Source organism: Suncus etruscus, chromosome 11 (genome assembly GCF_024139225.1).
Source record: "Suncus etruscus isolate mSunEtr1 chromosome 11, mSunEtr1.pri.cur, whole genome shotgun sequence".
Taxonomy (NCBI): Eukaryota; Metazoa; Chordata; class Mammalia; order Eulipotyphla; family Soricidae; genus Suncus; species Suncus etruscus.
The window spans coordinates 9064935-9349058 of record NC_064858.1 but is presented as its reverse complement, the minus strand read 5'-3'; the positions used below and the strand labels follow the sequence as shown (position 1 = coordinate 9349058).

Genomic DNA, 284124 nt, shown 5'->3' with positions numbered 1-284124 from the left:
GTCCTTCAGGACTTTTCTGGCCGACTAATTAATTCCATGTAATCGCATCTGCTTCTCTGCCTCATCTCTCTCCACGGGTCCTGTGCCCACCTCCCAGCCGGCCTTGGTAAAAGCCTATTAATAAATAATTAACTGGAGGCTCCTGCCCAGGAAGCATCCCCATGGCAACGCTCAGCAGGCCCTGAGTTGCTGATGCCCATCCTGGGTGGGGGCGGGGCCATGGAGAAGAGTCGGTGTTGGGGGGCCCTCGAGGGCCAGGCAGGGCACAGGTCTTCACATCACATCTGAGACTGGATCCAGAATCCAGAGAAGGGGCCAACTTAAACTGGATCTGGAAACTAGTACAGATGCTTTCTCTCTCTGTCTGGGCACCATCACCAGCTTTGCTGGGCCCTTTAGTGTTTGTTCCTCTCCCATGGGTTTGGCCCATCCCCACAGCTTTGGTACACTGGCCATGGGACTTCTTAAGTAAGTCACCGACCCTTTTGTCCTTCTCAGAGAAGCTTGGAAAAGGTGCCAGGAGCAGGCCAGGGCACGAGCTATTCGTGGACTCTGGCTCATAGCGTGGTCCTTGATTTGCTCCAGCGGGATGGCATCTTTGTCCCTCTAAGTCCCTGTCATCTCTTATAACAGTCTCAGGAGTCTCAGAGTTATCTAGGAACATGCACAGTGACACAAAGTGACACAGGCAATACGACTGATCCCATAAGAAAACCTTACCCCAGGCGGGCAGTGGGTCAAGAGGTAAGGGCCAGCAATGTGACCCAATATTGGGGTACTGCTGAGACCCCAAGTGCCCAAGCCCTCACAGACATTCTGAACCACATCCAGCTCACACTCTGAGGGTTAGGACAAGGCCAAGACCCCATTGGGATGGGCCGTCACGGGGTGCCCTGAGCTATTCTCCAATCTGCTTTTTGTGATCATGGGAAGCCAGTGTCTGTGGCTGCATCCGTGATACCAGTAAGCACCCAGTAGATGATGCAGACAGATACCTACAGGTTCTGAAAAACAGGGGGTTCACCTGGTAACCCCCCAAGGCCCAGAACCAGCAGACAATGCAGCCACAGTCAACAGTGGTCACGGCTGAAGGGGAAGACGGTAGGTCAGAGCTGAAACCCTGAATCCCATTGGTCCCCTGCTCTGTAGGGAAGACCACAGCTCTCTGCAAGAGACCAAACACCTGGGCCCGGAGAGATAGCGCAGCGGTGTTTGCCTTGCAAGCAGCCGATCCAGGACCAAAGGTGGTTGGTTTGAATCCCGGTGTCCCATATGGTCCCCTGTGCCTGCCAGGAGCTATTTCTGAGCAGACAGCCAGGAGTCACCCCTGAGCACCGCCGGGTGTGGCCCAAAAAACAAAACAAAACAAAAACAAAACAAAAAAACAAAGAGACCAAACACCTTAAAAGAGTCTGCTGGCTGATGCTGGGAGGCCTCTAAGCCCTTCTGTCCCACCACCACAGAGATAGCTGGCAGCCCCGAAGGACGAAGGACGCTATGTCAAGATAACAAAGTGAGAAGTCACTGCAGATGGATGAGACTGGAAATAATGTCTCTAGGCCCGCTAGAGTGCAGCCTCTCAGCTCTGCCTGAGCTGGGTCAGGCTGTGGCTGCCCCTTTCCCTGAGGCCAGTCTCGGGGCTGCAGTGAATTTCTGAACTGACCCTGGGACATTGGCTTCATCTTCTTTCAGAGCCACATTCGGAGGTGCTCGGGGGTTACTTCTAGCTCTGTGCTGAGGGATCAGGAGATCCTCCGAGGATCTCCTGGAAACCGAACCCATGTCAGTCACATGCAAAGCAAATGCCCTGCCCACCATGCTACGGCTCCTGACCCAATTCAGCACTTCTTTTCAGTATCCATTGGTGACTGCACATCCTATACTAGGAAGCAACTTTAAAAGATGATCATCAGAGCTGGAACAATAGCACCGAAGGGAGAGCCCTTGCCTTGCACACAGCTGACCCGGGTTCGATCCCTGGCATCCCATAGGGTCCTCCAAGCACCACCAGGAGTGATTTCTGAATGCAGAGCTAGGAGTAACCCCTGAGCACTGCCAGGTGTGTCCCCCAAAAGAGAACAAAAATTATGTATAAATATATAATGGGGGCTGGAGAGATAGGACAGTGGGCAGGACACTTGCCTTGCATGCAGCTGACCCAGGTTTGATCCCTGCATCTCATGTGATACCCTGAGTTCACCAGAAGTAATTCCCAAGTCCAGAGCCAGGAGAGGTTCCTGAATATCACCAAATATGGCCCAACTCCTCCCCCTCAAATATATACATTCATATGGCTAGAGGAATAGCCCAGCAGGGAGGTGTTTACCTTGCATGCAGCTGACCAGGGTTTGATTCTTGCATCTCAGAGTACCTGAGCCTACACTACTAGGAATGATTCCTGAGCACAGAGCCAGGAGTTATGCCTGAGCACTGCTGGATGTGGCTCTCCACCAAAACCAAAATCCAGACACATAATCTTAGATTTATTTCTTTCATAAAAATTTGAGATCGTTTACCTAAAATGAATTCTCAGACCCAGATTCTATTCAGTGACACATTCTGTAATCTTCAATCTGCCAGAGTGATTTCTGAGTGCAGTCAGAAGTGACCCTTGAGCGCTGCCAGGTGTGGCCTCCAAACCAAAATCTAAAACAAAAATATTAATCATCAAAATAAAGTCGGAATTAGATCTCTATTATCTCCCACTTTAGGAATATTTTATTTCCTGCCTTTGCAAGCAGCCTCCCCCACCTCTCCTGCCATTCAGACACCAGCGCCCTTTGGTCTTCGAGTTTCCAAGTCCTGCCTGAGTCTTGGCAGGGCACCTGCATCTCTGCCTAATGCCCCCATTGGCCTTGGCTCGAACAGGGACTTCTGTGCCTGCTGTCGATGGCTCGGCCCGGTTACCCGCCTTGCCTGACTGATGGAACTCGCTTCAGGTAATGCGGCTTCTGAAGCAGATGTGATTGGGGTTCTCTGAACTGCCCTGGCCTTGAATCAAGTTAATTGTCTCCCTGGCTCACGGACAGTCCAAGCCATTTCCTGCCTCTGTTGTCGTCGTTGTCATTGTCGGTGCCGCTGGAGTCTCAGCATTAACTTTTGGCAGGTTCTGTGACCGGGCCCCAGTCGTTCATCACCAGAGATGGAGCTGGAAGCAGATCAGGCCCAGCTCTCTGATGGGGGCTTTGGCCTTGCAGTAAAGGCCTCAGATTCTGGGTCTCAATGGGAGCCTAGTGGGGGCCAGAGGGGCTCGGGGGTCAGCTGGGCTACATGGCCACCTGCACACACCAGTGAAGGGAGAAGTTTCCAAACTCCTGGCCTGCCTGCTTAAGGGGTTGGGGGTGTAGTTGCACTGGCACCTGCTGACACATGGATTTCGGTTCCTGAGGGGAGGATTGGGGGCAGCCAGCTCTCCCCATTTCCCATCATGTAGACCCGCAGAGGCCAGCACTGGGCTCTTCCATGGGGCTGGAAGGACATGCTCAGCATTACCCTGGCAACTGCAGGGCTCTCCCTCCCACAACTGCTGAGGCCGAAACTGCACCTCTGAAGGCTTCAGTGGAAGCCAGTTGCTGGGGAAACACCAGCCCTGCAGCAGGCGGGGGGACATGAAGGGGCACAGGGGGGACATGGGGAGGAGCTGCACGTCCACTCACCTGGGCCTTCCATGGGGGTGAGTATGGTTGACTCTGCAAAGAGCAATTTGGCTGTTTAAAATAAGATCTGTGGGTGGGCATGAGCCCCCTTTTAGTTTTTTATTTATTGGGGGGGGCCACACCCAACAGCGCTTAGGGGTTCCTCCTGACTATTCAGGGATCACTCCTGGCAGGTTCAAGGACGCTTTGGGATGCTGGGATAGAACCTGGGTTGGCCACATGCAAGACAAATACCCTCCCTGCCGTGCTGTCATACCAGCCCCTCTTATTTTATTTATTTATTTTTTTATGGCACATTTTATTTTTGGGCTTGGGGCCACACCTGGTGATGCTCAAAGGTTAATCCTGGCTCTGCACTCAGGAATCACTCCTGGTGGGACTGGGGGACTCAGAGAACCCAGGCTGTGCGCAAATCAAGTGGTCTCCCCGCTGTGTTTTCACTCTGCCCTCTCCCCTGTGAGTCCCTTTTTCCCTTTTCTAAAAGCTTGTACATGAATTCCCTTAGGCACCTGGAATAGAGAGAGTATCACAGAAACTAAATAAATACAAACACCTAGGAAAGCTCTATTTTAAGTGTGTGAGCCCCGAGCCTTGGCTTCTTGCTCTGGTCTCCAGCCAGGCCAGGAGACAGTTAGACGTGGCCATGTAACTTCTGCAGAGAAACTCAAAGGCTTTAGGATAATACTGGTGCCCCCCCACCCACCCACCCCAATCCCCTTCAGCACAGCTCAGAAGCCAGGCTCTTCGCCTGAGTCACCCATTAAGATGAGTGCTAACTCTCCGTCTGCCTTAGAACTCGGGGCTTTAAAATGCAAATGTTCGTTGAGCTTTATTAAAATTAGGGCTCGGGGAGATGGCTCTTGAAAAGGGAGAGAAGAATATTACCCAACCGTTTAAGCGATGCTAATTAATGAAGTTCTGGGGCCCAGAGAACACATTCCCTGAAGAGGAGGAGAGGGAAAGACGTCCAAAAAGGAAAAGATGCAACAAGCAAAAAAAGGAAGGAAGGAAGGAAGGAAGGAAGGAAGGAAGGAAGGAAGGAAGGAAGGAAGGAAGGAAGGAAGGAAGGAAGGAAGGAAGGAAGGAAGGAAGGAGGGAGGGAGGGAGGGAGGGAGGGAGGGAGGGAGGAAGGAAGGAAGAAAGGAAGGAAGGAAGGAAGGAAGGAGGGAGGGAGGGAGGGAGGGAGGGAGGGAGGGAGGGAGAGAGGGAGGAAGGAGGGAAGGGAGGGAGGGAGAGAGGGAGGAAGGAGGGAAGGGAGGGAGGGAGAGAGGGAGGAAGGAAGGAAGGAAGGAAGGAAGGAAAGAAGGAAGGAAGGAAGGAAAGAAGGAAAGAAGGAAAGAAGGAAAGAAGGAAAGAAGGAAAGAAAAAACAGAGGTAGAAGGACATGAAGGCATTCAGCCTGGACCTTTAATCCCTGGTGTTGTAACATTGGGCTCAGGGAGCAGAGAAGAGCTTGCAGTAGGGCCACTTGGCCAAGTCCAAATATGTCCCCCCCACAATGTGCCCTCTTCCCTCTGCACCTCTCCAGGCATTACCCAAGTATGGACCCAAGCACAGGGTCCACAGCTGTGTCTGTCCACATGCCCAATGCCAGGGGAACCTTCCCAGACTGGGGTAGCTGCCGGTTCTGAACTCTGACTCAGCGTCAAGCACTGTTTGCTTCTGCTCCTCACTGCTGCAGCTCAGGGGCTGTCCTGGGTTCCAGTGGGGCCTCCCTCATGTGATCGCCTGCTCTCACTTTTAGGGGGAGAGGTATTTGGGTCACACCTAGTGGAGCAATAGCACAGCAGTAGGATGTTTGCCTTGCACACGGCCAACCCAGATCAACCCTGGTTCGATTCCCAGTATCCCATATGTTTCCCCGAGCCTGCCAGGAGTGATATCTGAGTGCAGTCAGGAGTAGCCCCTGAGTGTCTCCAAATGTGACCCAAAAACAAACAAACAAAAAACAACAAAAGAAAAATAAATTACTTCTGGCGGTGCTCTGGAAACCCTGTTCCCAGTATGCTGGGAATGAAACTCAAGTGGGCCACGTGCAAGGCAAACAAAGCTATGCTATTGCTCCATCTCCTTTCTCTTTGTTTCTCTTACTTTCTCTCCCCTTCTCTTCTTCTACTCCCCCTACCCCTCTCTCTCCCTCACTTTACCACTTTCACTGTCCCTCTCTCATGCCCCCACTTTCTTTCATTCTCATTCTCTTCTCTCCAGATATTGCTGTGGGCCAAAATTCGAGACTCTCCACTGAGTGAAAAATAGATTTCTTGGCATGGGAATAAATAAATAAGCTTGCTTTACGGCAGAAAATCACTTTCCAGGGCCTGATAATGATTTTCTAACCCCGAGATCCATCAAAGAATCTATCTGTTGTCTCCAAAAAGAGCCGGACTGGATGGGGCTCGGTCTTGGAGTGAGAATGGAGTGACCCTCTGTGGGACAGGGGGAGAGGGGTTAGGCATCAGGCTGAGGACCTGGTGAAGGGTCCATAAACAGGGTTTCAAAGCTGGAAACAGGACCTGGCTTTGAGCCCAAGGATGGGGGACTGTGGGACCAGAGCGAGAGCACAGAAAAGGGCATTTGCCTTGCACACGGCCAACCTTAGTTCAATCCCTGGCATCTCACAAGGTACCCCAAACCTGCCAGGAGTGATTTCTGGGTACAGAGCCAGGAATAACCCTTGAATGCCATTGAATGTGACCCCAAAAGAAACAAAATGAAGAATGGGATTCTGCTACCCGACCTCATAGTGCTGAAGATCCCCCTTGGAGACTTCATTTGTGCTAAAAGAAATGAACCGACCCGGCCTGGGGTCTGCTGTGTCTCACTGATGCAGTCCAGCCAGGACTTGAATCTCTGCTGCAGACAGAGACATCATGGACAGTCAAGTGCATTTTCCACCGATGGGTTTGTCCCGGTTCTTGAGGTGGGGGGGGGTCATTTAGTTCCCAGTTCCAGAAGCTCTTTGTCACGGTCCCTACCTGGTCAGCTCTATCAGCAGCTGCCTATGATTGCTATTCACGGAGAGTATCAAGGCAGTGAGGCTATCAGCTCGGTGATTTCATTTCCACAATCATCTAGGGCTTTGGGGTTTTGGTTTTTAGAGGATGGAGTTAAGGATGGAACCTTATTTCCACACTGATGAGAAGGCTGAGCACTTGAAAGCGAGCACTTCCCCAAGGGCAGATCTACCGTGGACCTGACCAGCAAAGCCTGGGTCGTGGCTATTTGTTCATCCGTCCAGACCTCACTACAGATCATTCAGACCACCTGCTTGGTTGACAGTGGGAAGGACATGGACAGAGACGGGGACTTAATCCAGGGCCTCGCTCCCCTGCAAATGCAAAGGGTCTGAGTTCCATTCTAGCCTCGGTGTGGTCCAGCCTGCCCCAAATCACTAAGTGGTCTCAGGCCAGCTGGCCCTGCCCCAACCCTCCTTGCACCCAGAACCAGGCAGGAAAGCCCAGTGAGAGGGTGTCTTAGGACAAAGATGCCCCCTTATGTTCTTCCTCTTCTTGTCTCTCCCATACCTCCTCCTGGGGTCCCCCTGTAGGCTCCCTGCTAGTAGACTCGCCCCTAAACTCAAGTCACAAGCCCATCTGCTCCCCAGCTTCTCCCATCGGAAAGGAAAAACCTTCTTACAATAGTACCCTCATCCTATGCTCTGCACCTCATGGTGACACTGTGGTTGCCACTGCCCCAGCCCTCCCAGGAGAGTGGAAGAAGTGATGCTCTGCTCTGAGTCCCTTCCAAACTCTGCGGCAAGCTCCTTCCCCACAGCACAGCGGATGGAGGAAGGGTACACGGGGGGGGGGGGGGGGGGGGGGGGGGGGGGAAGGGTAGATACCAGGCTCTTGTGGGAAGGAGAATCGGGTCTCAGCATCTCTTTCTCACACATATGCACACAGAGACACACCTCAGGAAGGGAGAGGCCCAGCCACAAGTGGGAGGTGAAGAATTTGGCACATGGCCCCCAGTTCCTCAGAAAAAAATTTGCTTTGGGACATGCTGCTCTCACAGATCCATTTCCCAGCAAGAAGCAAAACTCGTGGCTGGTGGGGGCACCAGCTGGGAGTACCCTTCCTATCCCCAAATTCCAAGCATCCCCCACTCCAGTTCTCCCAACACCTCCTCCCTCTGGACAATGACTGAATCCTGAGTCCACACTGGGATCAATCCGTGGGAAGAAAACAATAAGGGATTCAATTAAACGAATCACTGTCCAGACCTGGGATTGGGATGAGGAGACCTCAACTCCAGGAAGGGCGTTTCCCAGGAAGACAGGATTAGGATGGGAACATGGGATCCAGAGGGCAGGACAAGGGGCCCAAGATGCTGGAGACATTAGATCCAAGATGGGGGTAGGGGACATAGGATCAGGACTAGGGAACCCAGAACCCAGAACTGGGAGGACATGGGGCCCAGGACGGGGGGCAGGGAATATGGGGCCAGGCAGGGCGACATGAGGCCCAGGATGAGGGGAAAGTGCAGAGAGGTATAGCTGGAACCTTTCCAAAGGTGGGGGGCAGGAGCCAGTGAGGGAGGACCTGAGGGGACAGCAGAGGCCATGTTGGGTCCACAGACCCTGCAGCCAGGGAAGATGAAAGATTCTAAAGCAGACCCCAAAGGGTATTGTGGGGGTCCACACAGAGTGAGGGAGGAGAGCACAGAATACTGCACTGAGAGTGCCTGTCCCCCTGTACCAGGAGGCTCATGTCCAGAGCACTCACTCTTCTCTCTCATGCTCAACTTCTCTATCTGTCTCCCACTCCCTCTCCACCTTTGTCTCTCTCTCTGTCTCTATCTCTCACAGTCTCTCTTGCTGTTTATGTGTGTGTGTGTGTGTGTGCACGTGTGTGTGTGTGTGTGTGTGTGTCTGTCTGTGTCTGCCTCTCTGTCTCCCTCCTCCTCTCCCTCTCTTATGTTGAAGGCTCTTTCTTTAAAGACACATTTTATCTGCCATCTGGTCCCTCAGCAGCTGACCCCTGTCACACAAGGAGCACTAACAGGGAGTACTGGCTCTCTGGTTTTTCCTCCTCTGCTCAAAAAGTAAATGAGTATTTTCCCCTTATCGCAGATTCTCATGAACCTGCAATGTGGCCCAGAGTGATGACAAAGGAGGGGAGGGTGGGGTCTCTCTCTCTCTCTCTCTCTCTCTCTCTCTCTCTCTCTCTCTCTCTCTCTCTCTCTCTCTCTCTCCCAGAAAGGAACTTGTTTGCTGTTCAGGAGGAGACGAAGGTCTAGCAGGCCCTAGTCAGCCAAGTCTATGGGGGAGGCAAGAGGCACTGGAGAACGGGGACCCTGTACTGGTCACAGTGTTGGGTTAACGGGTTTCCATTTCCTGTTCAGGATATGCTTGCTATTCATTGGACGGAAGCACCTTTGGATGGAAGCAGCCTTTGGATTGCTCTCTTACCCTACCTGTTCTCCACCCCAGGTGTGGTCTTGTGCTTCCCAATAAACTCAGGGAAAAACCACTTGCGGTCTCAGTTTTTCCACAACTGAACTCTCTGCTTCTTAGGAGCAGAAGACTTGTGTGTGGAAGTTCCTGACTCTTTTATCCCTTTAACCATGTGTGGATTATTTCCCACTTTGGTGTTTGCTTCCAGATCTGCATCCCCGGGGACCGGAGCAGTGATGCAAGCGGTAGGCGTCTGTCTTGCATGTGGTTCGATCCCCTGGCGTCCCGTATGGTTCCCAAGTCAGGAGCGATTTCTGAGTGCATAGCCAAGAGTAAACCCTGAGCATCACTAGGTGTGGCCGAAAATACACAAACAAAACAAACAACAACAACAACAAAAAAGATCTGCATCCCTCCAATCCCCTGGGATTGGGGCATGAGGCTTCTGGTACACCTGGGCCCAAATGAGGATCCAATGAAGACCCCAATGATGGCGAGTTATTTGACCCTCTGGTGGATAAGCACCATGATGGCCTCCTTGAACTGGATTGAGTGTGCAGTGCCCTTCACAGAACATCGGTGCACATGACCCCTGTTATAAATGTGGCAGAGGCTCCCTCAGGAGGGGCAAAAGTAGGCAGTAAAGGGAAGAGAGCTAAAGACTCTGAGCAATGTCCCAGAGGCCACGGCTCACCGCCTTTCTTTTACCAAAGGTGCTTCGTGCAAGGACCTCAGTGGTTTAATATTAGTTTGCACAGTTCCAAGGAAATGCATGTTGTTAGATTTTTTTTTAATGGTTCTCAGCTATCCTAGTGAATGTTTCTCAATTGCTGTGGTGTTTGATTGTGTATTTTATGTAGCAACATTCTCAAATTATGTCTGTAAAAATGTCCTAATCTCTTTGTCCACAGAAGTGGAAAAGGAGCTTGGATTCTATAGGCTCTTATTACAGTGCTCATTATAAGAATGTTTTAGCAAACTTATTTTCAAACTGTATCTGCAGAAATGTTCTTGTGATTTTGTTTAGGGAAGTTTATGGAAAAGGAACTCAGATGTTCTCAACTTGTTGCAGTACTCGGTGTAAGAATGTTTAAGAATTTTCTAATTAAGGGCCCGGAGAGATAGCACAGCGGCATTTGCCTTGCAAGCAGCTGATCCAGGACCAAAGGTGGTTGGTTCGAATCCCGGTGTCCCATATGGTCCCCCGTGCCTGCCAGAAACTGTTTCTGAGCAGACAGCCAGGAGTAACCCCTGAGCACCGCCGGGTGTGACCCAAAAAAAAAAACAAAAACAAAAAAAAAAAAAAGAATTTTCTAATTAAGTGTATCTGCAGGAAGGTTCTAATGTTTATGTTCAGAGAACTTTATAAAAAATTGTGATATGTATAAGACAAAGATATGGAAAAAGCGGATTGAAAATGATGTATACATTTAACTTTTGACACCATTATAGCCAACTTTTACTGTGCCTATGCAAAAAAAAAAAAAAGAAAAAAAGAAAACCACTTTTATAAATTCTGATTTGGTGTTCCTGCCTCTGGCTGAGAACAGTAGAACAAAACCTGTAGCCTTTCAAAAAAAATTGTTTTGTTTTGTTTTAAACCAAAAGGGTGGAATTGTAAGATGACACCTAGCTATTAACCCAAAACAAAGGCATTTTCCCATATTCCTTTTTCTGTTAAATCTTCTTTGATATGTAAAAAGCCCACCTGGATAACTCTGCCCTGCTCCGCCCTGGTGGATTTTGTTCTGGAATAATAAAGAAAAGTCAGTTTTAGCTTGGAGAGACATCAGGAGGGAGAAGACACTGACCCCATGACTCACCTGACTGGCTTGGTTTATTATTCTTTCACCCCTGCCCTGCTTCTCAAGACCCGTTTGCCAGTGGGTGGAGAAATGGTGTGTGGGGTGATTTCACAACTCGTGTGTGGGTTTTATTTTACAGTTGGGACTCAGCTCAAAAGAACCACATGACCAACACCATAAACCACAGTGCCTGCTTCAAAATTAGGGGCAAAAATATTGAAATTTCATCCCTTTTCTCCAAGCATCTTTTCTTTTCTTTTCTTTTGGGGGGTGGGCACACCCAGTGATGTTCAGGGGTTACTCCTGGCTATGCACTCAGAAATCGCTCCTGGCTTGGGAGACGCCGGGGGATCGAACCACTGTTCGTCATAGATCAGCCGCATGCAATACAAACGCCCTACTTCTGTGCCACTGCTCTGGCCTGCATCTTTGCTTTTCGATCCATCTGCAGACCATATAGAAGGAAACTAAACTCAGTTGTCTGGGGTCAGAGTGATAGCACAGTGCGTAGGGCATTTGTCTTTTACACTGCCAATGCAGGTTCAATCCCTGGAATCCCATAGAGTCCCCTGAGCCTGCCAGGAGCGATTTCTGAGTGCAGAGCCATGAGGAGCCCCTGAGTGCAGCCAGGTGTGGCCCCATAACAAAATAAAACAAAAAATAAACTTGTTTGCTTGAATTGATTTGTTCCCATTTCCAAGTACGGGAGCTCAGGCCCCATAACAATGGGGTGTCCTGCACCCCTGGTTACTGTCTCTGGTGCACAAAGAAGCAGAACAAACACTTGTGAAGAGAAATTATCATTCATGCTTTCCCCCCAATTGCAAAAACGAGGCCAATTTGTTTTCATCAGAGAAGAAGACAAACCTGTGAGACCCTCTCCATCTTTATCTTTGTTTCTACAGGTAACTACTCAGGGCACCACTAAAGAAGGCCTAAAAGTTCTTGGGGAGCACGGTGTGCGCCCAGTCCTCATTTGACTTTTTGGATATAAAATGCTGATATTGGATGTGGAAATTGCACACTCTCATCGGTAACGTTGTGTCAGGGAAGCCCCAGGAGACTGGACTTAAAGAAGAACGGAAACCTGGTCTGTCACCAGTCAATGAACGTCTGTTTCTGCCACAGCTTAAAAACCTTGAGAACAGCCTCTTGCTTAGAGGCTGAGAGTTGCCAGGCCAGCCACATTCCCTAGGACGATCCAAAGGACACGCGCTAGGATGCGCGTAAGAATTTACAGAACAGGGTGCCAGAGAGATACACAGTGGGGAGGGCTATTGTTTTGCATGCAACCAATGGGTTCAATCCCTAGCATCCCATAGGGTCCCCTGAGCTCACCAGGAGTGATCCTTCAGCAGAGAGCCAGGAGTGAGCCCTGAGCACCATTGAGTGTGGCCTCAAAACCAAACAAAAGCCTAAATTGAGAGCTGGAGAGAAAGTACAGTAGGGAGGGCATCTGCCTTTTATGTGGCTGACCTGGGTTGGATCTCAAGTATTCTATAGGGTCTCCAGAGCAGTCCCAAGAATGATTCCTGAGCACTGAGCCAGGAGTGAGCCCTGAGCACTGCCGGGTGTGCACCCCCATCTCCCCAAGAAAACAACCAAGTGACCATTTCCTGTGCTTCCCTAGACCACTCACTTAAGCAAAGGAAGTTTCCTCTGCAGGATGGGGTGGTGCTCCCCTTGGCTCATAGGGCCATCTTGGGGCTCGATGCCAACAGTGTGGGCTGTGGGTGCCTGGACTCCACACCCGCCTCTTCTCCCTTTAAACATGCACCTACAGATTTTGTGAGTGCAAGAAATGCTGCAATTAGTCAACAGAGCATTTTAGACCATGATCAAGTGCTGGGTGATTTAGAGCTTTTCATAAACTGAAACTGCCACACTGAACTGTTTTAATCTGCTGCAAGGGGCCATTGGGCGCAGGACTGTTTGTTTAGCTGGGGACTGCCTTTTTGTGGCAAGTTTGGACCGTTTACACACACACACACACACACACACACACACACACACACACACACACACACACTCACACATGATTACCTGGGGCATCATTTCCCAGCTGAAATGACGTGCTGGGCTGGCTGATAGGTTTCCTGGGCTCTTGTGAAAGTACCAATATGCCTAGAATAGCCAGATTTTTTATTAGGAAAGAAAAAAAGGGGGGAAAGAAAAGGAATAAAAGCTTCTTCTTGCCTTAGGGCAGCAGCAGTTTAACTTCCTTCAGCCTGGGAACCCAGGTGCTCTGCCTGCTAAGGTCTATTCCTGGGCATCTCCTCTGGGGACCCTGAACACCACCCCCATTTAAATTCGGGGCGAAATAGCCTATGATCGTGTCCTGCTAGAACACAGCAAAACACACTGATTTTGCTCCATTTGCCTCCCCTTTTCCTGACATTTCCTCTCCCTTCTTTTCCTCCTCCTCCTTCTCCTCCCTGTCCTCCTCCTCGTCCTCCTCCTCCTCCTCCTCTTCCTCCTCCTTCTCTTCCTCCTCCTTCACCTTCGCTCCCCCAGCAGAGTAGGTTTACCCTGTCTCCTGGCCCCCACTCTTGTTGCTCATGTTCTAATTCTGATACTCTCTGCCCACTCAGATAGCTGCAAAGTCTTTTGAATAAATGATATGCTACCATATTCACTACAAAAGCACACCAGGAAAAAAAAAATCCTCCCTTTTCTGTTCGAGAAAGAGCATTTGAAGGCTCAGATCACTTCCATTTCTCTTGCAGTAAGAATCCGTGTGGTTCGCTGTCATTTTTGCCTGTAGATGCCATGAAGTGTGCTGCCTTCCAGGCTGAATGACACACGTTTACTCCCACATACTACGGGGTCCTACTGCTTTTTAGCTTATGTGTCATTGAAGGTCGGTGGGATTGTTTCCACCTTTTGGTTTCTGTCAGTGACACCGTTGCTATGGACATTCATGTCTAAGTTTCCGAGCAGACTGAATTCTCACTTTTCCTGGCTACAGACACACACGGGCCTGCAATTTCTCGCTGGTGTGGTACAACCAGACAGCTTCACCTCTGGGCGGTTTGTTTGCCTTCTCTGCAAATGTAGTTACTGATGATACTGTCCTTGTATAAGTGGGTTATTTATCTTTATGTTATTGATTAAGTGCTCAGGTGTCCTATACGTGGCCTGTTCATGGCAGTTCCCCCAGAAATCTAATGCCGGCCCCCCAACAGAAAAAGGTGAGGCTGCAGAGGGGGGGCAGGAATCCAATAAATCCCCTGTATCTAGAGCTTTTGACTCAAAATGACTATGATTAAAATACACTGATTTTACCTAACTTTGTTCACACATGTAGCTTGTCCCCTTTTGGGGGGAGACCTTGGTAATATTTATCCGCAGCAAATAATAATCCACACAGACAAGAAGGATAGGGTGTAAAAGATTGGGCAAAGAGAGCGAGAGAATCCTCTTGCAGCCTGCAAACAGCTTTCGCAAAAGGACCCCTCTCCCCTGTCCATTAAGCTATGTATTGCCAACTCCACAGTGCTCCCACCTGGAACGGCTAGGTGGGGCAATAGTCACAGAACAATCCTAAGGAAATATTTTTATATACAACAATTCCAAGAATAATCTTATGGAAACTTTTTCATATACTACAGTGGACATATACCTGTCCAATGCATGCATGATTGGACTCCACACCTGCAGTGTGAGGCATCTCTTGATTATGTGTTGGGGAGTCACCTGCTCAAAGTCCTCCAGCCACGATGTGGTTTCTAGAGCAGAAGTCGGAGCTCAGGCCCAAGAGGGGCCTGGTGGGATGAATTATTAATGGGTGACATTTCGGAGGCACTTTCATCATGGAGGGGGGACCTGGAGCCGGGAGTCGAGCCTGCATCAGCTTGATGCCTTCGCTGTACCCACAACCCTGGCCTGACCGAGCCTCTAAGTCTAAGAAGTGGGCACTGAGCATATCCAGGAGCATGGGCAGGGCCCAAAGGAGCTGCCTTCACACTGCTGTCCTCGGGGCCTCGCCGCACAGCCGTCGCTCCGCCGGGGGGCCCTGGGACTCCAGAAGCTACAAAGTGATAAATCAATTATGAAATGGAAACCTCGATTACAGCCTGTCTGCTTAATTGTTTGACAAGTTAATTAATCTCCCGAGCAACTGGGCTCTGTTCTCCCTGTAAATCGTGGGGAAATGGCTCGCGCTGGTCCCCAAGGTCCTGGCAGGACAGGACCAACGAGGCTCTTGGAAAATGATGAATAATAAGCGCTTAGTGGGGTCAGTGCCTCGCAGTGGGGATAAAGCCCGAGCCAGTGCCTGCCTGGAGGCGGCCTGGCCGCTAATTACCTACAATCACAACCCATGTGTCTGTTTGTTTATTTGTTTGTTTGCTTGTTTCTATTTCTCTTCCAAGAGATGTTTCGTTTTCTTGTTTTTAAAATAAGATCCTGGGTTTCAAACCATCCTTGAGGACAGATGGAAAATTACCAGGCAGCAGTGGGGGAGAGAAGGTGCTCTGCCAGCAGCTGGGACATGCCTGGCAGGACTGGATAGGGGTCCAGGCAGAGGGGACCAGTCAGGAGGTTCCCAGCCTTCATGTCAGACACAAAAGCAAATAAACCAAACTAGCTCAGAGCATTCTGGGCTAGAATGCCATCAGGCAGGGAGCTGCAAATTTTACAACCTGCTGCTTATTATCTTCAAGTCATGACGTCTTTACCCTCGAGAGGACAGACGTAAGGCATGGTTCCTCCAAGGACACAGTCACACTTGGGCAGCAGGGGCCATCGAGAGAGGATGTGGGCAGGGCATGTGGCCGACATGAATTCCATCACCAGCACCCTCATGGATCCCCCAAGAGTGACATCTGAGTGCAGAGCCAGTAGTCAGCCCTGAGCACTGCTGGGTGTGACCCACAAACCATTCACAGGCTCAGTGAACCAAGTGTCTCAGGTGCCGACAAAAGCTAGTCTCACTTTAGAATCATGTTGTGAGAACTGAACAGTTGCAAACAAACCCCACCAAAGTTTTTTTGTTTGTTTGTTTAGTTGGTTGGTTTGGGGTCACATCCGGCAGCGCTCAGGGGTTACTACTGGCTCTGAGCTCAGAAATCATTCCTGGCAGGCTTAAGGAACCACATGGGATGCTGATTTGAACTACCATCCATCCTGAATCGGCTGCGTGCAAGGCAAACGCCCTCCTGCTGCGCCATCACTCCAGCCCTCCCCAAAAGGTTTTTAAAACCTCAAACTCATCCACCCTTCAAAGCATCATAGGTTGAAGTGTAAAACACAAACGGATGAAAGTTTTACGAGGAAACGAGGGAGAAATTCTTTACCGGCTGTCCCAGATACCCAGCATTTCCCACCCCAGTATGGATGTAGGGCCCAAGGCAAGACCCCCTGAAGCACCCAAGGCTGCCCCTCACTCATCGCATGTGAAGAATTTCCCCAGAGAATGGTACAGGCCTGCGGGTGACTGACCTGCACCCCGATGTCTAGGGGGAGCCCCAGCACACAATGGCCCAGCCACAGGATGGGCCCTACGGCCTTGCCTGACTTTAACCTTCTCTTACAAGGCCGCGCCTGCCTCAGGCAGTGAGTGGGGCCCTTTGTGGCTGACAACAGTGGACCATTGTGGCAGCTCCAAGGCCACCCCCAGGGACATGGGGTCCCCAGCCAGGGTCCCCGACTTTCAGATACTCGCACATTTGCTGGGAAGAAGCAGAATCCAATTCTCATTCCAGAGCTCCTCCCCCAGAGTCTGAGCTCTCACTCCAGTGTTCCTCCTCCCCAAGTCTGGGGTGCCAAGGATCGAACCCAGGTGAGTCCTATGCAAAGCAATACTAAATGCCCTCCCAAATGCTGTCCTACTGCTCTGACTCAAAGTCTCTGTATTCTTTAGTTTAGGGGCCATTCCCAGCAGTGCTCAGAGGTGCTCTGTGCTCAGGGACCACCCCTGGCGGGGCTTGGGGGATGCTATGGGGTGCTGGGGATGGAACCCAGGTCAGCTGCAAGCAAGGCAATTGCTCTCCCTGCTGTGCTGACACTCCTGGCCTTGCCTCTATCTCCTTAATACTGAGGGTACCTACAATCCCAGAAACGCCACTTTGATGACAAAGCTGGTGTCCATTTGTCCCCGAGACACAGAGGACACAGGGAGGAAGGGAGGGGGAGCTGTGAAGACAAGACAGGGGAGCACTAGAGTTGCAATAGGGAATGGGGGGGGGTTAAGGAGCACCCAAGGAAGCAAAGAGGTTCTACAAGAGGCTGAAGCCCAGGACGCCCCCCTGGGAATTTGCCTGCAGCAAATGCCTTGAGCCTATGAGTCTGAGACATCAACACCACAGGAACCATATTGCCACCCAGGAAGGGCTGGATTCATGGCTCTGGCTCCTCTGCACCAGGACAGGAGGGGCCACGAGGGGCCATTCATCATCCCCAGGGACACTGCGCACAGGGCAGATGAGATAAATGGAGGGACAGGTCTGATTACTCAGCCACCTCCACCGCCCAACAAGCTGCACTAATGGAGGTGGTAAGCCGGGTAAGCAGCGGACATGGCCTGACTTTGCAGGGACTCAGACACGGGGAGCCCCGCATAGGCACAGGGAAGTCAGGACCGTGGATGCACATGGGGTCCCCACAATAGTGGGTCTGGAGGACGTATCCCTCGGGGTCCCACAGACGAGGAAAAGTCAGGCAATTCCAAAAAGCAACAATAAATGTAAGGACAAGGAGGACAGACGTCCAGAGCGGGGACCAGAGTGACACTTGGAGTGACAGTTTCCATGGCAGCACTTGAGGAGGGTCAGGCCAGGGAAAAAAAAACCCAAGGAAGTGCTGTGAGGAAGTCCAGACACCAACACTAGGCTGGCTGGGAAAGGGCTGTAAATCAGCCATTTAAGCCTGTTGGAAGGAGAGGAAACAGCAGAGGGGAATGAGGTCTGTGACAGGGGTGGTGGGAAGAAGACACAATTAAGCCCTGAATTTATCTATGGCTGGGTCCAGGCCCCCATGCCCTTGGGTCTGGGAATTTAGGTGGGGCAGGCCTGGGGGTGGGACCAGGATGAGGGGGAGAGACATTCAAGTGAGGAGAGTCTGGGAAAGCTAGTGTTGAAAGAGTGTGTGAGTGAGTGTGTGTGTGTGTGTGTGTGAGAGAGAGAGAGAGAGAGAGACAGACAGACAGACAGAGAGACAGAGAGAGAGGCAGAGAGAGACAGAGACAGACATAGACACAGGCAAAGACAGACAGACACAAACAGACACAGACAGACAGACACAGACACAAGCTTCAGATTTCCAGTTGAATCCATATTACACCCCTACTGTTTTAGGGGTCATGTAGATTTAAATATAAAAATAAAACAACATAAAGTCTACACGTTAGGTGAGGCTGCCCCAGGCGCCGTGTTTCTTATCCCTCAGGCGGACGGGTCTAATGATGCAGGATAAGGCAGAGAAATAATTCACAAGCAGTCAGTTAAAGTTTCATTAGAGTCAGCTTGCTTTTATTCCACGGCTTTTTCTCTGCCACGAGGCTTTCTGCTATCTGCCGTCTTTTCCCCAGCAGCTTCTCGCTGCTTCTCTTCTGGCTCTCTGCCCTTTTCGCTGCTCCTCCCTGGCCTGTCTCCTAAGCCATGTCTCTCTTCTAGTCCTTTTTGCTGAATCTTTGCTGCTGCTCCTTCCTCGACTCCCCCGCAGGTAGCCTCTTTTATTATTGATTTAAAATAGCCCGCTCTTCCCAGGTGTTGGGTGGGTTGCATCATCCAGGTGGGATTAACATCTCAAAAGAAGGGGTTAGGTAAAAGGGCATTGGGGCAGAGTTATAAGGTTACACCTGGTAATGCTGAGAGCTCACTGCCAGCCAGGGTCTGGCAGGCTTGGGGGTCCCTATGGGATGCCGGGGATGGAACCTAGGTGGGCCACGTGCAAGGCCAACATCCTCCCTGCTATGCTCTTGCTCGACCCCTCTCCCAGCCTTTTCCTTCGGTTTGTTTTCCCTTTTGAGACACACCCGATGGTGCTCAGGGCCAACTCCTGGCTCTGCGCTCAGGGGACTCAAGGGGACCCTATGGGATACCAGAAATCAAACTTGGTTCAGCCCTGTGCAAGGCCAGTGCCCACTGCCTTCTGCCATTTTTATTCCTCTGGGACGCCTTAGTCTTTTTCATTCCCCCTGCTCTTCTCCGCTGTGCTCAGGTCACACCTGAAGCTTAGATTACAATAGGTTAATTCCTCAGTGGCCTCCGGTACCATTGCTCCATCCGTCTGTGTCTAACACCAGAACTACACTAACTAACTTGGCATGCTGCTCAGGGCACCTGTTTCTCTAATGTTCTTCTCTCCCTCGTGCCTGGCAACCCTCGGGCGCCCTGCTACTCATCTTCCCCCATATCCTGGCGTGGCTTTGATGCTCAGCCTGAACTCCATGAGCTTTGTCACCTCAGGGGCCTGGCTTCGGGCAGGGCTGGGGTTACTTGCCCATCCTTGCTATGATGTATTTTTTATGTGATTCAGAACCTGGGGGGGTTCTTTGAAGCCAGGCCCCGTCTCCCTTGGAGACGGTGGGAGTGGCACTCTCTCAGGCTCACTCGGCCTCAGTTGCCCCTGTACTGCTGCTGACAGGGGCATGTTCCGGTGCAAGAACCCACCTGTCCCGGGAGGAACTTGGGGTTTCGACTCTCTTGCCCTCTCTCTCCTCTTTTTCTCTCTCTCTTCTCCCTCCCTTCCTCTTCTCTCTCTCCCTCCATCTTTCTTTCCTCTTCTCTCTCTCTTTCCTCACGTCTCCTCTCTCCTTCCATCTCTTCTCTCTCTCCCTCTCCACAGAGAACTTCCTCACTCAGCAAACCTCTGGTAAATGGCGGGTGGGGCAGACGTGCTGAGAAGAAAATTCCACTTAGGGTTTCCACGTCTGTCTGAGCCGCTTCCGTAGAGGTTGGAACTGTGACATTTTAGACAAAAACAAAGGCAACGACTCCCACCCAGCCCAGCCCAGCCCAGGGCCCCACTGCTTTATTTTTGTTCTCTGAGCACCATGGGGCGAGGGTGGGCGAGGATGTACTGGTAGTGGTAGCTGGAGGTGAGATCCTGGGCCCTCCCGTGCCCTTAGCAACATCCTCCAGCACTTTATGGGGGGCCCTCAGTTCTCAGATGGGGGTCAGTGGGTAGATAAGTCTGGTCTCTCTCTGCAGAGACTAGATAGATCTGGTCTTCCTCTCTCTCTCTCTCTCTCTCTCTCTCTCTCTCCTCTCTCTCTGTCTCTGTCTCTCTGTCTCTCTGTCTCTGTCTCTGTCTCTGTCTCTGTCTCTGTCTCTCTCTCTCTCTCTCTCTCTCCCCTAAACTTCATAAGTTCAAAACAGTGTTCCACACTCTCTCTGAAATAAAGGCATGAAGGTCCTGACTTCAAGCCCAGACACCAAGCCCCAAGCACTCCACACTCCCCAACATAAAATTGCTACCCGCAACCCCCAAAACCTGGAAACAGCTAACAGGTGCATTTCTTTGCACATCTTTTACACTTTGTGCAGCCCTGCTCCCATTCTGCAGGCAAGAAACATCAAGTCTCAAAGAGAACTTTCCCCAACTCCAGAGGTCAGAGTAAAAGTATGATGGTCCAAGGTGCTTTAGCTATGCCAGAATGAATCTGAGGAATTCGCTGCACAGCACAGAATTCTTTCCCTTATTTCCTCTGTGGGCAAGCCCCAGGCCCATAGAGGCTCATCTCTTTAGCAGGAAGCACCCACATCCCCTCAGCTTTTCACCAAAAGCAGGGGCCAGAGGGGTTAGAGTGTGCAGAGAGTGGGTCACGTGTCTTGCACACAGCTGACCCGGGTTATGTCCCTGATTCCCACCAGGAGCGAATCTTGAGTGGAGAGCCAGGGCTAGGCCCAAAAACAGCAACCAGCATTGGTGCTGATTTCTGATATCCCTCCCTGGCTCCTCTCCAGACACCCCCAACCTTCCCTCCTGGGATAAGAAGTGGCTGTGAGTGGAGAGGAGGGAGTGTCACAGGGGGGCTTGCCTGGGGAAGGAATAAAGTCAACAGGGAGTTCCAATTCCTGAGGATTTGGAGTGAAGGCGCAGTGGTCTGCCTTGCACACGGTTGACCCAGGATAGACCGTGGTTTTATCCATGGTGTCCCATATGGTCCCCCAAGTCAGGAGCGATTTCTGAGTGCAGAGCCGGGAGTAGCCCCTGAGCATCACCGGGTGTGGCCCCAAAATCCAAATAAATAAATAAGGATTTGTGTTTTGCTTCCAACATATATTTATGGTCTGTCCATGGGTTAACATGGTAAAAGGGATGCTCTGGTCAGCCAGTCTGTAAAGACCCTAAAGATGCAGCCGGGAGTTCCCAGGGCTGGGGCAGCAGCATTGACTCCCTACCCTACCCCACTCTTGGCTCCAGGCCATCCCTCGGCTCACCCCTGCTCCATTCGTCCTGCGCACCGGCCTTGTCTCTCTTCCTGGTGTACACTGGGCAGGATCATAGACAGGAAAGAAACAGTGCAGGCACTGACCTTCCCTCTAGGTCACTATCGACTGACCTTCTATGCCCAGAGAGCACCTTGGGTTTCTCTGAGGAATCCTCCTCCTGTTTGTCCTCTCACCCAAAGTAAAGGGTATTCCCAGATGTCCTCTGCCCATCTGCACCATAGCTCATTGGAACTGAGTCTTGCTCAATTGTGCAGCTCATGGTGGGCTCAGGCAAGGGGTTGGGGTCTAAGAAGGGGAGAGAGTGGGCCAGGATCAGTTTCCAGTGGCTTGTTAGGAAAACTGACCAAGGGGCAGAGTTCTCGTGCCTTCCAGAAGAGAGAGAGAGAGAGAGAGAGAGAGAGAGAGAGAGAGAGAGAGAGAGAGAGAGAGAGAGAGAGAGAGAGAGACAGAGACAGAGACAGAGAAACAGAGAGACAGAGAAACAGAGACTCTGGGGGCTTCTGGTGCAGGGCCTGGAGCAGGGCTGCTCCGGCTGAGGGAGGTCCTGGCTTCACACGGAAAGATCTGTGAGTTCCCACAAATTTCTGAGGTGAGATGCCCCCAATATGGATGCAATTTTCCCGGAGGAAGAGGTTGCAGCTCTTTGAGTTGGCTCTTTGAGGGCACAGGAGAGGGAGAGACAGGGGGAGGCAGGACAGGTCCCACAGCCAAGCTTCTCTGAGGTATTTCTGCAACAGTCAGAGAGGAGCCAGACCCTATATCAGTCAGTCAAAAAGCAGGAGCATAATCAGAGGCACAAGACGGGCAAGGTCACTGTGTCCCAGATCACAGCAAATACACACACACACACATAAACCACACACATATATACATATATATACTCACACACATATTCACACACATACACAAACATACATTCATACATATATTTATACAGACATTCACACACACTCACAAGAACACATAGCTACATAGAGAGAGACTGTGTGATGGGAACCAGATCCACAAAGAACAAGGCTGGAGGGGAGCAGGTACAGAGGGGGACAAAGGGGTAGATTGGGACACGCAGTCTGGAGAAAGACAGCAGCTAAGCTTGTGTTTCCCAGACGGCTGACCTCGGCTTTAGACACAAGTGCAATCATGACCTGAGACCTTGTACCAACAGAAACAAGGGTTGCATCATGACAATAACATGACAATAACAATATATGACAATCAGCGAACGGGACAGACCGCTGCTCCCTGTCATGTTTAGGCCTCGCCAGCTACGCTGAGGTTTCTGAGCCTTTTCCCAAGACAATGAACTGCAGGAGCCCACTTCACTGTCCTTTTCCTGAGCCAACTCACAGCCCCTCTCAACCCACCTTGATGTCCTTCCCCTGAGCCCATCTCACTTTCCTCCCTGAGCCCAGCTCGCTGTCCTTCCTGAGTCCACTTCAAAGTCCCTCCTGGGAAAGGAGAACAAGGGGGATGGATGCACTTGGCAGGAGCAAAACCAGGTCACCTAGGTGAGGCCTGTGGCCAGCAGGGGGCGCGGCCTTCACCCAGGTCTGGCCTGCACCTTGCTAGGGATGGGCCTGGAGAAGAAGCCAGAGCTGAGTCCAGACCCGGTGCCAGGGTAGACAGAAGTTGGCAGCCCCATGCAAGCTTCAGGCTCCAGAAAGAGCGTAGAGAGGATATGTGATGTGCTTTGCTGCCTGCATGGGGCCGACTAAGAGCATGTCCCAATGTTCCCACTCACACTGTCCCTCTGAAGAAAGTGGGCTGCCATTTGTGTCCTATGCACAGACCCAGCACTGGACCAGTGGCTGAGGCCAGAGTGCAGAAACCAGGGTCCACTGGCACTCCTGGGGGAGGAAGCCCCCCACCGTCGGTCATGGAGGAACCCCCCTCAGTTTTGACCTGAAGCTGCCCAACTTGCCTTCCTAACCTCTAAAACCGGGCAGATTCCAAAAGGCAAAGGCAAGGTGGCAGAGTGAAAGCAGCTCAGAGGGTGCTGACGTTGTACCAGGGTTCAATCTTGGGCGTCTTCTAGGGTTCCCCGAACCTACCAGGAGTGATTCCTGAGAACAGAGCCAGGAATAACCTTTCTGGTAGTGGCCCTAAAGGAAAGCAAAGATTAAAGAGGTTGTGGAGCTGGAGTGATAGCACAGTGGAAGGGTGTTTGCCTTGTATGCAGCTGACCAGGGTTCCATCCTGGGCATCCAGATGGTCCTCTGAGCACTGCCAGGAGTGAATCATTGAGCACAGAATAAGGAGCAACTCCTGAGCTCCTCTGGGTGTGATCCCTGAGCACAAAAATCAAGGCCGAGACGAGCACTGCAGTGGGGATGGCGTGTAGCTTAGATGCCCCTCACAGGGGTGGGGGAAAGGCCTGTGTGCTTAGACCCTGGCATAGACACCCTCCCGTAATAATGAAGCTTTCCTCTCAGCCAAGGTGAGCCCAGGAGGGAGAGGGGGAGAAACCCTCTATGGGTTTGGGTGTCTTTGGGTGTAAAAGACTTGAACAGGCACTTGTCAGGGGGGACCCCAGAAAAAGATCTTCCAATCCTGAGACCCCCTGCAGATCCCCAGAGCACAGCACCTCAGGGACAGCCACCCCCAGCTCTGCCTTCTGCCATGTTGGCCTTGTGCCCACTACCTGGGAGCCTCTGGTCATCCATCATGGCGCGAGTCCCCTTGAGCTGTCTGTGGAGGCCTGAGCGATGTGCTCATCATTGCACAATGATTCTCATTCCCAGGAGCATTTAAACATCCTCTCTCTGGACAGATAGGTGGCGGAGACTCAAGGGATGAGGCAGGGGTGTCGACTCATTTCACTGTCCCACTATCAACTGAAAAGCTGCTCATGTGGATGGAGTGTAAGTGGCTCCTTCCCCATCCCATCATGGATCCGCCACACAGAAGACACTGCTGGACACCAGTACTGACATGTCTGGCTGGGACAGAAAGACATAAAGTCCCACAGCAGGGCTGGTTAGGATGGTCTCGGGGAGTGGATGGGACAAGCTGGCAGCACCTTGCACACTCACACAAGCAGCTGAGCTATGCTCTGCTTTTCCAAAGGAAGGACTGGCCAGTGTGGACTCAGTAGCTGGATTCTGTCTCCTGATCTCATCATCGTCTCTGTAAGCTTGTGACTGAAGTAACAGTCAGTGGGAGGGCTACACTGTGTTCCTCCCTTTCCTCTCGGCCCCACTGAACCTTCTGTTGCTCCCTCACAACCAAAACACCTTCAGCTAATTATTATTATATCATGGTGATGGTGAAGAGGGGGAAAAGGATTTCAGAAGAGTCCCTACTTAAAAAAAAAACATGAGAAAATAGGGGTTTTCCATCCTGAGCAAGAGTCTCAGCCCAGGTTCAAGCAGACAACAGGGTGATGTAGTAATGGAAGAAGGAAAGTTTACTTTTATGGGTGGGGGGAGAAGAAGAAGAAGAAGAAGAAGAAGAAGAAGAAGAAGAAGAAGAAGAAGAAGAAGAAGAAGAAGAAGAAGAAGAAGAAGAAGATAAAGATAATGATGAAGATGATAAAGATGATGAAGAAGAAGAAGATGATTATAAAGATGATGAAGAAGATAAAGAAGACTCAGAAAATAATGCAGACTCAGAAGAAAGAAGAAGAAGAAGAAGAAGAAGAAGAAGAAGAAGAAGAAGAAGAAGAAGAAGAAGAAGAAGAAGAAGAAGAAGAAGAAGAAGAAGAAGAAGAAAGAAAGAAGAAAGAAGAGAAGGGGAGGAGAGAGGTGGTGGCTTTCAAAAGCCAGAATTCAGAGAGGAGGAGATGGAAATTTTTAGCAGATAATAAACAATCTGGATCAGCACTAACATGACAGGAAAATATGAAACATCCCTCCTGGGGTCCTCGCTGCCTTCCTGTGAGGGAATCGGGACATGGGGGGGGGGGTGCCCCGCTGTGGCTCTGGGAAGAGCCGGGCATGAAGCAGCAATGAAGCCGTGGTTTTCCAGCCACCCTGGAGCCAGCCTGAGGAAGCCGTTTCCAAGAGGCTGTCTCAGAATGAGGGTTGTAAGTGGGAATGCAGAAGCTCTCAGGGATGGTCCCTGGCTCTGGACACCCCCGTGCTGACCAGGTACTGCCAGGAGCGACCCTCAGGACTCCAGATCACTGCTGGGGGGGCAGACCCCATCTTTGCTCAAATGCTGGACCACATTTTGAATAAACAAATGAATGCACGAATAAATGAACTGAAGCAGCTGTCTCAGTTTCCCTCTCCACAGTGTGGGGCTCTTTGTGCAAACTCTCCCCTGTGCCCACTGCCCACTCAAGGGCTGCCCATTCTGCACTGAGACCCATTCTTGGGGGTCACCACAGGAGCCCCCTTGGCTTGCCTTATTAACAGTAATGCAGCTTTCTCTTTGTTTTAATTAAAAAGTGGACACGATTAAAAGCTGTGCTTGGTTTGACTCCATGGCCTGTTAGGAGAGAAATAAACTGGAACTAGTTAGCACTCCTCGGATGCAGAACACTCTGGTGTTTTCTGCTTGTCAAGCAGGACATACATTGTCCAGAACAGGGGTCTCAAACTCTCGGCCCGCGGGCCGTTTGTGGCCCTCCGTACAACATTTTGTGGCCTGCGGCTGGCCTTCAAATATCGCAGTATTCACAATTATTCGCTTACCAAATAATCGCAATAAAAATCGCATTAGTTAGAAAAAAGCGCAATAAACATTCGCATACCCCCAGCAGTTCCGTTCGGGGTATGCAAATGTTTAATGCGATTTTTTGCGAATTTTTTTCTTACGAATGCGATTTTTTATTGCGAATATTCGGTAAGCGAAATCTCTTATGCGGCCCTGCCTCACCCCGACTTTGCCTCCTGCGGCCCCCAGGTAAATTGAGTTTGAGACCCCCGGTCCAGAAAGTGTGAGAGGAGGTGCACCTTTAGCGCTGAGCATGTAGGCTGGTTCTGAGACCCAAACCTCCCTGCCTGCCTCTGGGCTCACAGTCAACCAGGCCTGGGTTCAAACTACCAACTCAGTGCCTGGCCCAGTCCTTCTCCACAATTGGCTGAATTAGCCACCGACTCAATCACCAACCAGTACCAAGGGGCCAGAAAGACAGGACCCACGGCAGAAGTGGGTTCAATCCCGAGCATCTGCCGGAGTGGGCTCATCCCCTAAGCCCCTTCAGGGCCCTGAAAACTGATGGCCGGGTCTGGGCCCCAAAGCAGAACATTGAGAGGAGCATAGGTCTGCACCTCACCCTATCAGTGAGCCCTGGATGTCCTGTCTCTCTGTGCCTTGGGAAATGGAGTTAAGGGACCTAACAGAGGTGCTATGATGGCTTAGCTTCGAAGATGGGTCACTCAAGGATGAGCTGTGGAGGCCACTAGAAACAGCCCCGAACCATCATTCCATGGAGTAGGAAGTTCTGTTAGCCTGCTGGGGAAGGGTGGGTGGGAGGATAGGGCTAGGGATCCAAAGGGCCTCCGTCAGAGGGAGCAGAGAGTAACCCCTGCCAGACCCAGAGTCTCTGCTCAGGACACTGCACCCCAACATCTATGTGTGTATCTCTCTTTCCCTCTCTCTCCTTTTCTCCACTCTTCCTCTCCTCTCTTTCCCTGTCCTCTCTTCCTCTCCTTTATTTCCCCTCTCCTTTCTCCCCTCTCCTCTGTTCTTCTCTCCTCTCTCTCCCCTTTCTCCCTCTTCTCTCTCTCTTTTATTTATTTGGGGAGGGGTGGGCCACATCCAGCAGTGCTCAGAAATCGCTCCTGGCAGGCATGGGGGACCAAATGGAATGCCGGGAATCGAACCCAGGTCTGTCCCAAGCCAACCATGTGCAAGGCAAATGCCCTACCCTCTCTCTCTCTCTCTCTCTCTCTCTCTCTCTCTCTCTCTCTCTCTCTCTCTCTCTCTCTCTCTCTATTATATATATATATATATCACTGGGGTTTGTAATACCTGAATAATATATAATATAATAATAATAATAATACTGAATGTTAGCCTACCTTTCACTTCCTCTCAGCACCCAGTTTCTGTCCAGAATGCTCATTCATTCCCCACCCTCATGTCACAGTGCTCTCTTCTCTGCCTCCACCATGCTCTCTTTCCATGGAAGGACACTGTATTTCCTGACTCAGTCCCTCATCCATACACCAGGGATCTTGATTCCTTTGCCAAGATCGGTCACCACTTGGCCCAATAAATTAACATCCTTAGAGACCCCATCCGGCAGCTGTGGTGTTGATGAGGTGATAAACACGGGGCTCACTTGACCCCAGGAACCCCGAGGCCTCTCTCTGCTTGTCTCCAGGAACAGGACACGCAGCCGGGATAGAAGGACGTGCTTGGGAGCAGAGACATGACAGGGCGCCTATTTTTAGCCAGCCCTTAATATTTCTCACATGTTTCCGGATGATTCATGCCTCCTCCGACTGCCCTGCACACAACCCCCTGTTCTCAGGCACGGCCGCGCCGCCGGCTCTTGTTTCTCCAGGAGATCGATTTGATTAGAGCCGAAAGAGTCTCACTGGGAAGAAAAAATATAAATAAAGAAGCTCATCTGCCTCCCCACCCCATCCTGTCCCTCTCCCCAATACACTCACATATACCACGCACAGGCACGCGCGCTGCTCTCCACGAATATTTTGTAAATATACTGATCCCACCGAACGTACTTCTCACGACTTATGTGGTAGCGTAAATCTAACACCAACACAAACAGGGGTCCCTGGATGGGCCCAACTTGAAAAGTATGATCAACTGTTGTGTTTAATGGTTTAACTGTATGCTCCTCACACCTAGAGAGTCTTGGCCACCCAGGGACAATCACTGCCACATGCCCATACCTGTCCCCACGCTCTGTCTCCACAATCAGTGCTCAGCATCGCCCTTCCACATATACGAGGGGAAGTCATGGATCTCTCCAAATCTGCTTTCCACCCCCAGAATGTAAACTGTGGCTCCGGGAATGGCAGGGCCATGGAGCAGCCCAACAGGACACTGTACTAACAGCCCAGGGCGCCCCGTCCCTCCTCCCCTAAGACCTGGACTTCAGGTTCACTCCAAGGCAACCATGACGCAAAGCACACACACACACACACACACACACACACACACACACACACACACACACACACCTCTGACTCTGGAAAATTCTTGGTCTGTGTAAACGCCGAGATGAGAAACATGAAACAGAGAGGACAGTAAGGGTCCTGCCACCCCTTTTTGGGTGGAGGAGTTCCTACTGTTTGGACACAGTCCCTGTGGCTTATTGGGGTCCCCTTTCCTTCCCACTTCACCACTTCTACTGGATAGTCCTAGAGGACAGCAGGGACTGCGGGAATGCAGACAGAGGAAGGATAGTAGGGAGGTGTTCAGCCTCAGTGTCCAGATGCTGACCAGAAAGTTTTTTTTTATTAGTGGCCAGAGTAATAGTACAGTGAGAAAGGACATTTGCCTTGCACCCATCTGACCTCGGTTCCATCCCCAATGCCCCATAGGGTTCCCGAAACACTGAAAGGAGGGAGCACAGAGCCAGGAGTCAGGTGTAGCCGATAAACAAAAACAGAAACAAGACATCGTTGCCCTCCTTGGGTTGGGCAGGCACCATATGAAAGGAACAAGGTACAAAGGCTCTCCAGTTCCTTATCAGCAGGCATGGGCACTTGAGTTGACCCAAGTTCCATCTCCAGCATCCCTGAGGGTCCCCGAGCACTTCCAGGAGTGATCCCTGAGCACTGAGCTAGGAGTCAGCCTTGAGCACTGCCAGGTGTGTTCGCAAAACCACAACTAACCAGAAAAAAAAAATACATTTAGTATTTAGCCTCGCTTAAATGGAATTCTCAGGATGTGGCCTGAGAAAGTGAAAACAGAGCCCAGAGTCTAGGTCTGGCCACCCGCCTGCCCCAGCCCACCCCCTCTGGCCCCTGGGAGCACTGCCACCCCGTGTTTGCGTCACAGGCAGGGAGGAATGTGCCCCCATGGCCCCTGCTCCCCTCTGTCTCACAGGCACTGGCGCGGCACAGCCAGGCGGGGAGCAGGTCACGCTCCGCCTCATCAATAGACCCCCCATTTCCTCACCTGGGGAGCAACCACCTCCACCAGGAGCACGCAAGGATTCCAGTTCACTGGCTCAGCTACCTACGGGCTCAGTGGCTCCATGCAAGGGTGCTCCCCTTCCCCCATGCTCAGCCTCAGCCCTGAGCTCCCACAGTGGCAGCAAAAGCAATGCCCCCTCCTTCCTGTGACCCCGGCTGCAGCTGGTCTTCTAGAACCTTCTTCCATCAGAGAGGAATCACAGGTACATCAATATGTTCAGAAAAATAGCTCAAACCCCCTCCTCCCACACACACACACACAGGGCCTGTGGGGCCAGGAGAGAGGTAGGGGCTCCCTGGATCGTTCTGGCTCTCTCATCCTCGCTCAACAATCACGCACACATTGTACACACGGACATTCAATTACACATATGTACATTCACACAACCAGGGACATATATTCACATATTTCCACACTCACACGCATGTACTCACACATATTCAGACGCATATACACGCACCCTCCCTGGGCTGTGATGACCTGGGCCTGCAGAACCCTGAACAATTCCTGGTGACTCTTGACACTGGGCCAAGGCTGGTGAGGCCGCACTACAGGGCATCCAGGGCCACTACTGCACTTAGGAGCCCCCAGAACTGGCCAGGTGGGGCTCAGGTGTGTGTGTGTGGGGGGGGTGTTGTCCAAACTCGAGGCTACCAAAGTCTCTCTCTGGCCCTGTAGCTCCCTCCGTCTGTCTGAGCTGACAAGTTTTCTTATCTGGTCTCCTCAGGAGCAGAGGCCACTGATAAGGAAGACTCTGCCTCTGTGAAAAATGGGCCCAATTAGTATCTCCTTGCAGGGAACAAAACCATCATTCACGAAGGGCTGAAAGCCATCCCAGCTTGGTCTGGCCCATGCTTGGTGTCCTCTGGGCAGGACTCGTGGGCAGGACCCTCGCTGCCACCCTTCCAGGTGGTGGGTGAAGTGAAAGATGGTGGGTGAAGTAAGTGGGAGTTCTTGGAATTGGGGTAACTTGCTGTGGGGCCCCAGAGGTAATAAACACTTTCTCAACTTCAGCCAGTCAGTCTCCTGTGGCCCAATTGGACCTTCCAGCCTGGGGCTGGTTCTTGGACTGCAGGGTGCTCACAGACTGGGGCCCCCAGCACTGAAAGAAGCTTTGGAAAAGGAAGGTGCTGGCAGCCCCACAGCACCCCTGGGGGCAGAAGGAAAGAACATTGTGAAATTCCCCCCCAAATACTCCTAAAAAATCTTCTCTAACCCGAGATGGTCCTTGGCAGCTTTCACAAGCCCTAATCAAGGCCAAGAGGGAACAATTTCCTGAAACAAACTCCCACTCCCTGGGTACTGGGGAGCTGGCCCAGGCCCTCTAAGGGCCCCCCATTCAGATTAAGAAGTCGCTGAAGACAAATGTTTACACATGATGATCTGAATTCTCCCAAATTAATATCAAAATCCTACAGCCAAAGGTTGGACGAGTGAGATTTGTCGAGGTGTAAATGAGACCTCAAGGAGGGAAGAGCTGAAAGACAAAGAAAACTTCTCTTCACGCCCTTTTGTGTTTTTTCTTTTTTTGTTACCAAAGGACAGAGGATAAACAATGGGGCTGGGCATGTGGATCTTGGCATAAAAAATTTTTTTAAATATAAATCTGTGAATTCACAAGCCAGAGAGACAAAACGCCTTTGTGCGACAGTCAGCACTGACCCACCGAAAGGATCCTAAGTGGAGAAACCAAAATTCATTTCGAAAGGTTCCAAAGCTCAGGATGTTTGTCATTATGCGGGCAAGATATTTAGACATTTGATAAATTGCTCAATTTTCTTCTCAAATTCTGGGATCCTGCCTGAGATCTGACGTTAGGATGCTTCCAGGGGCCTGCCAATGTTTTCTGCCTGGGTGCCTGGCCTTTGCCCCAAAACAAAACTGAGCTGAACCCATTTCCTTCCCGGCTTCTGCCAGAACCCTTTGTGCTCCCTCGGCTCTGACTTGGAAACACGGTCTCTGGTCCTGCAGGCCCCTCACACCCGCCCTGTCCGGGTCAAAACTTCATTTTCCAGAGTGACCCACAAAAAACAAATACCAGGCCTGGGGGGAGAGCCCGGCAGGGAGGGTGCTGGCCCTCACATGGGGCCCACTCTGGTTCAAGTCCCAGAACCTTAAAGGGTCCCCCAATCATGGCCAAGAGGGATCCCTGAGCACAGACCCAGGAGTCAGCCCTGAGCACTGCAGGGTGCAGTGGACACTGCGAGAAGGTCTTTCTGAGACCAGCTCTGGCGTCACTGAGGCTCCAGAAATAGAGGATTTGCCCTGGGACTTGGATGGCTAAAACTAGCCCTGGGGAAGGGTGTTTTTTGGACAGTGCAGGACTGAAACTCCTTCAGGAGCAACTCTGGAACTATGTAAATATCTCACGGTGATTCCATTAAAGAATTCACTTTATTATTAAAAGAACGAGTGAGTGAATGAGCCAGAGAGCCACCACTCTATTTTCTTGTGTGTAATCTTCCCTCTGCCAGTAGGAGATGTGGAGGAATGAAGGGCGAGCACATGGGTGCCCCTGAGCCCAAACTTTGGGATGGGAATGGGGGGTGTTGCAGATTTTTGGAAGTGTCAGAGATGAGGGCCCACTCCTGGCAACCTTGCAGAGAAGCAGCCAGGGGGGGAGTTTGGGAACCACTAGGACCTGGGCGTCAGCCGGGCTGCCCCTTCCAGCCTCTGCCCATTGTTCACCATCAAATTCAACAGGGCAGGCCGGAGCAGTGGTGCAAGTGGTAGGGCATTTGCCTTGCACATGCTAACCTAGGACGGACTGTGGTTAGATCCCCTGGCATCCCATATAGTCCCCCAAGCCAGGAGCGATTTCTGAGCGCATAGCCAGGAGTAACCCCTGAGCATCATCAGGTATGGCCCAAAAAAAACAACAGCAATAACAAAAAATTCACAGGAACCCCAGGCAGCCTCTGAGGAGTCCCTCATGACTCCATCTACCTCCGCCCACCTGCACCCCACTCCTATTATCTCTGCCAGGCGCGTTCCCTCTTTCTCCTCCCCATGGAGTCTCAAATCATCTCCTCTGCCCCGGGCTGGCCTTTCCCTCTCATTGCTCTGGGCCCACGTGGAGATGAGAGGCAGCTGCCCTTGAGAGAAGGGGCAACCCCGGATTTATCGACGTGCCCTAATAACATTTTGGCTTCTTCTTCCCTGGCCCTCACGTGATCATGGCACTGACCCCCGGGCCGGGTTGATGTCTTCATCGGCCGCCAGCTCCGACACTGGCTGTGCATCCTCCTTGCTGCCTCCCTCCCCCCTTCTTTTTCTCCCTTTAACACAGACGTTGCTGTTAATTCTGAGGCCCCGGGTATGTGCATAGAATTTGAATCGCTCTCTGTGTGGAGCAGCCTAGCCTGGCTCTGGGGAGCCGAGCAGGGAAACTGACTGTCCCCCAGTTCCTTCCCTCCCCCAGCCCCCACCTTGGGTGGGCCAGAGAGGGAGGGAGCCGAAGGCCCACCTGAATCTCAGGCAGGAAGTCAGGCTTGGAGCACTGAGCCTGAGCACTGAGGAGCGGGGCTAGAAGATACTGATTGCAGCCCTCCCCCAGGTCTCTGAGCTCTCTGTCCTTTCTGAAGAGCAGACATTCAGCTGCATGGACATCTCTTCGGAAAGCTTTGCTGGTGTGAAAGCCTGCCTGGGCTCTGGACACCCCTCCCACACGTCTCTGTCTGCCAGGATCGCCAGGCACCTGAGCAGGCATTCCAGCGCTCAAAACAAATTTGGTCCCACGGCATGGCAGAAACAAGGGGCAGGCAGGCTGGAGCTGCAGGGCACAGTGGGGTAGTTTAAAATGGCCAGACTAGAACTGAACTGAGGTGCACCGGTGGCTGGCATCCAGGGAAAACTTCTCCATTCTCTCATCCTCACTTTGGCTTTTCCAGGCTCTTCCAAGGCCCTCATGGAGTGCCCAGCTGCCAACCTGTGATGGAGGGCCCAAAGTAGGCGTTTCCTCATGCCTGAGAGAAAGACCTTCAGGGCAGGACCCAGGTTAGGGCTGGACGGAACAAAGGAGATTCAGGTTGGCCAAGCTGAAACGCAGACTAGAGGGGCCAGAGTGGCACAACAGCACAGTAGGTAGGGTGCTTGCTTTGCACAGGCCAACTCAAGCTCAATCCCCAGTGTGCTATCGAGTTTCTTGAGCACCAACTGGTGTCAGCCCTGTGCACGAAGCTAGGAGACAGCCCTGAGCACCACCTGGTATGATCTGTTGTGACCCTTCCCTGCATCAAGTTCATCTACTTAAGTAATCATAAAACTGAGCAGACATGCAACTTAAAAACAAAATTGGCAGCGGGCACACAGCCTGGCAGTGCCAATGCTTGGGGATCATAGTGTGATGCCAAGGGCTAAGCCTGTTTGAGCACAGTGACCACCACACATTGAGCCTCAAACCTTGTAAATTGGCAGATTCCATTGCAACTAACCTCAGCACACAGGGCCTCGGCGTATGCCTGCGCCAGGGATGAAATCCGATCTTCTCCCAGTTTCCAGGCAAAATCAGCTTACAAAATTATTTTCTGTTTCCCATACATCTTCTGAAATGACTCCAGACCAAATAAGCGATTGATTTGGGGCCTTTTTAAGAAAAATTCTCCCCCCCTACTCTCATCTGAAACAGAAAGATATTTTTCATTCCACTCTGGGAGGAAAAATGTTGAGTCGCCCGGGAACTCAGATATAAGCATTTAGAGTCTTGCTTTTCTGTTTTGTTTGTGAATAATTTTTCATTCTATGAAGGAGCCAAATATCTCAGCAGGTGAAAATCAGCAGACACCAGGACAGGAGGAGCTGCTTCCAGGCCACATCGGGGGATGATGGGGCATGGCGGTTGGAGCTAAATGTCTTAGGGGAACCTGGGAGGGTTCATAACTTCAAGAGGAGGCCAGCAGTGAGCCCAGCCACCTCGGGATCAAAATGCCGAACCCAGGGATGGAGCGATGGTGCAGCAGTAGGGCATTTGCCTTGCACGCGGCTGACCCAGGCATCCCATATGGCCCCCCCAAGCCAGGAGCGATTTCTGAGCACATAGCCAAAAGTAATCCCTGAGCGTCACCAGGTATGGCCCAAAATCCAAAACAAAGAAACACACAAAAAAATCAGAATACCCAGCCTTTCCTTTAGTCTGCAGTTATTTCCTGTCCCCTGTCTGTCACTTGCTATATTTTACAAGAGTGAAAGCCAGGACCCTCCTACAGAGGCGAACAGTGAGCCCCTGGGTTGAATACTGATGCAAACCCTTTTTGTTTAGTTTGGGGGTCACACCTGGCTCTGTACCCAGGGATCACCCCTGGCAGGGTTCGGGCGACCCTATGGAATGCCGAGGATCGAACATGGGTCAGTGCCCTCCCACTCTACTATGGCTCTAGCCCCATGGGTGCTGTTTCTGCCTGGAGTGAAGGTGGGAAGCACAAGGGACAGAGACACCTTCTATAAGGGGCCCTCACAGTCAGGGCCTCGTATGTGAACCGACCTGGGTTTGATCCCAAACACCCCACATGGTCTCCGAGTGCTGTCAGGAGTAATTCCTGAGTGCAGAGCTAGGAGTCAGCCCTGAGCACCACCAGATATGGCCCCAAAATAAAGAGGGGGCAGCAGCAATAACATAGTAAGTAGGGCATTTACCTTGTACATGGTCGATCAGGGTTCAATCTTCATCATTCACCAGGAGCGATTCCTGAACATAGAGCCAGGTGTCACCCATAAGTGCCACTGGGTGTGGCCAAAAAAAAAACCCACTAAATAAATAAATATTTAAGAAAGATTCACAGGAGGCAAGATGCAAAGAAATCCTATGGACAAAGGGGGCCTAACTGTGGGTTCAAATCTCACGTCTACAAGATGACGCATGCTCAGTGCATGCAAGGATGAATGAGAGAACATGCCTTGCATGCCACCAACACTGGTTCAAGCTCTGGTACCATCTATAGAACCCAGGGAACCCCCTAGAAATGACTCTTGAACACAGGGTCAGAAATAAACCCTGAGCAATGCTGGGTGGGGCTCTAGAACCAAAAAAATCAAGGAGAATTCAAGATGAAGAAACGCAGGTACCTGTCCCCCCTACCCGGCCCCACACCTCTCACTCTCCTTCCCTCCCCCTGCCTCCTGACTCTGCTGGCTGATTCACTGATTCATCCCCTCTGCCTGGCTCCCCGCTCATCTGTTATCAGTGTGTCTAGCAGCCTGGGGCCGGCCTGGCTGCCCTCGTTGCCCCGAGTGTTGACATGAGAGATGAGCACAGCGGCTCCCACACGCTGCCGTGCCCCAAGTAAACAATGCATTAGCCTCAGAGCACAGACTAGCCTCCCCCGCCCAGCCCAGCCAGCTAGGAGCAGCAGCACAAGACAGTGTTTGCAAGGGAGGGATTATTGACTGGCGACTGGCAGTGTCCAGCGCAGTAAGAGACACAGACACACTGGTCTGAGCCAGAGCACAGGGAGGAATGACACTGGCCTTGCATGCAGCAGATTCTGCGTCCATCTCCTGCACCCCAGATGGTCCCCCCGGAGCTCCTCCAGGAGGAACCCATGAGTGTTGAGCCAGGAGTTGGCCCTGCACTCACCCTCAACCATACACCCCCAAATAATAGAGTAGGTTCCTGACAAGTTATCAGCCGAGTCCAGGCCTCCTGGAGGGCTGCAGGTGGCTCCGAGTCAGCCCTAAGATTTTGTGCAGATCCAGGACTTGGACCAGCGTTCCCCATAAAGGGTCCCAAATGTGACATCACAGGGATGGTGCTAGAAATGGAGCATCCATGGTGAACACACATCACCATAGAGACTGGTCGGCCCTGAGCGTCTAACAGAGTTGGGATGGGGACCCTGGGGCCACTCAAGGCCACCCGTGACTATGAATGTGTGCGTATCTACCTCTGCATACATGTAACTGAGTCTATGTGACTATGTGTGTGGCTAGGTGTGACTGCGTGTACAAGTGTTTAGTGAGTGAGAGATGGTGTGTGCATATGTGTGTGGCTGTAGGTGTGGAGTATTGGGTGAGTGTAGATGTGATTGTGCGTGCAAGTGTGTGATCATGCAGGTATAGATGTGTGTGATTGTGTGTATAGTGTAACCGTGTGGTATAAGTGTGTGCGTATATGTGTGACTATGTGGGTGTGAATATGTGGATCTATGTATGACTGTGATTGTGTGACTGTTCATGCATGTGAGTGTATGTGTGAGGGTGTGTGTGTGGTCTTGTCACTGGCTTGTCCAGGGGTACAGAGCTACAGACAGGCTGAACTTAGTGTCAGCGCCCAACCCCGGGTGCTTCCCAGCCCTGCCTGTCCCCAACCTGCTGAAACAGCAGCTGTGGGAAAGGGCTGTGGTGACTCCTTGAAAGTGTGGGAACCTCGGCCTGCAGGTGCCTCAGTAAGCACCCCTGAACCTAGCATGTGGCCATGAGACTCTGCACCCCAGTATCTGCTGCCACTGTGCCCTCGGCCCAGCTCAGGAGAGTCCTGGACACGGCTCTTCTTTCAACCTCTTGGGGCCCTTGACATGGGCCAGACAAGCAGAAAAACACCCAACGCCTCCACGGCAACATCGCCATACTCCTGCTGCAAAGCATTCAGGAAGTCTGGGATAAATGGGGGCTGTAGCCCCCTAAAAAAAATCCTCTCCTCTGTAAAAGCCACAAGGAAAACAGGAACATTTGCAGGGAGGAAAAGGAGCATTTCCGGGACACATGAGCAGACAGCATCAGGAGGGAGTGTTAGAGCAGAGGCAGTTCAGGGCTGAACCCCAGTTCCCCCTACACTGGCCCCTGAACCTCCAACCTCATCTGCACTCACCTAAGAGGATGATTAAGTGGATTTGAGTCTACAAGAAAGATAGACACGGACTCAGAGAAGGTCACTGGGGTCCCTGGAAACCTGCATACACAAAATTCTTTGTATCTGCAGCAGCTTAGAGCCGTCCCTGCGCTCCTCAGGCCTGTCAGTAAAAACTTCCTCCCTGGGGAACATCACACACACACACACACACACACACACACAAATAATAACAATTACAAACAAACAGGGCCAGAGCGATAGCGCATTGGCGACCGTTTGCCTTGCATGCAGCCGATCCAGGAAGTCCCATATGGTCCCCCAAGCCAGGAGCAATTTCTGAGCGCCTAGCCAGGAGTAACCCCTGAGCATCACTGGGTGTGGCCCAAAAACAAACAAGAAAAAATTACAGACAAGGGATTCATTTTGAAGATGTCTGAGTCAGTGGATGGCAGTTGGGGAACAGACAACGCATGACCCCAAAGTTGAACAAGAAAAGCAGAGGGGAAAGGAGACTAGAATACAGACTCAGTGAAAGGCCTAAGATGCTCACAAGCCCCCATCCCCTCAGTTCGAAGGCTCAGGGCAAAGCGTTTACAGGTTGGGCTCTGCGCCGTGCAGGGACAAGGAGGCCTTGGCTACTGCCGCAATTAAATGCAGATTTCTAGGGGTTGTTATGCAATGATATTGCACTTATATCCAAATGGGACGGTCACGTGAGACGGCAGGCAAGGCCTAAGTAATTATGTCTTTATGCCATAATTACACAGTACCACCAAATTATAGAAATTAGGGGTAGGGAACAAAAATGCTGCTAATGAAACTTGTTTTCGTTTGAGATTTTCTTCTGAAGCTGGTCAGAGAGCCGGAGACTGTTTCCACACAGCCCACAATGCAGAGGAGAGGCTGGGAGGAGGGTAGCAGGACACAGAGCCCCATGCCAGGGGGAACAACACTCAGCTCAGGGACAATGGGAGAGAGACCAGAGAGACCAGTGAGTTTATGGGCAAACACCAGGGCAGAGGGGTGGAGTCACATCATGGGGAGGGGGGGCATTTGGTTTGCATGCAATCCACCCTGGTTTGATCCTCAGCATCCTGTAGGGATGACCCCTAAGTGCAGAGCCAGGAGTCAGCTCTGAGCATCATTGCTGGGTGTGGCCCAAAAATCTAAAAATAGGGCCAAAGTAATAGGTAGGGCATTCACCTTGCACTCATCGGATCCAGGACAGACCTGGGTTCAATCCTCCATGTCTCATATGGTCCCCCAAGCCAGGAGCAATTTCTGAGCACATAGCCAGGAGTAACCCCTGAGTGTCATCCAGTGTAGCAAAAAAACAAACAAATGAAAAACGTAAAAAAATGTTTTAAAAAAAACACAAAAACTCTGGCATTGCACCTACATTGTTCTCTGGCTGAACCCTACACCCACATTCCTGGTGGAAGGGAACCACTTAACCTCCACGGGTAAGATTGATCTTGGGTGCTGGGTCTAAAGTATGGAAGACGGGGTGTGAGCTGGCTTCTGAGGTCCTCACCAGCCTGCCTTCTGCATCTCCAGCTAACCAGGACAGCAGAGAAGGGAATGCAAGGCTGTGGCAAGAAATGGGAGGCACAGAGGGATTCCAGCAGGAATGTTCTCTGCTGCTCTCCACTTGGTAGCAAAAGCAGAGCCTTGAAGCAGGCCGAGGGCCCAGCAGCCCCTCACCCATCGAAACCTTCACCCAGAGGAGACAAAGGCCAAGGAGCCCAGGGAAGGGTATCCAGGCTCTTCGCCCGGGTGGCCCATGTCGAACTGGGGAAGGAAAAGGGAAATGTTGGTTGTGTGTCCTGCGGCCCAAGACAACAAGGCAACTCCTAGCCCATGCAAAAAACCACCCACTGTGATCTGAGTCACAGATGATTAAAAAGTCCTGGGCAACTGGCGAGCCTGTGGGAGTTGAGCAGCAGGGTGGGAATAGGAACAGTGAAAGGACCTTAAGAAGCAGGAACAGGCCATCTCCAAGCTGGCACCAGAGCTCCAGAGCTCTGTGGCCTCGAGATTCCAGCCTGCTGTGCAAAGAGAATTTCGGTTAAAGACAATGAGGAAAAGCAGCGCAAATCCAGATCATCTGGATGAACAATTGGGAGAGATTTTGCAGCCCACACATCCCCTTTCTTTTTTGCCAGCCTTTGGGGCTTTTCCAAAGAGGCCAGAGAGACCAACTTTGGGGAGTTTACAGAGACCTGTGAATGTGCATTAGGAATAGTACCCCCTAAGGGCCAGCTGTAGGGGCTCAGGAATCAGATCAGCCCAGAGAACTGTCTAAACTGTGGGCATGCTCCACAGTCTTCCCCAAAGGTGCTCCTGGGGGCAGGAAACCCATTCTGGCACACCCAAAAGGGGACTGGTAGGGGACAGAGGTCATCACCCCAGCACCTCTTTTTTTTTGTTTTGTTTTGTTTTTGGGCCACACCCAGCAGTGCTCAGGGGTTACTCTTGGCTCTATGCTCAGAAATCGCTCCTGGCAGGCTTAGGGGACCATATGGGATGCCGGGATTCGAACCACCGTCCTTCTGCATTCAAGGCAAATGCCCTACCTCCATACTATCTTTCTGGCCCCTCACCCCAGCACCTCTTGTGAGCATGTGAAGCCCCATATGTGAGGAGAATGAAACTTGGCCCTACTTACCCTGGGGGAAAGTGAGTGTCTGGGGGGCCCCAGGAGTATATCATCAGTGCTGGAGTCCGAAGAGAAGGTCTACCAGGGGTCCTCAAACTTTTTAAACAGAGGACCAGTTCACTGTCCCTGAGATCATTGGAGGGTCTGACTCTAGTAAAAACAAAACTTATGAACGAATTCTTATGCACACTGCATAGATCTTATTTTGCAATGAAGAAACAAAACAGATACAAATACAACATGTGGCCCGCGGGCCATAGTTTGAGGACCACTGGAACCAACCCTTGCATCCACCCGAGTTTTAGCCTGGTTGTCTAGGATGGCATGAGGGGACCCCAAGTTCTGTCTCAGCAGTCTTAAACCTGCAGTCATGGTGTTTTCTTGACCACTTGCCTCCCCAGGATCCCACAGGTCCTCTCTGGCAGCCCCAAGGGAAGACTCCCCACAGCCCCCACAGAATGGGTGAAGAGGAGAGAACTGGAAGGAATTCAGAGGTCTGGGCAGTTTGAGGCAGAAGCCGGGGGTGCCGTTGAGCTTTTATGCACTTCCCCTCCGTTCCTGGCTCAGGAATTACAGAAACACAACAAACCCAGGAGGCTGGAATGAGAGTACAGAGAGGAGGGCATTTGCCTTGTACGTGGCTGACACGGGTTCGATTCCTGGCATCCTATAAAGTCTCCGTAGGTTGCCAGGAGTGATTCCTGAGCACCTCCAGGTGTTGCCCCAAAACAACAACAACAGCAACAACAACAACAACAACACAACCATACCTTCTGGCTTTCCCAGTCTGCTCTCATGAGACAACAAACTCAAAACGACATTCCAAACCAGCAGCACACAGACTCAATGACACTGTTCTGCGGGACACATTCGGGTCTGATTGCAGAACAGGCCGGGCTCCAGGTCTGGCGGCTGGTTTTGGTACCAACAGCACCAAACTCACTCATGCCAACGTGCCCTTTGCCCCTTGTATTCTGGACCAGCCTGGAAATCTCCGCCTCTGGATTCAGCTTTTGCCGACGGGAGAAGCTCTGGATCAGGGGCGACTCTGAACCAACTGTAAAGTTGGTTACTGTCGGTCAGTTGGTCGTGAGGGGCGCAGGGAGAGAGATTCGGGGTGAGACTCTAGAACAGGGAAAAGGGAAGGAGTAAAAAAAGCATAAATGTTAAAATATCCCACAGGAGCTCTCAGGAATCTGCACCCACTGACGGTCCCTTGCAGAAGCCATCAGGAAGGGCACCCCGGCTCAGACAGATAGGCCCCCACAACCCGGAAGCCGCAGGGAAGACCAGAAGCCTGCGAGGCCCAGGTGGGAAGGACACCTTGGAGGAAGCTGTTTGAGCAAATATTAATTAGAGCAGTGGCTAGTTCTGGGCAATTGATTCCAAGCTCCAGATGTTCCTGTTCTAACTCAGCGTCGGATGAAAGCAGGGGCAGGGGGTGGGATGGGGGGGGGGGGACTCACTCCTAATTGGTTTGCATGTTGTTCGTTTCTAGTGTCACGGAGTGAAAGAGCCCAGAAGTGCTGAGCTGGGGGATCTGGCCTGACTCCGGGCACTGACTCATCCACCCTCCTCCACCTGGGGGAGGGGGTGCATCCGTGTCCTTCAGAGGCCACTAGGCCTTAGTTCTCGACACAAATGGCCCCTCTTGGAGGGGAAGGTGGACAAAGCCACGGAATGGAAGGGGGTCAGGAAACAAAAGGCCATGGAACAGGAAGCCATGGCATAGACCAGAAGGAGATATGTTGGCAGGCCTGGGGCAGGAGGGAAGGGTCGGTATCCTGCTGAGACCAGAGCCCAGCTGAAGCTGCCCTTTCCCTATGCCCCTGTACCAAAACTTTATCCTTTCTAGAAGCTTCCCTGGACTGGGCAATCTCGAGGAGGCATTACTGCCTCCATAGCCCTCAGCCACACTGGACATAGAGCCCAGTTCACAGTCTGGAGGTAAGTGGGGTTCCACACCCCCATTCCAGACGGCTTGGGTCAGAGGTCGTTGATTGAGGGCGGAGCTGGCCAGGATCCAAGTTCTTCCCAAATCTGAGTCCGTGAGCTGGGATGAGGCACACCCCCCCCCCCTGCAGTGTCTCCTTCTTCCTTTCTGAAACAACCTGACAAAGTGCAGGCTCATGATGTCAGTTGAGGGTCCCTCCAAAGACACAGCACAGGAGGATTGGGGAGTTGGTCGCAGTCCCTCAACTTCCAGCTCTGCTGCCTGATTTCTGATACCAGTGCCCATGCCTGTCCCCCTCGTAACCTCTCTGCCGGGGAGCCCCATAACTCAGTCCCCATTTCCCAACTCTGAGTGAGAGTGTAGGGTGAGTGTCAGTGACATGGGAGAATGGTGGGGAGTGATGCTTGGCCCTGATGCAGTGAAACCTCTGGATGGGAAAACAGGGGGGTTGGAGCTTGTAAAAAGTAACCAGATCTGCTATTTACATTGATTTCTTTTTTTTTAAGCGCAAAGGCCCAGACACTGATACTATTTATTGCCCTCTACTCTGTTTTCTGTGCCAGCCGATTGGAAGAAAACAAATTATTTAAGAGAGAGATTGAAAAACAAAACCTACCCTCCTTCGGCTGCACTGTGGGCCACGCCAGCACCCACAGCTGTCCATGCCTTCCGATAGCTAGCCACAGAATCCAGTGCTGCTGGTACTCCCAAGGCAGGGGAACCCCTCCCCAGCACAGCCCTCTGCCAAGGCCATGCATAGCCACCAAGCAAAGTGGGCATTTCCTTCAACCAGCCCAGCACAGAGCCATCCTGCGGCCAGAAGTCTCCATGAGCCAAGTGGGTCCTTGTTCCCCCGCACAAGCCCTCTGCTACCCAGAACAGAGGGCACAGCTGGGCTCCCACCAGCCCTTCTTCACAAAACCAGGGGTTCGGGCTGACCTTGGACTGTGAGGGTGAGGTCCTGGCTTGGCCCAAGCACTCTGGCCAACATCTCTGACTCCGGGGCACTACTGCGGTCACAGGGTTTAGTCAGGACCCAGTGTGGGGCCCAGAAAACAGCTTAAATTTAGTTGTCAAGGAAACAGTGCTCAATCCTGATCACACTAACAATACCATGTCCAGCTCTGGAACTCAGGGCTACTTCACCCCAGAAATCTCTCAACCTGGTCCAGAACCCACAAAGGCCTCACCAGCTCCACCCCTCCACGCCTTCCTCTGTGTTTCCAGACATGGGGTGAAATCAGAGACCATCAGAGGGAATCACAGGGGGCAGAAAGGGCCCCTCATAACTGTGTCTTTCCAGAGAACGCACGCGTGTGGGTTCCTAGGGTCACTTTCGGTCATGACCTCATCCACATGTCTCCCTCTGTGGGGGGCTGCTCCCGGCCACCCATGTTTCATCCCTGTGCCCTGATAGCAGGCAGGGTTAACCCTAGATGAATCTCCAGCACTATTCAGTCCCCTGAGCATCACCAGAGGGGTGGGCGAGAAGACCTTAAGCATTCCCAGGGAAACCCACCTAATCCCCGAATCTCAGAGCCCCGAATAGCACCACATTCTCGGGCCTTTCATTGAACCAGTGGTGAGTTGGTTGGCTGAAAGTCACCAGGAGAGTCCTGAGCAAATCCAAATGAAAATGACATGTTGGGCAGCAACCTGGGAACTGTTTCAGGAGCCCCTCAGGACCCCGACTGCTCACCAGCATGGAGGGAAGCACTGACTGGCCCTTTCCAAGGCTCCCAGCAGGAATGAGCACATTCTTAGGGTCCTGCCCCGAAGGATGACGGGGAGGCAGTGACACATTCCAGGGGTCCCCAGCAGCTCCCCATACCCGCCTCTCCCTCGGCACAATCCACTTTAAACCACAAACACTTACAGTTCTGCAGAAATCACACACTCGGCTCCTGGAGACCTGGACATGCTGCAGGAAGGGCCGGCCCACGAGCCCGGCGTGGCCTTAAGGAGAACTGAGACGTGGGCTTCAGGAAGGCATTTTTATTAAGCTCGGTGATTTGAATAATTCAAGTATGCAGATTTTATTAATGTATGACTAGGAAGGTCTGTTTGATTCATCAGAATCAAAGTTCCACTCGAAGCAGAATAGAAGCCAGTGCTAAGCATACGTTATTCTCCAGAGGCCAGGCCAGAGCCGCCCACCGTCACCCCGAAATATGCCACAGCGTCCCCACCTTCTCTGACTGCCACTGCCCGTCTGCCCATCCGGTGACTTCTCTTCCTCCAGTGCCCATTTCATGCCTCGAAGACCACATAAGCCTAACAGACAGCCCGAGCACCCCGATCCCAGCCTGCACCCATCATCTCCCAACCCGCTCCCTGCCTGCCTTGTGGAGGTGAAAAGATCATTAACACCTGGGGGAAGAAATGGAGATGTGATTGGGGATGTCGCACCCAGGGGGAACGAGCTCTAACTCTGATAATCAATCACCCAAATTGAATTGCTTATTTGTACATCTGATTGTCTTTGCATTATTTAGAGGCTCTTTAGCTGCGGCCCGCCTGACAGCACACATCTAGCACACGTCAGATAGATTTAGGGGCCTCGGAAACATCTCTCTCTAATTGTTTGGACAGGCCTATTGATCACGGCCGCTCGGGGTCCTCACAGGCACGTCCTGACCTCTCCAGGCCTCACAGGAACACAGTGCGTCCAGGTGAAGAGCAGGCCATGTCCGGTTCACCATGGACACACAGAGCTGCCTCCAAAATACAGGGAAAGCTAGAAGGAAGCTGCCCTCTCCAGGGGAAGCTGTCTTTGAACAGGAGTGGGGGTCCCCCAGCATGGACAGCTTGACTTGGTGCTTTGATAGGGCAGGCCAGCTCCCCAGGACTCGAGCGTGCCCCACACTCTCCCCAGGGTTGACACAACAGACATGATGCTGTTCTGTGTCCGTCTCTTCCTCTCCTGCCTCGCCTTTGCCCACCAAGCTTGGTGATACCTCAAGCTTTAGGCAGGGGTGGGAGTCCAGCTCTGAGTTCCTTGTATAACAATGTTTTTTTTTTTTGTTTTTTTTTTTTTTTTGGTTTTTGGGCCACACCCGTTTGACGCTCAGGGGTTACTCCTGGCTATGCACTCAGAAATCGCCCCTGGCTTGGGGGGACCATATGGGACACCAGGGGATCGAACCTCGGTCCGTCCTACGCTAGCGCTTGCAAGGCAGACACCTTACCTCTAGTGCCACCTTCCCGGCCCATATAACCATGTTTCCTTCCAGTTCAAAACGAGGGGTTTGGAGAGATGCGGGCTCCCGGAAGCACGTTCAGAGCCATCCCACTGGGTCTGTCCAGCCCCAAGACCCAGAGGGGCTTTCAGAGGAAAAGGGGGAGACTCGGCCCTGTTGGGTTGGGAGGGGATGGGTACAAGATCACCCAGGTACATGCAAGGCTCGTGGACTCAGCATTCTAGTCCCAGTCACATAGGGCCTGGCCACAAGGGGTTCCCCCTCTGGCTCCAGCTTCTCACCCATAAGCTAGTTTTGGGGTCCTCCGACAGGGGCCAGAGGGGGAGATGGAGAGGCTGGAGAGCCCCCAGACTCCTGTAGCAGCCCTCAGGTACCCTGAGAATCAGAGTGTGGTGAGCAACAGCTGGGGGATGCCTGAGAGTGGGGGGTTCAGAACCAGAGGAGCTCAGCGGAAGTGAGACACAAGAAACTCCCACAATCCATCAGCCCATTGATTCTGGGGTAAATGGGTACCCAGAACTCCAATTCACAGGTGTGAGGCTGGGGGAGTTTTTCAAGGCCTCCTTAGACTCTCAGAGTAATCGAGCATTTTTCAGGGCCCTCCAAGAGGAGTAGAGTCCCCCCAGAATGAGCAGGGGTTAGGGTTTGGGCCGTGTTCCAGGGAAACTGCCTTCCCTGGACTCTGAATTCTGAGCTGGGAGCGGGGAAAGGCAAGCAAGGCTCTGCGTGGGTGAATGCTGGCCCGAAAGAAGGGGAGCGGACGGGAGGGGAGAGACAGCTCCTTGGCCAGGGGACCAGCCCTCCCCCAGCAAGGGAGATGTTTATTATCACAGAAACCCCCCAGGCCCCCAACTGTCAGCTGTTCCCTAGATCTGTCATAGCATAAAAGACCTTTAATTACCAGCCCATATCCCAGGATCCACCAAACCACCCCTCCAGGTCCCTTATCACCCCACCCACCTCCTGGCCCTGTCCTCCCCTGCCCTGTTTATTTTTAGTGGTGATACACCCGGGCCCCTAATCTACAGAGCTGATCTTCTGGAGTAAATTTAATTAAGGACATTTTAAACTCCACTCTGCTGGGCCTTGGCAGGAGGGAACCATTTGTCTCGCAGATGACGGGGCGTGATGGAGAGGAGGAAGGAGGAGGAAGAACAAGGTCAGTGCAGGGCCGGCACTCCCCGCCACTGCTGTGTCCAGGGCCCTCAGTTCACGGTGTGAGGCCAGGCCTGGGAGGTCACTGCCAACAGTTAGATGAGGGACCTGCGGGGGCTGGGGTCATGGGAGAAATGCCGGGCCGGGCTTGTTTTTCCAAGGGATGGATGAAGCAGAAAGCAGGTGCACAAATGTGTGTGCATGATTGTGTGTTTGTGTGTGCTCATGTGTGCTCCATTGCGTGTGCATGTAATGCATACAAGACACTGGTACGTGTGCCCCATCCAGGCACTCAGGCGTGCGCTTTCTCCCTGACCCTCTGGCTACCCTGGCTCCTGCCGGTGATGGATGAAGATGAGGCTGTGCCGAGTGCTTCCTCGGCCCCGAGTCCCCCTCTCTGTTTTTATTAAACACTGATTATTAATATTAGAAAGGGAAGACTGCCACGACAAGCCATTCACAGTTCATAAGGCTGCCTGCCGGGCTGAGAAGGCGCATAATAACCATTTAGGAACCTCTAGCAGGAGTGGGGAGGCTGTCCGGGGCTCCCCCATAACCTGTGGGGGCTGGGTCATGCCTGGGGGCTACACAGCTGCTGGGTCACAGGCCAAATGTGTGCACTGAGCACTCGGGGTGCGGCCTCCCAGCCCACAGCTGTGAAAACATCAGCCAGGTCCCCACAAGAGAAGGCTGGGGGGGGGGGTCCCCAGTAGGTCTTGTGGCTTCCCTGTCAACAGAAGGCACACTGGGGATGCGATGCCCCACCTTACCCTGCACCATGACCAGCCTGGGAAGCCAAGCAGATAGAGAGGTGGCCGGAGACCCAACTTGGAAGTCTTGGGGGACCACTCAACACAGGAGAACCCAAAATCAGCTCCTTTCCCCATCATCAAGGAGGCCACCTCATGCGCCTGCTGGTCCCTGGATTGAAGAAAGGAGTGGTGGAGGAGCAAGGACTTCTGGTCCCTTTGCACTGGATCCCCCATGCCAGGAGTCCAGTCCCCCAGAACGATGCCCCCATCCCACCTTATTGTTAGAGAGAAGACACGAAAACCTTGGGGAGTTACTCTTACACACCTCACACATTTCAGAGGAAGCCTCGACAGGAACGAAGGGAGCCTATGACATACCTGCCATCTGCGCAGGCTAAGTGACTGGGCACTGCTTAGTTAGTACGTGGGTCTGCACATGCTCAGAGGGTGGGACTTGGCATACATGGCAGCGTCTGTGCATGCTTAACAGGTAGAGCTTGACACCTGTAAGCATTTGTGCATGCCTGTCATGTGCATGTGTCTGCACATACTTGGGGGTGGACAGAGACTGCTGTACACACACATCTATGCTCCCTCACTGCAGAGTGCTATGCACCTTCGAATGATATCCCGCGTGAAGGCAGGGCCCCAGCAGAGCACATGGAGCTGCCCCGGCCCACCTGCACCACAGCCTACCAGGAGCACTGCAAATGAAAGAGGGGAAAAGGGAGGAGAATGGGGAGCCAGTTAGAGGAATAAGCCAAGTCTTGGTGTCCTGCTGAGCAGAGCAGGAAGGCCTCTGGTCTCTGCACTCCCACCCCACCACCATACAGGATCCAGTTCTTCCGGATCCCCAGTCTACAAGCCACCGGGAACCAGTTCAAGATGGATTCTGAACAGACACTGCCATGGTCATCAATAAGACTGCTGCTCAGACCATTCCAGCATAGGTGGACTCCCTACGAGGACCAGGAGGTGAGCTGCCCACTAACATCTGAGTGACCACGACTCCCTCTACCAGGAAGAACTTGCTGGAGGGAAGAAGGGGAACAGGGTGCCTAAGAAGCCACAGCCACAGCTGAAAATCTACAGTAAAGAACAGAGAACCCCCATCTCTGTTTGAGGAAAACCAAGCTTAGGAGGGAAAGACCCGTTTTCTGTATCCTGAGCTTGAGAAAGAAGGTTCCCCAGTGCTTAGAACCATGAGCTCACAAGGCTAGTCAAGAGCTACTGAGCCCCTGACCTGTACCCCAAGCTGAGTTTATATCCACACCAGTGTTTTCCTGCCTTATTTCTCACTGTTTCCAGCCCCTATGATTGACCCCTCCTCTCCTTCTGGGGCCCCATTTTGTGATTTTCACCAGCCCCTATGATTGACCCCTCCTCTCCTTCTGGGGCCCCATTTTGTGATTTTCACCAGTAGCCCCATTGGAATGTTCTGCAGGAGGGTGGAGAACCATTTCTTATGCCCCTCCTGGGGCATTTTTATGCTGGGGGACAGAAGTCCCTCCCCAGGCGTCGGGGGGTTGAAACAAGTCCAGTAAGGTTGTTTTTTCTACAGAGAGGCGGTCCTGGTGGGGGGGTTAAGGGCACCATCTGCGCAAAGTCTCACCAGTGTGATAAGGGCAGCCAGATAGCACGTCACTCCCACCTGGTCCAAGCCAGTAGGGGCACAAGCCTCCCTTGGTTTAGAGTTTTTAAAACATATACCCCGTCCAACCTCAATTTTTCCAAAACGAGTGGCATAGAGAAAAGCTCCCCAAGCCATCACTATAGTGCAACCAGAGTGGGCTTTCAGGGGGCATTTTAAAGCACAGATATAGAACTTTTGCAATCACCAAATAGATATTTCTGTAAATAGATATTTCAATGATAACCTCCTCATAGTAGGTGCTCATTTAAACAAATGCTCCAAAGCAAAGCCCCCCCGACTGGTAAACAGGTAAATTTTTCGATGGTTCTTTTTGCACCAGTGCCTTCTTTTATCCCTTCCCCCCCGATTTGGCAAGCATTTGGAGATTATATCATTCCTGGGAGGGGGGAGTGGCTCCTTTTGGCACTCAGCATCCCAACACATGTGGTCATGGTTGGAAACTCCAGATCCTAGAAAAACAGACATAAACAGGAAGAACAAGACTGAGGGCGGGATCCCCAGGGTAAAAGGGGGGTGAGGGGAAGGAATCAAGAGCCCTGAGCTTCTCCAGCCAGGCCATGAAGCTAAAATTTAGAGCCATCTCCTGACACCCCTAAGGAACCAAATCCCATTTTATCCCATAGGATAGTGAAGGAACCAACAAGCTAGAGCTGCAGAAGTGGAGGGTCATGTCCTGGATCACAGCCACGGATTGATGCGCCGGGTGGATCTGCCCAAGGTGGGAAATGAAATTCGACCAGTGCCAAAGCTTGGGGTGCGGATTAGCACCCTGTTGCTTTGAGCTCCAGCAGATATACAAGCCTGACTCTGAGACTTCAGCCCTGAAAATCCTTCATCAACCGCCAGCCCTTCATGGAGAAACTGAGCGAGCAAGAGAGAGAGAGAAGCCAGTTTAGAGCACGGGCAGCATCTAAACTCGTCTCTGGAATAATCAATCTATGTGTTAGAATTCAAGTCAAATCAATATCTGACTGTTGTAGCTCCATGAGGTGTGGCAGACGCCAAACCCTACAGAGAGGCAAAGCACCCCCACCTCCCGGTAGGTCCCCCAGATCCTTGGACCACTCCAAGCCTGCCATCCTAGTGAGTTTTCTGCTCACTTCCTGTTTCTGCTCCTTGTGCAGAATTCAATGCACAGATATTGCCCAATACATATTCCAACTGCCTTGCCCATATATGTCGATTTTGATCCCGGCTGACAGGCTGCTAGCTTTAGTCATGCCTGCTCTTTTATTTTTCACTGCCCCCTCCACCCCTCAGAGTCCCCAGTTACATATCCCAAACTTAGCGGGTGGAATTCTCGCTTGCTGATCCCAATACCCAAGGGCCCACGGACACCAGACGGTCTGAGGCAAAGTTGGGCGGGACGCATGGGCCCTGTCACTGTCCTGGAGAGAAATGTTTCCATCTTCCTCAGGACAGGGAAACAGGCAGGGGCCCTTTGTGAGAACATGCCCACCCCTGCCCAACCATAGACTCTGTCCCAGCCCCCAGCCGCCCCTGTGGAGCCATACCCACATTCTCTCACTTTCCCCAGGCCCCAGGAATAGCATTCTGCCTTTGGAAGCAGTGGACAAGCCTGAATATGGAAATTCTTAAGTATAGAAACAAATTTTGAGTGTGTCAACAACAGAGGCCACCGACTGACTGAGTGGCTTTGGGGCCTGAGAAAATGTAGCAAGAATGTGAGTTGGGAGAGGACCAGACTCAGGGGAAAGCAGGGCCTGAACCAGAAGACCTGTTTGGGTTCTGGAACATTTCATCAGGCTCTGAGAGGCCTCATAGCAGAAGGGGTCTCTCTAAAGTACCTTCTCAAAAAGAGCTTTGAGACACAGACTTGGAAAGTTGCCTTCAAATCCTGTAACCTCTGGTGGGGCCCAAGTGCTCCTCGGTTCAATCACAGCCACCTCAAATTTGTACCTTTGCCTACAAGAGCCAACACTGGCACTTCAGTGACCAATGTCAAAGAGTGTGTTTCCTGAGGTGGCAATGTAAATTCACACAGTCTGTAATCCACTCCAAAAACCAGAGTGGAACTCTTCATAGTACCGGCGAAGAGACACCCTACAAATATTTTGGTGAAATTCCTTTGCATTGGGTTGGGCCGTGTTTCAGCATGACAGCATCTCTGTTTCACCTCCAGAATGGCTTTTTTGGCTCCCGCCCCATTTCTATTCTCAAAGATGAACAAAAAGGAGCAGCACTTGGTCAAGTTTGCTCAGCTCCACCTGGGTGTGTCCCAGCCCTGCACAGGAAACATCAGTGACAGTTCCCAAGGACCAACTCCGGCGTCTCCCACCGACAGAGCAGCCAGCCATTTGCTTCCTTCATTAACACGCTGAGCTCCAGCGGATGCGAGTTTAATTCTATGTGCTTGTCACACAGTAGGGAGAATCATTGCCTGAGCACAAAGAAGTCACGGGTCCTTCCAAGATAGTCATTAAAATGCATATTAACCCGACCCCATAAAATAATTCCTCGTCGCACTGCCACCCTTTCTTATAGATTTGAGTTCAAGGGAATTAGCAAAGCAGAAATTGTGCGGTCATATTGTGTCAGGCAGAGAGTCCCTTGTCTTGTTCGTGGAAAGACAAATTAGACCCCACGGGATCGCATCAAGGTTCTCTGGTGACAGTTGGACCCATTTTAACTCTTGCTTGTTGGAGTCTGTGTGGATCTCTGTGGACAAAAACTGAGTCCATGACAAAATATTTCTTTGAAAACGTAATCCTGTTTATAAAATAGCATTACTGGCCCCTGTAGAATACCTAAAAGTAATTTCTAAACCCCTACAAGCACCACATTAAATTTGCTGAGGGGTCGAGGTCCTGAGACGCTTTTAGGCTCCAGCTGAGACTAAAAGCAAAGGGGTCATCCTTTACTACTGTTCATCGTGGACATGGCTATGGGCTACCTATCTGCATAGGTGAGGGACGACATCATTGGTTGTTTTTTTTTTCTGCAGGAACCCAAACTATTGTGCTATGTTAATTGCTTGCTGCTGATGGAAGCATTTCCACTGACACATTGCCCCACAGTCCTTAAACATAAATTACCCTTCTGCAAGATTCTCTGCATACCAGATTGGGTTGAAAAATGGCATTTATTTTGGACCAAGGACACCAGGCAATCATCATTCCATTTTTCTGCACTCATCGGTCTAGATTGCCAACAAATTGTGTGGCCTTATTTTTTTTTTGTGTGTGTGTGTATGTGTAAGTAAAATAAAACTAGATATTTAGCTCATCAAAGATGAATGTGAAGAACAAATTTAAGAGTTAACAGTAATAAAAACTAAATGGCAGGAAGGAACCCTAGGGGATGATTTCGATCATCTTGAAAGTACCGCATTTTTTGTAGCATATGAAGCATTTTTTTCTCCCCAAAAGATGGGGGAAATGTCTGTGCATCTTATGGAGTGAATGTCGCCTGGAGCTTGGGGTTCCCAGAAAACTAGAAGAGTGCTCAAAACTTAAACTTTCTCCATTTGTTAATGACTGTCATAATGATTGGGGGGGTGTGAACCACACCCGGTGATGCTCAGGGGTTACTCTTGGCTATGTTTCAGAAATCGCTTCTGGCTGGAGGGACCATATGGGATGCCAGGAATTGAATCCAGGTCCGTTCTAGGTTGCATACAAGACAAACACCCTACTGCTGTGCTATGACTCTGGCCTCCATAATGATTCTTTTTTTGGGGGGAGGGGGTCACACCCGGCAGCGCTCAGGGGTTATTCCTGGCTCTGTGCTCAGAAATCGCCCCTGGCAGGCATGGGAGACCATACGGGATGCCGGGGTTAGAACTACCGACCTTCTGCATGAAAGGCAAACAAACGCCTTACCTCCATCCTATCTCTCTGGCCCCTCCATAATGATTCTTAATGTTATGTTGCCTATTCACTTAACATGGTTGAAATATTATTCTGTTATAGTTTATTAAATATTTTAGCATACCATACCATTTTCTTTAGAATATATATTTTTCTTGTTTTCCTGGTCTAAAAACTATGTGTGTCTAATGGTCAGGTGCATCTTCTAGAGCCAAAAATATGGTAGGTTGTCAAAGTCTAAAGTTCACAACCAGGGGGAGTAAGTTGTAGTAAGCACAAGTCAGAACCATGTGCATAGTATTGACCAATGATCTCTGACCAATGAAGGTTGACCAGAAAATTGACAAAAAATGAATGATGAAGGATAGATGAGCAAGAATATTTGTAACCGACACGATGAGTAAATCAATGGGCAAAGAGCTATTCTATATCAATGTTGTTTTTAAAGGGGGTGTGCAATTTAGAAGAATGGACAGCTTACATCAAGGGCTTACTAAGCTTGCCTTTATATTAATGACTTCCTTGGGGATACAATAATTTCCATGAATGCAATTGCTACTATACTTTTTGAAATATATATAAACTTCTCTTTCTTTTTTCTTTTTTTCAATTACTTTGCTTTCACTTATATGGAAACAAATGTATTATGGTTAACTATGTCAACTATGTGTTGCAGTTTTCTTTAAATAATGTCAAAAAATATGGAGAAAGAGAGCATATGTGGGCAGAGAGATAAGACATACCTTATCCACAGCCTATCCTGGTTCAAAAACTGGCACCACATTTGGTCCCCTGATACCCACCAAGAGTGAGACTAAGTACAGAGCTAGGAATAAGTACTGAGCACTGTCAAGTGTGCACTATGCACCCCCCCAAAATAAGAGCATTTCTGCAGAGTGCTGTGACCCAAAGCAGCAGAGCCCCAACCATCACCTGGGATCCTACAGGCTGGCTGGCACAGACCTTCTCTGCCTCAGGCAGGAAGAAATGCTCCGAGGGATTGCATGTGATGAGGGAAGGATGCAACAACTCTCATGCCTGCCTGTCTCCCAACTCTGTATTTGTTTCTCCGCCTGTATTTTTTTGGGAAAGACACCAAAAAATTGGCACCTTCCATGGAAAAAACTGTCCTTTTCTGCTCTTTTGAAGGGAAGCTTGCTAATTCAAGAGTCCACACTTTGGAAACGAAACAAAGACCAAATGCAAGGCAGTGGGGAGAGAGTGCCAAGAGGTGACATCAGGTGCAAGAGGGGGTGTGGGGACCCTGGGACTCATTTCTCGCAGCCTCGAGCTGGATTCCTTATTCCAACTTGGCCAAAGTCGCCTCCGGTAAACAGTGTCCTTGGCCACACTGTCTCAGCCAACTCGGAGCCTCCCCACATCCCTCCTCACTTCGGCCATGTTCCCTGTTGCTGAAGAGACCGTAAATGTGGGTAAACGTAAATTGGCACCGTGATTTTTTTCTCCACTGACAAGGTCAAGGACTGTGTCTTGTCATTCCATCATGCCCAGGACCAGAGGGGGGCCTGATTATAAATGCCCAATCAAATCTTTGGTGATTGAACCCCTTGTAAATAGCACTAATATTAGCTGTGCTGATGGCTCTTCTTGATGCTTCGGGTGTCACTTGCTGACTGGAAGACCTGGTGGAGAGAGGAGTGTTCGGAAGAGCAGACAAATATTTCCCCCTAATTCTATGCCATGAAAAACCAGGAAAGATGCTGTAGCAGTGGCTCAAGTATTCAAAGATCTTTCACCCCAATTCACTAATCTAGATTCTGGGATTTCTCTGTCTCTCACATTCACATGCCCTGGAGTATCCAGCTGCTAGAGAGTGTGGAGGTCCAGGGTTCCAACCCATGTTTTCATACCCTCGTTGGTACCATGTTCTCATGCCCCTCTCTGCCTTGTGCTCGGGCAGACTGCGAATACTAGGGTCTCTGCTTTGGGGGTGCATTCCACAGCAGCATGCTTTCACCAACACACACCCAGATTGCAGGGTGTCCCGTGAGAGAACAATCCTTGTCCTGGCTGAACTTGGACACATAATGAAGTTCTGCCCAGCACCTAACCCAGTTCTTTCCCAGGACCCACTCCTAATCTATGTCAGACAATTCAGATGCATCTAATGATGCTAATGAGCATCTTCAACAATAACAACAACAACAAAGATAATTTATTCTCTTGGGCTGGAGCCATAGTATAGTGAGGAGGGCACTGGCCTTGTACATAGCCAACCCTAGTTCCATCCCCAGTACCCCATCTGTTCATCTGAACATCATCAAGAATGACCCTTGAGCCCAGAGTCAAGAATAAACCCTGACTGAGCACTGCCAGGTGTGGTTCAAAAACAAGGAGCAAAGAATAAAATATTCCCTAAACCCGGATGCCAATTCCTTTAACTTCACTTTTCCCCAGCTGCGGAGATGTGGATAACCCAACATTTTAAGTGTGGGGAGCTAGGGGTGACCAATGAGAAATTTCTCGCCACAGTCGTACAACCAAGCAGAGCAAACCTCATCTTTAGTTTTTACGGGGTCTCAAACATAAAGTAGTCAAATCTTTCCTAAAAGAAAAAAATGGGGGCCAGAGAGATAGACCAAAGGGTAAGGCATTTATCTAGCTAGCTAATAGCTTAACAAATAGCAAGGGTTTGATCCCCAGCAACCCCTAGGGTCCCCCAAGCGCCAACAGGAGTGATTTCTGAGCACAGAGCCAGGAAAACCCCTGAGCATCACTGGGTGTGACTGAAAAATGAAAAACCAAACGGGGCAAGTCCTGGACACCCCCTTTCCCCACATCAATCCACCCCCTTGGCCTCTCTGGCCTTCCCAGAATGCTTCTCGCTTGTGTTAGGAATATAATCCAGATCTTTCTTTCTGGTTCATGCCCGCATTTACAGAGCCAGTGTGTGAAGGGCAGAGGGACTCTAGTCAGCAATAGGAAGCTGATAAGGAAACTGGAGAGGAACAAAAAGGCAGGTGAAATGTCAGCTTTTCAGCAGGATGAATCAAGAAAAGAGAGACCCATGTGTGGAAGCTGGCGACTAGCCAATCCTCCTCCAAAAAGCACAAATTCGATTGAATTTCACGAGCCAGATGCCAGCCAGCGGCCAGAAGAGATGAGTGAGACAGATTCTCTGCATTTGGGGTGAACTGGAAGAGGCATGCACGAGCCTCTTACTGAGACCTGTTAACGTAGAACAGTCGGTGCTGCCTTCAGTCAGCATTTGGGGCCCAAATTGCAGCATTTGGGGGTGAGTGCCCACTTTGAGAAGGAGTTTGAGAGGGTTAACAAGAGCAAAAATAGCCAGAGAGCACTAGAGACAAGTCCCAGGAGCAAGCAAAGATCAGTAGGTGTGACACCACGGGGAGTGACCCACACACCAGGTCAGCGCCAAGCTGACCTCCTCCACGCAGCAGCCATGCTTGCACTCATGTGCTTGCACCACCTGCTTCCTCTTCTGGAACCAGCCCAACCTGCTCCCGCTGGTAGCATTTTAATCTTCCTGCCAGACAGAATGTCTGCCCTCCCCTTCTTAACTCAGGCTCCACCCAAGACCCTCCCAGCCCCACTGCTTCTGTTCTCTTTGGGTGCAGGAAAAAAAAAAAAGACTCAGTTATGTGGTTCAGGAGCAATTAATAAAACTCACAAGCTAAAAGATAGCCAGGTTTGAAATCTAATTATATCCCAGCAAACACTAGAGAATCCATTTAAAAGCTCTTAGAATTTATTAGAGTTCCGTAAGTGGCCATATGCAATGTAAAAATGTGAAAAATGTGGAAAAAATCAGATTTCCTCTCTGCCAGCAACAATCAGTTAAAAGATATAATGGAAGTCAAATTGCATTTAGAGAAACAAGCAAAAAATATCAACTAGCCATAAAACCAGGCGGAGGAGTGGTGGGAAGACCAAGATATGCGAAGGCTGTACAAAGAAAACCAAATTACAGCGAGACGAGCTTTCTCTGAAGGATGTTCTTATACGGGAAGACAGACAACACCCCCCTTCCTGCATGTTAACATTTCATAAAAAGAAAAAAAATAGTTCATCAGACGATGGAAATTTAACTGTGATATTTGGGAATCTGGGCCAAAATGTCTTTAAGTTCTTCCCAAAAGATGTAGCTACACGTGAGATGGTGGAGGGACCCTAACGGGTAAAGTACCATCTTGTCGAGCTGTGAGCCTCAGATAACCCCAGTATTGGCCCCACCACAAAGAGAGAGGCCAGGACCAGTTCAGGCCAGAAGTCGGGGTCAGGAGAGCTATATGAGGTTCTGGGTTTGATCCCAGACACTGCAAAAAAGAGGAAAGGGTTCCGACAAAAAAGGGAGTGAGCTAGGAAAGAGGTGAAGGTGCTTGCCTTGCACAGAGCCAATCCAGTTTTGACTCCCAGCACCCATATGGTCCCCCAAGCTTCGCCAGGAGTGACCCCTGCACAAAAGAGCCAGGAGAAATCTCTCTCGCCTCCTCCACCACCATATAAAACAAACAAAAAATAAGATTAAAGTTGTTCTTAATTTAATCACCATGAAATGACAAAGTTCTTCATAACTTGATTCAAGGCACACGATGTTTCAACAATGATCCCCTCACCTATGTCCACTCTGTCCACCAATGCCATCCTCCCCAAAAATAAACAGACTAAAGCTTTCAAGGTCTCTAAGAGAATGGGTATTTTCCTCAACTCATACAAGAGAAGAAACATTCAATTATTTGTAAAATAATAAAATATTAATAATGACAGCAAAACTAACACTGATTGCTGGCATTTATTGTAATAATTATTAATATGAACGATGAAGACAAATAAAGACACACAGAGATTCATTTGGCGCCGCCAGACTGTCCATGGCTGAGCTTTCTGGATGTGGACCCTCTAAAATAGCAAATAAATTTCCAGTATTTTAAAGGATAAAATGTAAATGCTCTTAGAAGAAACAGAATCTTCAAAAGTCTCTCAATGGGGAAAATATCTTTTGAGGAAAATGGCAACAAAAGAAAAGACAGTGTGTGGCTGTATAAAAGGTATATATACATGATGGCGAAAAGAATTTAAACTTTTTTTGGGGGGCACACCTAGCAGTGCTCAGTGGTGGCTCTTGTTCTGGACTCACAAATTACTCCTGGCAGACTCAGGGGACCGTAAAAAGATGCCGGGGGCTGAACTCGGGTTGGCCATGTGCAAAGCAAACACCCTTCCTGCTGTGCTATCATCCCGGCCCAATGCAAACTATTTTTATTTTAATTTATTTTATTTTTGCTTTTGAGGTACTCCTGGCTCTGTGCTCAGAAATCACTTCTGGCAGGCCCAGGGGGACCATACGGGGATTCCGGGGACGGGACCTAGGTCTGTTGTGGGCTGGCTGTGTGCAAGGAAAGTGCTCTACCACTGAGCTATCGCTCCAGCCCCATTGTGCAAACAATTTTTAAATGAAAGATGGACAGAAATGTTTGCTCAGAGCTGAATTAAAAAAAGACAAGAGGTGCTAATGTATACATAGTTGCTGAAAGTCAAGAATTAAATAGAAAAGTGGAAAATAAGAAAATGGGGAAAGGACCAGAAAGCAAGTATAGCAGGTGGAGGAGGGGTCACTTGCCTTTCAAGCAGCTGACCCAGGTTTGATCCCAGGCACCCCATATGGTTCCCTGAGCACAGCCAGGCATAATCATGGAGCGAAGCACCAGGAGTAACCCCAGTGTTCACCTCCAGATGTGGCCCAAAAACAAAATAAAAAATGATCAATAAAGTGAGAACAAAATAAAAAAATTTTTAAAAGAGGAAAGAAAAGGAAACAAAGCAATCATTGGGCTTAAAACATTTAAAAATCCCACTAATAGTAAAAAAAAAAAATTAAATGCTGTTTTCAGCCTTTTACGCAAATTAAAATAACAATGAGTTATCACTTGCACTGGCTGGTTTATAAAATATTAAAATCGTAATAATAGAACGCACTGCTCAGGTGCGCAAAAGCTCAAAGACGGCTGATGGGGATGTGAAGTGGTGCGTCGCCGACATCAGCTTGGTGACGCCTATTAAAATGTAAAATATGCATGTCCTTCAACCCAGAAATTTCACTTCTAGGGACCTAGTCTAGATTTAAAAAAAACAAAAAACAAAAAAACTTGTCACCGATGCAAACTGGTGTAGGCAAGAATTTCTATTGCAGCCACAGAGTAGGAAAAAAGTTGAAACCCCCCCCTTCAATGTCCATCAATGGGGAGGGGACATGAGAAGCTATGCCTATTTATAGCAGGGAACACGGTGGCTGCTCTTGGGAAGGAGACAAGCTCGCGTGTTGTTTCCTCAGATACCACCCGCCTGCGTCGCCAACGAAAGCAGCAAGTTGTCAAATAGGTGCGTGGGAAGCCACGGCCAAGGTCACATCTGTATCTATTCAGAAGCCCGCGAGGACCATCTGCAAGTGGCAGGAAGTGTTGCCTTTGAGTGGAAGCTCAGATTTGAGCTACGACTTAATTCTGGGATTTAGGAGCTGAACAGGGCCACAGAGTGTTGTTCTCCCGTCCACATTCCTCGCATCAATCATGATGCGGCCCAGCTCAGGGACATCCTCTGAGTAGGAATCACACTGAATCTTGGGGGGTCCTGCAGTTCCAGAGCTCCCAGCCTGTCCCTGCTTCCTGTTTCTGAAGAGTCTTTTCCCCCTGCCTGGGGCAAGGAGGTCCCCCAAAGAGTGTGATGATAAAATGATGATGTAAGGCAGTCATGGAAACCTGTTTTTCCCTGTCTCTGTTCTTCAGATGTTTGTCATAATGGTGATTAGACAGTTTTCTGGTTGGTTTGGTTTGGGGGTCACACGCAGCTCTGTTTAGAGGTTACTCTTGGCAAGGCTCAGGGGAATGTTATGCAACACCAAGGACCAACCCTAGCTGTGTCCAAGGTAGGTGCCATTCCCCGCTGTGCTGTCTCTCTAGTCTAATATTGGGGTGCTCTTGTATTGCAAGAAAACATGGAGGGATGTTGTATCTTCAAGTTCACATCTTGGGTCCTTTCATGGTGGAGAAAGAACTTTCCCACCTTCCTGCCCTTGACATTTATTTGGGGGTGCTGGGGATTGAGCCTGGATGGGTCATGTGCAAGGCCAGCAACGCCCCGTCAGACTCTCTGGCCCCAGAGCCAGTCTAGCTAAGACTATGATGGCCGTGGGCACAATTCACCCTTTGAAAGCGCCCCTGAACCATGCGACACAAGCACAATCAACCCTTCTGATCCTGCCGAGCAGCTCTGCTGTATGAGGAGGAGCCTGTACCCCTAAATCCTCTCCTGCTCCTGCTTCCAGCCAGGCTGGCACTTGGCCTTAGGAATGGGTTACACAAGACAGGGGGTATGTTTGGGCTGATCCACTGAGTCCTGGTTTTCCCCAACCCTGGAACCAAGCGAGGCTGCTGTCAGGGGTAGTTTATGTTTTTTTTTTTCACTTTTGCACTGACTGGAGCCCAGTATACCCAACATCAGGTGCAGAAAGGACCAAGACTTCTGGAAAAACAAAAAACTGGCCTGGTTGGTAGGAAACCCCAGGGGATAAGCGGGTCACTAGGGCCTCCTATCCCTGTCCACCCAGACCAGAGGTCACACATGACATCACCTATGCCCAGAGCAATGGCAGGGGCACATTCTAGCGGGGGCGGAAGGGAGCGGTGGGTGCAGAATATAATGGCACAGTCAGGAGTGTCCCCTCGTGCCCAGCTCTGACTATGGCATGTCGAATATTTGGAATATCTTGGATGGGTTCCAAGGGCTAGTTGAGGGTGGGAGGGGGATCCTCTGGTTTCTCTCCCTTCCTCCCCCCCCCCCACTTCTCTCTCCTCTCTCGGCATGTCTCTATCAGCAGAAGGCCAGAACCTACAAGGGGCAGCAGAGCAAAGCCCTGAGTAATCAGTAAAGAACTCGGGGGACAGGAGGCTCCTGATACTAATAAGGTTCAGAATCATGGCTGATTTTGTGTTTATCAGGAGAGTTTGTTCCTGACCTCATTCCAGTGTTCCCAGAGGGATGTAAGTTTTGCATATCTCTCTCTCTTTCTCTTTCTCTCTCTTTCTCTCTCCCCTCTCTCTCCTTTTCCTTTCCCTCCCTTCCTCCAGTAGGGAAAACTGAGGCCCTGAATCAGTGATTCTGCAGGAAGCAGATATGATGGGAGAGAAAACCCCAAATCCAGAGGGTTTCAGATAAGACCTCTTGTACCTAAGCCCAGCTGTGGGGTTTATGGCAGGGCCAGGCTGGCTTATGATAGTGCACAGAACTGAAATGGCAGTCCTGGCCAGGGACAACATTCAGTCCCTGCCCCTAGAAGGGGTCACCTCTTCCCAGGCTGTGGGAATTCTTACAGCCCTCAACCCTATGAGCCAGCTAGTTGTCCACTCTCTGCCCGCAGCCTTGATTGCCACCCCCCAGTTCTGCCCTCAGCTCTCCTCTGGTTGTGCATCAGGCTCGGATTGCCATACCTGTGCTTATCCCCCTTTGGTATTGAAAATCACAGTGTCTAAAAGGGAGAGAAAAGAGAGAAGGAGGAGGAGGAGGTAGAAAAGGAGGAGGAGGAGGAGGAGAAAGAGAAGGAGGAGAAGAAGAAGGAGAAGAAGAAAGAAGAGGAGGAGGAGTAGAAGGAGAAGGAGAAGAAAGAAGAGGAGAAAGAAGAGGAGGAGGAGGAGGAGAAGAAGAAGAAGAAGAAGAAGAAGAAGAAGAAGAAGAAGAAGAAGAAGAAGAAGAAGAAGAAGAAGAAGAAGAAGAAAGAGGAGGAGAAGGAGGAGAAAGAGGAGGAGAAGAAGAAAGAGAAAGAGGAGGAGGAGAAGAAGAAGGAGGAGAATGAGGAGGAGGAGGAGAAGAAGAAGAAGAAGAAGAAGAAGAAGAAGAAGAAGAAGGAGGAGGAGGAGGAGGAGGAGGAGGAGGAGGAGGAGGGAAGAGGGCTAGAGGGAAAGTGGGAACATTGGTGGCAGAAAATGCATGCTGGTGAAAGGTGTTGGATACTGGATGACTGAAACTCAATCATGAACAACTTTGGAACTGTGGAAAAAGAACTAATATGAACGGGCTTTTAAGTCATGGTGTTTAAATAAAGTAATTTTTAAAAATTATAAAGGGGGGGGGCTGAGTTACTTAGCAAGGCAACTGTTCTTTCACGGACAATTAGGGAGTGTTTTGACTTGATTAGTCAAATTCACCCATGATGGTGAATAGAACTTTGCTCAAAATGCGACTATAATAAAAAGCATTTTAAATGATTGCAAAATTAATTTTCTTTCATTGTAAAAACCTAATCTTCAAGATAAAAAGAGTAATTATAACCATCTGACCCTCTCCTCCCACCCCGTCAGTGGGGCCTGGGCTAGCTATCTCCATGCACAACCAGTCTTCTAACTACAATTTTTTTTGCTTTGCTTTTAGTTTAGGGGCCACACCCAGTGATGTTCAGGGGCTCCGAGCTCAGATATCCCTTCTGGCAGTCTCAGGGTATATCCTATGGGATGCCAGAGATCAAACCCAGGTCAGTGCATGCAAGGCAAGTGCCCTCCCAGCTATACTATTGCTCAGCTCCTCTACAAAGCTATCATCAGGTCCAACTCCTTCCAGAGCTTCCCAGCCTATCCATCTCCACAAAGGGCATGTTGTCTTTGCCCACGGTGTTCAGCTTCCCTGAATTGGGTCGTGCGCACCTGTGGGAGGGAACTGGGAGACCCGTAGGGTGGTGAGCATGTGCAGAGAAGACGCCTTGGGCATGAGGTGAGCTCAAAAACTAGGGTGCTCGAGCACTCCTGATGACCTCGTTCCACGAATAGAAACACCACGATAATTCAATATTTCGCTGTAGCAAGAACAGCCCCAGGGCTTGCAGTGGAGCCTCAGGCAACAGAGGAGTGATCCAGGGTGCAGGATCCGAATCAATTTCAGGGTTCCAATCCAGGCCCCACTTCCTTCCAAGAAAAAGGAGACTTTGTCTTGGGTGCCGGGCACCTCCTCTCTGAGCACCATAGGGCCATGCTGCTGGGCCACATTCTCTGGGCAAGTGAGTTCCTGTGAGTGGCCCTGTGGGGTTTTTCCACTGACTCTCACCTGCTACCAAGCACAGCACCACCACAAAACCCTGATCCTTTCTCCACAATGAAAATCCTCTATGCAGAATCTCTAAGGCCTGAACTGGCCTGAAAACATGTCATGAAGTCACAATTGTCCACAGCCCACAGCGACCCATAGAGAGGGCAGCTCTGATCATCATGGTCTGATGCTTCCCTCTAGGGCCCCTAAGACCACCAGCCCACAGAGTACAGGGGAACCTTCTCAAGATCCTGTGCAGGCCTGGGGTTTGGGGGTTGAGTCTCTGGTAATACTATCACCAAGGTGACATCCAGTAATGCTCAGGGGCTATTCCTGGCTTTGGGCTTCCAAGAGATGCTAGGTAGTACTAGGGTACCAACTGGGCTGACCCAGAGACTGCTACATGTACCCCAAGCACTGAACATTTCTCCAACCTCTTCACTGTACAATGATCCTTGTACCTTCTAGAATGTCTCTTGGTCAACAGAGTTGAGGGCTGCTCTCAATGTGAAGCTCACCACATAAAGTGGCGCATTTTGTTAGAGAGATGACTATACTATCATGACAATGTTAATGAGTGAGATAATTACAATGCCTGTCTCAAATACAGGCAGGGAGGGGCTGGGGAAGGTGGGAGATGGGGGGGCATTGGTGGTGGGAAAGTTGCACTGGTGAAGGGGGTGTTCTTTTTATGACCGAAGCTCAACTACAATCATGTATGTAATCATGGTGCTTAAATAAAAAAAATTAACAAAAAAAATGGAATTCCTCTTGGTGTGCAGGGACACGAAACTGTTATTCATCTTTTCTCCAGCAATAACTAAGGCAGATTCTAGGCTAGCAATAAACAGCAGAACCCAGCCAGCCTCTTTTCTGCCCCACTGACAAAGACCTACAGACAGAGCAGTGGCTAGCCAGCATTGCACATAGTGGGAGGCAGGGGTGCAGAGAGAGGAGTGGGCTCCCCTGCTCCGCACATCAGTGTCTAGCCTTCAAAGGCAGCCCCATCCCTGCATCCTGGGCACAGACCATTTGTAGAGGAAGTCTCATGACCCAGTCCTGGGGGGCGCAGGGGAACATGGGTCTGGAAGTAACACTGACACAGGAAATAATCCGCACAAGGTTCAGAAACTTCCACTACAAGCTATCTGCAAACAGGCAGAAGATACCAACAGTCAGTGGAACCAAAATAGCAAATAATCTCTTTGACCTGAAGTCGTTTTTTTTTGGAAGAGTAGGGTTCTCCCCATGAGTGGAGAACAGGTAGGGGTAGGGAGTCAATCCAGAGGTACTTCCAGTCCATGACAAGCACAAGTAAATAATTATCCTGAATAGAGTAAAAACTGGTTACTCCAACAGACCATCACTGGGAAGTGAGTGGCAGGCTGCAAACTCCTCTTTTACAATACAAATGTGTCCAAAGCACAACAGGTTCAAGGGCAGAGCTGTCAGCAGGGCCATTGAGGGGGGCAGTCCTGGCTTAGAGCTAGGAGACCAGACCCTGGTGCCGCCTGACCAAATGGAACTAGAGACAAGGACCTGTGTCATGGTACCATCATGCCTGCATTTCTCCCTTTCTCCATCCAAATGCCCTACTGGGGTCCAAGTCAGCACAGTAAGGAGGGCTCTTGCCTTACACATAACCTACCGGGGTTCAATCTCTGGCATCCCATAAAGTCCCCCAAGTACCTCCAGGTGGGATTCTTGAGCTCAGAGCCCATGATAAACCCTGAGCACCGCTGGATGTGGTTCAAAAACCAAACAAACGGAGTCTAGCAGGAAGAGGTTTGGCAGGCCCACGCCATGCCAGAGGCCTGCTTGGCCAGGCCAAGGGGGGGGGTGCGGGATTTGGGTAACCCCAGCACCCCTCTGCCGCCTTGCTCCAGATCTCCAGGGCTTCCCCGGGCCACACCCCTGGGCAAGCCGGTGAGTTGGGTCCCTTGGTGGAGTTTGAAGGTACCCTAGGCCTTCCCCCACTATCCATGCAGCTCCTTAGGGAGGGTCTGGGTGGGGCTCTGAACTTCTGTTCTCCCAGCTTCTTGAAGGATCTCTCCTTCCTGGGAGCCGGGAGTCTAGCAGGAGGAGGTTTGGCTGGCACTGGTAATCTCTGTCCAGTCTACATTTTCAAAATCGCCCCCGCGCGCACAAGAAACATTAATAGTACTCTCACAAGAAACATTAATAGTACTCACTATCATTGAATTATGTTTTTATGTATGCAGAATGTCCATTTTGTACTCTGCCCTTTTGCATACCCCTTCATAAGTTCATATTTCTCTTTAACTTCTTTAACTCCTATCATCATTACTCCTTTTTTACCCTTTCTAACTTAAGTACTGTTGAGTCCTAATTCACAGACCAAAGTGGTGCCCTAGAGTTAACACCCACCCAACTATTTTAAAAGGCATAAAAAGGACACATATCTTTTCAACATTTTATGGGTGTTTTCTTTGACGGCTATAACTTTTGCTAAATACTTTCTTATACAGTGATGATCCCCCCCCCATGTTTTTTATCTTCTCTTTATGAACTGCTCAATATGGAATTTGGTGTGAAAGAATCCCTCAGTTTAATACTTATGTTTGAACCAAGTCATGGGTCTTGTTGGAAATGTTCTTATGCCCCCATATATCTGATAGCACCACGTGGCTTTATATCTTGTCTGCGTAGGCACACTAACATAGGAAAATACTATACATACCAATAAGTTCTTATCTAATAGAAATGGGAACTCACAAATCTTGTAGTGCAATGAGACCTTACACCCTGAACATTGACATAAAGACCTGGCACAGGCCTCAGAAGAATGGGCATTCTCCATTTACCCCTTGATCTACAGAAGACATTTACAAAACATCCAAGGTTGTATATAACATCACCCGGAGGCATTCCTGTACCAGGGACGACCCTACAGCTGCTCAGACATCGATCTACTCAAAAGAGACATCCCTTAACACTGAGAAGACAACAAGAACAATGACCTGTTTACTGGACAGGGCTTGCTGTATTGCCCCTTTATGGTGAGGTTTGTCTATAACATCACCTGGAAGCAATCCTCTACCACGGAAGACCCTACCACTGCTCAGACATCGTCCTGCTCAAAAGAAACTTCCCTTAACACTGAGAAGACTTAACAACAACAACCTGCTTACAGGACAGGGCTTCCTGCATTCCCCTTTCATGGTGAGGTGAAACGAAAAGGCACTCCACATCATGACTTCAATGTAGGACATGCAGATTCCAGAATCTTTAATACAGAAACATGAGACCAACAACAGAGACTGTGTGATAAGTGTGTTGGCGCTACGGACAATGTCTTGGAGCGAACGATAACTTTCCTGAGGCCTAGAGCTGGTCTTATGCCAGGAAACTTCAGGGGTAGGATCTCTTTGTATTTAAGCCAAGGCCATGCCTCTCATATTTTGGTGGGCCTATGCAAACAACAATTGCCACTCTAACACCGTTTTTACTGTGCTCCTTTGACTCTAATCCTTAAAACGCACCCACTTAAAATTTGAGGTTAACTTAAGCTAATATGCATGTACATGGAAATGTAAAAAATACTATGCCTCTAATGTTTAAGGAGTTACGTAAGTTTGATGGCTTTAGATTGCCTTGTGTGCTGTTAAGAAATATTATAATGTGCTACAATCTGGGGACTTGAGGGAAAAAGTAATTGCACATGGATTCTGTTTTATTTATCTTAACTTTCTGTGGTGAAAATTCAAAGTTAAGATATCAGCAAGGGGACTTCTTCTGATAATTATGTTATGGGTGATTGTCCTTCCACTGTAACTTTACCTTATCCTCTTTCTTTGCATCTTTTGTTCTCATAATTCATAATAAAAAATTATAAAAAAAAAAACCAAACAAACAAAATAGGTGCCCTATTGATGGGGAGAAGACATTTGCATGTGATACTTTTGATTAAGGGGTGAGATAAAAAAAAAGGGGGGTGAGATGCATGATCTATAAAGTGCTAAATTTACCAGCAAAAATAAATCCCCTGTTCCCATATTTAAATATGGAGAGGAAATGAATAGAAACTTCCCCCAAAGAAGGAACACGGGTGAGTAACAGGCCCAGGAGAAAGTGCTCATCCTCACGTACATCAGACCACAATAATATGCTGGCTCACGCCCATGGGAACGGCACATATCAAAGAATCTGGAAATAGCCAGTGTTAGTGTTGGTGGGTTGGGGTAAGAAAGGGGCCCTCATCCACTTTGGGGGGGAAATGTCTGGTCCAGCCTCTGTGGAAAGCAATATAGACTCCTAAAAAAAAGAAAAAAAAAAAAACAAAAAACAAACAAACAAAAAAAAAAAACAAACAGAGCTCCAAGGGGAATGTCCTCCCCAAAACAAAAAGGTTGTTTTGTTTTTATGTTTGCTTTTGGCTCAGACCCCGAAGTGCTTAGGGGTCATTCCTGGCTCTTTGTACAGGGATCACTCCTCGTAAGCTTAGGGGACCCTATGGGTTGCCAGGGATTGAATCTGGGTCAGTGGTAGGTCATGTGCAAAAGGCCAACGCCCTCCCCACGGTGCTATCACTCCACCACCCCAAGATCTTTCCAATTCGCTTCATTGCCTGTCCAGGGCCGACTTAAGGCCTTTTGTTCCAGGGCCATGTCTCTTTCTGAGGAATATTTTCTTAATTAACATTTGCAGCCATGCTGCTCTCACCAGGCTTTTGTGGGAGCATAATGGGATCGTGTCGTGTTTTTTCTCCAGTGGCCCTGCCACTCAGAGATGCATTATTCTTGGGACATCCCTGCCATATAGATTCAGGTCAGGGTCTTCGTGTCTGCCAGGGCTCAGGCCAACAGAGGATAAAGGTCCTATGGGGGTGGCATGCAAAGCAGGAGGCAACTTGTGACATGGTCCTATCCCTATCCCCAAAGCAGCTCCGGGAGGGGCCACACAGACACCGCTGAGCACAAGGCCAAGACCAGACTCTCAGATGGACCTGCAGTGTCTCCCTCCTTCCAGCACTGGTCCCCCCACAACCTGAAATCATGAGACAGGAGCAGATCAGGGGAGGCTTAGAGAATTGGACCCGGGTGAGTTCACAGAGTACAAGACTTGGGGGTCAAAGGACAGGGACTGAGAGAGAAAAAAAGGAGCCCTGTGGAGAATAGGGGCACTGGGTTTCTGAGCCTTTCTAGCATCAAGAGAGGGAGTACACCATGGCAGTGAAAAATCCAGCATGGCTGATAGTCCTATTAAAATAGAATATTCCTGACCAGAGCAATAGCACAGCATTTGCCTTGCACGTAGCCAATCCAGGTTCAATCCCTGGCATCCCATAGGGTCTCCTGAGCCTGCCAGGAGTGATTCCTAAGCACAGAGTCAGCAGTTACCACTGAGTGCTGCAGGATATGCCCCCCCCCCAAAAAAAGAGGGTTTATTTTGTGTCTTAGGGGTATGGGATCTTGGTAGGGACTCACTGAGGTCAAACTTAGGAAATACACACATACAAACTGAATCAGTCCCTTGTAGAGTTTCTCCACATATACATACATACATACACAAACCGAATCAACCACTTGTGAACTTACACACACACACACACACACACACACACACTGAATCAACCATTTGTGGACTTTCTCCCAGCGCCGAGTGTCCTGTGGCAGGAACAAAAGAGCCTGTTGTCTTACTTCAAAGCAAATTCTGGCCTATGGCCTCCTCCAGCTCAAGCAGTGATATGTGGTGGTGGGTTGAGGGGGGATCCTGCAAGATGTTGGGGGCTCCTCATCTCCATCATTCAGGTACCTCCAGAGCCTCTATCCTCTGCAAAGCCCTGGGATCTAGCTCCTGAGTGAGGCTGAACCTCAAGACCAGCAACCCCCTGCCTGGCCCGGATAGAGAAACTCACACCATGCTTTGCCCCTGGGGTCTGTCCCCAGACAGGACTCTCCATCCAGTCACCCCTACTGACCCCACCACTCCCAGATGAACTCACAATGTCTCTGCCAGACTCTCCATGTCCCTTCCAAACCACTCCGCAGACATCGACTCCCCTAAGGCCGGGTGTCCCAGCCCATGCTGACATGAGGCAGCTCACACTTAGCTCACCAGTGATAAAACATTTGGGTGAGGACAGCAGGCCACTCCTGGGTCTCTGGGGACCCCACACTCTTGCACTGCTCAGGGTGCAAGGAGCCAACTTTCCCCTGTAAGCATCCCCACCATCGAGCTGGGGCTCTTCTGGGGACCTGACCCACCTCGCACAGAGTCCGGGGGCTGCCCAGACCATGTGAATGGATGGTCATTTCTACAAGACTCAGCATCACACGGGGACAGGAATGGTCTGTCCTTTCCAAAATGAGGGAGTTGGCCCAAGGCTTTCTGGACCAGGGAGATAAAGTGGCTAGAGAGGTGCAAAGCAAGAACAGTCCCCAAAGTAGTCCCCAGAGGACTCTGCATCCTCCCACCAGAGGTGCAGTATGCAGGGAGAAGCTTCCCAAGAGAGTGAACCATGGGGTGAGACAAGGGGAGGCAAAGGAAGGCCGGGGAGGCAGGGGGATACAGAGAGAGGCAGGGGGAGGCTGGAGAGCTGGAAAGGCAGGGGAGATAGAGGGAAGCTGGGGGAGGCAGAGGAGGCAAGGGGAGGCAGGGAGAGGTAAGGGGAGACAGGGAAAGGCTGGTGAGGCAGGGGAGGCAGAGGGAGGCAAGAGAAGCAGGAGAGGCAGAGGGAGGTAGGGGAGGCAGAGGAGGCAGGGGGAAGGCAGGGGGAGGCAGGGAGAGGCAGGGGGAGGCAGGGAGAGGCAGGGGGAGGCAGGGAGAGGTAGAGGAGGCGAAGGGAGGCAGGGGGAGGCAGGGGCCTCTTCCAAAAGCAATTTCAAGAGCCAAAGTAATTGACTTTCTATTAGAACACATGAGGGACCGCCTCATTCCATCGACCTCTGGTCCCATGCTGACGCAATGACTCACTCAGCCAGGCAGGAACAATTAGCTGGGGCCCATGTGCTCATAGGCCGAAGTGACTTGTGTTTGAAGTGGGGGACATCTGGCCCCAAACATGAAGCAGAACCCACACACATACATACGCACAGGGGTGTGGGGGCGACCTTCAAGGACCCCCGCGGGGAGATAATTCTGCCAGTGCTCCGTGTGTTCTCATGACTTTAAAGAATAGGGGGCTGGAAAATGGCCCAAAAATGGGGTCACTTTTCACACAGATCAGGCCCCGGGTTTGGGAAGCAGAGGGATATGGGGGTGGGAGGTGGGGGATCGCCCCCCTTGGCCCCTTTAGGACAGTGAGAAGAAACCGGAAGGGCCTTTGATGAAATTATCGCCTGTCATTGAGGTCACAGGCACGACATGGTGACGGGAGGCAGGAGCGCGGCCTGGTCTTATCGCTCTGATCAAATCAGGGACCTGGACTGTCTGGCCCAGATAAGATTAGGGGGCTTGGAGACTCCTGCAAGTCCCAGGGGGTGGCATCTGGATTTATGGGCTGACTTTATGCTTGGACGTTACTTTCAATGACTTTTCTTGAGCTCTGAAAATGTCTGTCTGCAGAGAAATGTCACGGGGAGGGAGATCCCCACTGCCACCCCACCTCCTCAGCCCCGCCGACCCCAGCGTCACCCCGAGAAACACAGGGGTGGCAAACAAACATCTCTTTGCCCTCATTCCCATTTCTTCTCACCTTTTTGTTGTTCCCCAAGTGGACCCCACTGCTGACAGAGACATCCAGGATCCCAAAATCCTAGAGGTGAGAGTGTTCGTCAAATCCAGAACCTCTCCCCCTTGACTGAGAGGGAAACTGAGGTTCAGAGTGGCCTTTTGGTGTCCCTAGGAAGCCACAGTCCAGCTGTCTCTCGGCCCCCAATACATCCCCCCCTTTTGGATATCCTTTCTTGAGCTGCAGGAGGAAGGAGAAGAGGGTGAAGATGAGGAATTTGGGGTAAGGGTAGGCCAGGGAAGCTGCCTACAAACAGGCTAAAACCCTACTGGGGCCCAAGCACTAGCCTCAATTTAACGTCTGCATGTTCATTCCAGCCCAGATGTCACGGGAGACTCCCCAAAATATCCATAATGCTATAAAGAGGCAACAGCCTTCTTGCATCTGCAAAAGACCCCAATATGGGTCAGCTCAGCAGCATCGTTCCAGGCCCTCTGCCTACCCCCAGGTCCCTTCCCTCGGACTTCCAAGCTTGGCCAGTGGTGGCTGAGCCTGTCTTGCCATCGAGGGATCACGTGGGGGTACATCTCAGACATCCTGTCACACTGACACTCACCAGACCACCAGACCACTCATCTTTGGGGGGGCAAAACCCCACCAGGTGGGGAGAAACTTGGTCAATGCCACAGACATAGCCTCGACTGCATCACCTTTTCTCATCAGCCTCACAACCCAAACCATGCACACGAAACTCGTTCCCGCTCATCCCTCACACCCAGGGACTTTCAGGCCTAAATTTGTCCCCCATTCATTTCCTTGCACCTGGGGACTTTGCTCTTTTTATGCCTCAGTTGAGCATTTTAGGGTAACTACCCTTGTCTTGACTTCTCAGTGCATGTGAGTACAGTCCGAGCTTGGCCACCCAGCATCTCACATGGATCCAGGTCATGTGGGATCTGTGGAAATCCATGGGGACAGGGTCACTGGCCCTGAGATGTCCCCAGGAGGCGCTGGCCAGGAGATGGAGCTATTGAGCTCTCTACTGTCGTGCTGGGAAGCAAATGCTGCTTTATCAGAAATTGTTGCCTTGTCTTGTCTCTGGCATCAGGACAGATGGACCAGAAGAGAAGTGAAGTGACCTCTGCTTTCTGATCTTCCTCAGTCGCCAGATCAGGAACATACATCTTGGTGGGATCAATGAAAAGTGCCCTCTGTCTGAGGCTGGGGTGGATGGAAGATGGCAGGGAGGGGATGAGAGAGAGGAGAAGAGAGAGAGAGAGAGAGAGAGAGAGAGAGAGAGACAGAGAGACAGAGAGACAGAGAGAGACAGAGAGACAGAGAGAGAGAGATGCGGAGACAAGGTGCTAGCCACCATCCAGCCCCTACATTGAAGTTCCTTCTGCTATCTTCTGCTATCCCTGAAGCATCCAGTTGATGTCTGTACCTAGAGCACCCCTTATACCCCTTGAGCTGAACTCCCCTACCACACCCACTCTTCTCTGAAAGGAGTTTCAGGGAGAGGGAATAGCTGTTTGCCATCAGCAGAACCATGTGGTCGAGCTTGGCTGCATGTTTGGGGTCTGATCGAGGACCTCAAGGGAATGCTTCTGGGTATATTTGGTGGCTGCAAAGCCAAGGGTCCAGCATGACCCTGGATGTCACTATGACCCTGTTTGGGGCCCCCAACCCCATCCCTGTCCATACACAGCTATCCTGGGCAGGGAGAGACTGGAGACTGAGTTGTAACTCAGCTAAGGACATAGGCCAGTCCTTCAAGGGTTCAGGAGGAACTGGAGAGGGGCCTATGATGTCTCCAACCCTCATCCATGTCTGGATTCCTGGAACCCCAATAATTGGCATCCTGATATTCTCTTCCCAGGCTCTCTCTCTCTCTCTCTCTCTCTCTCTCTCTCTCTCTCTCTCTCTCTCTCTCTCTCTCTCTCTCTCTCTCTCTCTCTCTGCTTTATGAGTCAAAATACCTAGCAGTGCTCAGGGTTCACTCCTGGTTGCTCAGTCTTCACTCTGCTGAGGCCTGAGGGACCCTATGGAGGCCAGGGATTGAAATAGGTGGGCTGTGTGCAAGGAAAATACCCTCCTCACTGTGCTGTTGCTCTAGCTGCTCTTCTTTTCTTTTTCTTTTTTCTTTTTTTTTTCTTTTGGCTTTTTGGGTCACGCTCTGTGCTCAGAAATCACTCCTGGCAGGCACAAGGGACTATTTGGGATGCAGGGATTCAAACCACAATCCGTCTTGGATCAACTGTGTGCAAGGCAAATGCCCTACTGGTGTGCTATCTCTCTGGCCCCTCTAGCCACTCTTCTAAGCTTCTTATCTAGAAAGAATCTTGCCTGTCAGTGTTTGGTGTCTCCACCAGGCCTGGAATGGTTCCGAAAGCTGCACATTATCCTCCGGCCCATTAACCCCACCGTCCCTCACATGGCTTCTGCATCAACTTTTGTTGCAGTTCATTCCTGACCTAATCAGAGCCAAAAAAAAAAAAATCCTCTTCAAACACGCATACACCATGCAGTGAAGACTGGCAGAGTCCTCCACCTCCTCAGCATTAAAATCTTTTAACGTTTAAAGGCAAAAGGGAAAAAAATTTTTTCCTTCCCAGGAAAGGGAAAATATTATTAATAATATGCTCACAGTTGCTATAAATCAATAAATAATAAGCCGGTGCAATTTTGGACACAATGTGAGAGGAAAGGACCTAAAACCAGAATAAAGTACCTAGAAATAGGCCCACCTTTTAGAATCATTTGGGTTTAGACAAAGGTGCGAACACAATTCAATAGGGCTGGGAAAATCTTTTTCGCAAACAATTCCAGAAAACTCAATGTTCATAGAAAAAAACAATACCTCCATGCTGCCTTTCACCAAACACAAAAATTAATTCATATCAGCAAGACACAATAAACAAAAAGCCATCACACTTTTATAGGAAAACAAGTGTTTTTAGAGTAGGTGGAAGTTTCTTAGTTTACAGAAAACAATTGCTATAAAGAACAATAAATCATCCTTTATCGAAATTTGAACCTTCTGTTCACTGTCAGATAACATCTAGGAAAGGCTCAGGCAAGCTACAAATGGGGTGCGGGTGGGTTCCTAAATCATGAATCCGAAAAGGGGTTGCTGGTTTCTTGGATATAAATCACTTCTATAACCAATCAAAAGGCAAATGACTTGCTAAAAACTTGACAAAAGATTTGAACCAATACATTCAAAACTAACGCAGATTAAAAAAAATAAATAAAAGAGAGAGAGAAGAAAGAGACCGTAGTAAGAGCACAGTGGAGTGGGTAGGGTGTTTGCTTGCACACAGCTGACCCAGGTTCGATCTCATAGGGTCTCTTTGAGCCTGCCAGGAGTGATTCCTGAGCTCAGAGCTAGGAGAAATCTGAAAGAGAGTGAGAGAGAGAGAGAGAGAGAGAGAGAGAGAGCGAAGAGAGAAGAGAGAGGGAAGGAAGGAAGGAAGGAAGGAAGGAAGGAAGGAAGGAAGGAAGGAAGGAAGGAAGGAAGGAAGGAAGGAAGGAAGGAAGGAAGGAAGGAAGGAAGGAAGGAAGGAAGGAAGGAAGGAAGGAAGAGAGAAAGAAAAAGGAAGGAAGGAAGGAAGGAAGGAAGGAAGGAAGGAAGGAAGGAAGAAAGCAAGAAAAAAAAGAAAGAAAGACAGAAAGAGAGAAAGAAAGAAAGAAAGAAAGAAAGAAAGAAAGAAAGAAAGAAAGAAAGAAAGAAAGAAAGAAAGAAAGAAAGAAAGAAAGAAAGAAAGAAGAAAGAAAGAAAGAAAGAAAGAAATAAAGAAAGAAGAAAGAAAGAAAGAAAGAAAGAAAGAAAGAAAGAAAGAAAGAAAGAAGAAAGAAAGAAAGAAAGAAAGAAAGAAAGAAAGAAAGAGAAAGAAAGAAAGAAAGAAAGAAAGAAAGAAAGAAAGAAAAAGAAAGAACCAGGTCTACCCTGTTTTATTCCCAGGAGAAAAGGGGCCCAGGTTGAACCTTAGGAGATCAGTTGGCACATCTAGACAGCCAGAGAGAGCCAAAGAGATTCAGGGAAACTTGGGTGTTACAAAGCCCATGAGCGTTATTAGTGCATTTGCTTGTGTGGAAATTTCGTTTCAAAAGGAAGAAATTTTAAAAAATGAAAAAGGAAAGAAATGTGGGGAACACAAACTTGACAGGTGATAAGTCCGAGAAGCAGGAATAGAGGTAGGTGTGGAGGTGGGCACTATCCTTTCCCTCCTGGCCCCAAGGGGAGACCAGGACTAGGCAAAGGCACAGACCCGGCTAACCAGGCTCAAGTCAAAGAAACCAGCCAGTAGATCCTTCACAAGATGCTTTAAAGCCGAGAGTGTTTGGCATTTTTGCACTCAAGCTAGCTAAGAATGAGGAAGGAGGTTTCCACCTTCCCACTTCTCCAACCCCGTGAACTTGAGCACTGCAGGATCCCCCGAACCCCTGATTTCTCCCGACAAAATGAGAATCACCTGACTCCCAACACGGCCTTTCTCAGAACAAAGCGGCCTGGCTTCCCGGGGCCCTTGGCTTTTATGAAATGGGTCTGAATACAATGATTCTTGGAAGGCTTAAACTCCCCAGCGTCCTGGGAGGGGAAAGGCAGAAAAATAAAGTCTTTGAAACTTGCTGAACATAGGGTACAGCCGGAGTCCTGATCTCCTGTCCTCCAGCTGAAGGAATAAATTACAGCTCCAGGAACAAAGACCCCGGGAGTTAAGGAAGCACCTAGAGGTGTGAACCACCAGCTTGTCTACAACTCTCTTAATAGTGCTTTGGGCCAGCACATCCCTGCAGGGAGACCAGAGTCACAGGAAGAGCCACCTTGGGGTGCTCTGGATCTGCCCCTTTGCTTCATGATGTGAAAAAGTAAGCAGGTCCCACAGGGTGCACAAGTCTGGCACCCCAGGGACGAGAGGGCAGGAAGCCTGCCTGGAACAGTCTGGGAGTCCAGGGGCACAGGGCCAATTCAAAGGGGACTTGGGGGACCAGGAGCTGAAGTGGAGGGGCAGATGGGCTTAAGAAGGGGGAGGGAGAAATAGATAGGGAGGAAGAGAGAGGAGAGAGACAGCTGGGGAGATAGGAGAGAGACAAGAGACAGAGGAAAGAGAGGAGACATGGAGAGAGAACTGAGCAAGTGAACCCACACTGTCCCCTTGCTCTCTCTCTTCCTCTTCCTCCAGTCTCCTTCTCTCCTCTCCCAGGTTCCCAGTCCCAAAATCAAGAGGCTCCTACAAAATGCATTCTGGAGATGCCCAGGGCTCGGGCAGTGTTTGAGAGTGAGACCCCAGCACACTTGAGCCTGTAGGACCCTCGGCAGTCCCTTTAGGGTTGGGCCGTGTGGGACTGCGAGGTCCCTAGCTCTTCTGCAGCTGGCCAGCACCCCCAGTCACACACACCCAAGCCCCAACAGGCATCTGTCACCCCTACACGTGACCTCAGGCTAAGCTCAGACCAAGTTAGAACTGGTGCCAGTTCAGTCCAGCCAAAAGCTTCCACCTTAGAGTGACTGAGAGTGGAGGGGGGGGGGGGAGACAAGACCCCATCTGGGACTTTTAAAACCCCCAAGGGAGCTGAAATGGCCAGGACCAGAGGCAGTTCTGAGAACGCTTGAGCACTAGGCCTGAGCCCTTGGCTTTCCAAGGAACTGCACTGACCCCAGATTCAGTTACCCCAGCATTAGGGACCCCAAACTCAGGGACTCCAAACCCAGAGACTTCAGACTCAGGGGCCCCCAAACTCAGATACCTCTGGCTCAGGGACCCCAGGCTCAGAGACTCCAGGTTCAGAGACCCTAAACTCAGAAACCCCAGACTCAGGAACCCCACACCTAGAGACCATAGGCTTCAAGACCAGATGTGCACGGAGACCCAGAGTCACCCAATCTCATGCCACAGCGGTACCTGAACTCACCTGCAGACTGTCCCGGGGGCTTCATCCCTACAGGTCTCCACGAGCCCCACTTCGCCTTCCAATACCCACCATAGGATTCCCCCTTCTGCCAGGCTCACTAGGACCCACTCTGGGGAGGAGGTGAGACCAGTGCCTGCATGCGGGCCCGTGCAACCTCCAAATTCAAACGGGGGGCTCAGAGAGAAGCAGTCACAGCTGAGATCATCGAAGCCAAGTGAGCCAGGCCTGGCTAGAGTGAAGGCTGCCTCCAAGCTGGCCTTCTAGGATACAACTCCTCCCTCACAACTCCTTCCCCCTCAGCCTCCCAGGTATTGAAGCTTGATGGGACCTTCCAGAAACTTCAGAAGCAGGACGAAGCGATGGGTGAAAGGAGAATATCTACACCAGGGACCAGCTTTCCAAAGAAGGGAATGACAGTAGGATGAGGGTGGAAAATGGTAGAAAAAATGCAACACTTGTTTCTTAAAATGCTGTGAATATAAATAGATGGAGAGGGGAGCCATGGTAGCTCCGTGTGCACACCCGTGCACATGCACACAGACCACACACACACACACACACACACACACACACATATGCAGGTTGCTGGTGCAATGATGCATGCAAGAGAGGAACACTCCAAATCCTGCCCAAGGCGGCTCAGGAGGCAGTACAGCTAGACTGTGGGAAAGAGATGCAAACTCAGAACCGCTTCCAGCCAGTCCCTCCTTTCTGCTTATAGCCTCTGCTCACCACCCCAGGGAAATAAACTTCCTCAGACCACAGGAATACAGTGCTATGAACCCCAACACAACCCATCTGCGCCAAGGAGTGCCCAAGAGACCAAAGGACACCAGTAGTTGGCATAACCTCAGAGCCTGGCATGGCTAGAACTTGATGCAGGAGGAAGTTGTTTGCCTGATTTGCAAGTGCATCATTTGGGGGGTTGGTTCTGAGAATTCTAAGGCTGAGGGGGGGGGGGATATTCCCTTTCACAGATGCCTGTGTTTGGAGGTTCGTGGCCTGGATGTGGAGGGTGCCCGGGCAGAGCTGCACAGGGGGACGTGGCCCACACCCGCCTGCCTGGCCCTGCCCTGCCCTCATCTTACCTCCCCACCTCCTCCCTCTGACTCGTGCCACTGCACAGGCTGGGGCCCAGGGGCTCTCGAGAGGCAGGCACCGATGTGATTCTCTTACAGCACGAACCGTTTCATTCCCAGCCGCGGGATTACATTTATGCCTTTCTCAAGAGTTGTCTGCGCGTATAAATCATTGAAGTTTCTATGTTTCCGTTGCTGTGGCAACCGCGTGGCTAATTGAATTCCTAAGTGTCTTTCTGGATTTCAAAACCGTGATAAAGGGCCCGAGCTCCAAACGGCGGCAGCGGGAAGAGGCAGAGGGGGCGGCGGGAAGGGAATGAGAAAGGCATTTGCCCACAGGATCTGGGGAGCCACGGAGGCCACGGCATGGATCAGAGGGCGCAGGGTGACCATAGGGGGGCTCTGCCCCTCAGTAGTGCAGACTGCTTCTTGGGATGCCAGAGCAACAGCACAATGGGAGGGCATTTACCTTGTATGAGGATGATCCTAGTTTGGTCCCTAGCATCCAAAGAGTCCCATGAGCACAGCCTGGAGTGATCCCTGAGCACAGAGCTAAGGGTAACTCCTGAGTGCCCCTGGGAATGGCCCAAAGTCCAAATTAAATTAAATTAAATTAAATTGAAAAATCTGCTTTGTGGGGTTCAAACCTTGGAGGATCCCCCTCTGGGTCTACTCAGAGGGCTCAGCTGCAAGCTCCAGACTGTGGGGTGGGGGAGAGTCTAAACTCCCACCATGAATGTCCTGTACCACACCATTCCTACAGAATTGGAACTCCCACCTTCCCAGACTCTGACCTGCCTCTCCCCACCGGCCCCTCAGATTGAATAATAAGCATGGATGAGGCATTGGTATCTGATAGTTTATTCGAGAACAGCCCCTACAGGAAGGATATGGGGTCTACACACGACGTCAGGATCAGTACATGGAGCCATCGGTCAGTTGATGGGGTTGACATGACATCGTGGAGGTGACAGCATGAGGACATGGAAACAGGACCCAGGCAGGAGCATTTACAGCTGTTACACATGTTATCTCTAGAGCGGCGAAAGGGAGCTACTTACGTACATACACACATGTGCATGTGAACAGTCATGCCTAGGCCCATACACACACACACACACACACACACACACACACACACACACACACACACACACACACACGCGCGCGCGCGCATGAAATGACTTTTAGCCAAAAGCGAGAGAAGACATGGCCACCTCATGGCGAATGAGCAAAATGGGGGCAGTGACAATGGATGGATGTTTCTGGTTAGTGCTGTGGTCAAATCCCACCCCCATGTGACCTCACACGCACACACATGCAGACACGCACACAGCTTGCTGCTCTGGCTATGGAACATGAAGTGCAGATGGGGTGATGGGGAGAAAGGACATGCGTGGAGGGAGTGCTGACCTTCCGTGAGACTGTGAAATCACCTTCTCGTATTAAACATAAATTATTAATACAGTTTAAAAAAATAATTTTCTGTTTGCTCTTGAGGTTGGGGGAGGCGGAGAGAGGACATAGGAGAAGGTGGGGGAGACAGTTCCCTTGTCGACAAGCCCCCTCAGTAGGGATGGGAAAAACACAGCCTCACCCAGTAAGACCCCACAGATCCTACCGGCCCACTGGCCTCTAGTCCTGAGGCAGGCTTTCGACCTTTTAGCATGACCAGGCTAAAGGGAGAGAGGGGAAGGGCACAGTACTGCGAGGAGTAGGTCAAACCTCAGTCATGTGGCCATGTCAACAACTTTGGGGCACACTCAGGGGGACTCCCCCAATCTCATGGGCAGAGATTTCTAAGTCGTCCACTAGGCCCCTTCAGCAGACATGATGGTCATCTAGAGTTACGGCTCCATTCTGATGCTGCCAAAATTCCCCACAGTGAATTACGGTGTCTCCACCAATATAAAATCCATTGTCTTCTTCCCCCAGAGGGACCCCCTAAGAATGGTGTGGCCCAGAACATGTGAGCGCACATAGTACCAGGACACAGCCTTCCCCTGGCCTGTCTACACAGACCCTAAGGGAGATCAGAGACAGGCAAGATCCATGAGACATAGTGAAAGTGGGTGATGGTAGGGAGCAACGAGCCACATCCGACCCTCATAACTCAGCTGTGCCAGTAACATCTGACCTTCCCCTGTGCAGCTGGATCTTGGGGTTCTGGATATCTACTGTGGGGGGGCATCTATTATAAGGAAAGGGACAAGAATAGTCCAGGAGGGAGAGCAGTTAATTACCACAGTGGCTCAGGCCCTCCAAATATCAGACAGTGTCTGAAGCTCTTAGCTCAATATTAGTTTTGCTCTGCGTTCGACCTGGTGGGTATGAAGCCACTGGTGCAAAGAAAAGAAGACAGTGAGGAACAGTTTCGCCCACCCAATGTGAGCGGGGCATCGAAGGCCACTTGTCCAGAAAGCAAGGCCCTTCCCCAGGCAGAAGAAAGGGCCGGGACCCGCCTCTGGCCAGCCAGTGCCAGCCACAAGCAGGACATGTAAGACTTTGGTGTTTGGAGGGCACAGAGCTCGGGCCCTGGTGGGCAGAGGGGTGAGAGGTGCCCTTGAAAAGTTTTAGGGTATTTTCAGAAAAAGGAGTAAGAACTTGAGAGAACTATCTTATCTGCTATGTACCACCCGCCTCGCCTCTGCTGGGGAAGATGGCTGGGTGTTTCCCGCCTCATTGCCCCCCTAACTTCAGCTTCCCCAAACTGCACCTTCCTCTGCGTTCAAGCACCCAGGGTCTCCCATGTCCTGAGTCGCCACCCCTCCAAGATCAACAGTTGCGTCTGGGTTTCTGGAGAAGGCTCCTGTTCTCTGCGGGGATTTTGACCTCTACCAACTCCCCCCTAACAAGTTAGGGCTCCTTTTCTACAGAGAAGAGAAAGAATGGGGGATGGGGCGGTTCTCTTGTGTTCTCTTCAGGGCTGATCGAATCCACTCGCCACCTCATTTGCCCACCAGAAAAACCGAATGGAAAATGACAAGGGAGGGACATGGAGGAAGGGCAGAAGGGAGACACGCAAGGAGCTGAGCTTCGGGGTCCAGAGGCTGCTGAGTGTACATCACATATACCAGACAGAGAAGGAATTTGGGGCAAAGCAGAAAAGGGCTCTGGCCTTCCCGAGGGTAGGGAAGAGTGCAGGTTCCTGGGTCTGGCTCTGGCATATTGTGCTGTTGTGTCAACCAGCCTGTCACCCACAAAGGGACGGTGTGCTCCACTCACTCCTGTCTCTTGCACCCTGTGTCTGTTTGAGACTACCAGGAGAAAGCAGAGTGAAGGCCGAATGACACTCCCCAGTGGGCAGGCCCCAAGCCCCAAGGCCCCAGGGTCTCCATCAGCTCCCCTTTATCCGTCCCTGCTCCCACACCCTCTGTACCCCCACAGACACGCAGAGCTGGACCAGGAGTCTTTCAGGTGAGCCGGACCACTCGCGGGGGAGTCCCAGGCTGTGTATGTCTGACCTCACAGTTCCTGGGTAGCCTGGCAGGCACAGAAACAGGCACAGGCTGAAGAGACACGATGGCAGAGCCCAGGAAAGGGAGAGGCTGAGAGAACAGAGCTCATGCGGAGAGGCTGCTCAGGAGACCCCATTCTCCTCTCCTGCTCAGGGGACCCCTTGTCTTCTCTCCCGGCATCCGCTGTCCCTGGTGCTGAAAGGTGCCCAGTGCTGATGGCCATACTGGGAAGGGGGTGCTGACTGGGGCTGTAGTCCCCCACATGCCTGTGGGCAGTGGGCTAAGGTCCACCTTCTTGTGGACTAGGCGACGAGCCAGCCTCCATACGGTTTCGGGGACCACAGCCCCCAACTCAACACACCCTCCTCCCCCCCCCCACCTCCGTGATCTTGTGAGGAAACTGGGGTAGTGCACCCTGAGGAGGCGAGGGCACCTGTCTCCCCACCTTGACGGAGGCTTGGGGAGAAAAATGCCCATGGGTCACCCCCAGATGGACACCCGGACCCTTTAGCTGCTCCCCACAGCTGATTGGACCTGAGAAATCAAACAAAACAAGGACATAGAAACACGCCAGCTGAGACCCCTTGAGCTCTTTGGCCACGTGCCCAGCTATACTCAATCACTCATACCTCACACACTAGACACATTCACATCTACACATCCTCCCACATCATCACACTCTTCCTCACACTCATATCACACACACACACACACCACACACACACACACACACACACACATGCGCACGCACGCAAAATTCCCCCAGGTCTGCGATCCTCCTGGGGCAAGCACCTCCCACTTTCCAAGTTTGCTGTCATCTCGGCTGACAGCACCCAGAGTCACAGCAAAGCCTCTGCACAGATACAAAAGGGGACCGGCCTGGGGGGGGGGGGAGGACAAAGAGGTGGAGAGAAGCAAAAGGGACAGAAGGGGAGAGGTAGGGAGAGAAAAGGAGGGGAGGGAAGGGTCGAGGAAAAGAAGGAAGAGGAGGAAAGAGTAGAGGAGGGGAGGGCAGAGGAAGATGAGAGAGAGGAAGAGCGAAATAGTAATGGGTAGGGGAGGAGGGAGGAGCTGGGCTGGGCCCAGAGCTTCCTCGTGGGTACCCACTGAGTGGGTCTGATGGGCCCGAGGGTGGGGGTGTTTCTCAGGTAGGTCAGGTCTGAATCCAGGCCCACACAGGTCAGCAATGCCCACATGCTGGCACTAGGACACCCTTACTGCTCAAGTGGCGGCAAACCGCATCTCCTAGGGAGCCTCAAACCAGCTTCAAGCAGGACCCACACACGCCGGCTATGCAGCAGCCCTTCCCCAGACCCCACCAGCTTTGGGGATCCTGGGCAGAACCATCTGCTCACCAGGCCCTGGGGGCAGCAGGACTCCCTGTGTCTCTAGCTCCTGTCACTTCTGTTCCTGAATGTCGCCAGGATGCACCAGGTGGGCACAGGTGTTTCCACTATGAGCAGAGACTGGTCCCCACCCTCATGATTGGGGCAAAGACACACAGGCATTGGGGGGAGGGAAGCATCACTTCCAGGACTTCCCAAGGTTCTGGGGTGCTCAATCCCTCCAGTTTTCTGAATTCTGACAAACAGTAAGGATCTTGGACCCACTTTGCTGCAAAGTCTAGAACTTTTGGGAGCTGGGGAGGGGGGTGATCATGGATGTGAACTTGTCAGGGGTCCCAAGGTAAGGAGCAGGGGATGGCGCGGTAAAGCATGCAGCAGTCTCCCCTCAAGGACAGAAGGGGTCTCCCACTTCTTTACCTGCCACCAGGACCCCTCACACTCATCCCCTATCCTCACTTCTGTACAGATTAAAGGAAGGTTCCCCCACAGCCCAGCTCTGGGACAGAGAACCCCTACCCATGGGCACTGCATGTCGCACTTTATCGGCCTGAGTCCATCTTGCCCAGGTCACCAGGTGCCCTCGAGATCACCTAGTGTATTCCACGAGGTCTGGCTGGCCAAGAGGAAGGGTGAGGCCAGGGTGCCCCTGAAGACCCCCAATCGGGTGTGCACATGTACTCCAGGGGGCAGAGCGAGGAAATAAGGGTTCCCAGCTGACTTTTGCGGCCTCTCCACACAGCCCAGCTCAAGAACTCTCTGGGGCGTTATGAGGGCAGCATGTTGCCCAGAAGGAAGGCTCAACTGAGACACCTTAGTGCAATCCAGGAGGGCTCCATGGGCGAGTGGGAGGCAAACACACAGCGCTGACCCTGTGCATGTCCCCCTGAGGCAGGTCATCCGGCACTCACTCACTCCATAGCTGGGGAAACTGAGGCAGGGCTGAAGGCATCTCCTTCACCTCACCCCTGTGTGCAGCAGAGAAGAGACTCCACAGCCTGAAGCTCCCACCCATTGTACTAATGACCCCCTGGTTTGTTTACTGGCTCAAGTGAGGATGGGGTGGTGCTGCCCACCCCGCAGCAGCCACTCGGGCTCTGTCCTCCCCTAGCCCCAGCCTATACTGGAGACCTAGAAGGTTCTAGAAACACACAGCAGACCGTGAAGCCACACGGCATCTATTTGGGGGGGACCTGCAGGGCACAGAGGCTAGGGCTGCCTGCCCTCTCCCACCCCACAAACCTCGTGGTCTGGCTGCACCGCCACCCCATATCCAGACACCTCCAGGTGCCACTGCTCCAGCAGGGAGAGGAAGGACAAGGTGGCATGATCTCAGACATGCCATGGGGTGTCTCCAGCCCTCCATGCCCCATGTTCCAGCCAAGCAGCCCCCCCAAATCCCACCTCCCCAGTGGGGGCATACAGTCCCGGCCTGGCTCTGTCCTTGTCAAATAAAAAGATTTGGTCTGTAAAAAATAAAATAAAATAAAAGCAGCAAAACCACGGACACAGAATCAGGTCCCGACCCCAACAAAGGGCATCCGATGGACCCACCCCGGCCCGCGGGGTCTGTCCCAGCAGCTGCGGGAAGGGGACACCCAGGACCCCTCCCCGAAGGGTCCCATCATGAGGTTGATCTGTGCTTGGGAGCGATGGCCCGTGGTCCCCCTGGATGTTGCTCCCCCGAGTCTTGCTGGGGCCTGTCCAGAGGCCCCGGGCCACATCCTGGGCACAGGGACTGAGGCTCCTCAGTCATCGCAGGGTGTCAGGCCGGCCGTGGCCTCCCCAGAGATGCCTCAACCCCTCTCTCCCCACCCAGCCTGGCAATATGCCTCCACAGCCCCCCAAGTCTCCCACAAGGCTCGCTCAGTGGCTGGAGATAAGGCGACTATGATCTGCCCTGAGACTGAGCCAAGCCAGATAGGGGAGTGGGGTAGACCCAAGTAGCCAGGCTGCACCTTAGCAGCTCCCACAAAGACCCCTGCTTCTGTCTGCAGCCCCCAAGGGTCACCCTGAAAGGGGGTCCAATGACCATGACACCCCACCAGCTCCCAAGGCTGCCTCGTGGACACAACACATCCCACATGGCGGGGACAGCGCCTGCAGCCTTCAATCCTGAATGTCCAGTCCTTGAAGAAAGGGGTGCCAGCTCCCTGCTGTGGCTTCCTGCTCATCTCTGGCCAGCTTGACCATGGCGGGGAGACATGGGGTGTTGCCGAGGTCTGTCCGGCTCCCCAGAACATCACGACTCCTTTCCGGAGGGAGGGGAGGAAACAGTCTCGGGGCGCAGAGCTGGGAGGGTTTGATGAGACACTCGCTGAATCTGCCGGAGTTCCCCCACCTGTGCCCCAGCCTGGGGGTGACGGTTGCCACATGGATCTCAGTCTCTATGTCTCCATGGCCCCCCTAAGGGGGGAGACCAGCTGGAGCAAGAGGCAAGTGACGTAGGCCGTGGCGTCTGGGGGTGGGGGCCCCCGATTCTTCTCTGTCTTTGAGCAGGGGCTCTCCCTTGCAGATATAGCTAGATAGATAATAGATAAATAGATATATACGGATATGCCGACTGCCTTACACGAAACTCGCTCTCGCTCGCTCTCTCTCTCGCTCGCTCTTTTTTTTTTTTCTTTTTCGGGTTTTCAGTGTTGTACGTTGCAGGCACTTGAGTTTCTATGAAGATGTTTAGTCGAGGACGAGGGAGGCGCCATGAGGCGGGGTGTAGGCGGGGGGGCCCCTCAACCAAGGATGTCCAGGTAGACAGGCGCAGCTTTCCCCAGGGCCTGCAGGATCTTATAGATTTCCTTGATGTTCAGCCGCTGCTGGGGTTCCCGCTGCCAGCACCCCAGCATGACATCGTACACCTCCTGGGGGCAAACGCGGGGCCGCTCCAGCACGCGGCCCTGGGTGATGCACTCGATAACCTGAGAAGGATGGCATGAGCGGGTCACCTTTCGGGGGAGCCCAACTCCCACTCCCTCCACCAGCCGGCACCCACCCCTAGCCCCAGCACCTCGGTGTTGGAGAGCTGGAACCACGGCTGCTTCCCATAGGTGAAGATCTCCCAGAGGATCACCCCGAAACTCCACACGTCGCTCTCTGTGGTGAACTTGCGGTACATGATGCTTTCGGGGGGCATCCAGCGAATGGGCAGCATGGTGTGGCCGCCCACCTGTAGGGGGTAGGGAGAGACACGTGCGTGGTGACCCCCGCTGTGCCAGCTCAGGGTGGGAACCGGGGGGATGCCGGGTACACAGGGGAACAGGAATCTCAAGAGGCAACTCTGGGACCCAAGGGGTGCAAGGGGCTAGAAATACCCAGAGGGCCAGGTGGTCAGAGCTTCAGTATCAATCTTTGGGCTCTGGACAGAAGCTCCAGATGGGCAGGGATCACCCATGCCCATAGTGACCTCTGGGAATCCTAGGGCACCAAGGCCCGTGGGGGCTGCTGGCACCTCAGGTCTACCAGGATGATTCCAGCCACTCCCTGAGATCCTTCCAGGCCAGGGCACAGGGCACAGGGCGGGGGGCATGGGAGACGGGCATAGGCACAGGGCAGTTCTCAGCCGAGAAAGAGCAAGCAGATGGCAGAGATGGGGGATCCTGGGAGGAGTCGTCAGCAGGAAGAAGCATCTTTGAGGGGATTTCAGGAGGGGAGTGTCAACCACACCCAGGGCTCAAAGATCCCGAGCCCAGAGTTAGAGGGGGACACGCTGAGGACACCTCCCAATGCAGCTGTCTCAGTGACAGACACAAGGGAAGGGAAAACCCAGAGCCTTGGGGGCAAACTGCACCCCCAGTTTCAAATGGGGACTCTGGGCTCCACTTGGATCACAAACGTTGCTGCCAGGAAGCGGCTAAGGGCAGAAATATCCTCGAATCTTTAGGCAGAGACTCCCGCCAAGGCCTGGGTGAGAAAGGTTTTCCTGAAGGGACCCAAGCTGCTTCTATAAAGGGGTCCTTCCTCCATCAGGAGACATTTCCCAAATGACTAAACCAACTTGAGGAAGTTATTTTACACTGTGGGGGTGTTCGGGGTTGGAGAGTGCCTTAGAATCAAGACAGGCAGGGAGAAGTAAAGAAGCTTTGGGGGAATCAGAAAACCTTCAGCGTCACTGAAGATGAAACGGCAAAGTAAGAATCAATAAGGGAACCATTGAAGAGAATGAAGAGGAGTACTCTCCATTCTCATCCTGGAAAAAAAAAATACTAGAGCTAAAAAGGGCTTAGAAAACAGGCCTCAGAAATGCAGCTCAGATCTCAGCTGAGAGAGAAGGAGCTGTCTGAAAAAAAAAAAAAAAGAAAGACCCAGGATGAAGATGGAGCCTGGCCAGGCTGGGGAGACCCAAAGAAACTGTCACCACTTCTGATCTGCTATGAACCTTTCAGATAATTCTACCAGAAGAGCAGGCACAGAAGTGAGTAAAACAGGAGAAAGAGCAAGTCTGAGAAGGAAGGCAGAGTTGCAGGCAGAGGGCGGGTGGTGGTAGGGAAAGCAGCTGAGATGTAAGCAGCTGGCTGACATTTTAAAGTAGCTTCTAGAAGAAGAGAAAATAACAAACAAATAAACAACACGTGTTTTTTTTTTCAACTCGTGTTGATTTCCAAATCAGCCTTAGGAAAACAGAAACCCCCAACCCCCAAATCTCTAACCAGGAATGATCTCTGAGGGCACAACTAGGAGTAATACCTGGGCACTGCGGTGTGTGGTCCAAAAGCCAAAAATGAAAAAATAAAAAAAAAAACAATTAAGATGTGAACAGAGAGAAGCCCAGGAGGAAGAGGATGAAATAGTCTCATTAGGCACCATCAGCAATAGAAGATTCCCTTGGAGAGAAACCAGATTAAATGTGTGGTATTTAGACAAGATGTCTCAGATAGCAGAAAGTACTGGAAATAAAAGAAATGTAAAACACAGCAAGCCACAGAAATCATCCAGGTGAACTCGAAATGGCAAGAGGAAAATAGAGAAAGGGGCTTCAATATTATTTGGACAGGGGCTGGAGAGATAAAAAATTCTGGGAGGACACTTGTCTTGCAGCTGAGACCATACAGAGTGCTGGGGATTGAGCCCAGGTCACTCTGTAATGTCGCTCCAGCCCTCAGCCTCTAAACATTTCACATTATTTTCAGTTATAGCTTTAAAATTTTTTTAAATGCAATCGCATTTTCAGTTTCAAAGAAACTCCAAAATCATAAGAGAAAAAAAATAGAGATGTGAACATTAATGTAAGAACAAGAAATAAAATGGAAAATTACCATAAAAGGATAATTTTTAGAAAGTTGTCTTTGGGCAGTTAAAAGACTATTTGGTAAAGACTGTTATTGAAAATAAAATGTAAAATATTTTATTATCATAATGATCAAAGTCTGATGCATCAAAACCACGGGTAGAGCTAAAGTGGTTTTTTCCCTTCTTTTTTTTTTTGTTTTGTTTTGTTTTGTTCTCTTTTTTTTTTTTTTTTGAAAAAAAAAATCTATGGCTTTTAGGCACATTCCCAAAAAATATAAGGTAAAAAATACAAAAGTTGATGTCTTCTGAAATTACTGGGTTTTTTTTTCTTTTCTCCTTAGTTTAGTCCAAAAAATAGTTACTTTACATCTGAGATGTTACTATGCTTCTTGGATAAGTGGTTGCATTAGATAAGGATTGAACAGAAAGAGAAAACTGGCAAGATAAAGTCATATCAAGCAAGAGGAAATAAGTAATTAAGATGAAAGGAAGAATTGATGCAAACCAAAGCCAAGCCACCAAACCAAGGGAGACCAAGACTTGTTCTCCCCAAGCCCGGCAGCTCTGCAAAAGGAAAGGACCTTTGATAAGGCCAAGAGAGATACAGAGAAGATCAGAGAGGAAAGTTACGGATTATTCCGTAGTGGGAGGGGCTGGTCATCTGTTCTCACCCAGGTATACTGTAAACCTCAAACCTCTCTTTAAAGGAAAAAGGAAAGCCTACTATAAAAATAAAAAAGAGGGGGCCGGGTGGTGGCGTTAAAGGTAAGGTGCCTGCCTTGCCTGCGCTAGCCTTGGACGGACCGCGGTTCGATCCCCCGGTGTCCCATATGGTCCCCCAAGCCAGGAGCAACTTCTGAGCGCATAGCCAGGAGTAACCCCTGAGCGTTACCGGGTGTGGCCCAAAAACCAAAAAAAAAAAAAAAAAGAATACAACAAATCTGGGGCTAGAGAGATGGCACCATTGATTTTCTTAAAAGATAAGCCAGAATGGCAAAAAAGTGAAACACAAAAACAAACTAAAGAGCTGTCCATGAAAAAAAAACAGGAGGGGGAGGGTTTTATTTTCTTCTTCTTTTTTCATTTTGGGAGCATGCCTGGCTGTACTCAGGGGTTACTCTTGGCTCTGTACTCAGGGATCACTCCTGTTGGTGCTCAGGGGATGCAGTGAATGGAACCTGGGGTCAATACATGCAAGGCAAATACCTCCTTCCTTTACTGTCTTATCTCTTTGGCCCTCGGATGGCTTCTACATGAGCTCTAGGTAAGCTTTCTAGAACACCTGTAATTTTACCCCCCCCTTAAAAAGGAAAGGAAAAAGGACATTTTCCTAAGCCACATCCTGTGTCCCCAATGTTAAATCAGCCCCAATAAACCTAGAATATTTAATATACAAATACAGGTCAAAGCATTTTGCCACTATATCTATAAAACTATCCATATCCATTCTGGGACTGGAATGATAGTACAGTGGGTAAGGCACTTGTCTTGTATGCAGTCGACCCAGGTTCAATCCTTGGAATCCCATAGGACCCTCCAAGGACTGCCAGGAGTGACTCCTCAGAGCAGAGCCAAGAGTCACCTCTGAGCATCATTAGCTGTAACCCCAAAACAAAATAAAACATAAATGATGCCCCAAATTTCTGCTAGCTTTTTCTATGAGCCCTCCTTTATAGGAAAGAGAAGAAAGAAAATCAATGTATTCCATAGAAGGATGAAAAGTATCTTTTATCATCCATTTTATCGAATGATGATCCAGATGATCCATTCTAAGCCACTATAATATAGCAAAAATAAAAATAAATATTAAAAATGAAGAACCAAATTGCCATTTTCAGTAAAGGACATGACCCTTCAAGATAATTAAAAGCCATTAGAACCATTATATGATTTAGTAAGTTGCTTAGATAGGAAATGAACATGTGAAAATCAAAGTACTCTTGTACACCAATAGCAAAAAAAACTTAAAAAAAATTTTTTTCTAAGAGATTTATCATTTGTACAAAGCAACCAAAAAAAAATCCACAAAAAATTTCTAGGAATAAACCTGGGCATAAAATACTCATGGCCTATTTAAAGAATATCAGAAAGACTCAAATGTATGCAAAGATAGGAAAATATCTGCTCTAATAAAAATCCCTCAACTTAATCTAAAAATTCAACACCTGAATGAAAAAATCCCAGTGGGATGGGCTATAGAAACAGATGTGATATCAAAATTTACTAAGAGGAGAAAATACTGGATGAGAACAAAGATGTATTTGAGTAGAAGAACAAGAGAGATTTGTTCTATTAATCACAAAACAGGGTTATCAGATTACAGGGATGAATAGATTGTGTTATTGGCATAGGAAGGGAAAACTTGCATTGATCAATGGAACAAGATGGGATCCCATAATGGACCCATATATAAATAGTGGAATTTAATATATGAAATGACTGGTTAGTAATCAAGTATTAGGACAATGAACCATTCATTTTAAAAAATACACATAGATACCTACCTCACACCATATACAAAAATCATTTCCAGATGGATTAAAGAGCTAAACATAAAAAACAAAAAAACAAAAATAATATTAGAAATAAAACTGAGAAAAGTATTCATAAAAAAACCTCAGGAGAAAATAAAAACCTGCCTAAATAAGACATATTCAAAAAAGTAATCAAGGGCAGAACATAAGAGATACAACTTATTTTAAAACGAAAAGAAACCAAACCGAAAAAGGCACATGGCTTTGAGAGGCAAACTACAAAATAAACATCATTAGGAGACATGTCAGAGAAAATATTTGCAACATCAGTAAAACATCGTAAGATATACAATAAAACCATATGATCTGTGGGCCCCAAATATACCCAATTTCACACAGTGCTGTTCGTTTGGCAAGGGCAACCCCAATTAAAACACACACACAGAAACACACACACACACACACACACACACACACCACAAGCAACTGATGGGAGATAACAGATGGAAAGTCACAAGCGGTGACAAAGACGGAAAGAGAAACAACAGGGATAGTGTTGAGGGTGGAAAGCGGCCAGGGGCCCTGACATGGGATCCAGGGGTCTGCCCTTCAGCCTCAGAAATCTCTTTCAGGTACCTAGCTGACAACGGCTGCCCATGCTATTCTCCAGGGCTCACCCCTAAATGCCCACAGTGGGTTGCTGACAGGAGTGTGGGAGACGTGTGTACTATGACATGGCAACACTACAGGAGACACAGGAGGGAACATTATGAATGCTGACCTCACCCTGGGCCAGGCCAGGAGTGGACAGGAAAGAAACTGAACGCCGGGGTATCCCTGCCCCCCATGGGGAGAAAGACCCAACGAGACAGCTGGGATATTATGGGCATCCTAGAGAAGGGGTGCAATGAAATTGGATCTCACATTAAAATTATGTAGAAAACTAAAAGAAACAAATAGAGGAAAAAGAGAACAAGAACAATGAGTCTACACCTTTAAAATCTAGACACCCCATTTTTTAAAAGAACCCCCTTCCATCTGTGAGAGTATCTAGTTGAATGACTGATGGAATCATTCTGGGAGGGAGGCAAGCCCACTAATAAAAGCACCAAAGCTTCGGAGTGCTCAAAGTTCACCCGGGACCTCACCTGTGCCCCTGAATCTCCCGGGATGCAGAGAAGAAGCATCTTTCTTTCTTAGATGCAGAACAAGGAGGATTTACTCCCCCTTCTAGAACCCATGAGCAACATGAGGGACCACACAGGAGTGAGGCTAGGAACCTGACATGATACACCATCACACGGAGACCCCGAAATGATTCCAAAAGAGATGGACATGGAGCTTCTGAAATGAGTCTGTCTTTGGGGGTGCTATGCCTGGTCACTGCCAGCCTCCCCAGCAGCTCTCTCCAGAGAAGAGAGGGGGAGACAAAGATGAGAAGGGCTGGAGTCATGGCACAGCGGGGAGGGCATTTGCGTTGCACATAGCCTACCCAGATTCAATCCCAAGCATCCCATAGGGTCCCCTGAGCCTACCAGGAGAGATCCCTGAGTGAAGAGCCAGGAATAACCCCTGAAAATGATTGGCTGTGGCTCCCAAACTAAAAACAAACCGACCCCCAAATTCCATAAACAGGTCTTGGGAGGCACCTGGCATGGAGGGTTTTTAGAGGCTTAAGCCATGATCCTGGCTGCTCTAGTTTCATCCAGAGGAAACAGACTGTCCTGATCTAAGTCACCCCGCCTGGATGTGAACCAGCGGGGTCTCTCGGCTCCAAGCACAGGCGCCATCTAACTGCCCGCACACAATGCAGTGGCCTCCTTCCAGTCCCAAGGGCATTCTGGTCACTTCGGTATTCCCTCAGGCCCAGCTGGTTCCCAGAACCCCAGATTTCATGCCATGGCAGCTGGAACCACCCAGGTCAGCTGCAGCCTGAGGCAGGACCCATGCAGGATACTGGGCTGCTCCCACCGCAGCTGCTTCTTCTGAGCTCCAGGCACCAGGCCATGCTCGCTGTCCCACTTTTTGTTCCTTGTCTCTCTCTATTGTGGGGTTGCCCACACAGAGGACACCCAGCTCTACCTGAACTTGGGAGGAGATTACAACAGCTGATTCTATAGCAGAAAATCTTCTGAGTACCGCTTGACATAGTAAATAACACAGAAATAAACCATGTGCTGTACTGTTTGTTGAGAATTCAAGCTCCAGTGCAGTTGACCTGAAACTGTGTTTCTTGGGGTTCAATCTCCACTGGGTCCTGTGCCCCCAGTACCCCACATTCCCGTACAGATACGGGAACCCACGTGCACACAAATGTGTCTGCAGTGCTCCGGGAGGCATAGTCTCCCTCCCATCCCACAAGACAGAGTCTCACGACAGTCAGGCTCGGAGCCAGGAGGTTGGCACAGGAGCAGGTGCTGCAAGCCTGGCACCTTGTAATTCATTTCAGGCCACGGCAGGAGTCACGGATGGAGAATGAGCAGCAACATGGTGTGGGAGTAGTAACAACAGGCTGGGGGCAAGAGACATCTGAAGCTGATGTCGCACAAGACCCCCACAATTGTTCTGAGGATCCCGTGTTTGCAACTCCCGCAATAGCTCCCCTCCAACTGTGTCTTTCCTGGGCCATCAATCCGCATAACCATCAATCAATCCTCACTCGCCAATGCCCACATCAGACATGAATAAAACCTTGTGCGAGCCTCTGAGTAGGGGTACAGGGACCCATATTTATTTGGGCGCAGCTCTCTACACTTCATGTTGCTAATAGCAGCTTCATGTCAAGAGATTTATGGTTACTGGGCATTAAAATTTAAATCAGTGGGTCCTGGTGCAAAAGCATGGCTGGGGGGGGGGCATTGCCTTGCATGCGGCTAGCACAAATTCAATCTTTGGCATCTCATAGTGCCCCCAAGCACTGCCAGAAGTGGTTTCTGAAAACAGAACCAGGAGTAACCCCTGAACATTGCCAGGTGTGCCCCAAAAACAAACAAAATTAAATCAGAAACTCCTGATGCATTTTGATACTGTAAATGATGGCAGAATGACCAGAAAAAGGCTCTGTTGAGAGAGAGAGAGAGAAAGAGAGAGAGAGAGAGAGAGAGAGAGAGAGAGAGAGAGAGAGAGAGAGAGAGAGAGAGAGAATGCAAGAATGCACGGGAATAAAATATGGGAATGAAAACATAAATTCTGGAGGCCAGGAACCATGCAAAAGCTAACTGAGGGCTGTTTGTGACTGATTGGATGGCGTGTCAGGGTCGCTCTGGTATTTAAAGTTCATTAGGCTGCATTAAAGGGTTGTGGTGTATTTTTGTTTTTATGTCAATATTTGCAATATTCTGAAAACAGGCGACATTGCAACTACTTAAGTGGATATTGAAGGTTTATCCATGGCCACTTAAAATGCACAAGGGAGGATTTTTTTTTGGGGGGGGCTCTCTGGAGGGCCCGTGAAGGCTTGGGGACCCAATATGAGAATCACTCACTGAGGCTATCAGGAGTGAAGGGGGAAGAAGATTCTGAAATGGGGGAACAAAGCCCTTCAAACCCTACTAAATGCTTCAAGTCAAGCTCTCACATCCAGCCTCATCGGTGAAGATCACTGAGTGACCACAGGACAGAGAGCTGGAGGATAGGGAACCCAAGTCTTCTTTTGTGGGGGGGAGTGGTGTATAGTTGGAAGTGTTTAGGGGTTACTCGTGGCTCTGCACTCAGGAATCACTCCTGGCAGGTTCATGGGACCCTATGGGATTCCGGGATTCGAATCATCATCTGTCCTGGGTCGGCTGCGTGCAAAGCAAACGCCCTCCCTGTTATGCTCTGACTCTAGCCCCAGGAACCACAAGTGTCCTGAATGACCGATGATTTTGCTCACTTCCAACAGGCTAGCAATGCGTAAGGGTCCTCATGGCCCAGAATTCAAGAGACACTTATTTGAGTTCTAGAAGGTTCCTAGAACTCCACATGGAAAGGTTGGGTGACACACAGAAGCTACTTCTTCTCCCAGAGACTCCAAGTGTTCCGTTCCACGAGGTTCTGTTGGAGCCCAGACTCTGAGGGGAGGGACATTTCCCTGAACAGTGTCACATGATGGTGTGTGTGTGTGTGTGTGTGTGTGTGTGTCCAACTTCACACAAACCACACATGGTTCCCAAGCACATTTATCTTTGTTCTGTTTGCTTATTAAAGGGAACAGATTTGATAAGTTCCCATTTGTTTTTTTTTTGGGGGGGGCCCACATCTGGGGGCGCTAAAGAAGCTACCTCCCAGCTAAATGTTCAGAAGCATCACTCCTGGCAATGTTTGGAGATTAAAGTTGGGCTCCAGACCCCTTGCTCCTTCTTCAATGTCTCCATGCTGTGATGGATACACAGGTCATGGGTTACAGGCAGGGACAGAAGGGAACCTCCGGATCTCTCTCACTCCTCCTGATCCCCAAGGCCCAGTCGTGACCACACAGAGGCAAATATCCCTCGGTACTTGGTCCTCCAGCATCTTGGGATGCTCCCCCCTGAGTCTTACTTGCAAGGGCCCCCCAATGGCCTTCTGAGGACCTGAGCAGGAAGCAAAGACTCTGTCTCCCACAGAACCTCTCCAGAGTACCCCAAAGGGTCTATGGAATAAAACTCTGGTCTGGAGCTGATCTCAGGCTTAGCCTTTTCACATGCACCAACATCCCAGCAGAAGTGAGGCAGCACCCCAGGAAGAAATGAGGGAGGCACCTAGCCAGGCCACCCCAGATCCCCTGGTTCTCAGGCCTGCTCACCCAAAGCCTCCTAGAGCTCCCCCAGGTGTGCCCCACTCACACACACACAAGCACTTGCGCGCGCGCGCGCACGCACGCGCGCACACACACACACACACACACACACACGCACACACCCAATCCAAACTTAATCAATCCCTTGTGGACTTTTTTCATAGGTTTGCACACCATGCACGGACACATGCCCACACACACACTCCACCAAGCCTGCCAACTGCTGATCAGTGCCCAGGGGCGGCCTGGCCCAGCCCCTCCCCAGGATGCAGAATCAAGACTCACTGTGGGAGGTGCCGGCTCCGCCAGCTGCTGCTGCTGCCAGGACAGGGTACCCGGGCCCTTCTGCCATGGAGGGTAGGGAGAGCAGGGAAGGGGAGAGAGAAGAGAAGGGGTGAAGGGAGAGAAAGAAAGCAGGAGAGAGGTCCAGGGAGTCTGGAGAAGGGCTGGGATGGGAGGTGGTCCCCACACAGCCTTGCACCCCACGCCACATGCAATATAGGCCACCTCTCACGTACCCCCAGGATCACCCACTGTGGCCACAGATTGCCTGTTGTCAAGCTGAGGACCAGTAGCCAGATCCAAGGAAACCTCCACTCTATCCTCTTGCACTGAGTCCCAGGGTCCTCCCTATCTTGGGGGAGGTGAGAGCCAGATGTTAGCTCTGTCCTTGAGCCCCAACAGTGACCTCACTGAAGGCATCCCTGAAGACAACTGGGAGACACTTGCCTCCTGCCAAAGACATCCCAGAAGCCAGCAGAGACAAGACATGAGCCAGCCCTTGGAGATGATGCTCTGATGTGGTCCCTCTCTGTGAGATGCAGCCACACATGTGACAATGTCCTCGGCAGTATCCCCAAATGTCCAAACAAGGACCCCCCCCTTGAAGAAAAAACATCTAACTTTAGCCCCAATCATTGGTGGTCCCCCGTGAAAGCAGAATCATTGAAGAAGCTACATAAATATTTGGGGGTGGGGTATACCCAGCAGTGCTTCAGGGAGGTCACTCTGGCTCTGTACTCAGGAATCACTCTTGGCAGACTGAAAGGACCGTATAGGATGCTGGGGTTGAACCTAAATCAGCTCCATGCAAGACAAAGACCCTCTCTGCTATGCTATGGCTCTGGCCCCTTTTTTTGCCACTTTTGAGAGAGTTAAAAATAGTGGGATGCAAGCAGAATATGATGCTATTGGGAAAAGGCAGGTTCAATTGCTGCTATTCGATGGCAAGACCATGCAGTGAGATAGAGTAGGGGAAAGCTCTTTCTCTGTAGCAGAAATGTGGGGGCATAGGGAGGAGAAATGTGGGTGCGAAAAGGGGGGAGAAGAGCTTCTTGACAGAGTGAGGCACGCAAACCGCTGAGAAGGGGTGCCCAGATGGTGGAAGGGAAGGGACAGGGTGGCTCTGCAGCAGGTGATGAGCCCCAGTGAGCTCAGACACCCCCATGAGACATACTCGGGGGTGCAGTGCTGCACCCACACAGATCCAGCCTGCACTTGTCCACATGCCTGCTGCTCAGGGTTAGTCCATGGGGGCACAAGGCTGAGAAGGAAAAATAAGACCGATGTACTTGAGAACATGTGGGAAGACATGAAGTGCTGCCTCCAGAGCCCTGACTTCCTCTTCCAGGTCGCTGGGATTCAGTGGATACCCATGATCAACACCCAACTTCCGCTTCCAGGTCATAGAGCTTCAGACTAGACCCACGCTCAATGACTGACTTTCTCTTCCGCGTCACCAAACTTTGTAGGGACCCATGCTCAACACCTTACTTGCTTTTTTGGGTCACTGTCTTCACTGGGTGACCCTCACTTGCCTCCAATCACTTTGGTGCTGTTCCCTTAACAGCCACTTTAAAGACCCCCCCCCAAATCCCTAAGTGAAGATTAATCTCTCTCATGACCAGTCTTGAGTCTCCCCCACTATTACTTCCCTTTCCTCTATTCCCATTTCTACAAAGCCCAGCTGGAAGAACATTCCAAATAAGTTTTCTTTTCCCATGTTTATTGATCTTTCTCTCCTCTCTCTCTCTCTCTCTCTCTCTCTCTCTCTCTCTCTCTCTCTCTCTCTCTCTCTCTCTCTCTCTCTCTCTCTCTCCTCTCTCTCTCACACACACACACCACACACACACACACACACACACACACACACACACACACACACCCCTTTTGGTTTAGGGTCTGGAACCCTGACCAGCATGTGCAAACAGGTTGAGCGGATAACTTAAAGTGACTTCGAACTCCTCGTCCTTAATTTCTACCTTATTCACTTCCATAGAATAATAATTACCCATCTACTGAGAGCCTAATGGATGCCGGGCAATTTGCATACATTATCTGATTTATTCCACATAAAGAGGAAATAAATGGTTTTCTTTCTTTCCCCCCGCCCCCCAGATGGGAGTCTAAGGCGGAGAGAAACTGTCGTCAGTGTCCCACGGTGCCAGAGCTCCTGACAACAGCAGATATTTGGAGGAATCTGTGGCACCAGATGGGTTCTCCCGGCTTCTCCCACTCTCCCCACCTCAGCTCAGCCCCCAAAACTCCGTAGCCAGAGCCAACCCCCCCACCCATTAAAATTCTGCCTTGCGGGCCATCTCCTGCCCCGCATCCTGCCTGCCCACCTCCCGCGCAGAGGCACTTGGATCCCAGAGTTGGGCTCTGGGGTGCAGGAGAGATACGTTCTCGGCCATGAGGAAGCTCAGGAGAATGTGGGGTGCTCTTGCATGCAAATATCTTAATTACTGCTGCAAAGGAGAGATTGGTATGGAAATTTATGTATCTTTACATGTTCTATATTCAGTTTGCCTAAGAAAAAAAAATAAAGACGTCTTTGACATGTGAGAAACCCAGAGGGGTGAGGCAGGAGACACCAGTCCCCATCACCCCACCACCACTGGGGGGAGGTAGGGCCACGTGCCCACTGGCCTCCGTCTCCTCCTTGACCATGACTTCCCTCCTTGGCCGCTTTGCAGAGAGGATGTGAAAGCACTGACTTATGCACTGCCAACAGAGACTCAAATGGCGGCATTTCCAAGTGACCTGGGGAGGGGGAAGCCCCACAAGCTCTGGGAAAGACACAGGTAAGCCTCGGACCTGAGCATTCATGGTCCATCAGGAACCAGCTGAAAGCACATGGGGCTCCCTGAAAGGTAAACCAAGTCTGTTCTGTCCTAGGGTGAAGAATCCCAGTCGAACTGCCTCAGAGCCAATGGCTGTGCACTTGTCCCACTTCAATGTGGGGGTTTGTGACCGACAGGAAATGCCTCTGCTCTCCTTTAACACCAGAGGGTTTGGGAGGAACAGGGTGGCAGGGCCAAAGCAGAGCAGGACCTTCTGCCCAGGGCCATTGGGTGATATGCTGACATTTAAGACTGCCTTGGAAAGGGAGGCGGATGGCATTTGCTCATCCAAGTCTAACCCCCTGAGACCTACTGAAAGACATATTTGAAAGAAAAGGAAGGAAACAAGCAAGGCCTGATACTGTCTCTTGTTTCTATAGTTCTGTGCCTCAACCTGCCAGGAACTAGGGGGTCTGGATCTAGCCACTGATCTCTGTGGGAGGCACCCCCAGCTCTGCCTTAGCTAGAATGTCCTGGTTTAAGCAACCCATCCATCCACCCATTCATCCACCCATCCATCAGTCCAACCATTTATCCATCTATGCATTCATCCACCCACTTACCCATCCACCCATCCATAAACCCAACCATCTAGCAATCCATCCATCCATCCATCTAGCCACTCACCAATCCACCCTTCAATTTATCCATTCATCCAACCATTCATCCACCCATCCATCCATTCATTTACCCACTCATCTCTGTTAATCCACCCATCAACCTAGTCATGTATCCATCCATCCATCCATCTATCCATCCACCCACCCACCTGTCCATCCATCCTCCCACCTGTCCATTCATCCATTGACCCATCCATTTACCCATCCACCTGTCCATCCATCCACTGACCCATCCATCTACCTATCCACCTATCCATTCATCCATCTACCTACCCATTCATCCATTCATTTATCCACTCATCCATCCACCCACCCATCCACCCACCCCCCTGTTCATCCATCCACTCACCCATCCATTTATTTATCTACCCTGAAGAGGCTTTGAAGTCACACAAGGAGGCACCGAGAACTTGGGACATTTGCCTCCTCCCACCAGTCTACTCACTTGCTAACTCAGGCCCTGACAATGTGTGGATTCTCACTAGGACTCTCCCCCAGAAAATAGGAACATGCATATTGTTAAGAACAAGGCAGACTCAGTTGGGTGCCTCCATGCCAACCTCCCTCTCATGGGAGCTAGAATGATGGGTGGGTGTCATGGGAGAAGCAGCAAGGGATGCATGACATGTGAGCTGGGCAGGCCTGGTTTCCATGAGCAGAGGAGCATCATAAAGCATCTGCCTCACTAAGAAAACAGGCACTGGCCTGATCCTGGCAACACAGAACTCAGCCAAGCCAGATGCAACCCCCAGCAGAGGCGATCAGACACCAGACACCAGGAACAGGCTTGGCCACTCCCAAAGACCCTGCCTAGGTCCCACTTTGCTATTCCTAGGTGAGTCCTGATGATTCCTGCTCTCTCTCCTCTTGCACACTAGAAGTACCAAGCTAGATGCCCCATCCTCACTGCTGTCCCCATCGTCCCTGCCAATTCCCACCACTCCACATTCGCTCAAAGACTGGAAGAAGTGCAGCATTTCTGGGGGCCCATTTCAGCAAAGCCAACCAAAGTGGCCAGAGAGAAGTAAGGCCAGGTTGCACTGACTCACAATCATCCCTGAGCCCTTCACCAAAGACCTTGGGCAGCCACAGCCCTTGCCCATTGGCAAGATGCCCTCCTTCTCCCCAGCACCCCTCACCCCATGCCTGTTTCAGGTCTCCTCAAGACAATCGCTCCATATCTGCAAGATAGCCTCCTCCCTCCCTCCGTCCCGTCATTGGACACCAGCTCATCCCTGGAATCAACCTTGATACCAGCCCCAGCTCCAGAACAGCTTCTGGGGAAAGGACTGCAGAAACTGGGGAGTTCAGGGTGCATACACCAGTGGCAGTCAAGAGGCTGCCGCCACCATCTACCTCTCTGTCTCCTGCACGCGCCTTGTACCTTGGCACCTGTCCATTGGCTTCTGGTTTTTTCCAAGGCCCTCAGTGAAGACCAGTATGGCAGGGACAGGATAGGCAGTGACACGTTAGCCCCACAGATAGGCTTGTGAGTGATGTGGAAGGATAGACAGCGAGCGAGTGAGAGAGCGACAGAGACAGGGGAGCAGAGCAAACAGAGTCAAAAGCCTTCTTACCCGGTAGTAGTCGGTGCTGTAGACATCCCGGGACATGCCAAAGTCCCCAATCTTCACCAGCAGGTTGGTGCCCACCAGGCAGTTGCGCGTGGCAAGGTCTCGATGCACAAAGTGCTGGGAGGCCAGGTAAACCATGCCAGATGCAATCTGGCTAGCGATGTGCAGCATCTGAGACAGGCCCAGCTCGCCTTTGGCCTGGCGGGGCTGCCCGTCCACCAGGATCATCGCATCTGGCCCATGGGCCCTTGGGAGGGGTGCAGGGGAAGAGAGAGAGGGAGCAGAAATGTACAGGAGATGAGGTGAGATGCTGTCAGGGCCCTCCTGATGGATCAGCTCCCGCCCTATGTGCTCTTGGCATCTTCATGGACCCAGAAACCAGCAGGCAGGGACAGCAGTGAAAACCCACAGGCACCGCCTGTGTGCTCACCAGGGCCCAAAGGAGAGCCACTAACGCTTGCAGCCTTCACCCCAACATCCATTCTGAAGATAAGAAAACTGAGGGGAGAAGGATCCAAACATGTAATCCAGACCTTAGAGACCCAGAAGTGTCCATGGGAGTGAGAATGAGGTTCAGTCTCAGGTTCCACTTCTATATTGTTTGTTTTTACTGTTTGGTTTTGGGGACACACCTGGAATACTCAGGGGTTACTTCTGGCTCTGCACTCAGGAATCACTCCTGGAGAACCTCAGTCGGCTGCGTGCAAGGCAAATACCATCCCCGCTATTCTATGACTCGACTACACTTCTTAATTGACATGTTTAGGTCATACAAGCAGTGGGCAGGGCCCTTTCCAGAACTTTCCAGAAGGCCAGGAGGGGCCCTGAGCATCCTTCGGGATTAAGGAGTCTGTGAGTACCTGCTCAGGACCCCAGCCCCTAACTGTGGGTACAGGGGGAACTCCAGTGTCTATGTACCTGAGGAACTTATTTAGGTCCCCATGCTTCATATACTCGAAGACCATGATGAGGGGGTCCCCGTCCCCGCACACCCCGTAGAACTTGACGATGTGGTCATGCTGTAGGTTAGTGAGAAGCTCAGCTTCTCGCTGAAAGTCCTTGCGGGCAGCCAATGTGGGGTCCTTCAGTGCCTGCGGTGTGGGAAAAGAAATGGGCCAGGGAGTGACTCTCAATGGCCACTGCAGCTCGAGGGGGTTGCAGGAAAGTGGTGCTTGGTCCTGAGAAGCTTAATGTCCCCCCAAAGGGACCATGGGTATGGGGTACATAATAGAGTCGCTGGGAAGGGTCTGCCAGGCCCTGAGCAGGAAGGAGCAACAATTTCAAAAGAAGGGGGTTCCAGGAATTGAGAGGAGGACAGCAAAGGGGGAGCCTCTGGGCACCCGAGGAACCCTGACTAAGGCCTTGTCAGGGATGGAGATGCTCCCGGTGCAGACAGGCCACACAAGCAGGATGAAGACCGTCTCGTACAGAGGGGCCCTGTCCCTCCATATTTTGGCTGCACAAACTCAGGGAGGGTCCCAAACTGAGGTGAAACCACATATCCATGGTATATCTGACCTGCTCCCACAAAGTCCCCCAAGAATAGGGAATAAGGGTGTTCTCCACCCCACCTCTGTCTCCTGTCTCTGCTGGGGGGTCAATGGGGGAACACATTAGTGGCTGGGGCCAGTCTGGTGGGAGCCATTGATTTTGTTTGTTTGTTTTGGGGTTACACCTGACAGCACTCAGTGGTTACTCCTCTCTCTGTGCTCAGGAAACACTCCTGGTGGACTTGGGGAACCCTATGGGATGTGAGGGACCAAACTGGGGCGGCTTCATGCAAAGCAAATGCCCTGTTCACTGTACTATCCGTCCTGCTCCAAGGGGGGTGGGGAATTCTCGATTGTGTTTGTTTTGTTTTGGGGGCATACCCTCAGTGCTCCTGGCTCTGTGCTCGGGAACCACTGCTGGAGGGTTTGGGGGCCCTTATGGGCTGCCGGGGATCAAACTCAGATCAGAAGGCTCCAAAACAAGAGTCCTTCCCTGTGATCCTGTGATGCTATTGCTCTGGCTCACAGTGGTAGTAAGAGCTGTTGATACATCCCTGGGAGGAGTTGGCTTGGATAGGCCAGAAGAGGAAATTCAGGTTGGACTCAGGGAGGAAGCATGAAGTCAGGGGCTCCCCAATACCAGTGTGTACCCCCAGAAACCACCCCCACTAGCTCTTCTGGGGGAGGGCAGAGAACCAGATTTGACTCCTCCCTGAAAGGCCTGAGGGTCCTGGGGTGGGGTGTGGGGTCCCCCCCGTCCCTCCCCACCACTCACCTTCACAGCAACCAGCATCTTGTCCTTGGTGGGGCTGAGGTTGTAGCATTCGGCCAGGAAGACCTTCCCGAAGGCGCCCTCACCCAGCTCCCGCTTCAGCACGATGTCCCTGCGCTTGATGTGGTGCACGTCTGCGGGGACATGGGGGTCAGCATGGCCCCGGGGGGATTTGGGGGAGCTGGTGTTGGCCCTGCATGCGGCCTACCCTGGTTCAATCAGTAGCGTCCTGCACGGTCCCCTGAGCACTGTCAAGAGTGATCCCTGAGCACAGAGCCAGGAGTGAGCCCTGAGTACCATCAGGTGTACCCCAACAACAAAAAAAAAATAGAAAATAAAAGGGGCCCAGACCTGAGTGACAGCACAGTGGGGAGGGCATTTGCCAGGATCAATCTCCAGCATCCCACAGTATCTCAAGCCTGCCAGGAGTAACCCTTGAGAGCCACAGGGTATGGCCAAGCCAAAAATAAATAATAAATAAATAAAAGGAAAAGGAACCCAAATGTTTCCAAGGTGCCGGCCACCTCCTCTTCCCAACACCTCTGGGTGTATGTCACCCTCTCTGGGAGGGTGGGAACTGATCGGGTGTTTCTGGCTCCTGGTGGAGTCCTCAAAAATCTTGGCCACAAGTCAATCTCCATGGGGGGCATGACTGCTGCAATCCCCAGGATTTGTTGCTGAAGCTGTTTCTCAACCCCCCCACCCCCCACTTTTAGTCCACACCCTTGTACTGAGCTTCTGGAGGGCCAGGAGCTAGCACCGAGCAGCAGAGCCTGTGCGTGTCCCGGCGGCTGGCCAGCGCCCCAAGGAAGCCAGAACCTGCTGAAGAGTTGATGGATGAGGAAATAAATTCAAACTTAGTCAGGGGCCGCAGAATGGGGAGCAGGGAGCACCAGGCCAGAGAGAGGGGGGAGAAGGGAGTGGGGAGGATCTACAGGGGAGAGCAGTGGGGAGGCGGAGATGAGTGCAGCGGGCAACCTTCCAGGAGGCCCTTTTCTACCTTCCGCACCCCCAGAAACTCGCTCTGGGTCTCTGAGCCTTGGTACCCCCATCCTGATTCAACACTGGTCACCTCTGAGTTTACAGGGTGCCCTGAGGTACTGCGATGTACCCAACAACGCCACCCCTGGAGCTGGGGGGCTTGGGGAGGCTGAGCCACAAGAGGAATAAAGGCAGGACACCTCGCTTTCTGGGAGAGGAGACGGGAGAGCCAAGCAGAGGACGGGCTGTTCTGGGGTGAGCTCCAACTCACGTTCCCTGAAAAGACAGGTTCGCGGGCAGGCTAAAGTTCATGGGGATCTCTGATCCCCCAAAATTGCCTCTCTGGGACCCATCAGCTGCAGCTTAGACACGGCCCCCATCTCCCACCATGCCCAGCCTTGCCAGCCTGCCCTGTCTGCTGGTCACCTGCACACTGCCCAGGCCTCCCTGGGTCGAGGGGGACCCCTGCCCCCATCTGGCGCACACACAGCACAGACCACCTGGGCCAGGAGCAGAGCGAGGCCCCACGGAAGCTTGTGGAAAGGAAGAGTGAGGTGCTGAGAGACACAATGGGGCCCTGCACGCTCCCTGCTCCCCGCTTCCTGGATAGTGGCGCTCAGGGCCTGCCCAGCCCCTAACTCTGTACCCTGAATCTTTCCTGAGCTCCTGAGAGCACCCCACTGCCAAGAGCAAGACCCTGGAGCAGGGGTCCTCAAACTTTTTAAACAGGGGGCCAGTTCACTGTCCCTCAGACCATTGGAGGATCTGACTATAGTAAAAACAAAACTTATGAACGAATTCTTTTTTTTTTTTTTTTGTGGTTTTTGGGTCACACCCGGCAGTGCTCAGGGGTTATTCCTGGCTCCAGGCTCAGAAATTGCTCCTGGCAGGCACGGGGGACCATATGGGGCACCGAGATTCGAACCGATGACCTCCTGCATGAAAGGCCTTACCTCCATGCTATCTCCGGCCCCATGAACGAATTCTTATGCACACTGCATATATCTTATTTGCAAGAAACAAAACAGATACAAATACAATATGTGGCCCGCGAGCCATAGTTTGAGGACCACTGCCCTGGAGGGTCTGGAGGGACAGCACAGAGGGAGGGCATCCCCCAAGATGGGAGTGATTCCTGAGCACAGAGTCAGGAGTAATGTAAACACCACCAGGTGTGGCCCCAAAACAAACAAACAAACAAAAAAGAGAAGTGGATGCGGGGGCTCTGGCACCCAGGGACTCCACTATAAGCTGGTTGGGGACACTTCCTGAGCTGCTGACTAGAGGAAAGGCAGGGTTGTACATGGGGAGGGACTGAGGACAGACCCCCATCACTGCATACACTGGAGACACTTGAGGTCAGAGGTCACCTCCACAGGGGTGATGGCTCCACTCTGCAGACCCCGGTATCCCGACCTGGTCTAGTGTCCCAGATGGTCCCACCTTCAGGTCCTGCCAAGGTGAGGCTCCATGGACAAAACCAAGGCCCACTGCCTGAGAGCCCTGAACCCACAGGCTAACCCTGTCAATGATTTCCAGTGTTGCCAGGCCAGCTTGGGGAGGGGGTATCTTTCTCCCTATGCCCCTTCGTGGGCCCCCAGTGGGGTGCCAGGGGGCCTCTAGGTGCAGCCACCAGAGCGAGCCTGCAGCAGCCTGTCAGAGGGGAAGGGACTTCACCCTGGGGTCCTGGCAGATGACAGAGACAAGCAGCTTGCAGGGCTCCAGGAATGACACTGCCCCATCTTCAGGTCCCCTCTGTGCCATCTGCTCTGGTGTCAGTGGGACTGTGAGGACCAGCACCCCGGCAGAGCAGGGAAGAGAAGGGAAGGGGGTCTTTAGGCCCAGAACCTTGCAAGAAACAGCCAGACCGATTGTTGGGCTATGCTGCTGTCACGGAGAGAGAGAAATAGTGAGGAGGAGAATGATAGAGAGAGACAGTGAACAAGTGAGTGAGAGAGAAAAAAAGAGAGAGAAAGCTCATGCTCTATTGCCCCCTTCCCCCTTCCACTGGTCCCCCAGGCTCTGGCCACAAAAGCCCTTGGGGAGGCCACACAAAGGGGAGATTGAGGCTCTGAGAAGAAAACAGGAAGAAATGGGGTGCCAGGGCACAAACTGAGTCGACATCTTGGGTCCTGGTGCCTCACTGAGTCGTAGATAGGGGGAAACAGAGTCCCCATCCAAGACCCCCCAGTATATCACCCACACCAGAATTTTAATGTCCCTGGCAATGAAGGGAATGACGCAGTCACAGGCTCCCCCGGAAAATAATAAAGACTCATGGAGAAATCACGTGCATGTGGGGGCCCCAGAAACGACTCACGTCTGTTCTGATTCATCAAGATGGAGAAGCCAATACGAGACCCATGGTGTGAAGGCCGGGCCTGTAGGTAGTGACCACAGATTTTCCACCTTGATCTTCAGAACCCAACAACTTCCTTACTAGAAGTAGGGGGGAGAAAATCCTCCAGTTCCCTCTCTCTTGGATCCCCCACCCCGTTGTCATCCACAAAAGCAGCTCCGTCTCCTCCTCTCCTATGCCAGTCACAGCACCCTGCACTCCCCAATAAATAAATAACCATCAATTCTGGAGGCCCGAGCCTGTCTCCATGGTGACCCGACAAGGGCAAGACTGGACGGCGGAGGGAGAGGAGGGGTGCTCAGGGTTCTGACACTGATTGCTGGAGATAGGCAGCTGGGGTGTCAGGGTATGGGGGTGCTCCACTCTGGCTAGACACCCCCTGCAGTGCTTCCTAACTCCCCACCCTTCATCAATGATTCCCAGACACCTGACCACAGGACCTGCTGTGACCCAGCCCTGAGTTGCCCCACCCCGGACATCTGCGTGCACCCCCACCGGGACAGGTCCACCCACTCTCCTCCCTGGGCATAGGTGCCCAGAGATGCCACCAGTCAGCCCACCTCGCCATGGTACCTCCGAGATGTCCAGAGAAAAGCAGCAATAGAAGTTGCTGAAAAAAGCCCCCTACCCAAATATCAGGAGGGAACTCTAAGTGTCCCGTTTTCCCGTGGCCCACCCTTCCCCAGACCTGCCAATGTCTGGCACCACAGTGGGGAAGCCAAGGGCACATCCCCAGTGTCCTGCAGCTCAGGGAGGCCTCCCAGGGGACCGCAGGCTTGTAAAGGGCAGAATGGGGGGGTCCCCTCTTAGGGAGTTCAAGGCAGCAGCTGGATCAACACTGAGAAAAGCAAAAGACTTAGGCACTTACCCAGGGTGTGGCGAGGGGCTCTTGGTCTTGGTTTCAGGGAGCGAACATGGAGGGGCTGTGTCCCTCCTGGCCCCAGGCTGGGCCCATCAGTGGAACAAGGCATGGGATGTCCTGGTCTCTTTTGTATTTTGATTTTGCTCTGGGGACTACTCCCAGCTCAGTGCTCAGAGTTCCCTGCAATGCCTGTGCTCAGCCTGTCTCACTCTCTGACTCCCAATCCTCTAGACTGTATTGTATTTCCTCTGGGTCAACCCCCCCCCCCCCAGGATTGAAGCCATGGCTCTGGAGGGAGCCCCAAGACAGAGCTGGTGGAGGAGGGAGGTAGAGGGAGAGTGTGACCCCAGAAGGTCAGTGACTGCACCTGTGATTCAGTTTCCCTGTGGCTGGGGACCCCCAAGGGTAGGCACAGGGTTCAACATTGCTTCGCACCAACCAGCTGCTCCCCCTCAACCTGCTCCCAAAACACCCCCAGAGAGGTAGAATGAGGAGGGAGGTCCTGGTCGCTCAGGCACACCCCCAGGCTGAGACCAAGCACAGAAGGCACAAGAGGAAAGGAATGATAGCACAGCAGGGAGGGCATTTGCTTTGCATGTGGCTGACCTGGGTTCGATTCCTGGCATCCCATATAGTCCCCCGAACCTGCCAGGAATGATTCCTGAGAACAGAGCCAGAAGTAACCCTTAAGCACCACTGGGTGTGGCTCAAAAACAAAAGTAAATAAAAAAGAGAAAGAAAGAAGGCAGAGAGGGGGCCTTAGAGGAAGCCAGAACAGACCCTGCAGGGAGTCTTGGAGGGTCCCACAGTTTCTCAGCTCAAGAGAGACGCTCCAGAATTCGGACCCCGGAAACATGCAACAAAACTCGAATACAAATGGTCCCTGCTCCGTACCCCCTTCCACACCCAAGTCTGTAGGTTCTTCTCACCTCCAGCCCAGTACCTCTCGCCCTGGCCTCATCTCCAAGTTCCTACCCTCTGCCCTGCCTTCTCACCTCTTCTCCCAAGCCCCTGGACACAGCAGAGTGTCCCCCCTCTATCCCCAATGATCTCTGAAGCCCCCACTCCATTCCTAGAACATGAAGACCAGGAATCCACCCTCTTGGCCTGGCCATAGACGCACCGCTCTCTCCAGCCCACTTCATCCTAGGGGTCCCTGAGGCCTGTTAGAAGTTTGAGGGTTGTTCCCGAGTGTCTGTGATGTGGTGAGGAGTCTCTCAGGGGTCGGCGGGTGGCCCCAACTGTGAGCCTTGTACCCTTTCCTGATGCCCACTTGGAAGATGCTAGAACCAGAGACAAAGACCCCCTGTTTTCATCAGCTCCGAGTCCCTGAAACAGTTGTTCAGACAAGCAGGAGAAGGGTCTTAGGGCCAGAGAGGGTAGACCCCCACATCTGCCTCCTGTGCTGTGCACCCTGGGGAGACACAACCAACCTCTCTCTGCCCAGCAGAAAGTTACGATGCAGAGTTCAGCCATGTGTCCCCTACAGCACAGCTGAAGGGACAGACAGACACCCAGCTGGCTAGGAAGAGTGAGACAGGGTAGGAGAAAGAGGAGGAGAGAAGGGCAGCTGGAATCTCCTGCTCTGTGCAGACTTGCCAAAGAAAAAGTTCTCATGCACCGTTTCATTAGAAAATAAAGTGTTTATTAAGAAACTATACACCAGCACGCCTGGGTCTCTGAGAGACGTGGGGGTGCCCCTCCCACGGCGCAGGGTTTGGGGGTGGGGGTGAGGCAGAGCAGAGATGGGATGGAGGGGGCAGAATGGAGGGCATGAGGTAACAACTCACAATAGTTATTAAAAACAGCTTCTCACGCTCATCCCTGAAAACCGAGCCCGGGAAGGGGGGAGGGGGTCCCCCAGAAAAGGGGTCCCAGAACTCAGAAGCTTCAATCCCACAAAAGGATGAAGGGAATTACTGTTGGCCCGACTTTCACATCAAGAGCCCCCCTTTCTTGAGGAGAGGAAATAACCCTCAGCAGGACCCAGGAAAGGCAGGAAGGCGGAGAAGTTACCATTTACACTGTGTGTGTGGGGGGGGGTACCCCTCAAACTTAAGAGAGTTAAAAACACCCATTTCTGGCCTAAGACTTTCACCACCAAGACACTGGCGATTCTCCTGAGTGCTCCCCCAAATTCATCCTCTCCACCCTCAGAGGGTACAGCAGCCTGGACTGACTTTAGGCTCCTGGTGAGGGCCGCCCTTCCCTCCCAGGGGGTCCCCGGGGTGCAAGGAAGGAATCCTTGCAAGCAAAGGGGCCGGGCACCCTCAGGGAGCCTGGATGAGGCCATTCATGGTTCTCCAAATTCTGAGTTGATAGTCAACCACGATGGGGATGTTGGATGGATGCAAAGCTGGCGGGGGGTGGGAGGGGTCCCTGGCAATGGGAGGGTTACTGCGGCTTTGATTCCCTTGGTCCCTTTAGGGACCAATCAAGGGCTTGGTCCTTTGAGGCCCAGGCTGAACAACCAAGGCCTGTGCCTGGGCCCTGACACAGGGCATGTTGTGGGAGCTGAGGGGCTTGGGTTCGAGAGAGTCTCCCTGTCTCTCCGGAGAGCATTCCTGTCTCTTTTCCTGGGAGCAGCTCCAGAGAGGGAAGGAAGGGATGGGGGAAATGTGTCTGATGATGAAAAGGAAAACAAAATCCGCAAAGCAAACGAACAAACAAACAAACAAATGCACAGAAAGGAGAGGGAAAGAGGGGGGGGGGTGTTTCCTCCACCAGGGAAAAGCCCCAAAACACCCGCTGGCCGTATCCCTCCGGACCTAATCCCGCGCCGTCTGGGCTCGCTCGGGCGCTGGCTCCTGTGTTGGCCTGGCCACGGGTGGACGAAGACGAGGCGATTCGAGGGCCAGCCTGGGGTCCCGGCACAGCCCCAGAGCCTGCACCTCCCCTCGCCCATGGCTGCGCTGTACTGTGGGGGGTACCAGGCTTCTAGGATTCTTCCCGGGGCTGGGGGTCACAGTGACACACGGCAGCACCAGGGCTCATGCAGTCTCTACGGAACACCCCAATCCAACGACGATGTTTGGGCGGCCTCCCCCTCTCAGAGAGGCCCAGACTACAGGTGACTTTACAGCGGGCAGGGGCGGGGCACGGGCTTGTTTTGGGGTGCTGTTTTGTTGGGGGGCTTTTGTTTTGTTTTTAAAGGAGCTTTTAAAAGCCGTGATGTCCTTTGCTGAAATACACATTGGCATCCTCAACATAGAGGCCATGGTTAAGAGGCTTGATATGTCCAGGAAGGCTTATTGGATTCAACATAATTTCTCTGAAACCTACAGAAAACAGAAACGACAAAAAGAACAGAACAGAAAAAGGCAAAATAAAGTAAAAACCAAAACCCCCAAAGAACAACAACAACAAAAAAAAATCTAGGATGGGGAAGGGGAGGGGAGAGGGGCACTGGGTAGGTTTCCTCATCTGATTTTGGGGTAGAGTTGATGGTTTGAGTTAGTGGTGGATTTTGTGGTTGGATTTTATGGTGAATTTAGTGGTGGCTTGATTTAGTGGTTATTCTGTGGTTGATTTCATGGTTGTTTTCATGAGTTTGTTTAGTGGCTGATTTCATGGTTTGATTTTTTTTATGGTGAATTTAGTGGTTCGATTTAATGGTTATTTTGTGCTTTGATTTCGTGGCTGTTTTCATGGTTTAGTTTAGTGGCTGATTTCATGGTTTGATTGCGTGTTTGGTTCAGTGGCTGATTTTTGTGGCTTCTTTCGTGGCTTGGTTTCATGGTTTGATTTAATGGTTTATTTAGTGATTGTTTTTGTAGTTTGGTTCAGTGGTTAATTTAGTGGCTCTGCTTTGCAGAAGGCAGGAAGAAAAATCCGTGGGGGAAAGGGTTACTGTACCCCAGGGCTCCTCTGCCCATCCCCAGGGACCCTGTGGGATTCTGTAGACCAAACCACCCCATTAACCACAGCGCTTTCCTGCCCTGGTCAGCACGGATTTGGGGCCAGAGGACGAAGTCTCCAGGGGACTCCCAGAGTCCCTCAGGGACTTGTCCTGAGCCATGAGGCCCACACAGGGATCGAGGGTCTGAACGTGGCCCCCCAAAAGGAGGTTCCCTGGGCTAATGGTACTGAGGATGCCTGCCAGGGCTGCCCAGGGTAGGGGACCCAGTCAAGACAGAGACAAGCTAGTCTCTAGGAAATGGGACAGGAGAATGGGGAATCCTAGCCATTCCATCCTTAAAGTAAACTGTCCATCATTAAAGTAAAGCTGGCTAGGGGGGCTAGCACGGGGGACCTTGTTTGGGGGCCAGGGCCAGTGGGAGAGTCCTCACCGCAGCATCCTGGGGAAACTGAGGCTAGGTCTAGAGGTCACTGTCTGTGACTCCTTCCTGTCTTCCCATGCCAGGGGGTCCCTCTTCTGGACCCCCTCAGGGCCTGGCATGGGAGAAGCACGTGGGCAGCCCGGGCCCCCCCCCATAGTCACTCACCGTGTGCCCCCGTCTGTGCCTCAGGCTCCTCATACAGATAGTGGCCAGACGGGACTAGCCGCTCTCGGGCGTCCGTCAAGCTCAAGAGCCCTTGGGTGTCTAGATTTGGGAAGACCCCTGGCAGGAGAGGTAGATAAGGGGGTTAGTGGGAGGCAGAGGATGGGAGCCGGGCTCCACTCCCCACAACCCACCCCCTGGGCACCAAGCACCCCAGAGCGACGCTGGCAGGGGCAGAACCCGGGGTCACTGAATGCCATGTCCTCCCTTTCTGGAGCTTCACCCTTGTTTGAGCCACTCTCGGGGGCGCTGTTGGGGATGGAGGGGATTGGGGGGACGGGTAATGCTGAAATGTCTCCCAGCAGCTACCTCTGGCCCCCCACTCCCCCCAGAAACCCTGGCGAATGCGCCCAATGCCAAAAGGAAAGGATAGAGTGAGGGGGCTAGGAGGGCCCCTTCTCGTCTGTCTCACTCCCGGCAGGCGGAACAAGGAAAGTCGGGGTTCCGAGGCTTAAGCCCCACCACCTTTGCCAGGGCTGTGGGGGAGAAGCTGCCTGTTCTGATGGGGGAGAGGCAGAAGGATTCGAGTTGCGTTCATGGAGGAGGGAAAGCATCTGCCTTGAGCACAGCCGGTGTCCAAACCCCCCCACTCCCAAGCAGAATCCATGAACTTGAGCCTTTTCCCATCCAAGAGGGGCTCTTGTTTTCTCTGGAACTCTCTCCCGCGTGGAGACCTTCCAAGTTTCTGCAGGCTGATAGCACAGGGGGGCTCCAGGCCAACGTGCCCACACCCCCGTCCCCCCACTCCTGGCTGCCCAGAGCAGTAAGATCCCAAAGGCGCCTGCTGGTGGGGAGGGTCCCAGGGAAAGGGCAGACTGGCAGAAGGCTAGGCAAAGGCAAGTAAGAGTTCTGGGCCACGGGGGCCCACGAAGCCAAACACACACACACACATAGCCCTTTCCTGTCTCCCCATTCCTGGTTGGCCCCCCGTAATTCAGAACAGACCCAACTCCATAGGGACCCAGGTCTTAGTTCCTGAGCAGCGAGCCAGGGGCTCCAGATCATCGGGGGGTGGGGGGGGGAGGCGGGGAAGAAATGGAGAAGCCTGATGAGAAGCGAGGACCGGATGCCCACAAATTGAGGGGCACCACTAAGGATTTTCAACACTCTGGCCTGAGTGAGAACACAGCAGGAAGGACGTGTGCCTTGCATGTGGCAGATCTGGGTTCTATCCACGACATTCCATGAGGTGGTCCAGGCCTGCCAGGAGTAATTTCTCAGCACAGAGCCAGGAGTGACCCCAGAGTGCCACTGGGAGTGGCCCCCCAAACCAAAAATAAAATAAAGGATTTGTGATGCACCCAGCAAATACTTCTCTGGGCCCTGCCCCTCATGTACCCCAAGACCTAGCAGGTGCCAGAAAACACCCAATACAGCCCTGTACTAAAGAGATGGGGAGCAGAAGGGGGTCCTGAGTCTGATGGGGAAAGGGGGTCCTCAAGCTGGCAGTAAGAGGGGTGAGATGGGGCGGGGCCTCCTCCCTTCTTTGCTCTGCCCATCCCACCCTGACACTCACGCTAAGCCAGACCTTGGGGACACTTTGGGGTCCTCCCTGACTTTAGTTCCTTCTGTTGGGGGGGGGGCAGTTGGAGGGCACCCTGGGAAGTTGCACTTCCAGATGACATGAAGAAAACAGTGGCACTTGGCAGGGAGGGGGAGACTGGAGCTGTCACCCTGAAGAGAGGGGCCAGATCCAAGGCTAATCCCTGATGTCCACTTTCTGCCCACATACTCCTTCTCCAAGGCTGAGGGGGCCCAAGACAGAACCTGGGCACTGGGCTATGAATTCTTATGTTCTTGGAGGGGCAAGGGGTAAAGTTCTTTCAAGCTGCTCTTTCCTTTCCATCTTGATGATCTGGGGAAAGCAGGAGCAGGGCACTGAGTTCCCTCAAATTCCCCACCACTCCATCCCCATGCCTTTCCCTCAAGGCTGCAGACCTAACCTGGTTTTTGAGTTTTGGTTTTGGGGCCATACCCATTAGTGCTCAGGGGTTATTCCTGGCTCTGCTCAGTCATGTCAGTGCTCGGGGGACCCTATGAGATGCTAAGGCTCAACTTCAGGTCAGCCACATGCAAGGCAAACGCCCTCATGCTGTACACTCTCTTGGGCCCAGATATGGCCTGTTTATCGAGCTCTTTGTAGCTCCATCTTGGCCTCTCTAGAGCATAGTCATGTGGAGTGGGGTAGGGGTGGGAGAGGAAGGCATTGCTGCTGACATTTCAAAAACTCAGAATCTCACCTTTTAAGCATCCTCCATTTCTGGCATCCTTAATCCCAATAGTTCTGACACTGCTAAACCAACCTTTTCTATAAAAATAGGATCAGGGGCCCAGAGCATAGCACAGCAGGGAGGGTGTTTGCCTTCTATGCAGCCAACCTAGGTTCGCTCTCCTGCATCCCATAGGGTCCCCTGAGAACTGCCAGGAATGATTCTGGAACTCAGAGCCAGGAGTTAGCTCTGAGCGGCACCAAGTGTGATCCATAAACCAAAAGAAATAAATAAATATAGGATTCCCATGGCCCCCAGCCTCCAGGCAGTCAATTCTGACCACACTCACAACGTGGATGTGGGTCTGACCCAAACACACACAGAGACACACACCGGGGCACAAACTGCCTCTCACTGGCCACCAGATCCTGCATTGAAATACTCATCTACAGAAGTGCCAGGGGTTGGGTTCGATTCCAGCTGGCCTAGGGTTTGATCCCTGGCACCCCCAGATTCCTCAGAGCACCATCAGTAGGGATCCCTGAGCGCAGAGCCAGCAGTCAACCCTGACTGAGCACTGCCGGGTGTGACCCAGAAACAACAAAACGCCAAGTGGATCAACACCAGAAAGGCCCATGCGTCTGGAAGAGGGGCAGGAACTTTAATACCCCTGAGGCACCCCGAATTCTGCCTCCCTACCCACTCCACAGCATGTTTGGCATCCCCTACGGCCTGTGGACACCTCAGAAGAGTGACAAGGTCATGGCTGGCTGCCGCATCGGTGTGCCAGGGCAGTGGGCCAGACAGCCAAGGGCACCTTGGGGAGAAGCTGGGCTGTGGTGGGTGTCGGCAGCCCCGGGCAGTCACAATCCTGCCTACATATGTTTGCTTTGTGCTCCTGGAAGTGGGTGGGGGTGGCCAGAACCCCCTTTTGGGTCCCTACTCAGCTCCACAGAAGTACAAAAGAGGGGTGCAGACCCAATCTCCCCCAGACCTTTATCTATGACCAGAAAGAAGAACTGAGAATTCCAAGGCCACATAAGGCAAAAACAAGATGTACTGACACCACCCTCTGGGCCTCACTCAGATGAGATGGGCCAGTGGGCCCCAAATGTTCCACAGAATTATCTCAGATGGAGCCCACACTAGTGAGGGGAGGAAGGGGCACCCCGAAAGGGAGTGTGGAGTGTGGAGGGTATGCAGATATATCAAGAACCCTAAAACTGGAGCCGGAGAAATAGCATAGAAGTAGGGAGTTTGGCTTGCACGCAATCAACCTAGGACAGACGGGTAGTTCGAATCCCAGCACCCCATATGGTCCCTCGAGCCAGCCAGGAGCGATTTCTAAGCCCAGAGTCAGAAGTAACTCCTGAGCACCACCGGGTGTGACCCTCCCTCCCCCCCCCCCAAAAAAAACCCTAAAACTGGGGCTGAAGTGATAGCACATCGGAAAGAGTGTTTGCCTTGCACACAACCCACCCAGGTTCCATCTCCAGCATCCCATAGGGTCCCCCGAGCCTGTAAGGAGTAATTTCTGAACATAGAGCCAGGATTAACTCCTGAGCACTGCCAGCTGTGGCCCCAAAACAAAACAAAAAAGAACCCCGATCCTGGAGCAGGAAAAGAAAGACCAACCAGGGTTCTCCCGACCACCACACAGATGGGGAAATCTTCCCTTTGGGGCTGCCCTTGGTGCGCCCTCATAGAACCCCAGAGCCTTCACTCTCAGCGTCCTGAGGTTTTTGCAAGTGTGCAATTCTATTTTCAGGGAGCCAGGGTTTGGCCCCACACTCTACACTTTGAGAAGAGGGGAAAAAGCACTTGCCAAGCCCCTCTCAGGGAAGGCTTTTCTGGCAATGGGCAGGGAGTCGGACCCCCCAGAAAGCTCCCTACTGTGAACATGCCTCTCGCATTCACCCCCATTTCATTTTTGGAAGGGTCACACCCAGCGGCACTCAGGAGTTACTCTTGGCTCTGCGCTCAGACGCTTCTGGCAGACTAGGGGACCATATGGGATGCTGGGACCTTCGAATCACATTCCATCCTGTATTGGCCGCCTGCAAGATAAAATGCCTTACTGCTGTGTTATCATGCCAGCCCCTCACCCCCATTTCTCTGACACCCCTGTTTCCACAGATCTTCACAAGCCATTTCACAAGCAGGGACCCCTGGTCACTGCGTTCTCTGCTTTGACAAACAGCCACATCTCTTCCAAAGGGGCCACAACCCTGGACATTACATCCATCTTCCCCCTCCACTCTGGAAGATCTAACTGCTCCTTACCACCTCCTTGCCAGTTCCTGCTGGCATCCTGCTTTTTCACCAGATCCCCACTGCAGAGTGAGCCCCATCAGCCAAGAGCGAATGCTCAACCCAGGGTTTTTTTTTTTTCGAATTCCTGGGGCCCCTGGCCTGCCTCCTCAGGCTAAGCATCCATCTGCCTGGCTGCTCTGTCTTCCCAGGACTGGCAATCACTTTCCTCCATTTGTAGATTGCCTTCTTTCTTTTTTTTTTTTTTTGTTTTGTTTTGTTTTTGGGTCACACCCGGCGGTGCTTAGGGGTTACTCCTGGCTGTCTGCTCAGAAATAGCTCCTGGCAGGCACGGGAGACCATATGGGACACCGGGATTCGAACCAACCACCTTTGGTCCTAGATCGGCTGCTTGCAAGGCAAACGCTGCTGTGCTATCTCTCCGGGCCCTGTTGCCTTCTTTCTTTCTTGGGTGCAAAGCAGATATATCTTCCTTATTCTTTCTGGTTTTATTTTGGGGGTGGGGGTTGCACACCCAACGATGCTCAGAGTTCCCTCGGAACAAGACCTAGTCACAGGAGAACAAGTGTCTCACTCCTATGCACCCGCTCGGACCCTATTGCCTCACTTCCATGGGTCTAAGGGCTTCCTCTTCTTCTTCTGGGGCTCTTGTATTTTGGGAGGGTTGGCTAGGAATTTTGCCCTGATCCAGAGCTAGGAAGCTTCGCACCCTTTTCTGGGAAGGATCTCAAGTTCCCACATTTCAGTTTGGGGCCCACCCTGCCAGAGCTGTTGGCTCTGCTCATAGTGAGTGTGAAAGGAGCCAAATTCACTCCCTACCATGCAAGGACTAACCCAACCAGGGGCTGGTTTCTGGGTTTCTACTCCCTTGCCTCAAACTCTTTTCACACCCATTCCTTGGGCCTTCCTACACCTGGATTTCTGCAGGTACTGTGCTGGCCCTGCCCATTGGCTTGGGGAGTATTGACCGTATCTCTTCCCTTCCCCTCCAGAGCTCCCCAAAGATCAACAAAAATACTATTTGGCGAAAACCAGAGGGAGAAAGGCTCGTGCATGGAGCAAGTCAGGAGCGAGGAGCATTCCAGCCAGAAGGCAGCTTCGCTAAGTGCCTGGAACTTTCTGGAACCTCTGGGGACAATGGTCCTCCTTTCCAAAGGAAGGTCTGAGAACAGCGATGTTCGAAGGTTTTATCTTTCTTGTTTGTTTGTTTTTCCTCCTTTGCTTCTTGAGTATGACGTGCTGAGGATCCCATTGGTGGAGCCAAGAGGCAACAGACACAAATCCAGCCCAGGGTGGATAAAATAGATGGCCGGCTTCTAGAAATTTCCTTGAGTCATCAGACCCTGCCCCCGGAAAAAGCACATCTACAGATTTGTGTTCAGGTGCCTCCATGCTCAACCCTACAAATCAAGGCTGCCAGAATTTGAAGTAAGGTAGGGGTGCCCCATTCTAATCCACATCTCCATCACCCCCATACCAAGCTGGGCACCAAGGCATCTCTCCTCTAAGCCAGTAAGCGTTTTGCCTTGAGTGGCAGAGCAAAGCGAATCGGAGCCCCACAGCTGTGCTTTTTTTTTTTTTCTGCTCTTCACCTCACACCAAAATGGAAAGAAACAGGCTTCTTTATTATTATTATTATTAAAAGAGAGAGAGTGAGCGACTCACTAGAAAGCCTGAGAGGTGATGTTCAAAACAAAAGCAAACAACTCTCTGGCGCCCGAGGGGAAAAAACCAGCCTTGTGTGAATCCAAACAGAGAGCTTATAGCCTAGCGCGGGTGAAGATGGCAAGAGGGGATCTCGGTCTCATCCCTGGGGCTTCTGGAGACGGAGAGACGGAGATGCAAGAGGGAAGGAAAATAAACAGGCTCGGCAAAGGCCAGAGGAGAGGGCGGAGGGTGGAGGAGCCAGACGTGTAGGTCCGCAGGCCAGCAGAGGATGCAGCATCCAGCAGCTTCTAGCAAAATCCACCAGGTGGGACAAGACCTGGCGCCTAGGCTAGGAGGTGGCTGCTGCCCAGCAATCACTTAGGCACTTAGGCTCTAGTCTACCTCGAGGAGGCTCTGGGAACAAGATTCTAATTCAGGGATGCTCCGCCTCTGACTCTCCAGCTCAGGGATGCTCCAGGAACGATGCTCCAGCTCTTACACTCCAGCAACAATGCTCTGTCTCAGGGATGTTCTGGCTCTAACGCTCCTATCTTAGTCATACTCTGGCTCTAATACTCAAGCTCACTGATGCTCTGGCTTTGATACTCTGTCTTGGGGATGCACCAGTAACAATACTCCATCTCAGGGATGCTCCAGCTCCAACTCTCCCATCCTAGCCATGCTCTGGCTCTCACACTGCCATCTCGGTGATGCTCCAGATCGATCCAGCTCTAACACGCCTGAAATAGCTTGAAGATCAAAGCTGATCATCATATCCACAAGATTCCATAGGCACAACCTGCCAGACAAAACCCGGGGTCCCCTCAGGTCCCCTTTAGGACTTCCTGTCCTAAAGCTCTGAGACAAAGGGGCCAGCAGATCTGCTCTCCCCTGAGCACAAATGAGGCCCTAAGAGAGACCAAGTGCCCTTGTCCTGGACAGAGGCCTGCACATGGAGGATCTCCACTCCTGACTGGGACCTGAACCCACACAGCCTTGCTCCCCGAGCTGGGCCCACTCTCAGGGAGGAGAAACTGGACATGAGGGAAAAGTGGACATGAGGGAGGATCACTTGGTGAGGGGCTGGGCCAGGGTATATCTGGGCTTTTCTTTCTCCTTCGCATGAAGTTTCCACCAGCGATATTTCTGTGACAGTGTCTCCATGGTGATCAGGGAACCTCCAGAACATCGGGCCCATTTCTGCTTGTCTCTGCCCACATTGCCCGGAGCGCACAGACCAGCCAGACTCCCCCCCAAGTCTGTATCCACCCCCACTACACCCCCACTACACCCCATTTCCCTTTCCTCATGTGCACGATCAGTGCCTCTTTGAGAGAGGGGCTAGTCCTAGAGACAGAGCGGAACAGGCACAAACTGACCAGGCCAGGCTTGTGTGTTAGACAGTGGGACACCTGGATGCATGTCCCCAACTTACCTCCAAGGACCCTGTCTTTAGGCACAAGAACTCTCTTATCTCCACACGTCCTGGGCACTAGCAGGGGGGCCTGTTTGCTTGTTTCGGGTTTTTTCTTGTGGGCTACAACTGGCAGCGCTCAGAGCTTACTCCTGGATCTGCACTCAGGGTTCACTCCCAGAAGCACTCAGGGGACCCTATGGGGGGCCAGGGAGCAAGGCAAGCACCCTCCCTGCCGTCCCATCGCTCCTGTCCTTGTCGCGTGGGCCTCTAATTCTGGCAAAGGTGCCCGAGAATCCGTGGGCACAGTATAGGGTGGGGAGGGGGCGGAAAGTTACACAAGAAGAAGAAGATCTTAGTCACCCAGAAAAGCTCTTCCCACCACCCCGGGGGAAGAATTCGTAAGCGTTCTAGGTGTTTCTCTCCTTGCCCAGCCCTCCACACGGGGTGGCGGGGGAGGAAGGAAAGGGCTCGAAATTGCTCAGAGAGAAACTCAGCAGCTATTAATATCCTCAAGCAAGGGACTGTGACCTCGAGCCCTGCCAGGCCCTACCAGGAACCTTGGGAGGAAAAGGCCTGCGCACAATTCTCCGGGGACAGCAGGTGCCCCTCAGGGCACCAAGGGTGGAGACATAGACATAGAATGAACTGGAAGGACCCCTGGGGTCTCAGTTCACAGAACAGGCAGCTTAGGAGCGGAAACAAGGGTGGGGGGGGGACAGGGTGCACATACACGGACACATATGCCAACATGCACACACAAGCATACATAAACATGTGAAGGCATGCCTGTAACCATGCATTTCACATACAAGCACACACAAACATGTGTGCCGTGGTACATGGAAACGTTCGTTGCCCTGTACATACAAACAGGTGTGCAAATTCACATAATCCAACACGCTTGTAGGCACAAGTCCATATATACATGTAAACACATGCGCACAAATACACAGTGAGACCGAGTGAGCATTGTCCAAATTGCGGACATGGAATCCCTACAACACCCCAGCTGGCCATCTTTATGCTCCTTCCTTCCTGAGATGCGTCAGAGGTTGTGAAAAACAGTTGCCCAGCACCAAAGACAGTGGGAATGGCACACCCAGCTCAGGGCCCTAGCCTTCTGGCCCTCGGCCTGTGGAGTTTCCTTCTCCAGGGAAAATACGGGGGAGCAGAAAGGAGGTAGCAGGGATCTGCTGATCCATGAGTCCAGCTTAATACACCCCCCCCTCCCAGGTTCACAAGTTAAAGTGCTCCATCGCCACGCACCACCAAGACCCGTCATTCCAGGCAGAGACAGAAAACTGACCGGGCGCCTGTCACATTGCTTCCTGCATCACCAGGAATGTGGGCGCCTAGTGTGGGGGAGGCGGGGGAATAGCATCTCAGACCCCATTTAAGGGTGTCCAGAGCAGTACTCCCCCACAGGAAACCTGCCCTGATCTGGGGCTATGTGTCCTAGCAGGTTGGGAGATGGGTCCCTGGACAGATTGTGGGTGGCGGGTTTGGGGGACATGAACGCTCTGGAAGGCTCAGAACAAAGTGCCCTGGTTACAAATCCAGCAGCAGATATCCTTAAAGATGGGAAAACCCATTTCTGGAGCCATGACAGGGCCTGACATTCCCAAGTTCAACTTCACGCTCAAGATAGACTTTCTGGCTTGGCCGGGACATGATTGGCATCTATAGTAGGAAGGGAAAGACTTGTCTTGCTCCAGCCTCTGGGTCAGACCATGAATTGAGGAGCTCTGAACCCTGAGGTTGGCAGTGAGATGAAGAGATGGTTCACCCCATGCAAGTCTCTTTGGTCTTATTTGGGAAAGGAAAAAAAAATGTTTTCATCTATATTCTATTAAGAAAGTGAAAATGGAATTAAAAGAGGGAGTTGCTTTAGGAGATTTTTTTGTGTGTGTGTGTTTATGTTTCGTTTATGGCCACACCCGGCAGCGCTCAGGGGTTACTCCTGGCTCTGTGCTCAGAAATCACTCCTGGCAAGCTCAGGGGACCATATGTGATGCTGGGAATCGAACCGGGTCAGTCCCAGTTGGCCACAGGCAAGGCAAACGCCCTACCACTGTGCTATCTCTCTGGCCCTTGAGGGTGTTGTTTTAAACTTTGCTTTCATCGAATTCCTGAGGTTGGAATTGTTTTAGGTACAAAATTCACACGTGAGGGGCTGGAGTGGTGGCGCAAGCGGTAAGGTATCTGCCTATCCCGTGATAGCCTAGAACAGACCTCGGTTCGATCCCCCAGTGTCCCATATGGTCCCCCAAGCCAGGAGCCATTTCTGAGCGTATAGACAGGAATAACCCCTGAGCGTCACCAGGTGCAGCCCAAAACAACAACAACAAAATTCACACATGAGACTATGACTGAGGTGCAGAGCATGGCTGTAGGCATCTCTGTGCCCAAGGAAGGCGGGTGAGGAGGCTGCCAGGAATGGGGTGAGCGAACAGGCTCTTGGGGTTCTCCTGGGTGCGTGCTGTGAGCCTGTGTGCCCGTTCCTCGTAGTAGCCTCGCCCCAAGAGGTTCGGAGCTATTTAGTTATTAGTTCAGCTGCTGAGCGGCCTGGATCTCTGTTTGGAAATGCTTGTGTGTGGCCAACCGAGAAATAGATTCCTATAGGGAAGGGCGGGTGGGACCATGAGCCGGGCAAGCTGGGCAAAGTGCCTTCTACGCCCCAGAGAGCAGCAAAATGAGCAAGTGGGAAGCCCTGTTGGGGAGGGGGTTGGGGGGGACAGCCCTGAGGGTATCCCTTTGACTGCAAGGTCAGGATAGAGAGTTTCTGGCTCTGGTCAAGTCCACCAAGGTGGGATCTCCTCTATACTCCACAGTGGCCCTGTCCAGGTCTCTTGGCCACCTGGAACCCTTGCCCAGCCCCCTGGCCCCTCTCTGCTCCTCCTAGCACCCAGAACACTCCCTGCTCTGCGCAAGTCTTCAACATGAGCTCACTAGGAACCATTTCTGAGTGCCTCTACACCACCATGGTTCTATCCTGATGCAGTCCTGGAGTACAAGTGGGGTTCCCCACCTCCTGGACCCACTGCACATGTGGGGCCTTGTGCCTCACCTGCCCAGAGGAGAAGAAGGCTGGGCCCATCTTTTCTGGCACATCTTTGTCCCCTGGATCCCTGAAGTCAGCTATCTGGGTCACTGGGCGAGACACAGAGCTCCCCCAGGGGGCCAAAGGTGGCCAGTGCCTCTCGAAAGGGCGGGGAGGGTCCTTGACCACAGTGTGGCCCTCGGCATCTGACAGTGTGCGATGACGGATCCGTTTAATACTCGGGACCTGTCATTTATTTATTAGCCGGAGACGGGAGCTGCCGCCAAGAAGGACGCATTATAAATCAAGTCCTCTCCCGGCCATTAAAAATTAATATGCCTCATAATGCAGGACGTCGGAGATTTCTTTATGCCAGCTGGGTGCTGGTGTGGTGCTCACTCTTTCTCTTTCTCTCTTTCTCTCTCGCTCTCACACACTCGCTCTCTCACACATTCTCTCTCTCACTCATTCTTACAGGCCTCGCCTCTGTCCCCTTCCCAAAGACACTGATTTTTCTGGTGACCAGCTGGGCTCCAAAAAAGGATCCCCCAATGCCACAGAGAGACTCAGACTCAACCTCCCATGCTCCCCATACAGGAACTATAAGGCCAGAGAGGGAAAAATGGAGGGGGGAAAGAGGAGTATAGGAGTGGGGGATAAGAAAGGGGATGGGAGACATGGGAATGAAGTGAGAATGAAATGGAAGAGGTTGGGAGCAAACCCCATCTTAGCCACCATGTCCCCACTAGGAATTCTTGGATTGCAGGGATGAGGCCAGGTTATGCCTGGGGAGGGGTTCACTGGCCATCACTAGGGGTAATGATGGCACACAGCCCCCAGGGACAAGGGAAAGCCACAGCCTTCACAGACAGGATGGGGGAAGTCACAGGACCCCCGGACCCAGATCCCATGTCCCTGGTGGGGCAGCAAGCTGGAGAATCCTGACCCAAAACAAGATGGTAGCTTCACACAGCAGCACCCTGGGGATCAAGACTGTCAGGCTGTGGCACCAGGTGAGAGATTGGGGAGCGCAGGGGGGAGCCCCGACTGTCTAGACTCCCAGACAAGGAAGGATCTGGCTAGGGGTGCAAATCCTCTAGGAGCCTACATGAGAGCTCTTGTGAGGGGACGATTGTCAACAGTGGGAATGACCCAACCTAAAAATTTCCCCGTCACTGGGTGCCAGGCAAACCCTCACAGGTGTGTTTACATGCATGTATGTGCATGTACATGTGTGTAGAAGGTGGGTAAAGACAGGTGCCCCACACCTTGAGGAGCTCTGGGAAGGATATAAGCAAACCGGGGTCCAAAGAAACTACCATGAACCCCCCAGACTTGAGCCCGAATGTCAATTCAACAGAGAGGGCACTTGCCTTGCATGTAGCCAACCCAAGTTTGTTTCCCAACATCCCATAAGGTCCCACCGGGAATAATCCATGAGCACAATCAGGACTAAGTCCTAAGCACTCACCCAGAAACAACGGCAACCACCCACAATCATCCTTGAAATCTGCACAGCACTATGAGGTCCCCCGGACACCCCTGGAATGATAGTGTCCCGACACACACCTGAGCCTGCCTGGATGATGTCGACCCAAGGCCTGAGCTGCAGCCAGGCAGAACTAGTTGTTCCCAGTGCCAAGTCCCCCCGACTGACAAATGCCTCCCAGATGCCGGCCCCCAACCCTATAGTTCCTCCTGCTGGGTCTACCCTTGTCCATGGGCCTCCCTTCTGCCATGACCACATTAGAGCTACAGGGAAGGTGGGCAGGGCTGGGCAAGAGAAAACGGGGGATGATGCACCCACAGGTGGGCCCCAGAAAGACTAGCCCAGCTGTAGACAGACAGGACCCTTGGCCCCCTGGAGCAGTAAGCTGAACTTGAGGTGGAATGGGGTGCAGGCAAAGTAGGGTGCCCCAAAGTCATGTCTCCCTGGGGGAACCACCCATTTCCAGGAGGACTGTGCAGGGGCCGATTGTAACCAGGGGTGGATCTGGGCTTGAAGCAGGAACAGAGTGGGACACTGAGAGGGGTCTGGACTGAGCTCAGAGAAAACAGGAAGAGGTCACAGGAGGAGGGATGAAAAAGAGAGAGGTTCCAGCCCAGATGACCCCACCCTGAGCCCCCCCCCCCAACCCCAGAGGCCCCTGGCCTCTATTTTCACACTTGGACATTATGAATTGGGGGGAAAAGATGGCTCCTGGAGAAAGTGGAGGAGGAGGATTGGCAGGTGCTAGTTCCCATCCCTGCCTCGGAAGTTTCCAGAAGGTTCTAGAAGCTTCGATCTATGGTCTCTAGCGTGAGCTCTGCCCCCACCCTCAGAGTCCCCTGACCCCTATTCTCATACTTAGAATGAATGGGAGAGGGTACCTCCTAGAGAGAGTGAGAGAGGGTTCAGCAGGTGCTAGGTCCCCTCCACCCCCATTTGAAAGGTTGCAGAAGGTTCTAGAAGCTCCACTCCATGGTACTCACACGTGTCAGGTTTGTGGCAACTGTGGCCCTGGCGGAAGTACTGGGGGTTTTCGATGACTGGGATGCGCGTCATGCCGATGACCACTGTGTCTGGCCCCGTGTCCAGTGAAGAGGGTGTGGTGATGCCGTGGTTGATGTGGTGCAGTGGGCTGGCCGAATCTTCCTCGCCACTGATGACAGCTACGGGTCCTGTGGGATGGGAGATGGGCCATGAGGGGAGGCCTCCGGAATGACACCCCCCATGTGCCAGACAAGCCAGCTTGTCGCACAGCCACCCTGCGCCCAGAAAGTCAGTGAATGAGTGATCTCCACAGTCTATCTTGGGATCCCCATCGCACCCCAGAAACAATTAACACGCTTGGGACCAGGCGCAGCCTTTCATGAGCTTGGAAGAAGAGAGCTTCGAATGAGGTTTCCTGGCCCCAGAGTCATAGGGTAGAAGGGAGGGCGCTGGCCATGCATGCAGCCAACCTGAGTTTGATCCACCAGCATCCCATTAGGGTCCCCTGAGCAGAGTCAGAAGTCAGCCCTGAGCACAACCGGTGTGCCCCAAACCAACCCCACCTTCAAACATAGACGAATAAACCAATTGCTGACTTAGTTTGCAATAATGGACTTTAACAAGTGGCATCTGTCAGGTATTGGGACACCCCTCAGAGCAAGCCCCTCCTGAGCCCAACAGGGCTGCTCCTGGTTTCATCATGCCTGGTGGAGAATAAGACAGAGCCCCTCACACAGTCACTTGTGACCCTTGGACGCTCAGAGAGACCAACACAAGCTCTGTAAAAGAAGGGGAAAGCAGGGACGGAGGGACAACACAGTAGGGAGGATGTTTGCAATGCACAAGGCCCACCCTCCTGGGCACATTCCTATCCATCCCATAGCATCCCCCAAGCCTGCCAGGAGTGATTCCGGACTCCAGAGCCAGGAGTAACCCCTGAGCGCTACTGGGTATGGCTCAAAAATAACAAAAAGAAGAAAAAAGACAGATCAAAGAAGAGTCCCGAGTGGACGGGCGGGGGGGTGAGTGGGGGACCAGAATCCAGAACCTTCCCCCAGGGATGCTGAGAAATAGGCAGACATCCCACAGGGGCCTAGAAGTGGGTCGAGGGCTGGCCTCAACATACCTTACCTCAGTAATACCCCTTTGATACCCATGTGCCACTAAAGCAGGTGACAGGCTGAGGCTTGAGGTCTCCTTAGCCCCAGATCACACGAAGGGGGGGGCGTAATTGGGGGGATACCTAACTGATTTAAGAGCCTGAGCTTGTCTCCCCAAACAGGGCCATCCAAAGTCCCTCCTGTAACAGGGTTCCAAGTTGGGAGCCAGTAGACAAAGGGTGGTATATCCACTTGGGGTGTCTATGTATCTTGGGGGGCAGGTGGGAGGCACACCAACCCTGAAACCCAGTTGCATGATGGCAGCTCTTGAGTGGGACCCAAACTTAGTCACACGGGGAAGTTCAGAGGGGAGAATCTAGGACTGGTTGGAACAGCAGATCCAACAGTGGGGTCACAGTCATGAAATCACCAACCCCTAGACACACCTCTCATGGCCCCCAAATTCTCAAAGCCACTGGCTCCCAAGGACCCAGAGGGCTATGTCCTTCTCAGGTGTCCTTCAGTGTTCCTTTGAGAACTTGGCCAACATTGACTTCTCAGTTCCCCTCTCTCCCCTCCTCCTGCCTTCCCAGGGGCCTCTCGATGGACTTGGAAGGCAGAAGTGGCTACGGTCCTGGGCTCTGGCCTCCTGGGGACACTAAGCCAGTGCAAGTGTTAGGATCAATTCTGGATGTGAGCATGGCCAGCCAAGTCTCACATTCCCAAGAGCCATCAAGGGGGTGTCTGGGGGAGGGACACAGGACCTGGACTCAGATGGGTCCCATCCAGGACCTGTCCCTAGACACCAGAACCTTCCTGCTGTGAGCAGGGGTAGGGACTACCCACAGGGGAATTCAGAAGCCTGGAAAGTAACCGAGCACAGGCAGAGAGCTTCAAGCCAGGAAATTTAGCTCTAGGGATGGGGAAAGAGAGATCCTGCCCCCACCCCCACCTCCACCCTGTGTCCCCTCCCTTCCCCTTCCTTCTCAGGGAAATGTCAGAGATAAAATGTAGGCCCCGAATTTAAATTTTATTCCTGCGCTGCCCTGCGGAGTCCGGGAAGGCCTGGGCTGATTAAAATGGAAATGAAAGCCCTGTAAAAGTCCATCCGTGCCTGGGCAGGGAAGAGACTTGTCAATGGCGAGAGGGGAGAAGAGAGTAGGGGGAGGAGCTGCGGGGTCCAGGGCTCCTCTCCAAGGACTCCACTTTGCTGGTTCCTCTTGGAGGGCTCAGAAACTAGCCAGGATACAGGGGTTGGGGGAGGGGACACTCCCCAGCCAATCCAGGCCCACTCAGGGACAGGCACTACACTCGATGTTTACCTAGTCTGCAGCATCCCCCAGGGACCCCAAGTCCTGCAGTCCTCTTGGCACACACACTTATGCATGGATGCACAGACATGCACATACACACACACACACACACACACATGCACTCTGACACCACTGGGCACATGCCCAATTAGCCCATAATCACCCACATGTTCACCCAGTGGCATCCTTGCAAAGCCCCAGGAATGCCCAGCCAGACTCAGCAGTCTCCTGGCCTTTTGAGAGGCCCAGCTCAACCCAAGCCCATGTGGAGCCAACGCTAACATGAATCCCTCGGATTGGCCCACAGCGTTTGGCTGAGAGGAGAAACGGGGCTGGACGGGGCAGCGGGGAAGAGGTCTCTGTGTACCAGCAGCAGTTAGGTGCAGATGGAGGAAACGGTAGGCTGCTGCTTCCTCTTGGGGAGCCTGGAGCTGGCAAAGGATCCAAGGAGGAAGGAGTGGTGAGGGCCAGAGGGTCTGGAGGGAACAACCCAATACCTGGGCTCGAACCCAAGGCCACACCTTTGTCCCCATTAATGACCTTCCGCAGAGTGGCAAAGAATCAAACCCCAAGGCCAATGTTGGCAAATATTGAGTGTGTGGTGGTACAGACATAGCTCTGGTCACCAAGGCAGTCCCCAGGGCCCAGGCTGGCCCTCCCCAAATCCCCATGAGAGTTTTGTTTTGAAAACAACATGTCAGGACCTCAGACTAGACCAGGGGTTGATGGCAGTTCAGCTACATTCACAGAGCAGCAGCCACATGGAGACTTACTTGCCATGGAGAGCGAGGGCCCAAGGATCCCAGAGGAGCTGCATTTATGACTACACATGTGTGTGCATAGTGTCTGCCGCACAAAGGTCTCTCAATGGCTGTAGTCTCTCGCTGAAGCAGACTGACTCCCCCAGAAACTTCCAAAGGGCACCTCACTGGGACCCCACAGCAGCAGAACACTGGGCACCCAGGAGACAGATGAGCGAACAGTTGGTGATGTTGAACCCAAGCACCTCATGGTGAGGCTGGTCACCCCTCACCCCAGCCAGTTGCTCACGGGGACCCAGGAGAAGCAGGAAGGGGTATTAGGGGGTGGATGCACTCTAGCATCACCAGCCATCTCCCGCTCTCACCTTACTGGGTGACTTTTTTGGGGGTGGGGTTACACCTGGTGATGCTCAGGGGTTACTCCTGGCTGTGAGCTCAGAAATCGCTCCTGGCTTGGGAGACCATATGGGATGCCCGGACATTGAACTACGGTAGCGTCCTAGGTCAGCCACATGCAAGGCAAACACCCTACTGCTGCGCCATCGCTCCAGCCCCAGAATGACTCTTTTTGTTTTGGTTTTGGTTCTGTTTGGGGAGCCACACCCAGCTGTGCTCAGGGCTTCCTGGCCCTGCACTCAGGGGATTACTCCTGGCAGGCTCAGGGGACCCTATGCAATGAGTTGGGGAAATCAAATCAAGGTCAGCCACAGGCAAGGCAGATGCCCTCCCCACTGGGCTGTTGCTCTGGCACCTACTGCGTGACTCGGAACCCATAGCCTGGCACAAACTGACATGTACAATCGTTGTCTCCCAGAAACAGGCTTGAAAAGGGGTCGACACCCTCAATTTCCCTGACCCCTGTTGTTGGGGGTGGCAAGACTCAATGCCCAGCATAGAGCCCCTGCCCCTGGGGCCTTCTCTGAACCAGACATGACATCCACGGGATTGCTGGGGGTGGAAGAAATGTCCGGGTGACAAGCATCCTGGCCTGGTAGAAGTGCTGAGCTAGGGGAGAAGAGAAGCCACCAGACATGGGGAGGCAAGTGGACAGTTGTTAGGGGGCTTGACACAGCTCCTTCCCCATAGTCAGGAAAACAGGGGGCGCAGGGCCTAAAACTCCTAGTGCTCCCAGGGGGGTTCAGACATTGAACCCTCACACATTGCCTCACCCGAGGTTCTGGTGCACACAGGGATTAACAAACACAAGCGCGGAGCTGGGACTATATGCTTTGAGGAGTACAGAGAGCATTTGGGGTGATGCTACCACTGATGCTCTTGGCAGCCACCACTCAGCCCAGCCTGGCCCTGTAGGAAAGAATCAGAGCGACTGATCCGGCTTAGAGCAGGAGGTGTGAGGAAAGGGCAGATGGGCAGACTGGCGCTCGCAGTAAGGTCAAGGATACACACTTCTGGCAAAGGGATTCCAGAGGAGCCGAAGAGGGGGTTTCTTGGTAACAGGCACCTCTGACCTCCAACCTTTGACCCTGGGAGCACCACCACCTCCAGCAGTGCCTACCCCTTGTACCCAAGTTTCTTCTGACTGACTCTGCCAAGGGCCACCCCACTACTCAGTGGACCCACCACTGGGCATGGAGCAGAAGGCAGGTGGGGAGTGAGGCTGGTTGTGTTCTCTGGAGCAGTTTGCCCAGCACATAGGCAGGGTTGGGGGTGACAGGAGGACCCTCTCCTCTGTACATCAGCACCCTAAGAGTGAGGATGCAGGGACATACACTGAGCAGAGGTAGGTGGTCCCAGTGGGGCTCTGGGGGCAGGAGGCAAGAGGCAGAGTCCATGGCTCCTCTGGGAATCAGGAAGGAGCAGCACCCATACCCCCTGCACCTTCAGGTTCCCTCACACAGGACCTGAGTGGTCTCCACACTGGCCTCCCAGGTCAGTCATGTGGCAGCGCTGGGGTCTGACCTGCACGACCAATCAGTCCCAGGGCAAGTCCAACTCCCACCTGGCACAGCCCAGGGCAGCAGATGGCAACAGGCACCACCGGACCTGGGCAGATGGTAGCAGGTTTGCAGGACATGGGAAATCTGGCTGAAGGGGCTCCAGTGCCCACAGAGGGGATGAGCCTGGGACTGACCTCAGCTAAGGCGGCTCAGGCCATCCAAAGCCCACGACAGCCACTTGGGGCAGGTGTGTATATATGTGTGTGTGAGTATGATTGTTTATTTGAATGTGTGTTTATGACTGTGTACGTGTGTGCGAGAGAATGTGGGGTGTGTGAATGTGTCTGAGTATATGAGTATATAACATGTGTGTAGACTGTGTGTGAATGTATGTGTGCAAGAGTGTATGTTAGTGTGTGAGTTTGTGTACGTGTCTCTGTGTGTGTCCATGTATACATGTTGTGTCTATGTACATGTGTGTTTGTGTGAGCTCCTGTGCACATGTGGGACCGACCTTTCCTCCTGTCTCTTCACCAACACTCCAGCACCTACCACAGAGGGTCAAGATGACATGTAGGGTCGGAGTAGCACATGGAGATGCCTATATATGCCTGCAATGCATGCAGGGAAACACACTTCGGTTCACCCTCAGCCCCTCCATCTTCCCTTGCCCCGAGAGGCTCAAATGTGCTCACAGCTCAGCACTGGCTCCTGGGTCTCTTGGACACAAGACAGAGGGTCCCCATGCTGCGCTCCTGCGGCCTTGGCCAACCCCTGGCCTGTCATGCCCTGATGCACCAATGCAGCATGTCACTTGTGCTCCAGAGAGAATCCTCGGGCCACCCACCTCATTCTCACACCTGTCTGGAGTGGCTATTGGACCCTCTCTCTCCATTCTCACCTCTCTCCTCTCTTTCTTCTTTCTCCTCTCCCATCTTCCTGTTTCTTCCTCTCTCTACCTCTTTTCCTCTCTTCTCTCTCTCCTCTCTCCCTCTCTTCTTTGTTTTTCTTTCTTTTTTCTTTCCTCTCCTCTCCTCTCTCCTTCTAGCTCCTCTCTTTTCTCCCTCTCTCTTTCTCTCCTCCTTCCTGCCCTGTTCCTCTCCTTCACTCTCTCTCCTTCTCCCTCTCTCTCTCTTTCTCTCTCTCTCTTGTCTTCCAAGCCCACAATCTGGGACAGTTCCCAGGGGAATAGAGAGTCTGTGTCTGCAACCTCAGCCAGCCGTGATGTACCGGCATGCTGGATTCTGGGGGCCGCCGGTGCCCACTCAGCAAAGTGGGAGCCATGGAAGGAACTGGGAGGGGCCCCCACGGTGGAGGAGAGCTCAACCCCATATGCACCGACATGTGAGGAGAGCAGGCAAGAAAGGGTTTGAATTTCCCTTAGTGGGCCAGACTCCAGTGGTCCCCTTACAGGCAGGGTTGTGAGGCAGAGAACTGAGAGCAATCAGGTGCCTTCTCTCGCCCATGTACCACCCCCACCCCCACCCAGGACTGCCAGCGGTCACTCCCGAGCACAGAGCCAGGAATGGGCCTGAGCCAGGACAGGTGGACCCCCCAAAACAAAGCAAAGCCCAAAGTCCTACAACCCGCACTCAGGGTACCTGACCCTGCTGACAAGGGGCACAGAGCATCTTCGCTCCCAGAAATATTTCCCCCTGCTGCCCTCTGTGGATGCAGAAATGGGATCGAGGTGCCCAGAGCCCGAACTTCCATAGTGTTTCTCTCATGTCCCATCTGTGCCTGGGCCTGTGTCAGGAGCCCCCCATGCTGTCCTCACCCACTGCTGTGGGCTCAAGGTCTTTGCAGGAACCTGGGGGCAGGCGGGTGGGCAGAGAGAGACATGGGACAGAGGCTCCATGAAGTAGAGACCCAGGATCCACACGGGTTTGGGATTCGAGGACAGGGAGGCAGGCAACTTCTTTGCACCCCAGCTCCAGAACCGGGCCGGGCCGGGCCGGGTCAGACACGCATTTTGACTCACTTTTCACCTCTAATTTGTAAGCCCTGAGGACTGCAGGGGAAATGTAATCCATATGCCTGTGATTCGCTTCTACTTAACTCAACAAGACACGGCTTTGTAAGATTGGCTTTGTAAGGCCAGCTCATGTCCAATTGCTTCGTTTTTAACTCTCTTTCTCGCTTTCCTTCTTTCCAAAGGAAAAATTTTAAATCCCAGAGCTTTATAGTCCCCCCTCCAAAACAGGAAATAGGACAGTTCAAAGAGGGGTTCAGCCCAGGTTCAAAGTCCCCACTGCCCCCCAGACTCCCCAGGGTCCTACACTCAAGGCTGAGCCAGGCTAGGCAGCAGAGGGGTCTGCAGCCGCCAGCCCAGGCCCGGCCAAGCCCAGGGAGAGCAGACTGGGGCCTCTCGGGGCCAGCTGAGTGTTGGCGGCCAGGGCAGCCGAGAGCGGGGCCAGAGTTCCGTTCCGCTCGGCAGAGCGCACCTTCCTCCCTCCAAACCGGATTCCGCGTGCAGGCCCTGGCCTGAGCCAAGCCCTGGGCCCGGGCCAGCTGTGGATTCCCAGGGCCCAAAGCGGATAATGGATAGATGGACAGAGGGGGACGGGCTCCCCCTCTGCTCCATTCTGCTCCTGTGAGGACACAAGGCACCTTCAACCTCTGGCCAGGTGCTCAGCAAGGTCATAGGAATCCACAGGGTCCCCAGGAACCTTCAGCAATGGTGAGTCCTTGAGGATGGGAGCGGCTGGACCTTCCAGCTACCAAAAGCACCCTTGGGCCAGAGGCTGGATACTCGGCTCTCAGCACCATACTACACAAAGTCCCTTGATGTCAATTGAGTTTCCCTTAACTATACAGCATCAGTGGGCAGATAGCCTGGGGCCAACATCAGAGGGACATCTTAAGTGGAGAAATGCTAGCAGAAGTGAACGCAGTATCACAGAAACTAAGTTGTGAACATTCGATTTAAAAAAAAATTATAGATTAGTTTAAAAGGGGGGCTGGAGAGAGCACAGTGGATAGGGCATTTGCCTTGCACATGACTGACCTGGATTTGATTCCCAGCATCCCATATGATCCCCCAAGCCTGCAGATGGGACTCAAAAAAGGAGGAGGAGAAGGAGAATAAGGAGGACAAGGTGGAGAAGGGAGGAGAAGGAGAAGGAGAAGGAGGGAGGAGGAGGGGAAGGAAGGGGAGAAAGAGGAGGAAGAGGAGGAGAAGGAGGAGGAGGTGGAGGAGCAATGGAAAGAAAAGACACCATATACCATATAAGGGCCAGAAGGGTACATGGACGTGGGGCAGCACCCTGAAAGTTATGGTCCAGGTCACAGCCACCCTCTGCCACCCAGCACTGTGGGTTCAGACTGCCCGGCTGTGGGAAAGGTCACAGGAAGGGGGTAAGGATGCCCGAGGGATGGCTCTGCCTACTCTCTTCACAACAAGCCCCAATGCACCCAGAAAGTGATGCTCCCTAGGAAACAGGTTTAGGGCTGGAGAGATAGTACAGTGCTGGAAGGCATTTGCCTTGCAAGCAGCTGATCCAGGATGGACGGTGGTTTGAATCGCAGAATCCCATATGGTCCCCTGTGCCTGCCAGGAGTGATTTCTAAGCACAGAGCCAGGAGTAACTCCTGAGCACTGTCGGGTGTGACCCAAAACAAAAAAAAAAAAAACTTGGGTTTGGGGGTGGGCATGTTATCCAACTCCCTACAGTCCCCGCCCCGTTTATCTCAACCCACTGGCCTACACGGGCACCCAAACTCTTTCTGATATCTAATATAATTCCCCCAAATTGCTCAACAGAGGTGGGGCTAGACCCGGAATCGAAAGGTGAGAAAGAACAGGGCGTTTTTCTACCAAGAGACCAACAGTAAACGAGGGCCAAGAGGGGACAGAGGAGCTCCCTGGCTAGGTCACGAAGGACTAAGGCACAAAGCTGTCCCCTGCAGGGGGGATCCTGCAGGTAAGACCTATTCCCTGCAGATCCAGCATCCCCAGGAACCCAAGCTGACCCTCTCAGGAGGAGCAACATGGCCATAAACATCAAGTCTGCATTTCAAACACAAGGTACCTGATTGGGGCCAGGAAGAATATCCCAGACATTGGGTCTGTGTGTCCAAAAGGCAGGTTTGGGGAACAGGGATCACTCCTAGGAAGGTTGCGGGGGGGGGGGGTGTGCTGTGCTGGGAAGAGTGCTAGGACACAAGTGTCAGAACATGTTTGCTTTCGGCCCCCACAGACATTTTAAAAATGGAAAGCATGTGGTGATGGTGGTGTCTAGAGTTGTGCGAAACACAGAAGAGGCTGGAAAATGGCTCTGCCCATTTCTCTGGACTCTTTCTAAAGGGCCTCCCTCTCCCCAAGTTCCTGAGAGTCCCATGATGCAAGACGCAGAACCCGGGGCCTCACTCGGGCCAGGCTCATAGCCCCCACCCTGCACGCCACCTCCCCAACCTTCTGTTCGCTTTCACCGAACAAGTTTTCCAAGTACCTACGTGCCTCCCCGCCGGCGCCACGGATTCCACAGAGTTGGGCCGGCGTCCAGGCCCCAATCTGGCTGCCCGGGAGTGTGCCCTGGACAAGGTTCAAGAATTCCAAAGTCTGGGCTGCCCCCCAGACCAGCTGAACCAGAATTCCTGGGGTGACCTGGGACTTGGCATGGATGGACCTGCTCCCCTCGCCCCCACCGAAGCCCATGGGCACATCCGGCCAGGGAGAGACCGAACCAGGTGTGGGTACCAGGTGTGGGGAGCAGGTGGCAGTGTGTGATGGATGAATGGACAGATGGGCAAAGAGGAGACGGGGGGATGTCGGGCCCCACGCCTGGGGCCCCATGTCTGCTCTCTGAGGGACTCCAGAGGACAAGATTCTCCAAAGACAGTTCTCAGACCTCTGCCCCAGCTATGGGCCCTCTACTCAGAAAATAGTCTGCTTGGCCAAGAAGATCCCATCCTAAGCCTTCTGAGCAGAGGTCAAAGGGCACTGGCAGCGAGGTCAAGGCTCAGCAGAGCTGCCCCGGTGTAGGATTGACTGGTAAAGCCGTGGGCCTACACACACACACACACACACACACACACACACACACACACACCAGGGGCCCATCAAGCAACCAATCTCAGCTCCATTCTGTTATCTAAGAAGTAATTTAATAACCAGGAGCCTTGAAACTGCATGATTAGTTAACCCAACCATCCTATTTCCAGGGACATCGCCCAAGGAAGGAATCAGAGATGGGGGAGACCATGCACCATGCCGGAACCAGTTTCCTAAGTAGCAGTTACCAGGGATGCACCCACCATCTAGCAGATTAAGTGCACGTGAGCATCGGAGGACATAAAGTATCTGACGATAGAGAAACGCGGTCAGGCTGGATAAAGACGAACCGGGCGTGATGGTGCATTGCAGTCCAGGCCAGAGGAGAAGGACACAGCAGTTGCCCCATTGCCAGCCCCAGGCGCTGTGGGGGAGTTCAGAAAAGAGGCTCCCAACAGCCCCCAATGGCCACTGTTTCCCAATGCCCCTTCCCTCCTCTCTGACCTAGGCTTCCTCTCCCCTTTCTAGCAGCTTCCTGGTTACAGGTCAGACAGAGGACCAGCATGGAGACTCCCTCATCAGCTCCCTCAGTGGCTCCAGCTCCCAGAAAGGCTTCAGAGATTTTATGGGAAGGCGGGGAGGGGGAGGGAAGGAAAGAGAAGGAAAAGGAGGGGAGGAGAGGGGAGGAGAGGGAGGGGAGGGTACAGAATAGAATGAACAGATGGGATACGAAGGAAGGAAGGAAGGAAGGAAGGAAGGAAGGAAGGAAGGAAGGAAGGAAGGAAGGAAGGAAGGAAGGAAGGAAGGAAGGAAGGAAGGAAGGAAGGAAGGAGGGAGGGAGGGAGGGAGGGAGGGAGGGAAGGAAGGTGGGAGGGAGGGAGGGAGGGAAGGAAGGAGGGAAGGAAGGAGGGAAGGAAGGAAGGAAGGAAGGAAGGAAGGAAGGAAGGAAGGAAGGAAGGAAGGAAGGAGGGAGGGAGGGAGGGAGGGAGGGAGGGAAGGTGGGAAGGAAGGAAGGAAGGAAGGAAGGAAGGAAGGAAGGAAGGAAGGAAGGAAGGAGGGAGGGAGGGAAGGTGGGAAGGAAGGTGGGAAGGAAGGAAGGAAGGAAGGAAGGAAGGAAGGAAGGAAGGAAGGAAGGAAGGAAGGAAGGAAGGAAGGAAGGAAGGAAGGAGGGAGGGAGGGAGGGAAGGAAGGTGGGAAGGAAGGTGGGAAGGAGGGAAGGAAGGAAGGAAGGAAGGAAGGAAGGAAGGAAGGAAGGAAGGAAGGAAGGAAGGAAGGAAGGAAGGAAGGAGGGAGGGGAGGGAGGGAAGGAAGGAAGATGGGAAGGAAGGTGGGAAGGAGGGAAGGAAGGAAGGAAGGAAGGAAGGAAGGAAGGAAGGAAGGAAGGAAGGAAGGAAGGAAGGAAGGAAGGAAGGAAGGAAGGAGGGAGGGAGGGAGGGAGGGAAGGAAGGTGGGAAGGAAGGTGGGAAGGAGGGAAGGAAGGAAGGAAGGAAGGAAGGAAGGAAGGAAGGAAGGAAGGAAGGAAGGAAGGAAGGAGGGAGGGAGGGAGGGAGGGAGGGAGGGAGGGAAGGTGGGAAGGAAGGTGGGAAGGAAGGAAGGAAGGAAGAAGGAAGGAAGGAAGGAAGGAAGGAAGGAAGGAAGGAAGGAAGGAAGGAAGGAAGGAAGGAAGGAAGGAAGGAGGGAGGGAGGGAGGGAGGGAAGGTGGGAAGGAAGGTGGGAAGGAAGGAAGGAAGGAAGGAAGGAAGGAAGGAAGGAAGGAAGGAAGGAAGGAAGGAAGGAAGGAAGGAAGGAAGGAAGGAAGGAAGGAAGGAAGGGGGCCAAGGCAGCTTTTGGGGCCCAGTCTGAGCCTCAAGTGGGGCAGGAAGAACAGGCCAAGGCGTGTGTCCTGCTACCTCTCCAGACTCTACTGGCCTCCCCCCTCCCTCGTTTTACACTGTTCCAAGGGGACACAGCCCTTTGGGACACTGCACAGCCCCAAGTGGCCTTGCACCCTGGGCTTTCTCTCTCTCTGTCCTGAACAGCGGGGCTCGGGAGCAAGAACCCAAGGTTCAGGCGGCACTGAATAAGCAGCCGCTTTGCTTCCACTCAAGCAGAGAAGGGCAGGGAAGGAGCAGCCCGGTCCAGTGTCTGATCTGATCACCACTTGGAAAGCTACTGAGAATGCCCCGAGGCCAAGCCATGTCGCCCCTGATTACAGCACAGAAACCAGTCCGATGCGAGTGTCACGCCAGATAACATGATGTTCTCAGCTTTGAAAAGGACCCTGGTGTGTTTGTTATTTAAAGAGCTGGGTATGCGGTTCACCCAGTAACGAAGTTACTTTCGGCGTAGGACCGGGGATGTTTTTTATTTAAGGACCTGAGTGCCAACAGTTTACTCAGTGATAATGTTACTCTCAGTTCTGAAAAGGACCCGGATTTGTTATTTAAGGATCTGGGTGCAGATCCCTGGGCTGCTATACAGACACTGTGAAATGTAGGCAGGTGGAAGAGGCAGTCACAGTTTCAGCCATGGAACGCAAGATCCAGGGTCAGTCCCAGCTCCAATCTGAGCAGCCTCCAGTTTCCTTCCCATTTCTTCCTCTCAAAATGCAAATGAAGAGGCCAGAGCAAGAACACAGCGATAAGGAGTTTGCCTTGCAGAGACCCGGGACAGACCCATGTTCAATCCCTGGCATCCCATAAGGTCCCCCAAGCCTGCCAGGACCAATTTCTGAGTGCAGGGTCATGAGTAAGCCCTGAGCATCAGTGGGTGTGGCCCAAAGAAACAAAATGAAAATATTTATTTCGGGGCCAGAGTGATAGCACAGTGGTATCTGGGACAGACCTGGGTTCTATTCCCTGCATCTCATATGGTCCCCCGAGCCTGCCAGGAGCGATTTCTGAGTGCAGAGCCAGGAGTAACCCCTGAGTGCTGCCATGTGTGGCCCCAAAACAGAACAAAACAAATGCAAATGTTGCCAGAGATATAAAACAGTGTGGAGGGCACTTGCCTTGCAAGCACCCAACCCAGCTTCTGTCCCCAGCACCCCATGTGGTCCCCTGTGCCCACCAGGAGTGATTCCTGAGCACAAAGCCAAGAGGAAACCCTGAGTACCACCAGGTGTGGCCCAAAAAACCCAAATATAATATACAAATGCAACTACTGGATTGAGTCCTGGCTATGGATCTCCATGCCTTGTTCCACCATAGGTAACAAGAGGAGACAGCTGTGACATCATTCAAGCTGAGAACGGTAAGTCTGAAGGATATCATCATGTCACCGTTCCTGAGGGGAATGCACTGCCTTGCAGTCCCCCACCAAGGGGACCCGATTTATAGCTGCTGAGTCTGGAATGGCTTAAAGGAATCCACAGAAGCCAATATGTCAGGGATGAAAAGAGATGATGTCATGACAGCATCTAAATGGACCAAATGGGGTCCTCCATTTGCACATATACAGACACACGCACATATAAACATGCCCACAGACATGTGCACACGCATTCATTCATAGGCTCACACACTTACACACATGTACTGGTAGGGCAACATATGTAGAGGAACCAGTCTTCGGCCTGGGTGGGCTTGCCACTTGGCTTTGCTGGGAGTCAGCGACTGGCCGGGACAGTGGGCAGAGGGGACAGGGACAGGAGAGCTGGCAGAGGTGGCCATGAGACACCTCCAGGACCCCAATCTACTATGGTCAGCAGAGCCCCTCCAGGTGGAGACTTGGGGGCACTGTTGGGGGGCATGAGACCCAGTCTCTGGGAACCATCACCCTCTTGGGCAGGCAGGAAAAAGTGGGGCACACCACCCAAAGTGAGGGAAACAGGCCACTCTGTGCACAGGCCTCTTCCAACTCTGTCCCGTGAGTCTCTTCTGGGCCCAGCCTCGCAGTCAGCAAAGCCACCTTGACCCCAGAAAGCCCAAGAATGATAATCGAGGTGTGCATCACTCCTGAATCACCTCTGAGTCAGGTCAGAGGGCACAGGGTGCTGAAAAGAGCCAGGAGGCAGCCCTGATGCCCCCTACCCACAGTCCATGGCTTGTCGAACCCCGCCTTACCCTTCATGCCGAACTTGGACCTGCGGCCATACTTGTTGATCATGACGAACAGCACCACAAGCAGGACGCAGGCGAAGGCGGCCAGGCCGACTGCGATGGACACCTGAGGGCCAAGAACCTGCTGGCAGTAGCCCTGAGGCCTGCATTCCCAACCCCATGCACATGCACCCCACAATCCTGCTACGGACAATCCCTGGGGGAGGGTCCTCTTGCTACCCTAATGAGACTACCAGAGGACTATCCAACAGCAGTTTCCCCCAAAAAACAGGGAAAGCCTTATCCAGGGGCCTTGAATGCAGCTTGCCCAGAGTACCACCATGTTCTTCCTTGAGCTTTGCTTCCGAGACCCCTGGGGAATAAAGTATTTTCTGGAACCGGAACAATAGCATGGAGGGAAAGGTATTTATTTGCCTTGCCCACTGCCATCCTAGGATCAATCCTTATAGGATCAATCTCCATCGGGTCACCTAAACCCCACCAGGAGGGATCCCTGAGTGCAGAGCCAGGAGTAGCCCCTGAGCACAGCCAGATGTGGCCCAAAAAACAAAAACTAAAAAGTTTGCTATGTGTCCAGTATGCTGGTATGTGTCTCTCTCTCTTGCTCAACAAATCCTGCATCTTTATCCCAAAATCGCTTCCCTTCATGTTACCTAGGAGCCTCTGGGTACCACAGAGACACCTCCATTTTCCCTAAGGAGACCTTGGGAAGAGAAATGGGAGGGAGAGCAGAGGGAGGGTCTGCCCTGCCCCTAAGTATGGAGAGACAGAGGCCCCCATGTTGGGGTCATGGACGGTGGCCCAGTCTATTGGACCATGTGGCCCAGAGCTGTGTGTGTCTCTAGGACCCTTAGGGGAGGCAACCCCCAGGGATGAGCAGGATGGGGGGCTACCCTGGCCCTCATCCCTGGCCCCCAGCCCAACCACTGAGTGGAGTCAGAGCAACTCACCCCGAATGTGTCCTCCTCTGGTTTCAAGGTCACAGTGATGGGGGTCGGGCTCACCTCGTAGACTGGGATAGACATGGGGGAGGGAGTGTAAGTGTGATCCCACAGGCTCTGCCCCTATGTTTCCCCCAACAACAAGGGAGGGGTTCTTCTTGGAGGCCCCAAAATCTGACTCATGACTAACCAACTAACCCAGGCCCTGTGGGGAGTCTCTGACCAACCCCACTCCACCCCAGGGTCAAGCCTGCCCTGAGCTCTGGAAATATAAAGCTGTGAGGGGTCGAAGGGACAGTCCTGGGGTGCTGCCAGGATTTGGATTCTATACTCTTGGGGTAGTGCTTCACCTGTTCCAGCATACAACCCCCCACCATCTCTCTGCACCCCTCAGTGAGAGCCTGGTGGCTGGTAGTTCCACAAGCCAAGTCTCCTAACGCAGGTTCAATGACAGAGTGGTCCATCTTGAAGGAGTCCAGCAGGGCATCAGGGACCTCACACTGGAGTCAGCCCCTGGCCAGAGCCCAGCCCAGATGTACCTCAGGAGGGACCATCCGTAAGAGGACAGGATGGATCTGGGGAATCGGGGCAAATGGAGCCATCTAGCTGCTATTTGCATCCGGGTCAAAGTGCAAAGCGGGGGTTCCCTGTCCAGGAAAAGGGGGTGAGCAGTGTCTTTGCCCTGCTTTGCCCTGGACTGGCCCAGCCTGACTCTCTATGGCCAGAGCTCCAAAAGTATATCCCCTTTCTTGAGATTCACAAGACACCCCAGGAAATTCGGGGCATGTGAGAGGCAGGTCCCCAACAGCAGGAGGGAAACAGCTATTCTGGGCCCACCCAGGCCACTGAGAGGGAAGCTGAGTGTATGGGAGACTAGAGACCTCTTGAGTGCCCTTCTCAAACTCTGAGATGGGGGACCCACACTGTGGCCTGACCCCTGGAAAAGTGCCTGGGAGATGCTGAAGTCTCACAGCCTTCTACGGCCAACCCAATGTATTTCCCCACACTGGTCCCATTCATGGAGACTCGCTGAGGGACTTTGGGGAATAGGGGGGGCCAGGGCTGCCCAGAATCCATCCCTTCGCGCCAAAGGGGAAGCGGGACTTACAAGAGACAAAGTTCTCCGTGCTCTCTGCAAGAGACAGAACAGGAGAGACTGTCAGTGGGTGTGGCAGAAAACAGGGCAGCCACAAAAGGGTCCCCTGACTGCCTGTCACCCTGTCACCCAGCATCCCACCGGGCCCCCTGACCATGGCTAGGTATAATTCCTGACTGCAGAGCCAGGATTCAGCCCTGAACCTTGCCAAGTGAGACCCCCAAACCAAAGTTAAATAAAAATGAAACAGGAGCAGCTGGGAAGCAATATTAGCTCTCGGCACTCAGCAAACCCCTTCCCTGCACCCTTCACCTCCAGCACCCCAAGACTCCACAGCCGAGGGATCAGGCGAGGACAGACAGTTGGGGGACCCCCAAGCTTGAGGCTCTGGCAGCTACGCTGGAGGGTGAGCAGAGATTCAACCCCAAAAGGGTTGAATCCCCAAAAGGAGCCTATCTCCTCACTCTGCCAGACCCAGCCACTGGCCCCGGGCCCATTCTCCTGGGCTCCATATGCCCCTGCCCTTCTGTACCCCTGTGCCCTGCGAGTGGCAGGGCATGAGCACAGGGCTCACCGGGGAAGGGCTCCTTGAGGAAGTGGCCATTGATGGTCTGACGGGCCGTTCCCAAGGCGTTGCTGGCAATGAGTGTGTAGTTGCCGTTGTTGTAGTGCGTGGGCTTGTCGAACAGCAGGCAGCCCTCAGCCAGCTCTCCCTCCTGGTAGAAGTCGACGTGGATGATCTTGGACTCGCGCAATGGCTGCCCGTTGTGCAGCCAACGCAGGGCGGGTGGAGGGTTCCCGCGCACCACGAACTCGATGCAGTGCTCCAACCGCACCTCGGGCTCCTCCAGGCTCACCACGCGGGGCGGATCTGCGGGGGCACCAGGGAAAGAGATGCCCAACCAGGAGAGGATGGTGTGGGCCTCGAAGGGGACCCCCCGCCCTGCACTGACTGGCCCGGGTACCCTGGATCCAGGGGGTGGAAAATTCTAGAAAAGCAGCGATAGAACAGTAGGGTGGGCATTTGTCTTCCATGCGGCCAACCTGGGTTTGATCCTCGGCATCCTATAGGGTCCCGAAAGCACCACCAGGAGTGACCCTTGAGCACAGAGCCAAGGATAAGCCCTGGACATCACTGGGTGCAGCCCCAAAACAAAAGAAAGGAAAGGGGAAAAAGAGAAAAGAAAAAGAAAAGCAGCTTTGGGGGCCAGTCCGATAGATAGCACAGCAAGGAGGGCACTGGCCTTGCACACAGCTGAGTCGATTCAATTCCCAGCACCCCATAGGTCCCCCTGAGTGTACCAGGAGTGATCCCTGAGCTAGGGAAGAAGCCCTGAGAATCACTGGGTATGGCCTCAAGAAAAGAAGGGCGGGAGGGAGAGAGAGAAGGAAGGAAAGAAGAAAGGAAGGAAGGGAGGGAGGGAGGGAGAGAGGATAGGAGGGAGGGAGGGAAGAAGGAAGGAAGGAAGGAAGGAAGGAAGGAAGGAAGGAAGGAAGGAAGGAAGGAAGGAAGGAAGGAAGGAAGGAAGGAAGGAAGGAAGGAAGGAAGGAAGGAGGAAGGGAAGGAGGGAGGGAGAAAAGGAGGGAGGAAAAGAAGGAAGAAAGGAAGGAGGGAGGGATGGACGGAGGAAAGAAAGGAGGGAGGGAGGAAGGAAGAAGAAAAGGAAGGCGGGAGGGAGGGAGGAAGAAAGGAGGGAAGGAAGGGAGGGAGAGAGGGAGGGAGGGAGGGAAGGAAGGACTGAAGGAGAGAGGGAAGGAGGAAGGAAGGGAGAGAGGGAAAAAGGAAGGGAGAGAGGGAAGAAGGAAGGAAGGAGGAAAGAAAGGGAGGGAGGGAAGAAGAAAGGAGGGGAGGAAGGAAGGAAGGAAGGAGGAAAGAAAGGGAGGAAGGGAGGAAGAAAGGAAGGGAGGAAGGAAGGAAGCAGGGAAGGAAGGGGTAAAGAAGGGAGGGAGGGAAGGAAGGAGGGAAGAGAGGAAGGAAGGAAGGGAACAAAGAAAGAAAAGAAGGAGGGAAGGGTAGAAGGAATGAAGGAAAGGAAGGAAGGCAACCTTGGGCCAGCCCTGAGCAGTGCTGGGAGTCAGTCCTGGGCATATGCTGGTTTTGGGGGTACGGGTCAGGGATGCGACTCAGAACCCCACAGCACCCACTCACAGTGCACAGTGAGGGCCACGCTGGCATTGCTCATGCCCACCACGTTCTCAGCAATACAGATGAGCGTGTAGCCATTGTCCTCACTGGTCACATTCACCAGCGTCAGGTTGATGGCATGGACGTTGGTCCAGTTCAGGTTGGTCTAGGGGGAAGCCACAGACATAGGCACCAATGACACTGAGGCTGGGCGGAGGCCCCTGGCACTGCCCCCCACCCACACGGCATGGTGCCCACCTGGTGTGTGTTGATGGACTGCAGCCCGTTCACCATCCAGTCCACGTCGGGCAGTGGGGAGCCAGAACCATTGCACGTGACCACAGCGTTGTCCCCCTCCCGCACGGTGAGATTAACATGGCTCACGCTGATCTCAGGGAGGTCTAGGGGAGGAGAGGGGGACAGCTGAGGACATGGCAGACACCCATCACCATGCGGACTCACCCCAATGCAAAGCTCATGCCCAGATAGGACAGGCCTTCGAGCTTGGCTCCACGGGCCTCTAGGAAGAACCCCCCCCCCCCACCTCCCAGTTATGCCACAGAGGGAACCCAGAGTCCCAAAGAACATTCTAGAAGATCTATTTTTCGGGTCCATCTCCCAGACATGTTTGGTGTATTTTGTCTTGAGGATACATTCGGTAGTGCTCAGGGGACTCTGATGTGCTTAAAAAGTGGGGGATCCTTCACACAGAACCCCCAAAGATGCTCTGTCTCCCCCACATCTGAAAGGACACCCCCCCAGGATGTCACCACCCCAGAATCCGGTCCTTGCCCAAGGAATGCACAAACTCTCTCACACACTCTTGCACACACGAACACCTATCTCCCCATGCCAGCACTCACCACACTTGCAAACATATGAACGCATATGCACAAGTAACACACATGCCAACACACTCAGACACGCACCACACTCGCACCCCACCCCTCACTCACCGCACTGGCTGACGTTCATGCGGCCCAGGGGCAGCGGTGCCCCGTCTGTGCCCGCGCAGAAGAGCTCCTGGCCGCCCAGCCGCGCCGCACCCCGCTCCTGCCATAGCTGCATCCAGCGGATGCCGCAGCTGCAGTCAAACAAGTTTTGCTCCAACCTCCTGTGGGGGAAAATTGAGCACAGGACCCTGAGCCTGGCACAGTGGAAATGGGGGACAGGGTGGGAACCCCTCTGCTCTGCAGGAATCAGAGAGATGGGGGGGGGGGCCTAATAGTCTCAGAACCAAAAACTGAGTGTATCCAAGTTCTTGCAGAAACACTATTAAAGGATGCAGGATTCCAGCATCTCTGGGCCCCGGGCCTTTGCACAGCTCAGGGGGTTCTCGGCCCTTGGATATATGTCAGATGGGTTCCCTCTGAGTAGTGTCACCCATTTTTTAACAAGCCATAGGCCTGCCTATGGCCTATGACCATTGCTCTTTTTGACATTTTCACTACCCAGGAACCCTTCACACATTTCTGTGAGCCGCTAAGAGATCCATCTGATTCACTGAAACTCATGTAAAAAGACGGTCATTAAAGACAGACCTGCATGCACTAAACCCCGGGACCTGAGGGAGAAGGGCAGGAAGACAGAAAAGTCCCTTCCTGGAACCCCAGGGTGGTGCCTTCATCCCAAACACAGGCTCTGTGTTGGAAGATCCACTGAGATAGTCTGAGTCAGTCATGAATTGTTTTAGTCTTGTAGGCTGAGGATGCAACGGGACAGTTTCCTGGGACAGGAATGGGGAGGGGAGAGATGCTAGAAACAGCACCCCAAATGATCTGGGCACCCCAGAAGTGGTCGCCCCGTCGGCACCCCTAAAGTCGATCACACACCAGCCTTCACTGTTGTATAAGCACCCCCTTCCCTTTATGGAGAGGAAACAAAGCTCTCAGCCCCTCTGAACCCCGGCTGCTTCCTGCCTGGTGAAGATCTTAATGCAGGGTCCTTGCAATGCTTTTGTTTTTTTGTTGTGTTTTGTTTTGTTTATTTTTGGGCCACACCCGGCGGTGCTCAGGGGTTACTCCTGGCTGTCTGCTCAGAAACAGCTCCTGGCAGGCACGGGGGACCATATGGGACACCAGGATTCGAACCAACCACCTTAGGTTCTGGATCGGCTGCTTGCAAGGCAAGCACCGCTGTGCTATCTCTCCGGGCCCCCTTGCAATGCTTTTGGAAGGTTCCCCCGTACTGGGCTTCTCACCTCCCCCTCCCCAGCTACCTCCAGCCTACAGATCTCGGGGTTTAGAATTTGAGCTTCTTGGGGGTCAGAGAGATAGCACAGTGGTAAGGCGTTGGCCTTTCATGTGGCCAACACAGGACAGATGGTGGTTCAAATCCCGGCATCCCATATGGTCCCCTGAGCCTACCAGGAGCGACTTCTGAGCACAGAGCCAGGAGTAACCCCTGAGCACCACCAGGTATGACACCCCCCCAAAAAAAGAATTTGAGCTTCATCATTGCAGCAGGTGCTTTGTTTCCAGCCTGGATTTTGGGGTGCATAGCTCTGCTGTTTCAGACAAGGGAAAAACAGGCAAGAGTTCCAGGACCAGTTACTTCTAAGAACCTTATGTGATGCCAACTCAATCTCTGTATCTCTCTACATCTCTGCACCTGTGTCTCTCTGTGTCTCTGCACCTTCGTGTCTGCATCTCTGCATCTGTCTGTGTCTCTGCATCTCTACATCTCTCCACATCTGCATCTCTGTATCTCTGAGCCTACACTGCTGGAATCCTGCTGGCTCCCCAGAGGTAGTGTTTGAGCATGCATCTATGACTGGTTTGTGCAGATTGTGTATCTCGGGAAGCAAGTGGGGAGACAGGGGTTCAACCAAGAGCACCCCCTCAAGCTCATGAGAAACGGGGCACGTGAGCTCAGTGGCAGGAACTCATGCTCCGGCACTGCTGGGTGTGGCTCGAAAGAACAACAGCAGCCACAGAAAATCAAACGCAGAAGAAAGCAGGAAATAAGCAAAAGGGAGAGGGTTGGGCTATGACTCCACTCGGGGAGCCCCTATGTTTTGAAAACGCTTCTGGAAGTTCCTGCACCAGTATCTGGCGAGAGCAAGTTGGGGAAGGTGTTGGGGTGCTCAGAATCCCTAGTGGAATACCCCCCCCACCAGGGCACAGGGCCGGGCCTGGACACGTGCCCTCCTGCTCTGGGTCAGACTAAAACAGCTGCTCCCTGGGTGCACAAAGCAAGTGTGAACTGGGACAATGGACAGAGCTGTGAATGCACATCTTTGGTGGAGAACCGCAGTGGAACCTGGGGCCACTGGGGACAGATCCTCAGCAGCAAGTGAGGTCAGCAGACCCCTGATCCCCACTGCCCTGAGGACACCGGCCCCAACATGCATCACCATGTGCCTTGGTGAGCCCCTCCGCTCCAAAGAGCTTGGCCGAGTCCTTCTGACTGCGCCATCCTCTGGGACCAAGAATCCATTCTGGACAGGCAGAGCCCTGCCCAGGGCCGGCCTCCTGGGCTCCAGCAGGCAGACACTAGCAGCCTAGCTGTCGCATGGCAGATGGCGCCCGGCACTCGCATCAGGAAGCTGGGCAGGGACGCATGCCCCCCGCTGCTATGTGCCAGGGCCCAGCTTGTTTGGATTTTAGTCACAGCCTCAGCCCCGAGCCAGTGCGGCCCCTCCAGCCAGCAGATAAATTTTCCACTGGCAACAGTTGCCACGTCCTCAGACCAAAAAGGAAAGAAAGGAAAGCGGGACCCCCACCAGGGCAGGCGTGGTGTCACCATGGCTCCTACCTTGAACACGCGACAGGGCTCACGCTCCCCCACTTCCTTGTGAGACCATCCCCAAGGAGAAAGGGGGTCCCTGGAGGCTCTCCAGGAGAGAGTCAACATTCTTAAGGAACAGCGGGGCGGAATCATTAGTTAAGCACCATGGGAAGTGGGGGGCCTGAGCAATGGCACAGGGGGGAGGGCATTTGCCTTGCACAATGCTAATTTGGGTTCTATCTCCAGCGTCTGTAGGGTCCCCTGAGTACCCCCCAGGAGTCATTTCTGAGCAGAGAGCCAGAAGTAACCCAAGTGCTGCCGGGTGTGGCCCCAAAACAAAAACAAGATTTATATAAATAAAACTGATCCACCAAAAAGCAGGTTGCCAAGGCCAGGCACTAGTCATGTTGGGTAGTTTCTTTTGTGTGTGTGTGTGTGTGTGTGTGTGTGTGTGTGTGTGTGTGTGTGTGTGTGTGGTTTTTGGGTCACACCTGGCAGTGCTCAGGGGTTATTCCTTGCTCCAGGCTCAGAAATTGCTCCTGGCAGGCACGGGGGACCATATGGGACGCCGGGATTCAAACTGATGACCTCCTGCATGAAAGGCAAACGCCTTACCTTCATGCTATCTCTCCGGCCCATGTTGGGTAGTTTCTAAGGAGCGAGCAAGGACACAGTTGCCTATCCAGCTCTGGAGCTAACCTGGGGCCCATCCCAACAAAGGTAGGAGGAGGGCAGAAGATTTAGGGGTGCCAGAAAACCCCTGTTACAGCTCAGAAAGTTAGGGCCCCTCCATAGCTCATAGGCCTCCTGAGAAGGAAGGACATTCTGGACCTTTCCAGAACGGCCAACCCACATCCCAGTGGCACGAGAGATGGGTGACAGAGTGGCAGAAATTCCCAACACTGTTCCCAAAGTAAAAGCTCAGCAAAAGGTGCAGGGAGTGTGGGGCCGAGCTCGGGGAACTGGCAGGACTCCCCAACCTCCGCTGTGGAAAGGGCAGCCAAATGGTGGGCATCCCACACAGACCAGCCCTGTCCTGACCAGCTGGGTCACAGAGAGCAGACAGAGGTTGCTCTTCAGAGCACTGGATGCACCTGGGACACAGCCAGACACCTGGTGGCAAGAACCTACAGCCTCGCTTTTTAGTGCTCAGGAACCTGGAGAGAAAAGGGTCTCCTGAAAGGTGCCTCCCATCTTCTTCCCCTCTCTGGTCCTCTGGGTCACACTCGCTTTCCGATGTATTCCTCCAAAAGCTCAACTTACTACAAGCGTGTCCTTAGGACACAGAGATGATCCCCATGATAAACATTTCTGTGAATTATTTCCTTCCTCCTACATCCAACCAGTGTTTCTGCAAATAGGCTAGGTGGACTGGGCGTGGCTTGTGGGTGGGCGGGGTTCTCTGAGTGGGCGTGGTTTGTCGTGTAAATATGATCGGGTGGGCATGGTTTCCCAAGTGGGAGTGGTTTGTGGAGTGGGTGTGGCTGGCTGGGTGGGCAAGGCTGACAGGTATGGGTGGTTTTCTAGTGGGCACTGTCTGAAGTATATAGATGTAGCTGACTGGCTGTTGTTAAGTGTGGGCGTGGCTGTCGTGGTGGGTGTGGCTTACAGAGTAGGTATATCTGCCTGAATGGGTGTGGCTTGGAATAAGTGCATTGGATGGGGGTGGTTTGCAATATGGAGGTGGCTATTTGGTGGATGTGGTTTGCAGTGTAGGTATGGCTTGCACCATAGGTGTGGCTGTCGAGATAAGTGTGTTTGTGTGAGCTTGGCTGTCTGGCCATGTGGCTTGTGAGTTAGATAATCAGACTAGGAACTTCAGGGAAATTGGGGAGTCCACAGGCTTTAAAAATATGAATTCTCGGGCCTGGAGAGATAGCACAGCGGTGTTTGCCTTGCAAGCAGCCGATCCAGGACTAAAGGTGGTTGGTTCGAATCCCGGTGTCCCATATGGTCCCCCGTGCCTGCCAGGAGCTATTTCTGAGCAGACAGCCAGGAGTAACCCCTGAGCACCGCTGGGTGTGGCCCAAAAACCCCAAAAAAAAAAAGAAAAGAATTCTCATACAGGAGGGAAACTGCGACACTGGAGGCAGGAAATGAATACTGGTGAAGGGATGGGTGTTGGAAGACTGCATGACTAAAAACTCAAGTATCAACAATTTGTTAACTCTCTAGCTCACGGTGATTTAATTTTAAAAAATCTATTTAAAATTTATAGCTTTTTTCTTTTCTACCCTAGTGATGCCCCAGTGTCCAGACCCATGTCAGATAATCGATGCAAGGTCACAAGCAGTGACAGGAGGGTGACAACAGTCAGGGCCCCTGCCTCTGTCAGACCGCACCCTGGCTGTCTTGACCGCATCTTGCAAGTCTTCTGAGGTGCAGCTCCCTCCCACACACACAGAGCAAAACATTTATATGGGAACATTTATCCAGGGCCATTTGCTGCAGAGTCTAACGCCGTGCAAACAAATTCCACCTGTTCATTGACAAAGCCATGCACAACTCTCATTTCTCATCACTGATAGGTGACAAGGGCAGGTTCTGCAGAAGAAGGAATGTCCCATCCTCTGAGATGAGCTGTCTCAGGAACAAACCCGGTGTCACGTAGGATGGTTTCACTCTCCTCTCAGCACCCGATACAGTCCCAGGAACCCCGACAAGGATAAACCACCCACACAGGGGCCCCCACTGCTGGCCACTTCTCCACATCACCCCCCAAACCCTCCACAGAATGGGTGGTCCTCTGGTCCCAACTTACAGTTCCCGGAGACTCAGTGTCTGAAAGAGCTGCCAGGACAAGGTGGTGAGGCGGTTACTGGACAGGTTGCTGCAAGATAGACAAAGAAGGGAGGTTGAAGGGAGGTTTGCCTTGCACACAACTGCTCTGGGTTCGATCCTCAGCAGAGACCCACAAGGGCTGCCTATCCCCAAGCCCCAAGAAAGGCAAGCGTGAGAGAAGATAGGCTGGGGTCACTCAGAGGGCAGCATCATCATCCTGAGGAGGCCCCAAGCTCTTAAACCTGCCGTCAGTCATGACCCAGGGTAGGACATGAGGGCAAGAGAGATTCAGAGCAGGGAATTCCCAGCTCCAGCCTCAACCCAATGAAGAGTTTAGGGGGCAGAGAAGAAAATGGGGCCTACCCAGGGCCCACCTCTCCAGCCTGTGTCTGATGCAAATACCTCCATCCCAGACCTACCGATGCCCAAACAGGCTCACCCTCACCCTACAGGAGCTAAGGCAGGAGTCAGAAATCTCAGGAGATTAGAAAGAGGAGCAGCAGGTAGGCACTCTGTGGGGGCCTCGATCTAGGCCCCCATGGGCAGCAGAAAGGCCCCCTGTGGGTCAACCCAGCTCTGACTAAGCCACTGATATATTTGAGTTTCCCTTCTATTAAATTGCTGTTCCTGGGCCTGTGGCCCCAGCGACTGGAGCCATTCTTATTCAGCTCAATTACGCCTGATGGCTCATTAAATGAACTTTAATGAAGCCAAAATGCTTTCAGTAATCAAATCTCGAGTGATGAGACCGAGCCTGGCCCCGGGACAGCAGTCTGGGGGCAGCCTCCACAGCCCGGCCCCATGAGGGGCTGACCCAGGGTCATGCCTGAGAGGCCCCGGTCTGCATGTGGCTGAGAAATCTCATCCATAGTGACTGTTTGGACCAGTGAGAGACTAGCCGGAGCATGTGAGACCCCAGGTTCTGGCTGGAAAGGGGGACTATGACCGTGGGTTGAGCAGTTCAGCCCACAGATAAGGGGACCCCAGACCAAGACAGACCATGAAAAGGTCCTTGAGTCCAAGCTCAGGTCTCTGTGGCTCCTTCAGCTCCTTGGAGTCTGTGTGTGGCTGCCTACAGTAGCCTGGCACCAGACCCCCCACCACCAATACTCAACCCCTGAATTCCAGGGTTCCACCTGCCTCTAAGCATCCTGGTCCCACAGCCCCTCACATCCTCTCTCTACTCTTATCCTGCAGCCATGTCTCTCTGCAGCACCTGGCCCTCTCTTGCTCCCTCTGCACCCCTTCCTACCATCCTCCCTCCCTCCTGCCCTGGGCCAGGGGGGGTCAGATGCAGATGCGGGGGGGACACCCGAGGTTACCGCCCTCCAGGGTGAACCCCAAACCCACGGTCGGTTGCCAGCAGACACTGCTAAATGATTTCCAATTAATTAGCTGATGATGTGATAGAACAGAAGGGGCATTGGAAAAGCGCTGCTGACCTTTAAGAATAATTGCTATCATCAGGATAGCAAGTCCGTCCAAGGGAAATAATGAGGTGCCACTTCCAAAAGCAGGGATGGGGAGACAGATGGGCTGATGGAAATGGGATCCAGCTCCCCCCCCCCCAGCTGCCTGTCCCCAATCAGGGCCTGAGCCCCCTCCCCACTTCCGCAGCCACTCTGCCCAATGAGCATAGAGGGAGGAGCCACCTCCCAGGGTATCCAAGATCCCCCTTCCACATCCACACTTTCCTTTAGACCCCCAGCAAAGACAGTACTTCCAAGCAAGGTAGAGCCTTCTAGGAAGGTCTGGGGACATATCTGACCTCAGATGACAAGTATCAAAGAGAATGGGACTAAAGTCCACAGCGCCATCCCTGTGCCCAGCACCTGGCCACATAGCATCAGGGATGAGCTCTGGATGCTTCTTGAAGTCTTAACCAAAGCCTACCCATGTGCCAGGATGCTTGAGGTATGTCCTGGGCACCCCGAGTACCTGTCCCCTGTACTAATGGGTCCTGGTTGCCCCTCCCTGTCTCTCTGCAAAAAGAAAAGCAGGGGGGTGTAAGGTGGGTTGTCTGCTCAGGTTGGAGACAAAAAGTGTCTCCCTAGAAGGTCACAGCCAGAACCTTCCCTCCACATGGCAACACAAAGCAACAGGTGGCCAATACTGGCACCACTTCCTATTCTTGTGCTCAGCCCAGTCCATCTCCTTAGGGGGTTCCTCGCCTAAAGGATGGGGCAGTTGGTGATGAGACACATTTGTTTTGGGGACTACACTCGGTGGAGCTCAAGGCTCACTCCTGGCTCTGTGCTCAGGACTCACTCCTACGGGAAAATTATGGCTCTAGAAAGACCTGGGGGCTGAAGGGGGAAAAGTGATAAGCAGGATAGCTCTTCAGTAACAGCACTGCAAACTCCAGTGCCTAAAAGGGAAGGGGGGGAGAGACAGACAGACAGAGAGAGAGAGAGAGAGAGAGAGAGAGAGAGAGAGAGAGAGAGAGAGACAGAGAGAGAGAGAGACAGAGAGACAGAGAGACAGAGAGACAGAGAGACAGAGACAGAGACAGAGAGAGAGAGAGAAGGAAAATATATGCCATAGAGGCATGGGAGTGGGTGAGAGGGAAACTGGATTCAATCCAAAAAAATTATTTAAGAAGTTTTAAAAACTCAACTTTGAATTAAAAAAAGAAAAGTGGGATGTAGAGTGGTTAGGGACTATAGGAGGAGGGCACAGGAGTGAAGATACCTACAGGCAGCCAAGCCCAGATCTACCCCAGCATGATATGTTCCCTGTGCAATGTGTGGTGTGGCCAGAACCTTGGCATTGTGGACAGACAGACAGATGGGATGTGGACAGACAAACAGAGCAGGTATTCCCTGGCAAGAGCAAAGAGAGTCTAGGGAGGTGCCAGAAGACACACTGGATGCCCCATTACTCTCGTCTCCCCCCCCCCCCGCCCCCGCCCCAGCATGCCTCCTCCTAAAATCCACCAAGTCCCCACCCTCGCCCCTGGGCCTCTGGACTCTAGTCCTTCCTGACGCCTGCCCTCACCTCCAGAGTCAACAAATATCTCTCTCCTCCCACTAATTATACTCCACGCCCTCTCTAGGTTGGGCTCCTTGACTTTGATTCCTTCAGCAAACAACATCCCTCCCCTGCTGCTTTCCGGGGAGTGGCCAATGAGGTAGGGAGGCGCTAAGGCCTATGGGGCCCAATTCTGAGAGCCTTTCAGGGGAACCTTGGGGTTCCTTTCCCTTTAGAGATGCTGCCCAGTGCAGAGAGGCGCCTACCAGGCAGACAGAAGTGGGGAGCCTGGTGGCATCCAAGGATGAGGGGCTAGATACCCCTCATGCCTCCAGGCAGCTCCTCAAAGGGCTTCCATCCCTCCTCCCAGCCAGGGACTGCAGAAACTGGCATTGGGGGCAGAGAGAAGAAAAGGGATGTCTGTCCCCAGGTGCCCCGCTGGGGGCTGTCTCAGAGCTCCCAGTCCAGGGCTGTTGGGGTGCTGGCCGTGGTGCTGAATTTCGCAGCGAGGCCAGGAGTGGGACTGAGGGAGAGAAGTGATAGGGAGGTTGGGTGCTCGAAATAAAGTGGGGGGCTGGAGCCCCGCCTGATGTTGGCAGCTGATGTCCAGAGTGCCCCTTCTACTGTGTGGCCTTGGGTGAGCGGCTAACTTCTCTGAGCCCCAGCATCCTCCTGGGTGAACAAGGAAGCCCACAGCTTGGTCTGCTGGATTTTCTGTCCACTAGAGCCTGGGACAGAGTCTAATATAGAGCACAGATGGGAGGACCTGCCAGGGCCTGCTTCCTCCTCCTCCTTCTCCTCTCAGGGCATATTCAAGGTCCAGCTCCTTCAGGGATTACCCTCACCCCATTTCTCAATTTGACCAGAACACACCTAGCTCAGCCAAGAAAGCCTGCCTTGCTCTTCCCGGCAAGACCAGGTATGAGACACCACACCGCTGTCTGTACCACTGTGTCCTTCCTCGAAAGCCCATGAGGAGACCACACCGGCTGCCACAGCCCCTGAGCACTGCAGGGCATGGCTCCAAAATTTAATTGAAATTAAGATGAGCACAAGTAAAAGGAGCAGAGACAGAGAGGTCACAGGCCAGGATCATGGGGCAAGTGTAGAGGATAGTCCCAAAGGAAACCGCCCACCAAGTTGGGATTTCAAGGCACCAATGAAGGAAGGCCCAATTCCATAAACCCAGTGGACCCCAAAGGAAGGAGAGACTGCTTGTGCATCAGGTGGAAGCTACTGGCTATAGGTAATATTCTAAAAGGGCCATCCATGGTCGGAGCCTTATGTAAAACATGCTAACTGCCAAGTTATAAGGCCTTTGCTTGTTTCCTTTCCAACACAATGAAAGGGAGGCATAGACCCCATGGCTATGTACCTGCCAATCACCTGGTGCTTAGCACATGGGGTGGATAGGCTGCATCCCTCAGGCATGGTTGAGCTTGAGGAACAGCAAAGGGCAGAGCATGGTGCCCCTTGGTTCTGCCCCTGGTACCCAGAAGGAGTCATCACTATAGAGTAAGGGTCCCCACTGAGCCCCGTTCTGAGCTCCAGGCCTGGTGTTCTGACAAACTAGCAAGAGGCTGTTGAGAGGGACTTCCAGGGGCCAGGCCAAGGATGGGGGTTCCTCTAAGCTTCCCCAAGAGCTTCAGGGGCAACACGATGCAGTTCATGGGGGGTAGAGAAAGCCCCCCACCCACAAGTACTCCAGGAACCCCAAGGCACCCACCATCCCCTAGAGGAGTCAAGAAATGGGCAAAGGGCTGGATAAGTCAGTGCTAGCATTCGCCCAGCAGGCAAAGATGTGGGCACTGCTTCAGGCTGGCTCAGTCACTCATTCCCTCAGTCAGTTGTTCATTCATTCATTCACTCCCTCATTTCTTTCTCATTCATTAATTCCCTCATTAATTCAATTCCTCATTCACTCACTCAATCCCTCATTCATTCTCTCAATCATTCACTCCCTCACTCATTAATCCACTCATTCTCTCATCATCCACTACCCCACTCATTCTCATTCATTTTCTCCCTCACTCATTCATTCCCTCATTCAATCCCTCACTCATTCACTCTTCTCAATCATCCACTTTAGTCGCCATGTGCTTCATCATTTATTCACTCCATCATCCATTCACTCTTGTTTATTCAATAATTCACTATTTTACAGATCCACTAGTTCATTACTTCTTAACCCATTCATTAACTCACTCCCTCATTTATTCCTTTATTCCCTCTTTGTTCTTCAAATACGCATTTCACATAAATAGGATTTAACACAACTCTGCATCTTCATACCCTAGGCTCAATCACTGGGGGAGAAAAGAGACCCTGCCCCAGGTGTGTTCCAGGTGTAACCTCTCTGCCCATTGCTCCAACAGGTATAGTGCAAAGGCACAGCATGGAGGGCTTTTGCTTTGCAATGCAACCAACTCGGGTTTGATCCCCAGGATCCCATATGGTTCCCCAAGTCTGCCAGGAGTGATTCCTGAGTACAGAACCAGGAATAACCCGAGCGCTGCTGCATGTGCCCGCCCCCCCCCCCAAAAAAAAAAAAGAAAAGAAAGAAAAATAAAAAATATCTAAAGTCTCACCAAGAGTCATTGCAGATGGCCCCACACACTCTTTATTTAATCCCAAACATTCACAGGAACTGAATTCCCCGGGGAGGGGGGCACCAAAGCATGAGCCAGAGGTGTAGGTTCAGGGTTGGTAGCCCAAAGGGTTCAATGGGAAGCCCAGGGCAGGACCACAAGCATCAGGATGGAGGCAAGACAGTGGCTGCCAGAGTGAGGGGCGAAGGGCCCATAACAACTGAGGGCTTGGGACAAGCATGGGTGCCTCTATCAGAATACATCTTTTGGATAAAAACAAATAACAAGTGAGGGGGCCTTAGAAGAAGGGGATAAGAGAAAGGGGAATCAAATGGGGGATGTTGATCTGGGACAAGATGGGGGCTTGGGATGGTTCTCAGAGGCAAGGCTGCTTGGGGCTCTGGGAAATGGGGCCAGCAGAGGTGCTGAAGAGGACACTGTGGCCATATCAGGACAACAGACATTGGGGTAAAAGGGCCATAAGAAAGCCCTGAGATCAGCACCATCACCCCACAGACATGTGCTCTCCACATGCCCTCCTAGCCTCGGGTCCCCTAAGACCTCTGGTCCAGCTCCAAGGGTAGGTTTGCAGGGGGAACACCCAAGCCAAAACTAGGCCACTCCAATGGTTCCACTCAGCAGTGTCCAGTACCAGATGTGTGTCCCCACAGGAGAGGGTCAGCACGCACCTCAGCCTTCATGCCAAGCTGGTTCCCTCCGGGGTCCTCCCCCAAGAGTGTGTCCAGCCCAGCAGGTCATGGACGGGAAGTATCAGGGCCATGGCCCCCACCTCCCACTGAAAGGCTGGAGCTTCTCTGCCCCTTTGACAGGCCGGTTGAAGGGGCAGGCTTGGGGGACACAGGCAGGCTCCAGAGGGACCGTCCTGGGTCCTCCCTGCCGCCCGGGTGGGAGAAGTAAATGCTCTGGGCTTGCTGGAATTTTGCATTACGTATTCTTGGAACTCAGTGGGCCTGAGGCAAATGCCAAGAAATCTCTTATAATAAAGATATGCAGGTTCTAATGGAAATGTCGTGACAGGGCTGGACCTGACTTGAAAGGCAGATAAGCCGCCTTCTCTACGGGTCCCTGAAGTCTGGCAGAGCCACTGACCCAGCCCAGATCCTGGGAAATCAGTGAGGACCCCCACTTCTCCTGGAGGAATGCTGGCAATGAGACAGACAGACAGACAGACAGACAGACGGACAGAGGAGGAAGGCAGGACAGGGTGGTTCAAGAACCACCGCACACTCCAATTCCAAGGGTATAGGTAGAGCAGGAGTCTCTGGGGAGCCGGAAAGAGGGATGCACCCCTCAATCTCAGAACAGGAAACGTGAAGCAGGGCCACCACAGGGCACGGCGAGGACCAAAATGCGTCCAGTTCCCTGACTTCACAGAAGGCCAGCAACAGCGAAGAGAGGGCCTCAGGGCCACAGAGAGAGAGCGAAACACAACTCTCCTGCAACAATGCAGCTCAACTCCAGGTCCAACACCCAGCAGCATAGGCAACCAGGGGCAAACCCTGCTAAAAAAAAGAACTGGGAGCAGCCCTGGAGCAGCACTACCCCCCCCCCAAAAAAAAATCCCTTAGCAAGCAAGAACTGTGGTCCAGGAAGAAAGCTGGGCAGTGATATTTGGGGCTAGAATCAGCTGGATCCCAGAGCCACCCACATCCCGCAGGGGTGTAAGCACCAGGTGTGTGGGGGATGAGGGGATCCCCATCTCTCAGCAACAGCAGCAGAAAGGGAAGGATGCTGGGGCATTTCTACTCAGCTGTGGCTGCCCCTTCTCTGAGCACCCAGAAGCCCCATCCTCCATAGGTTGCTGCAGGTCCTCCCTAGGTGTCTCCAGCTCCAAAGACAGGGGAGGCCAAGGAGCTGCCAAGGGGGAGACCCAAAGACCCTCTGAGGCATCTTATCCTCTGAGTGTCTTAGTCTAAGGCCACAAGGTTGGGAAAGGTCAATGACCTTCCAGTATCTCAACAACAAAACCAAACACACACACACACACACACACACACACACACACACACATACACACACACACACACACACACACACACACACACACACACACACACAGATGGCACCTTGCTGAGAAATAAGAATCAAAATTACATTTTTCGCTGCTGGGCCGTGGACATCGCAGCCCAGCCAGGAGCGGGTGGGTCAGTGTGAGCGCCCATCAGGGACATCCCTAGTGGCCTCCCCATACGTGGCCTCCTTCCAGCCCCAAAGTTGACAAAAGCCACAAGGCTGGAGCAGGTTGAGCGCCTGTGGGAGATTTGACACAGCTCTGGGGATATGGGGGGGGGGGAGACTTCCATTTTCTGGCTTGCTGGGGTTTCTGTGCAGAGGGAGGTAGGGGAGAGCGCTTGGCAATTGCTGCTTTAAAATTTTTAAATTAAAAAATTTGGTGGGGTGGGGGTGCAAAAAAGGCGCCAAGCCAGAGCCGGGCAATTAGTGCTGGAGTAAGTGATGATCTTGTGATTGCTCAGCCGGGGCCGCAGACTTGTAAATGCATTTGGAGGCCAGAAATAGACACCGCAGAGCACAGCGGATCTGGCCCCACTGCCGGGAAACTGCTGCACGCTGGGGGCTGGGTGGGGGGCCGTGTGTGGCCCGTCGTGACGTCACCACGCACACACACACACACCCCAGGACCCTCATGTCCTCGCCTCCTGCTTTTCCCAGGAGGCATCTCTGCATTGCCAGATGCACAAGCTAGAACCAGGCTGGGACTTCCAGCTTACCCCCTACCACCCGGTACCCCAGTCAGAGGGGCCAGGGGTCCCTTGGGTGCCCACCACCAGGGGCTTTGCAAAATTCAAAAATTCCCTGGGCATAAAGGCAGGCCAAGGCTATGGCAGGCTGGCAGGTGATCTGGGAGTGCCTGTCTCCCCCAAGGCTTTGGAACTTGGTCCCCCACTAGTCCCTGTCACTGCTCCCACATGCCCCATGTGGCCCAAGAGGCCCCTAAGAACCCCCAAGGGCCAAGACAAGACCAGTCCCCTGTGACTCCTCAGTCAGCCCCAGCGTTTGACGGGAACTGCAAGGTTCTGAGTTTCAGCCTTTGACTCAGAAATCAAGGGACCCCCCTCTGAAAAGAAACAGGGTCCCTTAGCCTCCTCCAGGTTCACACACTGATCCTGCCTCAGGGGGGCATGGATTCACCTCAAACTGCTCCAGAGAAGACAAAGGAACACTGGTTCCTCTGTTGGCCATACACACCCCCACACCAGCTGTAACCTGAGGGAATTCCTTGAGGTCAGAAGTGACTCCGGGGACCCTTCACAGGACCTGGAAGCCCCAATAAAATAAACACCTGGGTCTTCTATTCTGACCCATTGGTCTGAAAGTCTGTCTTTGTTCCAATACCATGCTGTTTTGATCACTATGGCTTTGGAGTAGTTTCAAGTTAGGTCATGAGATGCCTCTCAGTTTCTTGCTTTTTCAACATGGGTTTGGCTATCCTAGGTCTTTTATGTTCCACACAAACTTTATAATTGATTGTTCTAAGAACTTGAAGAATGTTATCTAAAATTGATTTTTTGTTTTGCTTTGTTTGTGGGCTTTTTTATTTTTGTTTGTTGGTTGATTGGTTTATGGGCACATCCAGAGGCTCTCAGGGATTACTCCTGGCTCTGCACTCAGAAACCACTCCTGGCAGGCTTAAGAGACCATATAGGATGCCGGAAATTAAACTCGGGTCAATCCCAGGTCAAGGCAAGGCATACACCCTACTGCTGTGCTATATCTCTGGCCCCTGTGTCTGAATTTGAATAGGGATTTCACTGAATTGATATGGTAATTCAGGTAAGATAATATTGATTCTTCCGATCATGGCCATGGAATGTTTTTCCATTTCCTTGGGTCTTCTTCCATTTCTTTCTTAAGTGTTTTGAAGTTTTTGTGGTATAGATCTCTCAATGGATCAGAACAAAATAGCCAGTGACAAGCCCCCAAGTATATGGTCAATCAATCTTTGACAAAGGAGCCAAGAACTTAAAATGGAATAAAGACAGTCTCTTCAACAAATGGTGTTGGAACAATTGGATAATCACTTGTAAAAAATGAAAGATCAATCCTTATCTCACACCTTACACAAAAGTCAATTCAAAGTAGATCAAAAACCTTGAGAGTGGTCCTGAATCCATCAAGTTCATTGAGAAAAACATAGGCAGAACACTCCAAGACCTAGACCTTAAGAAGTCTTCAATGATAAGATGTTAATGGCAGGGACTACAGAAGCAAATCTGAATAAATGGGACTATATCCAACTAAAAAGCTTCTATATGGAAAAAGAAACATGATCTAAAATTAAAAGACAGCTGAGTGGGAGAAAATATTTGCACTCCACACATCAAATAAAGGACTGATATCTAGGATATACTACATGTTCACAAAGGTTAACCCCACAAAAATCTAAAAAAAAAAATCAAAAAATGGGGAGGGGGAATGAACAGACACTTCTCTGAGGAAGACTAACAGATGACCAATAGGTACATGAAAAAATTCTCATCATCACTTAACATTAGGGAAATCCAAATCAAAACAAAAAATAAGATATCATTTCATACCAGTAAGATATCATCTTATACCAGTGAGGACGGCACCTATCAAAAATATCAGGAACAATTTGTATTGTTGGAGATGTGGAGAGAAAAGAACTCTCATCCACTGCTGGTGGGAATGCCGCCTTGTCCAACCCCTATAAAAAGCAATATCGAGGGTTCTTAGAAAATTAAGAATCTATCTGACATATGACCCAGCAATTCTGCATCTGGAATTGTAAAACAATGATCCAAAAGGATGCATGCACACTGCTATCCATTGCAGCACTCAGTGCAATAGCTAAGACTTGGAATCAACCTTTCGCCCAACAGCAGATGAGTGGATCATAAAGATATGGTACATATATACAATGGAATACTACAAAGCTGTAAGGAATAATGCAATCATGTAATTTGCTGCAACATGGATGGAACTGGAAGATATTATGTTAAATGAAGTAAGCCAGAAGAAGAATAAATAAATGATATCACTTTTATGTGATATTTAGAATAACTGCATAAAGAAATGCAATGGTTCAAATGTGAGTTCTCTAGAACCTTCTTGGCCCTAGAGTGTAGCTAAAAGAAGAAAAGAAATTGAGTGGAGGAGGAGAAACACAAATACAAAAGGATGGGGGACAGGGACCACGAGGGCTCAGGTGCATTGGTTGTGTTAAGAAAGGACAGAGCTAAATATACAAGCAAGAGTCAACAACAATGAAATCATGAGACCCAAACGTTAATAATTAAAGCTTAAAATGGGCATTTTATGTTGTCAGGCTGGGGACAAGAGTGGAGGCATTGGATGCACTCTGGAAACACTGGTGGAAGGAGGGTGGTGGGATTGGTCCTGAAACATTGTATGATTGAAACCCTACTAGGAAGGACTTTGTAAATCATAGTACTTTCCACAAAAAATAAACACTTGGAACATCTGACCAGGCTCAGGGGAAAACTCAACCCAAAGTGTTTGAGGGAGCCACTATGTGCCTGGACCTAATGACTAATGTTTGGGGGAACAGGCCTGGGGGGTCAAGCTGGTCCCCTGAAAAGCAACAGCACCCCAGGTCAGTCTCCACAATCTCTTCTCTGCTCTACCCTCTGACTGCCCAAGTCTCCGCCTCTCTCACAGACACTGAAGTATAAGTGAACCCCCTACCCCCCAAGAGGCCACCATGGGGGCTAACACATGAGTCGTCCTCCCTCAGTGTGTGAAAATACACGCACATACACCACACATCTCATGTATACAAAGCACACAGCATACATGACATTCATTCCATATACACACAGCATAATGCATGCCCCATGGAAAACATACCATATACACACCACACATTTCAGATACACACATCATAAGGCAAATCACACAAAACACAACATAGATACATTTCATAGACACATGTACATTTCATATTCATGCACAGGGCATAACATACATGTATAGCACATAAAAATGCAAGTATATAGATACCACTCATTTGATATAAAACACTATATATCATACACAACCCCCTATACCCCCCTGGCCCCCACACCCCCCACCAGGCCCCACTCACATGTAGTGAAGGTGTGGGTTCTTGGCGAAGGCCCTGGGCTGGATGTTCCGAAGCCCCGAGTTCTTGATGGTGCTGGAGAGAAGAGAGAAGAGTCCACAGGCTCAAGGGGTATCTGGGCATGACACCTTCTTCCTACAACCATGTTCAATGCACCATCCCACAGGAGGCTGGGAACAGGCTTGTAACTTCATAACTGTGCCCAGGAGAAGCTGGCAGTACCCTTGCGCCCATGGGTGGCTTCCAGACATGGTGCAGGGTCCCGAATCCCACCTACAGGGGCCCTCCCACCTACCCCTACCCACCCTCCATGGGCGCCCACACAGGCTGGGGTCCCCCGCCTCCCAACACTCACAGCTTCTGCAGGCCAGTGTAGAGTTCCATGTCCACAGCATTGAGAGTATGCAGACCACGCCAGTTCTCTATGTGTCTGCAGGAGGAGGGGACACTCAGCCTGGGCCCCCACCCCAGCACCCTCAAGACCTGGGCTCCCCATTTTCCCACCTTCTAATACATGGACACCCCAAGCCACCCAAACCCAGTTCTCTTCTTCTTTTGGGGGACACACCGGGCAACACTCAGCAACAGGAAGGGGAGTTTGTGTGACACTGACGTCAAACCCAGGTAGGCCTAACCTGGCACGTCTCCAGCCCTTTCCCATCGCCCTTAGGGGACACTCCAGGGGTGCTGATTCTTATTCTTTGGGCACCCACCCCACAAAGGCCCATTTGGCACCTGGCCCAGGACTCCAGATTCAGCAGAACTAACTCTACAGGGCGGGGGAGGAGGAGAAGAGACTCAGTGGCTCGGGAGGGATGTGGAGGTATCTCTGGACACATGAGGCTCATCTTCCTTCCTCGTCTGCAGCATGGCTTCCCTGCTCACCCCAACAACCACTTTCATAGCACCCCCTTAGTGCTTAGCCTCTGTTCATCTGGGAACAATTAGTCAGTCTTCTCACATTTCTTAATCAAAGCTATAAATCCCTGCTAACTGGCAGGTTTCAGCAACAGGTAGACACTGGCCAGCAAACCTGCTTTTTGCTGGTCTGGGGTTTTCCCTTGGCCACTGTGGCCACCTTTCTCTGAGACAATCCAAGAAGGAAACCAACAGGGGCCAAAAACTGCCCAGATCAGTGACAGGAGGTAGAAAAAAGGAGGCATGATCCCCAGCCCCTCCCAGGTCATGGGCATCTTCATGGGCAAATGAGGGGTAATCTGGTCTAGCTCCAGTAGGGCACACATGTGGTCCACGACCACCTCTAGAGCCTCATACCACCCACTCTGCTTTCATCTGTGTGCCAGGAGCCATTTCCATCCAGTAAGTCCTGTCTGAAGCATGGACGTCAAGAATGCTTTGTCCTGGGGCCAGAGTGATAGCACAGTGGTAGGGCATTTGCCTTGTATGTGTCTGACCCAGGACAGACCTCAGTTCGATCCGCGAAATCACCTATGGTCCCCCAAACCAGGAGCAATTTCTGAGCAAATAGCCAGGAGTAACTCCTGAGCATCACCGGGTTTGGCCAAAAAAACAAAAACAAAAACAATGCTGGGGCCGGCGAGGTGGCGCTAGAGGTAAGGTGTCTGCCTTGCGAGCGCTAGCCAAGGAAGGACCTCGGTTCGATCCCCCGGAGTCTCATATGGTCCCCCCAAGCCAGGGGCAATTTCTGAGTGCTTAGCCAGGAGTAAACCCTGAGCATCAAATGGGTGTGGCCTGAGAAAAAAAAAAGAATGCTGGGGCTGGAGAGATAGCATGAAGATAAGGCATTTGCTTTGCATGCAGAAGGTCGGTGGTTCGAATCTCGGCATTCCATATGATCCCCTGAGTCTGCCAGGAGTGAAATCTGAGAGTAGAGCCAGGAGTAACCCCTGAGCACTGCCAGGTGTGACCCAAAAACAAAAAACAAAAAAAACAAAAAACAAAAAAACAAAAAAACAAAAAAAAAGAAAAAGAAATCCTTTGTTTAGACGTGATAGTCACCCCGACTCAGGTCCCTGGGCAATGCCTACTAGGGAAAGGAGTAAATTCCAATACCTGACTATGCTGGGCACCCCCAGCTGAAACTGGGCCCACTACCTCAGTGGGCACTCCTCCTGGGTTGCGCCTTTTTCCAAGCGAGGAGGGAGAGAGGAAGGGGAGGCCCTAAGGCGCAGCCAAGAGGCAGCTTGTGGGTCCCAGGATGCTTTGTGGGGGTTTCGGGGTACCAGGACACATACACATTCAGTACCTGAGTCTAACACTCAAATAATGCCCCCATGATGCCCAAGCCCAGCCTTGTCCCCTCCTGTGAAGCTCTGGGTTGCCAAGGACAGGTCAGCTCACTTCCATGCTTCTTCCGCATGCATGTGATCTAAGTTTTTGCGGGGAGCCACACCCAGTGGGTCTCAAGTATTACTCTTGACTCTGTGCTCAGGAATCACTCCTGACAGGCTCCGGAGATTCTATAGGATGCCAGGGACTGAACTTGGGTCTGCCACTTGCAAGGCAAACGCCCTTCTGCTGTGCTGTCACTGAGGCCCATGGTCTGAGTTTGTTTGTTTTTTTGTGGGGGGGGGGAGTTGTTTTGGTTTTTGGGTCACACCCAGCAGCACTCAGGGGTCACTCCTGGCTCCATGCTCAGAAATCACTCCTGGCAGGCTCAGGGGACCATATGGATGCCGGGATTCAAACCACCAACCTTCTGCACACAAGACAAACGCCTTACCTCCATGCTATCTCTCCGGCCCCTGGTCTGAGTTTTAATTCAGTACCTGCTTGTGGTTCCCTTTAAGACTTGCTTGGGCCTTTGATATCTAAATCCTCAACATAGGAACCAGAGCAATAGCACAGTGGTAGGCCATTTGCCCTGCACTCAGCCGACCCGGGGACAGACCCAGGTTCGATTCCTGGCATCCCATGTGGTCCCCCGTGCCTGGGAGGAGCAATTTCTGAGTGTACAGCCAGGAGTAACCCCTGAACACCACCAGGTATGTCTCAATCCCCCCAAAAAAAATTAAAAAAAAAATTAAACCCCCTACATGGAAAACTCTAGAACCCTAGATACAGGGCAGGTAGACCAACAAAGGTTCAAGACCACGTACTCCCCAGCCTGCTTCCCTCCAGGGGGGTCTCAGGTCCTCTGCGCCACTCAGAAAAGCAGCTACACTCCTAGGGCCCAGCAACCCACTGCATAGGTTCTAAGACTGCACACAGAGGGCATACATGGGCTATGCACAAGACACACACAACGCCTGCATAGGGCTGGCACGCACAGAACATGCATGGGCATGCACAGGGCATGCACTGAACACATACACAGCTGTATGTGCTTGGAACATGCACGAAACACCCACAGAGCACCCACGAAGCATGCACACAGATGCACGCTGGCACCCACAGAAGAACAGGCTGCAGCTGTGACTCAGAGCCTCACAGGGCAAAGGGGACATTGCTTTGCTCTCCGGGTGTGTTGTGCTCAGCAGTGCAAACAGGCATGTTAGCTTTCAATTAGCCCAGATGCTGAGCATTCTAAACAAGCCTTCTGGGGTGCAAGCTCCACAGGGCTGGGGGAGGCAGGCTGGGGGCCGGACTCCAGAGCCTGGGGAGTGCTTGGCTGCCCCCACCCACCCAGCTGTGTGCAGGATCCGTGGCAACCCAGCCCCACATATGCATTTTTTTGACCTGATGGAGACACAGCGGAGGGGCCGTGGGGTCCTGGGGCAAACCAGGCAGCTTCGGCTCTAGCTTCTGGGAATGGGGAAAGAGTTGGGGGTGGTTCTTGCACCCTGACTCATGGGGAAACATGTCCCCAGCTGGCCCACTTGTTGCCTGCCTCTTGTCCACCTCCGTCTGCATTGCAGAAAAGTGCCACCTCCACCCTGCGCCTGCCCACCGTCGCCAGCCTGGCTTCCCAGCTTTCTCTCCTCCTTCCCAGTGTCCTGCCAGTTCCAGACGCTGTCTGTGCTCCTCAGAACAATCTATATGCCAGTCATGGACCAGAGTGAGAGTACAGCGGGGAGAGTATTTGCCTAGCATGCAGCCGACACGAGTTAGATCCCAGCATCCCATAGGGTCCCCAAAACCTTCCAGGAATGATTTCTGAGCAGAGCCAAAAGTAACTCCTGAGCACCATACGGTGTGGTTTTTAGCCCAAAAACCAAAAAATAAACCAAAAAATATCATAAACGCCAGTCCCAGCACCCCTGAGCACATCTCCAGGACCCCTTCTCTGAGTGCCTGCCCTGTTCTATGGCCTCATCTGGACCCCTCTGACACCATGCATGTCCTACCTGTCATCCTTTTTCCCTCTCTATTGTAGTTTTTTGTTTTGTTTTGTTTTGTTTTTGTTTTGGGGCCACAACTGGTGATGCTCAGGGATTACTCCTAACTATGCACTCAGAAATTGCTCCTGGCGATGGGACACTGGGGATTAAACCATGGTCCTTCCTGGGGCAGCCAAGTGCACGGCAAACACCCTACCACTTCGCCATCGCTCAAGTCCCTATTGTAGATTTATTTTTGCAGGGCCAGGATCACACCCAGGGGGTCCTCGCATGCAGGCTAAACTACTTTCTGGAACTCCTGTGGGTCCCCAATAAGAAAGTCACCTTGTCTCTGGAGGCTCTGGGATGGGGAAACCAGTGCGGAAACCCAAGGCCGGCAGCCCTGCCCCCGCCGCCCATCTGCTCCAGCCCCAGCCAGCTCGTCCTTCACAGCGTGGCCTTGAAAACCGTCCATAATTGTCGGATGTGATTATTGGATTCCGGGTCAGTGTCGGCATTGGGGGGAGAGGAGAGCTCGAGTCTCATGGGATCCAACACATCTACACTTCTAGTATTTGTAGGAAGTCCCACAATGCCAGTCTCACAGACTGCATTTACTCTGGAGGTCTTGAATGTCCCCTAAGGAGTTAGAAGGACACAGCTCTCCTGGGAACCCCAAGAAAGCTGAACAACCTCCCCTGCACAAGCCCCTCCAAAGACAGGTCTCAAGTCTGTATTTATCAGCATTAGGAGCAGGAGCTGGTGCTGGGCATGACTGGAGCACCAGTCCTGAAGTCCCCAAATGTCTTCCCCATCAGTACCCAGCTGCCCAGCTCTGGGTCTCAGCTCGAGCCCTTCTCAAGTGTGAGCACAAGGTGTTTCTGGTGTGCCCAAGGAGGCCAGAGTGACAGCCCAGAAGGGAGGGTGCTGGCCTCAAATGCAGCTGACCCAGGTTTGATCCCCAGCACCTCCATCCAATCTCCCAAGAGTGATCCCTGAGCACAGAGCCGGGAGTAAGCCCTGAGCACCACAGGGTGTGGCCCAAAAACCAAAAGTAAAATAAAATAGTGTGTCTGAGGCCAGGTGACACTATTTGAAGTCACTTCCCAAAGGTCCCAGTGACCCCACAAAGGAAACCACACATATGCTCAGCTCTCCACCCCAACTCTGCCTCTCTCCCAACTCTGGCAGGAAGTTCTGGACTCAGCACAAATAGGCCCCCAGCACACTAAGTGGTGGTGTTATTGGGGTGAAGGGGAAGCCAGCAGTGGTACCGAAGGAAGGAATGTGGGGGTCCCATGTGCCACAGAGCCCCAGCAGTGCTGTCACAGCTATATTCAAAGCAGTGATGGCTCGGGTGAGAGTGGCCAACACTTCAGGAAACAGACACTGAATAATAGCACAGCAGTAAAGCGTTTGCCTTGCACATGGCTGACTCAGGATGGACCAGGATTCAATTCCCGGCATTCCACATGGTCCCCCAAGCCTGCCAGGAGTGATTTCTGAGCTCAGAGCCAGAAGTAACCTTGAGTATTGTCAGGTGTGGCCCAAAAACAATAAAAATAAACAAAACAGACATGATGACAAGACCCTCAACTGAAGAGAAAGGACTCTAATATGTGGGTGAGGACATACAAGAGCTTGAGTCCTAAAACCCAGCAGGACACAAACGCCATACTCTAGTCCTGAATTCAGACTCCTGGGTTAGCCTGAAAGATGGGACAATGAAAAGACCTTCACAGGTCTGAACTTGTCTTCTGGAGTGGATCCCACGACAGCCATCTCCATGGGAGAGGCCCAGAGCTTTCCTCTCTGGAAGAGACACAAAAACGGCTTGAGTGAGTTGTTTTGTGTTTTCTTTTTGCATCACACCAAAGCTGAGTCCAATTGGTACGTGTGGCAAGTCCCAACTCCAAACAATAACAGGACTCGACCCTCAGTGCTCAGAGCCAAACAGAGGCCACCTGGACTTCCTGGATGTCTCAGCAGTAATGAGGATGACCGGGTTCAGATAAAGGGGCACCACAGCCCATGAGGAACACACCTCAGAATATCGGCAGTGGACAGTGCTGTCTCTGCTGCTCACTGCACCTAAAACTGAGCCCCAGGATGAGCTGCCCAAGGTCACACGCTCCCCCAGAGACTCGCATCCACCTCACAAGTCCCCTCCGCTGCCAACGAGGACGCCTATGCCTCCCAGCCCCGCCGAGTCCGGCCGCAAAGCCTCGATCAAATCGATGGAAGGAACGAACAAAGGCAACCACAACAGCCTGGCATGGAGGCGGGTCAGAGCTCCTGGGCCCAGTCTGGGGGTGAAGGGAACCCTGGGACAGAGGGACCTGCTGAAGGCCAGGAGATGTATTTGGTTCCTTTGAGTCGCAGCTCAAAGGCAAGTTCAGCTTCTCCTCCTCAGAGGGAGCAGGGGCTCCTCAGAACTCCCAAGGAGGAGAAAAGTGCCCCAAAGTACAGGGCAGACCCCTAGAAGCTGCTCAGCAACCCTCAATCTGAAGACTGGGGGGACGACCCTGCCTACAGGAATCTGTGGCTCAAGAAGAAGCCACCATTATGATCCGAGAGACCCACAGTAGATCACCACAGTAGACCACCCAGATCTAGCCTGCAGTCACTGGAACACTCGTGTCTCCCCAAAGCTTCCAGCTAACAAGGAAACTGAGGCAGGGCCACCCACACACGCTCTGGCTGCCCTATGACCTGATGGAGTTTGAAGGGCGTGTCCTACCCAGAAAGTCCCCTGAACATAGCCCTGTGATGAATCCTAAGATCCTGCAATGGGGGGGGGGGTGTCCCTCCCTCTAAGAGTTACTCTGGAGGTGGCCACTGAACCCCAACAAGAAAGGTGGAGGGTGGATGGACAGGCAGACAGCAGCCTCAGAACCCCCACAGCCCCTGCCCACCCCAAGCACACAATGACCTTTCTGGGAAGCAGTCACCAGCGGACAAGGCCCCACCTGACATCAAGGTCCCCAGGGGACCCTGTGGGGATGGGGAGGCAGGGGTGGCCACAGCTGTGTCCTAGGCTTCTCTGCCCTAGGCTTCACTTCCCCAGGGCCCTCCCTGCCTCCCGTCCACAAACTCCAGAGCAGCTGGCAGGCGAGAAGCTCTTGGGCACAAGGGCAGGAGGGGGGGTGCATGCAGGGAAGGCCAGGCACGGCCTGATGGCAAAGGCACTGATTGACCCTTTGGCAGGATGGAGCAGGCAGACAATGGGGACCTCAGCACTCAGGGGTGCTGCCCCTGGAGTCCACAATGGCGGTGCAGGAAGCACCCCGACCTCCCTCCCATGCCGGCCAGGCCTCTGGCAGAGCAAGGACCAGGCACCACCCAGCCCCTTGCTGACAACCTTGAGGGGTGTTGGCCAGTGCAAGAGAAGGTGCCCTGAGGGTCTCATGGGTTGCAGATATGGGGCCCATTTTGGGGACCCAGGTGAAGCCCCAAGACCTTGTCCTACCTCCCTGCTGCGTGCAGGAGGACACAGCCTCTCCCCTGAGCCCCCATCCCCCATCTCCATCCCCCTGCAAAGAAACAATCAATGGTGCAAATATTTTATTTGGTTCCCCCGCGCGGTGATTTCATTCCAAGAGAATGGATCGATGGAGTCCGACCCAGGACATGGGATTTTTCGGGGAAGCGATGGGGGAACATTATTTATTTCAGCCTGGAAAGCCTTAACCAAGGCAGGCACAGCTGCTAGGGGTGTGAAGGCTGACACAGCCCCTCATGGCAGCACTGGCGGGTCAGGTGTGCGAGATGGCTGAGCCTGGGTATACACCAGTTTCTCCCACTGAGTTGAGTTGGGGGGGTCAGGGCTGGCCTCAGTTAGGCACCGGGGAACAAAAGTTGTTAGACACAATGTCTCAAAATAGGGAAGGGTGGAGAAGAGTTTTGTACTTGGTTCACTGAGTTTTCCTGTCTCCATCACTGTCACAGGGTCACCAGGATGACCAGTCCAGCATCATCCTTACCATCACCATCTCCACCAATATCTCTTTATTTATTTATTCATTTATTGTTTTTTGGGTCACGCACAGCGGCTCAGGGGTTACTCCTGGCTCTGCGCTCAGAAGTTGTTCCTGGCAGGCTCGGGGGACCATATGGGATGCCAGGATTTGAACTGGGGTCCATCCTGTGTTGGCTGCGTGCAAGACAATGCCTTACCTCTGTGCTATTGCTCTGGCCCCCTTCCGCCAATATCTCACCATCAGCATCACTCTCAGTGTCCTATCATCACCAAAATGAGTACTTTCTGGGGCAACAGCACAGTGGGGAGGGCATCTGCCTTGCACGTGGCTGACCCGGGTTCCATCCGAGGCATCTTATGGGTCCCTAAGCACTGCCTGGAGCAACCCCTGTGTATCTGGGTGTGACCCAAAAACCAAAAAAATAAAAGCTTTGTTTGGGGTACCACAATGCTCAGGGCTTGCCCCAGGCTCTGCACTCAGGAACCACACCTAGTGGTGCTCAAGGAACCTTATGGGATGCCAGGGATCGAACCCTGGTCAGCCTAATGCAAAAGCAAATGCCTTCCCTGTTGCACTATCGCTGGGACCCAAGCTGGTCACAACCAGAGTCAAATTACCTTCACCATCACCCTTGCCAACACCATCACTGACTGATATTATCGCATCACCAATGATCACCAGAGTCACTCATGGCTGTCCTCTTCATCATCATCACCTTATTCTGTCACACTACCCCCACTATCACCATCCCCATCATACTGCCATCAGTACTACCAGCACCATTGCTCATTGCTATGATCATGGTCATCACCCCAGAACTGCTCCGTCACCTTCTGTGCTAACAAGAAGATCAAGACCCAAGTGGACCGAGGAAGACTCAGGGCTCATGCAGGGCGACCTGCTGTCAGCTGCTGAGATGGCACAGGGGTTCAGGGCCCACATGGGACAGGGATCAGGTGCCACAGATGCCTCAAGGTCAAGGTAAAGTGTCCAAGAAGCCCCCAAGCCTTGGAAATCACCAAAGACGAAAAAGGGCCATGTGGATGCCCGTTCCAAAAGCTGGACCCAGTGTCAGCCTTCCTGGGTGGTACTGGAGAGCTGAGGGTCAGATCAAAGCCCACTGACCTCCACCAGGGACTGGGCCCATGTGGACCCCTCAAGAAAGCGGCCAGCACCAGGAGAGGTGGAAAGCACCTCAAAGGCTCATGGGGTTCCCTTGGAATTTTATTTTTTAAACTTTATTGATTTATTGGTTGATTGGTTTCTGGGCCACACTCAGTGGCACTTAGGGGTTACTCATGGCTCTGTGCTCAGAAATCACCTTTGGCAGGCTGGGGACTATATAGGATGCCAAGGTATCAAACCTGGTCCCTCCCAGGTCAGCCGCGTGCAAGGCAAATACCCTACTGCTGAGCTATCTCTCTGGCCCCAAATGCCCCTTGGAATCAGATTAGATTCAGTCCAGGACACTCCAGGCCAACAAGGGTCAGGAAACCAGCATCAGCCACCCCAGCGGGGCCCCAGCTTTGGGGCCATTGTGAGCCCCAGTACCCAGGAAGCCCTGTGCTCAGTCTGGGGTTCTATGCAGTCTTTGGGGACCCTACTCATGGAGGGAGGCACCAGGGGGACCCAGCCCAGCGCCCAAGTTTTGACCAAAGCTCAGGCATGGCTTTTATAAATCTCTGCCTCTTAATGACAGCTCCGAGGCCGGGGAAGGGCCATTAAAGCCGCTGAATAAGTTAATGGGGCGGAGAGAATCTATTTCGGAGACACCCCAGGCCACCTTCCCGGGGCGAAATCCTGAATAAGCAAAAGGATGAGAATGAAAGGAGGCGGCACCATGAATACATGGCCTTGGGGAAACCACGGACACAGAGGGGGCACAGGAGGGGACACAGCGGAGATGACCAGGGCTACCTCAACCTGCACCCCTCTATCCTCCATCCTCCCCCCCCAAGGCTCCCTAGGATGAACTGCACCCCTGCAGGCCCACCAAGGTCCACCGTCACTGCATCAAGACCTTCTGGGGTCAATGGCCCCTTCGGTCCTCATGGAACAAATCAGCATGGCCGCTGGACCCCGGCTGAATGGCATCGATGACACAGAAAACCTGGGCTCTCCTCCCCCTCCTCCTTCTTTCCTGCCTCTCTGACGCCTCCCCTACCTTTTCACCCTCCTCCTTCCCCTTGGCCTATCCCTGCCCCCCTCCTCCCTTCCTCTGTTCCTCCCTCTATCCATCAGTCCTCTGTCCCACTGTTCCTCTGTCCCTCATCCCACCTCTGTCCCCTTCTCCTCCCTTTTCTCCTTCCTCTCTCCCTCCCCCAGCCACAGAATGACAAGGAAGATGAAGCCCAACTTCTCCTCCAAAGCCTGGGGGTGCTCCCTCCCACAGAGCCATGCAAAGGCCTCTAACTCTGGGGGTGTGTTAGCGAGGCAGAAGGGGGTGCTGGGAGCCATCAAAACCTCCAAATCCTGACCAGAAGCTCAAGGTGGCAAGCACCATGTCTCCCTTCATTTCAGGGGACACACGCCCCCCCCCCAACTCTTTCTGGATACAGCAGAAAAGGGAGAGAGAGGATGCAAGAATGGGCTGCAGTGAGGTGCAGAGCATGGTTCACTCAGGGAAATATCAGCCACCCAGCCCTCATCCCATGGTGGGGTTACAGGCCACCTCATGTCCCTCCCTTCTCTCTGCGACCCTCTCTGCAGGAAGGACAGTGAGTTTGATGGATGATGAGAGTGGCCACACAGGGGTCAGATGTGGCACTGGGGGACACAAGCAGCACCTCCTGGTTCAGTGCCCCCTGCTGGCTGAGCCAGGAACTGGGCTGAAATGGGGGGAGTGTCAGAGACAGGATGGGTAGATGCTCACAGTTCTCAAATTTTCCTGGGCCACCTTTGGAGGCTGGAATAGGAGGTGGACAAGAAGGAAATGAGAAAATGGGGGACCAGGCAGCAGGAGGACCTGCTGTCCCCGCTGAGCATCCCACATTGGGGGGTGGGGGTTGCAGGCTGTGTCTACAACAATGTCCCCTGCTCCCCAGCCCGTGTCCTTGTGCGGTGCCAGCCATGTGTTAGCTTCTTTCACACAGCATGTTCTATGGTCCAAAGAGACACACAGGAGCAAACTTCTCTGTGTCCCAGATGCCAAGAGCCCCTACAACCTTCCCCGTTCTCTTGGCCACTCAGTGAGACAGACACATGGTGACCACAGCCGGGTCATGCGCACATGCGAGTACAAGTGTGCCATAAACACACAAAGAGCATACGCACACATGTGTCCCCGCAACACTGCACCAGCCTGTGTTAGCAGGAACCTGTGCAAGATCTGTGGTGGGACCCTACAGCAGGACACAGCCATGACACCAGGCCCCCAGCAAACACCACTTGCCCTCACCACCAGCAAACAGTGTCTCATTTCTGAAATCAAAGGCTCATGACCAGGGACTCAGAAAGGGCAGGGCCCAAAAGTAGAGCAGTGGAGGTGGGGGCTGCGAGGAGACCACCCCATTCTGGGCAGTAGTGGCCAATAACTCTCAGCTCGGCGTGGTGGGACAGGAGACTGAGATCAGTGGCCCGAGGACTTCCACACACTGACATCCCCCTTCTGTGTCTTCATCAAGACCAAAGCACAGGATTGAGTGAGGTCAGCCTCCTCCACCTTCTCCCCACACAAGGGCACTGCTGCTGTTCAGACAGACAGACGGACAGGCAGGCAGAGAGAGAGAGAAAGGCAGACACATAGGTAGATACATACAAAGGCAGCCAGAGAGAAAAAGACAGACAGATAGGCCCAAAGATACACAGGCAGACAAGCAGGCAGGCAGACAGACAGATGGACAAGCAAGCAAAGACAGGAAGTCAAGCGGACAGACAAGCAGACAGAGACAGGCTGATAGACAGGCAGACAAGGTGACAGAGAGGCAGAGAGACAGACAGGCAGGAAGATAGACACAGACAGAAGGTAGACACAGACCGACAGGCCGGCAGACAAGTAGACAAGGAAGTAACATGCCCCTGGCACTGCCCAGTCCCTCTGGAGACCCTCGCTGTGTAGGCAGGAGGGCACAGAACTCTCAGGGCAGCTCTGCTGGAGCAGGGCAGCCTCGTGCCCCAAGCTGGCTCCAGGAAAGCTCTGCCGGCGCCCACCAAGGCTCAGCTTATGTGCCACCAGCCCTGGGCCATGGCCCGGCTGCCACAAGACAGCAGGCGGAGGCACACAGCAGCGCCCTCTGGTGGTCCCAGGTCCCCCACAGGAGCTGGCAGGTTTCTGGGGGTGGGGAGGGGTCGGTGGGGAGGGGCGCTGTAGAGAAAATCGCCAGGACACCCCATTCCATGCCCACCCCATAGATACCAGCAGTTGGAAGTCGCCCGCCATCATTTCTGCCAGGATGTCTGCAGCCCTGTAGGCCCTTTCACCCCCAAGCCCCCCCTCCCCCAGTCTCCCACCTCGTTCCCTCTGGGGACACAGGACTGTCCTTGGTGGTGTCTATTCTGGGCTGGTGAAGCCCATCTGCCTCCCCCGGGGGACCCCAGCCTCCAAGAATGAGGGGCTGTGTAGGGTAGAAAAAGAGGAAACAGGGAGTTCCCCCAAAAATCCGACTGGCCCACTCCCTGCATCCCCAGAGGGTGAGGGAAGGGGGCCAGGAGAAAGACAGCTGGGGGAGCAAAGGGAGCCCAAGAAAGAGCATCTCATTCTACACAGCCCCACAGCACCATATGACACAGGGACCCACCAGGCTATGGGAAGTTAGTTAGGGGGACAGCCCTGATGGGGGCACTAATTGGGCCCCTAGCACCCACCATTTGATCTGACCACCAGGGGTGCTAACCCAGCTCCAGGCCTGAGTGAGTATGGTGGAGGTGAAACCTCAGGGGAGGACAGGCATCCCCACTTCTCAAATGCTCCTGGGGCCTGAAAATCTGGGGTAATTCACCCCTAAATGGAGACTAGTTAAAAGGTCCCTCCAGACCTCTCCTCCTCCACATAACCCGGGGCTGCCCCCCGAGTAGTGAGTCTCAACCCTAGCAGGGCCGTGACGTGGGTCACAGACAGCAGGAGTCTGTCAGTCTGTCTGCCTGTCTCTCTCTCCACCAAGCTCAGAGCACGAGCAACAGTCAGGGACAGAGGAGAGACTGTCAATGTGCTAGACTGGGAGGGCGAGAGACCACATTGCTGGTGCCCCAGTGGCCCCCCTCCCTGCCATTCTGCCCCCCAGAACCCACCAGCCAGACGGCAGGGGCAGGAAGTTGTCCTCAAGTCCTTCATGTCCCCCATACAAACACCCCGCTACAAACAGACCCCTATGTCCATAACCCAACTGTGACCAGCTGCTGTCAACCTGGAGTCACTGCTTCCGGGAACCCTGAGTTTGGAAACACCCCCAGAGGGAGACACAGGTTCCAACTCTGACCAAGTGCCCGCATTGGGGACCAGGCATCAGGTTCTGGGGTTCTAGGGGACTCTAGAAGGCCCTCTCCCCCATCACAGTCCCCCATTGCCAGGTCCTGAAGTCCAAACCCCATGGGAAGGCGCATGTTTAAGGGCCAGATGGGGGGGATTTCCAATATAATGTCTCCAGGACCAGGGGTCCCCGAGAGGGAAGCGGGTGAGGCAGCTGTTCTCAACAAACCTGAAGGGGGTACAAAGGGACCCCATCTGGGGAAGAAAGAGAACCTTCTGGGACAACAGGGTCTGCCCCACGCTTCCCAGCAAACACCAGGTATTCCCCCCTCTCCCCAGGATAGTCCTGGGCCCTGGTCTTGGGTTTGAGGGCGACTCCCCACCCTAGATGGCCCCCCAAGACCTGTGATGTTGTAAAACTCACCTAACGGGTCACAGGGAACAGAAGAGCGCTTGGGGACAGAGGGAGCCCAGCCCCTGCAGGCCTGACAACCAGCCCAGATGTTCATTCCTGGGTCTTGGAGGGGGGACAGGATACCTCCCAAGGACCAAGGTCCCTTCCTGGACACAGACAGACTCAGACACCAGCTCCCATTCTGGAAGACCCAGAGATGTCCACCCTAGTCTGTGTCCATGAATCCCAAACCCTCATTCCTGCCTCCAACTGGACACCCAGAGGACACCTCCAACAGCGTTTGTGGGGGATGCTCCAGACACTATTCTTGCCCCTGTGAGACCAAGACACACACACCCATGTGCCCTTCTGCCAGGATGCTGCACACACACCCTGGCTTGGGCTCGAGACGGGGACAGGCACGTGAGGGATTCTGGAGATGAGAAGGGGAAGCGAGCAGAAGGAGGAGTCCACAGCATGGGCCCCAGACCTCGGGGGGTGCTATGAAGATGCCCCCCAACGGCTGGAGCCTGAACCCATAGTGCCAGCCAGACCACACAGGACAGGACCAAGCTGCATCCGGTGACCCAGCCCTGCCCAGTAGGGCCCTGTGAGACTGGCAAAGGCAGCAGCAGGCCAGTCCTGGGGCTAGGAGAGAACGGGGGAACTCAAGCTACACTCGGCTTCCCCAGGAGGTCTCCAGGCTCCCTCATGTGCCCCAAACTCCTCCACGTTCAGGCCCAACAGGGATGCCCCGAGTTTTGCTGAGGGACCAAAGAGTCAGCAATGACCCTGCACATGGCTCCGAAGCCCCCCGGGGACTCCAGCCTAGGAAAGACCTGAACACACACACACACACACACACACACACACACACACACACACACACACACACACTTCAGCCTCAGAGAACATCATACACCTATGGGGCCTCCCAAAATCGCCCCTTCCATCCACAGGATCCTGCCCCTCCAGCATCCACTCGGACCCCATTCTGGACCCATCATGGGAGGGGGCCTATCTGCTATCTGTACCGCACCCCTAAGGCCTCATGAGGCTGAACCCAAGAGCCAGAAGAGTAGCTGTAGTTTCCAGGGTCCCCACCCAACCATGGAGAGTCTGAGGGAAGGGCCAGACATCTCCCAAACCAGGGACCTGCAGGGTTCTGGCCACAATACGGGTGCTCACCAGCCCAAGCAGTCGATTTGAGGACCCACTGGACCCTCCCCAATGCCCTCTGCTCTCCCATCTCGGCCACCTCCCCAGGCTCAGAAACCACCCTACAGTCTCCTGATTTGACAGCCTCAACAGCAGCTTGGGGTGCTCAGGGGAGATGGGGAGAACCTCGAATCTCACACACACTCAGCAGCCTCAGAGCTTGGGCCACACAATACCCCCAAGAAATGCAACCCAAAAACAGCGTGACATGCTCCAAAGTCAAGGAGCACAGTGCAGCCCCTTTAGTAGGCCCATCGGGACTTCACTTTCTCCTCCCCCTGGGTCTGCTCAAGCAGCATGCCCCACCCCAAGAAAACATCAGCACAAGGAGGTGCAGGTATTCAGAAGGCTGGGGGACCCTGGGACCCCATAACATGGCAGGGGACACAATGAAAAAGTGGCAGACATGTAGTCACTGGGGAAGTGGGACCATAACCCCAAGTCTCCCTTCCAGTCCCTTCTGCTATTGATGGGCACCGGAATCCACTCACTCTCCTGTTTGCCTGGACAGTGACCTTTCTTTGCGGGGTCCCTGTCCCTCCCCAGTTTTCTACCCCCAGACTGTGCCTGGCCCTTCCCATCTGGTCAGACCTGGGCAGAGACCTAAGAGGGAAAGTGGGGAGACCAGCTGGCCTCGGGCTTATGTGGGATCCAGTGCCCCAGCAAGCTGGAATTCCTGGGGGGCTGCTCACTGCCTCCCCCAGATGCCCTCTGGGTTCTACCCACAGCCCAGAGCAATAGGTCACCAACCCCTCCCGGTCCTCTGAGCCCATGGGGCACTCCTGTTCCTCAAGCTGGAGACACTCAGTGTCACCTCTGGGTGGGGGAGAGACCCCCATGTGGTCTTGGGGCACATGGGTCAGGCCCTCCCCATCACCTGCCCATGGCTCCCACCTACCCACCCTCAGGAATCAGGACCCCATCTCCCCGTCTTCCTGTCTCCCTGATTCCTCATCTCTCATTCCTCCCACCACAGATCTTCCACATTTTAGTGCTTCCCTGCTAGCCCAGCCCTGCCCTGGTCTGCCCTGCCTGCTGCTGGGACCCACAGGCCTATCCAGCTCCCCCCCACTCCTTCTGTTTATCTTGTCTCCCCAGCGACCCCCACAGTACAGAGGCTCCCCAGAACACACACAAGCGACCATCTCTACATCTCTACAAGACCCCCCCCAGCCAGCAGCCTCCATCCCTTCTGCCAGGAGCCAGTCAGCCAGCAGGGGCAGCAGGACATGGCCAGGGACAGGGACCTTAAGCATAGGTCCCAGGTGACCCCCCAATGTTGTCCTGCAGGGCCCAGCAGGGGCCAGACTCAACATCTCACCCACTTTGGGGAACCCCCAAGGGACAGAGTCCCAGAGACAGTTGGTCCCCTCCACTGCCTGCTTTGTGGCAGGGGTCACCTGGCAGAGGTTAGGGGGAGAAAGAGGAGTCTGGGACCCCCACGGCCTTCTGTGTCCCCACACCACCCCCACCAGAGAATAATCGGCAGTCTGAAGAGGGGGGGTCCCTTCTGAGAAAGGGGGCACCTCGCTCAGTGGAGCAGACGGTCCAAGCAAAAACCCGTTGGAGTTCAATTTTCCAAATCAATAGATCTGTAGGGTCCTAAGGGAACTCAGGCCCCCCTCAAACATACATGCACCCCCTTATTCCTTCCTTCCTTCCTCATCCTGTCTCAGAGTCAAGGCATACTGGGAAGGAAGGGGCGGTGGGCGCCCCGAGGAGGAGGCAAAGAGGTAGCAGCAGAGGGTGGGCGACGGGGGTGTCGGGGATCTGGGAAATGGTCCAGTGGGGCTGGAGAGGGTGGTGGGGAGAGTGGAGGGAGGAGGTGGGTGGCCATGAAGGCCTGGGCATGGCTGGTGTGTCCACGCGCACACGCGCGTACACATACACACACGTTCACACACACGCACGCACGCACACGCGTGCACACACACACACACACACAGGCTCTCAACTTGTCATCAGCGGCCGCTGCCCTTTCCCAGAGCAAGCCAGCCGGGTGCTTTTTCCTGGTCACCTTCCCAGCAGCTCAGGCTGTCCCCGAGGCCACCCCAGCCATCACCTCCCAAGGCCCCAGCTGCCTGGCCTGCAGCAGCTTCAGCCTAGCTACTAGCTGCCACTTGAGCGAGTCAAACCGTGCCAAACTGTTGCTACTGAGTCTGGGGAAAGAGAGCCCTGCTTGGCACCCGGGGCACGAGTGAGTGCCGTGGCAGGAGGCTGGATAAGCCTGCAGGGGCTGCCCCCACCACACACACACACACACACACACACACACACACACACACACACATTGTGCCCCCCCACCAGCCTGCTCCTCTGGGGGAGGGAGGGAAATACAAGGACACCGATACACAGCCCCAATCGCCTCCAGTCTTGTGCCTTGCTCCTTGGCTGGCTCCAAAGCCCCGCAGTCACCTGGAAGCCAGCGGGAAGAACATCTCCAGAGCCCGAGCGAGCCTGGTGTGCGCCCTGGCTGGCCGACCCGATCGGCAGCCCCAGTGGCAACAGCGGGCAGCAGTGGGCAGCAGCGGCAGTGGCTGCGGGCATGGAGGCGTCAGCGGCCAGCAGGCCGGCCGGCTGGCCGAAGGGGACCCCAGGGCAGGCAGGCAGGCAGGTAGGGGCCACCGGACTTACATGGAAGTGATGTTGCGGGAGATGTCCGTGATGTTGACGCTGGCGTTGGCCCCGCCGCCCGAGTCCTGCCCTTCCAGCAGCGGGAAGAGGTTGCCATCGTCCGGCCGCCTGCAACTGATCTCTGTCTTGCTGCAGGCGCAGTTGGCCGGGCAAGCCAGCACCGAGCCCACATAGTCCAGCCACACGCTGCCCAGCAGGAAAATCCGCCAGAAACTACTCTTGGCCGGGCAAAGAGGCACATCCATCTCGGATCCCGGCTGCTAAAAGAGAGGAGGAGGAGGAGGAAGAGGAGGAGGAGGAGGAGAGGCGAGGGGGCAGGGGAGGGAGGAGGGAGTGGGGCGAGCTGGGGTGGGGGGGAAGGAAACAAAGACGGTGGGGGAGTGGGAGGAGGAGGGGGGCCGTTGCCTTGAAACGCCTGCCCGGCCCGGCCTGTGCGATCAGAACCAGAAGCAGAAGCAGAACCCTCCGGCCCGTGAAACCATCACGCCTGCCCGTGGGATGGCCGGCCTGGGCTGGCCGCTGGGAGCCGCAGGCTGGTTAGCTAGGAAGGAGCTATTGGCACCGGCTGGCTGGCATGGTGGCCGATGGGGAGGAGGGTGGTGGGAGGTGGGTTGGGTGAGGGGGGTCCGAGCGTGGCCTCTCCGACTCCCAGACTTTCCTGGGTGGTCAGTCACAAGAATTGGAGGAGAGGGGAGAGAGGCGACCCTGGTACACCCCCACCACCACCACCCCTAAAAAAATAACAATTAATAAATAAATAAATAAGATCAAGAAAATGGTCGGGGATTAAGGGGCAGGCGGGTGTGGAGATGATGGGTGTCCAAAGTCTTCCAGTCCCACCTACTGGGCCGAATTCTAAGAGACACACCTGCAAAATGCAAAACGCACACAAGCAATCACGCACACACACGCGCCTGGGCAGGAGGAGGAGGAGGAGGAGGAGGAGGAGGAAGAGGAGGAGGAGGAGGAGGAGCAGGGGGAGGAGGAGGAGGAGGTGGTGGTGGATGAGACGCAGCGACAGGAGCCTCCGCAGCAGCCGGGCCGGGCAGCAAGCGCTCCTCGGATGGAGCCTCCCGGAACGCCGGGTTCCCGGAGCGGCTCCGGCGCCCGCTTGCTGGCTCTCTCGTTCTCGCTCGCTCGCTCTCTCTCTCTCTCTGTCTCTCTCTCTCTCCCCTCCCCGTCCCCTCCCTGCGCGCCGCCGCCTCCCCCTGCGCGCGGGCTGGGAGCGGAATGTCCCCCCTCCCTGCCTGCCTGCCTCCCTCCTTCCCTCTCTCCTTCCCTCCCTCTTTCCCTTCCCTTCCCTTCCCTTCCCTTCCCCTCCGTTCGCGCCCCTGCTCCCTCCTGCGCTCCGCACCCACCGCACCCACCTACCCACCACCTACCCAGCCTGGCACCTACCCACCCACCCACCCAGCGGCTCCCACTCTGGGGACACCCCGACGCAAGGGGTTGGGGAATAAATGGGGGGGTGTGAAAAGTTGCAGTTGGGGTGCCGGGGGGTCCGCACCGGGAATGGAAAGGAAGAAGGCAAGCTGGAAAGCTTGGGGGGGACTTGGCGAGCCCGCTGCGCCACGCGGCCAGGCGCGCTCTGCGCTCCCCTTCCTCCCTCCGCTCCACTTTTGGGGGCCCTGGAGCCTAGCGGGCCCGGATCGGTGATGGTGCGGCAGTAGGACGGGGGCTCCGGGAGGAGAGGTGACCCCCTCCAGGGAAGGAAGGAAGAAGGAGCCAAGGCCGGGGTCCAGGGGCGCACGCCCGCTGGAGATGTCTGGCTGGGAACGGGAACCGTTACGCGCGCGCTCGCCCCTCTCCAAAAGGCCGGACAGGACTGGGGGTGCTTGCGGGCTTGCTTGCTTGCGACCCTGGTAATGTGTTTCCCCCCCACCGAGCCCCCCGGGCCTGGCACCCTGCCTGGCGGGCGGGCACGGAGCCGGGAAGGAGGGAAGGAAGGAAGAAGGACGCGGCGCAGGGAGGAGGCGCGAGGTGGCCCAGGCCGCGCCGTGCGTGTGCGCGCTCGCCTGTATGCCTGCCTGCAGCAGCGAGAGAAGCAGCCTCGGGTTGGAGATGCTGCGGGTTGGAGGGGCCACCTGGGGACCCGAGCCCCGCAGGCCAGTGCCAGCCCTGGGCACCGCACCGCAGGCCCGCTACTCGGGCTCCATTCGGCCACGCGCGCGCGCGCGCAAGAGGGGGTGGAGGTTGCTGGCTGGATTGGGGTGTGGGGGAGACTGGGCTGCCTGCTCCGGATTTTGGGGGCGCAGCACCTCCCACCTGCCCTCCCACACCGGCACCCCTTCCTGGTAAGGGCGCAGAGGCAGGTGCAGACAGCTTGGAGCCCCCCACGCGGAGAGGGCGCACAAGGTGGTTCCCCCACCCCTTGCACCCACTTTGGGTAGAATTTTGTTTTTGTGTGTGTTTTTTTTTCTTTAATAAAACAGTCAAAATGCCAAGTGTGAAGTGTTGGCTGCAGCGGGGAAGAAAGGGTTAGGGGGACCAGGCCGAAGACAGTGATGCATTCAGGGCCAGAAGAATGCCCGAGCCTCCCCTCCGGCATGGCACGCAGAGCCAACGCTGAATTCAGCCGCGGGGAAGCGTGTGAAAGGGCTCCCCGCCCCCCGTGGATTCCCACGCCGCTCGCTCTCTCGGCAAAGGTGGGGCGCCGCCTGCCTGCCCACCAAGCACACCCGGGCATGGCCCACTGCCTGGCAGTGCCACAGTGGCCGCAGGGAAACAAGAGGGGGGAGTCTAGAGCAAGACCGTGACGGGCAGTGTCCGGGACTCTCCTCCACACTCCACCACGGCACACACCCACCCCCAGATGCCCAGACTGGCACCTGCCCCCACCCCCACCAGCATGAGGGCACAGAGGGAGCTGGCTCAAGACGCGCCATCCGGTTGCCACTGGCCCCAAGCCAATCCCTACTGTCCTGTGTCCGCTGGGAATGTCCCTGCCATGCCTGCGACCAAGCAGGCCGGGCTCCAGAGCGTCATTTGGCAATTCTGGGGTGCGAGGGGGGGCTGGGGAGTGAGTGGCAAAGCCCGGTGTCCCGCTGGTCTGGTAGGCCAGCAGGTGGAGGCATCCACTAAGGGTACCAACGGAGGGCGGGTGCATAGGGCTGGCAGCGCTGCCATCTCAAAGGAGCACTGAGGTTGGCACTCGATTTCCCAGGGATCGAGGCCAAGTTCCTCTGGAGGGAGGCAGAAAAGGGCCCTGGAGGGGGCAAGCAAGCAGGCATGGAGGCTGAAGCATGAGCAGCCCCTGGGGGGTACAGGCAGGCAGACAGGTAGATGGACAGATAGGCAGATGGACACGTGGATGGATGGACAGGGTCACCAGGGTCTGGGGAGATGGAAAGAGGGGTTTGGGGTTGTTTCTCCCGGAACCCACAGTCCTGACAGGCCATTTCAGAAGCCAATGAATAAAACCCATGGGCCTCTGCTTCTTCCCCTGTGCCCCAGGACTGTCTGGACACCTTCCGCAGCCCTTCTGGGCTCCCTCCCCATCCTGAGGCTTTCCCACACTCTGACTCACAACTCACCCAAGCCAGGAGCTGGAAACGGGAGGAGGAACCTGGCTCTGGAGCAGAAGTGCGAGTGAAAATGTCTGGGGTCTCAGGCCCAGCAGAGCTGGGGCTCACAACAGTGATCAGGAGCAGGAGAAGGTCTTTCACATGGACACCCTCCATGTGCCCCCCCTGGGGACCTGTCTGGATTCTCCACAGGTTAAGAGTAACTGGTAGGCCAGGAAGTGCATCTCGACATCCCCTTGGGGTCCCCACCTGACACAAGAGCTGCCCCACCCCAAATATGGGCCAATCTGTGGTGAGGCTTCCACATGGTCATTGTGAACAGAGGGGCCTTGCTCACTGCCAGAGGTACAGTCCCCACCACCCCAGACAGTCCCTGCCACCCCATAGTACCCGCTGCCCAACACAATACCCAGCATTCCACAGTCCTCAGCACCACTGTGCAGACTGGTTGGGAAACTGGGGGTGTGGAGGGCCATGACAGGCCCAGAAGGTCAGCTCCCCCACACATCCTTTGGGCTCCTCCTTTCACCCCTTTACATGAAGGACCCCAAGAAAGCCCAGTAGGCTCTGGTGCCCTCCGACCACAGCCCCTGAGAGAGACTGGAGTGGCCCTGCCCTGATACTGCCAGAGTGGGGGAGAGTCCCTAAGAGAGAGGGGGTGGAACCAGGACACCCCCCCCCCCAGAGGATGGAAAGTTCCCACTAGGTCCTGGTTGAACTGGCTGCTCCCTCCAGACACCTCTAGCTAGCAAGTGGGGAGAGCAACTGAGGCTTCCTTTGGCCTGCTCATTTCCTCCTTCTCCTCCTCACTTCCTACTTCCCTTTCCCACTTCCTCATCACTTCCTCGTATCCAGGGGTCTCAAACTCAATTTACCTGGGGGCCGCAGGAGGCAAAGTCAGGGTGATCCTTGAGTGCAAAGTCAGTAGTAAGCCTTGAACATTGAGGGGTGTGACCCAAACAACTAAAACAAAACAAAACAAAAAAAGATTCCTCTAGGGCAGGGCCACAAAATGTTGTATGGAGGGCTGCAAACGGCCTGCTGGCCTCGAGTTTGAGATCCCTGTGAGGTATCCTCTTTACTTCCTCTCACTTCCTCATATCCTCCTCATTTACTTTCTCGTTCCCTCCCTACTTCCTCGCACTTCCTTCTCATTTCCTCCCCACTTCCTCATTTTCTTCTTTCCTTCATCCTTCCCACTTCTTCACTTCTTTCTTCCTCCCTTCCCAACCTCCCCTTCCTTCCACACTTCCTCCTTCCTCCCTCCCTTCCCTCTTCCATCCTCTTCCGTCCTTTTCTTTCCTACCTCCATCTCCCTTCAGGGTAACCCCACAGAGATGCCCTCCTCCCACGGCTCACCCACCTTGCTTCCTTGCCTCCCCTTTACACAGCACAGAACCCCATCACGTGGATACCCCAAGTCCCTGCCAGGGAGGAGTGGCTGGGGCCCCAAGTCTCACAGAGGAACTGGCCAGCATGGCCGCAGCAGCCAAGTTAGGGTCAAGGGGACAAGCTCACCCAACAGAACGAAGTGTCATGTTTGCTGAAAGACCGTGGTGGGGATTTGGGGGCATGGTGTTGGTGGGGGAGGCAGGAGCCCACCGGCCTTTGGAGAAGACCCAGCTAGGTCCCGGGCTCCCTGCCAGACCCCGCCCCCCACTGGCAGCTGCAGGGCCTGGGAACCAGGAACAAAGGCTGGCCCAGCCTGGAGTTCCGGGTGGGGGCAGGGATCAGCCTGGGTCAGACCCCCCCAACCATTGCAGACATAAGGGGTCCCCAAGACCTGTCTTGGAAGCACCTATAACCCGGCTTTCTGTAGCAGAGAGACCAGTGGGAAACACCTCTGAATGTGTTCCTTCTGCAGTCAGTTCTAGAACCTTCCAAGGACCCAGCAGGTCGGGCTAAAAACTTTCCTCAGTGATCACTGGGGACAAAAAGGCGACAAGGGGGTGAAGGGGGCCCAGAAAGGGAAAGGTCTCCCCCCTTGATCCTGTGCCTCTGAACTGTCAGGAACAAGATGGGGGGCACACACAGATGCACACAAACTCACACACATCCATTCTCACACTTATTTCTGCACATGAATACACTCATTCTCATATCCATGCCATGCACTCACACGGGCCCACATTCAATACTAATTGTCACATGTTCATTCACACACACGTGCATTCTCTTACACTCATGTACATGCATCCACTCTCACACTATCACACACACACACACACACACACCTGCTGGTCCCTGGAAACCCCTGGTGCTGTGAACCCCTGGCCCTGCGTCCAACCATCAATCAACCCCAAATGGGGAGGCACACTCACCTCTGAACAGGTTCCAGGTTCCTATCTCACCTAGGGTGAGCCAGGGAGGAGGAGTGGCAGAGATGGCGAGCAGAGGGAGAACAGAGGGGATAGAAGGGACAGAAGGGGTCAGTGGGGAACAAAGGTGGGTAGAGGGGTAGCAAGGACCTGGAGAGACAGGCTGCGGGAGTGGCAGGTGACACTGGGGCATAGTGGAGACGCACTTTGTGGGGGACAGTGTATGTATGGGGGTGCAGGGAGGATAGGACACAGCTTGCAGAAGAAGCATCACTTGGGCAGCCTCCAGAACCTTCTAGAACCCCTCCCCCTTGAATTCTTCCAGGGCCATGGGAGAGTCTAGGCTGGGCACCAAACCCCAGGCATTCCTGCCCTCAGCACCCTCAGGGAACCCCCACGTTGGGGAGGCCACAAGTACAGGAGGTGCTGAAGTGTGGGGGCCCTCTAGGGTGTGGGGGGCAGTCCTGTGTCCCCAGGACCCTGAGGCTCGGACTCAACCTGGGGCCCACCTGGAGAAGCCCCTTGGGCTTATCTGCCCTGTCCAACATGCACTTGAGGCTGAGCTCAGCCCCTTATGAGGGGACCAAGAAGGACACGACCTTGCCAAGGGCACAGGATGGGGGAGCAGTGCCCAGGTTCAGAGGCAGTCTCTCCAGAGGGGACCCTCACCGGGGCCTGCTCTGCTCAGAGGCGGGGGAGTGTAGGGGGCAGCTGAGCGGGTGGGCAGTGCTCCATACGCCTCCTGCTGAGCTCAGGAGCGCAGGCTGGAAAAGCTTCTAAAAATACCAGCCCACATCTTGCGGGGGGCTGACTCAGCTGACCTTTCCGGAGAAGGGCTGATGTTCTGGTTCCATGTGGGGGTCCCCAGCACAAAAGCCCTGTCCCCATTCTGGTCCTCACCAACTGCCTCTTGGGGACCCCGAGCCGGATTATCCCCAGACTCCACTGCCTGGAGTTGTGCCCACCAAGAAGGAACACACAGCATAGAACAGCATGCAGAGCAAAGGGCTGGGACGACTCCTGCCAGTCCCACCAGCCCCTGATGGCCGACACTAGGACAGATGCCAGTTCCGAGACAGGCAGACAGATGGCAGAGGGTCAAGCAGAGGCAGGAAGGAAGGGCGCTTCTCTTTCTCTCTGGCACCTCCTGGGAACTTCCCGCCCAGCTGACAATTCAAACAGAAGCAGGATGCCCCCATATGCCCTCTTGGGGCATCCACCATATCCAAGGCCAGTCCTGGCTAAAGTCAGAAGCTCCCAGGTATATCCTGGGGTTCCCTGCAGGGCACACTTCCTGCCCTCCCAACCTCTACATGCCCAAGTGGAACCTATCCTAGGGCCAGGAAGTGGAGGGGAGCCAGAACACTACCGGTGGGGCCAAAGCAATATATCACACAGAGGTATGGCATTTGCCTTTGCACACGGCCGATCCAGGATGAACCTGGTTCGATCCCCGGCATCCCATATGGTCCCCCTAGCCAGGAGTGATTTCTGAGCGCATAGCCAGGAGTAACCCCTGAGCATCATCGGGTGTGACCCATAAACAAAACAAAACAAAACAAAAGAACACCACTACTGGTGAATTCTCAACAACGACAGTAGGTCCGGGAAGTCTGTCCTGCCCCTTCTCTGGGACGGGTCCAGTTTAGTTTTTGGTTTTGGGACCTCACCCGTCGGTGCTCAGGAGTCACTGTTGGCTCTGCACTAAGGGAACACTCCTGGTGGTGCTCAGGGGATCGAACCCGGGTCAGCTGAGTGCAAGGCAAACACCCTGGCTGTACTGTCGCTCTGTCCTCTCCTAATGCAGCAGTCAGTGACCAGGTCAGACGGTGACCGAGGAGAGACCTCAAGGAGGAGGCTGCTGGGACCCTGAAAGGTGTTCCTACTCTGAATCAGTGCCTGACCCCCCACATACCCTACTAATCAACTGGGGCAGGGTCCCCCTAACAGTTCGAATGAAGCCTCCCAACTCTCTCCTACCTTGTGAGTCCATCCAGTTCCTGCCTGGAGTATAGCTCCACCTGCCGGGTACAAGGGAAATTGCAATGTCCCCTCTTCCCAGCAGGGAGGTCCTAAAAATCGTCCACCCCACACCCAGGGCCTGTGGCCCCGTGTAGCTCAGACTTCCGAGGGCACAGGGGTATGCAGAGGCACACTCTGCATGCAAGAGGAGGAATGGTGGTATACTGCAGATGACAGGCAAAGGGGAACATGGAGAACTGAGCTGGCTCTGCCATGGGGCAGCCTGGGATCAAAGATCCCAGGCTAGAAGGTCCCAGGCCAGAAAGTCCCAGGCTAGTAGGCACACTCTCTGCCTATACGTCTGACAAGCAAGGTCACTGCCTCATGCAAAAAACCCTCCTTCAATGATGTGACCCCACAAGACAGACACCCTTCACTCCTGTCAAAGCCCCTCCTGAGTCCAGCCTCCTGACTGCAGAGAGTGTGGACCTGATGAGTTGGGCCCAGGATGAGTTGGGCCACTACCTCCGAACCCCCTGCAGCAAAGTCTCTCTGTGTGCACAGACATTACAGAAAGGTGAGGAAACTTCCAGGGACAGGGAACCCAGCCCTGCTAAAGAGGGGTTTCTTGGTGAGGTGGACTCAAACAGCTTGTTCAGATCCCCACAATCTTTCTACACTTAATTGAGCTGGAGCACCCTGGTTCCTGAACCAGATGGTCTAGTTCATGGGTCTGGGGTCTCTGCCCTAAGCCTTCGGCTACCTTCCCCTTCTCCGAGAAGGCACAAGGCACCACCAGGCCTTCAGCACACAGGAGCCATGCCAGGGACAGAGGGCAGGAGTGTACCATGCAGTGTTTGGTTGCCTGCAGTTCTCCAGAGCTCAGGGGGAGGGCTGCTTCCTTATACAGGAAGGCAGGCCTGGGCTACGGGCATGGGGTGGGGACATTGGGAATGGCGCTGGGGAGGGGCTTCTCTGCTACCTGCACTATGGGGATGACCAGCACAGCTCCTCCTAGGAACACACACACACACACACACACACACACACTGCAAAGTTGGGGGGCACAGGTGCCCTAGAGTGAAGCCATCACTGGGATCACAGCAGAGATCCTCTAATGAAGGTTGCCAGGAGTCCAGAGCAGAAAATGGGGGTGTCTCATGCACATATAGCATGGATCTGGAACCTCAAGAGACAGGTATGCAGTGAGGGCATGAGCCCTCACTCGAGACCATGCCCACCTTGTAACCAGCTGTACCCTGTGACCATCACGGCTTCACCAAAGTGAGGAGGAAAAGCAGGAGAGGGTTTGGGCGTCCTCTGGCAGCTGGCAGGCTTGCCCAGGCCCCTTTGGACCACACCCACCAGTTGTGCCCCCATCAGCCTTGCCACCTGCATGCCTAAAGCTCTGTGACTAAGCTCAGCCGCAATGTCATAGCTGGGGTGACTCAGGAGTCCCCTGGACCACACTCCCTTTGCCTCTGCCCTGCCCTACACACGACTGGAGGTCTCCTGGGGTCCTGCAGTCACCCCAAAATGGGGAGTCACAGAACCCCGCAGCCCTGGTGGGGGGTGGCCCAGGGTGTGGGGGTGCAGTTCGGGAACCGGCAGTGCTTAGGACCCCACTCCAGACCTAGACCCAGGTCGGCGGAGCCACGGTCTGCGGCGGCAACATATGGATGCGAACTGGCCGAGGAGTGCGGTTGCCACGGAACCACAAAACCTTTTAGCGTCCATTTGCAGCGGCTGCTGAACAAACAATCCCAACCGCTCCGGGGACCTGGGCCAGGGTCTCAGGGGACTTCTCTGAACCCCCCCCCAGCCTCTCTCCAAACAAAGGGGGGCAACAGCTCCCACTCAGAGTGGCAAGTCACCCGGCCTGATACCCCTTACCCTAAAGCTCGCTGCCTATGAGGGGTCGCAGGCTTGGTGACAAGTACCCAGCAAGAGTTCTCACTATCAGGTCACACTGGGTCCCCTCCTGGCAGAGGGACACTTGCCCTATGCTTTAGGGATCCCAAGGAATTCTGGGTGTGGGGAATCCTCACGGTCCTGCTCTGTCCTCCCCTCACTGACATGGCTCTTTTGGGAACTTGTGAGAAGCAGAGAGAAGGAGGTTCAAGGCACCCTCAGACCCAGTATCTTGGAAAAGGGGTTCGGGGCTTGAGTGAAAATACAGAGGGGAAGGTGTTTGCATTGCATGCTACTGACCCAGGTTTGATCCTGGCCACATGGTCCCCCAAGCCTGTCAGGAATAATTCCAGAGTGCAAAGCCTGGAGTGTGTTCTGAGAGCAGTCAGGTATGGCCCAAAAACAAAAACAAACAAACAAACAAGAAAAGAAAAGAGTAGAGGAAAGAAGAGGAGGGGATGGGTGAGGAGGTGAGAACAGGGACCCTTCAGTTCACCCATCACCACTTCCAGCCATGGTCCAGAGAAGCCCAAGACAAGTGTGGGCTGTAGCCATACCAAATAGGGTCACTGGAGCTCTGGACTGAATGTGGCCCCTTTTGGGCAAAGGCAGGGCTGAGGCTTGGGGGTCTGTGTAGAGGCTGGAAGTCTTCAGAAGCTTGGAGAAGGGGCTTAGCACCTAAATGAAACAAACAGAGCCAGCAGGGAACAACCCAACCAGACCCCCAGGGGCCCCACCGAGGGTCCTCTGCACTATCCAGCAGAACTGCGAGCCTGCCTGAGCCCCCTCCCCTCCCCTCCCCCTGCACCGTCTGCCTGTTTATTTGCGGGTCTGGGTTTAACAATGCGCCCGGGTGGACTCAGCTCGCTCCGCAGTTCTTGGTAAAGCACTTTGATCGGCCCTAATGCGCCCCCTTCTCTCCGCGCACCAGGCCCCGCGGTTCCTCTAATGCATCCGCCTCACCTCGGGGTTACTAATGAGGTCAGAGGGACCCAGCGCCCCACTGAATAATTCACTTGTCAGATGCTGCCGATTCCAGTGGTAAAATTTATTTCTGACACCTCCCCAGTAAATGGGCCCTCAGATGCGCGCCGGAGCTCCTGGTTTCTGCGGGGCTCTCGCTGCTAAGTGCAGGGCCTGGTGTTTGCTTAACAAAAGGGCTCGGAGAGGCCCCTTTTCCTTCTGGACTGGCACTTTCAACCCCTCTATGCTACCCAGTGTGTCAGAGAGAGAGCCAGGAACCCCTGGGGCATCCGAGTAGGATTTTTTTCCAGTTCTGGCTGCTTGTATCCCAGGGTAAAGGCAGAAAACTCCCCCCAACTTATCCTGGGAAAAGCTCTAACTCAGCATGTTTTTCCAGGGAACCTGGATGGGTGGGCAACTTTCTGGAGGCCCCACGGCCCACTTCCACTCCCGCTCTAGGACCAAGCAGGTGTGTCTGACCCTCCTCACATGGGGTGACCCAGGAGGTCATGACCTGATCACAGGACGTCCCCTGGGGGTAGGAGAACACATGTCATTCTCAGCCTCATCAGATGTGTGACCCCATCTGCTGTCTGTCCCTGAGCTCCAACAGATACACAGGTATCCCAGAGAAGACTGTGGCCATGTCACATGCCATCCCCAGACACATAGACACACACAGACATACACACATGAGCCACATACAAAGATACATACACACACACACTGTCCTGTGTATTTACACACAGCTCAGGCCGATCTCTGACCCTACAGGGCAGCGACATCTGTCCAGCAAACATCTTTTGGGGCCCAGGGTCTCAACTGAGAAAGGAATGAGTGAGACCTCCTGCTGGCCACGATGGGGTATCCAGTCCATCCCTCCTCCCCAAGGTTAATGCCGCCCATAGGATGCAGCAGAACCTGGCAGCCCAGCTGGCCTGGAGAATCCATCTGCCCAAGACAGGGGAAGAACACCTGGCTGGTTTGGGTCTATGCCATCCTGCACCCTGTCCTGGGGCACAGAAAGTTCCAGAAGGGCCTAGGATATCTGTGGTTGATGGACCCTGTGTCCTGGGTCCCTCCTTGGGCCTGTTTGTGACCTTCATTCAGGTCTCCTGTGACCTGCAGGCAAGTCCCATCCACCAGAGTGGTTAGGGTGTACCCCAAGGTGAAGGAGATGCCCCTTTACTGGGGGTGTGGGGAAAAACAGGAGAGCTTGGAGACCATCCTCCCAACCCCACTCAGCTCCGCAAGACCCTGAGACCCCAAAGGCCTGGGCAGATTCAGCCCCACCTTCCTGCAGCGCAAACCTTCCCCGATCCGCTCCGTAGGCAAGCAGTGCTGGGGTGTGGGGTGCACTGCCCGTCTGCGCCAGCCCCCGCTTAACTCTTGCTCCAAGGTGTGACCCCAGCTTTCTCACACCGGTTCTAATTTTGGAGCCTCCCCTTCATCGAGTTCCTGGGAGCCTGCAGCCGGGACTACGGGCACCAGGCTTTGGTAGTTCACACCCAGGACCCTGCACAATGGCACAGGGTGGCAAGACCTGACCTGAGAGTACCAGGCTAGTCTCTCCCCACCTTGGATTTCCCAGAACCTCCCTGCTGCTGAGACTCAAGCTCTGAGCCCCAAGCACACCCAAGGTCCCTTTGAATGCAGAATAAAGGCCCCACTCCCTGTTGCTGAAAGGGTAGCAGAACTTCACTTTAAACAACCTGTCCTGGGACTGAGTGACAGTACAGCAGGGAGGGATGGCATTGGGCAACCAACACAGTCAATCTGGGTCCTATTGAGTTCCTATAGAGCATCCTATAGAGTTCCCTGAGCCTGCCCGGAGTGACCCTTGATCACTGCTGAATGTGACCCCAAACAATTTTTTTTTTAATTTTTGTTTGTTTGCTTGAGAAAGCAGTAGGCAGCTAGAGTGGTAAGAGTAGAAATGCAGAGGAGAATGATAAGAATGAGGGCCAGAGAGATAGCACAGTGGTAGGGTGTTTGCCTTGCAAGCAGCTGATCCAGGAGGAATGGTGGTCCGAATCCCAGCATCCTAAATGGTCCCCCGTGCCTGTCAGCAGAGATTTCTGAGTGCAGAGCTATGAGTAACCCCTGACCACTGCCGGGTGTGAACCAAAAACCAAAAAGAAGAAGAGTGCGAGAGTTATGTCAACTCTGAAGATGTTTTGGTTTTGTTTGATTTTGGTTTTGGTTTTTGGATCACACCTGGCAGCACTCAGAGATCACTCCTGGCTCTATGCTCAGAAATCACTCCTGGCAGATTCGGGGGACCATATGGAATGTCTGGATTCGAACCACCATCCTTCTGCATGCAAGGCAAACGCTCTACCTCCATGCTATCTCTCCGGCCCCTGTTTGTTTTGTTTTATTGGTTTTGGGTTTTTGTTTTTGTTTTTGTTTGTTTGTTTGTTTTTGGTTTTTCGGGCCACACCCGTTAGATGCTCAGGGGTTATTCCTGGCTAAGCGCTCAAAAATTGCCCCTGGCTTGAGGGGACCATATGGGATGCCGGGGGATCGAACCGTGGTCCTTTCCTTGGCTAGCGCTTGCAAGGCAGACATCTTGCCTCTAGTGCCACCTCGCCGGCCCCTGGTTTTGGGTTTTATGGGGGGGTTTTTTGTTTTTGTTTTTGTTTCTGTTTTTGTTTTTTTGGTCTTTGGGTCACACCCGGCAGCACTCAGGGGTTACTCCTGGCTCTATGCTCAGAAATCGCCCCTGGCAGGCATAGAGGACCATATGGGATGCCGAGATTCGAACCACCGTCCTTCTGCATGAAAGGCAAACTCCTTACCTCCATGTTATCTCTCCGGCCCATTTTATAAATAATTTATTTATTTAAGCACAATCATTACAAACATGTTTGTAATTGGGTTTCAGCTATAATGCACACACCCCTTCACCAGTGCAACTTTTCTGCCAGCATTCTGCCCCAATTCCTATCTCCCCCCATCTCCTGCCTGTCTTCAATTTAAAGAAAAAATAGATTGTCCCAGCACAGCTCCAGAGGGTCTTTGGAGTCAGGAGAGCCACAGGGAAGTGGGCTCTGATTGAGGTGTGGTGTGGGATCACGGGTTTCTGGTCCTTGGTGCCTGCAAGGTCTCTCTCTCTCTCTCTCTCTCTCTCTCTCTCTCTCTCTCTCTCTCTCTCTCTCTCTCTCTGTCTCTCCTACTGACCAAATGAGACAGGTGCCCCATACATCCTTTTGCTCACCTTCATTCTATTCACCTATCTATTCATAAACCCTTTACTTCCTCTAGCTCATTAACTCACACAAAGCACTTGCCACCCTGTGTCTGGAACCATCTACACCCCTCCTTCTTTCATCCACCCCAACTAGTAGGACCACAGCTCCATCTCCCCATCCACTGACACAGCCATACACTCGTCCATCCTTCCACCCTTGCAGCACCTAAACATCTGACACACAGACCCACCTGCTCACCCACCCATCCATCCCCTCACTCATGGACCTATCTCACCCCTGCCCATTTATCCATCCACCAGACAACTCTCTGTTCAACATGCATCTTTCTATCCTCCCATTCATTTATCAAACCACACAGCTATTCATTAATTTGCCTATAAGTGCATCCATCTTTCTACCTCTATCCACCAAGATGCATTTCCATGCAAGTCTTCTCCAGCTCTCTTGCTGGCAAGGTACCTGCCAACTCACCCATCCATTCACCCACCACCCATCCATCCATCTATCCATCCATCCATCCATCCATCCACTTATCCAGCACCCAGCCAGCCAGCCATCGTTCATCCAGCTATCCATTATTCATTCATTATGCATCAATCCACCCACCATCCATCATCCATCCATCCACCATCCATCCATCATCCATTCATCCATCCACCATCTATCCACCATCCATCCATCCATCCATCTCCTCACCATCCACCCACCATCCTTTCCTCAATAGTTCTATTCCTTCTTTCCACACATATCAACCACCTCACATGCACAGGTATGCCACGTCCTTCGCTTTGTGCTGAAGATAAAAGGACTAAACCAGGCATGTCTTTCCATACACATGTATACATAGGTTCACGCATTAGTTGCCATGCATGGACACAGGCAAACATGTGCTGTGCTCACAGACACAGCATACATGCACATACAAAGGCACACACATGCACACAGACACAGAAGTACACACCCACACATCAAATATCCCCAGGTGCACACACGCACACACATAATGTGAGCACCAGATCTGCAGGGGAAGGCGGCACAGCTCTAAGGAGGAAGAGAGTTTGCTGGTGGAAAAACTCTTGGGACCCCATAGCTCTGAGCGGCATCAGGGTGAGAATTTCATCCAAGCATCTGTAAAGAGACAGGGAGGAGAGTAGAGGGGAGCAGAAAAGAAGGGGAGGAGAGGGGAGAAGAGGAAAGAAGAGAAGGGAGGGGAGCAGAGCAGAGGGGGGGGAGAGAGTGGGGAGGGAAAAGGAAAGGAAAGGAAAGGAAAGGAAAGGAAAGGAAAGGAAAGGAAAGGAAAGGAAAGGAAAGGAAAGGAAAGGAAAGGAAAGGAAAGGAAAGGAAAGGAAAGGAAAGGAAAGGAAAGGAAAGGAAAGGAAAGGAAAAGGAAAGGAAAGGAAAGGAAAGGGAAGGGAAGGGAAGGGAAGGGAAGGGAAGGGAAGGGAAGGGAAGGGAGGGAAGGGAAGGGAAGGGAAGGGAAGGGAAGGGAGGGAAGGGAAGGGAGGGAAGGGAAGGGAAGGGAAAGGAAAGGAAAGGAAAGGAAAGGAAAGGAAAGGAAAGGAAAGGAAAGGAAAGGAAAGGAAAGGAAAGGAAAGGAAAGGAAAGGAAAGGAAAGGAAAGGAAAGGAAAGGAAAGGAAAGGAAAAGGAAAGGAAAGGAAAGGAAAGGGAAGGAAGGGAAGGAAAGGAAAGGGAAGGGAAGGGAAGGGAAGGGAAGGGAAGGGAAGGGAAGGGAAGGAAGGGAAGGGAGGGAAGGGAAGGGAGGGAAGGGAAGGGAAGGGAAGGGAAGGGAAGGGAAGGGAAGGGAAAGGAAAGGAAAGGAAAGGAAAGGAAAGGAAAGGAAAGGAAAGGAAAGGAAAGGGAAAGGAAAGGAAAGGAAAGGAAGGAAAGGAAAGGAAAGGAAAGGAAAGGAAAGGAAGGGAAGGGAAGGGAAGGGAAGGGAAGGGAAGGGAAGGGAAGGGAAGGGAAGGGAGGGGAGGGAAGGGAAGGGAGGGAAGGGAAGGGAAGGGAAGGGAAGGGAAGGGAAGGGAAGGGAAGGGAAGGGAAGGGAAGGGAAGGGAAGGGAAGGGAAGGGAAAGGAAAGGAAGGGAAAGGAAAGGAAAGGGAAAGGAAAGGAAAGGAAAGGAAAGGAAAGGAAAGGAAAGGAAAGGAAGGAAAGGAAAGGAAAGGAAAGGAAAGGAAAGGAAAGGAAAGGAAAGGAAAGGAAAGGAAAGGAAAGGAAAGGAAAGGAAAGAAAAGGAAAGGAAAGGAAAGGAGGGGAAAGGAAAGGAGGGGAAGAGGAGGGGAAAGGAAAGGAGGGGAAAGGAGGGGAAAGGAAAGGAGGGGAAGAGGAGGGGTGTGGAGGGCAGGACAGGGCAGGGACTAGTAGGGGAGGGGAGAGGAGAGGAGAGAGGCTGGGCAGGCCCCAGCAGAGACAGAGAGTAGGGCAGGGTGCCTTGGCCCAGGCCATAAAATCTTTGCAAATTGAATTCCTGCTGCAATAGGAGACAGCAGGCAGGGGAGATGCCACGGGCAGGAGGGCCAAGTCAGAAGGTTCCTGAGCCTCCTTTGAGGGGTCAGGTTGACACCCTGGGCAAAGGTGGGAGACCCAAAAGCCTCCATCTCCCCTTAGAGGCCTTAAAGGTGGGGTCCCCATGCGGCAGGAACCCCAGTGACTGCAGACACCTCCCCACTCCACATCCCCCAGGGCAGCATCCACTATTCACACCCGCAGAGCTGAGCTGGGAGATGGGAGTGGGGGGGGGGGGCTTCTGACTCTGGACACTCCCAGATATCAGGGCTAGGCTGTCTCCCCCAACTCATGACCCTCCTGGCAAACTCAGATCACTCTGGGACTCACTTTGAACCCCAAGTCTAGGGACTCCCATTTGCCCCATCTCTCAGGGGTCCACTGTTCCCTACAATACCTGGGGAGCTGGTATCTGGGGGGGCTCAACCACCCAGATACTAGCAGCCTCACTGTTCATCGGACACACACACCCGGCCTCTGAGCCCCCACCCCTAGCTCCTGGCCAGGCAGTTATCTGGTTATTTTGAGATCTTACACCTCTGGAAGTGTGGGCACCCTGGCAGGGTGAGAACGACACGGCCACAACCAGCCTCCTTCAGGGCAGCAGGAGAGTCGTGGAGGGCAAGAGGGGGAGAACAGGATTCGCTGGGAGGGACACCCCCAAACAGGGCTGGAAAAGTGAATTGTGAGAACACCCCCCTCAGCTGAGCAGAGGAGGGCACAGAGGGTGTCGGAACTTTTCAGGCTACATCTCAGGGCCGCACCTGCTCACGTCCCTAGGCCCTCAGGGGTGAGGGGCACATACCAGATACCCCCCCAGGGTGCTAATCTGGAGTAGGGTGGCCAATGTCATGCACACGACTCTGCAGTGACCCTCTGCTCCCCAACCCGAGATCTGTTCTCAGGGGACACAGGGTGAATTCTGGAATCTGACCTAGGCTCTCGGCGCCCCCAGAATTTCATCAACCCTGGTGGTCAGTTCTCCAGTCCCTTCCCTGCAGCCCCAAACACCCACCACTGCAGGGCCCCCACCCTGGCACCACCATGACTTTCGGTCCCTTGTGCCCTCTGAATCTCTGGGCACCTCTTGGGAGTGCCCCAAAACCTCAACATTAAGAAGTGAGGCTCTTTGGGGCCAAGAGATAGCACAGAGGTAGAGCATTTGCCTTGCATGCAGCTGATCCAGGACAGACGGTGGTTTGAATCCCGGCATCCCATATGGTCCCCCGAGCCTGCCAGGAGCAATTTCTGAATGCAGAGCCAGGAGAAACCCCTGAGTGCCACCAGGTGTGACCCACCCCCCCCCAAAAAAAAAGTGAGGCTCTGAGCTGAGCAGTTGTGTTTGCCTGGCAGAGAATCTGCCCAGAGGGGCATCCTTGTCTTGGGGTACAAGGAGAACATGGGGGGTTGGGTGCCCTGGAGAGCCAGTCAGAGCTGCCCCTACCCCTCTCTTCTCTTCTGGCATCCGAGGACATGAGCGAGGCCCATCTGGGCTGGGTATGAGAATGTCACAGCACGTGAATGGGTAAATTGGCATTGCTGACAGTCCAGCTCTCCATGGGCAGCTGCACACAGGTCTGGGCACCTCATTTCCACCCATGTGCTGCTACCTGGGGGCCTCAGGAGATGAAGTGCCACCTGGGGGATGGGGCGCACTCCCAATGTCATACTCTCCTGAACCAGGAGCTGAACTTGAGGCCTTCCTGCGGGTCTCAGGGGCCAGCCAGGAGCATCTCTCCCTCCCCTCAGGCCTGTTGCGCTATGTGGCCCCAAAGGACCCATGCTCTGTGGCCTCCCCCTGAGAACCCCCTGACCTGTTCCCCTAGTTCCAGGAAGACTTGCCTTGTGGGCCCAAATATGCACTCCATTTCCCCCCAGACTCAGCTGCCTGGCATGGTGTTGTGAACACAGAACCTGGAGCCCCTGTGAGAAGCTATCGAAGTCACCCTTAGTCACCAGAAATGGGGGGTCCCAGTGCCCTGGTCTGCTGGGCTTCTGTTGACAAGGGGCAGATGGTGGAGAGACACACAGGGCTATGATGACAGCTATGTGCCCCTCCTGGGCTGGGGACTGCCTACCTCCATACACCCACCCACCCCACCCACCCTGCCTCTGCTCCCAGTTGTCAGAGGCTGGGATGGACCCTGGCTCAGAGTTATGTGACTGAGACACAGACAGACAGACAGACAGACAGACAGACAGAAACAGACACAGGGACAGAGGACCTTGATGCTTGGCTGGTTCCCACTGGAGCAACCCAGCGCTGGCTATTTGCTCAGTCGCTTCAAAGCACTCCCAAAACATTCTACAGTAGAAAGTGTGTGTGAGAGAGAGGGAGAGAGTGTGTGTGTGTGTCTGTGTGGGTAGAACTGCATGTAACTTCACATGCATGTGCATGGCTGGCATGTACACGTGTGTGTCTATGCAATGTGTGTATGGAAGGGTGTGTGTATAGTGAGTCATGTGTGTGTGGTGTTTGCTTATGTGTGAGTGTATGTATGCCTGACTATACATGTCTGCCTGTGCGTGTGCGTTTCCGTGCGGATATGCAACACGTGCGGGCATATATTGAGATGTGTGTCCCTGCTAGTGAACTGTATGATTGTGTGTGTGTGAGTTGTCTCTATGTGAATGCATCTATGTGGGTGTGATTGTGTGTGCACTTGTGAGATTGTGTGAGGTGAGAGGATGTAAGTGTGAAGATTATGTGAGTGTGGAGTGGATGCAAATTTGTCGATGTGTGGATAGACGTGCTCAGGGAGAGACAGAGACATCGAGGCCTAAGACCAGCTCTAGGCCCCTCCAGCCCTGCAACCCTAAACTGTGGAGTTTGGGGAGTGTGAGGCAGAAGAAGGCAGGGAAGCTCAGAGGGCACAGCCAGACTGCAATGCGCTCCCCCACCCGCCTTGAGATGTCACACCTTTGGGGTGAGCAGGCCCACCCCCAATGGCCCCTGTTACTCCCAGAATCAGCCACCACTGGCCTGGCAGGGCCCTCTGGGCTCCTCTCTGGCTATTTTGTTCCCTCTTTAAGAGGTAGATTAGCAAGTACTGGGGAAGTGCGACACGAAGGCGAGACTCGCACCTTAAAATAATCTAAGGCCTGTCAGTGGCTCCAAAAGGCCAGCGCTGGCTGCCTGCGGTATGACTAAGCTCTTCCAGGGACACACGGGGCTGTTCCGCACACGCACAGACACACAGACACCCACACACGCACAACATACACACACGCACTCACAGCCCCCCAAGGGGGAGGTTTATGCCCAGCGGCACCCGGAACTCTGAGAGCCCACAATAAGGCTCCAAGTGAAGACAGTCTGGAACCTTCTCTGACCTAGTTGGCGTCTGTCTGTGCCCAAGAAAGAACATTGGGATGCGGAGAATGAAGCCGCAGAACAGAGGTGATGCCACGGCACTCGAGTCTCTCTCTCTCTCTCTCTCTCTCTCTCTCTCTCTCTCTCTCTCTCTCTCTCTCTCTCTCTCTCTCTCTCTCTCTCTCTCTCTCTCTCTCTCTCATTCCCCATCACACATCAGTCCCAAGAGCCTCTCTCGCTTTCATCTTCTCTCTCATATCTTTCATTCCTTCTCTCACACACACATACACCCCAACACCCCAACACACACACACACACACACACACACACACACACACACACACACACACACAGGCTCATTTGGGGGCTGGATCTGCAGGAACAAAATAGACACTACCCCCAGGCTGGACCAAGCCCGATTTGTGCCTCACCAGAAAAAAATGCACAGGAAAAGAGGCAGCAGGTACAGGGTCAAGGGAGAGAGAGCAGCAGGGAGGGAAGGAGGTGGGGACCCCACCAGAGGCTGCAATGGGCACAAGGAGACAGAGTCAGAACCTAAGGGCCCTGGAGTTCAAAGGCACTGGTGTGACCCCAGGGTATGGTCAGAGAACTGAGCTAGCTGCGGGCTCCATGGGTCACTTTAAAACAGATGCAAACAGGGGCTGGAATGACAGCACTGCAGGGAGGGCATTTGCCTTGCACACAACCAACCCGGGTTCCATCCCTGGTATTGCATCCCCCTGGCCTTCCAGGAGTGATTCCAGAGCACAGAAACAGAAGTAGCTCCTGAGTGCCCCAGGTGTAGCCCAAAAACCTAATAGTAACAACAACAACAACAATAACACAGAAGCAAATTGGAGGTGCCCAATTCCAGTGGTTCCAGGCCAAGGGACCAAGATGGCCCAGTAGGGCCAACACTCCCACTATAAGTACCCCTCACCTGGGATTATTTTTATTTGTTTGGTTTTTTCTGTTTTTGGGTCCCCACGAGTGGTGTTCAGGGGTTACTCATGGCTCTGAGCTCAGAAATCGCTCCTGGTAGGCTCAGGGATGCCAGGAATCGAACCACTATCCTTCTACATGCAAGGCAAATGTCCTACCTCCATGTTACCTCTCTGGCCCCACACCGAGGATTCTGAAAGCAGATCCTGGGGCACAGAGACTTCGGTCCTAGATCAAGCCTTCTCCTTTCCCACCTCTGGACCCCTCGGTAGAGGGTCCGGACCCCCAGGAGCTGTTTGCCTGGCAAGTTCCAGCCCAGGCTGCACGGCTGGTCCAGTCAATTAGAAGCTCATCAGAAATCAATCCATGAGGCCCCGCTGAGATGTAACTATAGATCAGGGCACTGGAACTGATTAGCCCGCTAATGGAATATTCCATTGATTAATCGCCGATTGAAATCTTGCCGAGGATGGCCCGGTGACTGACCAGTGTCCCTGCATGGGAAAGGGTGGGCAGGCAGGCAGGGGTCTGGATCAGGGGAGTCCTGCAATGCACAGCGTGGGGGACACAGGGCAGGGCCTAGAGACTTGTCAGATGCAGAGTCTGAGCTGATGCCCTCCCTGCGCACACGCCCAACCTAGGCCTAACCCTGTGAGCTGGTAGGGGCAGGGTTGGGCCTAGGAAGCTGCATTCCTAGAGGGCTGAACAGTCAGTGGTCAGTGGCAGGTATGAACTCATGACCTCCAACACACACTGTTCCAGTCCATGCAGGACCCACAGCAACATGGTGCCAAGACCACCCAGTATAAATGCCCTGAGGGGTGCAGGGTCCAGGTCTTGCATTGTGGGGGAGACTCAGAGCCAGAGAGAGCACAGTGGGGAAGGAACCGGTCTTGTGTGCAGCATATGGATTGGATCCCCAGCCCCACCAGGGGATCCCCTAAGCACAGCTGAATGCAGCTCCCCAAAATAAACAAAGAGATTCGAGGATGGAAGATGGGGGACAGCAGAGATCTGAGCCGGAAAAGGGCGAGGCAGGGCATATGAAGGCAGGTCACTGTGATTCCCACATTCCTCGAGTTGGGCCAGAATGAAGGTGGTAAGCCTGAGATTCCCTAACACCACCTACCCCCGAGACTCTGGAACTCTGCAGGTGGCTTCTCCCCGGCACAGGGGGATCATGCTTTGGTTCCTTCATGGTCTCGGGTTCAAGTGACCTCAGAAACCAAGAGCGCTGCATCCCTGACTATAGAGGGGGTATTGTGATGCTGAGGTCTCAGGGGACCTTTCCCAGCCACATGAAGTCACCCAAAAATTGGCTCCCACACTTGCTTCCACTGGGACCAGAGGCACCAGCCTGGAGGGGACACAGAGCAGAACTGACAAAACTGATGACAGGGAGCCTGATAGATAGTACATCAGAGAGGGCATTTGCCTGGCATGCAGCCAACCTGAGATCTATCCCTGGCATGCCATAGGGTCCCCTGAGCATGCCCAGGAGTGATCCCTGAGTGCAAAGCCAGGAGTAACCCCTGAACACCCCCGGGTGTGGCCCCAAAACTAAAAGACATGAGTCCTCCAGCCCTGCTTCAGAACCAAAAGTGTCTCAGCACCTGAGAAATCCTCCTTTGTTCACAGTGCTAGGGGGCTCAAGCAACCAGACATGCCCCCTGCACCCCTCCATGGGGTCTGGCCCAGAGAGGGGAAGAAACCAACTTGACTTCAAGCAACCTGTGAAGGAACAGCAGGATGGGACGGCAGCCCCCCTAATAATGGCCAGGATGGGTTCTGACCCTCCCATGCCACCCTAGGGACTCTGAAACATCTGTTGTGGAGAGAGGGGCACAAACTGGCTGAGTCCATCAACCCATACTCGGGGGCTGAGACTGGACCAGGCATTAGGCATCTGCTGCAGGTCGAGACACCACCACCCCCAATGGCTCCCAGACAGTTTCTGAGGAGTGTCCCTGGAGCTGGAACCCCTGGCCATTGTCCTCCCTGCCTGGGCGGCCGCTGGCCCTTTAAACGGAGCCAGCTCCCTGCGGCGCTCTTAACACACACTTCATTCAGGAATTAAGTCCCTGCATCCCATATCTGGGTGATCAATATGTTTGTTTATTAGCAGCAGCTGCTGTGTTTTAGCCCCAGAGAGGGGAGAGGGGAGAAAGGCCGACACTAACCACAGGGCCCGGCTGGGGTGGGGGCAGAGGACAGGAGTGGGGTTCGGGATAAGGTTACAGGGTAATGGGTCCTTAATTGAAACCCTAGGGTGGGCAGCAGGGGGAGTCGGGAGCTTCCAATGAACCCTTCCAGGGGTCCATTAGCTTCCCGGTGAGACCAGAGGCTAAAGGGTTGGGGGGGGTTCAGCTTCAGCCCAGCTCCAAGTAACCCAGCATTCTGGAGACTGGCTGATCTGGTTGCCCAGGCCAGACCCTGCTGACCACTCGGCTGACTGCCCCCTTTTCCCCTGCACCCCACAGACAGAACCATCAGAGTGTGTGGACAGAGGGAGAGACACGGGGACCCAAGGTCTCGTGCTCTTAAACATGGGCCCCCCCAAGGGGGGTTCTGAGAGATCAGAACACAAGCATGGGGCTGGAGAGATAGCACAGCAGTAGGACTTTTGCGTTGCAAGCAGCCGATCCAGGAGGGACGGTGGTTCGAATCCAGGCATCTCATATGGTCCGTGCCCACCCCACCAGCCTACCAGGAGCAATTTCTGAATGCAAAGCCAGAAGTAACCCCTGATCACTGATGGGTGTGGCAAAAAAGAAAGGAAGGAAGGAAGGAAGGAAGGAAGGAAGGAAGGAAGGAAGGAAGGAAGGAAGGAAGGAAGGAAGGAAGGAAGGAAGGAAGGAAGGAAGGAAGGAAGGGAAGGAAGGAAGGAAGGAAGGAAGAAGAAAGAAAGAAAGAAAGAAAGAAAGAAAGAAAGAAAGAAAGAATTAAAGAAAGAAAGAAGAAATAAAGAAAGAAAGAAAGAAACAAAGAAAGAAAGAAAGAAAGAAAGAAAGAAAGAAAGAAAGAAAGAAAGAAAGAAAGAAAGAAAGAAAGAAAGAAAGAAAGAAAGAAAGAAAGAAAGAAAGAAAGAAAGAAAGAAAGAAAGAAAGAGAAAGAGAGAAAGAGAGAAAGAAAGAAAAAAATTAAAAGAACACAGGCATGGAAAGCCACCAGCCAGTACAATGTTGGGGGACACTCAGTAAAGTGCCCAGGCAGGTCTGGTGCACCCTTGGGTGCCCCTTTGACTTCCCCACATTTAGCCCCTCATCTGTTGATATAGTAAGCAGGCGGCTGGGAGCTGAGGGCAGCTGCCAAGTTCCAGCCTGCTGGAAGGCACCCCTTGAGATTTGAGAGTTCGGGCGAGTGAGGATGGAAGGAAGGAGGCTGGCAGACAACTGCTTCCGTGACCCTTTCCCCCTGCAGTCAGAACAGAAGGTGGCCCAGACCCTGCAGCAGAGAAGCCACTTGGAACTGGACATGCCAGGAACAGTGGGGACACCTCACTATCTACTCAGCCTTTCTGCCTCACACAGGCCGCTGGAGGTCTGCTTCTGGCTAGCAGGCAGCAAACCCAGGTACCCAAAAAAGAGACAACACCCCACTTCTAGCCTTCGATGGGCACCAAAAGACAGTGACAGCCATCAGCAGGAAAGACGCGGCACAGGGCACTGCTCCTTGGGGCTCCGGAGATGGTTACCACCCCCCACCCCGGGAACGGGCCGACCTGTCGCCAACCACCTGTGCCTTTGGCCACCATCAGCACCCCTGATTCCGCCAGCCCAGTCCAGCCCTGCCTGACCACCACTCCTTTTGGTCTCCGGCCGAGAGAAGGGAAGCTTTTTAATTAGAAGTTGTTATTAATGGGAAACGCTGCAGATTAAAACTAGGCCTCCTCCCTCTCCTCCTGCCTGGCCGCTATATTTATCTCTGATCTCAATTAGAAAGTTCAGGGGCGGGTGGTGGAGGAGGAGGAGGCCGGCAGAGATGAAAGCTGCCTGAAGGAAGCAGGGAATAGGGGACAGGCAGGCGGAGAGGGAGCCCCTCCTCCCCAAGCCCAAGACCTCCTGAGCATTTTCGGGGTCCAGCCCAGACCAGGGACAGATGCCTCAGCAGGTGAGAAACTCGTCTCATGGGCTCCGAAAAGGCCCTTCCTCAAGATTAATTCTATCCATGTCTAGCAATGTCCAGGGTGGTGTTCCCCCCCCCCCAAAGATGCTCAAATTTCTGGAGCACACATGAGCTCAGCCAGGCAGAAGGCACAGTTCCTCCACAGTCCCTCCATAGCATTGCAGCATCCTCAGCACTGGCCATTGTGGCCCTCTCCCCCATGCACCCCAAAATTAAATATCCAGATGGGCAAAGGGTTGATTTCTCCCAGAGCAAAGATGAACACTACTTGTTTTCTGAATCCACATTGCCGCAGCAATGAGAGAGAAAGAGAGGGGTGAGGCAGGCTGGCCCCCAACTCCTCCTACCTCTGACCCCTCCTCAGGAGTCAAATGTACCCCCAGCTCTGGCCAGCTCAACCCCAACACAGCGGGGTCCCCCTCAATCCGTCAGCATCAACCCACATCCCCATGCATGATGGGGCGTGGCCTTACATCTCCAACAGGCATCATTGGGCTGTCTGCTACCCATTCTGGAAGTTTCCAGGAAGCCTGGTTACATACACAGCCAGGGTGGGGCTCCACATTGTAGCCCCCTACAAAGCTGGGACCTGCCCAACCCTTCCAGCAGTGCCATCTAAGGGCCAGAGAACCCCAGAGCACTGAGCTCTATGCTTCCGCCTGGTGACCAAGGGCTGTGTGGGCAGGGACAGGAGACACAGGGGGGGTGGGGGTTCAGCAGAGTAACCCCGCTGAGAGACTTGGACTTGAACTTCGGGACAGAGCACCTGGGTCTCACATGGCCAACAGGTCCTGCTGTGTTTGTTCTAGCAATGCCTCTGTCTCTGGAAACAGGATTCGCTCTTCAGAATTCTCCCTCGAGAGAGAAAGTGGTGTGGGGATCATTTCACGCTGGGAGGAAGCATCTGAGGCCACCCATATCCCTACCTGCAGGACCCCAAAAGCAAGTATGGGGCCCCTTCTCTGCAAGCCACACCTGTGAGGTCCCAGAGGCCTCTCTTGGGTCCCAGTTGGGGAGAGGAGGCAGTACTACCAGGAGGAGGTGGCTGGATTCTCTCATAGGAGGAGGAAACCCTCCTCCCCATTCCCCATGACCCATCAACGCATTGCAAGAAGTCCCACCCTAGCCCCCTTCTGCCTTGTCACCAGCTTCTCAGGCCTTGCCTGCCCCCTGCTGGCGGCTGGAGGGGCTCCCCCAGGTTCCATTGCCCAGTTTTACACACACACATACACACACACACACACACACACACACACACACACACACACACACACACACACACACATTCCCTCTTGCACCTCCCTGCCAGCAATTAGCACAAAGATCCCGCTGCAGGGAACTGCTCCCAGATCCCATTAAAATGATCTGGAGAGAGATACATTCTGGCTCGTTAGATAAACCAGGGGCTGCACACACACACACACACACACACACACACACACACACACACACACACTTCCAAAGAGCCTGGCAGGAGATAAGAGAGGAAAGGCCAAGGGACACAGAGGGGCACAGGGAGGGTTCCAAAAGGACTCCAGCACCCCCAGCCATCCCCTGCCACCCCCCTGCAGCCAACACCGCCTACTCCTTCACTTGGCTCTGGAAAATGACCTCACCTGCCGACTTTGGATCCCGAGCCTTTGGCCAATGACTAATACCCAGAGAGGAAATTGGGATTTAATGTCTGTCTTTGTTCCGACGGGCTGTCCCAGCCCCCCCCCCCCACTTAATCTCCCTGTCCAGGCTAGGAGGGGGTAAGATTCCATTCCTGGGGACCCCTCAGCTCTCCCACCACCCCCAGCTCTGCCGGGGCCCCTTCCTGACTTCATTCCTTATTGATGGCCCAGATCTGCTGAGCGGCCAGGTAGGCAGTGCCAATGTATTGATTTGCCGAACCCTGAGCAGGCCCATAAGATGGATGCTGGCATGATGGCGCTGTGACAGAGGAAAAATGAACGTTCCGGAGACGCTTCATCCATCACCCCAAATCACACAGCGGCCTTGGCTTCCGCCAGGTTCCCAACTTGGCACCGGGACCCAGAACACCCGGACGGGAAGGCGGGGGCTGGGGGCAGGTTCCTGCCAACCTCTGTCCTCCCACTGACCTGACACTGACAGTACCTGGCAGCTCTGAACAGTGTTACACTCTGTCCACGTGTGGTCTGCAGGGCAGTGCCCCTGGGGAGGCTGCAGCCCTGGGCAGGCACCCAGGAGGTGCTGGGGGGGGGGGGGGTGATCCACGTGGGTCAGCGGCACTCAGACCAACAGCCTCGTTCTCTCTCCACCTAGCTGCCAGGGGTGGGAAACGTCCACACAGGATCTACAGCCAAAATGCACAGAGGTAAGCACAGGTGAGATACCAGGCCTGCATTGTTTCGTTCAAAATTGCAGAATTTAGGAGCCATAGAGATAGCGCAATGGTAGGGCATTTGCCTTGCATATGGCTGACTTGGTTTGATTCCCAGCATCCCATATGGTCCCCCCAGCCTGCCAGAGGCGATTTCTGAGTGCAGAGCCAGGAGAAACCCTTGAGTACCTCTGGACATGGCCCAAAAACCAATCAATCAATCAATCAATAAAGTTTTAAAAATATTGCAAAATTTGGGGCCAGAGTGACAGTACAGTGGGGAGGGCATTTGCCTTGTATACTGTAACCTGGGTTCCATCCTCAGTGTAGCAAGTCAGCCCCTGAAGCGGTTGACTGATGGAGGGATGGAGGATGAGGTCTTTCCCTTCCAGCTCGGAGCACACGTCTGCCACCCTGTCTAGCCGACGGTTCTGAGGTGAAACGGCGGGTAAACAGCTCGCAGACAGTCAGCTCGTTGAAATATTTGCTTTATTCGGTGGACAAGACTGAAGTCCAAAGATTCAGCTTCAGTTCCAGCCAAAAAGCCCTGGCCTTCCACAGACCCTTGTTTTTATCCTCCAGAATCAGGTACCACCCAATGGTGGGATCAGATACCAACCAATGTGGAAGCAGAATCAGGTACTACCCTAGGGTGGGGGCAGAATGCCAGGTCACACCCTAGGGTAGGGCACAATCACCAATCAGTTTAGAGTGAGTAACATAGTAATCCCCTCAAATATTTACATACACAACACTCAGCATCCCATAGGAGGCCCTAAGAACAGCCATCAGTGACTTCTAAGCACAGAGCCAGGAGTCAGCCCTGAGCACTGCTGAGTGTAGCCCTAAAACAAAAGCCAAAATAAGAATGCAGGATCTGGGACAGGAAGGACATTGACCTTGCACACAACTGACTAGGGTTTAATCCCCGGCATCCCATAGAATCCCCTAAGAACAGCCAGAGCTAGGAATGAGCCTTGAACACAGCTCAGTATGCACCTCCCCCCAAAAAAATTATAATTTAAATAAAACAACAACTAAAAGTTGACTCATCTGGGCAAATCCGCTCATCTGATCCTTCAATACCAGAGTGTTTGCTGTGGAGCGAGGGGTGTCCACACGGGACGCATGCATGCTACTTGGAAACAAACCATGATTTTCTGTTTGTCAACGTTTCAGAAAATCCACTTTAGAGCCTTTGCACAACATGCCCTGTGCCCAAGCTTCCCTCCTGAGACCCGGATGGGGTGTATGCTGCTGGCCCAGGGCTGGTCTGGAGAACAGTAGATGGGCCTCAGGGAGGGAGGGGGATGTGGCCACCTTGGTCCCTCCAGCCCTAGACTATGACTCTAAGGGGCAGGGCCTGGCAGGATCCAACAAAGATGGGATAAAGGGCTTCCTGGAGGAGGGTATGGGTACAGGATTGCCCTGACACAATCCAGGGCACCCAAGAGGCCAAGATGCTCAAACATGTCCCAGCCCTTCCTTTCCAGGCAGAAGGCAGAAGCTGGGGCCAAAGCAATGGCACAGCAGGGAGGGCGTTTGTCTTGGTGATCCGGGTTAGATCCCCAGCATCCCATAGGTCCCCTGGGCACCACCAGGAGTGATTCCTGACTGCAGAGAAACTGTGAGCACTGTTGGGTGTGACCCCAAAATAAAAACACAAACAAAAAACTATGAGCAGTTTCCCTTGGCTATAGAAAAGACGGCAGGGGCCAGAGTGATGGCGCAGCAGTAGGGCATTTTTGCTTTAGCCATGCAGCTGACCCAGGACGGACGTCGGTTCATCTCCGGCATCCCATATGGTCCCCTGAGCCAGGAGAGATTTCTGAAAGCAGAACCAGGAGTAACCCCTGAGCATCACTAGGTGTGGTCCAAAAATAAAAAAAGAAAGGGGAGAAGGAAGGAAAGAAGGGAGGAAGGGAGGGAGGAAGAAGGAAGGAAGGAAGGAAGGAAGGAAGGAAGTAGGAAGGAAGGAAGAAGGAAGGAAGGAAGGAAGGAAGGAAGGAAGGAGAAGGAAGGAAGGAAGGAAGGAAGGAGGAAGGAAGGAAGGAAGGAAGGAGGGAGGGAGGGAGGGAGGGAGGAAGGAGGGAAGGGAGGGAGGGAGAGAGGAGGAAGGAAGGAAGGGAAGGAAGGAAGGAAGGAAGGAAGGAAGGAAGGAAGGAAGGAAGGAAGGAAGGAAGGAAGGAAGGAAGGAAGGAAGGAAGGAAGGAAGGAAGGAAGGAAGGAAGGAAGGAAGGAAGGATCTCACAGGGGAGCAGGGTCAAACCTAAGCAGACCCCTGATCTCGCTCTCACTCGACCTTTTCGCAGACTCAGAAGTTCCTGTCCAGCAGAGGACACCTCACCGTGTCATCCACTCATGGAGCCTGGTTTCCTTGTAGAATCAGAGGATCACACGGTCATGTGCCCAGTGGACTCCGGGGTACCCGACAACTGGTCACCTTGGGGCATGGCAGATCCCTGTTCCCACCGGGGCTGAAATCCAAATGCACAGAAATGCTTGTTTATTGGTTTTTTGTTGATTTGGTTTGGATGTCAGACCCTGCAGTGCTCAAGGCTGACTCCTGGCTGTGCAGGACCACAACTGGCAGGCTTGGGGGACATTAGAGGATACTGGGAATCGAACCTGGGTTGGCCTTGTGCAAGGCAATCACCCTTCCTGATGTGCTATCACTCTGGCACCAACTTTTGCCTTATAGCTTTCCCTCCTGCTCATACACACACACACACACACACACACACACACACACACACACACACACACACACACACACAAACATAGACTGTTCAAAGTCACACTGCTTATCCTGAAGCTGATTCATTCTTCCTTCCTCCTCCTTCCCTTCCTTCTTTCTTTCCTTCATTCTTCCCTCCTTCCCTACCTTCTTTCCTTCCACACTCTACCCCACAAATCCTCTATGATAATGAACCCTTTGAGGCATACGGGCCTTCCCATCCCAGAGCCCTGGAATGTAACATGGTAAAGAACCATGGCAGGTCTGTAGGGAATGCTGCCTATATACTGCCCTGCTCGAGTGTGGAGGACCTGCAGAGCCCAGAACCAGGGTCACCTATGAATTGTGCCCCGCCACCTTCCTGGCCTTTTGGCCTTTCCCTAATGGGTCCCACGAGGGGTATAGCCAGGGTAGAGCAGGGCAGGGGCACCTGCCACAGGCAATGGGACACTGGCCAGGCCACATCCAGCAGGGGTACAGACCTGCTGCCCAGCATTATGGGGCCCCATGATGAGGCCCCTAACCTGCACCCCACTGTCTGCCAATGATAGGAGACAACAGAACATTGTAGGAGAAGAAGGCCTGGAGGCCTCACCCCCTTTAGGGCAGTCCCAGGTGCCTGAGAAGAAGCTTTATAGGGTGAAATGTGAGGGTCAGGAGGGGTGCCAGACACTCCCAGTCTGCAGGGTGCGGGGCTGGGGGACCCCAGACCAGGGACACGGGGTTGGGGGGGGACACAGAGTAGTTCCTTATTCCCAAGAGCCCTGAAGACCAACCTCCCCCTTCCTTCTTTCCTTTCCTCCTTCCTTCCCTTCTTCCTTCCCTCTTTCCTCCCTCCCTTTCCTTCTTTCTTCTCTTCCTCCTTCCTTCCCTCCTTTCTTTCTTCCCTCCTTCCTTTCTTCCCTCCTCCCTTTCTTCATTTCTCCCTCTTCCTTCCCTTCCTTCCTTTCTGCCTCCCTCCTCCCCCCCTTCCAGGAAACAGATGGGGGCATTAGTGGGGGGGGTGTCTGGGACCCCTTGAGGGTCCAACTCTCAGCTTCCTGGTATAAACTGGGCTTTTGCAAAAATGTTCCTAGGCTAGAGGAGGATGAAGTGACCACTAGGAGCACCCCCCAGCTACCCCCCAGTTCCACCCTTAAGCCCCACCAAAACATACCCTGCCCACCCCCACTGGACACGTGCTCGGTCTGGACTGCCAAAGCCCTGAGCACTGCAAGGTCACAGCCACATCCTGGGAGCACCCAGGTTTCCTGAACCCAGCCCCCCTCACCCCACCTCTAGCACAGAAACTCGATTCCAGTCCAGCCTGGCTCAACCCCTCCCAACCCCATTCTGCCCTGTCCCCATGACTCAGTCACCCCATCTGTCCCACTCCATCTGGTGAGAAGCAGAGTGCGGGTGGTCCTGTCTGGGGGCTGAGGAAGGACCCCAAAAGCCAACTGCCGCACCTCCCCACTGGGACCCCCCACAGAGCTGGAAGCCTATATGGGAGAAAATGAATTTTCTCCAAAAGACTTTTGCCCCCTGCAAACTCTAGGGTGGGGAATGGACATGGGGGGGGCACCTGTGGGACACCAGATCAGGGGCTGGTTTAATCCCATGGACCGGCCCCCACCAGTTTATGCCAGGTCTTGATCGAGGCTCGTATTTATGGCTCGTATTTACACGCTCATTTAGCTTTCTTTCCTTCTTACTTACTCACTACAACGCATGTGTAACAGGGTGCCAGGCACCTCGGCAAATTATAGGAGAAGATTTGGAGCAAGTCAGCAGCTTGTCAGGCGGTGGCTCGTCACGAAAACTACGCAGACCCAAAACTGCCTCCACCTCCTGGCTAGGCTCAGGGATGGGGCCGCCAAGCACCAGTGACGCCCCGGCCTCAGCTCCCTGCACCTGCTTCTGCCCAATCTGGTCAAGAGTGGCTGGGACATGAGACACTGGACAAAGGACACAGAACATGGAACATGGGACACAGGACATGGGACTTGGAACACAGGCCCAAGTGCTCAAAGGAGCCCGGAACAGCCGGGCCACGGGATGTGTGTGCTCCTTGGGGTCCTTAGGCAGAGGCTGCAAAGGCAGCCAGGCACCTCCAGGCACCTTCCCGTGCCAGCCTGACCTGGCTCAGCCCTGAGCTCCAGCAGGACTCAGAACTCCCGCAGGTCCCAGTTCCATTAAGGGGCTGATTAAAATTTGATGGTCCCATTTAACACCTATTAGGCAACTCCAGGTCCTGGGGGCAGTGCTTTGATTTGGATGGTCCCCAGGCCTGGAGGCCTGGCATAATGCCTGCCAAGGCAGCATCCATGGGGGGTGGAAGAAGAAAGAGAGAGAGGGAGGGGAGAGAGAGAGAGATGTGCGGAGTCCTTCCAGCAGTGTGGAGGCCAAGGGTAGATGGTGCTGCTGGGCCAGGGCACCCCAAAACCTGCCACCCGAAGGCAGGGAAGAACCAGTACTATCCCCTTCAATGCCCCAGCCTGGGCTTCCCTGCGCCCCTGGGAGGAAGGGACAGGAGAGACCCTCGGCTGAACAGAGCAGAGAGCAATAGAGCACCTCAAATTCAGGCAGAAACCACACACACTCTCTCCTCTTCCTTTGTCTTCTCTCTCTCTCCCATCTCTCCTCCATCTCTCCCACTTGCACTTGGGGGAGGGAGATTTGCATCCAGACCCAGATCTTCCCTCACCAGTTCCTCCTCAGCTCTGGCACTCAGAACCCCGTTAAGGCGAGGAGGAGGAGTGGGTGGTTGGGGGACCCAATCCTAGAACCAGAATGCAGCTCCTCCGAGAAAGACTCTGCGTGGGCTGGAAGCAATATTTTTTCTAATCAAGTCATTCCTGAATCTTTTGCATCCCCAATTACTCGGTACAATGCTGGAAGCATTTCCTGGTGGGAATGACTCAGGAACCCCCGTAAATACATCTGTTCATTCACTCACTGGAAAGTGGGAGCGCCCCCCCAACACACACACACACACACACACACACACACACACACACACACACACCTGCATGCCAGCCCTGCCTGGAACAAAGAGTAACAATTTAAAGGAGTTTTTTTTTCCAGGGGCAGGTGATAGCACAATAGGGAGGATACTTGCCTTGCATGTAGCTGACTAAGTTCCATCCCTAGCATCCCATAAGTCCCTCAAGCTGTACTGATCCTGAGTGCAAAAACCAGGAGTCAACCCTGAGCATCGCTGGGTGGCCCAGAAAGCAGAAAAGGACAAGAGGGGCTGTGCCTCTCTCCAGGAGAGGGTTCACAGGTTTTACACACACACACACACACACACACACACACACACACACACACACACAGCTTGCTGTCCAAACAGCACTCCCCCACAAGATCTTGCATGTGCTAGAGCACAGGATTTGGGGACTGGGGGGTGGCCAGACTTGAGCTCCCACAGCATCTGCTCTTGGAAAAGGCCCCATCCCTCACCTGCAGGCAGGCAGTCCCAGGGCAGATGGGCCCAGCCGGCCAGAGCAGAGAGCGTCACGGCAGAGATGGCCACTCAGTGGCCGCCCCAGGCTTTGGACCATATGGTTCCCCGTCACTGCATGGCCATTGTGAAACCAGGCCATACGCCCAATGTGGCCGGCATCCAAAGCGTGTTTGTGACAGTCAGAGAACCTTTCTCCAGAAAACCCAAACAAAGATTTTTCTCTTAGGTTTCCCCACCAGCAGCAGCTGAAAAATGTCAGGATCCTGCCTTAAGGTGGACAGAAACCAGTCTACTATGGGAATCTAGAACCTTCTCTTCATACTCTTCCTGAGTATGCTAGGCCTCTGTGCATGCCTCCCCCAACTCTAAGGAAGCAGAGACCGCTTATGGCCCCTGGTCAGCCATAAGTATATATAAAGCCTCTGGGTTGAAGTATTTGGGGTGACTCTGCTGACATCACTCTGCCAGGTGGGTTACCGTCCTACTCGACGGTCGCTGCTGAATTGCTAGAGAAACTGTTTACTGGACTTCTTTTTATTTTTAATTTTTTTTTGTTTTGGAGTCACACCAGCAGTGCTCAGGGGTTACTCCTGCTCTCACACTCAGAAATCGCTCCTGGCAGGCTCAGGGACCATATGGGATGCGGGATTCGAAACCACCGTTCTTCTGCATGCAAGGCATCATGCATCTCTTCAGCCCCCTGTTTATCGGACTTCTGGCTCCTTCCCAGCTCTTGCTTGCCTTTTGCTGAACCTCTCCTACTGGTCTGGGTCTAACATTAACAGTTGGCCCCCAAAACTTACGGAGGTGAGTAATGAGCCTCCTGGGAGAAGAGAATTGTAATCCTGTGGATCAAAGCCATGATCCCTTCGTGGATCAAGGTCCCAATCCCATGGTGGATTAAATCTATGCTGGTCTCTTGGGTAGTTAATAAAAGTCTTTTACTCTATTTCATGTTTTTTCAAAGATCTACTGCTATTTGTGTTAATTAGGGGTGATGACATACTGGTATACCTCTAAATCACGATTAAAAAAAATAATACTGTACTTACCAAATTACTTAAAAATATTACCGCCTCATTCATCTCGAGCCTACCCCCCAAAATTGGAGACCAGATTCAAGTTAACTGTAAATGTTATTCTCTCAGCCCCTCCTGTGCCTATGGCTCAAAAAGAGAGAGCTTCGGGGCAACCAGAGATAGCACAATAGACCCAGGACAGACCCAGGATGGATGGTGGTTCGAATACCGGCATCCCATATGGTTCCCTGTTCCTGCCAAGAACGATTTCTGAGTACAGAGTCAGGAGTAGTGACCCCTGAGTGCCACCGGGTGTGACCCAAAAACTGAGAGAGAGAGAGAGAGAGAGAGAGAGAGAGAGAGAGAGAGAGAGAGAGAGAGAGAAGAGAGAGAGAGAGAGAGAGAGAGAGAGAGAGAGAGAGAGAGAGCTCCTTCTGCTGGATCTAGTTCAAATCCAATGAAGAGTCTTAGAGCCAAAATGATAGCACAGCGGTAGGACATTTGCCTTGCACACAGTAGCCAACCCATGACAGACTCCAGTTCTAGTCCAGGCACCTTATATGGTCCTCTAAGCCTGCCAAAAGTGATTTCTGAGTGCAAAACCAGGAGTAGCCCCTGAGCACCTCCTGCTGTGACACACACACACACACACACACACACACACACACACAAAATAGTCTTACTTTCACTCCCCCAATACAAGAGAATTGTATCAAACAAATACCATCAGAGGGGAGAGCTGTCTTTCCAGTGGAAACCTCGACTCTATCTCAAACCCAAACTAGGGCTGATAATATCCCAAAAACTCCTAGTGATAGCCAAGAGAGACCTGCATCTCCCAAGTATGACTCAAATTCCAGCACCTCAGATGATGAGCTGGTTAACATCACTTCAGACTCAGAGTCTGAAAATTCTCAGAACCCAGAAGATCTGGGCTCTGTGAGCTTCCATCTTACCAAGGGTTAAAACTAAATTCTCTTGGCCATTTCAAAAAGGCTTGTGCTGCTTATGGACCCACTTCTCCATATCGTAAAGAATATTAACTGGATGGAGTAAAAGTGCCTTTGGACCCCTAAGATTTTCAAACAGTGACCAGCTTGTGGCTGAGCTCTTCCCAGTACTTGTGATGAAAAATGTGGTATTGTGATGTTGCCAAGGCCAAACTGCACAACCTAGGTCAATCTGGCAGGAGACTGTCGGGGGTACAAATCATGTATGACATGCTGACAGGTAAGGAAGAACATGTAAAAACCAAAAAGCAAGCTACTCTTCCTGATACCATTCTAACACATGTTCATTGAGTATATGAGAGAAGACTAATGCGAATGAAGAATTCAAGGACATCTACACAAAAGTCTTCCAGGGGGTCACATATGACCAACTTATAGGAAAATTAAAAATTTCAGTGCAAAGGCAAGTGACAGGAAACATCTGATAAGGTAATTGACCTTTGAAAATGCCAACAAAGACTGCCAATCAATTTTGTACCCAATCAGGGAAAAGGAAGATGTTATAACCTACCTAACAGTGTGCTAGAACACAGATTCCATCCCACATCAGGCATGTGTACATGCTCTTGAGATCTACACGGTACAGAGGTAGGATACAGGACCAAGCCATTGCATAAAGAATATAGAATCCCACCCTACAGTATATGTTAGAGGCCACTACTTGGACCTAGTCCAAAATGTGGCTGGAGAAACCACTGAGCAAGAGATTGTTAATCCATTGGGGTTTGGAGCAACAAAAAAAGGAAAACAACCCCCGACCTCGCAAACTGGGGTAGATGCTATAATTGTGGAAAATTTGGCCACTGTCACAGGGGCCCTGCCCTCTGGAGACTGCCACCTGGACCTTGCCCACAATGCAATGGAAGGGAGCATTCTTCAAGAGATCATCCCAACAACCAACAGGAATCAGAAAACAGGCCCCACAAAATCAGTGCCCAACTCATGTAGGCCTACAGCCAATAGCTGCAAACCACCACCACAGAAAGTGTTACCTTAAATATCTCCTGCCCTGATACCATCACAATAACACCAGCTAAATGTCCTTACAAATTGAAATTAATAAGAAAGAAACCAAAACCACCAAGCACTGTAGGCCTACTCTTAAGAAGAAGCAATCTAGAGCCAAAGCGATAGCACAGTGGCAGGGCACTTGCACACGGCCAACCCTGGACAGATTCCGGTTTGATTCCTGGCATCCCATATGGTCCCCTGAGCCTGCCAGGAGCGATTTATGAGCTCAGAGTCAGGGGTAAAACCTAAGCGCTGCCAGGTGTAACCCAAAGACCAATAAAAAAAAGAATGAAAGAAGGAAGGAAGGAAGGAAGGAAGGAAGGAAGGAAGGAAGGAAGGAAGGAAGGAAGGAAGAGGAAGGAAGGAAGGAAGGAAGGAAGGAAGGAAGGAAGGAAGGAAGGAAGGGAGGGAGGGGAGGGAGGGAGGGAGGGAGGGAGGGAGGGAGGGAGCGGAGGGAGGGAAGAAGAAGCAATCTATTAAAGAAACCAGCGTGCATGTGGTAATAATAGATTCTGATAATAATTGTTATTACAGTACCAACTATAAAAAGGGAAAGCAAATTGTCCAACTCTTGCGTCTTCCATTTATTATGCCTGGCTACTCTGATCACCAAAGATTGGAGGTTTTGGTAGCACTTAACCCCCAGCAGCCTCTACAGATCCCCTATAATCTTACAAAAATAAAGGTTCCCACTTAAAAACTCTAGAGATACACAGAAAGGATTTAAAAGAATGATTGACCTGGGTATCAATGTTTCCATTCATCTCTTTCCAATACTGCCCCCCATAGTTTGGCCCTGCAGGAGATACCTTATAAAGTTTTGCAAGGAGTAGGCACTTTGCCTTCTTCCTCTGTCAGAGTGCTAGATGGCTGAAAAGCATTGGCCCTGAAGGAATTATAGCCACATTTCAGCCTTATGTGGTTCCTTGCCCCTAAATTTATGGGGTCAAGATCTACATGAATAATGGCATGCTGAGTTCATGATTCCTCCTTCAGTCACTTGTTCATCCTATAATTCAGAGAACACTCATTTTTTAACAGAAGCCACTGAGGTACAGCACCCCCACCACTCCATGTTCAGTGGAAATCATACCATCCTGCCTGAACACCAAAATGGTACTTTAATGAAGTAAAACTAAGGGTGCTTATAGAAGACTTAGCAGAGGAACAAGCTAAATTGGAGCATATTGAAACATCTTTGACTTGAATGGAATTCTCCTGAATTTGCAATACCAAAAAAAAGTGGGCAAATGACAACTATTGATTGACTTGTTAAATGCAATTATGGGTCCAATCTAGGTTTCCCTCTCCTGTAGTCATTTCTAAAGATTCTTGGTTGAAATGGTGATATTAAAGATTGCTTTTATAATAGTCCTATTCATCCAGATGACTTAAAACATTTTGCATTTTTATTCCTTCTTTAAGTCCTAACTATGCGCAGGTTTCAGTGGACTGTTTTACCCCAGGGAATGACAAACTCACCTACTATGTGTCAATATCCTGTCAATATAGTTCTATGTCTTTCTTGTGAAAAAAAATATTTTTTTGGTTTCTGAGTCACACCTGGCGCTGCTCAGGGGTTACTCCTGGCTCCCAGCTCAGAAATCGCTCCTGGCAGGCTCAAGGGACCATATGGGATGCCAGGATTTGAACCACCGACCTTCTGCATGCAAGGCAAACGCCTTACCTCCATGCTATCCCTCCAGCCCCGTGAAAAATTTCTTAATGTAAAAAGGGCTTCTGCCATGACTGGCACACGCCGGGCAGCTCGTTTGTTCTGAGTGCGAAATCGACATCAAGAGATTTCGGAAGGGGGCCGGGAAGGTGGCGCTAGAGGTAAGGTGTCTGCCTTGCAAGAGCTAGCATAGGACGGACTGCGGTTCGATCCCCCAGCGTCCCATATGGTCCCCCCAAGCCAGGAGCGACTTCTGAGCGCATAGCCAGGAGTAACCCCTGAGCATCAAACGGGTGTGGCCCAAAAACCAAAAAAAAAAGAGAGAGAGAGATTTCGGAAGCATAATTTTTTGATACCTGGGCAGCTGATGATCATTGGTCCTGGTGCCCTCAAATAAAAAGAAAAATTTTTTTCTGTTTTGTTTTTTTTTTGTTTTGTTTTGTTTTGTTTTGTTTGGGGGCCACACCCTGCGGTGCTCAGGGGTTACTCCTGGCTGTCTGCTCAGAATTAGCTCCTGGCAGGCAAAGGGAACCATATGGGACACCGGGATTCGAACCAACCACCTTTGGTCCTGGATAGGCTGCTTGCAAAGCAAACGCCGCTGTGCTATCTCTGCGGGCCCGAAAAAAAATTTTTTCTTAATGTAAGATAATGCTTATGGGGCCAGGGAGATAGCATGGAGGTAAGGTGTTTGCCTTGCATGCAGAACGTCAGTTGTTCGAATCCCAGCATCTCATATGGTCCCCTGAGCCGGCAGGGGCGATTTCTGAGCATAGAGCCAGGAGTAACCCCTGAGTGCTGCCGGGTTAACCCAAAAACCAAAAAAAATAAATAAAATAAAATTTAAAAAAAGATAATGCTTATGCTATCCACATGAACAATGTTCTGATAGCGTGTTCTAATGAGGAGCTTCAAAGATTATATGAAAGCGTAACGACAGGCTTACCAGCAGCTAGTTCCAAATTGCAACAGAAAATGCTGTTCCCGGGCCTGGAGAGATATCACACCGGTGTTTGCCTTGCAAGCAGCCGATCCAGGACCAAAGGTGGTTGGTTCGAATTCCGGTGTCCCATATGGTCCCCCGTGCCTGCCAAGAGCTATTTCTGAGCAGACAGCCAGGAGTAACCCCTGAGCAACGCCGGGTGTGGCCCAAAAACCAAAAAAAAAAAAAAAAAAAAAAAGAAAAGAAAAGAAAGAAAGAAAAGAAAATGCTGTTCCCATATGAATATTTGACTTATGTTCTCAAGCGCTCTACAGTACATCTTCAGAAAATTTCTATTACTGGAAAGACTTCAAAACACTCAATGATTTCCAGAAACTCCAGGGAGTCATGAAGTGAGTCTTCCCCTCTCTTGGTATTCCTAACTCGGAGCTTAGCAACTTGTTCCTCACTCCATAAAGAGACTCTACCCTAGACAATCCAAGACAGTTAACTCCGGAGGCTCAGAAGAAATTGGACTTCTTATGGACAATCTCCAAAGTTCTATCTTACTCGGTTTATCCCTTGATCAAAATGTTGGTTATTACTTTTTTTTTTCAACATTTCAGTCACCAAGGCTGCAAACGTTCAATGATCAGGTCCGTTAGAATGGATTTATTTACATAATAACCATGCTCACTCTATTGTACAATATTTGGAATGAATAACAGCTCTAATAATTAAAGGGAGACTGCAAGTGCATGCTTTACTTGCATATGACCCATACATATTGGGCTACCCTTACAAAGGAAATTGACTCAATATTTCCTCTCAGTGATGTTCTTCAAAAGCTTTGGATGATTTCTCAGGAGAATTTTCCTCCCACTACCTTGCAAGAAAAACTTGGGACTTTTTCAGAAGGACTTCCTTTGTAATCTCTTCCATCATTCGCTCTTCTACTATTCCCAATGTGCCAGTATTTTATATTGATGGCTCATCCTCAGAGAATCATGGGCCCATCCCTGACTACAACCTTCTGCACTAATTATAATTAAGTCCAACAAGTGGAACTTACAATTTAAATTTATTTTATCTCCCACACGTCAAACCCTTGCAATAACTTGAACCCTGGCTTCAACAACTGCAAGCTATTTTACAAATGCAATCCAAGTCTATTTTCATCACTCAATAAGATCTCATTTTGGTCTCCCTGGTCCAATGGCTTTAGGAAGTGATCAGCTGAAAACCTAGCAATGCCAATATTTAAGTCACCTGTAGAAGAGCATAATGCTCCATATACAAATGCTCTTCACCTTCTGTACACTATAGTCAAAAAAAAATATTCCATACTTGCTCTGTTTGTGCTTTGAATTGCACCCTCTCATGTGGCTGTAGTTATTCCCTGAAGTCTATAGACAAATAAATTATGGCAGATGGATATCACTCATAGTAACTTCTTCCCAAATAAACCATTTTTACCTGTAATTATGGATACTTATTCTCATTTTATATGGTCTGTCCTATGATTCAGAAAACACTAAAGCCATTTGCTCCTTTTATTATAATGCTTTTCTGTCAATGGGTGTTCCCAATACCATCAAAACTGATAATAGTCCAGCCTACACTAGTAAAACTTTTCATTTTGCAAATAATGGCAAATAAAACATAACACTGGTATCCACTATAATCCCCAAAGTCAAGCCATTGTTGAATGTTCTCATAAGAATCTCAAATTTCAATGATTAAAAAAGGGGGTATGCCTCCCCCTTGATTTCCTATCCTTATTATTTTTTTTTAATTTGCCTAAAGAAGAACCCCATACAGCTGCTGAAAGACATTTACAAGATAATGTACAGGCTCAGAAAACAATTAATCCACCTATCTGGGTGAAGATTGACAAAGGTTAGGTAGCAGGTAACCTAATCATTATTAGGAAAGGTTATATTTATATTTCTAAAGAGGACAGTCCTCAAAAGAAGCTTTGGGTTCCATTATGTCTCATCGAAAGTCAACATCTCTGGGGGAAAGTCAACATCTCTGGGGCCGGAGAGGTGGCGCTAGAGGTAAGGTGTCTGCCTTGCAAGCACTAGCCAAGAAGGACCACAGTTCGATCCCCCGGCGTCCCCTATGGTCCCCCCAAGCCAGGGGCAATTTCTGAAGCGCTTAGTAGGCATAACCCGCTGAGCATCAAACCAGGCTGTGCCCCCCCCCAAAAAAAAGTAGAAAGTCAACATCTCTGAGACTCAGAAAGGCTTTAAGCCTTTTCATCATTTTAAGAAACCATGTGAAGGGCCCGGAGAGATAGCACAGCAGCGTTTGCCTTGCAAGCAGCCTATCCAGAACCTACGGTGGTTGGTTCGAATCCCGGTGTCCCATATGGTCCCCTGTACCTGCCAGGAGCGATTTCTGAGCAGATAGCCAGGAGTGACCTCTGAGCACCACCGGGGGTGGCCCAAACACCCCCCCCAAAAAGAAACTATGTGAAGTATTCTCTTGTTTTCAAGCAGTTCAGCTGCATGTATACTTCCGTACAGGAATCAGAATGTAGGTATTTATCTTTTTGACTCCATAAGAATCCAATGTTGTCATTTTTCCTATCCTTTATTAGGTAGATATCAAAAAAAGTGAAACTGACAACCCCACAATATCCTGTGTCAGCAAGAAGTAGTCAGATGATCTTGTCGCCCCAGTTCCTAAAAGATCAGAAGTTTCATTTCTTGAAGGAAGATAATTATAAATTTAGCTTTTTTATTTAGGTTTTAGCAACCCCTGCACTTGGGTCACCTTTAAAATAACAATTTTTGTGGGGCCGGAGAGATAGCATGGAGATAAGGCATTTGCCTTGCATGCAGAAGGACGGTGGTTCGAATCCCAGCATCACATAGGGTCTCCCGAGCCTGCCAGGAGCGATTTCTGAGAGTAGAGCCAGGAGGAACCCCTGAGCGCTGCTAGGTGTGACCCCAAAAAAACAAAAACAAGCAAAGAGTTTTTGTTCTAAGTAATTCCTTGATGTTTCAAATTTAAATAGCTTTTCTGTTTGTTCTATACCTCTTACAACATGTTGCTATTTTTATTATTTTTAAACAAAAAGTTTCCTTTTCGGGGCCGGCAGGGTGGCACTAGAGGTAAGGTGTCTGCCTTGCCAGCGCTGGCCTAGGACAGACCTCGGTTCCATCCCCTGGCATCCCATATGGTTCCCCAAGCCAGCGATTTCTGAGCGCATAGCCAGGACTAACCCCTGAGCATCACCGGGTGTGGCCCAAAAACCAAATAAAAAAGTTTCCTTTTCTTTTCTGTTCCCTTGGCAATGAGGAACCAAATCCCCCTATTAGGAGTTAAAAAACAAAAAACAGCTTGCAACCAGTCCACCACCTACCTAAACTGGCTTATTCGAGTGGGGTCCTACCTTGAGGACCTGACTCTTTTTTGGGGGGAGGGTCCACACCCGGCAGCGCTCAGGGGTTACTCCTGGCTCTGCGCTCAGAAGTCACTCCTGGCAGGCTCAGGGGGACTTTATGGTGCCAGTGCTGGGGGGCTCTTGTAACAAGCAGAGAACTTTGCTAAAAGCAGGGAGCCCTGAGAAGTAAGTGTAACCATTTAAGGCTTGAATGGAACAATAAAAGCGCAGAATTTTAACCCTGGGAAACTGAGTCTAACTTATCTGAAGTTGCCTGCCCGAGATGGTCCCATAATCTGTACATTCCGACACTCTCGATGGGCCCTGTTACCTCGGTATGCCTGTCTGTTCAATATATCTATGCCATATCTCTATGAGTACATGCAGAATCTTGCCTGCAAAAAGTATTTAAGCAAGCCTTGTGCTTCAATAAATGGAATCCTTCTTCCATTCTTGTCTATCTCTGTGTCTGTTATTTGTTCGGTGTACGCACTCTCCCTCCTACAGAGTAACCCACATATTGAATGATGACCCCCATATAGGTTGGGGTACTACAACATGGGAAACCAGGAATCAAATCACCATCTATCCTGGGTTGGCCACAGGCAAAGCAAACACCCTATCACTGTGCTATCACTCCGGACCCAAGGACCTGGCTCTTTTGACCTGCAGAGGACCACTGACTTCCTGACTGCCCGGTGCCACTACATTATGTCATGATCTGAAATCCTTCAGATCTGACCCCACCTGAAACTTGATCGGCAGTGTAGAACTTGGATGCTGTTATTTACCCCCCCCACCAAATATTTTTCCCTACAGAAAAGGGAGGAGATATAAGGAAACAGAGACACTTACTGCCTCTGGCCAGCCATAAGAGTGTTCCTGTCCCTTTAAGGGTGAAGATACCAGTCACCAAAAGCCTGCCCCTTGTAACTGCCACAGAATGTGTGTGTGTGTGTGTGTGTGTGTGTGTGTGTGTGTGTGTGTGTGTGTGTGTGTGTGTGTGTGTGTGCTTACCGGACTCCTGGCTCCTGCTGCCTTTTGCAATCTCTCCTACTGCACTGGGCCTAACACCCCACCCCGTCCCCCAAAGTCCTCCCCAAACTTCTTTGGAAACCAGATCCACTGCCCTCGCCTTCCACAAATGCCCACCACAACCCCGGCCATCTTCTCCCACCCTGACCTACCATCCTGTCTCTTGTCCGGGTAGAGCGAAGGGGCCTTTGTATCCATGACCCCCTCCATTCACTGGCTTTCTTGAGGTCACAGTGACTCTCTCAGGGGGTTACTGACCCCTTGGCCATATGGGGGGAGCCCAGAACCCCAGCCTGGACAGACCCCTCATGGCTCCTGAGCCTTCTGCCAAGATGGAAGGTTCCTGGGTCCCTGTCCCACTACTTACCACCACCCTTGCCTGCCCACAGCCCAGCCCTCAGCTCGGAGCCTAATGACACCATAGGAGACATTTCCAGGGCCGCTTCATTTTGGGCAGCCCCAAGAGCTACGGACAATGAGACAGGGCAGTTACAAGACTCCTAAAGGGCTTCCGGGTTCTGTAGTGGGGTTCCTTGGAGTATCCTAGGCCAGACTGAGGGCCTCTGATCAAGGCTCTGCTGGAAGAGCCAAACTTGGGTTCACTTCTCCACTCCCCCAGGGTCACTCGGAGGCTCAGAGACTGTGGGGTGAGCCAGGCTCACCCTGCCAGGCCCTTTCAGGGGGTGTCGAGACACACACCTAGGCCACACAGCCACACGGTCCTGCCCACTGGGAGAGTTGGGACAGGAGGTCTCAGCCAACAGTCGATACGCTGCTTGTCTGTTCTAGAGCGAAGGGGCCTTGGGAACATGAGCAGGAGAAAGTTCCTGGTGCCCAGAGTGGTGGGTGAGCCCCGAAGCCACTACCAGATGCAGCGCCAACCAGCCTCCTGCTCTGTGAGAACTGAGCAGCCCCATGCGCCTGGCACAGCCATACCCGCCCCAAATGCAGCAACTTGGATCTGCGCAGCTCCCGCACCCCTCATGTCCCAACAGTCCCCCCACAGCTGGTGCCTCTCCAGACCCCGAAGCTTGGCACCAGCCTAGCAGGAAGGAGAAGAAATAGCCGAGGTGCCTCCCTCAGGCACCGGGTGCTGTGGGGTTCAGGCTGCAATCAGAAGCCAGGAAAGGGGCACAGCGGGCATATGCGGGAGGAACTGGGTGAGATCCCGATATTGGGGTTCTTGATTCTGCATGTAACTCTGCCTGTGGGGGGAAGCACACAAAGACACAGAGACACACAAGCACACACAGAGACATGCACACAAAAACTCACACATCCAGAGACATACAGCAACACAGAGACACACAAAGACACACATTCACCCACCCACACACAGATACACAGAGACAGAGGCACAGATACACAGAGAAAGAAAACTACAGACACACACAGAGAGATATGCACACAGAGACACACGCACATTCACACATGTATGTACCTTCCCAACACCAGCCATCCAGGCCAGTCCAGCCCCCTTGCCCTGCCAGGTTCCATAAGGGATCCCCCAGTTGGCAGCACATGAACTGGAAAGCAGGGGGCCTCTGTGCCAATGTCCAGCTTACCTACACACCCCACAGCCTACATGAACCCTCCCAGACAGAGAGGCAGCAAGATGGTACAGCCAGGAGGGCACTAGCCTTGCACCAGCAGACCTAAGTTCCATCCTAGGTAGCCTGTACGATGCCTCAAATCCTCCAGGAGTCCTCCGAGTCCTCTAGGAGTGATCCCTGAGCACAGAACCAGAAATCAACCTGAGCACTGCTCCATTTGGGCTCCCAGCATGTCTCCTGCTTTGATGGCACTATGATTGCAGCTGGCAGGAGAGTCCAGGACCCCTTGGGAAAGACATGGCCCTGTTGATGAAGTGGCCCTCGGGAAGTGAATCAAGAATCATCAGGTTCTGTATTGGGGGGCCGTCCCACCCTTCGGATTCTGGGGGCCATGGGCACTGCAGGCCAGATGGGCTCTGTTTCCAGGGAGCCCTGTGGCCTGCCCCCGCTCCAAACACATCTCCCCATCTCCTTTACCAGCATCTAGGGACTCTGCTAAGTCTGTGGCCGGTAACAAGAACAGTGTGAAGGGTACCAACTGCGAGGCACAGGCTAGCACCCCCAAATGCCACCTTCCAAGCCACATCTGGGTCTTCCCAATGGCTGCCCCAACCTGGGAGGGGGGGAGGGTGAACACCACTCTGACCCTCTATCTCCTCTTCCTTCCTGAAACGAGCGGCTAGTAGAGAGGTTGAGCCCCTCTGGCCTGGTGAGAATGAACCAGCACTTTCTAGAAGGTTCCTGCCTCCTGCCAGGGTTCGGGGCCATCCTTATCTGCAGGATCTGTGTGGTGCTTTCCAGCAGCTCACGATCACGTTCGTGCTGGCTCCAGGCTCCATCAGCCTCGTCAGTTCTCATTACTGTCCAGCCCAGACATTCTGCCTCCACGGGGCCTGGAGTTTCTATTCTGGAATAGCCTGGGCCCATGAGCAAATTAAGTTATCCCCTGATGGCCAGGGCAGCAGGGACACGCAGGCCCTTCCACCTCTCCCAGGCCCCAGGTCGACCAGGAGGGACCCTCCCTGCTCCAGCCCCCAGACTCATCCATACTTTGGGGTCACCATGAGCAGGGGGACTGCAGGCAACTTGGCTGGGATAGTGATGGGCTTGGTGATGGAGCCTCTTCCCCAGAGCAGAGTGGGGAGAGGTGATCATGCTAACTTAACAGCAACAAAATAACATGCAACTTTTGATCAGCAAACAATAAAAAAAAAAAAAAAACAGAATCCTACAAAAAAGAAACACACAGCACAGCAGTAGGCACTGCCTTGCATGTGACCAACCTGGGTTTGATTCCCCCCCCCCCCCAAGCCAGCCAGGAGTGATTTCTGAGCACAGAGCTAGGAGTAACCCCTGAGTGCCACTGGATATGGCCCAAAAACTAGAAAGAAAAAAAAATGCCCTAAGGGAGGTTCATTGCATTGGAAACCCCAGATAAAAGACGGGTTCCCTTGGGATCTGAGCAATGTACATCGAGCAGGGCCTTTGTCTTGAACACAACCAACCTGGGGTCAATCTCCAATATTTTTCATAGGGTCCCCTGAGCACTGCCAGGAGTGATTTCTGAGCACAGAGCCAGGAGTAACCCCAGAACGCTGCCAGATGTAACCCCAAATCCCCACACACAAAAAAAAAAAATTCTGCTGAGGCCCTGCACTGAGTTTTCCACAGCCTCTAAATCCCGTGCCTGGCCCGGGCTCTGCCATGTGGCCACGTGGAAGGCAGCCTGGGTGGGGGGCCAGGTCGGGCCAGGCCTAGAGCGTGTTTAAAAATGAAAGAGGGAACCCGCATCTACTTAGAGGCGCATTGATCAGCCAGGCTGCAAAGGCGGCCTTCCAGGAAGGGAACTGGGGGCGTGGGCCCCCGCCTGACTTGTGAATTTTGTATGCGCTCTGTACCAAAATGAATTTTTGATTACGAATAAATGAATTAAAAGCCACTTCGCAGTGGGAAAATACCGAAGGTGGGGATGGGGGGAGCACACGGGGGTGGGGTGTGAGGGAGGGAACAGCCAAACGAAATGTTACGGGGAGGGGGGCCAGTTACTAGTACATTCCCTGCCTTGTTCTGTGTTTACCATGAGGAGGGACCCATTTTAGGTAAGGAGGTAGTGGGGAGGCATCTCCCAGGTGGCCCGGGGGAGGCCATGGGCATGGTGGCTGTGGGGGGCTGGTCCATAGACAGACTCCCCAAACCAACCCACCTCTGGTGCCAACACAGAGTTCTCCAATGTGCCCACTTCTGTGCCCACCCCCTATATCATTCTGCCCCTTGAGAGTAGAGATCTGAGAGAGACTAGTCTCTGGAGAGGATCCCATCTGGGATTCAGACCCCATGATCTCCAACAAATACTTCTGCTCTACTTTTTAGTTTGTTTGTTTGGTTTTGGTTTGGGGGCCACCCAATGACGCTCAATGGTTACTCCTGGCTCTGCTCTCAGAAATCCCTCCTGGCTCAGGGGACCCTATGGGACACCAGGGTGTCAAACCTCAGTGCTTCCTGGGTCAGCCTCGTGCAAAGCAAACGCCCAACCCCTGTGCCATCACTTGCCCGGTTTGTTTGTTTTTGTTTGAGGCCGCACCCAGTGGTCTCAGGGGTTACTACCACTGTGCTATATGGCTCCACCCCTTGGCCTCTTTCCGCTCAAGTTCCAGCCTGGAAACTGGGCCTGTCACTTCGGCTAACAGGTGCTTCCCTGAGTTTTGGTGGACCAGAGCGGTGACACAGTGGTAGGACCTTTGCCTTGCACACAGCTGACCCAGGACAGACCTCGGATCGATCCCCTGGCATCCCATATGGTCCCCCAAGCTAAAAGGGATTTCTGAGCGCATAGCTCAGAGTAACCCCTGAGCATCACCGGGTATGGCCCAAAAACAAACAAAAAAATTGTGACTATTTCCAGATGATTAGATGTTTACGACAAGGATGTTAAACCTGCCATCTAGTTCCAAATCAACATTGGACCTTTTCTCAGAACTGGAGGCATTTCTGAGCATTTATTTCAATCTTCTCAATCAACCTTGAATTTCGGTAAAGTGTCTCGTTATATGCGTAGCTTCTTTTTCTCTCCAGGGACAGTATTTCCCATCAGATTGCAACAGTCCCTCTTCCTCCCTGCCCACCTCAGGGGAACGGGCAGAGGACTGGGGTCCCTCAGATTCCCTGCAGGCCCTAACTGCCCCCAAAATGTTCATGGTCCAACTCCAGTAAACACCCCCAGTCCAGCTCCAGAACCTGCCTGCTGAAAAGAAGGGCAAGTGCCTCCCCAAATAAAAATGGAGGAAGGAAGGGCCAGAGAAATAGCACAGTGGTAGGGCATTTGCCTTGCAAGTGGCTGATGTAGGACCAACGCTGATTCAAACCCCAGCATCCCTTATGGTCCCCCGTGCTTGCCAGGAGCGAGTTCTAAGCACAGAGCCTAACCCCTGAGCACTGCCGGGTATGGCCCCAAAAACAAACAAAAAGAAATGGAAGAAGGGGTGTGCAGGTGGCCCTGAGGTGCTGAGCGGGTTTCCAGGAGATGATGGTGCTGTATTCCTCATAAATGACACAGCCTTGGCGGAGCTAATGTTCTTCTGAGGCATTAGATCTGCTGGGATCTGGGGACAGGGGCCAGCAATAATCCTAGACTTCAGGCCCTGATAGGGCGGGGATCACCATCAGGCATATGTGAGGGGCATGGGGCTGGAGTGGGGTGCAAGCGGTAGGCCGTTAGCCTTGACGCGCTAACCTAGGACGAACTGTGGTTCGATTCCTCTTGTCCCATATGGTCCCCCAAGCCAGAAGTGATTTCTGAGTACATAGCCAGGAGTACGGTGTCTCCAGATGTGACCTAAAAAACAGATGTGGGGGACAAGTGGCCGGGCCAGGGATGAGGTGGGTGTTGGAACTCAAGCCTTTACCTGTGTGTGAGATCAAAATCTCTCCCTTCTGGGCATGGCAAACCCCAAGGTGAAAGAAGGGCTGGATGCAGGCAGAGGAGCACAGTCAGGTGTGTGAGTCAGTGGAGTGGAGCACTGATAGGGATGGCATTCGTGTAAAAAGCACCATCAGAGGTGACATTAGCGGAGGGAAGCACAGCCGGGAGTGATGTCAGCCAGTGAGCACTCCCACCAGGAGTGACATCGGGGCCAGAGCAGTAGCACAGCAGGTAGGGCATTTGCCTTGCACGTGGCCAGCCCAGATCCGATCCCCAGCATCCCATATGGTCCCCCCAGCCTGCAAGGAGCGATTTCTGAGTGCAGAGCCAGGCGTAACCCTGTTGGCCCAAAAGCCAACACCTCCCCCCCAAAAAAGGGGCGTAATAGCAGCGGTGGGGGCACTGTCAGGAGTGACGCTGGTAGAGGGAAGCACTGTTGGGGTATCATCAGCAGACGGAGGGCCCTCAGGAGTGACGTCAGAGAGGGAGCACTATTCAGGAGTGACGTCAGCGAGGGAGCACTATTCAGGTGTGACGTCAGCGAGGGAGCACTATTCAGGTGTGACGTCAACGCAGGAGCACCATTCAGGTGTGACGTCAACGCAGGAGCACCATTCAGGTGTGACGTCAGCAGAGGGAGCACTATTCAGGTGTGACGTCAGCGGAGGGAGCACTATTCAGGTGTGACGTCAGCAGAGGGGGAGCCCCTTCCTGTGTGACGTCATCACCGCCAGTTTCGGGAACCAGAGAAGTCACCCCCAGTTCAGCCCTACTCTGGGCACCGAGACCAGGAGTCCTCAAAGCTGGGAGGCGCGGCTGGGCCCCGAGATCTCCACCAGGAGCACCCGAGTCCGCCTTTCAGCCATGACATCTCCAAGGCCTTCCCGGTCCCGGCCAACACCCCACCCTCCGACTCAGCTGCGCATGCGCGGGATCCAGAGCTCGGGCGCCCCGGCGGACGCTGGCTCCAGGTCACACTCCGCAGCGGCCCCGGCCAGGGATGCGCTTGTGCGCAGCGCCGCCCTGTGGACAGCGAGTGAACTGCAGGGCCGCACCTCCAGCTGGGCCTAGGAGAGATGCAGAAAAGTCCCATCTCCGCGCCAGGCAGGGCAGCCAAGATTGGGGGGCCGGGGTGCTGATGAAGGAGCAGAGCGGTGTTTCCTGCAGCCTCCAAGAGCAAAGCTGCGGCCTAACGGGCCCGGTTCCCCACTCCCCTCAACTCGAAGCACAAGCTCTGCCCCAAAGGGACCCTAGATCGGGGTGGGGTGATGCACCCCTTGCGTGAGCATGGTCGGAGGCACAGCTGGCCTCTGGGCTGGGGTGACCTGCATGCAGCTGTGAGAGAGCAGTGGTATGATCTGGGAAACCCCGCCTTTATATACAGGACCTCTCCAGAGGGCTGAATGTGAAGAGAATATCCAGAGCTCTGGGGGGTGGGCAGCGTGTGCCCGGAATCTCAAAGCCCTGCATGAGTGCCAGGAAAGCTAAGTGGGGAGATGGGCACTCAAGCTTTGGGGTGGGGGAGGCTATTCCTCTCCACAGGGGAGAACCATGGTGCTCAGAAGTCTTGGCTGTATAGTGCACCCATGGGACCCTCCACTGGATGGCACTGAAGGTGGGGTGGAGGGCTCTTGAAGTACCTTCGCTCCATCCTGTAAGGCAGTGTTTTTCAACCATTTTGTGCAAAGGCACACTTTTTTCATGAAAAAAAAAAAAAAAAGTCACCGGACACATCACCATTAGAAAATGTTAAAAATTTAACTTGGGGCCGGAGAGATAGCATGGAGGTAAGGCGTTTGCCTTTCATGCAGAAGGTCATTGGTTCAAATCCCAGCATCCCATATGGGCCCCCGAGCCTGCCAGAAGCAATTTCTGAGCGTGGAAGGGCAGGAGGAACCCTGAGAGCTGCCAGGTGTGACCCAAAAACAAAAAAAGTTAAAAAAATTTAACTCAGGGGCCAGAGCAGTGGCACGTAGTGGTACGGCATCTGCCTTGCCGGCCCTAGCCTAGGACAGACCCACGGCTTCAATCACGGTGTTCCATATGGCCCCCCCAAGCCAGGAGCGATTTCTGAGGCGCATAGCCAGGAGTAACTCCCTAAGCGTCACGGGTGTGCCCCCCACCCAAAAAACCTCTGTAGCTATACTGACGATATATAAAGTAATTCTCTTGAATAGGGTATCAAATAAACGAAGAATTATTTTATAATTACTTTATTATGAATAATCTCATGATTGGTCTATGTGTGAGCCGAAGCTGCATGTTACGGATAAAAATTGGAAACTTTTCTCATGCACATCAGACAATATCTCACGGCACACTAGTGTGCTGCGGGCATAGTGGTTGTAAGTCTTTGTAAGGTATCTGCTTAGTAGCAGCTGCCCCCTAAAAGCTCCATATCACGGTGAAAGGGGTTTGGAGCCACGGATCTGGAAGTGGGTCAGGAACCAGCAGGCTACAGACACCCAGTTGGAGTCAGAGAGCATAGCAGGGAGCACCCTGGCCTGGAGTGGCCCCTGGCCCCAGAGAATCTGCCACCTGCCTTTTTCCTGAGCCTTTTTTTCTGGGAGGGACCCAGGACCCAGATGCCTCCAGCAGGGACTGTTAGGACCCCAATCATCCCTCTCAGGGAAGGCCTCATGCAGCTCACAGCCCACTGCCTGCTCCCCGACTCCCTATCCAGTTGGGTTTTTGTTTTGTTTGGGGGCCACATCCGGCAGCACTCAGGGCTCCCTCCTGGCAGGCTTGGGGGTCTCAGTGGGATGCTGGGGATCGAACACAGGCAAGCACCCAAAAATTGGGCTTTGGGGATGCAGAGGTGCCTAGAGGCACTGACTGGCAGAGGTCCAGGGGTACGAGTGGGCCATGGAGAGGGCCCACGGCTCCCATCCACCAACCAGTGTGCTGAGACCTACCAGAAGCAGGTACAATTTATACCTCCATGTTGGGGGGGGGGGGGCCAAAAGAGTCAGGTCTCAGAAGTCCAAAATGAACCTCTGGGACCTGAGCCAGGTACATGGGTGTCAAATAGTCCCCCAGCTCGTCCTGCTGACCACACACGTAGGGGCGCGTCCATACTGTCCAGGCTCCAGATGACCGGTAGCAGCAGGGCCTTAAAAAAAGAAGACTCGCCCCCCCACACCCTGATCTTCAACGCACTGCCTCTCGGAAACTTGAACTTGTAGTGGCCGCAAGGTGCGTTGCTCAGGAACTTGGCTTCCAGGGGTTACCCGTTATTTCTACTGCATGGCGAGAGAAAACAGGACAGAATATGAGGGCACGGCCCCCACTAGGCTCCAGGCTCCTAGGGGCTAGCCACGTCTGCAGGAGAGCAGAGCCAGAGGAGTCCCCAGCCAGGCCTTGCTGTCACCCAGATTGGGCACCACCGTCCCTGGGCCGGTGAGAGAACAGGATGTTTGTGCCCAGGAAGCTCAGGGCTTAGAAAGGAGACAGTCATGGTGCCAAGCTACAGTTATGGTGCCAAGCTAGGACAGGGCCCAGATGGGATGTCTGCAGAGCCTATAGAAGGTCCAGACCAGTCAGTGTGCTGGAAGGCCTGGGAGGAAAACTGGGGATGCGAGAAAGTGGATCCCAGGCTGCGTTCTCACATTCAAACTGGCAGAGAAATTACAGACTTAGGGACTTTCCAAGTTCATAAAAGGCTGGTGGTTGTTTTGTTTTGGGTTTAAGATCCACTCCAAGCCAAAGTGCTCAGGGCTCTGGAGACCATAGTTGGAATCGGGGATCGACCTGGGTTGGCTTGAGTATAAGTCAAGTGCTACCCATCGAGACCATTGCTCTTGCCCAGTTTTCGTCGGGGTTGAATATTTTCTGAAGTTTTCCTTTTTTTTTTTTTTTTGGTTTTTGGGCCACACCCGGTGATGCTCAGGGGTTATTCCTGGCTCTGTGCTCAGAAATCGCTGGCTTGGGGAACTATATGGGACACTGGTTATCAAACCAAGGTCTGTCCTGGGTCAGCTGTGTGCAAGGCAAACGCCCTACTGCTGCACTATCACTCCGGGCCCCCTCCGATTTTTTTTTTCTTCTATTTTTTCTTTTCTTTTTTATTTTGTTTTTGGAGTCACACCTGGCTGTACTCAGGGATTACTACTACCTGGCTCTACACTTAAGGATCACTCGTGGCAGGCTTGAGGGAACCATACAAGATGCCAGTGATCCAAGCAGACGGGTGTGCAAAGCGAGCGCTCTCCCCACTGTGCTATTGCTCCGGGTAACACATCTTCATTTTTAAAAAAGCTGGAGGAGTGTGCAGGGCAGTAGAGACCTTCATCCTGACACTGAAACCCCAGAGTCCTGGGCTCGGAGAGATAGCACAGCGGCGTTTGCCTTGCAAGCAGCCGATCCAGGACCTAAGGTGGTTGGTTTGAATCCCGGTGTCCCATATGGTCCCCCGTGCCTGCCAGGAGCTATTTCTGAGCAGACAGCCAGGAGTAACCCTGAGCACCACCGGGTGTGACCCAAAAACCAAAAACCAAAAAAAGAAGAAAAAAGAAAAAACCCAGAGTCCCAAGACAGGCTCGCACACCCCACTTCCTCACTCCAGTCCCACTCAAGAACTATTGACCATGTTCTCATTTACTCACGATGTTGCCCAGAGGCAGGTTTCCAGGACAGACCCTGGAGCAGCCCTACTGTGACATCCAGAGGGTCTTCAGCCATATCCGTGGCTGAACCTGCGGGGACACCTGCGTGTGGTTTGGATCATAGCCCCCTGGATGGTGAGACTGCGTGTCCCCTGGGTGGCATCAGCAACACCCTCCTGAGAGGTGACACTCTCTTCCGTTGCCGGTTCACCAGCTGTACCCACTGCAGGAAGCGTCTGTCTGCTCTGGTGCCCTTCTTCTATCCAGACCATCCCCGCTAATTGGGTCCTGTGAGCCCAATGCTTACTCTGGATGCGCACCCGGAAATTTCCTCTGCTCGCCTGTGTGGGGTGCCCGATGCTGCAGAGAAGCTGTTTGCTCTGTGGAAACTCCACCTGTCTGCTTGTTTCCGCAGCCTTTTGCTCTGGGGTCACATTCATCAAAGGGACCCTAAGACCCATGTTCCAGCTCACAGCCTGTGGCGCTCAGTCAAGTATGAATCCTCCTGAGTCAGAGTCTGCATTCAGGGTCTGGGGCTCACAGGCCTTTTTTTCAAGAGAATGCCCTGACCGCCCATGAGCACATTCTCACAAGTGTGGGCCTATGTCTGGGCTCCACTCTGACTCCCTCATCTCCTCTCAGGTCTATTTCCAAGCCAGTCTGAACATGTGGCCACAACCACGATGCTTCCAGCTAGGTTTCATTCTCCAAAGCCTTTGCTGGATATTTGGGGTATCCCCCATCTCTTTTTTGTTTTTGTTTTTGTTTTTGGGCCACACCTGGCGATGCTCAGGGGCTACTCCTGGCTGTCTGCTCAGAATAGGCTCCTGGCAGGCACGGGAGGACCATATGGAGACACCGGGATTCGAACCAAACCATCTTTGGTCTTGGATCGGTTGCTTGCAAGGGCAAACGCCGCTGTGCTATCTCTCCAGGCCTTATCCCCATCTCTTAAGCACCATTGGGTCTGTTTCAGTCATGCTGTGCTGTGCTGGGAAAGGCACCATCTCTCCCGGCTGGCCAGGGCAGGGAGGAGACGAACAGAGCTGACAAGACAGATGGAGCAGCTCCTAGTTGAGAACTTTAGCATGGAGAGAAATTTAACTTCCCCAGAAGAGCAAAGAGGCCCACACGGGGACACTCACCACGATTTTTTTTCATGTGGAAATACATTGATGCATAGATGGATCACAACATATGAGGAATGAATCACAGTGTATGATCAAAGGATCACAATGTACAAGAATAGATCAGTGTAAAGAGGGACCACAGGGTATGATAGATCACAATGTCCGTGCTGCACAGAATGAAGGGATTCCAGTGTTTATTGCATTGAAATGGGCAGGAAGCACAAGCACCAAGGGGAGCACAGTGGAGGATGGGAACAGCAGCTAGATGCCACGTAGAAGCCACAGAACTAATAATTAGGGCAAGTGGCCTCAGCAGAATCCCAAAACCCAGGACAACTGGGGCTGACACAGATGGACCTGTGCCTACTTGAGCCTCTGGGACCCTCAATGTGAGATGGCTAAGCGCGATGAAGTACTCACCAGACAGAGAACTCAAGGCCCGCTCAGCTGCTCACCCGCAGCGTCTCTCCAGGCTGCCACTCATTCTGGGGCAGCATCCACACCTTCCTGGTCCCCCCAACTTCTCTTTGACCAATAGACAAGGTTTCGGTCCAGCTTCCGCTGCAGCGATGTGTAGTCATTTCTGCTTATCGGCGTCTATGAAGGAAAAAGGAGGTGAGAGGAGCCAGGAAGAGTGCAGACTCTGCTAGCAGCAGAAGAGACTTGGGGCCACAGTCCCTGCTGTAAATAAGCTCAGGAGCATGGGAAGAATCTGGGGCACTAAGAACACCAGAGCAGCAGGAAAAGGAGCAGACACTAAGTGTTCCCTCCCTTATAAGAGGACAGATCTCGAGGCCAGAGCGATAGCACAGCAGTAGCGCTTGCCTTGCATGCGGCTGACCCCAGATGGACCTGGGTTCAATCCCTGGCATCCCATACGGTCCTCCAAGACAGGAGCAATTTCTGAGTGCATAGCCAGACTTAACCCTTGAGCATCACCAGGTGTGGCCCCCCCCAAAAAAAAACAAACAAACAGAGGACAAATCTCAAGCATCTGGATGCAGCGCCTGGACCGCTCAGAATCAGCTGCTCAGTGGGGGCTGACTAGTATCTGAGCACTAAGATCTGAGCACCACCAGGATGGCCCACCCAACAAGGAAAAAAAATCCACCCCTAAGTAGGTGTCATTTGTCAGGCCCCAAGCACCCTCTTCCCCCTTTCCCCTCCCTCCTGTGGGCCTGAGACCACACACCCTGTAACTCGCGATCCAGGCTGGAACTGGAGGAATTTCTGCTCCCAGGCATCCCTCCAAATCCTGCGTCAGCAGGATGTCCTGCTCCTCATCTTCTTCATCCAAGAGATCCGCTTTGTTCTATTGCAGTCTCTGGGCTTCCTCCAGGGCGCGGACGCTCATGGTCCGAGTACAGACTTCTCTCTACTTCCATCTGGAAGTGTAAAAAAAGGCAAGGAATCTCGATCAGGGGTAGAAAAGTGAAATAAAACCCAGATAGAATCAAGCTAGCACACCGAACAAACTGGACCGTCTACCACCTAGCTTAAAACCAGATTAGCCCCATTACCACCTCTTCTCTTCTATCACCCGTGTCCCAGACCAGCTCGGGCCACATACTGCCCTCGTTCCACTCGAGAAAGCCCAGGGAAACTCCACCAACCTCTCCCCTGCCCTCTCAACCTCTTATCTCTGGTGCTCGCTGTAAAAACCCATAGAAGCAGGTTCCAGGCCCAGGTAGCCCTCCAGGGTAACCCCACTTTGTCCTTGCAGTCTCCCAGTAATCCAGGATTACTAGGCACAGCACGGAGCGCAGTTCCCATCCAGGCACGAAGGGAGGCCTTCCCTGCCCCCCTTCGTCCAAAACTGGGGCTCCTGAGCTTGGAAACCCTGGGGGAAGGGCCTCCTCCAAAGAGGTCCATCAGGCCCGGAGAGATAGCACAACGGCGTTTGGCCTTGCAAGCAGCCGATCCAGAACTAAAGGTTGGTTGGTTCGAATCCCCGGTGGTCCCATATGGTCCCCTGTGACCTGCCAGGTGCTATTTCTGAGAGAACAGCCAGGAGTAACCCCTGAGCACCGCCGGGTGTGGCCCAAAAGCAAAACAAAGAGGATCCATCAAAGACCAGCAACTCGGGGCCACTTGACAGGTGGGAGGGCTCAAGGCACCGGCTAGTCCCAGACCCAGGATGGCAGGAGCCGGGATGCCAGGCAGGCGCCGGGATGCCCCAAAAAAGCTCTCCCATCTCTGCTGCTTCCCGAGGGGCTTTGACAGTTCCGGACCCACCTGCTGCAGCAGCTTCGCCATCTCCTCCTGCATGGGGGTCAGCGGCTTGGAGACCCGCGGGGGCCGCTGCAAGCACAACGCGCCCCACAAGCGCCATGGAGATCCGCTACTTGCAGGCGCGGGCGCCAATGCCAAGCCGCGGCAAACCCAAGCTCCCGGCACCGCGCACGTCGAATCTCCGCAGCCCGGAGCCGCCCGCTGCAGAACCGCGCGCTATGGGCGACGCCATCTTTCCCGCTTCCCAGAGAGCCTTTGCGGCTCCCCAGAAGCCCCCGCGCGGCTCCCAGAAGCCCCCCGCGGCGGCCCACGTGACCACGGCGCTACGTGCCCAACCCGGAAGTGCCGGGCAGAGAGCCATTGCGGCCTGGAAGGGCCGCGCGGTTAAATCGTCGTGGGGCCCAGGTAGGTTCCCCCCTTGTTGAACCTCGAAGTTTTTAACCCGCTAATAACGGAGTGCCCGAGCCGGAGAGGAGCCGCCGGGCTTGGGGGGCGAGAGCGGCAGGCTCCTGAACGTTGCCTTCCCGCCCCCTATTGCAGGCGGCGCCCGACGACGGCTACGGAAACCGGCTGGGTCCAATCCAAGCCGATCATGCAGGCGCTGAGAAAGAAACGCGGGCTCACGGCCTCTTTTGGGGGGCCCGGCCCGATGCCTTCCCCGCGAGCAGGTAAGACGGGGTGATGGACTCCGAGCGCCTGCCCTGAGTTAGGGGGCTGCAGGCACGCTTGAGCCGTGCCTCATTTAGCTCTCTGTGCCCCCCCCCCAGGGTCACCCCCAAAGTGGGGGTTCGCGCCCTGCTCACAGGCGTCCCCCGGCTGCAGGACTCAAGGACCGAGACGCAGGTCGTTAGAGAGCGCCCACCGTGGACCCAAGCCGCAGCAGCTTCAGGTGAGAGCCATTCGGGGTGACCTGAACTTTTGTCTACACTTCAAGCCCACTTATAGCGTGTACGCGTGGGCCTGGAGGGCGCCCTCATGACAGATGGTCATTGATATCCTGGTCCCCAGTAGCTGCAACAGGGAGGCTCTTTCTTGGGGCGGTAGGACAGGCTCCCCTCCGTCCCGCCCAGGCGATGACAGTGTCAGCTAACCGAACGCCTGATGCTCCCCCCAAAGATAGGGCATCCAGAGGTGCAGGTGACTTTGTGGCCTGCCAAGCAACACCCACATGCTGGGTGTCTCATGAGCCCCTAAATTTAGTGCTGTCCCAGCTGTAGGAAGCTGGAGGAGCTACGAAAAGAAGGAAGGAAGCAGGAGCCCGCCATACCTGTTTGCGTGTCGCGTGTCCGTTTCCTACCTGCTGGACACAGCATCTCTCCAAGATCAAAAGTCCACCCCCACCAAAACATCAGAGCTCAGATTCCAGATCAAGACCCCCCTAAGTGGTAAATGGTGAGAGAGGCAGGTGCCAGCGTAGAGTGGGGAGCTGCAGGGGATCAGAAAGGAGACAGAACTTCGGCCTTCTGAGACCTAGCTGTGTTCTGCAGCCACCAGAAAGGCCCAGAAAGTGGTCGGTGGGCTCTGTGGTCTTCTCCATGAGCCCCAAGTCCAAGGGGGGGATCCCTCGGGAATTGGGTGACAGTGCATGTCCCGGAAGTCTAACTCAGGCCCCTTCTGGCCCCAGCATCTACCACCAGCACCGGACAGGAGAGCCCACTGCGTTGGGCTGGTCGCAAGTTTGAGGAAATCCCCATCGCACATATCAAGGCCTCCCACAACAAGTGAGTCTTGAAGGGGAGCGGGGGGGGGGGGGGGGGGGGGGGTTCCTGGGGACAGGCAGAGTCCCTCCGCTACAGGGAGCAGGGTGTGTGGGGGTGTTGTTTGAGGGTCTCAGCACTCTGACAGTACCATCCCATTACCAGGGTGTCCACTTCAGGCCCCATCACAGAGGGGTGTGAAGGACCCCCACCCTCTGCCCCCTAGGAGGGTTCTCCATCTTCTCCCGGAAGCCCAGGGGTTAAGCCCAACTTCAACTTCCCTGACATCTGGGGGCACATAGGCACAGGCCACTTGGGGCCCACAGAGTGCTGAGGTGAATACACCCCGTCTTCTCTCCCCATCTCAGCACCCAGATCCAGGTGGTGTCAGCTGCCAACCAGCCCCTGGCCCGCACATCCTGTGGCACCGAGGGCTTCACTAATGCCAAGAAGGGTACAGGCATCGCAGCGCAGACGGCAGGCATCGCAGCCGCATCGGTGGGCATGAACTGATTGGGTGCCCCCAGTCTGGCGGGGTGGGAGTCCCCACACTTGAGCCCTCGGGTTGTCGCATTCCTATGGGCCTAAGAAATCCTTTAAGAATCCATGTCAGGGGGTCTGGATAGCATGGAAGTAGGGCATTTGTCTTGGGCGCAGAAGGACAGTGATTCGAATCGCGGCATTCCATATGGTCCCTCAAGCCTGCCAGAAGCAATTTCTGAGTGTAGAGTCAGGAGTAACCCCTGAGCGCAGCCGGGTGTGACCAAAAAAAAAAAAAAAAAAAAAACAAATAATCCATGTCTGGGGCTGGAGAGATAGCACAGTGGTAGGGCATTTGCCTTGTGTGTAGAAGGGCGGTGGTTCCAATCCTGACATCCCATATGATCCCCCGAGCCTGCCAGGAGCGATTTCTGAGTGTAGAGCCATGAATAGCCCCCTGAGCACTGCAGGGTGTGACCCAGAAACAAAACAAAACAAAATCCATGCTCTGGGGACAAGAAGCACAAGCAGAAGGGCATTAGCCTTGCAAGCGCTAACCTAGGACGATCCCCTGGCATCCCCTATGGTCCCCCAAGCCAGGAGCGATTTCTGAGCGCATAGCCAGGAGTAACCCCTGAGCGTCGCTGGGGTGTGCCCCCCCCAAAAAAAAATAATAATCCATGCCCTGGGGGGTCTCAGCAGAGTGTAGTGAGGGACTTTTCTGGAAGCTTAGAGACTTTCCGTAATGAGCTCGCGGTGACCTAGAGAAAGAAAGGAGAAAGGAACTGCTGCCTGAACTTTGGTAACTTACTGCAGCCTCCCTTGGTAATTCCCTAAATGCTGCAGCAGTCCTCTGCCTTCCTCAAGTCACTGTACCCTATGGCTCGGATCGGCCAGCAGGTGGCAGCACTGCCAAGCAGGCAAAGTCAGCTGTGTGCTGGGGGGTGAGGGGGACCTGCTTTCCCCCCCTACAGCAGCTGCATCCCCTTTTGGAGGGGCCCGCCCTGTTTGGACACTGACACCTCCTCTCCTCTCCTCTCCTCTTCTCTCCAGAAAGCTCTTGGAAAGGGCGTGACCCATATCCGAGTCGTGGTCAAGGGCCTGGGACCCGGACGCCTGGTTAGTAGTAAGGCCTGGGGCAGGGCATTTCTGGGGGTGCTGGGCACAGATCTTGCAGTTAGATCACAGAGTTCCCAGGACCCAGCCTCTGGCACCACCAAGAAATTGTCAGAGAGGGGGCTGTCTTTGTGGCTGCTTTGGGGTGACTGAGCCTTAGAATAGGGGTTGAGCAAGAGTGGAGAGTGCCTGGAGGTGTGTGGAGGTTGAAATGTCCGGGAGCTGTGTGGGGCTCAAGGCTAGCTGCCCACAAACCTATTCTGTCCTGCAGTCCGCCATCAAGGGCCTGACGATGGGAGGCCTGGAAGTAATCTCCATCACCGACAACACCCCCGTCCCACACAACGGCTGCCGCCCCAGGAAGGCCCGGAGGCTATGAGGCCCCACAGGATGCTGGTCAGGAGGAAGCCACAGTGGCAGGGAAGCACTGACCGCTCCAGCCATGGTGCCCGCACCCAGAAATAAAGACTGTTCCCACTATGCATGTGTTGTCCGTCCACAAACGTTCATGGTGTCCCCGCCTTGCAGAACTCCAAGCCTGGTGCAGAGAGCCCAGTCCTGGTGAAAGTACCTGCCTCATGTGTAGCCAACACATTTGTTCCCTCAACACTGCCAGGAGTGACCCCTGAGCCCCGCCAAGTGTGGCCCCAAACTAAACAAACCCAGAGCCAGAGCTGTGGAAGGGCCGGGGTGCTTCCAGCCAGCCCCCAACATAGCCCCTTTGGGGGTGTTTCCACTGCCTCATGGCATTTGAGGGGGCACTCCAGTGAGACCCAGATCCTTATCAGAGTACTCAGGGTCAGCCACAAGGCAGGGACAAGATGGCAAAGCGACAGAGATGGGAGAAAGGAAGATCCTCTTGAGTTACACAAACTAAGGCCCCTAGACAGCCAGAGAAGAGGTCTGTCCCTTTTAGGTCTGAGAATCATGAGGAACCCCTAACTTTAGGGGCAGTTGCCCGGGAGGTATCTAAGCCCCAGCTCAAGTAGGGGGTGGCTGCTTTTCCCAACTGGCCTCACTGGACGATTGCTGCCAGACTATTGGGAACACCGTTAGCTGGACTTGCTGTTCTGCCTTTCCCTCCCCTCTGGTCCTCTGACCTAGCCCTCACCTTGGTCCTAACATCAGCTCTCCCTTTCCCAGCCAAGGGAGTGACTGTGAGGCTTCCTTGCCTTGCCTGTTGCCCTACGAAACCCAGTTTCGAAAACTTTTGTTTTTTTGGTTTTGGGGTCACACCCGGCAGTGTTCAGGGGTTACTCCTGCCTTGGGGGACCATATGGGACGCCAAGGGATCGAATCACAGTCTGTCCTAGCCTAGCGCGGGCAAGGCAGACACTTTACTGCTTGCGACACCACTCCGGCCCCTAAAAAAAAAAAAAAAAAAAAAATTTTCTTTAATAGAGTCCTGTCTACAGTGGGCCCTGACAGATGGGGACACACACCGTCCCTGGTCACCTGAACTGCCAGCGGGAGCAAATGGGCAGTGGAGTGGTGGAAAGTAAACAGGTGCAGGCTTCCCTGAGACATCCCCCCCACCCCCATGTCATGTCTAGGATCACAGCTGTGTCTGACATCACCCAAACTCCCAGCACAGTGCTCTGCTAGTTGGTCTCTCTCCTCCTCCCAGGATTCCTCTCTTGCTCCTCTTCAGTCCCCACTGTGTCTCCCAATGTCCTCCCAGACCCGACTCTTAAGTGCAGACCCTCCAGGTCCCAGTATATAGGGCCAGTAACTCAGAGGCCCCCCAGGCAGAGGTGGGTGGGAGAGCCAAGGGCCTGTGGAAAGCACCCACTGGGCTGAGGTTCCGAGTCTGGCTGCTGGCCTGGGGGAGGGCCAGTGACCTTGTGCCGTGCTGTCTGCACAGGGGCTGAGGGACGGGCGCCCTGTTTCCATGGTGCCTGGACAGCTCTGCCACCCTGGCCTTGCCTGATCCCCTGGGACCCAGAAGAAATGTCACCAGGCCCAGCCACCTGTCACCCAGCCAAGCTTGTATGTGTCCCCTCCAGATGGGGCTGGGGTGAGGGAAACACCAGGACTGGGGGCAGAGTGGGGATGTAAGCCCTTCACCTGTCCCCGAGGGCCCTGCAGCCTCATTAACTCCACGCTACACACAGATGTTCTCGCCCTGCTCCTGTGTCCCCAGCAGCGAGGACACTGCGAGACGGGAAGGAACAGGCTGTTCCTGCAGACTGGAGACATGTATCTACCCACAGTCAGGCCAGAGCAAAAGAGGCGGGGGTAGGGGAAAGCAGTGAACAGGGACGGAGGGATAATGATGGGGTGGGCAGAAGACGGAGAGTGGCTGGGCAGTGGATGGTAGATGAGTGGATCCATGCAAAACTAGAGCTGAGGGGCTTTGGGCTGAAATACTTAACAGGCATTTCCACCCAACACAGCCCAATAAAAGCCCGTAGTGCCCAGAGACAGCCTACCCCCCCCCAGGCCCCTCAGGCACGCTCACACACATCACAGCCACCCCCATGATATGACAGGAGACCAAGCTCATGGCCGGGGAGAAACCATGGCTTTTCCTTAGGATGAGCCACTGCAGGGGGTAAGAGTGTAATTGGGTACTGAGTGGTCCTAGATACTAGGTGGGGTGGGGGGACTCCCACTGTATCTCCCTAGCTGCACTCAACTGTGGAACAAAGGTACAAATGGCGTAGGTGCACCCAGGAAGGGGCTGCAAAAGACAGAGGGTGAGTGCAGGAACATTCAGACCTTGGGCCTGGCCTCGGGCTTTATCTGACTTTAGGAGGAAGTGGCATCACTTAGGAAGGCCTTGGCCCATAAAGGGTGCTCAGCCCGACCCCACCGCTGCCATGGGGACCGCTAAACCAGGCCAGGGTACACCTAATCCAACTGTCACCAGAACTCAGCACTCACTCCTAGGCAAACAGCAGCTGCTGGTCTGCAGAGCTCGGCGGCCCATCTGCCCACTTCCTCCTGGCCAGCCTCGGCTGGCCCTAGACATCTGTCTCCCTGAAACACCCCAGTTCAACCAGTAGCAACATCAGTGATCCCTCCAAATCCCACCCAGAGTGAACTCAGGAATGAACCCTGAGCGCAGAGCCAGGAGTGAGCCCTGAACAAATCTGATATAGCCCCAAAACATACCCACCCCCAAAATATGAATCATCCCATATTAAATTGTAAATTAGAGGCCAGAGAGATAGCACAGCGGTAGAGCGTTTGCCTTGCACACAGCTAATCCAGGACAGACAGTGGTTCGATTCCCAGCATCCCATAGGGTCCCCCATGCCTGCCAGGAGCAATTTCTGAGCGCAGAGCCAGGAGTAACTCCCAGAACGCCAATGGGTGTGACCCAAAAAAACAAAAATAAATAAATTGTAAGTTGACTTAAGAAAAATTAAAGAGGGGCCAAAGAGATAGCATGGAGGTAAGGCGTTTACCTTGCATGCAGAAATTCGGTGTTCGAAATCCCGGCATCCCATATGGTCCCCAAGCCTGCCAGGAGCAATTTCTGAGCTTGGAGTCAGGAGTAACCCCTGAGCGCTGCGGGTGTGACCCAAAGACCAAAAAAAAAAAAAAAAAAAAAAAAAAAATTAAAGAGATTTTTGCTTGTTGTTTGTTTTTGGGTCACACCTAGCAGCACTCAGGGGTTCCTCCTGGCTCTACACTCAGAAATCGCTCCTGGCAGGCTCAGGAGACCACACAGGCTGCTGGGATTCGAACCACCGTCCTTCTGCATGCCAGGCAAACGCCCTACCTCCATGCTGTCTCTCCAGCCCTAAAGAGATTTTTTTTATGATGTGACTTCAGAGGACTCTGCACCCCGTCAGAAGTGAGAGTGAGGAGTCAAGACAGCCCAGGCAGCACCCTTCTGCCCCCCTCCCCTCTGCTCTCCCTGCAGCACCAGGATCTGAACCCTGAGCCTGGTAGCATTACCCCAAGACTCATCTGCATGCCATGGTGCAGGGGAGTCCAGGCCGGCAGCCTTGCCTATGGGCTGTAGCTGCTGCTTCTGGTCTGTGCTGGAAAGCACAAGGGAGGGAGCCAGAGGGCCAGGGGCAAGCTCCAATAAGGGGGGAGAGATGGACAAGGGCCTGGTTCCTGGGGCAGCAGCGCAGGAGGGGCAGGGGCCCAGTGTGTCCCCTGTTGAGCTGCAGAGGGAGTGAGCGAAGCGGCTCCAGCTGGCGGGGAAATGAGTCGGAGCCCCAGGAAAGCATGTTCCAGTCGCTGATTAAATGCTAAATGCGCGCACTTTTCCTTCCGGGAGCTGTGAAATGCGCCTAATGAATGCAGGAGCCTGAGCTGGGCAGTGTGGGGAGGCCCTGGGCGCCGATGCCCACCTGCCTCTGCATGGGAGGCTGGCGGGAAGAGGATCCACTGGAGCACCCCAACACACACACACACACACCCAGGGCTCAGCTCTTAACACAGCTACCTCTGCGCTGCTTCCCAGAGCCTGAACCTGTGTCCTGGTGTCTTTGAGGGGCCCCAAATGGTTGGAGAGGAAGAGCACAGTGTCCCCACACCCATATGCCCAGTGAGTCACCCATAAGCTTACTCAAGAGATGTGGATCGTGAAGTGAGGCTGGTTGGCTCAGCAGTGAAGTGGAGTGCTGGCCCTTGCACAGCACCTCTCTTCCCCCCCCCCCCACAAAAAAAACCACCGAACCAGGAGCAGGGAGATGGCTGAGGGGTTCAAGCCCTGCAGTCCCATATTCACACATTCCTACAGCACCTCCAGGAAGGAGCTTCCAATATGGCTAGGCACAGAGTGACAGGACAGCAGGGAGGGCATTTGCCTTCCATGCCACCAGCCCAGGCTTGATCCCCAGCAGCCCTTGGGGTCCCCAGAGCACCACCAGGAGTGGTCCCTAAGTGCAGTCAGGAGGAAGCCCTGAGCACTGCTGGGTGTGGCCCAAAAAAAAGAACTAGGGATGGGGGGTGCAGTATTCTGACCCAGTGATATGCTGAGGCCATGAGCACAGGAGCACACACATCTCAGACTGAGGCAATTCCACTGAGGCACCAAGTTCATAATGGGAGGGCCAGGGAAGGGGGAGAGCTGAGGTTGGCAGGAGGGCAAAGGAAGGATTGGGCCAGGTTGAGAGCAGAGGACTTGGCCCTATTGTTCTCCACTCAGGTCTGGGCCAGATCCCCGCTGCCAAACTGAGCCTTTCCCTGGTCAGAACTGGGAACAAGGAAACCAGGTTCTGGAAAAATCTCTGCCTCAGATCCAAAGTGCCACAGAGTCTGCAGAACCAGTTTAGAAGGGGGGAGCCTGGGGCCGGGTGGTGGCGCTAGAGGTAAGGTGCCTGCCTTGCCTGCGCTAGCCTAGGACGGACCGCGGTTCGATCCCCCGGCATCCCATATGGTCCCCCCAAGCCAGGAGCGACTTCTGAGCGCATAGCCAGGAGTAACCCCTGAGTGTCAAATGGGTGTGGCCCAAAAACCAAAAAAAAAAAAAAAAAAAAGAAGGGGGGAGCCTGTCACAGACGGGTAGGTACTGGGTAGGCGAACAAATGCTGCAACCACACTGTCCCCCACCCCCGCCCCCATCTTCAGCGTGGAAACTAATGTTCTCACTCCTTTCCTGGACACGGGCAAGCCTGGTGACAGACGCTGCTGATTACAGATAATTATATCTGAGGGGCCCCCCGTGGGTACACTTGGGGGGATGACACCGCGTACTTCAGAATAATGAAGCTGCTGCCAATCTTTTAAAAATTATCTCATTTAGGCTTTTCACAAAATTACCCGCTTCTCTGCAAGGACAGAAGCTGAAGGAGGCTTATTCGCCCTATTTACATGGAAACTTCTCTCCAAGACAGCCAGAGGGTGCAGAGAGGAGGAAAGCAGGGAAAAGCAGGAAAAGAGGAAGATCTGAAAGCATGAAGGAGTGAAGGAGTGAAGGAATGAAGGAGTGAAAGGATCAATGAGTGTGGGCAAGAAGGAAGTGAAGGCATGAAGGACTGATGGCATGAAAGAGTGAAGAAATGAAGGAGTGAAGAAATGAAGGGGTGAAGAAGTGAAGGAATGAAAGTGAAGGGGTGGAGGAGTGAAGAAATGAAGGTGTGAAGTGAAGGAATGAAAGTGAAAGGGTGTAGGGCCTGGAGAGATAGCACAGCGGCATTTGCCTTGCAAGCAGCCGACCCAGGACCAAAGGTGGTTGGTTCGAATCCCGGTGTCCCATATGGTCCCCCGTGCCTGCCAAGAGCTATTTCTGAGCAGACAGCCAGGAGTAACGCCTGAGCACCGCCGGGTGTGGGCCAAAAACCAAAAAAAAAAAAGAAAAAGAAAAAGAAAGTGAAAAGGTGGAGGAATAAAGGAGTGAAAGGGTAAAGGAGTGAAGAAATAAAGGAATGAAGAAACAAATGGATAAAGGAGTGAAGGGAGGAAGGGGTATAAGAGTGGGGACCTCCCACTCAACCCTTTCCAGGAGCCCTGGGGGAGTTGAACTCCCAAGGCCACAAGTTCGAGGTACTCCCCACTTGCCGGCCCTCTTCACAGGGTGTGTATTCTACCTACAGCCAAGCCCCCGGCCAGCCTCAGGGAGCAGCTGAGTGGGTCTTATATGCTGCCTTGCCTGAGTCAGCATCAACTCCCCTCCGGGACCCCTCACCAGCGCCCAGACTCCTGGGTATCTCCAAGACCCGAATTAGGCGCCAGGTGCTCAGAGGGTGAAGCGATCAGCTTGGGGGCTCCTGATGTCCCTGGGGAACAGCGTGACCGGCAGAAGGGCTGAGCGTGAGGGGCAGCCCCTAAGTTAGGTATGAGCCCTGAGCTCGCTGCAGGCAGGCAGGCAGGGGTCAGCTGTGGGTGCCAGCTGCAGGTTTCTCAACCCAGCGATGCCAGGTACCAGTTCCTGCAAAGTTCTGTCACAGACAGCATGGACTGGCATGTGCTTCCCACAGAGCTGGAGCAGGGGCTGAGGCAGTATCCAAGAGCCTGCCGGGCCAGCCTTCCTCATCTGCTGTGGACACACACGGGGCCCTGCCAGCCGCTGCTGAGGCCAGGCCGAACTAAGAAACATTGCAGCTTTACTCCTTCCTGGAAATGGCCGGGCGAGGCGTCAGGAGTGAGTCCATGGGTTGCCTGCTCCAGGCCACTGACCAGGCTGCCAGGACAGAGAGGCCGCAGTCCTGAGCACACAGGGAGACCTGGCCTCAGCCAAGACTCCTAGGAGAGGGGTTCTGGGGTGCAGGCCCCTATGTGCAGCAGTGGCGCATGTGGAAGTTGACGACATACTCGGCGTTAGTCCGCTGCACAGAGATGGCAAAGGGCTCGAACGGGTGAAAGGTGAAAGCCACGAGGCGCCGCACCGTGTGGCTCACCGGTCGGCCAAGCAAGCCCGCCTGGATCTCAAACTTGAGCAGCCCTGAGTCCCGGGCATAGAACCTGCCAGAAAGGGGGGCCAGGGGAAAGAGCACAGCAGGGAGAGAGGGCGTTTGCCTTGCACACAGAAGCCAACCCAAGTTCCATCCCTGGCATCCCACAGGGTCCCCCTCAGCCTGCCAGGAATGATTCCTGAACAGAGAGCCAGGAATAACCCCTGAGCACCACTGGGTGTGGCCCCAAGAACAAAAACAAAAGGAGAGATGGGGTTTGGCACCTCTCTCTCTCCTCTTTCTCTACTCTCTCTCCTTTCTCTCCTTTCTCTTCTCTCTCTTCTCTCTCTCTCCTCTCTCTCCCTCTCTCTCTCTCTCTCTCATATATATATATATATATATATATATATATATATATATATATATATATATATATATATAAGAAATTTAAAATCCCTCAAGGTGAAGGAGTGAGTTTCTCCCAAACCAGCCAATTCCCAGAACTGCCCCCCACTGGTTCCTGCAACTAAACTCAGAGCCTGATTCGTGGGGAGCCACTGAACTGAACTCAGAGCCTGAGCCTGACTCGTGGGGAGCCACTGGACTAGTTCCAGTACAAACTCTTGGGGCCCGAGCCATGGGTGGACCCAGAGTAGATGTAAACTGACAGCCACACTCCCGTCAGAAGGCCTTGCCTTGGCTGGTGGCCAAGGTGGCCTGGGCTGGGCTGGACTGACCCCGCTTGCCACAGCACCCCTTACCTGATGGGGTGGTCCCCACACGTCTTGGGCCGCTCCATGACCGACACCCACTTATCATCGTAGCTGAAGAGAGACAGGTCGAGGTAGGGGCTGCCACTGTATGACTGGGCACTGATAGGCAGCTGACCCAGGAGGCGGCGCACGGCCTCTGTGTGGCCTCCATACTTCGCATTCACGATGGTGTCCTTGAACCTGGGTGGGCAGCAGCGAATCAGCACAGTAGAGAGAGAGCACGCAAGGGAGAGCTGGAGTGTTGCCAACAACACTCCAGCAGGAAAGAGCATGTGTTTGGGGGACAGAGGGAAACCTTCCAAAATCTTCATTTTCTTTATTTCTTTTTTTTGGGGGGGCCACACCTGGTGGCACTCAGGGCTAACTCCTGACTCTGCACTCAGGAATCACTCCTGGCAGGCTTAAAGGGCCCTAAAGGATTCCAGGGATTGAACCTGGGTCGACTGCGTGCAAGGCAAATGCCTTCCCCTCGGTGCTATCACTCTGACTCCATTTTCCCTATTTCTTAAGACTGGCAACTACTTATCAATCCGTACTTTTTATTTTATTTTATTTTGGTTTGGTTTTTGTGTCACACCCAGCAGTGCTGAGGTGTTACTCCTGGCTGTGTTCAACAATCAATCCTGGCGGGCTCAGGGGACCATGTGGGATGCCAGGAATCGAACTCAGATCAGTCCTGGGTAGGCCAAATGCAAGGTACCGCTGTGCTATCTCTCTGGCTTCAATCTGTACTTTAAAAAAGTCTTGACAGGCGGGGCCAAAGAGATAGCATGGAGGTAGGGTGTTTGCCTTGCATGCAGAAGGATGGTGGTTCTAATCCCAGCATCCCATATAGTCTCCTGAGCCTGCCAGGAGCGATTTCTGAACACAGAGCTATGAGTAACCCCTGAGAGCAGCCAGGTGTGACCCAAAAATCAAAATAAAATAAAATAAAAAGTCTTGACAGGGGAGCTGGAGAGATAGGACAGGGGAAAGGGCACTTGAGCTGACTCAGCTTTGATCCCTGGCACCCCAGAGGGTCCCCTGAGCCCCTGAGCTCAGGAGGTATCCCTGAGCGCAGAGCCAGGAGTGAGTCCTGAGCACCGCAGGGTGTAGCCCAAACATCCCCACTCCCCTAAAACCTAACTCCCTAAATCATCACAGAAAGGGCCAAGAGAGCTCAGTCACTCTGGGTAGTGGGGACGGACAAGTGGGGAACAGTGTGGGGTATCAGCAGGTCTGCACAGGGCTCCACACAGCAGGGCCAGAAAGAACATGACACAGCCAGCCATTCGCAGGGCCAGGCAAGGCGAAGCGCGACGTGGGCCACTCACCGGCGCTGGATCTGCCGCGCGAAGTTATTGCTGGAGGCGGAGCAGGGGAACTGCACATCGCTGTGCAGAGTGGCATTTCGGAAGAGGTCACAGAAGTTCTCGAAAAGCTCCAGGAGCTCGTCCGACGTGTTCTCAAACACGGCCACCACCTCAGTCGTCACCATGTTATACAGCACGAAAAAGGAGGCCTGCTGGGCAGGGTGGGTGGCTGGCTTAGGGAAGCCCTGAGGACGGTAAGGGCCCCAGCTTCCTCCACCACAGGACCCAGGCCAACCCAAGCCTCAACTGGGTGAGGCCTGTGCCACCAGAGGCCTGAAGTTGGCCACCAGCCCTGGCCAGAACAGTTTCAGGGGCTGGAGCAACAGCACAGCAGGAAGTGCGCTGTCCTGCAAGTGGCCAACATGGGTTCAATTTCTGGCATCCCAGAGGGTGCCCTGAGCTCCACTAGGAGTGATGCCTAAATGCAGAGCCAGGAATAAGCCCAGAGCACTACCAAGTGTAACCAAAAAACAAGAACAAAAAGAGTGACAGCCATCTAGTGTCGCGGTTGCATCTGGATATGATCTGTGTCCATCAGCCTGCCTGGAGCATCCCATTGGGACTAGCAAGGGGACAGGCAGGGAAACACTGGCCATGGGACTGGCTTTCTGCTGCAAACTCTGAAATAAGCAATGCACTGAGCTTGCTTTGTTTTTTTGTTGCTCTTTTGGAGAGGACCTCACACCCAGCAATGCTCAGGGATTACACCTGGCTCTGCACTCAAGAAACATTCCTGGGGGCCGAAGTGGTGGCAGATGTGCTATGGCTTGTGCATGTGCTATGGCTTGTGCATGTGCTGACCCAGGACAGACCTCGGTTCAATCCCTAGCATCCCATATGGTCCCCCCAGCCAGGAGCGATTTCTGAGCGCATAGCCAGGAGTAACCCCAGAGCATCACCAGGTGTGGCCAAAAACCAAAACCAAAAAAAAAAAAATAATTAAAAATAATCATTCCTGGCGGTGCTCAGGAGTTACTCCTGGCTCTATGCTCAGGAATCACTCCAGGCAGGGCCAGAGATAGCACAGCAGTAAGGCATTTGCCTTGCAAGCAGCTGATCCAGGACAAATGGTGGTTCGAATCCCGGCATCCCATATGGTCCCCGAGCCTCCCAGAAGCGATTTCCGAATGCAGAGCCAGGAATAATCCCTGAGCGCCGCCGCCGGGTGTGACCCCAAACACCAAAAAAGAAAAAAAATCATTCCTGGCAGTGCTCAGTGTCATTGGTTACTCCTGGTTCTGTGCTCAGGAATCACTCCTGGTGGATGCAGTGGACCCTCTGGGATACCAAAAATTGACCCCAGGAAACCACATACAAAGCCGACACCAAATGTAATGTAATGCTTCTGATGTCTAGGGTAGCCAAGCCTGGCCCTCTTGGGTGTCTGGCTGCCGTTAGCAGGCCCCTAGAAGGTGCAACCTACCCCACCTACCTGGGAAGGGTCAGTGACACGCAGCGTGACCACATCCTCGCTCGTGTACTTGATGAACAGGTGGTTTTCGTCCAGCAGCTGCATCTTCCACATGCGCAGCTGCCGCAGCTGGTCAAAGTACTGGAAGAAGCGGCGCTTGGCCACGGCGCTGCCGTCCTGCTCGGCCCGGCGCCACAGGTAGACGAGCAGCCGGTGCTTCAGGGAGTTGATGAAGGGGTCGCGGAGGGGCTGGCCGTGCCCGCAGGCCCATCGCGTTGGGCCTCGGGGAAGACGGCCGAGACGGTCAGCAGGTCGTCCTCGTGGCAGAAGCGGCCGATGGTGCGCACGTCCATGAAGGTGCCTTCGGGAGTGACCTGGAAGACGTGGATGGTCTGCTGCTGCACCGACAGGATGGCCAGCATGTTCTTGTACAGGTAGAGGCCCTGGTTGTGTGACAGCACCACCTTATCACACTTGAAGGTGCGCGTGTCGCACAGGCGGCCAGAGTGCAGGTCCACGATGTGTAACGAGTAGTCCTCAAGGGGAGACCGTGGGTTGGGGGGTGACCGACTCGCTGTTGCGGTAGACCTCGTGGAAGGGTGGGTGTGGCTCGTCGGGCAGGTAGGCGGCAGAGCCCACGATCACGCAGCGACAGTCGTCGGTGAAGAGGCTGCACTCGCGGTTCAGGTGCTCGCCGTGGGCCGCGACGCTGGTGATGTGCAGCAGTGCAAAGAATCGTTCAAAGAGGCGACCCCGCACGCCCGCTGCCCGTGGGTCTCCGCCACCACCGCCGCCACCGTTAGCTAGTGTCTCACCCGAGTAGCCTTGTAGCAGGTCCTCGGCCGCCTGGCAGCCCTGGTACTCATAGATTTCCAGCGACGTCTGGTCCGAGGAGAAGGCGATGAAGTAGCGGCCATCTGGGGAGAACTTGCGCAGGAAGCAGGGTGGCTTCTCCACGTTCACCACCGTGAAGTTGGGGAACACGTTCTGGTGCAGCACCCGAACCTGGTGCCAGTGGGAGCCTGCCCGGCCCGAGCTGATGCGCCGGCGCTCCAGCCGGTGGATGACATTCTGGTTCTGGATCCGGCGTGGGCTTGATGGTGGACGCCGGAGGCGCCATAATCGCATGGCCCTCAGGGACCCGAGGCCGGACCACAGCGACTGCACGTCGGGCAGGGCGCCTGGTGACTCAGGTTCAATCGCCGGCATCCCCGAGGGTCCCTGTCCCAAGCGAGAACTGCTAGGTGTGATCCCAGGGCACACAGGGAGGAGGAAGGCCGGGTGTGGCCCCAAAATAGAGACAAAACAAAAATTAGATCATGACTTTAATGACTGGGATTTCTGTTTCAGTTTCTCATTTTGCTCCAGCCACATGACGGGAAAATGAAGGCCATGCCCTAAGCAGAAGGCATGCAGAGAAATGCACTCCCCCACCCCAGATCTGCAATTATCCCCACTTCTGATCCCTCCACCATAAAGAGGTGAACACGATCCACAAATTGCTTTTCAATAAGAGAAAACTTGGGGGGGCTGAAACAATAAGGCGTTTGCCTTGCATGCAACTGACCTGGGACCAACCTGGGTTGGATCCCTGACATCTCATATGGTTCCCTGAGCCTGCCGGGAGCAATATCTAAGGGCAGAGCCAGGAGTTACCCCTGAGTGATGCCGGGTGTGACCCAAAAACAAAACAAAACAAAAAAAAAAGTGATAAAACTTAGGGCTAGGCCCACAGTAAGATAAGGTGCTTGCATTGCAAATAACTCGCTTGGGTTTGATCCCTGGCATCTTATGTGCCAGGAGTGATTCCTGAGTGCAAAGCCATGAGTAACTCGAGCACAAGTAATCCCTTCCCCCATACCTCCCTGCTCAGAGAGCTCATGATATTCTGGGAGAAGCCACACTCATCTTAGGCTTGGCTATGTGCTCAGGGTCAAACACGGTTTGGTCATGAGCAAGGCAAGCCCCTCCTACTGCTATATATGTCTCCAGCCACGAGCCGGCAACTTTCACTGCTGCATTTCTGCATTTCTAGAGGAGCGGGGTTTATACCCGTCTAAAGTGAGCTCCTGAGGACCACCTCACACACCAACTCGCCAGGGCCGTGTGCCCAGGAGGTACCCAGGGGCTGATCCTCCTGCTCAGAAGGAAGCCACTCGCCCAAATCTGCCCAAGTTTCGCTTGCACACGCCCAGCCTCATAATGGAGGAGTACGAAAGTGTGTGTCTGTCCCGTCCCTAAGTCAAGTGACTATTTGCATTTGCATGAGGGCCTTGTAGGACTTTTCCTGGCCTGGGGTTCCCTTTTAGAACCCTGGATCATCCAGTTTCCTGAACTCTCCCAGTCAGCGCAGGTCCCCCCTCTTCCAGGCTTTGATCTGGGGGTGGAATTCGAAGCATTCTCTGCATTACTCATGGGTTGGGCCAGGCCAGCTCAAGCCACCAGCCCAAGGCAGGGGGGCAGATCAAATCCTTGTCCAGGGGCCACCCCCAGGGCGGGCCTCAGTTTCCCCCCAGGGGGAGTGGGGACGGCCGCTGGGATGCCTCTGAGATCATGACTCTTGGAAATGAGGTCTGAGTATCAGGGGGTCAAGGCCTAAGCCCCTGGGTGCACCCTTGGAAGGAGAACCCAGGGTAGGCCTGCGCAGGGGTCAGGGGTCAAGGGGCGTGGCTCCCCAGGACCAGACCAAGGACAGGCTCGGAGGGTGTGCCTCGCAAGGGCCTCACCTGTCGGCTGCGGGACTCAGGGGGTCGAGGCCGGGGACCCCAAGGCCTGCCCCACCCCCGCCATGCCTCTGGCCCCGACGCGCGCAGCAGCCCAGCCCCACTTCCGGCTCGCACCGGAAGTGAGGGGCAACGAGAGGAGACGCGCGGGAAGAGCGTCGCGCAGAGAGTCGGAGCCGGGAGCGCGCTCACCCTGGTGGCCATTAAAGGGAAGTGCAGCCTCGGATTCCTCCCCTGGTGCTCTAAGGGCCAGTGTGAAATTCTTCAACCTTTTTTGTGCAAAGGCACACTTTTTTTCATGGACAAAAAAAAAATCAAGAGGCACACCACCATTAGGAAATGTTAAAAAAATATATGGGCCGGAGAGATAGCACAGCGCCTTGCAAGCAGCCGATCCAGGAGGGACGGTGGTTCGAATCCCATCTTCCCCTATGGTCCCCTGTGCCTCCCAGAGCCAGGAGTAACTCCTGAGCGCCGCCGGGTATGACCCAAAAACCTAAAAAAAAAAAAAAAAAGGAAAGGGCAGGGCAGGGCAGGGCCGGGCAGCAGGGAAGGGAAGGGAAGGGCAGGGCAGGGCAGGGCAGGGCAGGGCAGGGCAGGGAAGGGCAGGGAAGGGAAGGGAAGGGGAAAGGGGCAGGGCAGGGCAGGGCAGGGCAGGGCAGGGCAGGGAAGGGAAGGGAAGGGCAGGGAAGGGCAGGGAAGGGCAGGGAAGGGAAGGGAAGGGAAGGGAAGGGAAGGGAAGGGCAGGGCAGGGCAGGGCAGGGCAGGGCAGGGCAGGGAAGGGAAGGGAAGGGAAGGGAAGGGAAGGGAAGGGAAGGGAAGGGAAGGGAAGGGAAGGGAAGGGGAGAGGAAAGGGAAGGGAAGGGAAGGGAAGGGAAGGGAAGGAAAGGGGAGAGGAAAGGAAAGGAAAGGGGAGAGGAAAGGAAAGGAAGGGAGAGGAAAGGAAAGGAAAGGAAAGGAAAGGAAAGGAAAGGAAAGGAAAGGAAAGGAAAGGAAAGGAAAGGAAAGGAAAGGAAAGGAAGAAAATGTGAAAAAAAAATTAACTCTGGTTTTGGAGAGATAGCATGCAGGTAGGGTGTTTGCCTTGCATACAGAAGAGGATGCAGAGCCAGAAGTAACCCCTGAGCACTGCCAGGTGTAACTCCCTAAAAAGAAAAGTTAAAAAAAAATTTTTTTTTTTTTTTGGTTTTTTGGGTCACACCCGGCGGTGCTCAGGGGTTACTCCTGGCTGTCTGCTCAGAAATAGCTCCTGGCAGGCTCAGGGGACCATATGGGACACCGGGATTCGTACCAACACCTTTGGTCCCTGGATCGGCTGCTTGCAAGGCAAACACCGCTGTGCTATCTCTCCGGGCCCAAAAAAATTTTTTTAAATATGGAACGCTTCACGAATTTGCGTGTCATCCTTGCGCAGGGGCCATGCTAATCTTCTCTGTATCGTTCCAATTTAGTATATGTGCTGCCGAAGCGAGCACAAAAGTTAAAAAAAATTAACTCTATTGACTGTATATAAAGTAATTATCTTGAATAGGAATCAAATAAACACAAAGAAATGATTTTATAATGATAAAGTATTTTATAATGATTTGGTTTATTTGTGAGCCGAAGCCGCATGTTACGGATGAAATTGGAATTTTTCCCAGAGCACACCAGACAATATCTCACAGCACACAAGTGTGCCACGGCACAGTGGTGGAAAACGCTGCCCTAACCTAGTCTATGCCTTCAGCAACCTGCCTAGCACCCGAACCAAAGCAACATTAGAAGCTTTTGTTTGTTTGTTTGTTTATTACTCTTTTTGGGGGGGGTCACACCCAGCAGCGCTCAGGGGTTACTCCTGGCTCTAAACTCAGAAATTGCTCCTGGCAGGCTCGGGGGGGCCACATGGGATGCCGGGATTCGAACCCCCGTCCTTCTGCATGCAAGACAAATGCCCTACCTCCATGCTATCTCTCCGGCCCATGTTTATTACTACTGTCTCTGAGCTCAGGAATTACCCCTGGCAGGCTCGGGGGACCCTATGGGGTCCAGTCAGTCGTATGCAAGGCAAACGCCCTCTCCACTGTGCTATGTCTCCACCCCTTCTGGGCCAAACCAGACACAGGATGAACAGGCCAGGCGGGTAAGTTCTCCTAGCTCTCTGCATCAGAACAGGAGTGATAGCAAAGAGGAGAGAGCATTTCCCTTGCACGCTTCTGACTGAGGTTCGATCCCCGCATTTCACAGGGTCCCAGAGCCCTTCCAGGATTGATCCCTGAGCAAGCACAAATCAGGAGTAAGCCCTGTGCACAGCCTGCATGCTCCCCTTCCAAATGGCATCATTCTTGAAAAATGAGAAATGCACCACCAAGTGATTTTACACTCTAGGTGTCACCTTCGCTCCCCCCTAAAAGCAGTTTGGGGATGTGGGACACATCCATAGTAAAGTGGAAAGCAAGCGTGCACACCTGCATTCGAATTTCCTGAGTCGCTTGGGTTTCCTGCCCCCTCGAAATCCGGGGCGACATTTCCTCTCTTCTGGTTGTCATGACAACAGAAGGTGATGCAATGGAAGGCATCAGGCAGTCCACAAATGAGGCTGAGTCCAAGCAGGTCCCCCAAAATATTGGTCCTGATGACCTGAGCTTGACCACCCCCATCAATGACCTCCAATCTTGGGCTTCCAGTTCTCTCTCTGCACCTCCTCTCATATCATACGCTCCTGACTTTTTTTTTCTTTCTTTCTTCCTTTCTTTTTTTTTGTTTTTTTGTTTGTTTGTTTGTTTTGGGGTCATACCCAACAGCATTCAGGTGTCACTCCTGGCTCTACACTCAGAAATCGCTCCTGGCAGGCTCTGGGACCATACAGGATGCCAGGTTTCGAACCACCGTCCTTCACATGCAAGGCAAATGCCCTACCTCCATTCTATCTCTCTGGCCCCATCAATCACTTTGCTTATTTTTCTTCCAAACACTAAGTCCTGCTTGGAACTGGGCCCAGCAGGTCCCTGGGTCAGTCCCCAGCTCATGGGAAGAGGGTGCGTCCTTCCGTTCCAGGGTCCCTCAGCAGCTCAGAGCCCCAAGAAGCAGCTGGAGAAACTTCACAGTTGTCCCAGTGGGGACACACACATCCAAGAACCACTGTACCCCTACACCTCTACACAAACCCTACCTTCAGGAGTCTTTCCAGGCTCTCTAGAAGGCCAGGCACACCCCAAATACCAGTGGTGACAAGATTACCACATTCAGGAGCAGGGCCTGCCCAGGAGCTCACATTCAAGTCAAAGGGTTGCAGGTGGTTTGGTCAGAGTGTTAGCACAGAGGGGAGGGCATTGACCTTGCACGTGGCCAACTTGGAGTCAATCCCCAGCACCCCATAGAGCATAGGGACTCCCCAACCCAGCACTGCCAGGAGTGATTCCCTGAGTGCAGAGCCAGGAGTAAAGCCTGAGCATCACCAGGTGTGACAAAAAGAAAGAAAGAAAAAGAGAGAGAGAAAGGAAGGAAGGAAGGCAGGAAGGAAGGAAGGAAGGAAGGAAGGAAGGAAGGAAGGAAGAGGAAGGAAGGAAGGAAGGAAGGAAGGAAGGAAGGAAGGACGGAAGGAGGGAGGGAGTGCAGGAGGGAGCACGGAAGGACGGAAGTAACTACTGAGGGAAGGAGGGAGGGAGGTAGGAGGGAGGGAGGGGAGGGAGGAGGAGGGATGGGGGAGGGGGAGGGAGGGAGGGAAGAAGGGAAGGAGGGAGGGAGGGAGGGAGGGAAGAAGGAGGAAGGGAGGGAGGGAGGGGGAGGAAGGGAGGGAGGGAGGGAGGAAGGAAGGAAGGAAGGAGGGAGGGAGGGAGGGAGGGGGAGGAAGGGAGGGAGGGAGGAAGGAAGGAAGGAAGGTGGGAGGGAGGGAGGGAGGGAGGGAGGGAGGAGGGAGGGGGGGGAGGGAGGGAGGGAGGAAGGGGAGGGAGGAAGGAAGGAAGGAAGAAAGAGAGGGAGGGATGGGGGAAGGAAGGAAGGAAGGAAGGAAGGAGGGAGGGAGGAAGGAAGGAAGAAAGAGAGGGAGGGATGGGGGAAGGAAGGAAGGAAAGAAGGAAGGAAGGAAGGAGGGAGGGAGGGAGGAGGGAGGGAGGAAGGGAGGGAGGAAGGAAGGAAGGAAGGAAGGAAGGAGGAAGGAAGGAAGGAGGGAGGGAGGGAGGGAGGAAGGAAGGAAGGAGGGAGGGAGGGAGGGAGGCACGCAAGGACGGAAGGTAGCGAGGACGGAAGGAGGGAGGGAAGGAGAAGGAAGGAAGAGAGAGAGCGAGAGAAAGAAAGAAGGAAAGCAAGAAAGAAAGAAAGAAAGAAAGAAAAAGAAAGAAAGAAAGAAAGAAGAAAAAGAAAGAAAGAAAGAAAGAAAAAAAGGAGAAAGAAAGAAAGAAAGAAGAAAGAAAGAAAGAAAGAAAGAAAGAAGAAAAGAAAAGAAGAGTTTTAGGTGGTGTGTGAGGCTCAGGGATAACCGACATCCTCATAACCAACACAAGGCTGTAGTTAAGGTGGTCTCCCTCCTTTATGCTTTTCATCCCTTCCTTTTATGGGGGGCACACAGGGTGATGCTCAGGGGTCACTCCTGGTTATGCACTCAGAAATCTCTCCTGGCTTGGGGGACCATATGGGACACCGGGGGATCGAACAGCTGTCCGTCCTAGGCTAGCGCCGGCGCCCCTCACCACCCTTTCTATGATGAATCCCGGGTTCAGGGAAATTAAGCCTGCCTGGGAGTGATGGTGGGGGTTCCAGCCCACTCCCCAGTGGTTGCCAGGCAACCTGGAAGCTTCTACAAGATACAGGACTCAAAAGGGAGGGAGGGAGGGAGAGAGGGAAGAAGGAGGGAAGGAAGGAGGGAGGAGAGAGGGAGAGATGAAGGGAGGAAGTGAAGAAGAGGGCGGGGACTCAGAGCACCCTGGCCTGGGCTGTCAACAGAGGCTCAGTGTGAGCTGGGGAGGGGTGAGAGGTGTGAAGAGTGTGGGGGATAGGATTGGTAGCAGCCCTTGCCGTTACTCAGCTGGCTTTTAAAGGTGATGGGTGAGACAGAGAGAGACAGACAGAGAGACAGACAGAGAGAGACAGAGAGAGAGATCCCAGGGATTAAACAACTCAGGACCTCACACATACAAGGCCAGTGTTCTTAATTTGGGGGCCACACCCAGCGGTACTCAGAGCTCACTCCTAGAAGGCGCTCAGGAATAACTCCTGGTGTGTTCAGGGTAAGCCTATGGGATGTCAGAGATCGAACCCCGGTTGGGGCACATGCAAGGCCAGCACCCACCCCCTTGGTGTCTTATTGCTTGACCCTGCAGTTCTGACGCTCGAGTTAACGCCAAAGATTGAGAGTCCATCAACAAAGAGTCAATAGATTGTATCCCCTGCCTGCTTACCGATTTACAAATCTCTAGATGTGGGGGTTCGGGTGGTGGTGATCATCTCCTGTTTCAGGGTGCAGGGGGGTGATCACCTTCTAGTGTTATAGGAATATCACAAAAAAGTCCAAAGCTGCTGTGGAAGCTCTGTTTTGCAGGTGCTCCCGAGAAAAGGCAGAAGAGAGGGGCAGTTAAAATTGCAGCTCAGGAGTGCAGGAAAGTGTGGTGGAAGAGACTAGATGGCAGGTTTCTGGGGCTTCCCCCTCAGTTCTTCTTGTGGTCGTGGCACTTTGGGGGTGGGGTGGTGGGAAGCACAGGCCAGCTTTGCTCCAGCAGCGCCCCTGTGGGGGAGGAGGGACTCTGAGGGCTCCCCAGCCTTCTCCAGCTTGCACCCCTGGAGAGCGGCCGTAGGTACCCACCCACGCAGTGTGGGGCACAGCGACCAGCAGCAAGCCGTTGCCATGGCCACAGGAGGGGGGCATGGATGTGAAGTGGTGCCCCCACCTCAGCTCGCCTTGGGTGACGTCATGGCTGTCCCTGGCTCTGACAGGCCACCTGCGGCTGGGTCTGGCCTTTAAAAAGGCGGCTCCTCCTGACCTGCAGTCTGTCACCGTCACCCTCTGCTCCTGACTGCCAAGCTGAACCCAACAGTTCCCTATTCTGCTCCGGACACCAGACTGACCAGAGAGAGGCAAGTGTGGGGGCACTTCACAGACACTGTCCCCCAGATGGAGACCCACTCCTCTTCACTCTTTTCTGCACTCTTAGGGAGCATGAATTGGGGAGGGGGAGGGAGACCAAGGGAGCGGTGAAATATGGGGAGGGTGTGGAAGGTTTTCTTCAGACTAGGGAGACTCCCACCAGGAAATCTTGCAAAATCACATCTGATTTGGATCCAGGACCTAGAGGGAGGAAGGAACCAGATCCTAAAATCCAGGGGCAGAGGCTTGGTGGCTGGGGGAGTGAGCTGGAAGGGCTCCAAGCTGCTGTCAGACCCAGAGAAGGGAAATGGGGGGGGCTCGGAGCAGTTATGACGCTCCTAGGGCAGGTGGGGTTGCATCTGGTTATCAGGTTGGCTTTGCACCCCCACCAATGAGGCAGCCCCAGATCTGAGCACCTCCAGAGCCCCAGGCAAGTCAACCTGTTTGCATGCAGAAAGGGGTGGGAGCTCCTCCGCCCTCTCCTGGCCCACCACGCCAGTGGTGGAGTCCAGAACTCCCGCCACAGATGTGCAGAGAGAAGGCAGAAAGTGCTGGAAGGTCTCCGAGCAACCATCCCAGTGCTCAGGCTGCAATCTAGCCTATGCGATGACAGTAGATAATTCTCCTAAGCCAGAGAGGGCTGAAAAAGCGCCGCTGTGAAGACACAACCTGCTCTACCTTTTCCAAGGAGACAAAGCGCTTGCTCTTTGGGTCCTGGTCTCCTGGGGTGAGAGACCCCCCAGATTCCGAGGGTCCCTGACACCAATGCCGAGTTTCAGCACCAGGGGCTGGACAGCGGCGACGCACCCACCGGGGATGGATTCTGTCTCCAGATGCGGGAGACTGAAGGTGAGTAAGGGTTGGAGGGAAAAAAGGAGGGATCCGGGGGGGATCCCGGGATGGAGGGGAGTTCCTTTTTCCAGCGTGATTGCCCCCAGCTCCAAGATTCCAAGTCCAGCAGAGCACTGACTCATGGACACTTCACCCAAACTGATTGGAATATGAGGGTGTGTGTTGCAGGGCTGAGACCCAAAGAAGCGAGGGGAAGTAGTGGGCGCTGGTCCTCCTCCCCAAAACGTTGTTGCCAGACTACACTGAATCCATGTCCTGCTCTTGCTCCCACCCCTTCCTTCCTCCTCTTCCTCCTCCTCTTCCTCTCTCCACCCCCGCATCCTCCTTCGCGCTCATGAAGATGCTCCAGCCCAGGTAAGAAGGGGGGTACCTAAAAGCATGCCCCCAAAAGAACCTCAAAGTGCTCTTAGTCTAGCCCGATTAAACCCAAGAGAAACCACTAGGAGGAAGGAATCAAGACTAAGTTCTGGGCTCACAAAGGAAGAATGCCGGGCTGCCGGCTCTGGGGTGGTTACCAAGCAACCAGCTGGCCTGTGCCTCCTGTTGCCTTGGTTACCAGGGGGAGGGGGACCTTTTACCACTGATTATCTGCAGCATCTGAGTTCCTTAAAATTCAGGCATTTTAAAGGGGGGCACCCCTCGTTGGCTGTCTGGGTGGGAATCACAGCCTGGGGGAAATTCGGGGGTGATAGGAATTAGAGCAAACCCCAAAAGGTAAAATTTGTCCTTGTAAGTCAAAACTGGTCAAACACAGCAATGACATTTGCTGGAAAGATTTCTCTCATTCTCTCCTCCAATCCTCAGAAATGGGATCGTGTTCCTTGCTGTCCCCCAGCTATTTATTTAAGTAGAGGGTTCAGCTTCTGTACCCTATTTATTTTTTTCTTTTGTTGGTCATACCCTGGCAGTACTCAGGGGGTTACTCCTGACTCTGTACTCAGGAATTACTTCTTGGGGATCATATGAAGTGTAGGTCAGCTCTGTGCAAGGCAACCCCCCCCTACTCACTGTAAGATCGTTCATCTGCACCTCTTTTTAAATCAGAACATCCTTTGCTCTTGGTGGATAAATGGGACGGAGAGAGGGGGCATTGACTAAGGGAGGTCTCTGCCAGAGATTCCTCACAATTGGGATGGGGTGAATTTTAAATTAGACATATTCACCTGTGCACACAGAAAGCCCAGCTAGAAACGCAGGAAATGAGGTTCCCCCACCCAAATAAAAGTTGAAAGCCAAAATAAATAAATGAATACATTTTTAAAAAAGTTGAAAGCTGGGGCCGAAGCGATAACTCAGTGGTAAAGCATTTGCCTTATATGCGGCTGAGCGAGTGTAGGACAGACTTGGGTTTCCATCCTCGCCATCCCATATGGTCCCCAAAGCCAAGAAGCAATTTCTGAGTGCAAAAGCCAGGTGTAACCCCTGAGCATCACAGGGTGTGACCCCTCCCCCCAAAAAGTTGAAAGCCTCAGTTACCTACACTGAGTCTTCAACCTTTTCATTCTGTTCCTGTGGGCCTTTCGAATGTGCCGTCGGTCGCTTCAACTTTCTCTGCTCTGTCTCCCTGAGTCCCTTTTACTATCAATCTAGCACTCACTTGGTTTCTCACATGCCGCCTTGTTCGTGTTTATCAGCCACATCTGGTTGGAAAATGGTCTTTCTCTCCATCTCTCAATTTCCATCTGAATGGATGTTGCGGGGGGGGGGGGCGGGGGGCGGGGGGCGGGGAATCACCAGTAACTTGGAAGCCTACAGGGTCTGTGTTCTGTTCTAGTTCAAATTCAGCTCTGTAAAACCACCCCTCAACTTTCTCTTTCCCAAGGGGGAACTTTGTCTTCTGAGAATCAGGAAATCAGGGAGTTTCAAGGCCCAGTGGTCACAGATGTGGTGACCAGCTAACACAGGACACCAGTTAACACACACCTCCTTTGCCTCTCACCCGTGGAAATGGCAAAGATCTGAGGAAATGTTAGATGCTAATCAAAAGTGGGTTTGTTTTTTTTTTCCATCACATAATCTCAGGCAAGAGTACAGTGTGTAAGGCACTTGCTTATACACAGATGGCTCAGGTTCCTTCCTTTGGCATCACATCTTGTCACTCAAATAATGCCAGGATGCTCCCAGGCACAGAGCATAGCTCTGTGTGGTCCAAAATCATTGCTAGGTGTGGTTCAAAAGCCAAATAAAGTTTTTTAATAATGTCAATGAAACATGAAGGCTGAAATAATACCTTCCGTGAGTTAGAGATCATTTGTGCTCTGGAGTCATTTGCATTAAAATGCATGACTTTTGGGGCCAGAATAATAGGACAGCAGTAGGACTTTTGCCTTGGGTGCTACCTACTCAGGGACGAACTCCAGTTTGTTTTTTGTTTGTTTGTTTGTTTGTTTTTTGTTTTTGGGGTCACGCCCGGCGGTGCTCAGGGGTTACTCCTGGCTGTCTGGCTCAGAAATAGCTCCTGGCAGGCACGGGGGGACCATTACGGGACGCCGGGATTCGAACCAACCAACCTTTGGTCCTGGATCGGCTGCTTGCAAGGCAAACACCGCTGTGCTATCTCTCCGGGCCCTCGAAACCCCAGTTTGTTTCCGGTATCCCATATGGTCCCCAGAGCCCTGCCAGGATAGATTTCTGAGCCCAGAGCCAGGAGTAACTCCTGTGATCCAAAAAAAAAAAAAAAAGAAGAAGAAGTTTTGACTTTTTTGTTACTAATAGAAACTTCTCAGACTGGAATTACACACTGCTCCCCCCACCCCAGAAACAATCTTCCTGGGGCCCGAGAGAGATAGCACAGTGGGCATTTGCCTTGTAAGCAGCCGATCCAGACCAAAGTGTGGTTGGTTATAATCCCGGTGTCCCATATGATTCCCCGTGCCTGCCAGGAGCTATTTTTTGAGCAGCAGCCAGGAGTAACCCCTGAGCACCGCCGGGGGTGGTCCCAAAAACCAAAAAAAAAAAAAAAAAAAAAAAAATAAAAAAAAGGCTTTGCGCAGTGGCAGTATCGTAGCCAATGAGGTTTATCCGAGGCGCGATTATTGCTATTTGAAAACTTTTCTCAATACCCCACCTGTGGATGACTTGAAATATAGTCGGCATTGGCAATTTTTTGACAGTCTCTACAGAGACTGAAAAAGAAAGAAAGAAGGAAGGAGGAAGGAAGGAAGGAAGGAAGGAAGGAGAAGGAAGGAAAGGAAGGAAGGAAGGAAGGCAAAGGAAGGAAGGAAGGGAAGGAAGGAAGGGAAGGAAGGAAGAGGAAGGAATAGAAAGAAAGAGAAAGAAAGAAAGAGAACAGAAAGAAAGAAACGAAAGAAAGAAAGAAAGAAAGAAAGAAAAAGAAAAGAAAGAAAGAAAGAAAGAAAGAAAGAAAGAAAGAAAGATCTTCCTTCATCAATTTTCAGGAGTAGGGATGCAGCTATCATTGAACAAATTAAAAATGTCTTAATTGATTTTTAAGTTATTATTCATTTTGAGGAAGTCACTGGCCTTGCATATGGCTAACTCAGGTTCAATCCCCAACACCTCATAGGATCCCTGCGAGGAGTGATTCTTTTTTTCATTCTGTTTGTTTGTTTGTTTTGGGGCCACATCTGGTGGCACTCTGGGGTTACTCCTGGCTCTGAGCTCAGAAATCACTTTTGGCAGGCTCAGGGGACCATATGGGATGCCGGGAATCAAACTCAGGTTTGTCCTGGGTCCACCGCATGCAAGGCAAACACCCTACCGTTGTGCTATCTCTCCGACCCCTAGGGGAAATTCTTGGGTGCAGAGCCAGGAGTAAGCCCTGAGTACTGCCAATTATGACCACCAAAAAAGACAAAAACCCCAATAAGAGCCTAAAGTCCAAGGATCCTTGATTTCCCTGGGTTTCTTCTGGGAATGAGAGAAAACTTGGGAGTTTGGAGAGGGGCTTTCTTCCCCAGTTCCCAGCCCTCAGAGAGAATGAGCTTGCTTTGCAGGGATGAGGCCCTGAGTGCCATCCCTAATATTGTAAAAACTTAAAATTAAAATATCCAGAATCCGGGCCCGGAGAGATAGCACAGCGGCATTTGCCTTGCAAGCAGCCGATCCAGAACCAAAGGTGGTTGGTTCGAATCCTGGTGTCCCATATGGTCCCCCGTGCCTGCCAGGAGCTATTTCTGAGCAGACAGCCAGGAGTAACCCCTGAGTACCGCCGGGTGTGGCCCAAAAACAAACAAACAAAAAAAAAATATATATATATATATATATCTCCAGAATCCTAGAGCTACTACAGCAGGTACACACTTTGTTTTTGGTTTATATTTTGGGCCACATCTGGCCATGTCCCCTCACTCTGGGCCCTGGAAGTGAACTAGTTTGTTCTTTCCACTCTGCTTTCACCCAAAGGTCTGTTAGGACCCTGGGGAGCATCCGTCCCCAGGAAGAACAGATAACTCATGGTTCTCTCCTTGAGGACTTCAGCTCTGCCAAAACCGACATGGATGCCTTCCTTCATGAGTAGAGAAGAGACAAGGATCTGGGCACAGGAAAGGCTGTAAGCAGGAGGGCAGAGGGAAGTGGGCAGAGCTCATCCAGGATGGGTAATACGCCAGGGTTCGGAGCTACTTAAATGAAGGCTTTGAAGGACTAGGGACAGTAACTGACTGGTATAGGATACTGGCCTGATGTGGCTGACCCAGGTTTTGGTCCTAGTCAGGAACAATTCTTTTATTTTTTGTTTTGGGACCACACCCAGCAGCGCTCAGGGCTTACTCCTGACTCTGTGCTCAGAAATCACTCCTAGCAGGCTCGGGGGACCCTATGGGATGCCAGGGATCAAACCTGGGTTCATCCTGGGTCGGCCATGTGCAAGGTAAACACCTTACCACTGTGTTATCTCTCCAGCCCTAGGAATGATTCTTGAGCACAGAGTCAGGAGTAACCTCAACAGTGTCAAGTGCGGGTCCCTCCCCTCTCCCAAAAAATATGTAGGGAATGAGAGACCAGAGAGACATAGTACAGTGAGGAAGGCACATGATTTCATGTAGCCAGTTGGAATCCATCCTCATAGTGTCTCCAACCCAGCCAGGAATGAGCAAGCCCTGAGCACTGAGCTGGGAGTGACCCCTGAGCACAGAATTGAAAGGACACTCAGCACTGAGCCAGTAATGAGCTTGAAACAGAGAGTTGAGATTGAACCCTGAGCACAGAATTCAGAGTGAGCGACACTGAGTGCAGAGCTGGGAGCAAGCCTTAATTACTGTGTCAGGAGTGAGTCCCGAACCCCCCCTTCTCTTGCTGACGTGGAGAGGAAGAAGTGGGCTGAGCAATCATGGCCTTTGCAGCAGGAAGTGCTGGCTGGTCCTCAGGGGCTCCCCTGGCAGCTACATCTCTACACCCCACTCCTCTCCCAGTCCTGTTCCCAGCCCTCGTGGGGAGATAAATAGGGGCTCAGATTCCTATCGCCATGGGAACAGGAAGGGCCACACCGGCCCCCCTTCCCCATCTCTGCTGGCAGAAGAGGGAAGGGGCAGTGAGTGAGGGCTGGCACGGGAACCATGGCAACCTGTGTTGCCAAGGAAATGGCCAGGGCCAGGGACAGAAGCTTCAAGTGGGGAGAGGAAGTGGGGGTGGCGACATCTCCTGGACTGGTTTTTTGGCCATCAGGGCTGCATTTCTACCTCTCCCACCTGATAGTACCCAGAGGTAAAGACTTTTGGAAAGGGGGGCTGTTAGGTTCTGGTGCAGCCCCTGGGTCCAGTGGAAATGAATTCCCTGCATAGGGGCCGAAGAGATAGCATGGATGTAGGGTGTTTGTCTTACATACAGAAGGACTGTGGTTCGAATCCCGGCATCTCATATGGTCCCTCGAGCCTGCCAGGAGCGATTTCTGAGTGTAGAGCTAGGAGTAACCCTTGAGCGCCGCCAGGTGTGACCCAAAACCCAAAATAAAATAAAATAAAATAAAAATAAATAAACAATTTCCTGCATAACCTTGATCCACTTGCCCAGCACTGATTCCCAGAGGCCATCAGTTCTGTGCAGACTCCAGGACTGGGTTGTGAGCAAAGGGCCTCAGTTCACACCAAGCTGGGACCTTTGGGTTCTGGTTGCCACCCCAGCACTTCCGGGTGTACTAGCCCAATCCGATGCACTGTAGTGTAAGCACCCATCCCATTTCAGCCTTGTTTGTTTGTTTGTTTTGGTTTTTCGGTACACCCAGCAGTGCTCAGGGGTTACTCCTGGCTCTAACACTCAGAAATCGCCCCTGATTTCGCTCAGGGGACCATATGGGATGCCAGGATTCGAACCATCGACCTTCTGCATGCAAGGCAAACAAACTCTTTACCTCAATGCTATCTCTCCGGCCCCTTTTATTTTGTTTTTATGGGCCACACCTGGCGATGCTCAGGGGTCACTTCTGGCTCTGCACTCAGAAATCACCCCTGGCAGGCTCAGGGGACCATATGGGATGTCAGGGATCGAACCTGGGTCTGTCCCAGTTGGCCACATACACGTGCAAGACAAACGCCATACCACTGTGCTGTCTCTCCAGCCCTGCTTGTCAACAGTTCAGGGTGTACCCTTTTGTGCAGGAGAGTCCTGTCAGCCTGTGCCCAGATCCACCCAGCTTCTTTCCCTTGTGGCCTGTTTAGCTCCCCTCTCGGTGCTCATTTACCAGGAGATGGACTGTCCAGCCCAGCACTGCTAGTACCCCCACTGCCCCACAAAGGAGACCTGGGAACTTAGTTTTTTTTCTCCACATCCAAGCTGAGATCTTTGTCTCTCAACCTAAGGAAAAGTCAGGATTCTCAGCAGGACAGAGCAACCAGGGTGATGCTTTTTTATACCTCTAGTAATAATACACACACACACACACACACACAACTAAAGAAGGGCCAGTGGGTCAGGCACTAGCCAAGCACACAGCCAACCTGGATTCAATCCCCACTACCCCCTCACCCCAAGAGTCCTCCAGCCCAGCTAGGAGTGATCTCTGAGCACAGAGCCAGTAGCCAGCCAGGCACAGTGTAGGGGATGGTCAAATAAAACAGGGGAAATAAGGAGAAGAAATTAGTGTGTCTGGTAAGGAAGGGGCACATTTGGGTGGGGGTCCTGCCCCTCAACTCTGCCCCTGCTTCAGTTCCCTACTTCTGAGCTCAGTGCTTTTAAGGAAGGAGGAGAGAAATCAGAGCCTCCGATTACCTGGGAGCAGGTTCAGAAGCAAATAAAGGAAGAGGCTAGGGAGGGTTGTGGGGCTGTTGGGGTCAAATAGCATGAGGTGCACGACCAGTGACCGGTTCCAGCTGGAAGACTTGTGATTTTGTTGTTGTTTCTCCACTTCAACAGCAAATCCTGGTCTACCTGATGGTGCTGGTCCCAGCGGCGGACTGGGGGAAGCCCCCCCCCCTTTTCTGGTTCCTAGGAAATGCCCCTAGAGCTCCTCTATGGCACGAATCTTCCAGAAGCTAGATAAACTAGGCTGTGAGCAGAGAAACAGAAATGGGGCTGTTCTTGTCGAGGGAAATAATGCCACTTCTGTACCCTTGACTCTAGACCAGAGAGGGATGCCCTCATTTTCTCATGGACTCTCCCACCCAAGGGACACCCACAGCAAGGGATGCCTGCCAGAGAGGGCTCAGAGTTCTGGTGTCTCTGACAGTGGGGCTTTGGGGGCCTGGGCTAGCTGTGCTAGCCCGTAGGCAGTGACTCTGGCTGGCTCTGTGGCAGAAAGTGGGGACACTCCTACCTGGGCCGCCGGAATTGTTGGCACCGGCCCCGGGTTGCAGAGTGGACTCTTGTGCATGCCCATGGCATCACCCGCTGGGTGGGGGAGACCCAGAAGCCCCCCCCCATAGACCAAAGCTCTCCCAGACAGATCATAAACATCCAAGGTTTTGTTCCTGCCTGGGGTCACCTGGTCCTAAGGTGACCCCTAAGTGGCAAGAGAGACCCTCCAGCGGGAACTTCTTTCTCATACCCTTGCAACAGTTGGGGAGGTCTGGTCAGCAGTTTGGGGAGAAATTATAAAACTAAGAAGAAATTGGCTCACCCTGAAGTAGCCCTAAAGCTCCAGAGATCACAGTCTTTTTTTTGTTTGTTTGTTTTGGGGTAACACCCGGCAGGCGGCAGGCGTTCAGGAGTTACTGCTGGCTCAGTATTTAGAAATCGCTCCTGCAGGGCCCGGAGAGATAGCACATCGATGTTTGCCTTGCAAGCACCCGATCCAGGACCTAAGGTGGTTGGTTCGAATCCCGGTGTCCTATATGGTCCCCCATGCCTGCCAGGAGCTATTTCTGAGCAGACAGCCAGGAGTCACACCTGAGCACCGCCGGGTGTGACCCAAAAACCAAAAAAAGAAATCGCTCCTGCAGGCTCTGGGGACTAAATGGGATGCCTGGATTTGAACCACCATCTATCCTGGATCAGCTGTGGCTGCGTGCAAGACAAAAGCCCTACTGCTGTGCTCTCTCTGCGGGGCCCCAGATCACCACCCTTTGGGATGCAAATCGAGAGAGCCAGAAAAATGAGGTATCCCCCCCCCAAACAGGGCAGAAACCCCTCAGGAAAAGGGGGAACTAGGAAAGAGTAGGAAAGTTCTGGGAAGAACGTGGAGTCTCAGACTTTTCCCTGCAACAGGGTGCAGATGACATTTTTTTGAGATTTCTAGAGCCTGGAATGGGGACGGAGTCCCAGTATAAGTGAACCTTGAAAAGGCACGTTGGGGCTGGCAGAGGGGTCCCTTGGCCTTTTGCCCTCCCCAGAACGTGCTGTTCCTTCTTGAACTCTCCTCTCTCCTTCCCTTCTCTCACTTTCTCTAAATTAGGTTTCTTCTAATAAGATGGATTTACTTCACTATTTTGTCTCCTTCTGTTTTGCCTGACTTACTCCTGACTGCATGCAGGAACCACTCCTGCCAGTTCTATGGGACCCTATGAGGTGCCAGGGTTGGCCAAGTTGGCCAAGTGTGAGGCTCCCAGCTATGCTCCCAGCTCTAGGCCCCCTTAGTTTTATGAGAGATATCGAAGGTCCTGGAATCCCTGTTCCAAAGTAAGGACAAACTCGTTCCTCTAAGGAACAAGGAATTAACCCCCTGCAGCCAGGCTTTTGGGAACCATATGGGGCCCCATCCGCACTCCTGTGCCTCGCCACATGGGAAACCCTATGGGATGCTGGGTTTCGAACCCTGGTTGGCCACATGCAAGGCAAGCACCATCCCTACTGTGCTAGTAGTGCTCCAGTTCCTCAAATTCCCATTTTTCTTTTTTTTTTTTTTTTTTTTTTTTTTTGGTTTTTGGGCCATACCCGGCGGTGCTCAGGGGATACTCCTGGCTGTCCGCTCAGAAATAGCTCCTGGCAGGCACGGGGGACCCTATGGGACACCGGGATTCGAACCAACCACCTTTGGTCCTGGATCGGCTGCTTGCAAGGCAAACGCCACTCACTGTGCTATCTCTCCGGGCCCAAATTCCCATTTTTCAATGCCCTAACGAGTTAAGCCTAGTACAACTTTTATGATTTTCCTCTAGGTTTTCTCAGCGAAATAAACAACTTAGTACTTCAGAGATAACCGTCTAAACAGGATCAACAAGTAAACTGCCTGCTGCCTCAGTTTACCTGCTGGCTACACCTTTAGGCCCCTCGCAGGGGAAAACACAGGGAAGCAGCGCCCTCTGCTGGCTCTTTTGGGTAATTGCCACTGAGCCGCGCACCTGTTGGTATCTGACTCTTCTCCAGTCCCTACAAAAGTTAAGTCGCCCCCAAACCCACTGTGAAAAAAAACTTCTTAGATGATTCCAGTGTTCAACCATGATTGAGGACCACTGACTTCGAGATACATTTTAAGCCCGTAATGGAACCAGAAACAGCACAGGATAAAATTGCATTGAATCTGTCTGGAGATCCAGTGGGGAGTGCAAATTGCCTTGCACTAGCCACAACCAAGTTTAGATAGTGGTACCCCAGAGGGTTCCCCAAACTCACCAGGAGTGAGCACTGGTGAGTGTGGTTCAAAAGCTCCCACCACTCTCAAAAGGAGATAAACTGGGTCATTTATCCTCTTTTTTTCTGGGGGGGGGGAGTCACACCAGTGATGCTCAGGGGTTACTCCTGGTTATGCGCTCAGAAATCTCAGAAATCGCTCCTGGCTTAGGGGACCATATGGGATGCTGGGGATTGAGCTCAGGTCTGTCCTGGGTCAGTCGTGTGCAAGGCAAATGCCCCACTGCTGTGTTATCGCTCTGATTCCTGGGTCATTGATTCTTTTACTAAGTATACATGAATCCAGTAACATGGATATTACTTTTTACAAAAATAAAGACATTTTGTTTGTTTGTTTGTTTTGCCACATTCAGTGATAACCACTGCCTCTGCAGTCAGCAATCACTCCTGGTGATGCTTGGGGTAGTCTATGGGCTGCCTGGAATACACCTAGGTTAGCTGCATGCAAAGCAAATGCACCACCCACTACCATTGCTCTGGCCTCAGCAGACTTTTAGGGTTTTTTTTTTTTTAGATATTAAACTGATAAGAACAGATACTACACTTGATCTTAGCCAAAAGACCGAAAAGCGATAGACTTTTAGTTTTGACTAACATAAACACTGACAAACATTAGTTCACATAAAAAATAAATAGCGTAAGGAAGTAAAGGAAGTTTATTCTGGGTCAGTCCTTTTTCCCTTCCTTCCTTCCTTCCTTCCTTCCTTCCTTCCTTCCTTCTTTTTTCTTCTTTTCTTTCTTTCTAGGTCAGTTCTTTCTTTTCTTCTTTATTTCTTTTTTTTTTTTTTTTTTTTTGGTTTTTGGGCCACACCCGATAACGCTCAGGGGTTACTCCTGGCTATGTGCTCAGAAGTTGCTCCTGGCTTGGGGGACCATATGGGACACCGGGGGATCGAACCTCGGTCCGTCCAAGGTTAGCGCAGGCAAGGCAGGCACCTTACCTTTAGCGCCACCGCCCGGCCCTTCTTCTTTATTTCTTTCTTTTCTCTTTCTTTCTTATTTCTGCTTTCATTTTCTTCTTCTTCTTCTTCTCTCTCTCTCTCTCTCTCTCTCTCTCTCTCTCTCTCTCTCTCTCTCTCTCTCTCTTCTCTCTCTCTCTCTCTCTCTCTCTCTCTCTCTCTCTCTCTCTCTCTCTCTCTCTCTCTCTCTCTCTCTCTCTCTCTCTCTCTCTCTCTTTCCTTCCTTCCTCCCTCCCTCCCTCCCTCATCCATGCAAGGCCAGTGCTTCACCGCTAAGCTCCCCAGCCTCTGGACTTTAGTCATCTTTACTTCCCATCATCATATATCTCACTAATTCTTCCAGCTATCCAGGGACCTAACTAAATCAGGGTTGGGAGTACCAGGAATTCTAGTACTCCTGTCTCTTTAAAAAAAGAATTCCCGCCGGGCCGGAGAGAGAGCATGGAGGTAAGGCGGTTGCCTTTCATGCATAAGGTCATTGGTTCGAATCCTGGCATCCCATAGGATCCCCCCGAGCCTGCCAGGAGTAGCCCAAAAAACAAAAAGAAAAAGAAAAGAAAATTCCCGCCGCCAGACCGGTTTAGACACTAAGCCACGCCCCCTGTCAACCATGTGTTTTACCGTCCAATCACCTGCGAGCCGGGTCCTTCACCAATCAAAAGCGGCCTTGGGCGGGCACTGCCGCTCCGCGGGCCAATAGAAGCGCGACAGGGAGTCACGTGGGGGACCGGCAGTCGAAACGCCACGTGGGTGCGGTGGACTGCGCAGCGTGTAGCAGGTAAGTCTGATCGGCCTTTGCGACCCTGCCCGGGACTCGAACCTGCGACCTTGGAAGTGGTGGGCGCTTGGGCAAGATCAGGACAGCCCTGGGCACTGCCGATCCTGCTCCCCGGGCCCGCTCCAGGGTCTCAGCCCTTGCTGGGCGCCATCTGTCCCGGGCCTGTTAGGGTGGTGGTGGCTGGAGAGCGTTTAGGCCTTGTCCTGCCCAAGCCAGGGGCCCTGCTTGCTGGGAGTTGGGGCCCAGGACTTGCCCTTCCCCGTTCTGCGGGATTTATCTGCTCCACACCCATGACTTTCCTTTTATTTTTCTTTATTTTCCTTATGTTTTACTTTCTTATTTTTTTTATTTTTGGGTCACACCCGGCAGCGCTCAGGGATTAGTTACTCCTGGCTGTGTGCTCAAAAATCGCTCCTGGCAGGCTCGGGGGACCCTTGGGATGCCCCGGGATTCAAACCACTGACCTTCTGCATGCAAGGCAAGCACCCCTCCTCCATGCTATATCTCCGACCCCTATTTTCCAAACTTTTTAAAGATTACAGACACACTATATCCATTAAAAGTGTCCCCAATTTTTTTTTTTTGTTTTTTTTTTGGAGGGGGGAGCCACACCCGTTTGATGCTCAGGGGTTACTCCTGGCTAAGGGCTCAGAATTGCCCCTGGCTTGGGGGGACCATATGGGATGCTGGGGGTTCGAACCATGGTCCTTCCTTGACTAGTGCTTGCAAGGCAGACACCTTACCTCTAGCGCCACCTCTCCGGCCCCAAAAGTGTCCCCAATTTAAGGCACATCATCAAACACTTGTGCCATCAAGAATTCAAGAATGCATTTATGGGGTTTGATCCCCAGCCATCCCATATGGTCCCACCAGGCGAGTTTCTTAGCTGTGAGAAATTTTTTTAGCAACACAGACCGAGTATCAGGCCTCAGGGGTTGGGGGTTGGGGGTAGGGGTGAAGGGTCTGCAGGTTCTCGGATCCCTTGGCTAAGGTGGCATCTCTGATCCGGTGGGGTGGCCCTAGGACTTCCTGGTTCTTGGGACTCGCCTGTTTTAGGGGGACCCCTCCAGAAGGGGACCCCTTTTGTGCAGTAAGATCTCGTTGGAGGGGGGTTGGAACTGTGGCGCAAGTATTAGGCCATTTTCCTTGTACACGCTGACCTAAGACAGACTGTGGTTCAATCCCTCACGTCCCATATGGTCCCCCAAGCCAGGAACGATTTCTGAGTGCATAGCCAGAAGTAACCCCTGAGCGTCATCGGGTGTGGCCCAGAAACCCCCCCAAAGAAAAATCTCACTGGAAGGGGCCAAAGCAATAGCACAGCAGGTAGGGCACTTGCCTTGCACGAAGCTGACCTGGGTTCAATCCCTGGCATCCCATATTTCCCCTCCCTCCAAGCCTGTCAGGAGTGATTTCTGAACACAGAGCCAGGAGTAACTCCTGAGCTCCGTGGCCTAGAACAAACCAAAAAGATCTCGCTGGTTGGGGGTGACTTTGATGGCTCTGGTCAGCAGGTGCTCCTGGTCCATCTGGCTTTTGGGGGGCTTTACTGGGAGGACTAGGGAGTGACAGACATGTGGACTACTCCTTGCTGTCACGGATAGGCTTCCCTGCTGCTGTCCTGTATACAGGACAGGGTGGGGACATGCCCTGGGTAATTGCAAGTTCCCAGGCAGGAATGCAGGAGTGAGGCAGAGTGCCCTTGTCTGCCCAGGCAAGCTGGTTTCTAATCCCTTTGAAGACTTGCACGTCCACTGGGAGGGAGCTCCGGCCTCTCAGGGAAGGGAAAGCAGGAGGTGGTGCCCCCCACACCCACCACCTGTTTGCAGAGCACCAGCCACCTTGATTTTTAGGGCCACACCCAGCGGTGCTCAGGGTTACTCCTGGCTCTGCACTCAGGAATCACTTCTGACGGTGCTTGGTGACCAAAAGGGGTGTCAGGGATAGAAATGGGTTGGCAGCATGAAGGCAAATGCCCTTCCTGCTCAGGCCCTGCTCTAGCCCCTTTTAAAGGGAGCACTTCTGGGGAAGCTGAAATAAGCAAAGGGGGTGCACCCCACCCCCTTTACACACAGGCAACACACACACTATCTTCTCCCCCATCTTCCTACCTGTGCGGATTAAAGCTGGGGAGTGGGATGACCTACTTTGGGGTCACCCTCAGGGCAGGTAGCAGTGTCCTACGGAGGTGGGGAGACCCCCACTGGCAGACCTCATGACCAGAACCTGCCACACACAGTGGGGAGGGGCCAGGCAGAGGGTAAGGTTCAGATAGGACCAATTCCAAGGGCAAAGTCCAGTCCTGTGGGAAGACAGACCTAGACAGGGAGGCCACGGAAAAGTGGGGTACAAAGGAGACAGCCAACCACAATGAGGGGAAGGGCTTCGTGCCTGTCCCTCTGGGCAGCTGTTGTCTGCCCCATAATTGCTCTCCCCCTTCCCGCCCTGTGCCAGGATTTGGTGCTGGTGGAAAGGGGGCCTGGCACCTTGTTTTCTCAGCCTTGCCTGAAGGGCACCTTTGGGAGGTTTTCCCTGTGATATTTCTTGGAATGGGGAAAGACAGTGGGGTTCCTGGGAGAGAACTTGGGGATGTTGGTTTACTCCCAGTATTGAACATCTGAGCAATGGGGCCTTTGTGCCAAGAGAAAGGATGGGGGTAGGGGGTGGGGGGTGCTCTTGCTTTGTAGGTAGTCAACCCAAGTACCATCCCTGGCACCGCTAGTTTCCCCCACCCCATCCTCATGAGAAATGATCCCTGAACACAGCCGGGTGTGTCCCCAAGGCAAAAATAAAATGGAGGTGGGGCTAGAACAAAAGCACAGTGGGGAAGGTGTTTCCCTGCATGTGACTGACCTATGTTTGATGCCCGGCATCCCATAGGGTCTCCAGAGCCAGCCAGGAGTGATTTTCTTTTATTGGGGGGGGGGGGAGTCACACCCAGCAGCACTCGGAGGTTTCTCCTGGCTCTACACTCAGAAATCCCCCTGCCGAGATTCAAACCACCATCTTGCATGCAAGGCAGATGCCCTACTTCCATGCTATCTCCGGCCCCAGGAGTGATTTATTTTTTATAATTTTAACTTGATTTTCTTTTATTAAAATTAATATCGTTATTAAGGACACACCTTGATCATAAATATGATTGTAGTTGGGTTTCAGTCATGAGGAGTGATTTTTTGAGCACAGACATGAGTAACCTCTGAGTGTGCCTTGTGAGGTCTAAAAACAAAAAGGGGGACATTTGGAGCCAGAGTTGGGAGTTGGGCAGGCTATGAGCACTGGGAACCTTGCTCACCACCCTTACTCCTTGCCCTGCAGGTTGCCACCTCTTGTCCAAGAAGTGAGCCAGTGACATGGTGTCTCGGGAGGCCACTGTGTCCGCCCAGTGCCTGTGCCCCGCTGCAGCTGGCCTGGGTGTCAAGGATGTGCTTCGGAAGAAGCCCAAGAGGCGGAGCCGGCAGCACCAGCGGGTCCTGGCACAGCGCAAGGTGCTACCCCAACCGCCACCACTGGGCCCCAGTGCATCCCCTAGGCCTGGGCCCTCCAGGGAACCACGGTGCCGAGGGAGACTGCGTCCCAGGGCATCTGCAGGGTGCGTGGCCTCACCCAGCAAATACGTGGCCATCGACTGTGAGATGGTGGGCACAGGGCCCCAGGGCCGAGTAAGCGAGCTGGCCCGCTGCTCCGTGGTCAGCTATCACGGCGACGTCCTGTATGACAAGTACGTCCTTCCCGAACAGCCCATCACTGACTTTCGCAGCCGATGGAGCGGGATCACGCCGCAGCACATGGCCAAAGCCATCCCCTTCCAGGTGGCCCAGAAGGAGGTAAAGTGGGTCGTACTGCTCTGGCTGGAGGTGGGGATGGGGGCCAGAAACAAGGATTCAGGCTGGCTCTTGAGCCAGGGGGTGACCGGTCTTACCCTCCCTCCCACCCAACTGTGGCCCCAGATGCCCTCCCCCACTAAGCATTCTGTTTTCAGTGAATTGGGCGAACTTCACGGGGTTCTCATGTAGTAAAAGTCAGGGGCATGAGCAATAAGACAGCCTGGAGTGTGCTTGCCTTGTTTTGTTTATTTGTTTATTTTTTGGGTTTATTTTATTTAGGGGGCTTCACACCCAGCAGTGCTTAGGGGTTACTCCTAGCTCTACGCTCAGAAATTGCTCCTGGCAGGCTCCAGGGACCATGTGGGAAGCTGGGATTCGAACCACCGCCCTTCTGCTAGCAAGGCAAACGTCCCACCTTCATGCTATCTCTCCGGTCCCAACTTATTTATTTTTTTGGTTTTTGGGCCATACCTGGTGGTGCTCAGGTATTACTCCTGGCTCCGCTCAGAAATTACTCCTGACAGGCTCAGAGGACCCTATGGGATGCCAGGGATTGAACCTGGGTTTGTCCAAGTTAACAGCATGTAAGGTAAATGCCCTACTGCTGTGCTATCACTCTGGCTCCAAGGGCATTTGCCTTGAACTGTGGCTGACCCTGGTTCGATCCCAGTGTCCCATAGGGTCCCTGAGGGATCAGATGTGCTCCCTGAGCATAGATCAGGAGTAAGCCCTAAATACCACCTGGTATGAGCCCAAAATAAGCAAACAGGGCCAGAGCAGTAGCACAGTAGAGAGGGCACTTGTCTTGCCAACCCAGGTTTGATCCTTGGCATCCTATAGGGTTCCCTGAGCCTGTCAGGAGTAACCACTGAGCACTATTGGGTGAGGCAGAAAACAAACAAATGAATAAACCTGAGCAAACAAAAATCTGGAGTCTGGGGCACAAAGCTGGTACCTTGTGCCTTGGACCGTAGTAGGGTCTGGAGTCTGCATCTTCCTGTCCCCAACCCCAGATCCTGAAGCTGCTGAAGGGGAAGGTGGTGGTGGGCCACGCAGTGCACAATGACTTCCAGGTGCTCAAGTACACCCATCCACGCAGCCACATCCGAGACACCACCTGCGTGCCCAGACTGCTGAGCTCTGGCGGGCCCCCCAAGGCTCGTGTGTCCCTCAAGGACCTGGCCCTGCATCTGCTGCACAAAAAGATCCAGGTATGGCCTGGGTGTGGTGGGCCAGCCTTGGTGAGGTGGGAGTCTGCCAGCCTCACCTCCCCAGCCCGCCTTCCTCACTTCCACCCTTTGCAGGTGGGTCACCATGGACACTCATCAGTGGAGGATGCCGCCACAGCCATGGAGCTGTACCAGCTGGTAGAGCACCGCTGGGAGGAGAAGATGCGCCGCTTCTGCACCCAGCAGGAAGACCAAGAGGATGACAGTAGCTCTGACATGCAGCAGTTCATGGATGACCGCTACTGGCCCGACGACCTGGGCCCCAGTCCTGCGGCTGGAGGAGGAGGGACACCGAGTTCCCCTGGGGACTAGTGGACTCAGTTTCTCAGTGAGGCTCTCTCTGTACCTCTCCCACCCCTGGGGTTTGGCCAGGAGATACCAGGAGCTTCGAAAGCAGATCCCAGACCCTTTACGGGATCCACGTGGGGTTTGTCCCCAGATGAAGTTCCAGCAGGATGGTACCTGGGGTTGCAGTGAGGAGTATTTTCATACTCAGATCTCATCCTGGTCTCCCTGGGCCGCTGGCTCAAGGAAACGAAGCTGCTGATGTTTTAGCGGCACCTGTCTTGACCTAGCCTTCTAGCATCAGGCCCTACACACAAACATTCTGCTGCCTTCATGTTCATTATCACATCCCATCATGATAAGCCAGGCACGCTGTTGTGTTTGTCCTGTTTGTGCTCCTTGACTATACCCCCTATGTGGCTGGAGCTAACCTCTGAAGCCTGTAAGACAGACGAAATATGGCAAATGGTTATTATATACATTACCTTTATTTAAAAAGAAAACAAAACTATTTCATGTACTTGTCGACAATTATTCTTGCTTTCCATGGGCTGTCCCTGTGGCTTTTGAAAGGGCTAAGGATGGGGCCAGAGCAATAGCACAGCAGTAGGGTTTGCCATACCCAGCAGTGCTCAGGGGTTACTTCTGGCTCTTCGCTCAGAAACCATTCCTGGAAGGCTCAGGGAACCATAAGGGATGCAGGAAATTGAACCTGGATCTGTCCCAGGTTGGCCACTTGCAAGGCAAACGCGCTACCACTGTGCTATCGCTCCAGCCCCTCTTTAAATATTTTTAATTTACTTCAAGGAGAGCCCCACACAACTACTGAATGGTACTTTGAAGAAGGTGCACAGGCTCAGAAAACAATTTATTTCCCTATCTGGGTACAAATTGACAAAGAATAGGTAACAGGAAACCTCATCTGAGGAAAAGGCTATGCTTATATATTTCCACAGATGGCAGCCCCATCAAAGATTGGGTCCTGTTACGTTGAATTCAGACTCAAATCCATCCAACTGGACTACCAGATTGCCAGAAGCCCCTAGAACCTCTCAAACTAGCCCCGAGCTGTTCACTAATGAGTCCTTTTTATCCTTTTTGGGATTCACCGATGCCTATTTCCAGACAAGGATGGAACCCCTTTTAACCTTTCTCTAGATCATTCTCATGATCCTATAGGCATCAGTATGCCTCCCTTTCCTTCCCAAGCTTGCATCCACACCAAGATCCTGAGCTATCCTGTCTAATCACCCACATATTATTGGCTCTTGCAAACCCATGTTCCATCCAGACTGACCATTAAAGTAACTTCTTCAGGTCAAATCCCAATCCCAGTTTCTAATTCCATCTCTTCAAAAAAAACTGGAAATAGTTTGGAATGATAGCACAGAATGGCAGGGCATTTGCCTTGCAAGCTGCTGACCTGGGATGAACCCGGATTTGATCCCAGCACCCTATATGGTCTCCCAGGGCTGCCAGGAGTAACCCAAGAGTGTCGTTGCTGGGTGTGGCCCACCACAAAAAAAAATGGAAGTATTTGGCTGGAGAGAAATAGCGCAGCGGTAGGGTGTTTGCCTTGCATGCAGCTGATCCAGGACTGACAATGGTTTGAATCCCAGCATCCCATAGGGTCTCCCAAGCCTGCCAGGAGTAACCCCTGAGCACTGCTGGGTATGACCTTAAAAAAAAATGGAAATATTTGTCTAAGAACTGGACAGAATGTGGGTCTGCCCTAGGCAAAATATTGTTTTGTTTGTTTTTGTTTTTTGGGCCACACCCATTTGACGTTCCAGTTACTCCTGGCTATGCGCTCAGAAGTCGCTCCTGGCTTGGGGGGACCATATGGGACGCCGGGGGATCGAACCTCAGTCCGTCTGCTTGCAAGGCAGACACCTTACCTCTAGTGCCACCTTCCCGGCCCCCTAGGCAAAATATTGTGATTTTAATCACATAATAATAATGTGATTTAAGGAGCAGGAGAGATAGCACAGCGGTAAGGCGTTTGCCTTGCATGCTGAAGGTTGCTGGTTCAAAGCCTGCCAGGGGCAATTTCTGAACATAGAGCCAAGAACAACGCCTAAGCATTGCCGGGTGTGACCCAAAAAAAAAACAAAAAAAATGTGATTGAAATCACATTATGATATAATAGACTGAGGGCTTAGAGGCAAGTTTGTTCCTGAAGACCCAGATTGTGCTAAATGCCATTTGCACCCTGCAGCCAACTGTCCTTACACTTCTCTCACCAGTTTTCATATCTAGGTCCCTGGAATGACATGATGGGGTATTTGCCCCCACAGCTTACCCCCAACACACTGACCTGTGGAAATTTACTGCTACCCTCTTCCCAGCCACCATTGGGATGGTAGCTTCATGTATTATACTAGTTATAACATCTTTTTTTTTTTTTTTGGTTTTGGGGCCACACCCAGTGACGCTCAGGGGTTACTCCTGGCTATGCGCTCAGAAATCACTCCTGGCTTGGGGGACCATATGGGACACCAGAGGATTGAACTACACTGCTCCAGGGCTTATAACATCCTCTTTTTTTTTTTTTTTTTTTGGTTTTTGGGCTACACCCAGCATTGCTCAGGGGTCACTCCTGGCTGTCTGCTCAAAAATAGCTCCTGGCAGGCACGGGGGACCATATGGGACACCGGGATTCGAACCAACCACCTTTGGTCCTGATTGGCTGCTTGCAAGGCAAATGCCACTGTGCTATCTCTCCGGGCCCATAACATTCTCTTTCAATGAAAATGTGTTAAACATCCCTCTGTGCTTGCCCAAGTGAAGCATGCTCTCCTTTGATCCTCTCCTAAAAAGGACTTCTTGTCAATTTTGTACCTTGTTTACCTGTCTTAAGTCTTCCCTCTCAATTCAAGTATAATCTTTCAAAAGCTAGGTCACAAATATGGCTGCCAGTCAACCTGACGGAGAGTGGCAGCGTTTCCCTCCTGAAGGACTGATAACAGAGGTCCTGACATGTCCATCTACTCTAGTAATTCATCAGACTGCTGATAACTGTTGGCTTGGGGATAATAGCTGTCACCACTACAGCTGCAGTAGTAGGCACAGCTCTCCAAACCTCAGTTTAGATGCATGACATCATCAAAACATGACAGAATTACTCACCCCCGCCCTGGACATGCAGGCCACAGTCAATTGACACGGAACAGTGATTGGACACTTGGCAACAAGCTCTGCTCTGCTCAGGGTACAGGAATGAGTCAGTATCTTCGAACAAAGAATAAAAAAAAAGGAACTGTTTTGTGACTGGAGTAATTCCACATTTTGTGTAACCCCCATCCCAGAGGTTTAACAGGTTTGCCCACAGATGGGAGAAAATTAGATACCACCTGCAGGTCTGGTAGGAAAATATGTCTGTAGGGATTTATGCCCTTCAGAATGAGGTTTTCCAAGTGTTCAGAGATAAGCTTCTGTTGGGTCCCGTTTACTTCTTTATTGGTTGTTTGAGAATCCACAAAAAGCTCCCAAAATGAGAAATTGATTCCCATCCCTTTGTGCCCTTTTGTGGGGAGATCTTGGTAATATTTATCCACAGCAAATAATCCACACAGACAGGAGAGTTAAGGGGTAAAAGGTTGGGCAAAGAGAGTCCTTTAACAGCCTGCTGCTAGCTCCAAAACACACCTTGAGCCAGCCAGCCAACTCTGGCAAAAGACCCTGAACGCCTGGCATCCCAGCTATTTATTTGGCTCTCAATAGCGCTCCCACCTGAAAGGTTAAGGTGGGACAACCGGCAAAGGACAATCTTACGGAAATATTTTCATATACAACAGCTTCCAGGTATTTCCTTATGAAAATTTAGACCTATCAAGCCCATCTCAATTTTTTTGTGGTTTGCAAACAGAAAGTGGGGAGACATTGGGTGCCTCTGTGACACTTTCTGAATTACCTGGCAGATGGAACCCCTATTAGAGCGATTTGTTCCAGAGGGCCTTGGAGAGTAATTGTTCCAGGTATGCGGTTACCCTTCAGATATCCCAGTTCTGGGCCCGGAGAGATAGCTCAGCGGCGTTTGCCTTGCAAGCAGCCGATCCAGGACCAAACGTGGTTGGTTCGAATCCCAGTGTCCCATATGGTCCTCCATGCCTGCCAGGAGCTATTTCTGAGCAGACAGCCAGGAGTAACCCATGAGCACCGCCGGGTGTGGCCCAAAACGGAAAAAAAAAAAAAGATATCCCAGTTCTTTGGGTCCTACATAAGCATTTGTTGGGAGGGTGTGAAATCATTGCACATGTCTTATGGATGAATGGGTCTGAAGTAGGGTATGAAGAATATACCAGTCTGGAAAAAATGATAAAGTCAGTTGGCTTCTCACCTTGTGGTCCCACTCCCAAACTACTCCAAACCAAACCTCTCTTTATTCTACCAGTGCAAATTCACCAGGATAGGGGAGTTCAGTGAGAACTGGGTGAACTTTTACAAGTCAAAGGGCTCAGTGAAAAGAAAGGGGAAGCTGGAGGACCACCTTTGTTTTGGTTAAAAGCAGGGTGTGATCAACAGGAGGGAACAAATAGTCTCTGGTCATAGGCCCACGAAGTTCTTTCTCATTTGTGAGCTGGGAGAAAAATCTCAGTCCCCAAACACACTGGGAAGAGGAAGTTAACCCTTGCCAGCCAACTGGGAAGACAGATGCTGAGAAGCTCCAGTGATCCCTTTAAAACACCTTCAGTTAGGTGGGCACAAACATCTAAAAATCACACTTTGAACATTTTTGGGGGGCTCCAGGGGATAGAGTCCATGTGCAAGTCTCCTCCTGAGCTCCAGTCCACTCTCCATTTGTTTATGCCCTTTTCAAGCTAAAGCCAACCAAATGATTTTGAAATGGAGCAAATGCTACACATTTTATTTATATACACTTTATTGATTGATTGGTTTTTGAGCCACACCCGGTGGCACTCAGGGGTTACTCCTGGCTCTGTGCTCAGCAATCTCTCCTGGCAAGCTTGAGGGACCATATGGGAGACCAGGAATCGAACTGGCCTGTCCGGGGTCAACCACATGCAAAGCAAATGCCTTACCGCTGTGCTTTCTCTCCAGCTCCCTAATTTACTATACACTTTAAAACAATTCTATTTACTCTATGCCACCAATTCCACCCAGTCCTCCTGACAGACCCCAAAACCAAAATAAGGGGGGACTATAGGGGTGCCAGGATTCGAACCATTGTCCATCCTGGGTCGGCTGCATGCAAGGCAAATGCTCTACCACTGCACTATCTCTCTAGCCCAGTAACTAATGCTTATTTTTGAACCAGAGTCCCCCCAAAACCCAACCCAGTTCTAAGCAGTGAGTACCCAGTAGTGTTACTTCTGACCCAGCAGCCGAGAAGTGGACAGACCTAGGAGATCATCAAAAGGCAGAAATTCCACTATGAAAACATGAGGCCAGGCAGGAGGGGAGACATGGTGGGTGAGAGGCACTGACAGGGTGAGGGGCAGCGGAACCAATGGAAAAAGCATGGGCCAGGCCAGCTGGTGGGCAAGAAGGAAGGAATATCCAAAAGTGCAGCCACTGCTGGGCTTCAGTTCTGGCCCCAAGGATTCACTTCCTTCAACAAAAGGACACTTTCATCTCTAACCTGGGAATTAGATTTAAAAAAAAAATAAAAGCCCAGCCGGAGCGGTGGCGTAGGGTGTAAGGCATTTGCCTTACGTGCACTAGCCTAGGACAGACTGCAGTTTGAGCCCCCGGAGTCCCATATGGTCCCCCAAGCCAGGAGCAATTTCTGAGCGCACAGCGAGTAACCTCTCGCTGAGTGTCACCGGTGTGGCCAAAAGACAAAAAAACAAAACAAAACAAAAAAGATCCAAAGTGCAAACAGGAGTTTTTGGATTTGTGATATACTGAAAACTTTGGACATGTCAACAACTTTCTTTTCTTTCTTCTTTCTTTCTTTCTTTCTTTCTTTCTTTCTTTCTTTCTTTCTTTCTTTCTTTCTTTCTTTCTTTCTTTCTTTCTTTCTTTCTTTCTTTCTTTCTTCTTTCTTTCTTTCTTTCTTTCTTTCTTTCTCTTTTCTTTCTTTCTTTCTTTCTTTCTTTCTTCTTTCTTTCATTCTTTCTTTCCTTCCTTCTTTCTTTCCTTTCTTCTTTCTTTCTTTCCTTCCTTCTTCTTTCTTTCCTTTCTTTTTTCTTTCTTTCTTTCTTTTTTTTTCTTTCTTTCTTTCTTTTTTTCTTTCTTTCTTTCTTTCTTTCTTTTTTTCTTTCTTTCTTTCTTTCTTTCTTTCTTTCTTTCTTTCTTTCTTTCTTTCTTTCCTTCTTCCTTCCTTCCTTCCTTCCTTCCTTCCTTCTTTCTTTCCTTTCTTTCCTTCTTTCCTTCTTTCTTTCCTTCCTTCCTTCCTTCCTTCCTTCCTTCCTTCCTTCCTTCCTTCCTTCCTTCCTTCCTTCCTTCCTTCCTTCCTTCCTTCCTTCCTTCCTTCCTTCCTTCCTTCCTTCCTTCCTTCCTTCCTCCTTCCTTCCTTCCTTCCTTCCTTCCTTCCTTCCTTCCTTCCTTCCTTCCTTCCTTCCTTCCTTCCTTCCTTCCTTCCTTCCTTCCTTTCTTTCTTTCTTTTTTGGGTCAGACCCAGCAGCACTCAGGGGTTACTCAGAGATCGTTCCTGGCAGGTTCCATTGACCATATGGGATGCTGGGATTCGAACCACTGTCCTTCAGCATGCAAGGCAAAAAGCCTTACCTCCATGCTATCTCTCTGGCCCCTGTCAAATTTCTTCTTTAAAAATATTTTATATATATAATTTATTTATTTGTTTGTTTGTTTGGGGGCCACACCCAGCAGCTCTCAGGGATTATTCCTGACTCTGAGCTCAGAAATTGCTCCTGGCAGGCTCTAGGGGGACCATATGGGATGCTGGGAATCAAACCCAGATCTATCCTGGGTTTGGTGTAAGGCAAACGCTCTACTCTTTCTGGCCCCTTAAAACTTCTTTCTTATTGCTGGAAAATGCATAACTGAGATGGCCCACTGTTGCAAAACAGCACTTAAGGTGGCCTTGGATGGTGGATGGAGGCCTTTGTCCTTAGGCCCTGGCCTAAGGACGTGGCTCCATTCCCTCATTAACCAGCTGGTCTGTTATCTTCATGTGGTCGCAGCGTGTATCAGACTTACTCGGACAGGCATCAGGAAGTATCAGTTTTATTCATGCCCTATCCACCACATGTGTGGTCAATCTTAACCATTTACGCATGCTATCCTTAGCTTACCCTGCGTCTTAGCTTTTCCAGCCATGTCTCCTCCTGTTAACCTCTCCATGCTGACCAAAGTACAAAAGACCTTAATCCTCTCTGGTCAAAGTCTTATCTAACCTTTCCAAGACTCCTCCCAGGAATGGACGGGGTCTTGCAGGTAAGATCAAGTTACCTGGGAAGAATGGGGGGGGGGGTGAGGCCACATCTGTCCCCTTTTTTTTACATAAAGACAAAAGGCATAAGTTATGTGGCTTCTGCCTATAGCCAAAGACGGGTAATATTTCCATAGTAACAATCTTTAAAGTGTAAAATTAATATATCAGCCTATCTTAAAAATAATATTTCTGCAAAATACACCATACATTTGTAACTTAAAATTCTGTTAATGCTTTTTACCAAGCACTATCCCGGAACTTTCATGTTCCTATACTTTTAAACTATTTTGGGGGAACTTTCTGTTCCTATTAACCTTCCCTAAACACAAGTACTAAGCATAAATGCATAACATACATTTTAAAAACAGGCTCAATACATAAAAATACACAGTAGAACATTATACCAATGGAAACATTAACTATGGAAAACAATAAAGCACATTAAATTGGCAAAACAATAAAGCACATTAAATTGGCAAGAACATGACTTAGATTAAAGTTAGATGCAGGCGGTTATTTTTTAAGATCTTTAAATGGGCTAAGCTGTATTACTCCCCCTTTTTAAAATTTTTAAGCCACTAACTAACTAAAACTTATCCCATCACCAACTATGTGTAAATTACCCTTCACCTAAAACCATAAGTCCAGACGCTGGTTTGTCCCACGCTGCTCTTACCACATGGTTTTCTTCCATGGTGTTTCAGCCCCTGCAGGCAGGTCCTTTTGCACTGTTTTTTATTTTTTTGCTGACCATGTGGTCCCAGGTTTGCCGCTTTTGCCTTTTCCATGCTGTTGTTTTCACGTGGCTTTACCAGACTGGAGCAGAGCAGAATGGAGCTGAGCTGCACACGTTGCTGCTTTTGGGCTGATTAGGAACTTTTAGCTGCTTTTTTGCCGCAGGCTAAGGTGAAAGCAGCCTGAATCGCTGAAGAGTGATACCGGCTACAGCTGGCTACAGCTGCCGTCTCCGCAAGCGGGCAGAATTTGGAAGTGTAGCTCTTTGCTGCGTTGTTGGTGCGTTGTTGGCTGATTGCAGCTGCGGCATTTTGGAAGCAGGTTTCACTGCCGCCGCTCTCAGCCACAGCTTCACCGGGCGCGTTTGGGTGTTCAAATTTGAAGTTATTCAAGTTAAAAGTCCAGTCTGAAATATTTTTATGTAAACTCATATGATTTATTTTTTATGTTTATAGCCCCAAATTCACATAGTAATCTGCATGTCATACAGACATAATTTTATCTTTTTTATAATTATCTTTATT

The 284124-nt window shown here is 52.7% G+C and overlaps 5 protein-coding genes, 2 non-coding genes and 2 pseudogenes across 9 annotated transcripts; 4 read left to right on the top strand and 5 right to left on the bottom strand.

Moving 5' to 3' along the window:
• Positions 1-82937: 82937 nt before the first annotated feature.
• NTRK3 (neurotrophic receptor tyrosine kinase 3) lies at positions 82938-178210 on the bottom strand. Of its 3 annotated transcripts, XM_049783248.1 has the most exons (18): positions 177892-178210; positions 160376-160450; positions 160024-160095; positions 148337-148405; positions 142803-142960; positions 142105-142247; positions 141871-142012; positions 140296-140592; positions 139734-139757; positions 138635-138696; positions 137688-137790; positions 123579-123767; positions 101821-101951; positions 100474-100646; positions 99559-99802; positions 89511-89552; positions 84788-84946; positions 82938-84698 (listed from the first exon to the last, which is right to left on the bottom strand). In XM_049783248.1, exons 1-18 carry the CDS (start codon positions 178134-178136, stop codon positions 84513-84515), a joined length of 2514 nt encoding a protein of 837 aa, XP_049639205.1. In that variant the 5' UTR covers positions 178137-178210; the 3' UTR covers positions 82938-84512. The 3 variants fall into 3 exon arrangements, with proteins under 3 accessions (XP_049639205.1, XP_049639206.1, XP_049639207.1); XM_049783249.1 differs by lacking the exon at positions 89511-89552; XM_049783250.1 differs by lacking the exons at positions 82938-84698; positions 84788-84946; positions 89511-89552; ... (1 more) ...; positions 100474-100646; positions 101821-101951 and adding exons at positions 108225-109297; positions 110465-110581.
• A 37762-nt stretch (positions 178211-215972) lies between these two features.
• On the top strand, positions 215973-216062 carry LOC126023271 (uncharacterized; annotated as a pseudogene).
• Positions 216063-227991: 11929 nt separating this feature from the next.
• MRPL46 (mitochondrial ribosomal protein L46) lies at positions 227992-234978 on the bottom strand. Its single transcript, XM_049783945.1, is given in 12 exon segments — positions 227992-228076; positions 228129-228225; positions 229802-229966; positions 231346-231435; positions 231666-231795; positions 232931-232978; positions 232980-233072; positions 233664-233720; positions 233722-233823; positions 233825-233860; positions 234711-234854; positions 234856-234978. Coding segments are annotated over 12 exon segments (1131 nt in total). The 5' UTR covers positions 234940-234978.
• A 321-nt stretch (positions 234979-235299) lies between these two features.
• MRPS11 (mitochondrial ribosomal protein S11) lies at positions 235300-238475 on the top strand. Its single transcript, XM_049783944.1, has 7 exons — positions 235300-235375; positions 235475-235596; positions 236195-236282; positions 236332-236428; positions 236773-236902; positions 237938-238003; positions 238272-238475. The coding sequence occupies exons 1-7, from the start codon at positions 235300-235302 to the stop codon at positions 238377-238379; spliced, it is 687 nt and encodes a 228-aa protein (XP_049639901.1). The 3' UTR covers positions 238380-238475.
• A 6532-nt stretch (positions 238476-245007) lies between these two features.
• DET1 (DET1 partner of COP1 E3 ubiquitin ligase) lies at positions 245008-250086 on the bottom strand. The gene is given in 6 exon segments (XM_049783254.1): positions 245008-245368; positions 246060-246251; positions 247385-247572; positions 248856-249079; positions 249082-249394; positions 249396-250086. Coding segments are annotated over 6 exon segments (1755 nt in total). The 5' UTR covers positions 250044-250086; the 3' UTR covers positions 245008-245178.
• Positions 250087-252926: 2840 nt separating this feature from the next.
• Positions 252927-253032, bottom strand: LOC126023492 (U6 spliceosomal RNA). Its single transcript, XR_007500610.1, has one exon. It is a non-coding gene; the product is annotated as a U6 spliceosomal RNA (small nuclear RNA).
• Positions 253033-261448: 8416 nt separating this feature from the next.
• On the top strand, positions 261449-261592 carry LOC126023377 (U4 spliceosomal RNA). The gene has a single exon (XR_007500513.1). It is a non-coding gene; the product is annotated as a U4 spliceosomal RNA (small nuclear RNA).
• A 7328-nt stretch (positions 261593-268920) lies between these two features.
• LOC126023333 (uncharacterized) lies at positions 268921-269001 on the bottom strand (annotated as a pseudogene).
• A 1125-nt stretch (positions 269002-270126) lies between these two features.
• Positions 270127-275791, top strand: LOC126022381 (apoptosis-enhancing nuclease-like). The gene is made up of 4 exons (XM_049783269.1): positions 270127-270164; positions 273483-273991; positions 275005-275202; positions 275296-275791. The coding sequence occupies exons 2-4, from the start codon at positions 273518-273520 to the stop codon at positions 275530-275532; spliced, it is 909 nt and encodes a 302-aa protein (XP_049639226.1). The 5' UTR covers positions 270127-270164; positions 273483-273517; the 3' UTR covers positions 275533-275791.
• The last annotated feature ends 8333 nt before the right edge of the window (positions 275792-284124 follow it).

Coding starts and splice junctions, on each gene's coding strand:
- NTRK3 (XM_049783248.1), bottom strand. CDS start 178,136: ATGGATGTGCCTCTTTGCCCGGCCAAGAGTAGTTTCTGGCGGATTTTC. Junction 123,768..137,687: donor GTCCAAGTTCGGCATGAAGG/GTAAGGCGGGGT, acceptor CCCATCCCACAG/GACCCGTAGCTGTCATCAGT. Junction 84,699..84,787: donor TCCAGCTCTCCAACACCGAG/GTGCTGGGGCTA, acceptor CATCCTTCTCAG/GTTATCGAGTGCATCACCCA.
- MRPS11 (XM_049783944.1), top strand. CDS start 235,300: ATGCAGGCGCTGAGAAAGAAACGCGGGCTCACGGCCTCTTTTGGGGGG. Junction 235,597..236,194: donor CCAAGCCGCAGCAGCTTCAG/GTGAGAGCCATT, acceptor TGTGTTCTGCAG/CCACCAGAAAGGCCCAGAAA. Junction 236,903..237,937: donor CAGGCATCGCAGCCGCATCG/GTGGGCATGAAC, acceptor TCTTCTCTCCAG/AAAGCTCTTGGAAAGGGCGT.
- LOC126022381 (XM_049783269.1), top strand. CDS start 273,518: ATGGTGTCTCGGGAGGCCACTGTGTCCGCCCAGTGCCTGTGCCCCGCT. Junction 273,992..275,004: donor TCCAGGTGGCCCAGAAGGAG/GTAAAGTGGGTC, acceptor CCCCAACCCCAG/ATCCTGAAGCTGCTGAAGGG. Junction 275,203..275,295: donor TGCTGCACAAAAAGATCCAG/GTATGGCCTGGG, acceptor CACCCTTTGCAG/GTGGGTCACCATGGACACTC.